This window comes from Mytilus edulis, chromosome 2 (assembly GCF_963676685.1).
Source record: "Mytilus edulis chromosome 2, xbMytEdul2.2, whole genome shotgun sequence".
Lineage (NCBI taxonomy): Eukaryota > Metazoa > Mollusca > Bivalvia > Mytilida > Mytilidae > Mytilus > Mytilus edulis.
Window position 1 is genome coordinate 26165936 of NC_092345.1, and position 278701 is coordinate 26444636.

Sequence of the window (278701 nt, forward strand, 5' to 3'; positions counted from 1 at the left end):
GCACATAGTAATACATACAGTGAAACTCATTTTACAATTTAAAAAAGTCCGAGTCCGATATCAGAATTGATAACAAAAGAAACTAAGCAAAATGACAATAATACATAAATTAACAAAGGACTACTAGCATTTACTAACAAGCCAGCTCCAGACCTGAATTAAACAGATTGAAAGGTTATGTCTTCATATGAAAATCAAGCACAATCCCTCCCGTTAGGGGTTTAGTATCATACCTTCCGGAAATATACGAGAAGAACATAACCGGTATCATGCCAACAACAGTTTTTAGAATAAATGAGGGTTTTTTTCCGATGCCAAGACCCTATGAGTGAATCAATATTAACACCAGAATATGCCATCTTTAATGAAATGACAACAGTATCGTAACTACATTCCTTCTTAATGAGTCTTTTTAAAGGTTTGTTTGGCTTTTGAGGTGAATGCCGACATTTTTGTGCTTTGTAAAGAATATTACCATAAAAGATTGGATAATAAATACCTGAACGTAAAGGTGACTGCATGCTGATTTATATTTACGAATGATGTCCTTGTACCGAGGATAAAATTTAGTCAATGTTTTGACTAGTTTGTGATATCGAAAACCCTGGTGTAATATTTTTTCTGTAATTCGTAGATTTATTTTGGTAAAGTCAAATACGTTGTTACATGCACCAGCGAATCGAACAAGTTGAGATATATAAATACCATAAGATGGTAACAAGGGAACATCGATAGAGTATGGTTATGAATTTTGGTATGTTGTAGATGAACGGTGACTTTCACAGACTCTGGAAGTATTTTTGTTTAGTATTTGAGAGCGAGACATTTATGTATACTTTGGTAGTAACATGCATTTTGGAAGTTGGTGTTATAAAGGTGCATCATTTTATTGGTTTAAAAGGGGAATACTGTAGATCAATTGAAAATGATATCATATAAAGGCAACAGTAGTCTATCGCTGTTAAAAGGTCATAAATCGATTGAGAGGAAACAAATCCGGATTACAAACTAATACCGAGGGTATTATACTATAAGAGGGAACACATCAAATATAAGAGTGAAATACGTCAACTATAAGACGGAAACAACGAACCAACAGGAACACTAAAGTGAAACAAAAACAAACGACAAGGCAACATAAAATTGAGAATGGAAATGGGGAATGTGTCAAAGAAACAACAACCCGACCACAGAACAGACAACAGCAGAAGGTCACCAACAGGTCTTCAATGCAGCAAGAAATTCCCGCACCCGGAGGTGTCCGTCGGCTGACCCCTAAACAAATATATATACTAGTTCAGTGATAATGAACGTCATACTAAACTCCAAATTGTACAAAAGAAACTAAAATTAAAAATAATACAAGACTAACAAATGACAGAGGCTCCTGACTTGGGACAGGCGCAAACATGCGGCGGGGTTAAACATGTTTATGAGATCTCAACCCTCACACTATACCTCTAGCCAATGTAGAAAAGTAAACGCATAACAATACGCACATTAAAATTCAGTTCAAGAGAAGTCCGAGTCTGATGTCAAAAGATATAACCAAAGAAAATAAACAAAATGACAATAATACATAAATAACAACAGACTACTAGCAGTCAACTGACATGCCAGCTCCATACTTCAATTAGACTGATTGAAAGATTATGTCTTCATCATATGAATATCAGGCACACTCCTTCCCGTTAGGGGTTTAGTATCATACCATCATAACATATATGAAAAGAACATAACCCGTGTCATGCCAACAACTGGTTTTTAAATAAATGTGTTTAGTTCCGATGCAAAGACCCTATAAGTGATACATAGAAACAAACTATTAGATAACAACTGCCAGATTCCTGACTTAGTGCAGGACTTTTTAAGACAAAATGTTGGGTTGAACCTGTTTTTGTGGCTAGTCAAACCTCGCGCTTTATAAATCATATAAATATTCACTCGTTAACTTTAACTGAAATCGGAAATTAAACATTCCCCTTGATAGCAGGAAAAAAACAAAATAATGTCATACAAAAGAAAAGTAGTTCCACGACCTTTAAATCACTGAAAACAGTAGTTCACTGATGTACAAATAACTGAAAAACAGTAGTTCGTTGATGTTTAAATAACTGAAAAAACAGTAGTTGGTTGATGTTTAAATCACTGAAAACACAGTAGTTCACTGGTTTACAAATAACTGAAAAAACAGTAGTTCGTTGATGTTTAAATCACTGAAATAAACAGTAGATCACTGAAAAAATAGTAGTTCGTTGATGTTTAAATCACTGGAAAAAAAACAGTAGTTCACTGAGATTTAGATAACTCTAAAAAAATGGTAGTTAACTGATGTTTAAATCACTGGAAAAAACCAATCGTTAATTGATTTTAAATCTGATAAATAATGAATATGATGCAACTTAATTCGTGAATCGTAAATTAGCATCAAAGGCAGGGCTTATTAGTGCTGGTGAAATACAAGAGTGTCATACTATCAAAGGTACCAAGCGTATCATTTAAACTATTATCAAAGCGCTGGTTATGGTGCAATGATGTCCCCGAATACCTAAATAGATAGCATGCATTATCAGAATGCCTTGGATTGTTCAAATATGATTTGGTCTTCCGAGTGTTTGCATTTGAGAGCCACTGATGAGTCTTATGTAGACGAAACGGGGTGTATGGTGCATCAAATTGCAAGCCTGTTATCTCTGATGAGTTCGTTAGAAGCATCAGATGCAAATTTTGACAATTGATATTTGTTCTTTGGCGTTTGATGACAAGGAGTTCATGTGATATCATACACTTAAGACAAAATTACATCTCAAAGCTTTAACTCTATTTTTATTATCGATATTGATAATTTGATCGCTGAGGTAAAAATATCGAATAACAAATTACATATTTGATAAAATTGTTCGTATTACAATTAGAATTTACCATCATTTCACTCCATCTAGTTTTTTTTGCTAAAATGTCTATCAGTTGTTTCGTTAAACAATGTACCTTGTCTATCATATATTCACCTTTATGCGGTAGTCGGATAATACATTAATTCTTTAGAAAATTTTGAACAATTCATGATAATTAACAATTTGATAGTAGATTTCTTTGTTGTTTGTGTTCATTTAATCTAATTACATTGGTAACCGTAATAAATAATATTATAGCTGTTCAATACATCTGCTGGCATAGGTGGTGTAGTTGCTAGATTTAAAGATGATTGAACCTTGTACTGTTAAAATAAACTTTGATTTTTATAGTTATTTACTCTGAATACATATATGCTAAATGTACTCCTACAAGCACGCTCCATGACATGTTCAAATTATCAGAACACATATTTATAATGCCTTCTAATCAATGCAGGAAAAAGCAATACGGATTCTAGAACATTTGCAAAATGGCATAGGCTTCTTGTAACCTCTAATACCAGTGGAATGAGTTCGGTGAAGCTTGTCCGAATTGGACTATACCTTATCGTCACATGTTGATCTTATCAGCTCTTCAACGTTTGTATAACGTTTTGGATTAAGAAAACTTGTACCTCAGCTATCACTGATGAGACATAAACATGATAAACGTCAAAATCTTTCGTTCAAAATATCATTGTGCAACTCGATATCATATTTATAATGTTTTTAAATTCGAATAATTCTAGGTGTTTTCCAAATCTATGAAACCATTAGTGATATAAATTTGTGTGAAGTTGCATCTGTTATATTCACACAGGGTTTCTCAGACATAACAATCATGCTAATACATATCATCGTATAGGCCCCATTGGATCTGGGAGATCCACTTAATTTTACGCCACATTATTACATTTTGGCTGACAGTATTCATGCAAAATAGTTCAACTAATAAAAAGTAAAATCACTCCGAGGAAATTTCAAACGGAAAGTCCCTAATCAAATGGCAAAATTATAAACTCAAACACACCAAACAGTGGCGTAGCTTGCATGTATGCTCAGATGCTCAAGCATCCACATCATTTTGACAAAAAAAATATATAGATAAATGTATAATTGCATGTGTTCGCAGCAGAAACACACAGATGTACAAGTACCCAAACGTAACAATAGTGAGGATATGAGAATAGCGTTTAACTTTTTCCAAAGCAGTATACGTGGTCTTTCCTTTAGGCTCATTGTTTGTTTGTATTTTTTCATTTTTTAGCCATGGCGTTGTCAGTTTCTTTTATATTTATGAGTTTGACTGTCCCTTTGGTATCTTTCGTCCCTCTTTTAGTTTATGGATAAATCACTGAAAAGTGCTCTCGACTTTTTCGTTAAAAGTCTACATCGTAGCGCATCGTCGGCTATGGCAAGTGCAGAAGATGATGATACGCCGATCTGCGGACATGTTTGGTCTGAAATTGAGCCAAGCAGAGCGATGACATAACAACGTTATTAGTTAACAACTACTAGTAATCAATCATATCCTGATATCGTTTCCTGGGACATGAAACACGACTAGTATTTGATAACGGAGTTTGATCATTCCTGGACTTATAAATTCCCTTTTCCATCTAGGTACAAATATTAATTTTTTTTTTAATAAAAGAACGATAAATGTCCTCCCATTGTTCATATTTTATCTATCCAAGATACAAGTGAAATAACAAAAAAGGATTCTTTTAATTTTTTTTTATTATTAATATCTTGAGAGAAATAAAAGCTTCAGGCCAAATGCAGTGGGATTTCCGTTATAATTTATATTTCAAAGGTATTAATTGGTTAAAAATATTCGATCAGGACTTATCGCAAGAGTGAAACAAATTGCTGATGATATAAATATCACAAACATATGGCAAGAATTGTACACATGACAGGGCTAACAAGTCCGGACGGACGGACGTCCGGTTTTTCCATGTCACCTGCAACGCGTTAAGAAAAGAAATCAAAAACCTCATTTGGAGGCTCGAATTCCAACAAAAGGGAGTCAATTCGGATCCTTCGAGAAACATATATATTGGTGGGTATTTTTAAATTAAACAAAAATCTAGCCAGTGTCGGAATGTAGGGACGTACACATGCATACAGGGAAAATGTCAAAAAAATATATTTTGCATAAAATAGTCCAAATTTTTTTTTGCGACAGTTTCGCATCCACATCATATGAACCCTGGCTACGCCACTGCGGCAAACGAATGGATAATAACTGTTATATTTCTGACTTGGTACATACATCTTTTTATGAAGAAAATGCTCGGGTGGATTTAACCTGGTTTTATAGCTAGCAAAACATATCTTTTATGACAGTTCCATTTTATTGACAACGTGTGTGAACAATACAAACAGACATAATAGGTAAAAATGTCAATAATAGGGTTACAACAGTCAACATTGTGCTATAATCTTAAAATCACTATATAAACAAACAAATGTGTAACAAAGAAGCCCAACATGGCAAAGATACAGAAGTTGTTATTTGAAAATCAACCGCTTTCAAACGCTCAGTCTTTTTCCAAAATATTTATGAAGTTATCTATTTGAAAGCTGATTTGTTTGTACATCTCCACTTCTTTTTATCCCATTTTTTACCTAATAATGTGCATTTTTGTTTTTTACCTACTAATGTGCATTTTTGTTCATTTGAGGCAAAAGGGAGGTTACTCAATGAATAACTGACACTTGTATAGATATATTTTAACTTATGTTCACCAAAGATTTTAACTAAAGTGCACTAAGATACTGACTTAAATTCACAATGTATACTTTTAAAGATTATAAAAAAGTCAACTTCTTAGAAAACATTTATATGTATATGGATTATTTTATATATGGCTTAGAAGTTCGTCTCTCATATGTAATGAACTTTTTCACGACATTGTCTCGTCTTGACTATTTATATTGTTCTGGTGTGTCCTGATGTTATGTATCTATTTTTTTTTTTAAAAGTCATATCAAATTTTCAAAAATGTCTGTATCATTTGCATTTCAACTTTCGGTTGTGTATCATTTGCATTTCAACTTTCGGTTGTGTATCATTTGCATTTCAACTTTCGCTGTGTGTTCATGATTTTTCAATCACCCTTTTAAAGGTGGTCTACGGTTCATTCATTGACGATGGATACAAAATGTTATAACAGTTTGGAGTACAGCTGATTCAATTTTAACTCAATTTTTTGCATTTCTTACATTTTTAGGAATTTAATTCATTTTCTTAAACAACACAACCAGAAAAGGTAAAACGAGAAGTGGACAATAATTTCAGGCTTATGGTCAATTAAATTGATGGGACTTCACACTGACTATTTGTTAACTAAAGCAGTCAAATTAATACCTTTTTAGCTCACCTGGCCCAAAGGGCCAAGTGAGCTTTTCTCATCACTTGGCGTCCGGTGTCCGTCGTCGTCCGTCGTCGTCGTCGTCGTCCGTCGTCGTTAACTTTTACAAAAATCTTCTCCTCTGAAACTACTAGGCCAAATTGAACCAAACTTGGCCACAATCATCATTGGGGTATCTAGTTTAAAAAATGTGTGACGTGACCCGGTCAACCAACGAAGATGGCCGCCACGGCTAAAAATAGAACATAGGGGTAAAATGCAGTTTTTGGCTTATAACTCAAAAACCAAAGCATGTAAAGGAAATCTGGCAGCGGTAAAAATGTTTATCAGGTCAAGATCTATCTGCCCTGAAATTTTCAGATGAATCTGTCAACCCGTTGTTGGGTTGCTGCCCCTGAATTGGTAATTTTGAGGAAATTTTGCTGTTTTTGGTTATTATCTTGAATATTATTATAGATAGAGATAAACTGTAAACAGCAATAATGTTCAGAAAAGTTAGATTTACAAATAAGTCAACATGACCGAAATGGTCAGTTGACCCCTTAAGGAGTTATTGCCCTTTATAGTCAATTTTAACCATTTTTCACAAATCTAAGTAATCTTTTACAAAAATCTTCTCCTCTGAAACTAATGGGCCAAATTAATCCAAAGTTGGCCACAATCATCTTTGGGGTATCTAGTTTAAAAAATGTGTGGCGTGACCCGGTCAACCAACCAAGATGGCCGCCACGGCTAAAAATAGAACATAGGGGTAAAATGCAGTTTTTGGCTTATAACTCAAAAACCAAAACATTAAGAGGAAATCTGATGTGGGGTAAAAATGTTTATCAGGTCAAGATCTATCTGCCCTGAAATTTTCAGGTGAATCGATCAACCCGTTGTTGGGTTGCTGCCCCTGAATTGGTAATTTTGAGGAAATTTTGCTGTTTTTGGTTATTATCTTGAATATTATTATAGATAGAGATAAACTGTAAACAGCAATAATGTTCATCAAAGTAAGATTTACAAATAAGTCAACATCACCGAAATGGTCAGTTGACCCCTTTAGGAGTTATTGCCCTTTATAGTCAATTTTTAACCATTTTTCGTAAATCTTAGTTATCTTTTACAAAAATCTTCTCCTCTGAAACTACTGGGCCAAATTAATTCAAACTTGGCCACAATCATCTTTGAGGTACCTTGTTAGAAAAATGTGTCCGATGACCTGGCCATCCAACCAAGATGGCCACCACGGCTAAAAATAGAACATGGGTAAAATGTAGTTTTTTGCTTATAACTCTGAAACCAAATCATTTAGAGGAAATCTGACAAGGAGTTAAATTGTTAATCAAGTCAATATATATCTGCCCTGAAATATTCAAATGAATTGGACAACCGGTTGTTGGGTTGCTGCCCTTCAATTGGTAATTTTTAAAGAAATTTTGCTGTTTTTGGTTATTATCTTGAATACTATTATAGATAGCGATAAACTGTAAACAGCGATAATGTTCATCAAAGTAAGATCTACAAATAAGTCAACATGACCTAAATGGTCAATTGACCCCTTAAGGAGTTATTGCCCTTTATAGTCAATTTTTAACAATTTTCATTAATTTGGTAAATTTATGTAAATTTTTACCAAATATTTTTCTCTGTTACTAATGGGCAAAGTTCATTATAGATATAATTGTAAGAAGCAAGAACGTTCAGTAAAGTAAGAACTTCAAACACATCACCATCACCAAAATACAATTTTGTCATGAATCCATTTGTGTCCTTTGTTTAATATGCACATAGACCAAGGTGAGCGACACAGGCTCTTTAGAGCCTCTAGTTCTGTAGTCTGTTAGTTTAAAAAAAAATAGTATTTAAAATAAAACCGTTAAAAACGCCATATGAGGGATGCTACATATGCTTGACACAGGGTGGTGGTTTCATAGCGAAGAAAAATTACGTTCAAGCTAAAATAAAGCATCGAACAGACGTTTTAGTTTAAGTGCCCTGTTTACTAAAAAAAACATTCCTCAGTTTTCTGTGTCGCAGCTGAGACTACTTTAACACACTCGCGTCTCAGATCGCAGGTTTTGAGACTGTGAATAAAAGTTTCAGGATAAAGAATATCTTCAGGCGACCTATTTCCGCATTCTTTTAATGAGAAGGGAATATATGTCATTATGCAGAATAAGTGGTCAGGCATTCATTAAACTGAGATGTGAGCTTTTTCGTTACATCTCTATGCCGCTGTCAAATTAGAGTTTATAAATGCGAAAATTTCACAAATGATATCGGATATGTTCCTTACGTCGAAACTACAAACCCCTTCCCTTTCATGAATGTGACCTACCGAATTAGACTATTTACCGGATTTGTAATCACATATAGGCAACACGACGGGTGCCACATGTGGAGCAGGATTTGCTTATCCTTCCGAAGTACCTGAGATCACCACTAGTTTTTGGTGGGGTTCGTGTTGTTCATTCTTTAGATTTCTATGTTGTGTCATATGTACTATTGTTTGTCTGTTTGTCTTTTTTGGTTTTAGCCATGGCGTTGTCAGTTTATTTTCAACGGCGATTCATGAGTTTGACTGTCCCTCTAGTATCTTTCGTCCCTATTTTGTAGAGATCATATTTTCTGCCAAATTTTCAATGGCCTATATCCGAATAACAAGCACACGGACCTTGCATTATTCGGCTTTTAAAAGTTCTATCTCATATAAACAATCATTTTAATTTATCGTCTTTTAAAACGTTTTTAATTATTTCAAGTTGAAACAGAGTATATCTTGAACATACTTAATTTGTACTGTTTAATACTAAAATATATGTACCAACTAAACATACTAAACATAACTTAAAGCTTTTGATTTTGTTTGTTTGTGAAAGTGTTCGTTCATTGACGTATTTCATTGTCAAAACAAAAAGCATTGTTATTATTTTTAAGAAATTTAAAACCCGCAAGGGTCCATAAATTGGTTACTAAAGTATTTCTATTTCTTCTTCATCAGATATGCAGAAGATTACGAACTGTACGAGTATATATGTCATGATCAAAACTACTGTAACGTTATAGTACATAAATTTCTATTTCTATTTCTATTTCTATTTCTATTTCTATTTCTATTTCCTATTTCCTATTTCCTATTTCCTATTTCCTATTTCTTTTCTATTTTAATTTTCTACTTCTATTCCTATTTCCTTTTTGTTTCTTATTGTTTATTGTCATTTGAAAAAAATCTCGATTGTTATGTTGTCTGTTGTGGGTAAGTCACTACCGGCGAAAAATGTTTTGTCGACTATTGCATAGCACACTGTGTAAATGGCACATGCCATAGTGTGATTGGCTGACCAAAATAACGTGGCGGAAGCTAGCATAAATCAACATGGCGGACGCCGGTGTGAAAACAGAGATCAGATCTTCAATGTGGAATCCCGGCGGTTTACAAAGCTTATTGACATTTGTTATTTTGACTTTAACTTGGATTGTGGCTTTTAGCTCACGTTTATTTGCTGTCATTCGTTTCGAAAGTATAATTCACGAGTTTGATCCGTGGTAAGTGACCGTTTTGCGGTTTCCTGCATGTGCCAACAGCATAATTATCACACACATATGCTAATTATTTATAGACGTTGCTCTTTTAATTTGCAATTAAGAATGTGTATAGATCATGTAGAGTAAAGATGCCTGTAGAATTTTTGAAATCCGTCTGTTTTTACTAAAATCAAGTGTCAATGAAATGTTCCAAATAAAATAATTAAAAATTTAATAAATATCAAATGTCTCATAAAATTTGTGCACATTCAATTTAGTCAAAATAGTTATGAGGTCTTGGAAGGCTAATTTAAATTTTTGCTTTGGCGCATTCCTGCGAAGATGTAAGGCGTTAAAGAAAAAAAATATAATAGCCTTTCAAGTCAAGACGTCATAATAATTTGGACTACATTCATGTCTGCTGCCTGGGCAGGATTTATATGTCTATATTTGGTATACAGTGGAGTCCCCGGTGTCCGCGCGGCCCGTGTTATCGCGCATTAGCTGATTTCGTCATATCAACACAGTTACACATACAAAATCGTTCTTGTTATTGTTTTAGCCTTCCGAAGGGATAAAAAAGAATAAAATTGATAAGTTCAAGAATTAATTAATAACTGAAATCCTGTGATTTACCATATTTGGCCAATTTCCATTAAAAAAATTTCATCATCAGATAAAATTAGTTTTATTTAAGTCAAATTAATATCAGATTGAAATAATTTTTGCTCTGCATCCTTAAAAGTGTGTTTGGTACAAACTGAGCTAAATTTCGTAGTATAAAATCTTTCCTTTATTCCAAATAAGCTTTTTTTGGAAGGCATGCGCGAAATCACCGGACATTGGAGGTACTCTCAGAACACGGATTTCCCTAATGTTGGACACATATTACTCAAAATCTAGAGGATGAAACCATACAAACAGAAGATTTTATAAAATAAAAGTATATTATGAATGTGTTCACACTAAATCATCCAAATATTGGTTTTATCAGTTGAATGAAGTGACGTCATAAGTCTTGGGTGCGCGGATACACCGGACTGCACCGTACATGATCTCTCAACTGGTGCTAGGGGCCTTGGTGGCTGAGTGGTCTAAGTAGTTATTGCTGTAATCACTAGCCAGTCAACACTGGGGTTGTGAGTTTGAACCCCGCTCATGCAGTTCCACTCGCCTCCAATCTTAATTGACTAGATCGATTGTCAGTTTTCCTATCGAAGGTCGTGGTTTTCTACGTGCACTCCAGCTTCCTCCAGCAATAAAAACTGGCTGCCACGAAATAGCCTAATGCGGTGCTTAAAAGTGGAGTTAAAACACCAAAAATCAAATCAAATCAACTGGCACAATGACTGGTACTTTTTCAAAGAAAATAATTTCATGTCTAATTTTCCCATGAGATCAAAATTGGAACTCGTCTATAATCATGATAATAATCAGTATTTACATGGGTTGATATTTTATAATATCAATGAAATTATAACGTTTGGTTTATTCAAGTCAATAGACAATACCAACAGCATAATAATAACCATGTCACCTTGCATCGACTGTAGATCCCTACATGTATGTAAGGTCAATGTTGAATCAGGAAGCATAAATGTTATTTATCTGTTTTGAACCTCAGGCTACAAATGTTGAGGTTTATACAATACACTTGTCAACCTTTATGACCCCAGGCAAATCAATTCTGTCTTTGGTATATAATTGTATTTTACCATATATATGACTTATTAAAACAGCATATGAATGGGGAGTGCTGCAATACATAGAACCCATTTTTTTTTAGTTTTTGCTTAGTTTCAGAGATCCTTTCAACTTACCTAGACAATCCCTAGACCATGTAGACTCATTGATTGTATCAAGGATTTCAAGACTATTCTTGGTAAAGATCTCTGTAATGGATGTTTTTTTGTAGAAGAGGTCAATTTTGAATATGTATCGAATACAGGCTTGTAGCAGGGATATCTCTCACGTGGTTTATTTGTGATCATGTATGACACTCAATTTAAATGATCTTTATAATATTTTTGCTTTCACAGAGAGAGGTGGACAGGAAAGGGGGTGACTTTGTTCAACTTCCTAGCTGAATATCAGACAGTAAAGAACAACTAAATTTAAATCTGATTAAATTTTATGTTTATAACCACCAATGGTCCACCATTATAAATACACTAAAATAAATAAATAAAAAAACATTTTTATTACCAATGAAAACTCTGGTACTCTCCACCAGCAAACTATAAAGGTCCCCAAATGTTTATTTTTTCTGTATATTTGTCTTGATGACATAAAATTGCAGATTTATATTTTTTCAATTTTTAGAACCACAATGAATCATCCAAAAAAGGGATTTTTTAAAAATTCTATGTAAATCTATAATTGTTGTTAGTAAAATATGACCATCCACCAGTAACTTTGTTTTCAGTGCCTCCAATTATCTGCCTCAAACAAAAAATATCAGCCTTGTTTCATGATTGTGTTTAGAGAAAATAGGATGACAACTGACTTTTCTGTACATACTGAAGACATTGAGAAAACTTTTTTGAGTAGGCAGATATTTGAAATCCTAATCTTTTATATTTTCAGGTAAACTGGGCTGCTGATCTATCCCAGTTTAATTAAACAGCCATAACCTTCAAATTCTCAACCAAATGTTTGCTTACAACCCCAGAATTTAAATTCATATGTTCCACTCATTTATACATAAAAGTGAAATTAACATAGGTTTTTATGTGTACATCATGTACATGGTCTATCACAAGTAAACCATGGAAACATATTTTTTAAGACCAATCACATTCAGGTACTTTTAGATATACAAATTAAATAAGACTAATTGATACATGTAACTGTTGCTATTTATTTTCTTGTATATTTTGTAGGTTTAACTACAGAGCAACACATTATATGGTAGAAAATGGATTTTATAATTTTCTAAATTGGTTTGATGACAGAGCATGGTATCCTCTAGGGAGGATTGTAGGGGGTACTGTAAGTATACATAATATTATCTACTGTAGACTCATATTTATTGGTTGGTAAAGGTTAAACATCAGTTTAGTTGTTCAACAAAGTCCAAGTTTTCTATTGTCTTGCATGTAGACTTTAACAACTCAAAAAAATGTCAAAATCTGGCTACCCTACAATCTCATTATGAAGTACTAGCTATATAGTACAAAAACAAAATAAACATGTCACACAATGAAGAAACCATAATTTTATAACGTTTGCATTCTTTGACATAATTTATGAAATAGAAAATGAAGGAACAAAATATGTCAATTAAATCCTGACAATATTTTTGAATTGGATATGTCTATCAATTGTAAGTGTACTGTGAATTGAATTGAAAGTATCCATGTTATATATTTATTGTAAGTGTACACATAAGGTGAACTGAATTGAATTTATTTATCTATTGTAGGTGTACCCTGGGTTGATGGTGACATCAGGAACTATTCACTGGGTTTTAAGTCACCTCAATATACCAGTTCACATTAGAGATGTATGTGTATTTTTAGCACCAATTTTCAGGTTAGTTTGTGCTATTTTTAAGAATAGATACATGTTTTTGTTGGATTGAGACATGCATCAAGTTTAATTCTAGTACACTAGAGACAAAAACCAGATGCATATTAATAAAAAAAAAAACTGAATTTGAGACAAAACAGACATACTTAAACTGATTGAGAATAGTTTGATTGCTTTGTCAATTACTGTGGTCATTATTGTTCACGGGATAATACTAATTTATGTGGATTTTGTTTGGTTTATTTTTAATGTTTAAAAGAGTATAGATATTCAATAGACTAGTATTCCAACGGAGTATAGAAATTCCATAGACTTGTATTCCAACGGAGTATAGATATTCCATAGACTTGTATTCCAACGGAGTATAGATATTCCATAGACTTGTATTCCAATTATGGAAAACCACAAAATCAAATATCTACAAAAATACAATTTTTACACATCAAATTATTGACACATCGAATCAGTACTAAACACATCAAATCATTGACACATCAAATCAGTACTAAACACATCAAATTATTGACACATCAAATCAGTACTAAACACATCAAATCATTGACACATCAAATCAGTACTAAACACATCAAATCTGTACTGAACACATCGAATCAGTACTAAACACATCAAATTATTGACACATCAAATCAGTACTAAACACATCAAATCTGTACTAAACACATCAAATCATTGACACATCAAATCAGTACTAAACACATCAAATCTGTACTGAACACATCGAATCATTGACACATCAAATCAGTACTAAACACATCGAATCAGTACTAAACACATCAAATCATTGACACATCAAATCAGTACTAAACACATCGAATCAGTACTAAACACATCAAATCATTGACACATCAAATCAGTACTAAACACATCGAATCAGTACTAAACACATCAAATCATTGACACATCAAATCAGTACTAAACACATCAAATCTGTACTGAACACATCGAATCATTGACACATCAAATCAGTACTAAACACATCGAATCAGTACTAAACACATCAAATCATTGACACATCAAATCAGTACTAAACACAAAAAAAAACATAACAAAAAGATAAAAACAAATAGTTCTGTGAGGAGTTAATTTTACTTTGCATTTATGCAACAGGTATATGAAAAATATTAACAAAATAAATATTTATGGAATGGAATGACTTATAAACATTTATTTTCTTACAGTGGTTTAACAGCACTGGCAACTTACTTTTTCACCAAAGAAGTCTGGAGTAAGGGAGCTGGGCTGTTTGCTGCATGCTTTATAGCTATAGGTTTGTACACAACTGGGCATTTTTATTTTGGGTCGAAACTAGATGAAAGGTTTAATTATGATTTTATTTATGATAAAGTACTGTAACTACAGACATTAAAGGAAAACAACTCTGATGGTAGCTTTGTTTTGCATACATTAAATTAGGATGTTCAGTCATAAAAAGTAATTTGTTAATACAGTCATGACAGTGTCATTGAAATCATTGAATGACAGTCTTAGACACAAAGTATTATATAATAAAAAGGAACTGAATAAACTTATAAGGAAAAAATATAGACAATTTAGACATAAAATGATAAAACAGATTATAGATTCAAATAACGGCTGTCCAAATGATTTTTGGAATACAGTTAAGAAACTAAAAAAGGAGAACTTCATGGATCCTAGTTCTAACATACAACCTAAAGAATGGTTTAAATATTTTAATAAATTAATGAATACTGATTATGATAAAAATGTTTGTAATGATAAGAAAGAGTATACTACTTTTAAAGATTGTAACACATGTACTAAGATGTTAAATAGTTTTATTACAACTGAGGAGGTGGTTATTGCAGCAAAATCTTTAAAGAATAATAAAGCAAGTGGTTCAGATTGTATTACAAATGAAATGTTACAAATATCTTGTTATATGAATATTGATGTTTATGTAAAATTGTTTAATCTTATACTTAAGTCTGGTATCTACCCAACTTTATGGAGAAATTTTTTTATTAAGCCCATTTTCAAGGGTGGGTGTTTTAATGATCCATCTAATTACCGAGGTATAGCCCTTTCAAGTTGTTTAGGAAATTTTTTTCTAAAAGTTTTACATAACAGATTAGAAAAGTATCTTGAAGGAAATGAACTGATTTGTCGTGAGCAAATTGGATTCAGAAAGGGAAGTCGAACAAGTGACCATATTTTAACTCTAAAAACTATAATTGATAAAGCATTTAAATCATCAAAAAAGATATATGCCTGTTTCATTGATTTCAGGAAGGCATTTGATACTATTAACAGAGATGCCCTCTTTTACAAATTGTCTTATTACAACATAGATGGTCCCTTTTTTAGTATAATGAAAGATATGTATAAAGAGGTTTTGTACTCGGTAAAGATCTCGGAAGGTATCACTGATTTTTTTAATTCCTCAGTTGGGGTAAAACAAGGGTGTATTTTAAGCCCTACATTATTTTCTTTATATATTAATGATTTACCATCTATTTTTGACTCAACATGTGAACCACCCAAGTTAAATGATAATGATATATCATGTCTGTTATACGCTGATGATTTAGTCCTTATTTCTGAATCGGCTAATGGCTTACAAAAATGCCTTGACAAGCTTAGTTTATATTGCACTAGTTGGGATTTAACAGTAAATCTTGACAAAACCAAAGTTATGATTTTTAACAAATCAGGTAAAAAACTTACAAAAGACAAGTTTGTTTTTAGTGATAATATTTTGGAACACTGTACAGAATATAAATATTTGGGTATACTGTTTAAACCATCTGGTAGTTTTACAGAAGCAGTGAGACTTCTTTGTAAAAAAGCCTCAAAAGCTATATTTTGTATTAGAAAACTGTTATTTTCTGATGATATCAATGTATTACCTCACTTAAAGCTTTTTGATGCTTGTGTTAAACCTATACTTCTTTACTGTAGTGAAGTTTGGTCTCTGTATATGATAAAAGATATTACAAATCTAGAGTCAAAATATTGGTCATTGGCTACCATCAAAGTCCAAATTAAATTTGCAAAAACTTTAATTGGAGTAAATAAATCAGCTGTCAATTTAGCAGTACTAGCTGAACTTGGTATGTATCCAGTTTTTATAGAAGCTTTAAAACTGTCAATTGGCCTCTGGTTGCATGTGATCAAATCTGATAACAATTGTTTACTAAAAGATGTATATTGTTCCAACCTGCAATTAACCAATGGATTTGCTAAAAAGATTGAACAGTTACTTGCTACTTTAAATTTTTCACATGTTTGGAAAAATCATGATACTATTTCAAAAAGACGTTTATTATATGCAATTCATACCAAACTTAATGATAGATATCTTAATTATTGGAAAGAAAATATATTTTGTGATAATAAATCAGTACATGGTAATAAGCTGAGAACATATAGACAGCTTAAAGAAAATTATAAATTGGAAAACTATTTATTGTTAAATATAGACAGAAAAGTAATAGGGCATTTTGCTAAAATTCGTATTAGTAACAGTGTTCTTAGAATTGAACAAGGGCGTCACACTAAAACCCCTGTAGAAGAAAGAATTTGTCCTTTGTGCTTCTTAGAAGTTGAAGATGAATTTCATTTCACTTTAAAATGTACAAAACTAAATATAATTAGAGACCAACTGTTTTCCAAAATTAGTGAAATAGTTCCCTCTTTTTTAAATATGACTAATGAAGCAAGATTTAAATTTTTATATACGTGTGTTGAGACTGACATAATTAGAATTATTGTTAATTTATAAGCGACATGTACATTTCTAGAAATGCTTTATTAAGCACTAAATAACTGTGTGGTACCACCTCCTCATATAATGTTTATGAAATTGCTATGATATATATATGTTTGTATTTTTGTGTATAACAAATTTGTATTGTCTTGGTATCAATCCTGTAATTTTGGATTTTAAACCAATAAAAATTACTTACTTACTTACTTACTTACTTACTTGAAATCACATAAATTGTTAAAAAAAAAGGGTAGTTGTCCCCCCATACACAAGTTTATGGTGCATTCTATAGAATTCACATCTCACCTGGTAAGGGTTTATATGGGAAAATAAACATTCATTTCAATATATTGTTATATCCTATTAAAATAAAATAACTGAAAGAAAAATAAGTTTAAATATATCCCAAATCAAGAATGAGATTTTGCATGATTCTCATATGGACTGGTACCTTAGAGCAATAGTTATTTGTTTTCTTACTTTTGTAGTGCCAGGCTATATCAGTCGTTCTGTAGCAGGAAGTTATGACAATGAAGGAATAGCTATATTTGCCTTAATGTTTACATATTATTTATGGGTAAGTGAATTAGTGTGTATATATACAACACACATTTATACATTGATAAATTGTATGCACAACATTAAACATTCCTCTTTTGAATTTGATGTGTTACTATATAAATGTGTATTACTATAAAACAAATGTTTGCAAGTGTGCATACACATAAAGCATTTGTAAAGTATCTATTATACATGAATATGGATATTAACAGAAAATTGAAAACTATTATTGACTATAAAATAGCACTTTTGGGCGAATGCATTCAGAAATAGTTAAAGAAAATACAGAGAAAATTTAGATATAAAGATTATTGGTGAAGATGGAATAGGTAAACACTGCAATAACCAACTGGGGATTCTTTTTCATTGGATACCAATTTTTGTGGAATGAGGAAAGATAGTATTTATATCATTTGAATTGTTGCTTTATTAGCTCAAGACGGCAAACAAGCCTTCAGAAAATGTGTACATTGTTGAACTTTAAATTTATGGTTTTTCTAAACCCATGAAATGATTGAAAATTGGTGTCCAACCAATAAGGAATACACAGTACTAATCGTAAAAAGATTAAATCAATATTTTTGGCAATTTAAGGTAGTACCTAACACCTTCACTTCAATTAATTTGGCTCGTTTAATTTTCATAAAATTTTGACAAATTATTTACTTTGACCCTTTAACAAAAATATAAAAATTTTAAAAAATTTGAACCAACCAATTGGTCAGAAAAAATACACTGGTTATATAGCAATTTGACAAACACCAATTTTTATGATTGAGAAGCTTAATATCCCTTTTACAACACAACGTAATTAAAACATTTAGTTAGATACCACCTTCATGACCTTAAGTGTAACAAACTGATATATATGAAGAAAATAAAATATGCAATGAAATTATGGACAATAATTATGTTGAATGAATATTTTATTTGCAAAAGCATATAGAACATGCTATGGCAATACATAATATAAATATATAATGTGACAGAGAACAATATGAAAATAACATACATGTTGTAGCTAACCAATAATATCAGATCTAGCTTTCCATGCACTCTTCAAATAGTTACAAAAATGTTACAAGATACTATAGACAATGATAGACAAAAATTAAACTTTTATGTTTTTGTATTGATATGAATAAAAATGTATGCAATAAAATTTTAAATTATATTTCATTAATAATTGAGTTAAATAGAACAAATAATTGTTATGTTTCAGATTAAAGCAGTAAAAACAGGATCTGTGTTCTGGGCAGTTTTAACAGCTTTATCTTACTTTTATATGGTAAGTTTCAGACATTCTTAAATTTTCCATATCTTATACAGTAAAAAAAAATGTTAATTATAGCTGTACAAATATGTTTACAGTTCATGATTAATTAATTGTTTGTGAGTACCTATTTTGGTGGATCGAAAAGAATAGTATGTCCAGGAAATATGGATAATGAGATTTTGACATATTCTGCAAACAGATAATGGTCACCGTACAGCTTTCTTAAAATGATCAAAACCCATACAGCATATATAGCAAGTTATAAAAGGCCTCATCATGACAAATGTAAAACAATTAAACTGACAGTCTGATTTATGTACAAAACAGATATCTTTTATTCCCAAAAAGCCAATGCATTACATCAGTACAACAGAGATAACAAATACAAACAAAAAACAAATAGGATATTCAGCAACAATTTACCACTGACTTACAGGCTACTGACTTGGGACAGGCTCTCATAGAGTGGCTGTGTTAAGCATGATTGCAAGTGCCCAATCCTCCACTTATCTTGAATTGTGGTGTTACAGCACAATATTAGAACAAACTAAAAATCAGTTAAAAATGACTAAAAGACACCAACAAAATTTGTTTGCTTCCTGTTGTAAGAGTTCATTACCAAAAATGTTTTTATTTGGATGCCTGTAGAACCATGGCATAGTTCACTAAACAAATTAATAGTAAACTTGTTCTGTGTACTGATAACATACTCCAATAGTTAAGCTGTAATACACACCAGTTATCTGTGTACTGATAACATACTCCAATAGTTAAACTGTAATACACACCAGTTATCTGTGTACTGATAACATACTCCAATAGTTAAGCTGTAATACACACCAGTTATCTATGTACTGATAACATACTCCAATAGTTAAGCTGTAATACACACCAGTTATCTGTGTACTGATAACATACTCCAATAGTTAAGCTGTAATACACACCAGTTATTTATGTACTGATAACATACTCCAATAGTTAAGCTGTAATACACACCAGTTATCTGTGTACTGATAACATACTCCAATAGTTAAGCTGTAATACACACCAGTTATCTATGTACTGATAACATACTCCAATAGTTAAGCTGTAATACACACCAGTTATCTATGTACTGATAACATACTCCAATAGTTAAACTGTAATACACACCAGTTATCTGTGTACTGATAACATACTCCAATAGTTAAGCTGTAATACACACCAGTTATCTATGTACTGATAACATACTCCAATAGTTAAGCTGTAATACACACCAGTTATCTATGTACTGATAACATACTCCAATAGTTAAGCTGTAATACACACCAGTTATCTGTGTACTGATAACATACTCCAATAGTTAAACTGTAATACACACCAGTTATCTGTGTACTGATAACATACTCCAATAGTTAAGCTGTAATACACACCAGTTATTTATGTACTGATAACATACTCCAATAGTTAAGCTGTAATACACACCAGTTATCTGTGTACTGATAACATACTCCAATAGTTAAGCTGTAATACACACCAGTTATCTATGTACTGATAACATACTCCAATAGTTAAGCTGTAATACACACCAGTTATCTGTGTACTGATAACATACTCCAATAGTTAAACTGTAATACACACCAGTTATCTGTGTACTGATAACATACTCCAATAGTTAAGCTGTAATACACACCAGTTATTTATGTACTGATAACATACTCCAATAGTTAAGCTGTAATACACACCAGTTATCTGTGTACTGATAACATACTCCAATAGTTAAGCTGTAATACACACCAGTTATCTATGTACTGATAACATACTCCAATAGTTAAGCTGTAATACACACCAGTTATCTGTGTACTGATAACATACTCCAATAGTTAAACTGTAATACACACCAGTTATCTATGTACACCAGTTATCTATGTACTGATAACATACTCCAATAGTTAAGCTGTAATACACACCAGTTATCTATGTACTGATAACATACTCCAATAGTTAAGCTGTAATACACACCAGTTATCTGTGTACTGATAACATACTCCAATAGTTAAGCTGTAATACACACCAGTTATCTATTTTTTCCAGGTTTCAGCATGGGGAGGCTATGTGTTTATTATAAATCTTATACCACTTCATGTGTTTGTGTTACTACTCATGGGTAGATATTCTAGAAGAATCTTTATAGGTAAGTCTTACATCATTTATTTAAAACTTCATCAGGGCTTTTGCATTAAATCATGTGGTACCCAGGGAAGATACTCTAAAATGGGGTAATTATCTATAGAGGCGAATTAGAATTTCACTTACATTTCCACTATGCAAAAACATAGATGACACCCCAACCCATAGTTGAGATTTAAAAGTGACTTCCCTGAGTCACATGTATGGTTTGATGGAACAGCCCTCAGTTCTTTTCGCCGATAATTGTAAGAGTTTAAAGACATGTTCTAAAAACTAACTTTTGATTAAATTTGTTGATTTATCAAAAATGGTGGAAGTTTTTGGGAGCAAAATATACTTGAGCTGTTCTGTTTGTTTGTCTGAATGCCTGTCTATCGTCAATTTGATTACACTTAATTTCAACGTTCTTTATAACACATACACTTGTTTAATTGGCAAGGCTCACAAAATATAGATTTTGAAACATATATACTGTTACTCATGAAAAAGAATTGATAAAAAATGTATTGAATATTAAGATAAAAGTGTTAGAGTTATATATATATATATATTCATGATATCCTGAATTCATAGTCATGCTAATTCTTCTTTTTTTTTCAGCATATACATCATTTTTCATCGTAGGATTAATATGTTCAATGCAGATACCATTTGTAGGATTCCAGCCAATTAAAACAAGTGAACATATGGCATCAGCAGGTAACTAATTCTGTCACATGATCAAAACGTCATTCTGTTTGATAAAGGGTTTCCTATGAATCAATTGTTGTAATTTATGAAGAGCAGTAATTATAGAAGTGTGACACTCTTTAGTCAATTTTATTATATATTTGATGTGTTTATCTTGTTTTATTATGGTCAAATAATTTTTCAATTGTTGGTAGAAACTGGAAAATTAAAAAAAAAGTGTTTTTAAGAGTGTAAAATTTTAGTGTGTTATAGTGTTTTTGTTTGGGTTACTGTCTGATTGACATATACTAACACCTCTTTTTATTCCTATGTTTGTTTCATTGCAGGTGTATTTGCCTTAGTGATAGCCTATTCCGCATTGAAGTATACACAATCATTTTTAAGCAAAGCAGAATTTAAATATTTTTTCTTAGTATCAGCAGCAAGTGCTGCAGGCTTTATATTCTGTACTGTCGTAGGATTAACGTGGGCAGGTAGGTGTACATTTTGTTTCAGTTTGGTTTGAGCAAACAAAGTCTATACATTCTGGGAACTTTGCAATTGTTTGACAACACAAATGTGAGATTTGTTGTAGCGATTTCAGAAAATGCTGCATACGAACAATGATATCAAACATTTGAAGTTTAAGTTTTTATTTTTGCAACATCTATCTCATTGCAATTTTGACTATAATAAAAACATTTTTAACATTTCTGATGAAACATCTGTATATAAAAGGAAAATTTAATTGATAAGGTACTTTAAAAAAGCTACCACTAATCACCTGAAAAAAAAAGTAAAATCACAAAAATACTGAGCTCTGAGGAAAATTCTAAACAGCAAATTCAAAAGCTCAAAAACATCAAAGGAATGTCATATTCCTGACTTCGTACAGGCATTTTCTTAAATTTGCTTGATCATGCTAAAATAGATGCTTCTTCAAAGATTTATTGTTAAAAACTGAATGAAAAAGACAAAAAATAAAACATGGACTGATTTGACAGTGTGTCCAAATATGTAAATACAAAGTTACTGAGGATAAAAAAAATGTGAAATATAGTTTTTTACTTCAACTAACTACATTTTTAACAGAATATTGAAAAAAGTAATCATACTTTGTAGGTTACATTCATCCATGGAGTGGCAGATTTTATTCCCTGTGGGACACAGGATATGCTAAAATACACATCCCAATCATTGCCAGTGTGTCAGAACATCAGCCTACAACATGGGTCTCCTTCTTCTTTGATCTTCATATATTAGTGTGTGCATTCCCTGCTGGTGTGTGGTATTGTGTAAAGGAAGTTAATGATGAGCGAGTGTTTGGTAAGATTTATGTTTATTAAGTTTGTTGTGCTAGTCTTAATAGGGATACTTCAGCTTGTTGTCTCTGTGGGCATTGGCTGCATCAATATTTGTTAAAGTTTGGGATACTGTTGCATAAGATCGATTAATGTTTGCTGTATGATAATAATAATTATCATATACTTAGACTAAATACCATATGATTTTTACCGTATGATAATAGCGTTAAATTAACGTATATTCCATATTTTTTCCAATTGGTGCTTAGCGAGCTGATATGAAAAGTTTATCACATGCTTCGATTGTTATCACATGCCTTTTCGTAACATTATCACCAGGGCCGTAACTACATTGAGGCAAATTAGGCAAATGCCTCATGATAGAAATTTCAAAAAAAAAATGAAACAAAACTGAAAAGATTGTCTTAATATCAAATTGTTTTCACGGAAAGTGTCTAACAAGAAGCAAGTTCTCTTCACTCTCTGGTGTCGCCCCTGCATGTTTTTCGTGATCCATGTTTCTTTTGTACTTTTAGTTTTCAGAGTTGATGGTCTATTGTTTGTACTTCTGTGTCCCAGGTTTGCCTTTTGCTAATTTATTGTCTTACTTTATGACAATAGTCTGAGTGTTGATTTTCATTTGTAAACGTGTGGTTTTGCAATGTTGCATACCCACCGATGTCCAGATATTGTGCGAGAAAATATTTTAAGAATATACAAGACACAGAAAAAAATGGTCATTTCTGCATGGAGAATTGAATTTGATATCAATGAATTCACAACTGGCTTCTTTTGGTTGATAAAACTAGATAACATGGTTTAAATTAAAGTAAGGTTGCCAATTTTCCGGTATCAAATAATTTGAAGAAAAAAAGCAATAATGTATTGCCATATGACCATTTCCATTGATGGGTTAAACTTGCATTAAGTCATGTTCAGACCCTTTTACAGAAAATAAAGGAATATGGAGTAAATGTGCACGAAACCTAATCGCACACAAAGTCAATGCATACAAAATACTAATGATCAATCATTTGGTCAAAGTTGCTGGAGGGTCTTCAACAGTAAAAGAATCATTAATACCGTAAAACAGGTTCAAGGTGGTCCCTAGTGTCGACTTAAGCAGTACTAGTATTTAAAGCAAAATATTGCACTGTCATTATATTTCAATCTAGTCATAAAAATTTCACCAAAGTCTAAGCACAATACAAGACTAAAACAGACAGACAGATCCGGTAGTAATTATTATAAGAATTACGAATTTTGCTTTGTCCTACATATCGGTCTTTTAATGTTGTTCATAAAACCTTAAAGTCTTAAATTACAATGATAAAATTGAGAAAGGAAATGGTGAATATGTCAAAGCGACAACCACCCGACCATAGAGCAAACAACAGCCGAAGGCAACCAATGGGTCTTCAATGTAGCGAGAATTCCCGCACCCGTAGGTGTCCTTCAGCTGGCCCCTAAAATATGCATAATAGTACAGTGATAATGGACGTCATACTAAACTCCGAATTATACACAAGAAACTAAAATTTAAAAGCATACAAGACTAACAAAGGCCAGAGGCTCCTGACTTGGGACAGGCGCAAAATTGCGGCGGGGTTAAACATGTTTATGAGATCTCAACCCTCCCCCTATACCTCTAGCCAATGTAGAAAAGTAAAAGAATAACAATACGCACATTAAAATTCAGTTCAAGAGAAGTCCGAGTCTGATATCAAAAGATGTAACAAAAGAAAATAAATAAAATGACAATAATGAATCTATGTTTTTGCTTTCAGACCAGAATATTGCCGAAAAAAAAGATAAAAATTAATTGCGTTTCAATGTCAGAAAGAGTCCGGGAAACGCTCAGAATGCACGATTTTGCGTTATTTTCTCAGAGCTTCTGGGGTCTTGAGCGGCTCCCAGTCCCCTCGCCAAAATGTTTTCGCCTCGCTCCGCTCGCCGATATATTTTGCCTCACTATTAAAAGAGGCTAGTTACGGCCCTGATCACATTGCATTCCGGTGATACTCGGCAAATTCCGGAAAATACACTTCAATACTACGTTTTCAGTGAAAAACATTACAAAGTAGTGTACAAAATAATTATTTGGATACTGGAAAATATATTGTGTAAAATAATATAAAAAATTAAAAAAAACCCAAAAAAAACAAATTATTGAATAAATGCATTTTTTAAAAGTTTCAAACATAATTTAGAAAGTTATATATACTATATTTTTATGCTTTTACATTTTTCTCACTGATACACATAGTTAATATGGCTTCTACTAACCAAAGCTCCATTTGGAGCTAATGTGTTTAGAGACTACTTATGTCAGTACACCTTTCCTATATTGCCTAATAATTTAGAAAGTTACTTTAAAAAAGGTTGACTTCTCAAAACAATGTTCATTATGTATATTGTTGAATTATTTTTTTTTTTTTGTCGATTCGTCCATGTTCAAATGGTTTTTTTTCTCTGTTGAGGCATATGTTAGAAAGATTCATATTGAATGTACCAAAAGTTGGGTCCGACGTCCGTGAACGTTTCACTTTTTGAACTTCTTTTCTAAAAGGATCAATATATGAATCTGTTATTTTTCTTTACTGTTGAAGCATATGATAAAAAGATCATAACATGTCATTTTTTATATCACATGTATTATCAGCCCTCAGTCAATATCAGCCCTCGAGCCATGCTCATTACCATTTATGGTAAAAAACCACTATGACAAAGTCATATGACTTAAATATAACTCCTCAGCACCAAAATATACCCCATTCATTTTAGTGTTTTATGTATGCCCACAATTGGCAAAATATATTACTATAGTACCAACAGGATTTTGACATTAATTTCTTCTTTTTTTTACAGTGATATTGTATGCAATCTTTGCCAGTTATTTTGCTGGAGTAATGGTGCGTTTGATGTTGACACTGACTCCAATAGTGTGTGTCCTAGCTGCCATTGCATTCTCTAAAACATTTGAGATCTATCTGAAGGATGATTCACCAAAATCCAGTTCTAAGGAGGAAGAGGAAGAAAAGAAACAAGACAATAAAAACGACAGACTTTACGACAAACCTCAGGTACTTGTATTCCATAGTTGTCTGGATTGATAATTCTTTATTTATTACCAATAAAAAATCTTATTACCAATAAAAAATCTAAAAAGGAACCTAGGTCATCTACTGTATCTCTGAGGTTTCATGTGTGTTTGAATCCAAATTGAGTGGGATTGTTCCGATTTGTTAGTTCTTTGTTCGTTTTCGTGTCAAAGGTATGTGGTTCTTGCTGTGCATACCAGCTTCCTGAACAACAATAGCTGCCCTCCAATATATAGCCAATAGTGCTGAAACTGGAGTTAAACACCAAAAATCAATCATCATTAAATCTTAAACCAGGAAATAATACCTTATCCAGAAAATACACAAATTGTTTTCAAGAATTTTATTTAAACAGAAATATTCTCAAGTAACTTTGTATGTTTGAAGTTAATTTACTCTCCAGTGTTTCAAACTTATTTAAAACGAGCATGATTTTCACAGGTTGCCAAACCAAAGAAAGTAAAGGAAGACCGTCCAAAAGATCAGGACAGTGTGGGAATGAACATTAAAACAATCATTGTGATAGCCCTGCTGATGATGTTAATGTTGTTTGCTGTCCATTGTACATGGGTCACAAGTAGTGCTTATTCCAGTCCAAGTATTGTACTGGCTTCCTATAATCATGATGGGTAAATGTTCTGTGTGTAACTGTCCATTTTAGATATGGTTTAAGGGATGCAAGAATAATATTTGTCATTGAGGACCAACTGTGTTCCTTCTTATAATTAAATCTTCTTTTTTGATTGAATAAATGGTTATGGTATTAACAATAATCCATTAATGTAAACTCTGATAACAAAGTTTTGATGCAATTTTAGCTGAACTCTCCCATTTACATTATTCACTTTTTATACCCCACCTACAGTAGTAGAGGGGCATTATGTTTTCTGATCTGTGCATCTGATGAAGTTGAAGTCCAATCAACTTGAAAGTCAGTACAGATGTTCCCTATTTTATGATCTTTCAAATTTTAAGTGCCAAATTATATTTTTAACCCCAATTTCACGATCCACTGAACATAGAAAATGATAATGCTAGTGGGGGCATCTGTGTACTGTGGACACATTCTTGTTTTACTTTTGGGATATTTCTTAGATTTGTGATAAAAGATGTTTCGAAAAACAAATTGTGATTGAAATCAAAACAGTAAAGCTTGTTTAAATTTAATATAATTAAGCTTGAATTTTATCTGCAATTTTTTTCATTATCATGATTATGCACATTCATACAAAATTAGGAATTTCACACAATAAATTGAATTTGTTTTGTTTTATTATATTTGTATTACTTTTTCATCTTCACAAATTTACTTTTTAAAATACAATTGTTCTCATTTCTGTTATACAGAAGCAGAACAATATTGGATGATTTTAGAGAGGCTTATTTCTGGTTACGTCAGAATACTGGTGATAAAGCTAGAGTAATGTCATGGTGGGATTATGGATACCAGATAGCGGGTATGGGGAACAAGACAACACTGGTGGATAATAATACGTGGAACAATAGTCATATAGCTCTGGTTAGTATGTTGCTGTTCTATCATATTCTTTGTTGTGAGTCGCAGAATAGATTTGTATTTAACAATGCACATAAGGTCATGCAGAATATAATATTTTTTTTTCTCTGGTCTGAAAAATACTGTATTCCCAAGTTAAGAATAACAAGACAAAAGATGTCATCAATTTGGCTGTGGTTAGAGTATAAAGATTGTAAATTTGTAACTTAAAGCCAACTGTTGTGATTTTCAGTTTTCAGTTTATCTGCTTTTTAGACAAACTTTAATCTTACCCAAAGGTTTCCAAGATTTTCTACAATTATCCCTTTTCTCACTCTTTTTACATACATATTGATTAAAAAATGTCTGACTAGGAGCTTTTACTGCATATCATTCAGGATGTTGAAAAAGAAACGAAGAATATCGATCCTTAGCAATATATATTTTTTGAAAAGCATATCAAGTGACACAGTAGTCTACCATTGAGTGTTTTAATTTGCAAAGTTTTAATTTTGTGTTTTCATATTTGATATAGGTGGGTAAAGCCATGTCCTCCAATGAGTCAGCAGCTTATGACATCATGAGGGCGTTAGATGTGGACTATGTATTGGTTATATTTGGTGGGGTCATAGGTTACTCTGGAGACGATATCAACAAATTCTTATGGATGGTCAGAATTGCAGAAGGTGAACATCCGAAAGATATCAGGGTAAGACAGAAGAACAGTGAAAAATTTAGTAGTTAAAAGGCATTCGGTTTTTACAAAACCATCTTTTAACAATATTACTGAAAATTATAATTACCAAATACAAAGAAGAAAGCAACAATAAAAGGCTGCTCTTTTAAGATTATACATTATTTCCATTATTTCAGTGGAAATATCTCCATATTTATTTTTGTCCAGGATGTTCCTACAATTAGGCATGCATATATACCAATAAAAATTAGCATCTTGATATTAGAATTGAACAAAAACCACAAGTGAAATCTGAAAAAAGCATTGAAATTATACACCACCATAGAAACATTTCTCATGAAAATCTTTTAGCAAACAAATTAAAAAGAGTATCATCATTTTGTTTACAATGCATTACCTTTCTACAGTTAAATGTTCAAAACAGTTGAAATCTTCATCCCAGAATCTGGACAAATCCAACCATCTTTATTACTTTAAAAAAACTGTGCAAACCATCAAATCTGACATCCCCTGGCAACTTAAACATATACTACCTTTTGAAAATCAAAAGAAAATTATGCATTAGAAGATCTTTTATTTTTAAACCAGATTATGCTTCTTAAAACTATTCTAACAAATTTCCATTTGCAGGAAAGTGATTATTTTACACCGCAAGGAGAGTTCCGTGTTGATTCTGCTGGGTCTAAGACATTGCTGAATTGTTTGATGTACAAATTGTCCTACTACAGATTTGGAGAACTTCAGGTAGCTAGCTTTGTACTGCATTTATTATAACACTTTAGGGTTGTCTTGCTATCCAAGAAAATTATATTACCTGTACACAGAAATCACAAGCAAAATATCTAAGATTTAGGTTCTGTAAGTTATTCCTTGACTTGTTTGAATATTTTTGGCAAAAATGTTCATTAATGTATTCACTTGTATTAAATAAAGTATATGTTGTGATGAAAACATAGAAAGAAAATAACAAGGTGGAAATTATAACAATAAATTGAAGTAAAAAGTGAAATTGTATTTTTATGTTTATACTCTGAATTGCAATTAAGCATCTTCATTCACATCTTACAAAACTATCAGTTGAAATAATTTAGAATGGCAACAATTTTGGAAACATTTGGAATCTGCAGTATATATAAATCTTCATCATGCATAAATTCAGCAACTTAGAATCGCAGCTCGCATCCTAATGATGGTTTCGCATTGGAAAATGGTGATAAATATGTATACAAGTATTAATTTTAACATGTAAAATCTTTTTTTTATAGCTTGACTTCAGAAGTCCACCTGGATTTGATAGGACAAGAAATGTAGAGATTGGAAACAAGAACTTTGATTTGACACATTTAGAAGAGGCTTACACTACAGAACATTGGTTGGTTAGGATTTATCGGGTCAAAGATATGACAAATAGAGATATCGTCAAAAATCAAGCTATGCCAAAAGTTAAACCAAAGAAGAGGAGCAAGAAGGTAATTAATTGTACACACATGAAATTTAAGGACATAAGAAAATTAAAGGAGCGTGTCATAATACACTTGTCTTGTTATATTAGTTCAAAGGTGATAACTTTCCAGACTTATATAGGCATGAATTTAGACAGGCTGAATTTTATTATTTTAAAAAAAAAAAACAGATAGTTTGTATATTTTTATTTGTAGCTTAACAATTTAAATCTAATCCTGGAGTTTGTTAGATTTTTTTTTACTTGTACATGTAAATGACATTTTTGAATACAGTTTTTATGTGCTTTACGAACTCTATGTAAAAATGGCTACTCAATTTGATATACTATTTACAGACTGGCAAAAAGAAGACTGGTTCCATTAAACACAAACCTGTGGTAAAGAAGGGGAAGAAACTCAGCAAATCAAAGAATTAGACCAGTTATTTGAATTAGGTATGGATGCTGTTGGGATGCATGGTTTGACTGATCTAGACGGATGCTTTGTATGAGTCACTTATGTTTATGATCATAACAAGCATTGTACACTATAGCAACATGGTTACCTTTGAAGTTTTCTGTTGGAATATTTTGGAACATATCATCAGAGACATTTAACAAGTTCCTTTGAAATTTGTATAAAATATTTGCTAGTATGTATCTGACATTTACAAGTGAGAAAGTATTTGAAAACTGTTTTTTTCATGCATTTCTTTATTGAAGATGGTGTAAATTTTATTTTACCAAATAAATTATTTCGTATGGCTTTGATAAAAGGAGATTCATGGAAGTCACAAAATTTCAGCACTCTAAAATCAATATTTTGTCAACATTTTAGAATAAGTATCAATAAAGAAATACAAATCAAATGATTTCAGCAAATCTCACCTTGATAAATACCATGTTCATTTCTTAACTTGTTTTTAGGTTTATACCTTTTCGATGATTTAAGAAATACTAATTTTTTGTTAAAATATTGATGGTGGTATTTGAATGACATTTATAAGGAAGTACTAGATTGATTTAAAGCTGTTCAAGTTTTAAATGGCTACCATTTAAATACTGTGGATTCTTTTATTTTTTTTGTGGATACCATTTTTTTGTGGATTGAGGAAAATTTGAGTTTTTGTTGATATTTGAAGTCTGCATCCAAGCCTATAGAAACATAGTACCTTATTGCACTTTTGAATTTGTGGTTTACTGATTCCCACAAAATCCTCAAAATTTGGTATCACACATTTAGTGAATCTACAGTAGCAAAAATAGTATTGATAGTATGTTTCCTGTATTCTTTTATACTGTAAAATTGGAAAAGTTTCATATCATTGAATTCAAAATTGTCATATATTGTCATTGGGATGATCTGGGGATATTTTTAAGTAAATTGCCTTTGTATGATTATGAAGATTTTTTTGATTTTTTTTAATTATTTTGAAAAGATTTTTTCCGAAAATAGACTTTTGTACCCTGTTAAGACATTATAGAATCTAGATATTTATTTTTATTTAAATACACAATGATCAGAGGTCACATTTTATAATTTAGCATTCTTTATTTTGACTTAAAATTCTTAGTGTATATATATTATATACAAATTACTTTAAAATTGATGTGAGAAAGTTGTCTTCATTATAAGGTACATTCAGTGTAAGAAAGAGTTGATATGTGTGTAGAGACAATATTGACAATGATTTTGAGAGAATCTTTATAATTCATTTAATGGTATGTGTTGTTATTAATTTGTTAATTAATTTTATTTAAATTTATATCAATAAATTTAATATGCTTTTTTTCTGTATTATGTTTTGGTGCAATTATTTTAAATTATTGAGAATAGTTCTGCATTAAATGCCATTCCATTATCATAAGAAGTGAATAAGATTCTTGGATTTTTTTTTTATTATTAATGACTTCCTGACATGAAATCTTCATTCTAAGAATTTTGTTCACAATTCATCAGCATATTAGACATTTCTATTACCGGTACATTGAAATAAGATCATTAATTAAGTATGTACAAGTGGTTAGATACAGACATTGCATAGTTTTTGTAGTCAGAATATCTTACATTGGTGGTCCTTTTTCTCTCAGTCACTAAGGGTGTTAATAATTTATTGGGTGAAAATGGATATGAGGCACTAAAGTTAAATATTGTTTGGGGTAATTACTTATCTATAATGTCTTTCTATATTAAGTAGTTGTCACAAAAGGACAGGCCACAGATATGAAAAAAATTACAATGCTGATACTTTTCTATCAAATATAAACACTTGGTGGGGTATTTACAGCAACTTCAGAGCTTTAAATGAACCAGTTATCAGTAATTTACATTAACAGGTCACCTTGTTTGACAGATTCTTTTATTTAAAGTACTACTTGAAGGAGAGTACTCATATAAACCAAAAGTTCTTGTTCAGGAAAATCTTTGTTGCTTTGAAGGTAGCTTCTAGCTTTAAGTTCTGTTCCTTTATTTTGATTGATTTTTCATTTTTATTCATTGAAAGCTAGAAATATTTGAAAAGTTGACATAACATATGCCTAAATTGATGGTTTATATATTTTTAAGGAGCTAATACATTACTGCAACAAAAGATCTATTTATACCAATAATTCTTTTTTTTTTCCAACTCTTTAAAAATTAAAGACTGTTGCACAGGAATCTGGCAAGACAATTAAATTCAGGATCATTTCCATATATCACTGATGATAAATTTTGATCTCTATTTTTTTGTATGAAGAATGTCTGAGGAACATTGAAATTGTTTTAATATTTTCGAAATCTGTTGTATGTGTACATTATTTTAACACTTTTCTCTATTACACCCATATTTCTAGTGGGAATTTGTGGTTGAGCAGCATTTACTTTTGGTGGTGTATTTTTATGGTCATGTAAATAAATTTGGTAAGGACTTTAATGTCTTTAGTGTACAAGTTTCAGCTTTTGTGTAAATGCAGTTTAAATGTTTAGGAAGTGGAAGAATATGTTTGTGTTGTAATTTTCTGTTTTTGTATTCATATTTTTACAACATATTATTACAATTTGATTACAATCATTATTGATGCTGTTCTGTAGTCTTTGATTGATGATAATAAGCATTTGCTAATTTGGTGTCTAAACTGCTTATAGGTATGTAATGATAAATCTTTTTCATGTGAAAAGTTACCAAAGTAAAGGTTAATTTTCTACCTGCTGGATAAGATGATTTTTAGTTATTAAAAGAAAGGTCAATTTTCTGCCTGTTGGATTTAAGGTTTTTTAGTAGGTACTAGGATTGAATTTCTTAGGTTATATTTATATTGTAGTATTTATATATAGTCCTAAAAGATCCAAGGAAAGAAATCCCTATTACAGATACAAAAATGTACAATAAATAATCTTGTCTATCCTCTCCATGCCAGTGGGTTAATGCACTTTTCTCTTCACCCTTCACAGATTTCCCAAGTAAACCAAGGTGATAATGATTTATATAAAATGTTGCCCCTAATATTTACTATAACCTTAAGACAAGAGGGAGAAGGGCTAATTGCACAACACCAACACCCACATTTAATTTTTTTCATGGATATTTGATTTCGTAGTTTGCTTAAATCTGTAAACAAGCTTTTCAAATATGTGTACTTTGTTGAACATCAAAATTTGTGGTAAACCTTAAGTCAAGAAATCTACGAATATTGGTATCCAACGAATATGATAAATCCACAGTCATTGTCGCATGGTAAATAAAAGAAATATACTACTTGTCATTTGCAATTTCCCCATCTATGCTGAAAGCATTGTTTACTGCATGATTAACTGTTGTTTTGATAACACCAGTATGAAAGTTTTTGGAACATGGCCTATATAACTATTGTGGTAGATGTAAAATATTATTGATACTAGGATATGTTGCAATGGTAAAGAAATGTCACAATTGAAAAATCATGTGAACTTTTTTTTATATAATACAAGGAATATATAAGACTGAGTATACTTCCTAGGTTACATGCAACAAATGCCAAAATTGAGACAAAAATCTCAAAAAGATATATTTATTATTTGTTATATTACTGGTATGAAGCAAAGAGGCTTTAAAACTTACTAAATCCAATATCTTACAAAAATGAAAAGTCTTTGTCACAAACACATGTTTTCTTTCCATAGAGGGATACATAAAACGACAGATTTTATGTTTATGATAACATTCCTTGTGTCTAGGGTCTAGTGCTATTTTGAAGAGGCAATTTTCAACGATCTATTTCCTAAATAAACTTACTTTTAAGTCCCGAGTTATGATTTTTGTCGTAACATATTTTTTGGTGAAAAGAGCACCTGCACAGTAAATGACAAAATAGTTGTTCTGTCATGTCTATTGCTTTTTCTTTAACAAAAAATTCTTGGTGGTGGAGAAGATATTTTGAAGTTCTTAGTGTAACATTGGTAAAATGTATTGAAAACTTTCTCTCTTACCTGGCACCTTTTTTTGATCAGGTAAACCCCTATGGAGCGACCACAAATGAATTATTTATTTTGTTCATGATTTTGCAAATAATTGATTTGGACCAAAAATTAAATGTTTATTAGCTAATATATACCCTTGTCTGGTTGGACAAGTAAACTTTATTGTATTGCAATTAAATTTTTGTTATATTTTTCATAATTAAGAACTGTAGTTTATAGAATCTGATTGATTGTTGAAATTAATGAACTTAGAGTGATTTAAATCATGTAAAAATCTAATTTCAAAGAGAATAAATAGTTTTTTGTAATGATAGGATTATAATCAATGATTGTTACAATATAAGAATGTAAAAAAAAGGCAAGCATTTATATATGCCAAATAACATTTGTATAACCAGCTTTTCTTTTGTATTGAGCTACCTGTCTCTTCAAAAAATTATTATGCCAAATTCATTGTTCCAGAATATGATGCTTTCTGGGTAATATTTTCAAAGGCTTTCACTAAAATGTTATGATTGCCACTTATTAAGTATTAAATTCTAGATACCTTTTGGTTAACCTTAATTTCAGTTTATAAAAACAATGAAATTACCAATTGAATTTTGAAAATGCCCAATAACAATTATGTATATATTTGAACACAAGTAATTAAACTTCTGCTGCCTCTTATTTATACACCTTACATTTGTTTTATCTGCCATTATCTGCACATGCCATGAGATGTAATTGGTTGAGCACACGACATATGGATACCTGATTTTGAGAAATATGGTTCTTTTTATAAGATAATTTTTCAAGAGTTGTATGTTAAATGATCTAATGCAGACTGTTAGTTGTTTTGTGTAAAGTCTATGAAACTGTATGTAATTGTTGTTTACTTATTGAGGATTAAAACTAAAACAGAAAATATGTGTTAATGACTTATATGCATGACTTTTTTATTGTAATACATAGAGTTGGAGCAAAAATAAAAGCACAAGACTTATCTGCTCACTATTCAGTTTATCTTAGTAGCTTTGGGCTAAGGAAGTGACATGAAAATAAGTTGTGATTTTTGTCGAGCCTGCAACTTTTGTTGCAGAAAGCTCGACATAGGGATAGTGATCCGGCGGCGGCTACGGCGGCGGCGTTAGCTAACTTCTTGAAAGGTTTATATTTTAGAAGGTGAAAGACCTGGATGCTTCATACTTTGTATATAGATGCCTCATGTTACGAAGTTTCCGTCAGTCACATGTCCAATGTCCTTGACCTCATTTTCATGGTTCAGTGACCACTTGAAAAAAAAGTTCAGAATTTTTGTAATGTTGAATTCTCTCTTATTATAAGTAATAGGATAACTATATTTGGTATGTGCGTACCTTGCAAGGTCCTCATGCCCGTCAGACAGTTTTCACTTGACCTCGACCTCATTTCATGGATCAGTGAACAAGGTTATGTTTTGGTGGTCAAGTCCATATCTCAGATACTATAAGCAATAGGGCTAGTATATTTGGTGTATGGAAGGACTGGAAGGTGTACATGTCCAACTGGCAGGTGTCATCTGACCTTGACCTCATTTTCATGGTTCAGTGGTTATAGTTAAGTTTTTGTGTTTTGGTCTGTTTTTCTCATACTTTATGCAATAGGTCTACTATATTTGTTGTATGGAATGATTGTAAGGTGTACATGTCTAGCGGGCAGATGTCATCTGACCTTGACCTCATTTTCATGGTTCAGTGGTCAAAGTTAAGTTTTTAAGTTTTGGTCTTTTTATGTAATTTTATATGCCAAAGGTCAGCTATATTTGGTGTATGGAAATATATTATGATCTATATGTCAGTCCCGCAGATTTATTTGACCATGACCTCAATTGCACGGTTCATTGCACAGTGTTAAGTTTTTGTGTTTTGGTCTATTTTTCTTAAACTATAATAAGTAATAGGTCAACTATATTTGTTGTATGGAAGCTTTGTTAGCTGTACATGTCTGCCTGGCATGGTTCATCTGACCTTGACCTCATTTTCATGGTTCATTGGTCTTTGTTTAGCTACTTGGTTAATGAAGCTTTATACTTAGGACTATCAACATAATATCAATGATTAGTAAAGAAGGCGAGACATTTCAGTGTGTGCACTCTTGTCTTCTTATGTGTGATCATAAATAGAATTTCTCGTTGCACTGAAGACTTGTTTGTGACCTTCTGCTGTTCTATGGTCAGGTTGTTGTCTCTTTGACACGTTCCCCATTTCCATTCTCAATTTTATTTCAATTCCATATGTTGTATTTGTCTTTCCTTTGATGAATGTCGCAGCCTCAGCTCCAGCGTGTAATATTTTTGTCAAGCCTGCAACTTTTGTTGCAGAAAGCTCGACATAGGGATAGTGATCCGGCGGCGGCGGTGTTAGCTAACTTCTTAAAAGCTTTATATTTTAGAAGGTGGAAGACCTGGATGCTTCATACTTTGTATATAGATGCCTCATGTTACGAAGTTTCCATCAGTCACATGTCCAATGTCCTTGACCTCATTTTCATGGTTCAGTGACCACTTGAAAAAAAAAAAAATCAGATTTTTTGTAATGTTGAATTCTCTCTTATTATAAGTAATAGGATAACTATATTTGATATGTGCGTACCTTAAAAGGTCCTCATGTCTGTCAGACAGTTTTCACTTGACCTCGACCTCAATTCATGGACCAGTGAACAAGGTTAAGTTTTGGTGGTCAAGTCCATATCTCAGATACTACAAGCAATAGGGCTAGTATATTCGGTGTATGGAAGGACTGTAAGGTGTACATGTCCAACTAGCAGGTGTCATGTGACCTTGACCTCATTTTCATGGTTCAGTGGTCAAAGTTAAGTTTTTGAGTTTTGGTCTTTTTATCTAATACTATATGCCATAGGTCATCTATATTTGGTGTATGGAAATATTTTATGATCTTTATGTCAGTTCTCAGGTTTTATTTGACCGTGACCTCATTTTCACAGTTCATTGCACAGTGTTAAGTTTTGTGTTTTGGTCTATTTTTCTTAAACTATAAGTAATAGGTCAACTATATATGTTGCATAGAAGCATTGTTAGCTGTACATGTCTGCCTGGCATGGTTCATCTGACCTTGACCTCATTTTCAAGGTTCATTGGTCTTTGTTTAGTTATCTTGGTTAATGTTAAGTTTATGTGACCGTTGTATTAAAGCTTAGCTTTATACTTAGGACTATCAACATAATATCAATGCTTAGTATAGAAGGCGAGACATTTCAGCGTGTGCACTCTTGTTAAAGTTTTCTGCTTAAGTTAGTTTGATTGAAACTACTTGTGATATTTACATAGAAGATACATTACTACTAGTACATATCAGTTTGACAACTATTTTGAGGCCCTGCCCTCTAGGGCATTGTCCAGTAACTTTGACTTGATAAGAATTTTTCGATGTTAAGTTTCCTGCTTAAGTTAGTTTGATAGAATTTACTTGGGATATATCAATGATATATTGTATGATAAAGTTATATTACTGTCTGAACATCTCAGAGGGTCGACCATTTTCAAGCTGTGACCACTAGATCATGGTCCAAGGACTTAATTGATAACCAATGTTGCTGTCAATCAATTGTCTTTTTTCTGAGATTTATGCTGATTGGCAAGACATATCTCTGTGTCAGCATTTGATTAATTTAGCATCTAGAAACCATTTTCTGGACAAATGGTGCTTATTTAACTACCACCTTGACCTTTAACATGGTGACCTAAAATTGTATAGGAATCTTCCTCTCATTATGTGTTACTACTATGTATCCAAGTATAGTTCCAATACAAAGTAAAGAAATTGTGCTAGCATCTTGAAACAAAAATGCATGACAAACTGTTTGGTGCATTGACAGGCGGACAGGTAAAAACTATAAAAGTCTCTGCTACTAAGTAGAGAGGGGTAAATTACATATAGAGGTCAACCTACCTGTTTCAACTATGCAGTGTTTATGCCTTGTGTTAAGCTGAACATTAAATCGACAAGTTGTGTTTTATCAGACTGCAAATTGATAAAACTAAAATCAACTATTGATTAATTTTCTGACTTGAAATGAACTAAATCAGATTCACATGTATAATAGGGAGAATTGGATTGTGTTGCATAATCTGGATTTGTATTTGATGTCAATAACATATTATTTAAAAAGTCAATAAAGGAACACCATTTCGATGTTTCCATGGAATCAAAAGGTACGTGTGTATATTTGATTTGGAAGTAGATAAATATCTGTAAGAAAATCTCATTTATTTGTCAGAAATCAACACAATCTCATAGAGTTCATATTTGTTTTATAAGGACTACTAGTATTATGATCTTCTGTTGATCTACTGTTAGGACATTTTAAGTATGAGCCATATGTGCATTTCAAAAGTTTATTCTTAATCTTAATTAGTAGTGCACAAATTCAAATATGAATCCATATGTATGGATATTGATGAACAACTAAGCTGAAGCAGTTTAAACAATTTGAGGAAATTGGTGCAGAATGTCATGTGGCTAAACAATAAGCCAATGACAAATAGCTGAAAATGACATCTATAAGTCAATGTACTGTTTACTTTTAACACATCCTTGCACAGTCGTGATGGCTATTTCAATTCCTTGATGATCTCTGGGACAATTATACTATAGATAATCTTTGAGATTTCGTATTTAAAACTCTTATAGTGACGAGGAAAGGTAACACTCGGCTATCGAATGCTGAGTTATTAGTTCAGCCTAGATGGTCGAGTGGTCTAGAGCGCTGGCCATAGTGTAGGCGGTGTTGTCTCGATATCCCAATAGAATGAGTTCGAATCCAGGCTAGGGAAGATAAAAAAAATATTGCAGTTTTTACATTGTTGTGCTGATATTTAGAGTAATTATAAATATAATATTACATTTTTTTATTTGAGCGTCACTGATGAGTCTTTTGTAGATGAAACGCGCGTCTGGCGTAAATATAAAATTTCAATCCTGGTATCTATGATGAGTGTATGTGCTTCCAGCCGTGTGTCACTTTCACTGATGATCCAATGGATGCATGGATCTGTTTTAGAGTTGTCATTGGTACTTCTAAACAAGTGACAAATCTACGACAATTTCACCTATGAGATCACCAGTGAAGGTAATATACACGGATGAAACAACAGATTATATTAATAATTACTCTACAAATAAACTGAGAAGCAACAGAAAACAACACTGATGAAACTAGAGTTGAAAAATTGACAAAACAACAGACAAGAAATAATGAAACAACAGCTAAACCAAATAAAACGACAGATGAGAAAATCGTGAAACAACAAATGGAAAACTAATAAAAAAAAAAAAAGATGAGAATGTTAGGAAATAAAATGTGAGAAAAAATTGAAACTACAGATGAGAAACAATTGAAACTACAGATAAAAACAATTGAAATTACAGATGAGAAACAATTGAAACTACAGATAAAAACAATTGAAACTACAGATGAGAACCAATTGTAACTACAGATGAGAAACAATTGAAACTACAGATCAGAAACAATTGAAACTACAGATCAGAAACAATTGAAACTACAGATCAGAAACAATTGAAACTACAAACGAGAAACAATTATAACTACAGATGAGAAACAATTGTAACTACAGATGAGAAACAATTGAAACTACAGACGAGAAACCATTGTAACTACAGATTAGAAACAATTGTAACTACAGATGAGAAACAATTGAAACTACAGATAAAAACAATTGAAACTACAGATGAGAAACAATTGAAACTACAGATAAAAACAATTGAAACTACAGATGAGAACCAATTGTAACTACCGATGAGAAACAATCAGAAACAATTGAAACTACAAACGAGAAACAATTATAACTACAGATGAGAAACAATTGAAACTACAGACGAGAAACAATTGTAACTACAGATGAGAAACAATTGTAACTACAGATGAGAAACAATTGAAACTACAGATGAGAAACAATTGAAACTACAAACGAGAAACAATTGTAACTTCAGATGAGAAACAATTGAAACTACAGACGAGAAACAATTGTAACTACAGATGAGAAACAGAAACAATTGTAACAACAGATGAGAAACAATTGTAACTACAGATGAGAAACAATTGAAACAACAGACGAGAAACAATTGTAACAACAGATGAGAAACAATTGTAACTACAGATGAGAAAAAATTGAAACTACAGACGAGAAACAATTGAAACTACAAGCGAGAAACAATTGAAACAACAGATTAGAAACAATTGAAACTACTGACGAGAAACAATTGAAACTACAGACGAGAAACAATTGAAACTGCAGACGAGAAACAATTAATACTACAGATGAGAAACAGAAACAATTGTAACAACAGATGATAAACAGAAATAATTGAAACTACAGACGAGAATCTGATGTAACAACAGATATAAAACTAATGAAACAACAGGGGAGAAATAAATCAAACAGATGAGAAACTGGTGTAACAAATTAACAACAGACGTAAAACAAATAAAACAACATATGACAAACTAATGTAACAACAGATGACACACTGATGTAACCACAAATAACACACTGACGTTACAACAGATGACAAACTGAAGTAACAACAGATGACACACTGACGTAACAACAGATGACACACTGATGTTACAACAGATGAAACACTGATGTTACAACAGATGACACACTGATGTTACAACAGATGACACACTGATGTTACAACAGATGACACACTGATGTAACACAACATATGGAAAACACATCAAATAAGAAATTGATGAAACATACGAAACAACAGATGCGAAATAAACGAAACTGTAGATGCAAACTGATAAAACAGCAAATGAATGATGTAACAATGGGTTTAAACCTTATGAAATAATAGATGAGAACTGATGGAACAACAGATGAGAAACTTAATAAACAACAGATAAGAAAATGATTTAAAAACATATTTTAAAACAAAGAAAACAGCAGATGGGAAACAGATACCGTATAACAACATTTACAGTCACAAGACAACAAATGTTTTATTAAAACGTTGTATGGCTCTGTTAATCAGGACTCGAAGACCACTGTTATTTTTTTCTTGATATTTTTTGACGACTTAGACATTTTCTGTACACGGATTATGGGCAATGATAGACTACAAAATGGCACTTTGTGTCGTTTATGTGCAATGACAAATAACTTTTCAGGCTTTTAGATTTTTTAGAAAATGTTTTGCCACAGTCACCCCGTACTGTGACCTTCAACCCAGTCTGATTAAAACATGGGTTTCTGATTTAGTTATACTCATATGGAGTGTAACGAAATCAGAGGTATGTGTTGTAAATGGGAGTATAGCGGAATCAGAGTTCTGTGTTTTAGATAGGAGTATAGCGGAATCAGAGTTCTGTGTTTTAGATAGGAGTATAGCGGAATCAGAGTTCTGTGTTTTAGACAGTAGAGCGGAATCAGAGTTCTGTGTTTTAATTAGACTGACCTTAGACCTTAAGTTTGCTGTACATTGACCTTGTGTACCATATGTCAAGCTTTTACCAAAATTAATTGTTAAAGGCTATAGAAGGAGACGAAGCCTTTTGATTTTATGTTCGATATTTATAAGGTCAGTTTCACACAAGGTATTGATTGACTAAAAGTTTGGTTTCCAGTTGTACATTTGTAACCCTTAAGCCTACATCCAACTTTTAGCATACTTGGTTTGTTAATGACTTGTGGGAAGGAAACGACTCCTATTGACTTTTTGTTACACTAATATTTCTGCTAAAATTTGCTATCCAGATATTATCTTTAAAATCATAATTATGAGAAACATTTTCTAAATTTGATTAGATAATGCTCCATGAGATGATAACAACTCCTCTCGATTTTGAGGCCGCAATTGATACACTAAAATTGAGCCGCAAATTTGGTTTACAAATGGTATTTATTGATCGATTTGTCTAACCTTCACAAAACTTGATAAGCTTGAGCATATGCTCCAATGAGAGAAGTACCACTAGTAATTCATCGATTGGTTAATAGATCAATTATTTTAGTTTTAAAGAGAAACTAGCCACGAAAGAGATAAAAAAATAATACATTATGATTTTTTGTTCAATCATTAATGAAAGTGAAATAGTGAAATAATAAAAATACGCTTTTAGCAGCAAGTATGGTTCATTTTTTTCAAAATAAGCTAAGAAACATCGATTATGAATTTTTCACTTGCAAGTGAATAATTCCACTTCATGAAATCCGTATTCATGTGAACTTCAGTTTAACCCCTTCGCTAAAGATGGATTACACATGAATAATGCGTGTCAAATTATTAAAAGAAAGAATGTAAACACTGAAAGTGAAACAAAGGTAAATTATTTGATTAACTGATTCGTTCCACAAAAAAACGTTCTGATACAGGTAAAATCGAAAATTTATTATTTTTTCTCATAATAATATGAAATCAAACAGACATGAAAAAAGTCAATTGCACGATGTTGTTATCTTTTTATATCTATGTTAATGATTATACCATGCATGTAATGTGTCCGTTGGTAGTTTTAGGAGGTCATCTCGATAGTTAATTAGACGGCATTAATTTTAAGACTAAAATACACCCAACATGTTTATATTATCTAGTATATTGATTTATTAAAGAGTTATTATAATTTGAATTTCTGTTTCAAAGATCTTCATTTCAGAAACTACTAAAAGAACATAGTTTACAATAACGATTAGTATAGAAAAAACACCCAACTCTAGATAACGATATGATAGACAAAACAATAACACAAGTTGACAAGCATATACAAATTGAAAACAATAACAAACAATACTGTATCAACGAATGCTAGCAGTTACTGAAGGCAAGATTGAAGTACACTGTACAACATCATATTATTCTTATATTGGTGGCTGTACGTTGTAATTAAGTAGTATAGTTTCATGCAACAAGATCATATAAGTATGGCAATCATACTCATTTCTTAATACCTCCGAATATTGAAGTAAAATACCATTTATTAGTAAATTCCTGTATGTGTAATCTAGTACCTCAACTGAATTAATCTCTTTTCTTGTTGTTGTTGTAAAAAAAGAAAGATTTTTACCAATTTATGAATCAAACTGAATTCTTTATCCTGCTTTGCTTTATAGATATTAGATGCTGAGACTACTATAATACTATGTGTTATAGTAGTCTCAGTTATTTGTAATAATAGTGACATGACAGGTACAATGTATATGATACTAAATTGATATGTAAAACATCGAACCATTATTAAACCGAGAAAAAAGTTCCTTCAGTGAATTGCTGATGTATTCATAGATATGTGTAGTATATATGTCTCTATGATGCATGATAATTTGCCAATTCTATAATACCAAATATCCATGCATTAATCATGTCTACACTCACATGTCTGATATTAATTATCTGATTATATCACTCGATTATATCTGCAGGTAATATTATCTAAACGAAAGGGGAATAATCAACGCATTTGTCTTTTTTGTTTAAATTGTTTGTCCTGGCAGAAACAAATCTACACAGGTCCCGGTAAATCAAATGTAAGATACGACACTTTGGAAAGTGTAAACAAAACCACATGGCTAATTGTTATTCATTATCTCATATTAACCAATCAAAATGTTACAATTTGTCACTGCTTCCGTTTCCTCACAGAGGGCAGCACGTCAACACCACAAAATTGAAAACGGGAAATGTGCAGTGTGTTGGACCAATAATTTCGTATAGATAAATGACAACTTGAATAACACAGACATAAATTGTAATTAAGGACTTTACAATGGGTGTCCTTCTTTCCAGATTCAGAGTATGTAGTGTCGTCTTTTCCTTAAAATCAAAGAAAACTCTAGAAAATGAACAATCTGTCACAATTTTGTTACTCCTTTTTCATCTATTTTGAAATTTTAGCGAAATGATATCATCCAACATTACTTATTTAATGTGTGATGTTTTTCAGTTGGCCACATTTCAATACTTATATAGAATAACTATAGATTGATTCACTTTAGGGTATTCGGTGTTGGACAGAAAGATAAAAGGGGGGTTTATTGGTATTGGGCTAAGTATCAACAGATTAAGGAAGTTTTAGTGAAGTTTGGTGGGGTAGGTGTTGCTTAGTCTTTAGTTTTCTATGATTTTTCTTTTGTACTATTATTTGTCTGTTTTTATTTTTTAGCCATGGCGTTGTCAGTTTATTTTCGATCTATATGAGTTTGACTGTCCCTCTGGTATCTTTCGCCTCTCTTTTTTAACATGAATTTGAAACCAAATAATACTCTGCGCTACACAATGTTTGTATTGAAAATCTGCCAATATGCAGGTGGAAATCTCAATCTTAAACAGGAGTATGGTAACATTAGAGACACTGCTATATGTCTTGATTTTCACCTTTGTTTGAGCTACAGGTAATCTTTTTAAAAACTTTCTGCAACTAAATGTAGGACACTGAAGAACAAACGTTTTAGAATGTTTCTTGTGATAATTGTTGTCACATGTGTATCCAGCGAGTTTATACTGTTATATACATGTTTAGATACATGCATTTAATTTGTATTTAAAAGATTGGATTTTGAAAAAGTTGTCCTTACTGTGAGTCAAAAAATGGTTATTTCCACTGGTTATGATTTCACAGTCATCATTTAACAGATTATGAGCAAAGGCACCACTAATGGCACTATTAACTGTTCCTAGTTTTTCACACTGCAAAATATAATTTGAGTATTAGACAGTTTACTCCCAAGGCCGTTTTCATGCTGCAGTATCTAGCCCTGTGCTATCAAACTTTTAGTATTGATCCTTTTGCCTTCAACATTAATATCCGTTGTCTGATCCCTTAGTTAAAAATAATCAAACATTCCTTCATTTTTCAGAATTAAGTCAAATGTCTGAGATCTTATATAAATCAAAGTGATGACACATTCCAAAACACAGGTCTAAGCTATTTCTGCTAACATTACTTTGAGATGGCATATAGTACATGTCTACTATAAAAAAAACATTAAAAGACTTGCACAAATAATGTCCAAAATGCTTTATATGTACATGTACTATGACATGTATGATATATAACCATATTATAGTAGAAATATTAACAATGAGCAGCAATTATTACATACATCATTGTACATAGAAAACAATAAGGTTAGATACAAGTTTGCAGGATCAAAATGAAGATTATTTGAAGAAGGGGTGGATAGTTAGTATTTAGATACTTTAAAGATGCATATTATTTGGGCATATTATTTGGGTACAAGACTAAACTGTTTTTTTTTTTCTTGTAGAAGAAGAAATCTACCATTGAGATATTAGATGATATTGACAAGGTAAATATTATGTCTACTACATGTATGAACATAACTGTCATATCGATTCTTACTGATGGAAGATGAAACTGTCAAAATTGCTATGTGATTTTATTATTATTGTCTCGCCATACAAATGACCAATATCTTTCATGTCTTTAGACACATGCAAAAGTGAAGATGTTCAAGAACTTTATATTACTTAAATAAAGCTTATTGGGTATTCATGCATCAATAAATTAGAAAGCAACCTTGCAATAGAGTAAAACCCCAAAAGTGGTCTGTGTATGAAGTGTTTATTTTATGAGGTTTATTTAAAGCATTTACATGTATATCTAATCAAAGAATTCAAATAGAGAAAAATATTAATCGAGTGACCGAACAACACATTCACGAATGCATGTAATGTTTATGATATTTATACATGATATAAGAACATACAGCCATACACATATTTTTAAATTGTATTATAAAAATTACTAAAATTAAGAAATGATTTCCCATTGACATGATTGAAAATTCTTCTGTGGTTTTTATGGTGAATCCTACGGTTTTGTTGAATGTGTAAGAAATTGCTTTGTTTCTGCACATAATTCTTTTAAACTTGCTTGGATCAATATTTAATTTTAATGTTGTAAATTCATTACAGCAAATTAGCAGTTTGCAGCAGTTTCGCCGACAGAACCAAGAGAGACAAAAGAAGTTTATTGGACGTTTGATACTGTATTCTATTTTGATGTATATTGGTGCAGCTCTGATTTTCTACTTCTACTACCTACCACCCACATGGACAAAAAGGCTGATATATTCATCACCTCTGCTAATATTTCCAATTTTGTAAGTATATGTTTAGAATAAGACGAAGTAACTCGTACATGTAGCTTCAAATTAACAAGAACTGTACATGTATGTAAATCAAATGAAGCTTTCAATGCGCAATAAAAATTGGAAACATTATTTGATTCTTAGCTTATTCAAACAGAAAGCTTAGAACTTTGTCTAGTGATTGGAGAAATTTTGATAATATTTTTTGATTTTTGTGATGAGGACTTGTTATTTAATATTAGGTATACATGCATTCAAATGTTGTTTTTTTGTTTTTTTTTATCAAAATGCTTTATATGTACATGTACTATGACATGCATGATATATAACCATATAGTATAAATATTAATAAAATTGAGAATGGAAATGGGGAATGTGTCAAAGAGACAACAACCCGACCAAATAAAAAACAACAGCAGAGGGTCACCAACAGGTCTTCAATGTAGCGATGAGCAGCAATTATTACATTATATGTTATTCAGGTCTCAGACAGGGTATACATGTATACTGTGACATTCCCGGCTTAGAGTTTATATCCCCTGAGCCGAAGGCGAAGAGGATATAAGCCCTAAGCCGGAAATGTCACAGTATATACCCTTTCTGAGACCTGAATTACACATATATTACGGATTACCCCTGACTTAATGTTATTTTCCAGTGCAGGTATTTGTTGACAACACATATATATTGAAAAACCCAACCTGATATATTCGGCATACGTGAAGGATTTTCTAATTTGCTGTGAACATAATTTTATCGTGTTTGTAATAATTTATAATAACACTTTTAACATCAAATTAAAGTATTAAAAGTGTTAATTGGGTGATTTTGTATCAAAAATGTATTATTGACTGAAGCACATCATTATTTTCCCTCTGTGAACCTCTCACAGTCTGATAGCTTATGACTACGTCACATAGTAACCAGTGTTATGATGACGTTTTTGAGGTTCCAATTGGGGATAAAAACGTCGTATAAACCCTGGCAGTTTCCTGAATATATACTGACATCTCTGTGTTGTTATCCAATCAGAAACCTCGACACATTTGTAATCCGTAATATACATCATTGTACATAGAAAAGAATAAGGTTAGATATAAGTTTGCAGGATCAAATTGTAGATGACTTGAAGAAGGGATGTATAGTTAGTATTTAGTTACTTTAAAGATACATATTATTTGGGTACAAGACTAACATATATATTATACATTGTATATGTGCCATGAACTTATAATTAATTTATCATTTTTTGCAGGATTTGGTTATTGAAGAAATTCCTTCATTGGTATTATGTGAAACGAATCACAAAGAATGGTATGTTTTTTTCAAAAGAGGTTTTTCCTGTTGCTCCTCTGAATGTATAAACAGCAGAATTAATTTAGACTTAATTTTTTTTCTCTTCACTTTGCGTCAGTCGTCGTCCAGCATCATCTGTTAACTTTTACAAAAATCTTCTCCTCTGAAACTTCTGGGCCAAATTTAACCAAACTTGGCCACAATCATCATTGGGGTATAAAGTTTTAAAAATGTGTCCGGTGACCCAGCCAGCCAACCAAGATGGCCGCCATGGCTAAAAATAGAACATATGGGAAAAGTGTAGATTTTGACTTACAACTCTGAAACCAAAGCATTTAGAGCAAATCTGATACAATTAAAATTGTTAATGAAGTCAAGATCTATCAGCCCTGAAATTTGCAGATGAATCGGATAACTGGTTGTTGGGTTGCTAGCCCTGAATTGGTAATTTTAAGGAAATTTTGCCGTTTTTGGTTATTATCTTGAATATTATTATAGATAAAGATAAACTGTAAACAGCAATAATGTTCAGCAAAGTAAGATCTACGATTAGTCAACATGACCAAAATGGCAGTTGGCCCTTTAAGGAGTTATTGCCCTCAAAATAGTCAATTTTACCAATTTTTCTTAAATTTTTGTAATCTTTTACAAAAATCTTCTCCTCTGAAACTACTAAGACAAATGTAACCAAACTTGTCCACAATCATCATAAGAGTATCTCGTTTAAAAAATGTGTATGATGATCCTTCCCCCGAACCAAGATGGCAGGCATGGCTAAAAATAGTACATAGGGTAAAATGCAGTTTTTGGTTTATATCTCTAAATCTGAAGCATTTAGAGCAAATCTGACTGCTGGCAAAAATGGTCATCAGATTTAGATATATCTGCCCTGAAATTTTCAGACAAATCCGACAACCTGTTGTTGGGTTGCTGCCCCTGAGTTTACATACATTTTGCAGTTTTATATATGAACACAAAAAATTTTGTGGTCGTATATTGGTATGACGTTGGCGTCGTCGTCATTTGTCGTCCGAAGACACATTGGTTTTCGCACTATAACTTTAGTTAAAGTAAATAGAAATCTATGAAATTTCAACACAAGGTTTATGACCATATACATTTTGATAAAAGAAAGGTTGGGATTGATTTTGGGAGTTTTGGTCCCAACAGTTTAGGAATTAGGGGCCAAAAAAGGGTCCAAATAAGCATTTTTCTTGGTTTTCCCACAATAACTTTAGTATAAGTAAATAGAAATCTATGAAATTTAAGAACAAGGTTTATGAACACAAAAGGAAGGTTTGGATTGATTTTGGGAGTTTTCGCTCCAACACTTGAGGAATTAGAGGCCAAAAAAGGGCCCAAATAAGCATTTTTCTTGGTTTTCGCACCATAACTTAAGTATAAGTATATAGAAATCAATAAATTTAAAAACAAGGTTTATGACTATATAAGAAAGGTTGGGATTGATTTTGGGAGTTTTGGTCCCAACAGTTTAGGAATTAGGGGCCAAAAAAAAGGCCCAAATAAGCATTTTTTTTGGTTTTTCCCACAATAACTTTAGTATAAGTAAATAGAAATCTATGAAATTTAAACACAAGGTTTATGAACACAAAAGGAAGGTTGGGATTGATTTTGGGAGTTTTGGTCCCAACAGTTTAGGAATTAGGGGCCCAAAGGGTCCAAAATTAAACTTTTGTTTGATTTCATCAAAAATTGAATAATTGGGGTTCTTTGATATGAAGAATCTTACTGTGTATGTAGATTCTTAAATTTTGGTCGCGTTTTCAAATTGGTCTGCATTAAGGTCCAAAGGGACAAAAATTAAACTTAAATTGATTTTAACAAAAATTGAATTCTTGGGGTTCTTTGATATGCTGAATCTAAACATGTACTTAGATTTTTGATTTTGGGCCCAGTTTTCAAGTTGGTCCAAATCAGGGTCAGAAATTAAACTTTGTTTGATTTCAACAAAAATTGAATTCTTGGGGTTCTTTGATATGCTGAATCTAAATTTGTACTTAGATTTTTGATTATGGGCCCATTTTCAAGTTGGTCCAAATTGGGGTCCAAAATTAAACTTTGTTTGATTTCAACAAAAATTGAATATATGGGGTTCTTTGATATATGCTGAATCTAACAATGTATTTAGATTTTTGATATTTGGGCCTGGTTATCAAATTGGTCCACATTGAGGTCTAAAGGGTCCAAAATTGAACTTTATTTGATTTCATCAAAAATTGAATTCTTAGGGTTCTTTGATATGCTGAATCTAACCATGTATTTAGATTTTGGATATTGGATCATAATAGGTAAATGTCCAATTTAAAATTTTTAAGTTCTTAAGTTAAGTTATTAGACCACATTCATTCTGTGTCAGAAACCTATGTTGTTTCAATTATTTAACCAAATTCAGAGCTGTATCAAGCTTGAATTTTGTGTCCATACTTGCTCCAACTGTTCAGGGTTTGAACTCTGCGGTCGTATTAAGCTGCGCCCTGGGGAGCATCTGGTTGCTATTATCTTAGATGTTATTATAGTATCTCATAATATCTTATACTATGAATTATGATTTTAACCTTATTTTACACGATTTCCAAAGCATCAGTAAATACAGGTGAGCGATGCAGGCTCTTTACAGCCTCTAGTTTAGATGTTCTAGCACTGCTTTTAATAACATTAACGATACCAATTTTTCTGCACCAGATGCAGATTTTCAACAATAAATGTCTCTTTAGTGATGCTCTAGGCTAAACATTTGGAAACCAAATTATTTTTCTGATAATCACACAGGTTTAATGTCTCACTCAATACTATATTTGCAGTTAGTTATTCAGATTTGTACAATATAATTTATTTGTAAACTTTTGACCTTTTCAGATCTGGCTTTAAATGAACTACAGGAAAATAAGAAGAAAATTGTAAGTTATCATTCTCTTCATAACAATTTATGATTATCTAAGTTCCAAGTTATCAGTCAACCTTAAAAAGAAATCTCATGAACAATTTTTTTTTTATGCAAAAGTCTTATATACTGAGGGCAGGGCTCACGCTACCAGGCGACTTGGGCGAAGAAGTCGCCCTCCCGACCGTCACTTCGCTTTCCCCGACCCCCAAAAGCGAAAACAAGTCGCCCTGTTCTTGACGAAAGTCGCTTTCAGTCGCTTCCGTCATCGGACATTTTCAATTTTTACCAAGTTGATGAAACATTAATTTTTTACTGATAATTAAAGAAATTCAGACATAAACTATTCATTATCTTTAGAAAAGATTTTGAAGCATTGTCTTCGCAGTGTGTATCAGGTTATTTGATAAAAATACAACTTTTTATCACTTCGTGCATTTTCGCAAATTCCGGTGCTTGTTACTCGAAAACGTACATCAACCTAAATTTCGGCGGCAAAATAAGTTTGTTACTTCATTTAAACGTGATAAAAGTTGCCTCCAGTAAATGTTTAATCCATTTATTGCATTAAAACCGTCATGTTCCTTTCCAAATAACTTGTCAAACATCGTTTATTTTTGTAAATTTTCTTGCATTTGTCCGCCATTGACCGATTTCTAAACTACGGATCTGAACCGGACCAGCTATGACCGAAATCCGTACTTTTACAATAATTACTACGGACGCACGGATGGAACAGCTGACAGAAGAATATTGATCCCAAAGGGAAAAATTACGCATCCCACACGCATTAACAGACTTTTAGTTACATCTAATTGATTGGTGTATATAATTCCCTATATTTTTTATGAATGTTTCAAACTATTGATTAAAGTTGCTTAACTCTGAGACTATTATACTAATATCAATATATTATGGCCCAGCTTAATAACTTTTATAATTTTTTTTATGAGAAACACTGAATTTCATCAAGGACGTATAACTAACATATACGTCCTTGATTTCATACACAACATAATTTTTAATTAAATTGTAATTGATATAATTTCTTTACATTTTTTAAAATAATTTTTTTTTTTTAGTGCTAGATATTTAGTTGGTAGTTTCTCACAAGAACCTTAGTAAAACTTAAACAACTTTTAATTTCAAATGTTACTTTAATTGTAATTTTTTACTCATATGAATTGAACAACATAAAAAGAACATTATTTACATATGGCCCTTTATACTATTGTAAAATCCAAACATTGTAGCGCACCCGCACGAATGTGCACTTCTCTTTCAAATCTCACCACTTCTCCCTATCAGTTTCAAAAAGAGAAGTCACTTCTCCCTATAATTCTGAAGTAGTGTGAGCCCTGCTGAGGGATAGTAAAAAATTCTGAGGAATCCCTGTTTAACTGTTTTTTGCCTGATATATACTGTACCAATATTAATAAACAGTTTAACCAAATGGTTTTATTTCATTTTTATAGCTTGAAGATGTTATGGAAAAAGAAACTTACAAAAAGGCTAGAGAAATACTACAAAAGTATGACCCTGCTAGATTTAAACAACTAGAGGTAGGTAGATAATGTGCTAGGCAAGGTATTAAAATTGAATGGGAAACATATACTGGCCAATAGTGCTTCTTTTAAACAACTGTGTCCATCCATAGATTCCAACTCATGACTTAAACAGTGTAGGTACATGTACTTGTTATTTGTCAAAGAGGCAAATTAATTTAATGTTGTATTTACTTTCTATCAAGAAAAGAGTCCGTTTAAAAGAACAGAATTCCATTGCATGTGGAGCTTATATTTTATCTGCCCAAGGGCAATAACTTCAATTTATTTTATTCTTTTAACATTTTCATGAATGCCCTACTAAAATGAAGGTATACAATCTCTTTCTATGTGTCCTTATAATTTCTATTTCCAAGGGCAAAGACTTCTGTAAAAATAAAGGGAAAAAGGTTGATCAGCACTAAATATGGAATTTGTCTATGATCTTTCTATTATAAACTCATGAGATCAATTGCCTAAAATTCAACAAGAAATTTGGATATGAAAATGATTAAATACAAAGGAGTAAGGGCATTTAAAAGGCCTGGATTTGGCCCCAAAAAAATAAATGTTTGATATCTATTTCAAATTGGCACATTGTGTTTAGAAATGCATAGGTTTTAAGAAATATAATAGAAAAACATAGATTTTTACCTGATGACGTCACAATTATGTCATAATATGTACTAATTAAAAAAAAAAAAACGATAAAAATACGGATTTTATGCAGTTTTTCATCTTTATTTCTGTTATGAAAACATTGTGCGCAGGCAAGAAACAACAAAATAGTTTAACAGAAGCTTTATTATTACTATTGACATGATCCCACCATATATTAAGTTGTTTCTTGGGTGCTTACATACTTTTTCAATCTAAAATATACATAAAATTTTATGAAAAACGAGGAAAATCATGAAATTTTACAAAATATGCAAAATAAATCATGATTTGTTGCCATGGAAACTTGTTCAATGTCAAATTTGTTTTGTTTCTATGAGTACCTTGTACTGCAGCAAGGATTTCAGTTATTTAAGAATACATATGATAACTTTTAAATTTGCAGTAATTTTTGGGCTAAATAAGGGCCTTATTGCCCCAGGCCCTACTCCTTTTCATACAAGTGATATCATTCTTTTGCTTCATAATCATTAAAAACTGACTTTAGAACACATACAAGATTAGAGAGACATACTTAGTCTTGTTTGAATTGTTTTACATTTGTCATATCTGGGCTTTTTATAGCTGACCATATGGTATTGGTTTTATTAACCGGATTTTTGTGACAAAAATGTCGGTTATTGATTTGGGGATGTACGGCGGTTGAGCAGTCGGTAGGGTGGGCGGTAACCAACTGTTGTCTGTGCATTTACTCATGAACTGTTCAACCAAAGCTTTTAAAATTTTAATATGTTGTTACTGACAACAAAATGAAGATCCTTGTTTTCAAAATTCCAATAGGGAACATACTTTTTATAATTGTATAAATAAACCAATTTTTCAAGACGTTTCGGCCATTGGCCTTCTTCAGTTCTTTATTTTTCCTCTCAACTACATGGCTGACATTTCTTTTTCTGACAAAATGAAGGTCAAGTTCAATAATGACAATTTGAACTTTTACCGTTCAGGAGTTATGGTTCTTGAAAGATTGAAAAATGTTGTTTCCCGTCGTGGCTGTGCATTTAGTCATGAACTATTCCACCAAAGCTTTTCAAATTTTAATATGTTGTTACTTACTGATGACAAAATGGAGGTCAAGTTCAATAATGACGATTTTGACTTTTACCGTTGAGGAGTTATGGTTCTTGAAAGATTGAAAAATGGCGTTTCCAGTAGTGTCCGTGCATTTACTCGTGAACTGTTCCACTAAAGCTTTTCAAATTTTCATATGTTGTTACTGATGACAAAATAGAGATCAAGTTCAATAATGTTGATTTTGACTTTTACCGTTCAGGAGTTATGGTTCTTGAAAGATCGAAAAATTATAGTGTTTTTACATTCATGTTGTTGCATTTACTCATAAACCATTCAACCTAAGCTTTTCAAATTTTAATATGTCGGTACTGATGACAAAATGGAGGTCAAATTATATATTGACGATTTTCACTTTCACTGTTCATCAGTTATGGTTTTTTGTCGAGCCTGCAACTTTTGTTGCAGAAAGCTCGACATAGGGATAGTGATCCGGCGGCGGCGGCTACGGAAGCGGCAGCGGTGTTAGCTAACTTCTTAAAAGCTTTATATTTTCGAAGGTGGAAGACCTGGATGCTTCATACTTTGTATATAGATGCCTCATGTTACGAAGTTTCCGTCAGTCACATGTCCAATGTCCTTGACCTCATTTTCATGGTTCAGTGACCACTTGAAAAAAAAGTTCAGATTTTTTGTAATGTTGAATTCTCTCTTATTATAAGTAATAGGATAACTATATTTGATATGTGCGTACCTTGAAAGGTCCTCATGTCTGTCAGACAGTTTTCACTTGACCTCGACCTCATTTCATGGATCAGTGAACAAGGTTAAGTTTTGGTGGTCAAGTCCATATCTCAGATACTACAAGCAATAGGGCTAGTATATTCGGTGTATGGAAGGACTGTAAGGTGTACATGTCCAACTGGCAGGTGTCATCTGACCTTGACCTCATTTTCATGGTTCAGTGGTTATATTTAAATTTTTGTGTTTTGGTCTGTTTTTCTCATACTATGTGCAATAGGTCTACTATATTTGTTGTATGGAATGATTGTAAGGTGTACCTATCTAGCGGGCAGATGCCATGTGACCTTGACCTCATTTTCATGGTTCAGTGGTCAAAGTTAAGTTTTTGAGTTTTGGTCTTTTTGTCTAATACTATATGCCATAGGTCATCTATATTTGGTGTATGGAAATATTTTATGATCTTTATGTCAGTCGCGCAGGTTTTATTTGACCGTGACCTCATTTTCACGGTTCATTGCTTAGTGTTAAGTTTTTGTGTTTTGGTCTATTTTTCTTAAACTATAAGTAATAGGTCAACTATTTATGTTGTATAGAAGCATTGTTAGCTCAACATGTCTGCCTGGCATGGTTCATCTGACCTTGACCTCATTTTCATGGTTCATTGGTCTTTGTTTAATTATCTTGGTTAATGTTAAGTTTATGTGACAGTTGTATAAAGCTCAGCTTTATACTTAGGACTATCAACATAATATCAATGATTAGTATAGAAGGCGAGACATTTCAGCGTGTGCACTCTTGTGTGATATTGCCAGGTCAAAAATAAATGTTTATAAATTCGGTTTGCTGTCGTTGTGACAGCCTCTTGTTGTTGAATGCAGTAGGTGGCCATGGTGGCCTACAGTATTAATTTCTGTGTCATTTGGTTACTTGTGGCCTTGTGGGTAGTTGTCGCATTGGCAATCACATCTCATCCTCTTATTTTTATATTCCACAATTTTTATATTCCATAATTTCTATGTCCCCTGCACCTGCATTGCAAGATAAAAAAAAAGATAAAATAAATTATTTGTGAATGTAGATGGAAATTTTGTTCTTGCTGTATTTATAAATTACCAATCTGTATACATATTTTTGCTTATTTTAGACCCCAGGACCATCACCACCAAAAGTTAGTGAGGGATCAGGTAAGTGAATATTAACATTTCTTTAGAAAATATATACTCTGGGAACCATGTATATCTTGAAGTATTTGTTGTGTAAAATAAAATGTGAGAATGGAGGTAAATGTGTTTTTGTAAAAGCGTCTACGTTTGTATGTAATTTTTCTGCCATTACTCAAAGTCAAACAAATTCCTGCAAAATTTTGCATCACAATTCAAAACATTTGATGTCATAATAAAAAAGTGATAATTACATGACTCAAATAGGTTATTTGGAGACAGATCTATGGTCATTAAGAGCAAATTTAGCTAAATACCCATAAGTGTAAATATGTATATTAAAAAGTCATAACAGCCAGTAATCCGTTATATCTCTTGAAATCTTTTGTAAATAATTAGGGGCATTATGTTTCTCTGTCTGTGCATTGGTTTGTTCATCCATCTGTCGCGCTTCAGGTTAAAGTTTTTAGTCAAGGTAGTTCTTGATAAAGTTGAAGTCCAATCAACTTGGAACTTAGTACACATGTTCCCTATGATATGATCTTTCTAATTTTAATGCCAAATTAGAGTTTTGACCCCAACTACACAGTCCAATCAACATAGAAAATGATAGTGTGGGTGGAGCATCTGTGTACTATGGACACATTCTTGTTTTATTCTCATGAAAAATGCATTTATATATAATCTGTTTTCAGTTTTACGACAGAGAAATTTACCTACCAATGCTAAACCCACACCACAGATGAGACCAGCCACCCCTTTTCCAGCAAGACATGGTACTCCTAGATTAAGGATGGAAACGCCACAATCAACACCTCGACATCCTCAAAGTTCTGGAATGAGACCAAGAGCTCTTGTCACTCCTCAGATGAATGGAAATTATGGTATAATAATATCAATAATTAAAAATTTTGTCTTTTTTTAAGGTCTTGTATTTACTAAGTAACAGTTGTAACAGTAGATTACTGTAAACCATTATATATGGTAAGCAATTTATTAAAACTTAAAAAATAAGAGATAAAATTTGAAAAATTTGGAACAGCCCTTATAGTACTTTAAAAACAGAATAATTTTTTACTGAGATTTAAGAATTCAACTTATAAATACTGAATACAGAACACTCTTTTGAAGACCTCTCTAAAAGATGAACAATTTAAAGTGCTTATCTGCAAACATCTTAGAAAAACTGCTATTTTTTTAACAATGCATTTAATAACAGTGTTCCAGCTAGGCCGTTTTCAGAGGGCGCGGCGCCCGCCCTTTTCCGAGTGGCGCCCTGTGCCCTTTTTACAGTTTCCAGGGCGCCCTGCCTTTTTTGAAGATCGATTGCATATTAATTTGCGTATTGATATGATACGCTAATTACTAAATTTTACCTGGGGAAAAGATTATGACTTTGTTTACCACCCCAAGCTAATCAATGGTTACAACTGGTGTCATAATCTGTTGTTATAGGTAATCCGTTTATCGGATGGGTCATTAATGATCATCAACATTAATTCGTTCAAATAGAATCGGTCAGTCGGCAATTATCTTTGAAGAAATGTGCATACAACAACTTGGGCACAATTTGCGATGTTTACCGTAGTTTCATGGAAGAAACGTAATGACAGAAAGTTGGAAAACCATTATAAACTCTTTGAAGACATTGTTTTACTTGTTTTCTGTAAAATAAACAGAAAATTCAGACGTATTTGTCATTGACTGCCTTCATTTTTGATACGAAAATAACAAAATCGGCCGCCATATTGTGATCATATTTACATCATATTTACGTACTGTTTATAATCCTCCAAAGAAGGAGCACATCCGAATAAAGAAAGATAACTCAATCTGATATTTTTCCTAGCATTGAGTAACCCATTTACATATTCTAAAATGTGTCTCCATACTTCTTGCTTAAGAATATATATGTTTAGGTATTTATTTTGAGTTATGGGAAAAGTTAAAGAGGGTCTTAGTAGCAGTGTTGGTAGGGTGCCTTGGTCATCTTTTTCTGTATTCTTTATTTTTGATACTATTTTTCACTGTTGCTTTATATCCTAAAATTGTGAATTTACTGAGCACAGCTGTTTTGTGCTGTATTGCCATCAAGCACAGCAGGGGTAGAAAGGTGAAACTGGTAAAATGTGGTAGACCATAGAAACAGTATGAAACAGATCTCCTTTCAAAACATACTGCATATAAAGTTCAACTGTGCCAAGCAATGATAAAAAAACTTGTGTGACAAGCTGCTTGTCATGGTTTTCCGCCTTAAAAGTAGAAAGATAGAGTTCTATATGGGCTAAAGATGTTGTTCTTGTATAACCTGTGATTCAACGAATAAACACAAATGTTTGATTAACATCTTTTATTAAAATATGCCCTTTTCATATTATCATATCGCGCGTTAAATGCCCTTTTTCAGGATTGGCACCCTGCCCTTTTGAAAACCTAGCCGGAACACTGAATAAGAGAAAAAACTTTTTGTATAGGAACAATCAAACCGGACTTCTAAGTTTGACTGTTGTTAAATGATTCTTTTTATATGTGTACATGTCTAAAGTTACTTATATGTCAAAAGGGCTGGGTGTTGAAAAATGTTATTGCCATGGCTTATTGATATATTGTTTAACATAATAAAAAGACATGTCACTGTAATAAACAATTTGGTATTGGTATTGGAATTCAATTATCTAATAAAGCGATTTACAGTATAGTGATATCTCATTTTGATATCATCCCAAATTTGCTTTTTATATCTTGCCATTATCCAATGGTCAACTGGTTAAAAATCAGAACATAAATTTTTTATTAGACAGTAAAAATCAGAATAAAAATGCGATGTCAAAATAATGGTGTTAGTGTAAAATTACTTGGCATTCATGACCATTCTATAAAATTTCTTTTTTTTGGAATTTAGTCTTAGTCTTAGACCATGCTTTGACATATTGGTTTACTTTTATAAATTGTGACATGGATGGAGAGTTGTCTCATTGGCACTCATACCACATCTTCTTGTATCTATTTATATATGTACTACAATATGATGGTTTCTTTTTTAGATCAGGTTAGAGGACCACCTTTACCAAGACCAATACTGCCTCGTGAGAGGTCAGCGATGGATAAAGTGTTAGAATACCTGGTTGGAGACGGACCACAAAACAGATATGCCCTCATATGTAGATTTTGTCATTCTCATAATGGAATGGCTTTAAAAGAAGAATTTGAGTATATAAGTAAGTAATTTTCTTTATGAATGTCATTTAGGTATTTTTACCGAGGTCCCTATCAAGATAAAATATATCAAGAAAATATACACAATCACAAGCCTGATATATCACACTTATAAAGATAGAGTAAATTTTGATATTATTTGAGAAAACACGATAAGAATACTTAAAATTTATTTTTTAAGGGGGTAGACCTAGGTGAAGGAGATAACTCTTTAAATCATCAGTACGTTTGTGTCAACCATTTTCAAAAATATATTCTAAGCTTCTAGGTTACATAGATTATTTTCAATCTGTTTCAGGTAAATTCTTAAAAGACATGTGGATTCATTATTATTTGATAGATACCAATTTTCATGGGTAGAGGCGAACCAATAATTCAAATGTTAAAAGAATTACGAATTCTCTTTAAGCTTCTATGCAGAACAACAAAATCGAAAATACAAGTTTTGTTCAATATTCTGAAATTGGTAACCATAAAAAAAATGAATCCACAGTAGGCCCGAGAACACAGTTATTTCGTAGTGCATTTCTTTTAGACAATAAATTCAAATTAAAAAATCGCACCTGCTCTTTCTCAAAACCATCTTTACAGTGTAGTGTACTACCAGTGAGACAAATAATATCAAAATTATAGAAACTTCTACCAGCTCTAACTCAAAATATTAACAATTCTGTGTTAAGGGGGTGTAAAATTCAGTTTGACAGCTTCAGACGTGATAAAATTTGACCTTTTTGAACTGGACCAAATCACTTCTTAACATTAAGATTCAGCAACCCAATTTTTTTAACATGTAATTACATTCCCCCTACTTAATATTTCATGCATTTAATATCAAGAAATAAATTGGGAAAGTGTATCAAATAAAACATGCAAGTTATACACTGTTTCCATAAGGGACTATATTTGTAGACAACGAAAACCAAAGGACGATAATTGTGTCGTTGGACCAGTACACATTTCCATTTAAAATAGCAGCCAATTTAATGTCTTTATAATTTTATGTATGACACTATTTCATATGAAAATAAAACAAAACCCTGACCGCTGAGAAAGCTAGCATGCCTATGATATATTCTGGTTGCAAATTTAATAAAAGTAATTGACAGTAACCTTTTTTTTTTGGTTGTAGAAATAAACTTTATAGATGATTTTAGAATAATTAAAGCCCTTGAAAACTTTGATCTCAAGATTTTAACATGAGAATTGGTCTTCTTAATATTTTCTAATGTTACTATATATTGTTAATATTTTCTAATGTTACTATGTATTGTCAATATTTTTTAATATTTCTATATACTGTCTATAGGCTTTAGGTGTTGCTACTGCTACCAGATGAACATGGCTAAGAAACAGAGACCTTTTGCACCTAAATTAGAAGTGCCTCCACCATCAACCATGTCAACTAGTTCTGGAAATAAACTTGGTAAATATATATATAGATGTTTAATATGAAATTATTGCTTTGTAATATCTTTCCTGTAAATATTATTTAGAACTTTCAGAACCCTTTTCTGATATAAGTATTTTACATGCCATGCTAAGGACAAGGATTGCATCCCCTAACATTTCTAATTTTATCAAATGACAAATAGCTATAGGGGATTTCAAAGTGGAAGGTCTTGACTCCACCATAATATAACTGATAGACCTAAAACAGGATTTAAGGGAATTATAACGGCATTTTACTACATATACCTCTTGCAGTTGTTTCACTTTAAATAGTACTGACTCCTCTGCACCAGGCACCAGGATGACATACCAGTTATGTGCAACTTCTTACAATATCTTACCATATCATTAATGTCCCGATACACATTTTGATATGCACCCACCATGCCATATAGCACCGTCCCTTGGTGCCTCCTGCAGTTCAGCTAGATATATTTAGCCTACTCACAGTATTCTTTTTTGTTACTTTCTAGAGGTGTGCTTGAGACGAAGGTTTTATATGAGAGATGCTTTAGGTTGAAAAAAAACTAATGTTACATGTATAAAAAAAGTTGAAAAAAACTAATGTTACATATATAAGAGATGCTTTAGGCCCAGGTCTTGTGCTTAAAATTGATGAACCATTTGATATTTGGTCTGGAAGTTTATAATATTTTAAAAGCTATGTGTAAGTAATTCCTGATCTGCCGGACACACACTACCTGTTTGATCTGTTTGATGATGCTTTAATTTTTTATTGTACCCACTGGGCATGAAATTTTTCATTAGGTTAATTATTTAAGAATTGAGTGCTTCTTTTTGTAACTTCATTGGGGTGTAAAAGCATTGACCTAGGTACATTTTGTATGAAGGGCGTAAGCATAAGTGCTTAATTCTAAAAATGTGCGCAAGGTCAAGGCTTTTACAACCCTATGAAGTTAAAAAAAGAAGCATTCAATGCTTATAATTACATTTTTAAGCTTGAATCATGAAAACACAATTTTTATCTGACTGGTTTTTATTGTCGAGCCTGCAACTTTTGTTGCAGAAAGCTCGACATAGGGATAGTGATCCGGCGGCGGCGGTGTTAGCTAACTTCTTAAAAACTTTATATTTTAGAAGGTGGAAGTCCTGGATGCTTCATACTTTGTATATAGATGTGTCATGTTACGAAGTTTCTGTCAGTCACATGTCCAATGTCCTTGACCTCATTTTCATGGTTCAGTGACTACTGGAAAAGAAAGTTAAAATCTTTTGTAATGTTCAATTCTCTCTTATTATAAGCAATAGGATAACTATATTTGGTATGTGCGTACGTTGCAAGGTCCTCATGCCCGTCAGACAGTTTTCACTTGACCTCGACCTCATTTCATGGATCAGTGAACAAGGTTAAGTTTTGGTGGTCAAGTCCATATCTCACATATTATAAGCTATAGGTCTTGTAAATTCGGTGTATGGAAGGACTGTAAGGTGTACATGTCCAACTGGCAGGTGTCATCTGACATTGACCTCATTTTCATGGTTCAGTGGTTATTGTTAAGTTTTTGTGTTTTGGTCTGTTTTTCTTATACTATATGCAATAGGTCTTCTATATTTGGTGTATGGAAGGATTGTAAGGTGTTCATGTCTAGCTGGCAGGTGTCATCTGACCTTGACCTCATTTTCATGGTTCAGTGGTCAAAGTTACATTTTTGAGTTTTGGTCTTTTTTCTAATACTATATGCAATATGTTAACTATATTTGGTGTATGGAAATATTTTATGATCTATATATTAGTTGTGCAGGTTTTATTTGACCTTACCTCATTTTCACAGTTCATTGCTCAGTGTTAAGTTTTAATGTTTGGGTCTGTTTTTCTTAAACCATAAGCAGTAGGTCAACTATATTTGTTGTATGAAAGAATTGTTAGCTGTACATGTCTTTCTGAAATGGTTCATCTGACCTTGACCTTAATTTCATGGTTTATTGGTCAATGTTCAGCTTTCTTGGTTAATGTGAAGTTTATGTGACAGTTTTAATAAAGTTTTATATTTAGGACAATCAGCATACTATCAATGATTAGTAAAGAAGGCGAGACATTTCAGTGTGTGCACTCTTGTTTAATTTACCTGTGCACTTTATTGTGGGACCTTCTGTCATCATGACTGATAAATTTTATTGTGTAATGAAGTTGATTAAGGAATAACATGAGATTGCAGTGTAGCCAATCAGAATTAAGTATTATAATGAAACATACATCTAATGTAATCATTGACTATTAATGAGATAGAGAGTATACCTTCCACTATATTGTACGCAATAACTAGTTTTCATAGCATGAGTCTTGTACCTACATTTATCTGCGAAAAGGGAAAATCAAATTAACAATATCAAACTTTTTCAGTGCTGTCAAGTACAATCGAGGAGGGAAGTGAAAGTGATGAGGAAGAGGAAGAAGATTCGGAGCAAGATCAGGATCCTAGTGATGAAGATAAAACAGGGTGTGCAGCCCCTGATAACAGTAGAGACAGTGGTATATCAAATGCAGATATAGATAAGGGGAGACAATCTGACAATGATGCAAAAAAGAATTGTCCTCAAGAGAATGGTATCAATACAGATGAAGAATCTGAAAAAGAAGTCAGACCCAGTTGAAGATGAGTTGATCCGTACAGGAACCAGTTAAACCATCTAGTCACTTCATATCCAGTCCAGCAATTATACATACAAACATATATTGGTGTTATCTTTTAGTTATTTATTACAAACATACGAAAATAGTCCATTATATAATGATATTATATTGGTGTTATCTTTTAGTTATTTATTACAAACATACAAAAATAGTCCATTATATAATGATATGATAAATGCATAGCATAAGAAACAATGTAGCTGTTCATGATGGTTCTGATATTTAGAATATAACTGTCTTCACGCCGGACTCTTGTATAACAAGAAAATGTGGGTGATATTTTCATTATGGCTAATATTGAGAATTAGTGTTATTTTGTAATTTATATTGAGAAATAGAGTTGATTAATAACTATGTGCTGAAAGGAAGATGGTTCACTAATAACATACAGACATATTATCCCAAGTTTATTCTTAATTGAAATGTGTATATTATATACGTGGTGTGATTTTTTGTCGAGCCTGCGACTTTTGTCGCAGAAAGCTCAACATAGGGATAGTGATCTGGCGGCAGCGGCATTAGCTAACTTTTTAAAAGCTTAATATTTTAGAAGGTGTAAGACCTGGATGCTTCATACTTTGTATATGGATGCCTCATGTTACGAAGTTTCCATCAGTCACATGTCCAATGTCCTTGACCTCATTTTCATGGTTCAGTGACTATTTGAAAAAAAGTTATGATTTTTTGTAATGTTAAATTCTCTCTTATTATAAGTAATAGGATTACTATATTTGGTATGTGCGTACATTGCAAGGTCCTCATGCCTGTCAGATAGTTTTCACTTGACCTCGACCTCATTTCATGGATCAGTGAACAAGGTTAAGTTTTGGTGCCAAGTCCATATCTCAGATACTATAAGCAATAGGTCTAGTATATTCGGTGTGTGGAAAGACTGTAAGGTGTACATGTCCAACTGGCAGGTGTCATCTGACCTTGACCTCATTTTCATGGTTCAGTGGTCATAGTTAAGTTTTTGTATTTGGTCTGTTTTTCTTATACTGTATGCAATAGGTCTACTATATTTGGTGTATGGAATGATTGTAAGGTGTACATGTTTGGCTGACAGGTGTCATTTGATCTTGACCTCATTTTCATGGTTCAGTGGTCAAAATTAAGTTTTTGAGTTTTGGTCTTTTTTTCTAATACTATATGCAATAGGTCAGCTATATTTGTTGTATGGAAATACTTTATGATCTATATGTCACTCGCGCAGGTTTTATTTGACCTCGACCTCATTTTCACAGTTAATTTCTCAGTGTTAAAATTTTGTGTTTTGTTCTGTTTTTCTTAAACTATAAGCAATAGGTCAACTATATTTGTTATACATGTTATATGTAAGAATTGTTAGCTGTGCATGCCGGTCTGGCATGGTTCATCTGACCTTGACCTCATTTTCATGGTTCATTGTTCAATGTTTAGTTTTCTTGGTTAATGTTAAGTTTATGCAACAGTTGTAATAAATCTTTATATTCAGGACTATCAACATATTAATATCAATGATTAGTAAAGAAGGCGAGACATTTCAGCGTGTGCACTCTTGTTTTGTATAAATATGATATTAAATGCCTTCTAGGTTATGGATTACAAAAACCAAATTTATTTAATACATACCAATCCTATCTTGTTTGTCCACATCATTGAAATAATATTGTGTACTATGTAATAAAAGTCTGTGAAGTTATATTGTGTACTACATAATAAAAGTATGTCATATTCATCAATAGACACAAACAGTCATATTTCATCTATTTTTAAAAATACTTTAAACCTATTCCTTAAATGGTAATGAAGTTTGTTTAGCATAATTGATTTTTTTTGGTGATTTATATGACTAAACCTGTTTGTTAGGTTTAATTTATCCTGATTCTGTTTTACCTCAAAAGTTAAATAAACAAAAGGGGATACTTTCACCCCTTGTAAATTTCCAAGTTACAGTATACATACATCTAGTGGTCGATTTATTTCCAACTTTTCAGATTTATTATTGTGACAAATATGTTTATAATACCCTGATTTTGATTTGTTTGCATAGATGTAAACTACACATGTTTAACCTTTAACCTAGCCAGTTTTTGTAACACAAGTCCCACCTTTAATCCAATTGGTGTGTCATTTGAAGAAACAACATGTGTTTGCTTAAACTGTGATATTTTTATAAAATTCAGGGTTGAATCTGTGAAATTCCACTATTTTATTATTGTATAATGTGTTTACATTTTTGTGCACAAAACTTATGCATATATGTCTGTACAATGTTAGGCATAATATGGTTCAAGCAGCAATTGTACATTAAGTTGAACTTCAGGCAAGAAATTGAAGATTTTTACTGCAGATTCATGTGTCCATCATAAATCAAGTTAACATTATATCTATTTTGACATTCATATTTTTCTTTTATAAGTACATTAAATAAATATGTTTACAGGAATTGTATTTGCTATATCCAGTAGATATTATAATTTGGGGACCATGTGTATGGTTTTGTAGTAGTTTACAATGAATTAACTATTTTTTTCATCAATATCATTGAAATGATTTGGATTTTCAGTGTGGTTTTTTTTCTTTATAAAAAGACAACTCTAGCAATAAAATAATATTTTGAACAATATTTGTCATCAAAGTTAACAAAAAAGTATGAATTTCACCAGAATGAAGTTGCCCATAATTTTTTTTTAAAATAAGATTTATCATAATCAAATGTCTATTTCATATATTCATGATATAGTCTTTCTCTCACTCTTGATTTAACAATTTTACATATTTAGAAACTCATGCCACTAACATTTTATTTTTAATGTAACCCATTTACCAAAATTTATTTTGTGTGGATTGACCTAGTTTTTAGTGTGCATTGTAGATTACCAATATAACAAATAGTAGTTTATGTTATTGCCATGACTAGGGAGATTTGGTGCTGTTACTATTGTGTTTATTTTGTTTTTGTCTATAGTGCTAACCGAGTGCAATTTATGTTGTGTTCTAACCGTACTTTTGTTTTAGATATGATGAAAGAATTCCTAGGTATAAGAATACTTATCACAAGAAACTATTCATGTCAGTTTGATTTTTGATTTTTTAAACATACCCAGTTCATATTAAAAGAATTAAACATGGTGATAACAATTAATTGTAAAAATAATATTGATTATTTCATTAGAATATGAAGGAAAGTTCATGTTTGGGCAAGGGTCATTTATGGTGGAAAGTCCATTTGATGAAATGTAAACTTACTCAGAGAAAAAAAATATTTGTGGGGTATTAAAGAAATCCCTTTGTACCCTCCCACAACTATTTAAAAAGCCAACAATGCTTAAAAATGAGAAATCAAACAGTAAAGATGGGAATCTTAGATTCAGACTAATAAAACCAGACTGCATGACAATTATGTGTAATAGTAATGTCTGAATATTAGAAGGTTGCCTTTTTTCTGAATTAATGTGCATGAAAATTACCTATTGAATGATAATATAAAGCAATTTGATGTATGGTCTTGATTTTTCTATGCAATGCTATATCCTAACTATTTGTCCTCTCTTTTTGCTTTGTGATGACGTAGTTATTTGTCCACGATTGTAGCTTGTAGTTGTGCATCACATTTACCTTGCTTTTAATCATGTAGTGTTGAAAGTATGGCAGCTGCAAAAACATTTTGAGACAAATACATTCTGTTAATTATGTATGCTTGATTAACTTATGTAGTTGGGAAGATGTTTCATTTTAAAACTTGTTAAAGTATTTCCCCACCAGAAACAGATATAGAAACAAATTTAAAGAATTGTAACAAAACTGTATTTTAAAATGATATTGTCTTTCTCAAATTCTGTAAATGTTGCTGTAAACCATTAGTTTCTTTATTATTAAGTAAAGCAAGTAAAATGAATAGATTTTGAAAATTTTGAGTCTGTGATGAATGTACATGTATATGGTATCATTACAACTTTATCTTTTGGCCTAGTAATTCTTGACAGAGTTGTTTAAGACAAAAGAAAAGTATTGTTGTGGTACAAGTATGTGTATGTCGGTCTTTTATTCACATCCCCATTCAAACTTTTGTGTATTACCTTTTTATTTATGAAAAATGGGAAGAAAATTGGACATTGTGGTCAATGTGTTATCTGCCAAATCAGTTTCAATATCCAGCATTATTACATTGGTTGCAATGAATTACATTGATTTCCCAGTGAAATAAAAACCGATAATTTCACATGTGAAATAAACGAGGTTATTTCAGTCCTCTGAAGTCATACAACAATAGGCATTGTCAAGACATGGATAACGTCGGATCAAAACAAATTGTGAATGCGTAGAAAAAGATATAATTCCTTACATTTTCTACTTTAATTTCATAAAAAAAGCCATTTGCCAATGTAATAACAAGAATAACTAATCAAAGAATTCAAATATGGAAAAATATTCAACTCGTGACCGAACAACACTGATAAATAACTCATGTGCTGTGCGCATTCGTGATTTATGTGTTGTTTGGTCACTCGTTGAATATTTTTCTCTATTTGAATTCTTCGATTAGTTATTCTTTAATTATGGTTAAACATTGATTTTTGTTGTTGTAATTTTACTTTATTTTGAGAATGAGATCCTCACCTCGATAATATTAGATTCAGAAAAGGCTTGAAGTTTCTATAGTTTGATTATATTCCATATTAACATATGTATGATATTTGATAAATAAAAATTTATGCTAAATGATGAAAATATCCACCAGACCCTATAAATTTTCAGATTTGTTAATGCTATCACAACATGTTTTGTTCTTGGCCTCATCAAAATATATTAAAAAAAAATATAGAAATTATATTTTCATCTAAGCAGTGTATTCATTGATATATTAATATGTATGTAAAGGCCACATCAGTTTTGAACTGTGACATTTTCTATCCACATTTTGATATTATTTTAATGATTTTAAAATTCAATACTCTGTCATTTATTTATCTTGTCTCATTTAACATTTTTAAAAATTATATAATTGTGGTCAAATGCATTAATCATATTTTTGTTAAAAATTTAAATATTCAGTGTTTTTAAAAGCAGGTGTTTGTTAAAGTGCTTTAAAAATATATGATTTCAAGAGAGACTCAGTTAGCAGATTAAGAACTTAATCAATGTTTAAAAAATCAATTTCCAGTCTTTTTGTTTTAAGTTATTAATATATTTATCAATATTTCTTTGTTTACTAGCTATGTGCAGTATATTATCTATATCTGTATACTGAAAAATCCTACTTTTTAAGCTTCCCTGAGTCCCTGTGAAAATGTCTTGCCAAGTCAGATTTTTGATAAAGTTGATATTAATTATATTAATTCTTGTTTTCAAAATTTGTATTGATATTAATTACTTTTGATATTGAAAAAAAAACCCAATTAAGTTGTAATAATTTATGGTCCACAGCATGTTAATTGGAAAAGAATTAATTGATTGGTGTTCAACACCACTTTCAATACTATTGTGCTATTGCCTGGCGGTCAGTTATTATTTGTGGAGGAAGCTTGAGTGTCTGGAGAGGTCTACAAACTTTAGTAGGAATACTGACAATCCTAGTCAAATAAGATTAGAGTTGAGTGACCTGTCCATTGGGGTATTCAAACTCACAACCTCAGTGTTGATAGGCTTGTAATACAGTAGTTTGACTTATTAAACAACTCTACAACTGAGGCCAAATTTGGAAAAGAATAAGCAAGAGTGAAGTCCTTCATTTCTCAAATCATAATTATTGTTTGTATCTATTTAACAGTAACATGTACGCCTACTATCGTCTTTCAGGGATATTGTCTGAGTAATGATGCAAGAATAGGTAGCACACTCATATTTGAAAATGTATACTCAGAGATGCATATATATCAGGTTAAAATTCTTCATAACATTTACTTCATGCATATATTTCTTGATTAATATGTGAATTTTATGTCATTTATTTTTCAAGTTCTTGTAATGTAAATTTTTAAGGTTACTATTTGAATTTTCTAATTTATATATATTTTACATTGGGGAATTCAAGACATCTTTTATTTTAAGTAAAATTCTAGAGTCAAACCTAGGTTAGAGCTCAAAGTATCTGGGGGAGTTTTTTGTGCATGTTGGATAGGGTAAATATCTATGTCAACTTTTAATAAATTGCAAACAGTCACTGTTTATTTAGCTTGGTTTGTCTAATTGTATGTAGAAAACTTTTATTTATACGAAAATTCTAAAGTAAATCATAAACACCAATATCAACTCCACAAATAGCATGTAGACTGAATATAATGGTCAGTTTCTAACAAACATAAATCAGGTTATTGCTAGAGGATTGTCTGCTTTTGTTTATATGGGGATTTGTAACAATTATTATATTTTAAGGCTGAATAAATGGTTTCTTGTCAACAAATGTTGAAAACAACTAGATATATTAGTTGTGCATTGAAAAGAATGTTTGCAAGTCTACTGTTTTTTAAATGTACAAATTAATTGATTTTTTTCACACAATATCATATGAAAAATCCAGAAATCATTTTCTGACAATTGTTTTTTTAATTTTTAGAGATAGCCTAAAACAAGCATATACATTTTTTTTGGATAATTTTGATGTTTTGTAAATTTTTCTGTTAAAGAATGAAATTCATGAGCAGAAATACATATTGCTAAGATTGTACATGCAGTTTACATGATTGAGATTAACTACAACTCTATAGAAAACTTTTTGTATGAGACAATGTCAGTATGGAATAAATTAAATTATTTTCTTGTGAGGATGATACAACACTGTAAGTAAGATATGTCATGAGTTTGGAAGATTGATTTAGCATCAATTTGCTATATCTATATAAAAGGATTTTATTGATAAAAAACATTATACATATTTGTTTATATACATGTATTTCCATTCCAATAATGTTGTTTGTGCGCTTTGTAATTTTTGTTGACAAAAAATACATATAAAAACAATCATTGTTATATTTTATTCGCTCATCTGGTCTAAAGGCCAGTTAGACCTACTAATATTGCCATTGGCTCACCTGACAGAAGTTTAAGATTTAAAACAATCACTTTCGGTAAGCTATGACCATCTATTTAAAAAAAAATAACTGTGTTAAAATAGAAGTAAGAAGACACTTAATTGAACCAAATTACTGACCATTGAAGTATAAACGACACATTGCAAAAAGACACTTAATTGATTCAAAGTACTGACCATTGAAATATAAACAACACATCTTTGCAAAAAGACACTTAATTGAACCAAATTACTGACCATTGAAGTATAAACGACACATCTTTGCAAAAAGACACTTGATTGAACCAAATTACTGACCATTGAAGTATAAACGACACATCTTTGCAAAAAGACACTTAATTGAACCAAATTACTGACCATTGAAGTATAAAGACACATTGCAAAAAGACACTTAATTGAACCAAATTACTGACCATTGAAGTATAAACAACACATCTTTGCAAAAAGACACTTAATTGAACCAAATTACTGACCATTGAAGTATAAACGACACATTTTTGCAAAAAGACACTTAATTGAACCAAATTACTGACCATTGAAGTATAAACGACACATCATTGCAAAAAGACAAAGATGAAAAGAGAAACATTATTTCACATAATATATTAAAAAAAAAATTATTAAGGAGCATGAACCACACTAAAAGTCTGATGACCTGGGAGGGTAATCATTTCCTGCTCGTCCCCGAGGGTATCACCAGCCCAGTAGTCAGCACTTCGGTGTTGACATGAATATCAATTATATGGTCATTTTTATAAATTTTCTGTTTACAAAACCTTGAATTTTTCGAAAAACTAAGGATTTTCTTACCCCAGGAGTAGATTACCTTAGCCGTATTTGGCACAACTTTTTGGAATTTTGGATCCTCAATGCTCTTCAACTTTGTATTGATTTGGCTTTTTAACTATTTTGATCTGAGCGTCACTGATGAGTCTTATGTAGACGAAACGCAAGTCTGGCGTATAAAATTATAATCCTGGTACTTTTGATAACTATGTATCTCATAACAATCAGATGTCTTGGGAGGGTAATCATTTCCTGCTCCATTAGTACCACCTGACATGTATCTCATAACAATTAGATGTCCTGGAAGGGTAATCATTTCCTGCTCCATTAGTACCACCTGACATGTATCTCATAACAATTAGATGTCCTGGAAGGGTAATCATTTCCTGCTCCATTAGTACCACCTGACATGTATCTCATAACAATCAGATGTCTTGGGAGGGTTATCATTTCCTGCTCCATTAGTACCACCTGTCATGTATCTCATAACAATTATATGTCCTGGGAGGGTTATTTCCTGCTCCATTAGTACCACCTGACATGTATCTCATAACAATTAGATGTTTTGGGAGGGTAATCATTTCCTGCTCCATTAGTACCACCTGTTATGTATCTCATAACAATTAGATGTCTTGGGAGGGTAATCATTTCCTGCTCCATTAGTACCACCTGACATGTATCTCATAACAATGAGATGTCTTGGAAGGGTAATCATTTCCTGCTCCATTAGTATCACCTGTCATGTATCTCATAACAATCAGATGTCTTGGGAGGGTTATCATTTCCTGCTCCATTAGTACCACCTGTCATGTATCTCATAACAATTATATGTCCTGGGAGGGTTATTTCCTGCTCCATTAGTACCACCTGTCATGTATCTCATAACAATTAGATGTCTGGGAAAGGTTATCATTTCCTGCTCCATTAGTACCACCTGTCACGTATCTCATAACAATTAGATGTCTGAAGGGTAATCATTTCCTGCTCCATTAGTACCACCTGTCATGTATCTCATAACAATTAGATGTCTGGGAAAGGTTATCATTTCCTGCTCAATTAGTACCACCTGTCACGTATCTCATAACAATTAGATGTCTGAAGGGTAATCATTTCCTGCTCCATTAGTACCACCTGTCATGTATCTCATAACAATTAGATGTCCTGGAAGGGTTATCATTTCCTGCTCCATTAGTACCACCTGACATGTATCTCATAACAATTAGATGTCCTGGGAGGGTAATCATTTCCTGCTCCATTAGTACCACCTGTCACGTATCTCATAACAATTAGATGTCTGAAGGGTAATCATTTCCTGCTCCATTAGTACCACCTGTCATGTATCTCATAACAATTAGATGTCCTGGAAGGGTTATCATTTCCTGCTCCATTAGTACCACCTGACATGTATCTCATAACAATTAGATGTCCTGGAAGGGTAATCATTGCCTGCTCCATTAGTACCACCTGACATGTATCTCATAACAATTAGATGTCCTGGAAGGGTTATCATTTCCTGCTCCATTAGTACCACCTGACATGTATCTCATAACAATTAGATGTCCTGGGAGGGTAATCATTTCCTGCTCCATTAGTACCACCTGTCACGTATCTCATAACAATTAGATGTCTGAAGGGTAATCATTTCCTGCTCCATTAGTACCACCTGTCATGTATCTCATAACAATTAGATGTCCTGGAAGGGTTATCATTTCCTGCTCCATTAGTACCACCAGACATGTATCTCATAACAATTAGATGTCCTGGGAGGGTAATCATTTCCTGCTCCATTAGTACCACCTGACATGTATCTCATAACAATTAGATGTCCTGGAAGGGTAATCATTTCCTGCTCCATTAGTACCACCTGACATGTATCTCATAACAATTAGATGTCCTGGAAGGGTAATCATTTCCTGCTCCATTAGTACCACCTGACATGTATCTCATAACAATCAGATGTCTTGGGAGGGTTATCATTTCCTGCTCCATTAGTACCACCTGTCATGTATCTCATAACAATTATATGTCCTGGGAGGGTTATTTCCTGCTCCATTAGTACCACCTGACATGTATCTCATAACAATTAGATGTTTTGGGAGGGTAATCATTTCCTGCTCCATTAGTACCACCTGTTATGTATCTCATAACAATTAGATGTCTTGGGAGGGTAATCATTTCCTGCTCCATTAGTACCACCTGACATGTATCTCATAACAATGAGATGTCTTGGAAGGGTAATCATTTCCTGCTCCATTAGTACCACCTGTCATGTATCTCATAACAATTAGATGTCCTGGAAGGGTTATCATTTCCTGCTCCATTAGTACCACCAGACATGTATCTCATAACAATTAGATGTCCTGGGAGGGTAATCATTTCCTGCTCCATTAGTACCACCTGTCACGTATCTCATAACAATTAGATGTCTGAAGGGTAATCATTTCCTGCTCCATTAGTACCACCTGTCATGTATCTCATAACAATTAGATGTCCTGGAAGGGTTATCATTTCCTGCTCCATTAGTACCACCTGACATGTATCTCATAACAATTAGATGTCCTGGAAGGGTAATCATTGCCTGCTCCATTAGTACCACCTGACATGTATCTCATAACAATTAGATGTCCTGGAAGGGTTATCATTTCCTGCTCCATTAGTACCACCTGACATGTATCTCATAACAATTAGATGTCCTGGGAGGGTAATCATTTCCTGCTCCATTAGTACCACCTGTCACGTATCTCATAACAATTAGATGTCCTGGAAGGGTTATCATTTCCTGCTCCTCTAGTACCACCTGTCATGTATCTCAAAACAATTAGATGTCCTGGGAGGGTTATCATTTCCTGCTCCATTAGTACCACCTGTCATGTATCTCATAACAGTAAAAATCTAATTCTAATGCAATTAATTTGTAACAATAATTTTCATTTGACGTTGACAAATATTTTGAGGGGTAAGATTCCACGTTTTACCAGTCCGTAACTAAGAAAGCCACAATTTTTAATTCCTGTTTCTTTGCGGGTATGTAATTTCCCAGAAAAGTTCTGGTAGCATCTGAAAATTACAACAGAATTGACTTCAACATAAGGAAGCCTTTGAAATGTTCTGTATAAACAGTAAATCCCTACCATGGAAATTCTGATACAAAACTTGATTACAATCATTATAAGAGTGTCTTTTTTTAATGTGTCTGATGGTCTTACCTGACAACCAATATGGTTGACAATGAAACCACCATAAATGTAGAAAATATGACAGAGGCAGAAATGCTCAGAATGATGAGATGTTCTCATCCAAGTTTCTTGTTAATTCTGGTGTTCTTACCAAATGATATTGTCACCATAACCAGTCTTCATGTTAAAAACTTTTAAATCTACATGCCATGTGCTCAAATTTTGGAAAATTTTAGCTATATTCTGTTTGTCTGTCTAGATGGTGCTTACAGGCCTGAAAGCATTTTAACAATGCTGCAGGGCCTATGGCATAACTTAATTTGGTCAGAGGACCCCAGGCTGTCAAACTGGCATCCATGTCTATAGAAATTTGAGAAAAAAAAAGAATAAAGAAGTGAAAACTGCAAAGTCCCACCATGTTATTGCTATAAAAATTATGCAAGAAACCTTGTATCTGCATCCAGTCAATGATTTGGTTGTTAATCGTAAATTTTGGTATGATGATATTTTCACTTTTGCTGTTAAGGGAGTTATATGAGAACACTTAAAATGTGTCAAAAATTTCATTACAGGACAATAACTCTAATGAGTCTTCAGACAATTTCAACCATGTTGACTAATTGTAGATCTTGTCTTGCTCATTATTTTTAAGTTTCTATCTTTTATAATTTTCAAGATAATAGTTTTTTTTTAAATGGTAAATTTTTAAGGCAATAATTCCTTTAAGAAATCATCAGACAGTTATTGATAATCTCATAATTCTGAGCATTTCTGCAGGCTCTGTGATATTTTCTACAGTTACGGCACAGGCACTTGTTTCAGAATTTTCCCCCTATTATATAAAGGTATATATAGGGGGGAAATCTGTGACGAGTGCCAATGATTTATGATGGTGGTTTTAAGATATAAAAAGACAAAACTTGTATTGTATCCCAATGATTGATTCTTAGCTATGTCGTTGTCAATAATATTGGTTGGCAGGTTCAGGGACTTTCTATACTAACGGAACTGGTCACTTATAACGATAGTATATGAGAGTAGAGAGTAAATGAGACACTTGGGGATATTACTTGGAATCTTGTGCAGAGCCTCATTACAAGCTCTGAACATAATTTCTTACAATGAATTGAAATGCACTGTGAAAAATGTCTGGGGAAAGGCTATAAAGATAGTGCAGCCTCTTCTTTGAGTGAATGCATCCCTCTCTTACAGCAGAACGAGCAAGGCAATGCGCCTTATATCTGGGACATGACGAGGTTAGCAGGGACTGACACCTTGTAGGAAGGTAATAGTCCGAGATTACTCTGACGTCCAACGGCTGTTTTGCTAGACTAGGTAAGGAAGGTTAAAGGGCACTCTAACACTATAGGCATAGCTTGTATCAACCACTGGGGGTAACCGTAGAGCTCAGCGAGACAGGCCAAATAACACTTTACTGGTAGTATAGAAAGTCCCAGGCAGGTTACTTAGACCATCAGACACATTAAAAAAAAAAGACACTCTAAAATATGCATGATGATTGTAATCCAAGTTTGGCTAACTCGACTTGGCACAATTGTCCTAATGGATATAGTCGAAATAAATATGACACAAGGCTATTTTGATTTTTTTTTTCTTGGATACCTTCCTTCATAATTATTTGGACTATTGCGGATATAGATTTTTTTAATAAATGTGAGAGGAAACGGTTCCTGGAAAAAAAGTTGGAACGCACCAGTCGTAAAGCACGTTTCTGACCGGCCCACCCCTCCAACATGTCCAACTAAATTAAAAAATAAGATTTTAATAACTGAATGATAGCAGAAAAAAGATGTTGAAAATTACGATAAAAATTAAAACGAGTCTTTGTAAAAAACATCTTACTGAGTGACAAAATTTAGGACGTATATGTAAAACGTGCGGGGTTCTCTCCCTTTAAGAAAAAATAATAATGTTTTTATCCTAATCATTAGTTTACTCATAATTACATCAAATTTTAAAATCGTTGTAACTACGTATTGTATTTCGATATATTTCAAAATGAAATATAATTGCTGAAATTATATCGTAAATATTCTAAATTTGAAAGATATTTTTACGTTATGCAAATTAATTTTACCATTGATATTGCAATAGTGGTTTTTGAAGGTATTTATATACTTTTCAAACGACCTAGTTAGTATGCCTGGTCCGGAAGAGTTGAGTTATCCAATTATTACGTACTTCTCAGCTCAATATTTGACCAAGCCCATCGTTTTGTTCAAATGTCTTCTGTTTTCAGCTTATCATGGAACATTACGGGTGTAAAAGATACATAGATAACTTGTACAGATTGCGAATACCTTTTCAATTTGTCCTTTTAGTACAATGTAAAAATTTTGTCTATTTTTTCATGATATGTTTCTATATATCTTTATTTATTACCAAATAAATAGTTACAGAGAAAACACATAATACATTATTATATTTATTTACAAAAATACATAAATGTCATACATCTACAAAACAATTTCAATTTATTCAGGAGGACACACTCTCATGTTTATAATTCTAATAAACTTAAAGTTAGGTAAATGTTTGAGATCTGTCCATTTTGTAGAAGCCATAATCAGACATAATTTCAGTTATTGGTATAATATTTGGCTTTCTATTTAAATTTCGTTCTATGAATTTATTTCTCCCTTCAAACAATTAAGTTGTAATGTAACGGAACGCTCAACAACAACATTTTAAAACGTTTTTTTTTTTTTTATTATTATTATTCTTTACATAAGTATCTGCTTTTAACTGCATGCATGCTTATCCGCTATGCACGTTTTATCTGCTTTATACGCTGCCTTTAAGAGTTAGACCAAACATTAGTCATGTTAGTAGCTTCGAGCCAGAATAATGTTAAGGGTCGACCATTTAAAATATCCAACTCCTCTTTCAATCGGTGCTTTTCTTTTGCGCCAATTGGCATTTCATTTGCGCCACAAACCATGCATATTTCATTTGCGCCAAAAATAAAAACTTTCATTTGCGCCAAAAATAAAACCTTTCATTTGCGCCAATTATACAGGTAAATAGTATATTTTTTTTTCTTCAGAAAACACTTTAAAAAATAAATACAGTGGGTTTTTTTGGCATTATAAAACATATTCCTCAGAATTCAGTCATCTTAAACTCATACAAAAGATATGTTAAAACTTTATTAAAACACAGTTCTGTTACTTTGAACATATTTGAAAAGTAGTATAATTGCGAGACAGTTGTAATATTAAATGCATTATACACTACAGTAAAGTTATAATTCTGTCCATATCAGTTGTTATTCTGGCTTTGCAAGTTTTATGGAACACCTAAACGATTTTTAATATGATGCATATGATGAGCTATATACCGTATGTGTGATCATAAAAAATACCTTTATTTCCTCTGTTGGACTCTGAACTGACAATGTCTATCTATACACCTCAAACATATAAACATTTTATAATTTTAAACCTCAGTTTTGTATTAGAAATTAGTATGAACAAACATCCAGGAGAAATACTGTAAAAACAAATTTTATTCAAGATACAGCAAAGAATATTCAACTGACTCAGTGTTCGGTTATATCTTATTTGAATTACCTGTGAAATGGCGCAAATGATTTTTTTTTAATTTGGCGCAAATGAAATACATGTATAAAATTGTGGCGCAAATGAAAGATTGGATTTTTTAAAAATGGGCGCAAATGTAATGCCCCATTCAATAGTCTTGTGAGAGATAAAATACATTCATACCACATAAACATATCACATAAAAAAAACTCAACCCTGAATATCCATGTAGTACTGCTAGATTATAAGTAATATTTAGTGAGGAACACTATAACATATTCCTATTATATAAAACTCCACATGTGTGATGTCAGCTATGTTTGACTCGGGGAGGCGGTTTTGAAGCGGAGGAAAACGATCAACAAGGTAATTTCAAGTGTACCAAATGATGTATTTCACGGAAAGAACCGAACCATAATCTATTTACAGCAAGCAGAAGAAGACGTTTTCTCTAACACCTCTCCAAAGATTTCTGACTGTGTTGCAGATTTTGAGTCTTCAAATGTATTAAGTTTCAGGATAAAAAAAAAATACTTTTACGATTTTCCCCGTATGATTTATATAGAAATGAATTCCTATCATAAAATTCAACAAAATGCCAGCTTCTTATTTAAAATTTGTTGGTTTTATTCATCAAAATATAATATATGTCAGTTGATCGATGGAGGTGTCCGATTTTGCGTCTGAATTTATTAAAAAATAGAGGCAAGAGTAGATTTGCATAATATTCTTTTCCGTGATATTGACTCTATTTTTATTCAAAACATTTCTTTTACATAAATATAGTACTTTTTAATGTCTATATAATGACGTGTCGGATATTATATGTTTATCAGTATATGAAATCAGAAGGTGTGGTATGATCGACAATCATTATGTTCAAACAAACAATAATCGAATAACAAATTACAGGTTAAAAAAAAATTGCATGCATGTTCAGGACAAGAACAAATTAACGCCATTAACAATAAATATCATAGGTAGGTCCTGTAAAAGCGTTTGTTCGGGATGATGGTCAGGAAATTTAGACTGTAACTGGAAAACAGTTAATTATTCCCGGTTTCGTACTTAACAGGTACCCACTCTCTAGTGCTCTCTAGTCATGATATAAATACAAATCAGATTTTTAATCAAGACTATATGAGACATATTTTTTTAGGAAACTAATTATGTACAAATGATATATGGCTAAATGACAATAACCTATATATGTCTTCTTATTCGCGAGCCGCATATTAAAGAAATCTTGTACTATTGCTACTCGGGATTTTGTTGAACTGCACTCGATTTAATTACATGAACTTGGTTTTTGTTAGATGTATGTGAATTGTATCAATCTGATGAGTTGAGCCTTTTTCAACTGATTTTTATAGTTTGTTCTTATGTTATACTGACTGTTACATCACTGTCCAAGGTCAGGAGGTAGTTTGGATCCCTCTTACATGTTTAATCCCGAAAAATTCTGCATGTATGTGCCTGTTCCAAGTCAGGAGCTTGTTATTTAGTGTTTGTCGTTAATTGATGTGTTACACATTTATTGCTGTCCTGACTATGCGGTATGGATTATTGTTGAAGGCCGTACTTTGACCTCTAGTTGTTAATTTCTGTGTCTTTGGTCTCTTGTGGAAAGTTGTCTCCTTGGCAATCATACCACATCTTCTATTTATACATACGTTTATTTCTGTTGAACATTGAACTTTCGAAAATGCCGGAAAACAACAAATTTGTTATCAAACAAACTTGATGTTCGGCTTATTAGAGCTACAGCCGGTTTTGGACTACTTTGAAACGTGAAACGAGGACTATAAAATTCATGAAAACCAGACAAAACTTTATAATCTATAGTCTCATGATGGTGCTATAAAATATTACGAGATAAAAAAAAAAAGTGTACACATGATGCATAAAAATCTAGTTATTGACAGCATATACATGCAGAATGTGGAGGGGTTAAACATGTATGAATGTTGAATACTGAAATATATATATATCTACAAATTTTGAAAAAGTGATGCAGACACAAAAGAATCAATTAAGTGTTATATGTTCAGTTCATTTCTGCAGTGGCTGCACCTTTCTGGGGCCAGACTAAAAAAAATCACAAAACAGCAAGGCACTTTTTAAAAATGTGTTAAAAAGAAATGTTTTAATAGACTGTTAAGAATATCAATTTTAATCTGCACGTTTTGTAAAAAAATGTTTAAAAAAGACATAGTTGTGTATAGATTTCTTATTGAAGTGTATGTTTCTATATTGTTTCTATTATTAATTTCTATCCTTATATTTCAATCTTTATTAAGACCAGCAAAATAGCAAAACACTATATAAATCATCCATGTAATTTTCTCTTTGGGATGTTTGCAAAATTTCAACGGAGGCAATTACTTCAACTTGCCACATGTTAAGACTACCCATGAAATATCACACAATATCAAGGATGGATATAATCTAGATTGGTAAGAATTCTAAAAACTCGTTGTTAAAATCAGTTATAAATACATCTATTTATAATAAATTTTATACATGTCTATGATTTATATATTTATCTTTAACGTAGTACTACGTTGTTGTATAATTTAAAAAACAAAATTGTGTTTAAAGTTTAGTGATATTTTGAATGGTTCGGTTGAAGAACAACCTATTTCAAACATGGAATTGGGTTTTCCCCTTAAGTTTTTCTTGGAATCGAAAACTCCCAGAATTTTTATTTTAGGAAATGATACCCATAGCAGATAAGCTTGTTGATAGGACAAAAGAAGATTGTGAGGACAAGATATTAACAGATATTCAAGTATATTTCAGTAGTTGACACTTAACTTTTTAGTTGAGTTAATTTTTCTAACGTTAAAGTTTTTTTTAAAGTAAATTTATTATATTACGTTAAAAGTTGATTTGATCAAGGAAAAACTGATCAAAACTAGGATATCGACCACAGGCACTTGTTGCTATCCATGGGAAGGTTGACTATCCATATAAATATATAGAAACAAGTGCCTGTGATGTTGACTGAATCATTTATGTAAACAAAAAAATAATGTTTTTAAAATATATTAAACAAACGTGCACCTCACTTAAAATTGGCTTTGATAGGGTCCCAAAACTTACTAGACAACTTTTACAGTTGAACACGAATTAGTCTGCATAAACCATATGAACCCCCCTTAATCAGACTCTAGCTGATTGCTATGAAACAAAATAGGTTAATTCTTAACACATTTCTTTTTAAAAATTCATATTAAGAGAGTTATCTCCCCTTAAAATTATATGCCAAAAATACAAAAATTTAATCAAACAAAAAAATAACATGCATTTAAAAAAAAAAGTTCTAAAAATAAGATTAAACACACCATCTCCTTCATATAAATGAAAAGTCTTGTAAATTATTTACCAGTCTTTCTCTCTCAAAATTGCATATTTCATTTAAAGAGATGTGAACTTTTTTACAAACAGCTGAAACCCCGATGGAGATAGACACCTGATAACCTTCATGACCTTTGGAGCCTGTAATTCAGCACGTGATTGTCGTTTGTTTATGTATTACATATTTGTTTTTTGTTAATTTTTTTATATAAATAAGGCTGTTAGTTTTCTCGTTTGAATTGTTTTACATTGTCTTATCGGGGTCTTATAGCTGATTATGAGGTAAGGGCTTTAATTTTTGCTCATTGTTGAAGGCGGTACGGTGACCTATAGTTGTTCATGTCTGTGTCATTTTGGTCTCTTGTGGACAGTTATCTCATTGGCAATCATACCACATCTTCTTTTTTATATTAAATCTGCAGAACATATAAGGAAAATCCTTTAAAATAAATTTTAACAAAAAAATCATACTACCAAGACCTTTTCATATGCTTGTGAGACATATTTATGAACACCATGAACACAAAAAAAACTAAGTATAAAAAAGGGGTGACAACAAGTACTCAAGTTCTCACTTAAAAGGCAGGGTAATCAAGTACAATTTTAGTATATGGATACTTGTTTGCCTTCAGTGATATTGTTGGCTTTTTTCAAAACTACCTCTACCCTTTTTTATTGGGAAAATATGCGTCATTTTCATCAAATTGGGAAATTTAAATATACCATGAATTTGACTGAAACTTCAATATACAGACCCATTTTCAAAAGTCAAACCCTGCTATGAAATAAGACCCCATTTTATCAGTGATGATACATAAAAAGACCCTCAAATCTGCTCCTATAGTCATTTTAGGCATGAACAATCTTTAAATGAGTGTTTTCAGTTTGTATTCATGCACAATTACTACTGAGACTTCACTGATTGGGAAAAAAGTTGTCTTTTTGGGAATAATTTAAGCCATTTTTTTCTTCAAATTGGGATTCTTCTCCAGGGGAAAAAGCCTGTATTCTCCACTAATTTAAGGCAAACAATATCACTGGCCTTATAAAATTCTTGTGACATATTATTCACATATTCCTCCTCACTTAATTCCATTTGAAATATTGCACTTCATAATACTACTGTAAATTCAGAAATTATTGCGAGGTTTTTATTATTGCGAATAATGCGACAGAGTTGTAAACGCAATAATTAAAACTCGCATTTTGTAATATCTTAACTGAATTAAGCATGACTTTTCTCAAAATCGTAATAATTAAAATCGCATTTAATTTAAAATGACAAAATCGCAATAATAAATGGACGCAATAATTTCTGAATTTACAGTAATTGACATCTATTAATATATACTTCAATAAAATATACTGGTAGATTTAACTTCATATCAGAGTTTGTAGAATATTGAAATATTGTGTTTAAAATATTTATCACAGTTGACTTGTTATTTACATGTTGTGGATATTCTTCCATTGTGATGTCACTGTTTATTTCTGCTCACGTCTCAAAGCTATGCTAAAGGATAAGTGAGGGACATCAGGATCAGGTGTTTTTATGCTCGGGATTTCAGGATTGACACTTTCAGGAACGAGGATACGGGATTTCGTTTTTGATGTTTCAGGATGTCGGGATTTAATTTTTTTAAATTTGGGACCTCAGGATTTCATGTTTTTTAGCCAGGGATTTCCGGATCAGGACCCCTCCAAACCCCCTCATAAGTGACTGAGCAGGTAATGGAGGCAAAGGGAAGGACCATCAATAATCAAATGAATTATAATTGTATGATTTGGTTGTTTATCATAGTGCTGTTACCTTCAGGCATTAGTATTCACCATGTTTCACATTGATTCACACCAAATCAGCAATGGATTTTAGCTGTTACAAAATCACCTTGCAATTTGTCTGCACTGTTTCTGTTAATTTATGAAGAACTATACCTAATGCTAAATTGATAAGAATTATATATAATATACATTTATTAACATTTCTTTATGCATATCATTTGTAGGTTTTTAATTGGTAAAATGAAGTGTATAGGATGTACATTTGATCTGGCACCAACTGATAGATTTTGTGGAAATTGCAGCTTTAAAGTGGAAATAGCTCATCATGGAGACCATTTAAAGAAATGTCCTAGTTGTGAATCACTTCAAAAACTTTCACAAAAGTATTGCAGTAGCTGTCAATATGAAATATCAGTAGACACAAAAAATGGAGATTTTGTTGAGAGCAGCAAAGTGATTGATCATGGTAATATAAAATAAGTCAAGTGTCGAATGTTTAAATGTTCATTGTACTGTTATTTTAGGGTACATGCTAATTTAAAGGTTCTTTACTCAGGGGTTCAAATTAACATTTGGTATTTGAAGGTCCAGGACCTTTGACACTCCAAACTGAAAGGTCCACAACCTAAATTCCAGGTCCTACTTGTACTAGAAATATTTCATAACTCAGTAAGATACAAAATTTATGTGCTTTTGCATGGTGTTAGGTTAGCTTGTTTCATTGTCAGTGTCACTGTTGTATAACATGTTTAATAATAGATGTAACTGTCTTGTATATATGTATATCATGTATATGAAAAAAACAAAGAACATCTAATGAAATAATTTACACGAAAAAAAATAAAAATAAAATTTGAGCTAAAGGCTAACCCCTCACAACTGAAAGTGAACTCGATTCATCATTGCCTCTTAAGGGCATACGATACAGTTACAGGGAAGGTAATGACGTTGCTAAGGTAAAATGTTATTTTCGCGACGTCAAACTATGACATATCGGGAAAAGATGCATTTTTCGACTATTTTTTATGATTCAAACTGATTTAATTTGAAAACGAGTGCATGGACCCCTATTTTTTAAAACGACATTTTGTTTCATTTTGCAGGGAGATTATGTTGACCAAATTTTATAAAACTGTAAATAGAGGAATTTTTTTAATTTTGATAAATATCCAGCAAAAAAAATACGATTTTTTCTTAATTCATGACCATTTGATAAATATGAGTTATTTCTGAATAAAAAATGCATAATTTTTTAGGACACTTATTAAAATACAAAAATTATCTAACAAAAAACAATTTGTGTTTATCTTTTAAAACCAAAAAGTTATGGCTTTCTTTCGAAAGAGAAAATACGGCCACAAATCCGAATTTTGAGCAAATATACAAAATTTCGACCTGATTTAACTCAAAAAGTAGCACATGAAGGTATATTTTTTATTACATATTTGATTTTAGCAGGCAAAAACTAGCCTATATGGAAATTTTCATCAAACTGTAAATACAGGATCAAAACTGTATCGTATGCCCTTAAGGGCAAGCAGTTTCTAATGAAACAGTGTTACCTGTTGTGTTGCTCATTTTAAGTAAAAACATAGATGTCAGAAGTCCCATTTGCCTGATTTGGTGATTCTTATTTGATTTAAAGAGGGAGAAATCGTAGCTATGACAAGTGGAACACAATCTCCTCTAGGGGGTATCTGTGAAACAGATATTCCTCAATTGATACTGTAAACCAAAGAAAACAAATAATGCTTTTGAAAAGATGACTGACTCCATCTTACATGTAACTGTTTAGCAACAATGTCAATATATTATCAATTACCTGACATGTATGAAATAAACTCAATCAAGAAAAGTCATGATAAGTAATTTGAATATCATATAAGTTGATCAAATTTTTTTTTTGTAGAATCAGATAATCATGGACATCAACTGACTACATTTATGTATCCAAGTAGTCCCAAAAGAAAAAAGATTGAAAACATAGAATTGTAAGTTTATAAAATACATTATAATTTGAGGTAGACGTTACACGTGAAAGAGGACTAGCTGAAGGACGCCTCCGGGTGCCGTAATTTCTCGCTGCATTGAAGACCTATTGGTGATCTTCTGTTGTTGTCTGTTCTGTGGTCGGGTTGTTGTCTCTTTGACACATTCCCTATTTCCATTCTAAATTTTAAGTCTGTATATGAATAACTACTGTTATTGAACTATTTGTTTTGTAAAATCAAAACTACATTGAAATGATTTTGAATATAATTACTGAAGACTGCCATTTATTTATGCATTTTAAAACAAACGAATCAGTGTCATTTAAAACAATCAGTAACTTTCATCCGCAATTTTCTTATTGGTAATGTGATATATATAATTTTTATGGTAAATCAAACGATTTACAACATGGCAGCATCTGCAATCATTACAAAAAAAAAAGTACGAAATTTGAACATGGATTATTCCTTCAGAATATTTCCCTTGATGAGATGAGACATACAAAACATAACATTTAAACGTCATGAATGTGGAAGATAAAGCATAATTTTATGAAACTCATACAAAATGCTAATAACATGCACATGATGCAGACAGAGTTCAAATTTTTGTTATGAGTCAGTTTTGTTTTAGAGTGAATGATATATCCCTTTTCAACTTTGAAACTTTCAAAGCTTGAGCATTGGCATTCATTTCCTCAGACACATTCTTATTTTATTTTGAAGAAAGTCTGAAGAAGCTAATGTACCAGTAAGAGGATTAGTTGTAATCTGTATACATACTACCTTTAAAGGGCATCCAACTCATGGCTTGAATGAAAGACAAGGTGGTAGTTACGATGAAACAATGATGGAGAACACATGGAAAATGTATGATGACTGTGATGTTCTTACATTTAAAGATAAAGCAAATTTCTTTTATACAGAAGAGTTAGAAAGAAAAAGTAGGTAACTTTTCAACAAATATGGCCTGAAATTTAAATACTTTATCACTTATTTACAAGCATCATCAAAAACAGAAGGTGTTATACAACTACTTGTCACATGTCCTATTGAAAGTTTTTGCTATTACCGTAAGCAGTCAAAAATATGGCGTATATTGGATTTGTTATCATTAGTCCCCAACTGACGAGTCTGTAGGTCTGTCTGTCTGTCCAGCAAATCTGTTTCCACACTTTTTTTCTTGAAGATATTGATTTGATATTATGTATATAATTTTATCATGACAAGTTATAGATCAAGTACGGTCTGATAATTTAGTCCAGAGTTATGGTCCATATCTTATGTTAGAGTACTATGTTTAACCAAATTTCTGTACAAAGGGAGATAACTAATTTTTTTTAAAGTTTTTTTAAAGACATTCTTTGGTAAACTTTTTGAAGAATTTTGTGGCAGGTTTTTTGTTATTTTGTTCAGCTGTCCATTCGTTTGTCTGGGAAACAGAAAATTCTGTCTCACTTTTTATCATATACTACTTAACATAATGACTTCATATTTGACCAAGCAGTTTGAAAATCTCAGCTGTCAGACACCTACTTCAATTTTTTCTGATACTTAAAATATTTCAATATGGTGAACAAACTAAAAAAATTTCATCACAGTTTTTTCATATCATGAACAAATGACTTCACTATAACACTGTTGAGTTCGGTTGTAATGTGTGATTGTTTTTCAGATCTGTCAGACACAAACTTTAAATTAAAGCAAGTCTCTCCTCCTTCTAATTTATCACAACAATTAAGTATTGCCACCAGGAATCAATTTGGAAAATTAAAGTTAGAAAAAGTGAGTACAAATTCAAATGTTTATTTGTTTCAGTACAAGAAAAGATGAAGTTCCAGAATGTAAAGTATTTTGTATTTATTTTGAGCACCCATGGAGATGAAAGACCAGTGGCAGGAATGCAAAATTTTGAGCATTACTTTTACACTAAAGATGGGCAGCTTAGAACACAAGACTTAGTGGAAAAGATGAATGCTATAAGTGGACTAAATGGGAGAATGAAGCTGTTTTTCATACAGGTTAGTTTCATGACTGCTGTCATAATTGAGTACAATGGGAGGTAACTTTCATTGTACCTAATTGATAATGCCTTGTACAAAATTGCCTCCCCTTGATACTTCATCCTGGTTTTGATTAACATGTGTTTTTTTTTAGCAAGAGAGCATGTTCCATCCACTTTTCATTATGTATTTGATTTTTTTTTTAGCTCCATGGCCAAAAAGGGCCAAGTGAGCTTTTCTCATCACTTGCCCTCTGTCGTCGGTTGTCATCTGTCGTCTTAGTCTGTTAACTTTAAGAAAAATCTTCTCTTCTGAAACTACGGGGCCAAATGAATCCAAAGTTGGCCTAAATCATCCTGAGGATATCTAGTTTAAAAAAATGTATCCGATGAATCAGCCTATTATTCAAGATGGCGGCCATGGCTTAAAATAGAAGATGGGGGTAAAATGCAGTTTTTTTAGCTTATAGCTCTGAAACTAAATCATTTAAAGCAAATCTGACAGAATAAAAATGTTTATAAGGTCAAAACCTATCTACCCTGAAATATTCAGACGCATCAGACAACCTGTTGATTTGTTGCTATCTCAGAATTGGTAATTTTAAGGAAATTTTACTTTTTAGGGTTAAATTATCTTGAATATTATAACAGATACACAGTAAAATTATTCAGCAAAGTAAGATCTTCAAAATGGTCAATTGACCCCTGTAGGAGTTATTGTCCTAATGTACATAGTCAATTTTGGACAATTATTTTGTAAATTTTTGAAATCTTTAACAAATAACTTCTCCTCTGAAACTACTGAGACAATTTTAAATAAACTTAGCCACAATCATCATTATGGTATTTAGTTTAAAAAATTCAGATAACCCTGCCTACCAACCAACAGGGCTGACATAGCTAAAAGTAGAACATAGGGGTAAAAAGCAAGTTTTGTCTATTATTTTTTGAACCGTTTTAAATAGAGAAAATCTAAAGGAAAAAATACGTTCAGAAAAATGAGCTCTACCAATTGTTCATATATACGTCAAAACAGTTAGACAAATTCTTATAGGCGTTATTTCCCATAAATGACAAATTTTACGATATTTTTTTTTCTTCATTTTTTGCCGTGTATCAACTAGGATACTTAGAGAGAACTTTTTTTCTGTTTAATATGCCCCATCATGATAGATAAAAAACGCTCTAAATCACAAAAATGATCAGCAAGGCAAGATCTATTAATAAGTCAAAGAAACTAAACAGACAAAAAGATCAGTAATACAAGATCAACAAAACAGATTTTTGTTATGATCTATTCTTGTCTATACAATGTTGGAAAGTGTGCTTTGTTAGATATTCCCATAGACAAGGGGGGGAATCTACGTCATCACGCAGGGTGTCGGCGATTGAAATTGGACCACCATTTTGTCGCTTCAAGGTAAGAATTTTAATTATTATGCCAGTTATATGAGGGTTATGATTATACAAAATAGTCCACCAAAGACTATATAAAGTAGGAAAATAAATAAGCCATCGCTCAATATTGTTGGTTATCTCAATTTTGCAAACACTTCGATACCAGTTTTAGGATTTGGGTCAACATGCAGGATATCGGCAAAAATTTTCATAACAACATCTTGATTATCAAGAACCGCCTACTTTATCAACAAATGAACATGTCAGAATTCTTTATTGTACTCGGGGAAAATACTTGTTACTCACAAATGTCCGTTATTATGGTCGAAAAATGTCTTATTTTTAAAAAATGAAAAAAGTTGTCGGCAACTCATCGAATATCGAAGGATGTCGGGGACACACTAATATATACTATTTTTAACACATATGTTATTCAACATGTGACTAGATCTAATTTGAAACTAATGGTCATGACAAGCCGCAAATCAAATTTAAACTTGTGCAGGCGGAAGTGATCGCGAATACAATCCGATGTTGAACAGCCGACCAGATCGCCCACTAAATCGCCACCTGTAAAAAAATCAAAACCATGCAAATCCTCATTTGTCATCAAAATAAAAACGCCTGGCAAAAATATTAAGTTTCCCGAATGTCAATTACTGAAGAAATTTCGACAAATCCGCAAGTATACTTGAGCAAATGTCACGATAGAGGACCACCAGGGCCATGCATACGATTGTTTGTAGATCAACTTCAAAACGACATGTTACATGAAATGGAACATGAAATAAAGGATCCCCCAAAAAATGACAAACTGCAAGAATTGATAGCACTTGCTCCTGCACTTCTTCCGTATTCTAATGTGTGGTTGAACAACTTGTAGTTATATAAGATTGCTTTTTTAATCTGGTGTCTGGGATGACATTGCATAATTGTCTGGGTGGAATGCCTTTACCAGCATAGTTTCCCATGAGATCTTTTTGTACTGTAGAGACATGAAAGTTCGATTAAAAAGCCAAATTAACTACGGTATCACATGCTAGTAAAAATGTAATGAAACGCACGTCTGGCGTATAAAATCTTAAACCTGATACTTTTTGTTAGCCATTATTAGTGTATTTCTCTGTCCTTTATTTTCTCCCATTTTTTTGTAATGTAATCCTGTCAGGTAATATTGTCATTTTAATGTTAAATTTATCATTGCCATTAAAGTGGAAGGTTTGGCATGTCACAACACCAGGTTCAATCCACCATTTTTTTTTCTTAAAATGTCCTCTACCAAGTCAGGAAAATTGCCATTGTTATATAATAGTTCGTTTCTGTGTTTGTTACATTTTAATGTTGTATTTCTGTTGTGTCGTAGTTTCCTCTTATATTTGATGCGTTTCCCTAAGTTTTAGTTTGTAACCCGGATTTGTTTTTATTTCTTGATTTACGAATTTCGAACTGCGGTATACTACTGTTGCCTTTACTAAACACCCGGTAGATGTAGGGCCAGATGAAATGTCAGATATATATTTATATATATAGTATAAAATAAACTCATCATAGATACCAGGACTAAATTTTATATATACGCAAGACGCGCGTTTCGTCTACAAAAGACTCATCAGTGACGCTCGAATCCAAAAAAGTTTTAAAAAAGCCAAATAAAGTACGAAGTTGAAGAGCATTGAGATCCAAAATTCCTAAAAGTGTTGCCAAATACAGCTAAGGTAATCTATGCCTGAGGTAGAAAAGCCTTAGTATTTCAAAAAATTCAAAATTTTGTAAACAGTAAATTTATAAATAAAAAGACTTGGTCCAATAATTGACCCCTGTGGGACCCCTGGCTTAACTGAAACGAAATCTGACTTTCACCTTCTAAAACTTTTTTTTTCTCGAATATTTACAAAAATTGAATCCTGAAATTGAGTGCATGAAATGGAAGCAAGCAAGGAACACTAATCCTGTTTTTTTTTTTATCGTATCTTTATTATTGTTGATATAATCAAAGGACACTTACATCGATAATATATATATTAGCGTGTCCCCGACATCCTTCGATATTCAATGAGTTGCCGACATCCTTTTTCCATTTTTAAAAAATAAGACGTTTTTCCACCATAATGACGGATATTTGTGAGTAACAAGTATTTTCCCGAGTACAATAAAGAATTCTGACATGTTCATTTGTTGATAAAGTAGGCGGTTCTTGATAATCAAGATGTTGTTATGAAAAATTTTGCCAATATCCTGCATGTTGACCTAATTCCTAAAACTGGTATCGAAGTGTTTGCAAAATTGAGATAACCAATAATATTGAGTGATGGCTCATTTATTTTCCTACTTTATGTAGTCTTTGGTTGACTATTTTGTATAATCATAACCCTCATATAACTGGCATAATAATTAAAATTCTTACCTTGAAGCGACAAGATGGTGGTCCTATTTCAATCGCCGACACCCTGCGTGATGATGTAGATTCCCCCCTTGATAGAACAAGGTGAGTGACACAGGCTCTTTGGAGCATCTACTTTTGATCAATAACCACTTTTGGGTTCAGGTGCTTCATATTGGCACTTTTTTTGGTATAACTATATTTGATTGCATAATTATAATAAAGCACCTTTCTCCAAACACTATTAGTCGTCAAATTTTGTTTGTTAAATATTTTAATGGGTTTTTGTCTTGCTTTCATAAAGTTGAAAAAGCTGTCTGTATATCTCATTTCCATGGAAATTATTTGGCTGAACCTGAGTGCATGATCTATTGACTGGAACTATTGCTAGATTTCGATAAGGTCAGTTTAAGGAAAACCATTAGTGCATGGTTGGTCAATTATATTCAGTGTTAAAATATATTAGCATTTGAACATCTCATTTTCATAAAGATTATCTGGCTTTGCCCCTTAAGTCATGGTCCATTGATTTTAGAAAATTTTCTGTAGTAATTACATGTTAACCAGTTGCTTCGCAGGGCGCAGCATTATACGACCGCAGAGGTTGAACCCTGAACGGTTGGGGCAAGTATGGACACAACATTCAAGCTGGATTCAGCTCTAAATTTGGATTGTGATTAAATAGTTGACACAGCATAGGTTTCTGACACAGAATGAATGTGGTCTAATGAACTTAAACAAAAAATTTTGCCTTTGAGCAATTCACTATGCTGTTGAATATTAATCCTCTCAAAAAAATGTTTGAAGAAATTTTCTTTTTATTTATGAAATCTGAAATGAAAAAAATTGACCCCCCAATTTTTTTTTCACATCCCCCTTTCCCTTATTTCAAAACTGATCTCAATTCAAATTTCTAATGAAGTTTGCAACAATAACTACTCATTTAAATACATCATAAAATATTAAAATGTAAAAAAAGTGCTTGTTATTACTGAATGGTAAAGATTGTTTTAATCTATCAGTTGGTAGTAAAAGTGAATATACATTGTATATTGTATAAAACAAGGATTTAAGTTGATTCAACTACTATTCTGGACAAAGAAAGATAACTCCAATTGAAATCCAATTGGAATTTCTTGCTATTGTGCAATTAGATATTTCTTGCTATTGTGCAATACTGTGCAATTGAAAATATTTGCTATTGCACAATACTGTGCAATTGAAGATTTCTTGCTATTGCACAATACTGTGCAATTGAAGATTTCTTGCTATTGCTGAATACTGTGCAATTGAAAATTTCTTGCTATTGCACAATACTTAATATAATATAATGGATCCTGATTTGGACCAACTTGAAAACTGGGCCCATAATCAAAAATCTAAGTACATGTTTAGATTCAGCATATCAAAGAGGCCCAAGTATTCAATTTTTGTTAAAATCAAACTTAGTTTAATTTTGGACCCTTTGGACTTTAATGTGACCAATTTTAAAACGGGACCAACAATTAAGAATCTACATACACAGTTAGATTTGGCATATCAAAGAACCCCAATTATTCAATTTTTGATGAAATCAAACAAAGTTTAATTTTGGACCCCGATTTGGACCAACTTGAAAACTGGGCCAATAATCAAAAATCTAAGTACATTTTTAGATTCAGCATATCAAAGAACCTAACTGATTCATTTTTTGTCAAAATCAAACTAAGTTTAATTTTGGACCCTTTGGACCTTAATGTAGACCAATTTGAAAACGGGACCAAAAGTTAAGAATCTACATAAACAGGCATTACAGTTAGATTCGGCATATCAAAGAACCCCAATTATTCAATTTTGATGAAATCAAACAAAGTTTAATTTTTGACCCTTTGGGCCCCTTATTCTGTTGGGACCAAAACTCCCAAAATCAATACCAACCTTCCTTTTATGGTCATAAACCTTGTGTTTAAATTTCATAGATTTCTATTTACTTATACTAACGTTATGGTGCGAAAACCAAGAAAAATGCTTATTTGGGTCCCTTTTTGGCCCCTAATTCCTAAACTGTTGGGACCTAAACTCCCAAAATCAATACCAACCTTCCTTTTGTAGTCATTAACATTGTGTTTAAATTTCATTGATTTCTATTTACTTAAACTAAAGTTATTGTGCGAAAACCAAGAATAATGCTTATTTGGGCCTTTTTTTGGCCCCTAATTCCTAAACTGTTGAAACCTAAACTCCCAAAATCAATCCCAACCGTTCTTTTGTGGTTATAAACCTTGTGTCAAAATTTCATAGATTTCTATTAACTTAAACTAAAGTTATAGTGCGAAAACCAAGAAAATGCTTATTTGGGCCCTTTTTGGCCCCTAATTCCTAAAATGTTGGGACCAAAACTCCCAAAATCAATACCAACCTTCCTTTTGTGGTCATAAACCTTGTGTTAAAATTTCATAGATTTCCATTCACTTTTACTAAAGTTAGAGTGCGAAAACTAAAAGTATTCGGACGCCGGACGACGACGCAGACGACGACGCCAACGTGATAGCAATATACGACGAAAAATTTTTCAAATTTTGCGGTCGTTTAATAAACTGTACACAGTAAAATTGTTCAGCAAAGTAAGATCTTCAAAATGGTCAATTGAACCCTGTAGGAGTTATTGTCCTACATAGTCAATTTTGGACAATTATTTTGTAAATTTTTGAAATCTTTAACAAATAACTTCTCCTCTGGAACTACTGAGACAATTTTAAATAAACTTAGCCACAATTATCATTATGGTATTTAGTTTAAAAAATTCAGATAACCCTGCCTACCAACCAACAGGGCTGACATAGCTAAAAATAGAACATAGGGGTAAAAAGCAAGTTTTGTCTATTATTTTTTGAACCGTTTTAAATAGAGAAAATCTAAAGGAAAAAATACGTTCAGAATAATGAGCTCTACCAATTGTTCATATATACGTCAAAACAGTTAGACAAATTCTTATAGGCGTTATTTCTCATAAATGACAAATTTTATGATATTTTTTTTTCTTCATTTTTTGCCGTGTATCAACTAGGATACTTAGAGAGAACTTTTTTTTCTGTTTAATATGCCCCATCATGATAGATAAAAAAACGCTCTAAATCACAAAAATGATCAGCAAGGCAAGATCTATTAATAAGTCAAAGAAACTAAACAGACAAAAAGATCAGTAATACAAGATCAACAAAACAGATTTTTGTCATGGTCTATTCTTGTCTATACAATGTTGGAAAGTGTGCTTTGTTAGATATTCCCATAGATCAAGGTGAGTGACACAGGCTCTTTGGAGCATCTACTTTTGATCATTACCCACTTTCGGGTTCAGGTGCTTCATATTGGCACTTTTTTTGGTATAACTATATTTGATTGCATAGTTATAATTTATAAAGCACCTTTCTCCAAACACTATTAGTCGTCAAATTTTGTTTGTTAAATATTTTAATGGGTTTTTGTCTTGCTTTCATAAAGTTGAAAAAGCTGTCTGTATATCTCATTTCCATGGAAATTATTTGGCTGAACCTGAGTGCATGGTCTATTGACTATGGAACTATTGCTAGATTTCGATAAGGTCAGTTTAAGGAAAACCATTAGTGCATGGTTGGTCAATGATATTCAGTGTTAAAATATATTAGCATTTGAACATCTCATTTTCATAAAGATTATTTGGCTTTGCCCCTTAAGTTATGGTCCATTGATTTTAGAAAAATTTTTGTAGTATTACATGTTAAAAATTTGATTAGATCAGATTAATATGAACCACTATTGCAATGTATTGCTAAGGAAATGATAATAGGTTTGCAGTTGTATAAGTATTTGGAGGTCTCATTTCTGTGGTGATTATATGACCCCACCCCTCATTTTCCTTAAGTTTCCTTAGGGTTAATATGTCTGACTAGATACCATATATATATATATTTATATAGGTCATTTGGTTGAAGACACTGTATTTAGGCTAATCTCTTTCAGGCTTGCAGGAGCAGAGCTACCAATAAAGAAGATGAAAATAAAGACTTGGGAGTCAGCATAACAATTACATCAGCAAAAAAAAATCTAATATCAAGACAACGAAGTAAGAGTACTGATTATCCAGATGCCAAAGGCTATATGCCATTAGAAAAAGATGACAAGATAAAAGGCAGCATGCCATCATTGGAAACATATGACTCATCTACTCAAAAGACAAAAGCCAACATGCCAACATTAGAAAGAGCTGACTACTTTGACTATAAGACAAAAGCCAATATGCCAACATTTGAAACAGATGACTTCTTTTCTGATAAAACCGAAGGTTGCGCTATTGCAGATGCTATAGGCTATATGGAAGATGATGAGAATAAGGACCCTGAACCTGAGACAAAAGTTATGAACAATGAAGATGCTGAACCTATGATTCCACTAAGTGAAGATTGTGTTGTAGTATTTGGTTCTATGGCTGGTAAGTATGCAAATTTTATCGTATTTAAAAACAAGACTGTGTTCCCAGTACACGAATGCCCCACTCGCACTATCATTTTCTATGTTCAGTGGACCGTGAAATTGGGGAAAATCCTCTAATTTGGCATTAAAATTAAAAAGATCATATCATAAGGAACATGTATACTAAGTTTGAAGTCGATTGGACTTCAACTTCATCAAAAACTACCTTGACCAAAAACTTAAACCTGAAGCGGGACAGACGGACGAACTAACGGACGGACGAACGGACGCACAGACCAGAAAACATAATAAATAATTATAAATAACTCACCAGAGACGTACTTGTTTATAATTTATTAAATAACTGAGTTAATATTAAGCAATATCAAATTCTCACTATTTAAATTTTGCTTTGATGGTTTTGTGTAATTGTTTTCTATCTCATGCTACTGGAGTGAAATGGGTTTTCTCTCTCAAGAAGAAAGTGAATATTTGTCTTACTAAAGCCTATATGTCATTGACATTACGTAGGAAAATAGTAATACATTTGTATACAGATAATCAACAGTTTTCAAACTCATGGATGTTTATTGTGTATTTCTCATCTCAGGGCTGTTGCCTTTCAATGAGATTGTAGTAGAGAAACACTTTGTTGAAAAAACCCATAAAAAAACATAAACAAGTAAACATAATGATAATATAAAAAACATAATTTTCTGTAAATTGGGTCAATTGAAAAGTGAGATAATAATTTTTAAATTATTAATAAAAATATCAAATTAAGTATGTTAATTATCTTGTTTTTATGCTGCATTATCTGTCTTTTAAAATATTCTAAAGTTACTCAATGAAGTATACTTATATCTGATACATTTTTGTTCATGAAGTTTAAAAGGGAGATAATAATGACAATATACAACTGTGGCCTGAAGAAAAGGTGAATTTCCAAAATTGTCAACTCAAAAAGTTTATTTCACTGAGGGTGCAATTTACGAAAAATTAAAATATGACAGACATGAAATGATGACAACCATTAAACACCACACTCCTGACTTAGGATATAGGCACTTAATAAAGAATGTGGGGTGTTAAATAGTTTTTTATATTTATATTACAGGAAAAGAAACTTACAGTACTATCCATAGTGAAAATCGTGGAGGAGGTTGGATGATAAGAGCATTGCATTCTACATTAAAATCATACAAAGGAGATAATGTTCACATATTTGACATACTTACAGAAGTTAATAAGACAGTTGGCATGCGTAAATTTTCTGAATCTCAAAGTTTTAAAGCCCAGTCCTGTTTTTTTCACAATTTGGCCCTTGATGATGAGAGCATGACCCTGTGTAAGACAAAGATGAAATAAGATGTTGAATGAAAGGAGGAATTTTTTTTTTGATTTTTTTGTTTTTGTTTTTTTATATCAACCTTTGTAAAATGTGACTTTTGTAAAAAGTTGAATATATTAACAAATCCTAAGTCAAAGAAGGAGAGATCATTAACCATGACAAATGATAAATATGAAAGACAAGTTACTGGTGAAAATTTAGAATTTGACTTATGTCACTACATGCATGTAGTTACTGTGTTATTTTTTCAAAGTTTAAATTTTGCAAAGTGTAATGCAAAACCTTTCATGAGGTTTAATTTCAGTGTTTTCCCTTGTCCATGATTCTAATCTAGGCCAAATTTATGTGACTGGTTATTTTGTGATGTTATTTCAAATTGTATTAACAAAAACAGACCACACTAAAAATTTCCAACTTTACCTCTTTACAGAAAAGGAAATTATTTTTTAAAGATAACTCAAATGTGCTTTTCAATATATTTGTTATTTTAAATGTGATTAGCTTTGGGCTACATACTGATTTGTAAGTTTTTCATCTATAGTGCAGGAGGCTAATGGGGCAAGTTGCATTAGATTGATAATTCAAGTTTTATATTTTGTACCAAACTGACCAAGTGAAAAACTTGATCTTCATGACTTAAAAAATAATGACCAGTAAAGAAGGAGAGACATTTCTGTCTGTATAAACAAATTTCCTTCTTTGTACCTGAACTGGTAGTAATTTCCAGATTTTTATGCCCCACCTACGATAGTAGAGGGGCATTATGTTTTCTGGTCTGTGCGTCCGTCCGTCTGTCCGTTCGTCCGTCTGTCCCGCTCCAGGTTAAAGTTCATGAAGTTGAAGTCCAATCGACTTCAAACTTAGTACACATGTTCCCTATGATATGATCTTTCTAATTTTAATGCCAAATTAGAGTTTTTACCCCAATTTCACTGTCCACTGAACATGGAAAATGATAGTGCGGAGTGGGGCATTTGTGTACTGAGGACACATTCTTGTTTCTTAATATGTTGGAAAATTATTTTTAAATATGGTAATTTATACAATTTCAGAATTTTTTTCTTGGTTATGCAATAATAGTTCTATTGGTTGATATATTCTTTGACAAGGGTTTGGTTTAGTCAGGTTTTATAGACTTTCCTTGTTTTTAATGAACCTTTAAGGTGGGTATTTTTGTAAATATTTGGTTTTTGTGTATATTTCAAGATTTTTTTTAATAAGTAGTTACCAATGTTGACTGCTACTAAATTTTCTGATTGTTTTTTCATATGTTTATTTTAAGATTTTGTTTTAAATAAGTAGTTACCAAAATTAACTGCTACTACATTATTGATTTAAATCCAAAGTGAATTGTGTGTCTATTAATATTGCTCACATTTTCTGAAATCACCAGACAGTAACAAACTGTTATAAATATTATACAATTTTATCGCTACGCGGGTAAAATATCACTTTGTGATTGGTTTAACGCCTTCATGTGGTGACGCCCTATGAGACCGTATGTGGTAAGTAGATTTCATAGGGGGTTCATGACGCGTTAATGGTGACATCTTCTATCGATGTTGTTGTGTTTCATTGTTTACTTTTCAACATAAGGCAGCATAAAAAGTCCAGCGTGGGATAAATTTGTTATACGGTTAACTACTGACCCCCTACGGACCATAGAGGGTGAATAAAATCCATAGGGGATTCAGCCTCCGGCCTCACCCCTATGAATTTTACTAACCCTCTATGGATCCGTATGGGGTCAGTAGCGAACCATATAACTTATAATATAGTTCCATGGTGTTCTATATAATTGTATATTATGATACTGTTGATTATGGTAATGAAATGTGATCATTTGTTGCAAATATAAAATTGTAATGTCGTAGATCTGAATTTTGTCTGACCAGTATGTGCCAGTAGTTCCCCGCTTTACTTACTGACTGCCTAGTCTAGTGCTAACTACTATTAGTATTGAAAGTCCTTTTGCCAACATTTATCAATACTGCTGGTTTGTAGTATTGTATTTTTGTTCGATGAGTGGAAATAGGGGGAGTTGTATAATAAGAGTGTTTTTACATGAGAAGAATTTCATTTTATGCCAAAAAAACACCAGTTTTTGGTATATATAAATTTGTAGATAAGTTATGCTAGAGGTAGACATACAGAAATTTTTGGTATTTTAACTTGGTTTAAATGTGAAGTTGGTAGAATCTGTATTTTTTCTTGAAATTTGAAATAAAATTAAAATTGGCTTTTCAATTATGTAAAAATAACTGGATATGCAAAACATAACAGCATTATTCATTGTAAAGTGGTGTCAAAATCATTTATCTTTTAAGCATATACATAGAGAATATCATATGGCTTTTTCAATATCGCATCCATATCTACCCGAGACACCAATTCAATCCCAAGAGCTCTGCTCGAGGGATTATATTGGTTGAGGGTTGATACGGTTGGTGATATTGAAAAAGCCATATCATATACACTTTATTATATACATATACCTCACGTAGATGTTTTTTATGTGACATGACGTCATACAGATAAGGTTTGAAATGACGTCATACAGATTATAGGTTTGACATGACGTCATACACATTAGGGATTTGATAAAGCCTTTGCAACAGTGACTGCAATCGATGATGTGATGTCAAACAGATTAAAGGTGTGATAAAGCTTTTGCAACCGTGCTGATATCGATATCATCACGGATGGCTGATACAGCACGCTTGCCAATGATTGTATTACACATACAATTTATCTGTATTTTCTACTAAATATATAATAAATGCAGTTAAGAAGCAAAAAAAAAATAATAATCAAGCTGCAGACCAAAATTTAAATCATTCCCATTGAATTTTAAGGATTGTTTGTAAAAGAGGACCCTCATTCTGATTTATGAAAATAAAAACTGTTGGCTTACTATGTTTCATTGATTAGTTAGTTTTGTTTAATGTAAGAATGGATCAAGTTACTTCAGAAGACTATATATGATTTTTTAAAATAACATGAAGGATCAAAAGATGAAAAAAATTTTCCTTTGACATGCTAATTTTTTGTATGCTTCTAATTGTTACTTAAAAATTCATGACTTCATTGGGTGCCTACAGATTCCTAAAATGACAGGTATTGAAGAGTTATAGTTTGAAAAAATGACAGAGCTACAAGTAAAAAAATTGTCTTCTAATATATAGGAATTTCTATCATAATTTTATTTTTGCAAAAGTACCACTACCATGTGCAGATTACGTTTTACAAGTATTCTGTGTTAATTTTATTGTTATTATTTCTTTGTTTATAAATGTTTCTTTGTTATAGAATTGTTACAATAAGCATAATAAAAAAAAATGTTATTTATTACAATTTATAAATGTATTTTTTAAGACAATCAAAGAATATTTTTTATACAGCATACTTTTACAATGAATAAATACATTTTCTAATATCATATGCTTATGTTGTTAAAGCTTACTACCTCTTAAAGTTTATACCATATATTGATTGTCAAGATGTACTTCTTTAATACACCAGTATAAAATAAGGATATGTGGTATAATTGCCAATGAGAAAACTATTCAACAAAGTCCCTAAAATGATGTGGAATTAAGCAATTATTGGACTTCAATGAGCAAGTTGCAAAACCGACATCATATGAGATAGCTATAAAAGGCCACTGACATGACGATTTGTAAAACTATTCAAATGTAAAAAAAACCCAAAAGCCTGATAAAATACAAACAATAAAAAAAATAACATATGACAGACAGCAACAAACGACAACCTCTGAACTACAGGCTCCTGATTTGGGACAGGCACATATAGAATGCAATAGGATTTTACATGTTTGTGGGATAACTGGGATAATAGTGTAACAGCACAAAATAGGAACAAACTTTGAAAATTAAGTTGGACACATCCTATCCTAATAGATTGGCAGGAAGCACAAACAACAACTAACAGGAAGCGAAGACACACAGCACTGATCTAAGAGCACTAGCTTGTAACTGAAAGCTAATAAAACAACTAATAAACTAGAGGTGATGTGAGCAATCATCAAACAATAATACCCCTGCCCATTGCAAAGTCCATGCTATAGTAAGGGAACCCCCCAAAAAATAAGTGCACTTTGGTATAATATGAAGATTCTAAGAAAATGTCTTAACTTTATTAGGCATTTAGAAGAACAGTATATATATGTAGTGTGCACATAGTTGGCTAATGGAAACCTGGAAAATGATTCTTTAAAAAAAAAAATAAAGGTAGAAGGTGCACATTAGCATTAAATAGTCAAGATAGAAAGAAAAATAAATTGTAATAAGGGGTTAAGGGACAGACGTGGACACAAAATGATACCCCTCAAATAAAGCAATGGCATAGCCCATGCTTAGGTTACAGGAAACCCAAATTTGATTTGGATTTAAATAAAATAAAATAGGAAGAACACAAAAGTATTACAGGGTTTATATTGCAAGAACATTTCAATAAAATGTATTAAAGGGCTAAAGAGGAGTAGTGGATATATAAAGTGTACCTTCATATGATGCAATAGCAATAATTGGTGTAAAAATGTACAAGATTACTATTCTCCTAAACATTTACATAACTTTGTCTAGTAGTTCAGAAGCAGCTGCAGATACAAAAGTGGGGCAGAAGAATGAAGAGACTCTCCCATCACTTTATACTGCTGCTTTAGAAAGCATGTCATGTCCAATGAACCACAATTTCCAGACCAAAGTACTAAACAGATGTCATAAACGGGTTTGGAAAAGCTAGCCTTGAGCAATTTCAAAATATAAGAACACAATATGAAATAAAAAAAAATGAAATGACTGTCAAACAAATTGGTGATTTGGCATGCTGTGAAATCTGGTTTTACCAACAACTTTTATTATAAGTATCTATACCAAGTTAGGGCTTTGGATAATTTATAAATCAACAATGCCTCCTCAGTACACCGATTCCACATCCACACTATCATTTTCTATGTTTAATGGACCATGAAAAATCTCTTATTTGGCATTAAAATTAAAAAAAGATCATATCATAGGGAACATGTGTACTAAGTTTCAAGTTGATTGGACTTCAACTTCATCAAAAACTACCTCAACCAAAAACTTTAACCTGAAGCAGGACTGACAGACGAACGGACAGAGGAAGGGACGAACTGACGCACAGACCAGAAAACATAATTCCCATAAATGGGGCATAACAAAAATCATTGGGATTCTTAATATCAAGAAATTTTTCCAAAGTCAACATAAATAGACAATTGGTTATTCTAGAATAAATCTTAAGTTGACAAAAGCAATCAGTGATAACAGAAGGATAGAGTTCGTCTAACAGAGGTATAGAGTTTGTCAGCAACTTGCAATACACCAAACGAGTTTGCTTTCCAAAAAAAATCTAATTCATTTAACTACGAAATGGAACAATTAGAAATGATTGAATTAACTATAAATCTCCTAAAAGATTCCATCACTAGATCACTGTTTAGGCTCTGAGATATAAAAAACAAAGTTCTCATCAATACCATCTCTTTTAGAGTTTAATAGACCTTTTTTTATATATATATTGACATTATAAAATTCAACATTCATCAACAGTTTACATGGCATTAAATAACATAGATATTCTTCTCTTTTCATCAAAAGTTAGTGGAGAACTAAGGGTGTGGAAGAGGAATATGACACAATATGCCTCCCCCTACAGATAAAAAAAAAATATGGTTGCCTCAAATCGTTAAAAAAATATTTCACCTTTTTACAATCAGTGATTTCACTCATTACCCTCCTCTTTCCTTGCACCCTCAATCTGTCACTTAAAATATTACTAGTCCTAAAGATGCAAATGTTTGTAAAGCCAAAATATCAAATGGTTTGGTATTTGCAGTGTATTAAAACAATTCAGCTCAATTACTGTTTTCTGAAAACATATCTGCCAAATTTGGTTTGCACATAATATCAATATCAATTTTCTGTTTGTAATTCAGATCAGTAAAAACTATTTCTCTAATTTTTGTGCTATTTTCACATTTCCTGACCGGTGTGAGAAAAATATTTCTCCTCACTAGTGAAAAATCTGTTCTCGGCAAATGATTAGTCGAAATTTGATTATGACGTCTAAATGTTTTGTTTTCTTCTGAATTTTCCTATTGTGACGTCATGAAAAAAGGCGACCATGCCTGATGACGTCGCATATAAAGAACACAAGTTTCTGAAAATCTTTGAAAAAGAAGGATAAAGATCATTAGAGAAACAGATTCCGACACTATAACTCGTGTATTACGATATTTCTCCACTCTCGACAGTTAAATTTTAGTTATTTAAAGTGCTCGGCAAGCCTCGCGCTTTAAATAATAAAATTTAACTGTCTCGAGTGGAGAAATATCGTAATACACTTGTTGCAGTGTAGGAATCTATATTTCTCTAGAGGGCAAATATTCAAACATGACTTAGAGATGTATGTCCTTAACAAAAATTCTCCAAACCCAAATCAATAGCAATGTTTTTATTATATAAATAGTTGTGACAGAAAAGGAAGGGGAATTTACCTGCCCCACCCTGTGTTCCTCCTTGATAACATTTTATTGTGAAGGTTTCAAAAATTTTGATGTCAATTCTTGGTCATGTTTTGTTATAAAAATATAATGCCTGCATCATATCACTAATTTCATTTCATTATTGAAAAATAGCTCCATTTGGGTGTTATCACACCCTTCTTCCTTTTTACTACTGTACATATTAAAGTCCCCTTAAAAAGGCAGGATGTAAGAAGTAGATAAACAAAACAAAACCATACATTTTTCATTATGTTTTTTTAAATAAGCTCTCCAAAATTCATTTGACAAATATTTTAATTGATTGATAGTCCAGATATTCTTAAAATTGGCAAATTAAAGCAGATTATTTTTCTTTCTTATCTTTAATATTCAAATTTATATTTTGAAGTGAAATATTTGGTCTTTAAGGTATTCTTAACAAGAGGCTGTCACAACGACAGCAAACCGGATTTATTAACATTTATTTGTGTCCTGGCTATATCACAAGAACCATTACTGATGAATGGTGAAAGTGAAAATCGTCAATATCAAATTTGACCTCCATTTTGTCATCAGTATCAACATATTAAAATTTGAAAAGCTTAGATTGAATGGTTCATGAGTAAATGCAACAACCTGAATGGAAACGATCTTTCAAGAATCATAACTCCTGAACGGTAAAAGTCAAAATCGTCATTATTGAACTTGACCTCTATTTTGTCATCAGTAACAACATATTAAAATTTCAAAAGCTTTGGTTGAATGGTTCATGAGAAAATGCACGGACACGACGGGAAAAACCATTTTTCAATCTTTCAAGAACCATAACTCCTGAACGGTAAAAGTCAAAATCGTCATTATTGAACTTGACCTCCATTTTGTCATCAGTAACAGCATATTAAAATTTCGGAAGCTTTGGTAGAACCGTTCATGCATAAATGCATGGACACGACTGGAAACTCCATTTTTCAATCTTTCAAGAACCATAACTCCTGAACGGTAAAAGTCAAATTCGTCATTATTGAACTTGACCTCCATTCTTTCATTAGTAACAACATATTAAAATTTGGGAAGCTTTGGTAGAACAGTTCATGCGTAAATGCACGGACAACTCCATTTTCCAATCTTTCAAGAACCATAACTCCTGAACGGTAAAAGTCAAAATCGCCATTATTGAACTTGACCTTCGTATAGTTGTCAGTAATAACATATTAAAATTTTAAAAGCTTTGGTTGAACGGTTCATGAGTTAATGCACGGACAACATTTGATTGCCGACCGCCAGCCGTCCGCCCGCCGTACATCCCCAAATCAATAACCGACATTTTTGTTACAAAAATCCGGTTAAAAATCATCTGAAGTAGCTTAGACTGTGTAAGTAGAAAATACTCAAATAATAATTCATAAATGTTTATACATGTAGAACCTCAAAAGAGAAGAAAAAAGAAACTTATAACATTATGAGTTATATGCTACAACATATAACAAACTACCTCTGATGAAACTTTTGTTTGCCAAGAAAAAAAGACATATATACTCATGGTATTATTACTATATACTATAATAGGCACACATTCAAAAAACCAAAACAAAGATATCAATATAATTAAAGATTTTCAGTGGCAGTATAGTAAAAGAATTTGAATATTAGAGCTTTCTGAGGTAAGGTTAACTTGATATGTCTTTTATCACATTCAAATAGTTGTAAATCCAGAAATAATTAACCAAATTTATTTATAAAAATCTTTGTAAGGTTATTTATATATTTTTTTTATAAAAAAGTGAGAATGAATATGAAAAGCATAGGTGAAAATTTTCTGGGTAGTAGGGAGCAGCTCAATTCATAAGCTCAGATTTGAAAATTTACCATCATGTAAAGTCTGGTGAATAAAAGTAAAATATTATTTGCCAAACAAAAAAAACTCTCTTAAACAGTTATTTTCCCTTTTATAATTGCTTGACTAAACACTAATTATTCATTTTGAAAAAGACTATACATGTACTATTTTTTGTAATTTTGTATGTATTTTTTTTAAATAATAATTTGTTTAAAGTACATTTGTACTGGATTCCTGAGTAAAAGAATTTTTATAACATTTATAAACTTTGCCAAATTGGTTCAATAAAAGGCAAATAAGTTACAAAAGAAGAGATTTCTATTTGTGAGGATTTTAGGAGCTGACACCTATGTCAATTCAATATTATGTTGTATTGAATGCGATACAAATTATTACGAAAAATATAAAATATTTCTTATAAATAATATATTCAAATATTGCCAAAATTCAGGAATTATTAATCATCACACTTTCACAGAATTTTTCAATTTCATGTAGAAAATTTCATGTAGCTCTCTTTGACGAAAAACCTCCTTTCAATGCCACTGGCATAATAAAACATGATAATTGGTTGCTTATAAAAAATAATATTAAATCCTAGAAGACCTAATTTTGTCTCTGTAGTAATATAACAGCTAATTGTTCTAATGAATCCCTAGGTATAGATTGTTTTAATGTCCTAATTTGTCTAATTGCTTCTTTACTATGCTCCTCTGCTAACATTCTGGTCTGTGCTACACCATCACTCTACAATAAAAAAATCATAGCCAATGAAATAATGCTGTGTCTTAGCCAAGTTTTAGAGTGGGATAGTTTATGTTTATCAATAGCCTGTTCCTTGTCTACAATCTTGTCAATGCTCTTCTTGGGTTTAATTTAAAAAATTGTTGTTGGTTTCAGTATAGTCACAATTGTTCAAAACTATGGAGCAATTCAAGCTTGACATCTTGTGTATAGGCTTGTCCAATGGTCGAAGACCCTACATTAACCTCTTGTGCAGTGAACATTTATGTCTTAAATTTTTATATTAACACTTCTTTAGGAAATATTTTATACCATATCAAACGTATTCACTTTTTACAATTAAAACACAGATGTTATAATTAAATAACCTTAGCTACAAGTTTTCTGGCCCATTCTATATCTCCTTCTTCGTTAAACCTTCTCATGATCATAGGATTCAGTTCTGGATAATCCTGAGCAGCAAATAATACTGGAGCAGTCGCCAGTCCTAATCTGAGATCAGCGGCAGTGGGTTTACCCATTACTTCTTCACACGATGTAAAATCTAATAAATCATCTATTAACTGTAACAAAAACAAAATACGTTCAATAAATGGTACCAAAGAACAAAAGTGATTTTTGTGTATCAGTAGGTTAAGTGTTACTGATTGGCTGATTGTGATAAACAGTGAAAGTAAAATTAACCTTGTGTACAAAACTCCAAAGAATTGGCAAAAACTGGGAAAAACTTAAGCACTTTTAATATAAAGAATTTATTTCTAATATAAATAATTCATTTCTAATATAAATAATTCATTTCTAATATGAATAATTTATTTCTAATATAAATAATTTATTTCTAATATAAATAATTTATTTCTAATATAAATAACTCATTTCTAATATAAATAATTTATTTCTAATATAAATAATTTATTTCTAATATAAATAATTTATTTCTCTTAAGATTCTTACCTGGAAAGCTATACCAACATTTTTTCCATACTCAAAAGCTACTTCTGTTATATCCTCATTCGAATTTCCTAAAATAGAGACCTGAAAGACAGACAATAACAGAATTAAATAAGATATGATATAAAATTAAAACACTATACTTAATTTCATATAAAAGTAATTTTCAATTGACCAAATACAGTGCATTCAAGGTGATTAAAGTCATAAGAAACGAGTGACCGGTGAAAAATAATGTTCTTCCAATTCTTGAACCAATGCATACAAACATCATAAACTTAGTCTTCTGTGCTCGAATTTATCATTTTTTTCGTGTAAATTTCGTATAATTGTCAATTTTTTTTTCTATCGGTCAGTGTTGTTGTGAAAATATGGCAGGTAATTAAAGTTCGTGTCTTGAAGCCGAAGTTTAACGATTGTCACCTGTTTGTCAACAATTGACGAAAAATAAACAAAAAAGCATGGAAATTGAGCACGTGTTTAACATGTAAATTCAGATAATAGTTTATTTTAAGGACATCCATGCGTATTGTGGTCACCGGATTTTTACGAGATGGGTCACACTGAGGTCACCTTGCATACGGAAAATATCTCGGGGGAATTGCTTGCTGGAAGGAAGCTATTCAAATAAAGTAAACTTCTTCTAAATATGAATAAATTAAAGAATTTTCTTCATAAAAAAGTATATGTACATAAGTTTTATAATGAAAACTATCCATTGAGTTATTAAAATCATATGCATTATTTTTTTTTGATATGAGGTTTCTTATGACTTTAAGCTAAAATTCACTCACACTAAAGTTAAAGAATCACTATAGCTGAGAAGTGGTGATTGATGAATGTTTTGGATGATAAAATTGTGATTTATAACCAACATTAATATTTTAGATACATGGAGAATGTGTCCATGGAATACAGACAAAGACCCCTCTTTTATGACTGACATATAATAATAGTTAACTTACAGCTTTACAACTGTTAGCTAGTAGACTGGCAGTCTTCTTAAAAGTTTTTTTGAGGTAGTGATTAAATCTGTCATTTTCATTTTCTTTAGAGCCCATCTGCATGAATTCGCCTGTAAAATACCCATATAACACACTGATTATTTATTTAATCACTAACAACATATTAAGCCTACCTTTTTAAAAATAAATGGGCAATGTGTCCATGGCACAGATGATGCCCCTACTTGAATATCATATAATGTTATAAAGGAATGACTGAAATTTGTTATGATCTGAGTTTTGTGGTAATAATTATTAACTATTTTGTATAAGTTTCATAACATTCAGCATGTTTAGTTGATGCTAACTTAAGTTAGAGAATGGAAACAAAAATTCAGCCATTTTTTCATTTGTAAAGGGACATAACTCTAACTATTAGTGACAACTCTAAAATCCAAACTTGATCTGTGTTTTGTGGATAAGCATTGTGTATAAGTTTCATAACAATTTGTTGAGGCAAACTGACATTAGAGAATGGAAACCATCTTTGAGATGTACAGACGGACAAGGGTAAAACTTACTACCCCCTATGCTTTGGTGGGGGCATAATAAAAAGTGTTTCATTACTCAAGGATCTTACCATTTAAACAAATTCCTACCACTAACAAAAAAAAAACACCTTCAGAAATCAGATGCAACAACTGCTTTGAACAACTTAATGTAATAATAAAAGCATTAGTTATTTCAAACATGCGTAGGAAGATGAAACCAGAGTACATTTCTTGACAGTTCTTGTCCATTCGTTTTTGGATTTTGCCATGTGATTATAGACTTTCCGAATTGATTTTCCTCTGAGTTCAGTATTTTTGTGATTTTACTTTTTTCTGTTGCTTGATGTAATCATGGTAATGCTTTGATGATTTATAATGACAACAAAAATTATTCACAAATCATTTGCAACCTTAAATTGACATTTCATTGATGCCCTCATTGAAGGCTTTTTTTCAGAGTAGACTGTCCTTTTTATATAGCTAGTGACTTACCCCTGACTAGATCTTCTATAACCTGAGATAAAACAGCTACTACTTCAGTATTTCCAAGTCTAGCTAATGCCACAGAGGATACAGATAATAAGTAATCTCCTGCTAATATTGCCTAAAAAAGAGACGAAAATTTGTGATTTAAGTGTTTCCATTTAAAAAAATATTTAGGTTTGGTAGTCAATATTATTGTTTATAAATCTTATCTGTTCCTTCTTTGTGTACAATTGCTTAAATCAAAACTGATCTTGTGTATTAACTTGAACATTTTACAGAAATCTTTTGAATAACAGCTGAAATAACATAAATATTTTTCACCTTGATAATCTATCATAAAGACAAATTATCTTCATATAAAGACATCTATGTTTTGTTTTTTTTTATTCTTAGAACAATGTATTATTAGTCTTTAAAAGCTCTGGTTCCATTTTTTTACTATATAAACCAGTGAATATTTTTTTATTTAAACATTATTATTTTTGGAACAGGTAACAATCAATTTCCAGACTTAAATTGAAAAAGTGTTTACCAGTCTTCAAATATCCTTCCTTTACAGTGTACTTCTATGATTGGTAAGATAAATACCAACCTTTTTTTGTCCCCATACACTGTCAACTGTAGGTTTTCCTCTTCTTGTGTTGGAACCATCAATAACATCATCATGGATAAGACTTGCTGTGTGTATTATTTCTGCAATCATTGCTATTTCTTCTTGTGATGACCATATACTGAAATCATTCAAGGTTGCAAATTGTAATCAATGGCAGTTGATTACAATATACAGCTCTCTATTTTTTAAAAAGTGTTATTCTGTCACAAACAGGAATGTGTCCTAGGTACACTGATGCCCCATCAGCACTTTAATTTTCTATGTTTAGTGGACCGTGAAAATGATTAAAATATCTAATTTGGCATTAAAATTAGAAAAATCATATCATAAGGAACAAGTGTACTAAGTTCCAAGTTGATTGGACTTTTAACTTCATCAAAAACTACATTGACAAAAATCTTTAACCTGAAGCAGGACAAACAGACAAACAAACAGACGGACAGACCAGAAACACAACGTGCATAAATGGGGCATAAAAACATGTCTTTACTGATACTTGTTCATGTAACTGTTCAATAGCAAGAACTTTGTCAACATTTCTTTTTTGTTATATTTCGATGTTTTTTCGGCATTTAGGAATTTTTGTGTTGATTGATTTGTTCACACTTTTTTCACCCTGACAAGGAAATAAGAAGCTTTAAATATTGTTTAAACATGTCAACTGTTGAAGATCTTGTTTTCATTTATAAATGTCTTTTTTTTTGTTTTTTTGTGTAATTACTATTAGGTTGCTGTTTTATTGACACATACCCCATATCTGTTTTAATTTATAAACTATATATATATGCCTTAACTTTGGTAAGATAGATTCATCAGTCCTATCAAACTGGTAATATAAATTCAGAAATTATTGCGATGTTTTTTATTATTGCGAAAAATGCGACAGGGTTATCATCACAATTACTAACACTCGCATTTTGAAATTTTTTATATGAATCAAACAGGATTTTTCTGAATATTGAAAAAAATAAAATCACAATAATAAATGCACGCAATAATTTCTGAATTAACAGTTTTCACAATAAAAATTATGTTCAATAAAAGGTAAATCACAGGCTTGGTGTTCACATTGTTGTTTAAATCATATCTGTATTTCAGCATTTTTTAAGAGTTACAAACAGAAGTTCATTATTCTTTTTTTTTTAGAGGGTATGAAAAATTTATTTCAATATGTTCGGATACTTTTGAAATATTACCTGTCCTCTGAGGTATTGTGAAAATTTACAGCTTTGGCCATTAATAAGGCAACCATTGGGCGGAAAAATTTGCCTTTCCCATCAAAATAATAATCTGCTATGTCTTTCAATTCATCTTTTTCTGATACAAACTTCTGCAAGAAACAAAATGTGCAAGTTGTATATCTGCGAAAAATCGGAAATGACATGTACCAAACAATGTCTATTCAGACGTTGGTTCCAATATGGTTCATTACATTTCTAGATTCTTGAACCTTATATGTGTTCCCTTTTTTTACCATTAATAGGGATTTGATTTGTATTTTTCATCCTGTTTATTAGTTTCAGTCACAAAAAATAAGAAAAGATCTTTATTTTTTTTATTTGACCCAAATTACATGAATTATATGACATCAAAATTATGTATTCTTAGTTGCACCAAATAATTCAACGCTGATTTGCAATTAGAACTGTATATATCATGTAAACATGGTTAAGGGCTGTTCCATTAGAAAATACATGGTACCCAGGGAAGGCACTTTTAAAATAGGGTACCACCCACTTGTAGAATCAATTTTAGAGAATTGAATACATTTCAATTTTGTCACACACACACACACCAATTGTGGCAAATACATGAGATTCCAATTTGATCATATCAATGAACTGTCCAGTTGAACTGGTGTCATTAGGGGAAAAATGTGTCATGTCATAGGTTATTGTGACAAAAAGATATTTGTTTTAAATGTAACATCAAATTTTACCAGTATAAAGCACCAATTGAAGGATCATTCATTGTAGTTGCCTTCCATAGGCATGATAGGTGTCCTATGTTCTATTATCCATGGAACTGCTCGTATGCTTTTAGCTATCTTCTAACATGTCTAAGGATAAATGATGTGACTGTAATCATGGTAATGTAGGTTGCACTTAGTGAATAAATCTGTTTCACAAGACAAACGTGTTTTGGGGAGAAATTTATTAATTTATATACCACCCAGTCCAATGTTTGTCCTTTGAAAGAAATAGTAGTTCACATAAACTTTCTAGCCTAGGATATGATTTAAAACGTAACTTCATACATTGTCATTATAGTAAAGTGGCAGAGTTTTAACCTTAAAATCTTTTTAAAAAGTTCACAGGTGGGAAATTGCGTTGTCTATATTTACAGAATGTAACCTGTACTTCATGTACTTACTTGTTTGATTTTATCACATAAAGTTGACACTTCTGTCTCGACTAAGCTGAAAGGGTTGGTTTTATAATTTGCTATCACTGCACTGCTGTATCTAAGTGGTACGGTCTGACTACATGTTAAAGGTTTCTGAAAACAAAAATATGGTCAAATGATGGTAGAGCAAAAGTAAAACCATAACTGAATAAGAAGCTCCACCACGGCAACAGGCGCAGCATGATATGACTGCAGAGGTTGAACCTGTAACAGTTTTGTCAAGTATGGACACAACATTCAATCTTGATGACCGACCCGACAAGTATTTTTTTGTGTCTTTGTTGCCCTTGGACAAGTAAAACAAATATTCCTTGACATTATTAACTTATATAATTGTGTAGAAAAGTCCTCAAAATTCATTTATAAAAGTAGAAAAAATATAAAATAACAAGACAAAACCAATTTATATGTTTTATTGAACATGTATAACAACATCAATAATCAAGAAAAAGATTGATTCCAAAACAATAAAATATAAGTATGCAGACCCAGGTTTCATTGATCATGTTAATATTCTTTGATATTTTCCCATTGATCATGTTGATCGGGAATCCTTGGTCAGGTTATAGCAACGGTAAACCTGAAATGAACCTTATTTATTTCCAGCACTGTTTTCTTGAGTATGAAACTTAAATGACTTGTCAAGTTGGATAAGCTTTTGATATGTCATCATTCAGAAGAACCAGGGGTGTGGAAATGCTATGCCCGACTCACCCGACTCGTACATTTTAACACCCAGACAAATAATTATTTTTGTTTTGGTTGCCCGTGGACAAGTAAAATAATATACAAGACAAAGTTCAAATTCAGCAAAAATATAGGATTAATTTCAAAACGTATAAAGATGTTTAATTTATGTGAAAGAAAGTCAAACCAATAATCAGCGAGTAAAAACATATATTTAAGTATAACATGTTTAAACATCAATGTTCATGACGATAAATATTACACAACTCCAGAAATAGATTGACTACCAAAATGAGTAAAAATAAGTATGCAAACCCGAGTCGGGTAATATTGCATTGGCTTTGTCCTGACCCAGAATCGTCCATTATGTTTTATCCACTATTCACCTGAAGTGTCATTTCTTAAGATTTTGAATCGAGATTCAGATTGATGAATACTTTTAAAATAAAACATCTGGCAATCAAGACAAAAAGAATGATGAGTCAAGTCGAAAGCATGAAACGCAAACGGAGATGGTCAAGGTGTATATAAAAAAAAATACGGAACCGAGAATATCAGACATTGTGAATATCAGATTACCCCTTGGAAAGAAATTCAGATAATAAGTTTCATTTTTGTCTTATTTATAGATCAAAGGTAACCTTATGTGTTGTCTAAGTGGTAAATAGAAGTGTTCAACTACCAAGAAAAAAACAAGTGTGTCAGTAGATAGAAATAATTAGTTAATCTATCATTTAATGTCCATTCCTTCCCTCACTGTCCTCTAAATTTAGTATATGTAGTGTACCTACTGGGTACAATTTTTATTAAAAAAAACAATGCTGCAAACTTGTCCTTTACATGTCATTTCATTTAGTTGGTTTGCTTTTGAGTTTTTGTCCCATTGATGTTATAAACCCATTTCCAACATTCCTAAATTTTTACATACATAAATCAATTGATTTCACTGAATTTGTTTGGGATGCAAAACAGTGCTAAGAATCATATATTAGATAACAATAAAATACTACAATATTTATTGGGACCATCAGGGCAAGTAACTTTTTTTCTGGACAAGTAAAATTTTCAGTTTTACTTGCCCAGAGACAAGTGCTCACAACAAATATTTCCACACCCCTGAGAACCATACCAACAGAAGAAAGTCACCTCATTCAAAATAACAGGGCTGAGGTGAGAACTGTGTTTTAACATGAATAGGAAATCAGAGGCAACAAAGCGCAAATATTATAAAAACTAGAGGCTCTCAAGCTTGTGTCGCTCACCTGTTCTTAATGTTGTTTTTTAAATCATGTAAAACAAGGTTAAAATCATAATTAATAGCATATAGCTTATTAGACAATGATATCATTAAGAATAGATAGCTGATACTAGTCTATAATAATATCGAAGATAATAACCAAACAAGAATGTGTCCATAGTACACAGATGCCCCACTCGTACTATCATTTTCTATGTTCAGTGGACTGTGAAATTGGGGTCAAAACTTTAATTTGGAATTAAAATAAGAAAGATCATATCATAGGGAACATGTGTACTAAGTTTCAAGTTGATGTAACTTTAACTTCATCAAAAACTACCTTGACCAAAAACTTTAACCTGAACTTTGCACTATCATTTTCTATGTTCAGTGGACCATGAAATTGGGGTCAAAACTATAATTTGGCATTAAAATTAAAAAGATCATATCATGGGGAACATGTGTACTAAGTTTCAAGTTAATTGGACTTCAACTTCTTCAAAAGCTACCTTGACCAAAAACTTTAACATGAAGCCAACGAACGGACGGATGACGAAGTGATCAGAACCAGCTAGGGGGGTTTGAAAAAAGAAAATTTTGCAATATTAGATGTAAAACCTGCATTCTGAGGTTACATTTTTGTAGATCTGGAAGTGTATATAACTTTTAAAAAATATAGAATTTTTTCTCCATGTAATGTAAAAAATTCTACTTTCCTTAAAAAAAACCTTCTCAAAACTGTTGACAAGACTGTTTAAGACTCTTTTTTTTTTAAATTTAAGACATACATGTATAATAAATGTATAGATATAAATATAAACCCCTTGCCATCCCATTTTGTTTAAATTAATTTCTCATTCAAATTTGACTTTGGAAGTTAACATGCTTAAATTTAAAAGAGATCATCCTTTCTGATGCAGATCAAGAAAAGAAGAAAATCAATCAGTTAAAATTTTATTCTTCATAATTTTTCATATTATTTTTCGATTTGCTCAACAACTCCTGTTCAAATACAAATACAGATACAAATTTGCCTCCTTTTGTATTTCCCTGCTCTTTACAGTAGCTACAAAACACAACTTAATATATGATTCTTAGCACTAATGGCCTTTGTTAGTCTTGTATCATTTTAACTTTTAGTTTCTTGTGTACAATTTGGAGTTTAGTATGGTGTTCATTATCACTGAACCAGTATACAGTCGACTCTCGTTATGTCGAAGTCAGCCGGACCAGAGAAATATTTCGAGATACACGTAGTTCGACTCAAACGAACACCGGAAGTTTGACAATCTAAGGGACACAACTCTTGCTTAGCTTGGTAAAGCTAAAATAAATCCGGGTGAATATGGCAAGGGGATCGATATTCTAGTATCAGATCGATGTATTTGTATGTCACAGTCTTTTATTATTATAATGACATTATTTTTACTTATTCAATTGTTTGAATTAAAAAAAAATCCTATGGCTTTTCCAAGAGTGTAAATTCCAATCGATAGTTTCGTTATTCAGGTCGGTTATAGCTGACAAAATTGTTTATTCTCGGATACAAAAGATTTAAGAAAATTTTGATTTCTATTCATTTTGTTTTATCTCACTCTTTCTTTTCAAAAGAAAATATAACAAGATCAAAGACGCCGTTTGAGTAGTTTTTAGGTGATCATCAACGGAAGCCATAATCCTCAATTTATACACACCCAAGCTCATTAGTGTAAATCACAAATTAATTGTTTTATAAACATTTTAAATGCTTTTTCATGAATATTTAACAATGTATCACTAATTATTTATCAAAATTCTATAAAAGATAATCTTAGGTAAACACTCATGGAAATAGCATGACATAAATCAATACAGTGGTCAATGACCGGAAATTTAATTACACGTGTATTGTCAGATTAACTCTTCAATCCATTTAAATCCCGGAGGTCATGTTTTGACATATGTGTACTAGTTCGAGATAAAAAATGAATTTTGAATGCTTTTGTTAACCTTGGGACCGTAGATTTTGTTCGACTCAACCGAAATTTCGACTCATCCAATTTCGACTCATCAGGAGTTGAATTACATACTTTTGTATGGAATAAAGTTCGGGACCACGTGAAAACTTCGACTCATCCGAAATTTCGAGTCAACCGAGTTCGAGACAACGAGAGTTAACTGTATATTTGTTTAGGGTCCAGCTGAAGGATGCCTCCGGGTGCGAGAATTTCTAGTTTCATTGAAGACCTGGTGGTGACCTTCTGCTGTTGTCTGCTCTATGGTCGGGTTGTTGTCTCTTTGGCACATTCCCCATTTCCATTCTCAATTTTAGATTCTCGTACTGGAGCCAGGGTCAGGGACAACCGTCCATCCAATGAGTTTTAAATTCTCAAACCGTTTAACCTCGTATATTTTTAGCCTCCGTAACTTCAAGTTGGACTTGCGAGACGGCCTGTTTGGTGCCTTTCATGGTCTCACACTTTCCCACAGTGAAGCCATGTATATTAAACGATGTTTGTGACCAAAAGTATGTGTACACTTTCGAAATGAAAACAAAACTGGTTCCACTTCATAAAATTAACGGTAACCAGTCACTGAAGTCGTCCTAATAACCAATCGTCTAAAATACACAAATGTCAAGGGGGCAGTTATGAATTAATATCTTCCGGCGCAAAAATGTTCAATGTTTTTTAGTTTCTGTTATGATTATATTTTATTCAGTCTATGCAACATAAATCAATCAATATTTACCAAAACTTGACATTTTCAAAACACATGGTATTGAACATTTTTTCACGCTTTTTTTTTATTTCGAACAATCTGTTATTAGGGAGACCATCAAAACTGGTTAATGGAATTTTTGAAAGGAAGAGAGTATCAGTTTATTAATATCGATGGCATTGAGTGACATTCTGCCTTAACTTACGGTAACGATTAAAAAAGTGCACACAGATATGCACTAGACCAGTCGGACTATTGACAGTGTACATTAACTACAGGGGTTAAAAAATTTTGTTACAGCTAACTAGCCCAGGACTTGTTGGCAGGAGGATTTTACTAGCCCTGTTTCAAGAACTGCTAGCCCATCAAAACCAACCTGCTAGCCCAAGTATCACTTACAAATCACTCAGGGTGTGCTGCATAAGACGCTGGGAATGTGTGTCATGTTTTGAAAGGGCATTTGTAGTACACTATAATTTAATAAAATAAATCAAATGAAGTTTATGTTTTATTTTTTAATTATAACAAGGATCTTCATGCATCTTTTTGGAATTCAACATCAAAGACAGCATTGTCATTTTCATCTTGAATATTCAAGTTTTGATTTCTGTCCTTTGACCTTGGTCCAGGCAATTTATGATGATTGACATGCCTGGTAGTTTCACTGGACAACAGCCAGTGTTCAATACTGGCATCTGATTTAAATTGTGATAACTCTGGACCTTCATTCATAACAAGAAGCTGGTTCTTTAGGTTATACTGTGTCATTGTACTTCTCAAGTTTGTTTTAACAGTTTTCATATGTGAGAACCCCCTTTCACAACTAGCTGTGCTTATAGAAATTGACATTATGCACTCAATAAGCTTAGCAAATGCTGTGTCCTTAACTGATTCTTGTAATATATAGCTAGACATGACTTGAACGACATTTTCACTTTTCAGATGCCTGCACTTTACTTTAAAATCTGTAAACTGTCCAAGGATTTCGTCAATTTCAACCTCAGTAAAGTGTTCATTTAGATATTCATTCATAAGTTTTCTGATCTCATGCATACCATGCAAAGCTAACTGTTGAACATCAAATGGCCATTTACTTATGTCAAAGATTCTAAATAAGCATAGTGGTTCCTGCTTCAAATTTTCAAATCTCTTATTAATATAAGATATAGTGTCTGTAAGGAAATTCATAATATCATTATCATCTGTGTAAGAAATTTTACAGTTTGCAAAATTGCGCAATTTAACACCTTTATATTCATTACTGTCAACATCATACTCTGTTCCAAAGTCATTCATATTTTTACCTGGTACAGTTTTTAAAGCAATCAGTTCCATTACTGTACATTCAATGAAATCGTTGGCTTGAAAAATCAGGATTTCGTTCTTTTGAAAACACCTAGACAGTTTAGTAAGAATAGGCAAGACATCTAACAGGAAGTGAAGAACTTTGACAAATTTAAATGAAGTCAACTCATTGTGATACCCTTTAGATTTATTAGCATCATCTGCTCTATTACCAGCCTCATAATTATGCTCCAAATGACTAACAACTAATGGGAAATTATTTTGCACAGCTTTAATTGCCCTGTCCTTGCTTGCAAGCCACCTCACTTGCTTTACCCCCGAAAAATGTGTCAAATCAGTTTCAAACATATTTGCGATTTCCTTTATTTGGCGCCTTCTTCGTGGTGAATAATGATAAAAGTTAAAAATTCCCTTCAGTGTATTTTCAAACTTTGTCATGTAGGTAAATTTTTTATTTGCATCTAAAACTGCCAGTTCTAATTTATGAGCAATACAGTGAATTGCAAACACCTTTTCAGACACTGCATTTTGAATTCGTTTCACAACACCACTTTTACAACCAAAATTCACCGAGGCCCCATCAAAATTAACCATTAATAGATTTGGATAACTTCCATCATTGGCTTTTAACTGTTCAAAATCGAGACCAACAGATTTTAACCCTTCTTTTATCGCTTCGAGTATTCCGGGAGCATCTGCAGAATTAAGTGACACAATGTCGATCATTCTAACAACTGGTAACTTTTCAGTTGGATCCATATACCTGAAATAAAAGTTCAATGTGAGTAGGACTTGTACTATATTGTACACGGTCGGTTACCAGTTAATAAGTTGGCTCATATGAGACTGGACTGAAATATTAAAATAAGGAGATGTGGTGTGATTTCCAAATGAGACAACATCTAAGTTTAATTATCAATGTTTTTAACTTTATCAATTTTACACGCAAGACGATCTATTAAATAATATTTTCGAAATGTGCAATGGGGTACTCATTGCCCTTTTTATACATAGGTATTTTACGTTTTTTTATGCTTAGTTATAGAAAAATTGAAGGAACCTATAAAAGGAAAAGTTCCGCAAAACAGTTAACTCTTTCAAAGATAACTTTTCGTTTGTCCAATGGAAAGGGAAGAATTTGAAATATTTGTAATTTTACTTATATCAATAATGTTTATTGACAGTTAACATGGCGTACCTTATGTAAATAATTTCCTGCTCTATAACCGCTGAATCTGTTGAACTGTCTGCCATAACACTTATAAAGTTGACCTTTTTCATGTCAGCCTTGATGCCGATCCTTAGGACCTGAGCTATGGACTCAATAAACATTGTGCATGATGGAATGTTTTGGTAATTTTCAAAGTCAATAAATCCATTCATTTTTTGTACTTCCATCATAAAAATAAAGTCAGAGAAGGGCTTTCCCTTTTTAGCTACTGCATAGGCCGTATTAAACAGATATCTCATTTTGTTTTTTTCTTTGTCAGATAATTTCACTAAAGCTTTAAAAATATGCTTTTCGGCAGGAGTCACCTTTTTTCTATAAACTAGTTCGTTTTTATCTGTTGTAGTATGGGCCGTTAAATATTTTCTTGCACAGAAAACATGTTCATTTGTTTTATCATGGGAAACAAGTGGATCAATTCTTATGTTTGATGTCCCCACATACAAGGCGGATTTTTTATTTGCATACTCGGGAAAACTCCGACAGTATTCACAGTACATACTCTCGGTTTTTTCATCCTCAACAACCGACCTTGCCCACGGGAATCTTTCATTCCATGTCGCTATGAACGTTCTTTTTCGCTTGTCCCGATCGTACTTTCTATTTTTTTTAGATGTATCAGTCTCATTAGAATCCTCTTCATTTGCCGATTTTCGCTTTGAACTTGAAGTTGATGAAGTTTCTGCGCTTGCCGTAGTAAAATATTTTGATATATTTTGTTGCATTGACATAGTTTCGTGCTCCCTGCTTAAACAGTTGTCCGACAAGAGTCTAGACGGATCAATACCTATCAATACATTATACCCCCCGGTACCGTTAATTGAAAAACTCGACAGAACCAATGAAAAATATCCCCCTTATAAAATATAATGAGAAATCGATATTGAAAGTACAATAATTGCGATCAATACATGATACCGGGCCACCCAGAGTTATTTGTTCTATTTTTAAAACATGTTACTGTGCATGAGGACCTGTGTACAAACCAGTTCAAATTCTTGGAATCCTGGATGACGTAATTGAATCTGATTGGCTAAGACAGAAAAGTGATGAAGGGATTTTCCACTTTCTATTTTAGAAACTCCAAGATTTTTTTGTTACTAGTCCGTCGGGCTTACTGGGTTATAAGTTTTGATTGCCCGAGACGTAAATGTCTAGTCCCGGGCGTCGGGCTAGTGGATTTTTTAACCCCTGAACTAGACACGGGCTTCGGGCTACCGCTTAAGGTCGCATACTGATCAAGAATAATTCTGGGGCAGCAACCCAACAACAGGTTTTCTATAAGTGCCATATTGCCAATTGTTCAGGTGCCGATTGGACTTTGACTGTTAACCCTGTTGGCCTCACTGCTGAAAATGCTGAAGGGACATTGTTCAAGAAGGACACACATGTTCATGTTTTAATTTATGCAAGCTGCCTGTCATTGCTGTATCTCTTTCAATTAAAAATCCCCAAAACAAAAATAAACAGGGTTACATTTTATTCAATGCGTCCCACATATAACTGTCATTATTACATTATGCCTTTATGGCATCAAGGATTTGTATAGTAATGGCATGTAGTTATACAATGTTATATATCGAATGACGTCATAATTTTGCTTGACAAGTAACTTCAGACGTTGATGTCGTATTTTTTGTATGCTAAATGCAACCTTGAAAAACTACTGGCAACAAGAAGATTAACTTGAACCCATACATTTAGGGGGGGGGGGGGGGGGGGGTGGAAGGCTTTGTCTGTCAAATTACTAGTTACAAAACCCTAAGGCTTCAACCTTTGGCTTCGAAATAAAATTAACAAACGTCAAAATTTGGCGGTTCTTTCCTGGACAAAAAACGTTTTTACCAGCTATGTTCAAAACTCTTATGAAATAAGTTACGAAACATGCAGGATTCTTGAACTTCAAGGTCGACAAGTTGTTCGCGTCTTACCATACACAAATGACAGCTATCTACTCTGGTCCTTTCTAAACTGTTTGGATTTTTGGTTATCTGTGTGCGTAACGTAGAAAGTTGTCTTTTTAAAATGTGTCTTTGTCGGTATAAATTTAAAATTTCAGTTTGTAGTCTGCTCCAACCCGGTGTCGCCATATTGTACATACAGGTTTTTTACAAAACGAATATTAATCAAAGCATGTGTTTTGCTTATCAATATATATTTGATAATATTTGTAAATACAAAAGCGAATAAATGAATATTTATAATGTGACCAATTTCGTTCATTTGACAACAATATCGATTTATATATAATTCGTTTTTCTAAAAAAATATTTCGAACTAAAAAAGATATATCTGACTTCCAGAAATAAATTAGAAGGAGAATGGACGACGACTTCCAGTAATACTTTGATTCGTATCTCTCCCCTTACGTCACAGGTACTACTAGACGTTGTGCAACTACACAACACTTTGTTATTTCCCTTTTTACGTGACCACGGTAACTGTCTAACTAACAACAACTAACAACTAACAACTAACAAACTAACTAACTAAATTAGTAAATAACAATTAGCTAACTAACTAACAACTAACTACAAATGAACTAACTAACTAAATAACAATTAACTAACTAACATCTAACCCTCGAGATCTAACCCGAATAATCCAGTCGTAATATTCAGCAGATCTACAATGTCTACATTCACCTGGTGTGGAAGGGAATTGGACACAGAGAGGAATTGAATTATTCTAGTTAAATAACATCTAACTGTTACTGACATACTGACAAATACATGTTATCACTATTTGGAAATCTGTTCCGCTTGAACTTTTGATGTCATACATCAATCACTTTTCCATTGTAATGTCAGATATTTTCTATTTAATATGACGTCAAAATTTTAGGGGAACTTTTGTGATGTCAAATATTGGCGGCCGGACAAATAGCAATAACAATGAATAAGGTGTATATATATATTGTTTTCAGTATAAAATCCAGTACAAAAGTATCATCGCTGAAATACATGAAAACATAGAAAAATAAAATAAAAAAGGATACAGCAATTTTGTTATGTATAATAAACAATAGACATATTTACACTTGTATGCAAATTTGTCTGTCATTACGTTTAATCAAATAAGTCGAATTCCTGTAAAATTTGACATTCACAATTTACGTTACAATTAAACAGTGATTGTAGCTAGACATCAGAAGCTTATATGGATCAGATCTAAGGTCATGCAGAGACAAAATCCAGCTATATCCTAAAAGTGTAAATACATTTATAGACAAAATACCCACATCCATATTATGCAATTATTCCCACTGATGAATTTCTTATCATGATACATAAAAGTTTGTCTATACATGTATATATAAAAATAAATAAATGTAGTAAATACAAATCTCCATTTATTAATTGTCTTATATAATTGTTTCCAAGTTTAGATGTTTAGAGTTAACTCACCAATATGACCAATGAGAATTGAACTGATTAAGATTTTTTTTTTTAAAACATGATTAGCATTTTAACTAGTTCTCATGGCAAACATTTAGGTGATGTAGGATATAAACATCCCTAGGAAAAGTTGACCCTTAACCTATGTAACACACCTGTTTACAATACACATGATACAGTGGGACTGGCAATATCCCCATTACATTTGTATCCAAAATTGATGTCACATGATCATCTGTGACGTCACCTTAGCTTTAGTTATAGTAACAACATGAACAAGTAAACATCAAACTGGAAAGCTGATCTTTTTTATTTAGAGTCAGATAATCATTTTGATAATAAGATATCGTCTCCACCATTGTCCACAACAGGACACAATTTTGCCATATTTAACAATTTGAAAATATTCTTGACCTACAATGTATTTATACACATGAAAAGATGTGCAATTTGCTGGAAGCAATAAAAGCATGATACCGGTAGAAAAAAACCTGCATAAAATACTAGTTACCACATTGTACTATCAGACTATAGTACTTTTATTTGGTAATATTTTTTTTGTGTTCAAAAGTATTTATTTTCCTTTAGAAAACACAACTCACATATCTGTCAAGACTATAAGGGCAGAGGGGAGCTGTGCCCCTCTTTGTTTTGTCTTGCTTGATATATATTTAGATTTCTCGTAATTTACTCAGATATTGTGTTAAAGGGGAACATTCATATTAAATCATGTTGCTGATTTTGTTATTTCACTTAATATAGGAGATAATTGTGCGAAGGTATTGCTTTGTAAACTACTTATATAAGTACCATGAGCATGAAGGTGATATTTCTGGGAACAGCATCAGCCTATCCAACACCCGACAGAGGAGTTTCGTGTATAGGACTAAAAAATGGTTAGTACAAATATTTCTGTAAAATCAAGAGATTTGGTATATGATTTCCAAATGAGATAACTCACTCCACCAGAGTCAAAATAACATATTTAGCCTGTCAAATTATATGAGTTCGAGAACAATATTAAATTGAAAACACTTTAAATAGATTGTTAATGTTACTATACACAGTTGGTGCGGCATTATCATGGAAGTCTGAGACTTTTATATTCAACCAATAGTCATCATCACATGTACACATTTTGTTGATTATTCTGTCAATGTTTACCAAGGTTCTAATTTTCTACAGACCTTTTGTATAGGATTTTATGAAGAATAAGGCAAAACCGCGAAATAAAATATCCATGAAAATGCAAGTTTTCCTCAATCCATGAAAATTGGTACCCACGAAAAATAAATGAATCGACAGTAACCACTAAATCCAATATGACATCCATGAAAATAAGGGTATAAAAATTTGTACCCTCAAAAATAAAGGAATCACAAATAACGTTTAACACTTATTTCTATGCTGTAAACTCCTATATCCAGGCAGATTGTATTTTTCAGAGGACTGGGTATGGTTGTTTGATTGTGGTGAGGGGTCACAAACACAGGTCATGAAGAGTGAGATAAAACCAGGAAAGATCAGCAAAATATTTATAACCCATCTCCATGGTGATCATGTAGGTATCATTATAAGTCACTGGTAGTTATGTAATATTATACAATTATTGTCATCATATGGCCCACAAACAAAAATGTGTACTAGTTCAGTGAGAATGGACGTCATTATAAACTCCAAAACATATAAATGAACTAAGATTTAAAATAATACAAGACTAACAAAGGCCAGAGGCTTTTGACCTGGGAGAGACGCAAAAATGTGGCGTAGTTAATCATGTTTTGTCCGATCTGAACCCCCTTTACATCTAGACAATGTAAATTAAACAAACACACAGTGAAACTCAGTTGAAAAGAAGTCTGAGTCTTATGGTAGAATAGGTAACAAAAGAAACTAAGCAAATTGACAATGATACATAAATTAACAAAGGACTACTAGCAGTTACTAACATGATCTAACATGCCAGCCCGTCTAATAAACTGATTGAAACATTATGTCTTCATCATATGAAAATCAAGCACAATCCCTCCTGTTAGGGGTTTAATTAAGAAATAATTCATGGAAGCCATAGATTTGTTGGAAATTTACACACGGCCCAGGCCATGTGTAAATTTACAACAAATCTATGGCTTCCATGAATTATTTCGATTCTAATAGGACAAATACGATCATTAAAAAACTGAAGCGATGATGGGTATACCATGTGTGTGGCTGTTCTATTATACCCACTGTACGATAAATGTAAAACAAATCTAATAAACTGCATGAATGATTTCTTAACTAACCGCTAGAAAAAAATGTGATTACTTTTTTTACTTCTCAGTAAACCCAACATTTGCAATTTTAGATTTGCATTTTTTATCGTAAGCTACCGTCAAATTCACTGTTGACATGTTGTAACCAAGGAGCCCCCATGTTAATTTGCTGAAATCAGTAAATGTGCGAATATTACAATAGAACAGAAAACAAGCAACACCTTCCTCAATACTTTATTTTAATGCAATTGTATCCGATTTTAGAAGGTAAACGCAATAGAAAAACCTTCAGCTTTGACGTTTTCATTCGTATGACGTCATGTTTTGAAATAACGTTAATGCACAAAAATCATTACTGGAATTTCGCAGAATTTTAATTTGTTTTGTTTTTGTCCATTTTTCCGTTCTCTAATGTGTAAATTCTTTTTGTTACGCATCAGAATCAGAATAAATGTTCTGTAGGGTTTTATTCAATTGTAATTGTTAACACAGTGAAATCCACAACCGTTTACACATAGGTTACGATACATGTGGATTTACGTGGGAGGCATATTTAAACAGCCATTTGTGTACATCTTGGAGTCTGCGCTAAGTATAGATATATCGAGAATTTTATCACGGTGTTGTTTACAAAGCGAAAGAAGAACGTCATATTAGAATATCATATCATCATAAAATATTCGAAAAGAACATATTAACCCATATCATGCCAACAACTAGTTTTAGAATAAATGTGTTTATTTCAAAGACCCTATGAGTGAATCAATATACATGTAAATACCAAAATATGCCATCTTCAATGACCTGACAACAGTATCCTAACTATATTCTATCTGAATAAGTCTGTTTTAAGGTTTGGTTACCCTTTGATGTGTATGTTGACATTTTTGTGCTTTGAAAAGACTATTACAATAAAAGATTGGATGTAAAATACCTGAACATATAAAATGTCTGCAACACCATCTAAAAATAGATAATTAACAAAAGGAAATGAAAAATCATCTCTTTTAACATAACTTTTGGTATAAAGTGTCCCATTAAAGATATATTTATGAAGATACAGGAAAGCGAAGTGTTCATTGTTAGTATAAGCTTCATTTAGTCAGTTCTGAAGGATAAATCTCTTTAGTGTACATACTGATGTCATCATTATTGAGAGCCAATATATCAGTCCAAATATCTGAAAGTGTTATTACATTTTTGTATTATTAGCATAAACATTTTATTCAAGGTGCACACTGTATAACCTATGTACATCATGTAGCACTAGGTTATTTAAAAGTGTGCACAACTTTTTTGAGGTTATTTCAAACAGACAGAACAATATTTATTCCAGTCATTCCTTATATAAATATAACTCTAAATTCCATTTTTAAGGTGTAAATTATTGAAAAAACGTTGGTGACAAAATTATGTCTATGAGCTGATAGACAAAAGATTTTCAGGCAATTATAATGCATGTTACATCCAAAATTGAATTATAAAAAAGTTATTTTGAACCTAATTGCATTTGTAGTATTGATATATACAAGTTTCCATGGATAGAGTGTACCATTCATCTTTTATCTACCATTCTACAGAACTATACTGCGGGCTATTTGTTAGATTTCAATTTTAATGGTTAAATTTGTGGGTGTGGCTAAATCATGAATTTTAATTTTCAACGAAGTACACAATTTCTATATTTTAGTATACCAATTTTATACATTTAATGAAAAAATCCTAGAAAAAACAAGTTTTTCTCAATTCACAAAATGTGGTATCATTGAAAACAAATGAATCCACATTTCTATAAATTTAAAATTATTTTGCAGTGTTACGGTTTACCAGGGTTAATGTGCACCATCAGTCAGAATAACCAAAGAAGTGAACCAGTGGAAATATATGGTCCTGAAGGTCTCAGAAAGTTTTTACGAACATCCTTATCATTGTCACAATCACAACTAGGATTTGATTATATAGTTCATGAACTGAAAATGATACCAGAACAATATGTGTTTGAAACCAGTGGAGCAATATTGGTAAGGTATAGTAGAACTTTTTAAAAAGTGTTGAGAGTCTGGATTGTGTGTCGCCCATTTCTGTATTCTCTAATTCTTAGGTCCCATTTATGGGCATTATGCTTTCTAGTCTATACGTCTGTTTGTCCTTTCGTTCATCGATCTGTCCTGCTTCAGGTTTAAGTTTTTGGTCAAGTTGGTTTTTGATGAATTTGAAGTCCAATCAACTTGAACTTTTGTACACATGTTCCCTATAATACAATCTTTCTAATTTCAATAAAAAATTAGAGTCTTGACCCCAATTTCCACGTCCACTGAACATAGAAAATGATAGTGCTAGTGGGGCATCCATGTACTATGGACACATTCTTGTTTATGTCTATTTTAATTTTTTATACTTTTTATTTTTGCACTCCATTATTCTCTATTCTTATTTTTTATGCATGGACCCACCATATAGTGGTCAAGGCAATATAGTTTTGTCCTAATCCATCATTCCACCGGTTTTTTTGGTCATTATGTCATTATGTCATTTTGACATTATGTCATTCCTCAAAAAACAGTTATGCAGACTTTTCCTGGACACCTTCCCATATTGAGTTGAATTTTAGTATGTGAGTCTACTATGATGACTTTTGATTTTTAAATGTGAAAAAAGTTACCATTAATTAACATTTCTTTATCAAATTATCACTCCATAAAATGACTTCTATCTTTTTTGTCAGGTTATTTGACACACTTAATATTATTATATTTTTCTCCATTCAATATTTTTTGGCCCATTTTTCTGTCGTTTTGTCCCAGTGTTCTCCCCAGGCTCTTTTAGAACTGCGGTAAATAAGCACTGTGCTATTAGGCAGACCACAGCAGTATCCATTCAAATATCAATGTTCAAATTTCCAGTGTTTATCTGAACAGTTTTGGTTATGTGATTGACTGGTTGATTTGTTTATACCTCTAAAAGAGTAAAATATCAGAGGGGACCATGCAGTCAAGTGAAAGAACAAAATGGCGTCATTGGCAGATCTTAAGTTTTTCACTTTCAAGAATTTAAAGATGCAGAAACTCTATGAAAGCCATGGATAGTGCTCAATAAATTATTCCAAAAGTATTTGAGCAATGTTTTACAGTTCAATGACTGAGCGGTCTTGTCCATTTTCTGAATCATCTGGGATTATTTCATTACTATTCAATGTCTACAACTAAACTGTTGAATAGTCTTTGCCCTTATTGACAGATTTGAACAGCCTCAGTCAAAACATAAAACCTCATCATTACAATTAGATTTATGGCTAAGATTAGGGTTATGATTATGTCTAGGGTTAGGGTTAGGGTTAGGGTTAGGGTTTATGTTAATGTTAGGGTTGGTATTATGTTAGGTTTAGGGTTAAGATGAGAATAACAAATATGATTGAAATTGAATGAGGGCTTCAAAAGGGCTTTGGATAATGAATTGGAACTTTTGAACAGCCAACAGTTACACAATTTAGAATTTAGAAATAGAATTAAAAATGATTAAGGGCTGTTATAAGGTTTGTCTCCGGATACTTAATTGACACATTCGAACAGTTTTAATAAAACACAAGCACTCGCCATTACAATTAAGGTTTAGGGCTAGGGTTAGGGTTAGGATTAGGGTTAAGATTAAATTGCCTAAGGAGACTTAGGGTTGGGGCTAGGGTTACAGAAGGGTTTAGATCAGATTTACAAAGAGGATTAAATTTAATGATGGGTAAAATAGGGTTTTCCTTTACATAATGAATTGAAACTTTCGAATGGCCTAAGACCAAACATAAACACTGAGCTTTACAATTAGGGTTATGGCTAGGGTTAGTGTTAGTGTTAAGGTTAAAGTTACGATGAGCTTTAGAAATAGGATTTTAATTGATTAAGGGCTACATTAGCCTAATAGGCTTTGCCTTAGGATACCTTTTTGACATATTTACACAGCTGTATCCACTATAGATAAGTATGTGTAAACTAACACAGCTGTAATCAAAACAAAAACACTCAGCGTTACAATTAGAGTTTAGGCTAAGATGAAATTTACAAAGAAGTTTAAAATTTAATGTTGAATACAATAGGATTTGCTTTAAGGTAAGGATGTAACGCTTTTGAACAGCGTCAATCAAAACACAAACACTGATCATTACAATTAGGGTTATTGCTAGGGTCAGGGTTAAGATGAGATTTACAAATAGGATTGAAATTGAATAAGGGATTTAATAGTGTTTGCCTCATTATATTTAATTGACACATTCGAACAGCCTTAATCAAAACACAAACACTCAACATTACAATAAGGGTTATGACTAGGGATAGGCCTAGAGTTAGGATAAAAACTAGATTTGCAAATAAAATTGAATTGAACAAGGGCTACATAATGGTTTGCTAAAGGATAGTAAATTTGAAAATTCAAACAGTCTCAGTCAAAACTAGGGCTTGGGCTAGGGTTAGGGCTAAGATGAGATTTACAAATAGGATTAAAATTGAATAAGGACAACGGTAGGGTTTGCTTGCCTAAGGATACTTAAATGATATATTTGAACAGCCTTAGTCAAAACACAAACACTCAGCATTACAATTAGGGTTAGGGTTAAGAAGAAATTTAGAAATAGGATTAAAATTTATTAAGGGATGTAAATAGGGTTTGCCTCAGGATACTTGATTGACACATTCAAACAGCCTTAGTCAAAACACAAACACTCAGCATTACAATTAGGGTTAAGGCTAGGGTTAGGGTTAGGGTTTAGATGAAATTAAAAAATAGGATAAATCTGAATAAGGGCTGCAAAAGAATTTGCCTAAGGATACTTAATTGACACATTGGAACAGCCTTCGTCAAAATAAAAACACTCAGCATTAGGGTTAGGGTTAGGGTTAAGATGAAATTTAGAAATATAATTTAAATTCATTAAGGGCTGGAATAGGTTTTGCCTAAGGATATTAAATTGAAACATTCGAAAGTCCTTAGTTAAAACACAAACACTCAGCATTACAATTAGGGTTAGGGCTAGGCTTAAGGTTAGGATAAGATAAAATTAACAAATAGGATTAAAATTGATTAAAGGCTGGAATAGGGTTTGCCTAAGGATACCGAATTAACACATTCGAAAGCCCTTAGTTAAATTTCAAACACTCATCATTACAATTAGGGTTAAGGCTAGGGTTAGGGTTAGGGTTAGGGTTAAGATGAAATTTAGAACTAGGATTAAAATTGATTAAGGGCTGGAATATGGTTCGCCTAAGAATACCAAATTGACACATTGGAAAGGCCTGAGGCAAAACACAAACACTAAGCATTACAATTAGGGTTAGGGCTAGGGTTAGGATTAAGATGAAATTAAGAAATAAGATTAAAATAGATTAGGGCTGGAATAGGGTTCGGCTAAGGATACCGAATTGACACATTCGAAAGGCCTGAGTCAAAACACAAACACTCAGCATTACAATTAGGGTTAGGGCTAGGGTTAGTGTTAGGGTTTAGATGAAATTTAGAAATGGGATTAAAATTGATTAAGGGCTGGAATAATGTTTGCCTAAGGATACCGCATTGACACATTCGAAAGGCCTGAGTCAGTCAAAATACAAAAACTCAGCTTAACAATTAGAGTTAGGGCCAAGGTTAGGGTTAGGTATAGGGTTCAGATGAAATTTAGAAATAGGATAAAAATTGATTAAGGGCTGGAATATGGTTCGCCTAAGGATACCGAATTGACACATTCGAAAGGCCTGAGTCAAAATGCAAAAACTCAGCATTGCAATAGAGGTAGGACTATGGTTAGGGTTAGGGTTAAGATGAAATTTAGAAATAGGATTAAAATTGATTAAGGGCTGGAATAGGGTTCGCCTAAGGATACCGAATTGACACATTCGAAAGGCCTGAGTCAAAACAGAAACACTCAGCATTACAATTAGGGTTAGGGCTAGGGTTAGGGTCAAGATGAAATTTAGAAATAGGATTAAAATTGATTAAGGGCTGGAATAGGGTTCGCCTAAGGATACCGAATCGACACATTCGAAAGGCCTGAGTCAAAGCACAAACACTCAGCATTGCAATTAGGGTTAGGGCTAGGGTTAGGATTAGGGTTAAGATGAAATTTAGAAATAGGATCAAAATTGATGAAGGGCTGGAATAGGGTTCGCCTAAAGATACCGAATTGACACATTCGAAAGACCTGAGTCAAAACGCAAACACTCAGCATTGCAATTAGGGTTAGGGCTAGGGTTAGGGTTAGGGTTAAGATGAAATTTAGAAATAGGATTAAAATTGATTAAGGGCTGGTATAGGGTTCGCCTCAGGATACCGAATTGACACATTCGAAAGGCCTGAGTCAAAACACAAACACTCAGCATTGCAATTAGGATTAGGGCTAGGGTTATGGTTAGGGTTAAAATGAAATTTAGAAATAGGATCAAAATTGATTAATGGCTGGAATAGGGTTCGCCTAAAGATACCGAATTGACACATACGAAAGACCTGAGTCAAAAGACAAACACTCAGCATTACAATTAGGGTTAGGGCTAGGGTTAGGGTTAGGGTTAGGATGAAATTTAGAAATAGGATCAAAATTGATGAAGGGCTGGAATAGGGTTCGCCTAAAGATACCGAATTGACACATTCGAAAGACCTGAGTCAAAACGCAAACATTCAGCATTGCAATTAGGGTTAGGGCTAGGGTTAGGGTTAGGGTTAAGATGAAATTTAGAAATAGGATTAAAATTGATTAAGGGCTGGTATAGGGTTCGCCTCAGGATACCGAATTGACACATTCGAAAGGCCTGAGTCAAAACACAAACACTCAGCATTGCAATTAGGGTTAGGGCTAGGGTTAGGATTAGGGTTAAGATGAAATTTAGAAATAGGATCAAAATTGATGAAGGGCTGGAATAGGGTTCGCCTAAAGATACCGAGTTGACACAATCGAAAGACCTGAGTCTAAACGCAAACACTCAGCATTACAATTAGGGTTAGGGCTAGGGTTAGGGTTAGGGTTAAGATGAAATTTAGAAACAGGATTAAAATTGATTAAGGACTGGAATAGGGTTCGGCTAAGGATACCAAATTGACACATTCGAAAGACCTGAGTCAAAACACAAACACTCAGCATTACAGTTAGGGTTAGGGTTAGGGTTAGGATTAGGGTTCAGATAAAATTTAGAAACAGGATTAAGATTGATTAAGGGCTGGAATAGGATTCGCCTAAGGATACCGAATTGACACATTCGAAAGACCCGAGTCAAAACACAAACACTCAGCATTACAATTAGGGCTAGGGCTAGGGTTAGGGTTAGGGTTAGGGTTAAGATGAAATTTAGAAATAGGATTAAAATTGATTAAGGGCTGGAATAGGGTTCGCCTAAGGATATCGAATTGACACATTCGAATGGCCTGAGTCAAAACACAAACACTCAGCATTGCAATTAGGGTTAGGGCTAGGGTTAGGGTTAGGGTTAAGATGAAATTTAGAAATAGCATCAAAATTAATGAAGGGCTGGAATAGGGTTCGCCTAAAGATACCGAATTGACACAGTCGAAAGACCTGAGTCAAAACACAAACACTCAGCATTACAATTAGGGTTAGAGCTAGGGTTAGGGTTAGGGTTAGGGTTAGGGTTAAGATGAAATTTAGAAATAGGATTAAAATTGATTAAGGGCTGGAATAGGGTTCGCCTCAGGATACCGAATTGACACATCCGAAAGGCCTGAGTCAAAACACAAACACTCAGCATTGCAATTAGGGTTAGGGCTAGGGTTAGGGTTAGGGTTAAGATGAAATTTAGAAATAGGATCAAAATTGATGAAGGGCTGGAATAGGGTTCGGCTAAGGATACCGAATTGACACATTCGAAAGGCCTGAGTCAAAACACAAACACTCAGCATTATAATTAGGGTTAGGGTTAGGGTTAGGGTTAAGATGAAATTTAGAAATAGGATTAAAATTGATTAAGGGCTGGAATAGGGTTCGCCTAAGGATACCGAATTGACAAATTTGAAAGACCTGAGTCAAAACACAAACACTCAGCATTACAATTAGGGTTAGGGCTAGGGTTAGGGTTAGGGTTAGGGTTAGGGTTAAGATGAAATTTAGAAATAGGATCAAAATTGATTAAGGGCTGGAATAGGGTTCGCCTCAAGAGACCGAATTGACACATTCGAAAGACCTGAGTCAAAAGACAAACACTCAGCATTACAATTAGGGTTAGGGCTAGGGTTAGGGTTAGGGTTAGGGTTAAGATGAAATTTAGAAATTGGATTAAAATTGATTAAGGGCTGGAATAGGGTTCACCTCAGGATACCGAATTGACACATCCGAAAGGCCTGAGTCAAAACACAAACACTCAGCATTACAATTAGGGTTAGGGCTAGGGTTAGGGTTAGGGTTAGGGTTAGGGTTAGGGTTAAGATGAAATTTAGAAATTGAATTAAAATTGATTAAGGGCTTGAATAGGGTTCGCCTAAGGATACCGAATTGACACATTCAAAAGGCCTGAGTCAAAACACAAACACTCAGCATTGCAATTAGGGTTAGGGCTAGGGTTAGGGTTAGGGTTAAGATGAAATTTAGAAATAGGATCAAAATTGATGAAGGGCTGGAATAGGGTTCGCCTAAAGATACAGAATTGACACATTCGAAAGGCCTGAGTCAAAACACAAACACTCAGCATTGCAATTAGGGTTAGGGTTAGGGTTAGGGTTAGGGTTAAGATGAAATTTAGAAATAGGATTAAAATTGATTAAGGGCTGGAATAGGGTTTGCCTAAGGATACCGAATTGACACATTCGAAAGACCTGAGTCAAAACACAAACACTCAGCATTACAATTAGGGTTAGGGATAGGGTTAGGGTTAGGGTTAGGGTTAAGATGAAATTTAGAAATAGGATTAAAATTGATTAAGGGCTGGAATAGGGTTCGCCTCAGGATACCGAATTGACACATTCGAAAGGCCGGAGTCAAAACACAAACACTCAGCATTGCAATTAGGATTAGGGCTAGGGTTAGGGTTAGGGTTAAGATGAAATTTAGAAATAGGATCAAAATTGATTAAGGGCTGGAATAGGGTTCGCCTCAAGAGACCGAATTGACACATTCGAAAGACCTGAGTCAAAAGACAAACACTCAGCATTACAATTAGGGTTAGGGCTAGGGTTAGGGTTAGGGTTAGGGTTAAGATGAAATTGGATTAAAATTGATTAAGGGCTGGAATAGGGTTCGGCTAAGGATACCGAATTGACACATTCGAAAGGCCTGAGTCAAAACACAAACACTCAGCATTACAATTAGGGTTAGGATTAGGGTTAAGATAAAATTTAGAAACAGGATTAAGATTGATTAAGGGCTGGAATAGGGTTCGCCTAAGGATACCGAATTGACACATTCAAAAGGCCTGAGTCAAAACACAAACACTCAGCATTGCAATTAGGGTTAGGGTTAGGGTTAGGGTTAGGGTTAAGATGAAATTTAGAAATAGGATTAAAATTGATTAAGGGCTGGAATAGGGTTTGCCTAAGGATACCGAATTGACACATTCGAAAGACCTGAGTCAAAACACAAACACTCAGCATTACAATTAGGGTTAGGGATAGGGTTAGGGTTAGGGTTAAGATGAAATTTAAAATAGGATTAAAATTGATTAAGTGCTGGAATAGGGTTCGCCTAAGGATACCGAATTGACACATTCGAAAGGCCTGAGTCAAAACACAAACACTCAGCATTGCAATTAGGGTTAGGGCTAGGGTTAGGGTTAGGGTTAACATGAAATTTAGAAATAGGATCAAAGTTGATGAAGGGCTGATATAGGGTTCGCCTAAAGATACCGAATTGACACAGTCGAAAGACTTGAGTCAAAACACAAACACTCAGCATTACAATTAGGGTTAGAGCTAGGGTTAGGGTTAGGGTTAGGGTTAAGATGAAATTTAGAAATAGGATTAAAATTGATTAAGGGCTGGAATAGGGTTCGCCTAAGGATACCGAATTGACACATTCGAAAGACCTGAGTCAAAACACAAACACTCAGCATTACAATTAGGGTTAGGGATAGGGTTAGGGTTAGGGTTAAGATGAAATTTAGAAATAGAGTTTAAATTGATTAAGGGCTGGAATAGGATTTGCCTAAGGATACCGAATTGACACATTCGAAAGGCCTGAGTTAAAACACAAACACTCAGCATTACAATTAGGGTTAGGGTTTAGGTTAGGGTTAGGGTTAAGATGAAATTTAGAAATAGGATCAAAATTGATGAAGGGCTGGAATAGGGTTCGCCTAAAGATACCGAATTGACACAGTCGAAAGACCTGAATCAAAACACAAACACTCAGCATTACAATTAGGGTTAGAGCTAGGGTTAGGGTTAGGGTTAAGATGAAATTTAGAAATAGAGTTTAAATTGATTAAGGGCTGGAATAGGATTCGCCTAAGGATACCGAATTGACACATTCGAAAGGCCTGAGTCAAAACACAAACACTCAGCATTGCAATTAGGGTTAGGGTTAGGGCTAGGGTTAGGGTTAGGGTTAAGATGAAATTTAGAAATAGGATCAAAATTGATGAAGGGCTGGAATAGGGTTCGCCTAAAGATACCGAATTGACACAGTCGAAAGACCTGAGTCAAAACACAAACACTCAGCATTACAATTAGGGTTAGAGCTAGGGTTAGGGTTAAGGTTAGGGTTAGGGTTAAGATGAAATTTAGAAATAGGATTAAAATTGATTAAGGGCTGGAATAGGGTTCGCCTCAGGATACCGAATTGACACATCCGAAAGGCCTGAGTCAAAACACAAACACTCAGCATTGCAATTAGGATTAGGGCTAGGGTTAGGGTTAGGGTTAAGATGAAATTTAGAAATAGGATCAAAATTGATTAAGGGCTGGAATAGGGTTCGCATAAAGAGACCGAATTGACACATTCGAAAGACCTGAGTCAAAAGACAAACACTCAGCATTACAATTAGGGTTAGGGCTAGGGTTAGGGTTAGGGTTAGGGTTAGGGTTAAGATGAAATTTAGAAATTGGATTAAAATTGATTAAGGGCTGGAATAGGGTTCGCCTAATGATACCGAATTGACACATTCAAAAGGCCTGAGTCAAAACGCAAACACTCAGCATTGCAATTAGGGTTAGGGCCAGGGTTAGGGTTAAGGTTAAGATGAAATTTAGAAATAGGATCAAAATTGATGAAGGGCTGGAATAGGGTTCGCCTAAAGATACCGAATTGACACATTCGAAAGGCCTGAGTCAAAACACAAACACTCAGCATTGCAATTAGGGTTAGGGCTAGGGTTAGGAATAGGGTTAAGATGAAATGTAGAAATAGGATTAAAATTGATTAAGGGCTGGAATAGGGTTCGCCTAAGGATACCGAATTGACACATTCGAAAGACCTGAGTCAAAACAAACACTCAGCATTACAATTAGGGTTAGGGATAGGGTTAGGGTTGGGGTTAGGGTTAAGATGAAATTGAGAAATAGAGTTAAAATTGATTAAGGGCTGGAATAGGATTCGCCTAAGGATACCGAATTGACACATTCGAAAGGCCTGAGTTAAAACACAAACACTCAGCATTACAATTAGGGTAAGGGTTAGGGTTAGGGTTAAGATGAAATTGAGAAATAGGATTAAAATTGATTAAGGGCTGGAATAGGGTTCGACTAAGGATACCGAATTGACACATTCGAAAGGCCTGAGTCAAAACACAAACACTCAGCATTGCAATTAGGGTTAGGGCTAGGGTTAGGGTTAGGGTTAAGATGAAATTTAGAAATAGGATCAAAATTGATGAAGGGCTGGAATAGGGTTCGCCTAAGAATACCGAATTGACACATTCGAAAGGCCTCAGTCAAAACACAAACACTCAGCATTGCAATTAGGGTTAGGGCTAGGGTCAGGGTTAGGGTTAAGATGAAATTTAGAAATAGGATTAAAATTGATTAAGGGCTGGAATAGGGTTCGCCTAAGGATACCGAATTGACACATTCGAAAGACCTGAGTCAAAACAAACACTCAGCATTACAATTAGGGTTAGGGATAGGGTTAGGGTTAGGGTTAAGATGAAATTTAGAAATAGAGTTTAAATTGATTAAGGGCTGGAATAGGATTCGCCTAAGGATACCGAATTGACACATTCGAAAGGCCTGAGTCAAAACACAAACACTCAGCATTGCAATTAGGGTTAGGGCTAGGGTTAGGGTTAGGGTTAAGATGAAATTTAGGATCAAAATTGATGAAGGGCTGGAATAGGGTTCGCCTAAAGATACCGAATTGACACAGTCGAAAGACCTGAGTCAAAACACAAACACTCGGCATTACAATTAGGGTTAGAGCTAGGGTTAGGGTTAGGGTTAAGATGAAATTTAGAAATAGGATTAAAATTGATTAAGGGCTGGAATAGGGTTCGCCTCAGGATACCGAATTGACACATCCGAAAGGCCTGAGTCAAAACACAAACACTCAGCATTGCAATTAGGATTAGGGCTAGGGTTAGGGTTAAGATGAAATTTAGAAATAGGATCAAAATTGATTAAGGGCTGGAATAGGGTTGGCCTAAAGAGACCGAATTGACACATTCGAAAGACCTGAGTCAAAAGACAAACACTCAGCATTACAGTTAGGGTTAGGGCTAGGGTTAGGGTTAGGGTTAGGGTTAAGATGAAATTTAGAAATTGGATTAAAATTGATTAAGGGCTGGAATAGGGTTCGGCTAAGGATACCGAATTGACACATTCGAAAGACCTGAGTCAAAACACAAACACTCAGCATTACATATAGGGTTAGGTTAGGGTTAGGATTAGGGTTAAGATAAAATTTAGAAACAGGATTGAGATTGATTAAGGGCTGGAATAGGGTTCGCCTAAGGATACCGAATTGACACATTCGAAAGACCTGAGTCAAAACACAAACACTCAGCATTACAATTAGGGTTAGGGCTAGGGTTAGGGTTAGGGTTAGGGTTAAGATGAAATTTAGAAATAGGATTAAAATTGATTAAGGGCTGGAATAGGGTTCGCCTAAGGATACCGAATTGACACATTCGAAAGGCCTGAGTCAAAACACAAACACTCAGCATTGCAATTAGGGTTAGGGCTAGGGTTAGGGTTAGGGTTAAGATGAAATTTAGAAATAGGATCAAAATTGATGAAGGGCTGGAATAGGGTTCGCCTAAAGATACCGAATTGACACAGTCGAAAGACCTGAGTCAAAACACAAACACGCAGCATTACAATTAGGGTTAGAGCTAGGGTTAGGGTTAGGGTTAGGGTTAGGGTTAAGATGAAATTTAGAAATAGGATTAAAATTGATTAAGGGCTGGAATAGGGTTCGCCTCAGGATACCGAATTGACACATTCGAAAGGCCTGAGTCAAAACACAAACACTCAGCATTACAATTAGTGTTAGGGTTAGGGTTAGGATTAGGGTTAAGATAAAATTTAGAAACAGGATTAAGATTGATTAAGGGCTGGAATAGGGTTCGCCTAAGGATACCGAATTGACACATTCAAAAGGCCTGAGTCAAAACACAAACACTCAGCATTGCAATTAGGGTTAGGGCTAGGGTTAGGGTTAGGGTTAAGATAAAATTTAGAAATAGGATCAAAATTGATGAAGGGCTGGAATAGGGTTCGCCTAAAGATACCGAATTGACACATTCGAAAGGCCTGAGTCAAAACACAAACACTCAGCATTGCAATTATGGTTAGGGCTAGGGTTAGGGTTAGGGTTAAGATGAAATTTAGAAATAGGATTAAAATTGATTAAGGGCTGGAATAGGGTTCGCCTAAGGATACCGAAGTGACACATTCGAAAGACCTGAGTCAAAACACAAACACTCAACATTACAATTAGGGTTAGGGATAGGGTTAGGGTTAGGGTTAAGATGAAATTTAGAAATAGAGTTTAAATTGATTAAGGGCTGGAATAGGATTTGCCTAAGGACACCGAATTGACACATTCGAAAGGCCTGAGTTAAAACACAAACACTCAGCATTACAATTAGGGTTAGGGCTAGGGTTAGTGTTAGGGTTAGGGTTATGATGAAATTTAGAAATAGGATTAAAATTGATTAAGGGCTGGAATAGGGTTCGCCTCAGGATACCGAATTGACACATTCGAAAGGCCTGAGTCAAAACACAAACACTCAGCATTGCAATTAGGATCAGGACTAGGGTTAGGGTTAGGGTTAAGATGAAATTTAGAAATAGGATCAAAATTGATGAAGGGCTGGAATAGAGTTCGCCTAAAGAGACCGAATTGACACATTCGAAAGACCTGAGTCAAGAGACAAACACTCAGCATTACAATTAAGGTTAGGGCTAGGGTTAGGGTTAGGGTTAGGGTTAAGATGAAATTTAGAAATAGGATTAAAATTGATTAAGGGCTGGAATAGGGTTCGGCTAAGGATACCGAATTGACACATTCGAAAGGCCTGAGTCAACACACAAACACTCAGCATTACAATTAGGGTTCGGATTAGGGTTAGGGTTAAGATAAAATTTAGAAACAGAATTAAAATTGATTAAGGGCTGGAATAGGGTTCGCCTAAGGATACCGAATTGACACATTCGAAAGGCCTGAGTCAAAACACAAACACTCAGCATTGCAATTAGAGTTAGGGCAAGGGTTAGGGTTAGGGTTAAGATGAAATTTAGAAATAGGATCAAAATTGATGAAGGGCTGGAATAGGGTTCGCCTAAAGATACCGAATTGACACATTCGAAAGACCTGAGTCAAAAGACAAACACTCAGCATTACAATTAGGGTTAGGGCTAGGGCTAGGGTTAGGGCTAGGGCTAGGGTTAGGGTTAGGGTTAGGGTTAAGATGAAATTTGGAAATAGGATTAAAATTGATTAAGGGCTGGAATAGGGTTCGCCTAAGGATACCGAATTGACACATTCGAAAGGCTTGAGTCAAAACACAAACACTCAGCATTGCAATTAGGGTTAGGGCAAGGGTTAGGGTTAGGGTTAAGATGAAATTTAGAAATAGGATCAAAATTGATGAAGGGCTGGAATAGGGTTCGCCTAAAGATACCGAATTGACACATTCGAAAGACCTGAGTCAAAAGACAAACACTCAGCATTACAATTAGGGTTAGGGCTAGGGTTAGGGTTAGGGTTAGGGTTAGGGTTAAGATGAAATTTAAAAATAGGATTAAAATTGATTAAGGGCTGGAATAGGGTTTGCCTTAAGATACCGAATTGACACATTCGAAAGGCCTGAGTTAAAACACAAACACTCAGCATTACAATTAGGGTTAGGGTTAAGATGAAATTTAGAAATAGGATTAAAATTGATTAAGGGCTGGAATAGGGTTCGCCTAAGGATACCGAATTGACACATTCGAAAGGCCTGAGTCAAAATACAAAACACCAAGCATTGCAATTAGGGTTAGGGCTAGGGTTAGGGTTAAGATGAAATTTAGAAATAGGATCAAAATTGATGAAGGGCTGGAATAGGGTTCGCCTAAAGATACCGAATTGACACAGTCGAAAGACCTGAGTCAAAACACAAACACTCAGCATTACAATTAGGGTTTGGGCTAGGGTTAGGGTTAGGGTTAGGGTTAAGATGAAATTTAGAAATAGGATTAAAATTGATTAAGGGCTTAGGAATAGGGTTCGCCTCAGGATACCGAATTGACACATCCGAAAGGCCTGAGTCAAAACACAAACACTCAGCATTGCAATTAGGATTAGGGCTAGGGTTAGCGTTAGGGTTAAGATGAAATTTAGAAATCGGATCAAAATTGATTAAGGGCTGGAATAGGGTTCGCCTAAAGAGACCGAATTGACACATTCGAAAGACCTGAGTCAAAAGACAAACACTCAGCATTACAGTTAGGGTTAGGGCTAGGGTTAGGGTTAGGGTTAGGGTTAGGGTTAGGGTTAGGGTTAAGATGAAATTTAGAAATTGGATTAAAATTGATTAAGGGCTGGAATAGGGTTCGGTTAAGGATACCGAATTGACACATTCGAAAGACCTGAGTCAAAAGACAAACACTCAGCATTACAATTAGGGTTAGGGTAGGGTTAGGATTAGGGTTAAGATAAAATTTAGAAACAGGATTAAGATTGATTAAGGGCTGGAATAGGGTTCGCCTAAGGATACCGAATTGACACATTCGAAAGACCTGAGTCAAAACACAAACACTCAGCATTACAATTAGGGTTAGGGATAGGGTTAGGGTTAGGGTTAGGGTTAAGATGAAATTTAGAAATAGAGTTTAAATTCATTAGGGCTGGAATAGGATTGGCCTAAGGACACCGAATTGACACATTGGAAAGGCCTGAATTAAAACACAAACACTCAGCATTACAATTAGGGTTAGGGCTAGGGTTAGGGTTAGGGTTAAGATGAAATTTAGAAATAGGATCAAAATTGATGAAGGGCTGGAATAGGGTTCGTCTAAAGATACCGAATTGACACATTCGAAAGACCTGAGTCAAAAGACAAACACTCAGCATTACAATTAGGGTTAGGGCTAGGGTTAGGGTTAGGGTTAGGGTTAAGATGAAATTTAGAAATAGGATTAAAATTGATTAAGGGCTGGAATAGGGTTCGCCTCAGGATACCGAATTGACACATTCGAAAGGCCTGAGTCAAAACACAAACACTCAGCATTGCAATTAGGTTTAGGGCTAGGGCTAGGGTTAGGGTTAAGATGAAATTTAGAAATAGGATCAAAATTGATGAAGGGCTGGAATAGGGTTCGCCTAAAGATACCGAATTGACACAGTCGAAAGACCTGAGTCAAAACACAAACACTCAGCATTGCAATTAGGATTAGGGCTAGGGTTAGCGTTAGGGTTAAGATGAAATTTAGAAATAGGATCAAAATTGATTAAGGGCTGGAATAGGGTTCGCCTAAAGAGACCGAATTGACACATTCGAAAGACCTGAGTCAAAAGACAAACACTCAGCATTACAGTTAGGGTTAGGGCTAGGGTTAGGGTTAGGGTTAGGGTTAGGGTTAGGGTTAGGGTTAAGATGAAATTTAGAAATTGGATTAAAATTGATTAAGGGCTGGAATAGGGTTCGGTTAAGGATACCGAATTGACACATTCGAAAGACCTGAGTCAAAAGACAAACACTCAGCATTACAATTAGGGTTAGGGTAGGGTTAGGATTAGGGTTAAGATAAAATTTAGAAACAGGATTAAGATTGATTAAGGGCTGGAATAGGGTTCGCCTAAGGATACCGAATTGACACATTCGAAAGACCTGAGTCAAAACACAAACACTCAGCATTACAATTAGGGTTAGGGATAGGGTTAGGGTTAGGGTTAGGGTTAAGATGAAATTTAGAAATAGAGTTTAAATTCATTAGGGCTGGAATAGGATTGGCCTAAGGACACCGAATTGACACATTCGAAAGGCCTGAATTAAAACACAAACACTCAGCATTACAATTAGGGTTAGGGCTAGGGTTAGGGTTAGGGTTAAGATGAAATTTAGAAATAGGATCAAAATTGATGAAGGGCTGGAATAGGGTTCGTCTAAAGATACCGAATTGACACATTCGAAAGACCTGAGTCAAAAGACAAACACTCAGCATTACAATTAGGGTTAGGGCTAGGGTTAGTGTTAGGGTTAGGGTTAAGATGAAATTTAGAAATAGGATTAAAATTGATTAAGGGCTGGAATAGGGTTCGCCTCAGGATACCGAATTGACACATTCGAAAGGCCTGAGTCAAAACACAAACACTCAGCATTGCAATTAGGTTTAGGGCTAGGGTTAGGGTTAGGGTTAAGATGAAATTTAGAAATAGGATCAAAATTGATTAATGGCTGGAATAGAGTTCGCCTAAAGAGACCGAATTGACACATTCGAAAGGCCTGAGTCAAAACACAAACACTCAGCATTGCCATTAGGATTAGGGCTAGGGTTAGGGTTAGGGTTAAGATGAAATTTAGAAATAGGATCAAAATTGATTAAGGGCTGGAATAGGGTTCGCCTAAAGAGACCGAATTGACACATTCGAAAGACCTGAGTCAAAAGACAAACACTCAGCATTACAATTAGGGTTAGGGCTAGGGTTAGGGTTAGGGTTAGGGTTAGGGTTAAGATGAAATTTAGAAATTGGATTAAAATTGATTAAGGGCTGGAATAGGGTTCGGCTAAGGATACCGAATTGACACATTCGAAAGGCCTGAGTCAAAACACAAACACTCAGCATTACAATTAGTGTTAGGGTTAGGGTTAGGATTAGGGTTAAGATAAAATTTAGAAACAGGATTAAGATTGATTAAGGGCTGGAATAGGGTTCGCCTAAGGATACCGAATTGACACATTCAAAAGGCCTGAGTCAAAACACAAACACTCAGCATTACAATTAGGGTTAGGGCTAGGGTTAGGGTTAGGGTTAGGGTTAAGATGAAATTTAGAAATAGGATTAAAATTGATTAAGTGCTGGAATAGGGTTCGCCTAAGGATACCGAATTGACACATTCGAAAGGCCTGAGTCAAAACACAAACACTCAGCATTGCAATTAGGGTTAGGGCTAGGGTTAGGGTTAGGGTTAAGATGAAATTTAGAAATAGGATCAAAATTGATGAAGGGCTGGAATAGGGTTCGCCTAAAGATACCGAATTGACACAGTCGAAAGACCTGAGTCAAAACACAAACACTCAGCATTACAATTAGGGTTAGAGCTAGGGTTAGGGTTAGGGTTAGGGTTAAGATGAAATTTAGAAATAGGATTAAAATTGATTAAGGGCTGGAATAGGGTTCGCCTAAGGATACCGAATTGACACATTCGAAAGGCCTGAGTCAAAACACAAACACTCAGCATTACAATTAGGGTTAGGGTTAGGGTTAGGGTTAAGATAAAATTTAGAAACAGGATTAAAATTGATTAAGGGCTGGAATAGGGTTCGCCTAAGGATACCGAATTGACACATCCGAAAGGCCTGAGTCAAAACACAAACACTCAGCATTGCAATTAGGATTAGGGCTAGGGTTAGGGTTAGGGTTAAGATGAAATTTAGAAATAGGATCAAAATTGATGAAAAGCTGGAATAGGGTTCGTCTAAAGATACCGAATTGACACATTCGAAAGACCTGAGTCAAAAGACAAACACTCAGCATTACAATTAGGGTTAGGGCTAGGGTTAGGGTTAGGGTTAAGATGAAATTTAGAAATAGGATTAAAATTGATTAAGGGCTGGAATAGGGTTCGCCTAAGGATACCGAATTGACACATTCAAAAGGCCTGAGTCAAAACACAAACACTCAGCATTACAATTAGGGTTAGGGCTAGGGTTAGGGTTAGGGTTAAGATGAAATTTAGAAATAGGATCAAAATTGATGAAGGGCTGGAATAGGGTTCGCCTAAAGATACCGAATTGACACATTCGAAAGGCCTGAGTCAAAACACAAACACTCAGCATTGCAATTATGGTTAGGGCTAGGGTTAGGGTTAGGGTTAAGACGAAATTTAGAAATAGGATTAAAATTGATTAAGGGCTGGAATAGGGTTCGCCTAAGGATACCGAAGTGACACATTCGAAAGACCTGAGTCAAAACACAAACACTCAGCATTACAATTAGGGTTAGGGCTAGGGTTAGGGTTAGGGTTAAGATGAAATTTAGAAATAGAGTTTAAATTGATTAAGGGCTGGAATAGGATTCGCCTAAGGACACCGAATTGACACATTCGAAAGGCCTGAGTTAAAACACAAACACTCACATTACAATTAGGGTTAGGGCTAGGGTTAGGGTTAGGGTTAGGGTTAAGATGAAATTTAGAAATAGGATTAAAATTGATTAAGTGCTGGAATAGGGTTCGCCTAAGGATACCGAATTGACACATTCGAAAGGCCTGAGTCAAAACACAAACACTCAACATTACAATTAGGGTTAGGGATAGGGTTAGGGTTAGGGTTAGGGTTAAGATGAAATTTAGAAATAGAGTTTAAATTGATTAAGGGCTGGAATAGGATTCGCCTAAGGACACCGAATTGACACATTCGAAAGGCCTGAGTTAAAACACAAACACTCAGCATTACAATTAGGGTTAGGGCTAGGGTTAGTGTTAGGGTTAAGATGAAATTTAGAAATAGGATCAAAATTGATGAAGGGCTGGAATAGGGTTCGCCTAAAGATACCGAATTGACACAGTCGAAAGACCTGAGTCAAAACACAAACACTCAGCATTACAATTAGGGTTAGGGATAGGGTTAGGGTTAGAAATTTAGAAATAGAGTTTAAATTCATTAGGGCTGGAATAGGATTGGCCTAAGGACACCGAATTGACACATTCGAAAGGCCTGAATTAAAACACAAACACTCAGCATTACAATTAGGGTTAGGGCTAGGGTTAGGGTTAGGGTTAAGATGAAATTTAGAAATAGGATCAAAATTGATGAAGGGCTGGAATAGGGTTCGTCTAAAGATACCGAATTGACACATTCGAAAGACCTGAGTCAAAAGACAAACACTCAGCATTACAATTAGGGTTAGGGCTAGGGTTAGTGTTAGGGTTAGGGTTAAGATGAAATTTAGAAATAGGATTAAAATTGATTAAGGGCTGGAATAGGGTTCGCCTCAGGATACCGAATTGACACATTCGAAAGGCCTGAGTCAAAACACAAACACTCAGCATTGCAATTAGGTTTAGGGCTAGGGTTAGGGTTAGGGTTAAGATGAAATTTAGAAATAGGATCAAAATTGATTAATGGCTGGAATAGAGTTCGCCTAAAGAGACCGAATTGACACATTCGAAAGGCCTGAGTCAAAACACAAACACTCAGCATTGCCATTAGGATTAGGGCTAGGGTTAGGGTTAGGGTTAAGATGAAATTTAGAAATAGGATCAAAATTGATTAAGGGCTGGAATAGGGTTCGCCTAAAGAGACCGAATTGACACATTCGAAAGACCTGAGTCAAAAGACAAACACTCAGCATTACAATTAGGGTTAGGGCTAGGGTTAGGGTTAGGGTTAGGGTTAGGGTTAAGATGAAATTTAGAAATTGGATTAAAATTGATTAAGGGCTGGAATAGGGTTCGGCTAAGGATACCGAATTGACACATTCGAAAGGCCTGAGTCAAAACACAAACACTCAGCATTACAATTAGTGTTAGGGTTAGGGTTAGGATTAGGGTTAAGATAAAATTTAGAAACAGGATTAAGATTGATTAAGGGCTGGAATAGGGTTCGCCTAAGGATACCGAATTGACACATTCAAAAGGCCTGAGTCAAAACACAAACACTCAGCATTACAATTAGGGTTAGGGCTAGGGTTAGGGTTAGGGTTAGGGTTAAGATGAAATTTAGAAATAGGATTAAAATTGATTAAGTGCTGGAATAGGGTTCGCCTAAGGATACCGAATTGACACATTCGAAAGGCCTGAGTCAAAACACAAACACTCAGCATTGCAATTAGGGTTAGGGCTAGGGTTAGGGTTAGGGTTAAGATGAAATTTAGAAATAGGATCAAAATTGATGAAGGGCTGGAATAGGGTTCGCCTAAAGATACCGAATTGACACAGTCGAAAGACCTGAGTCAAAACACAAACACTCAGCATTACAATTAGGGTTAGAGCTAGGGTTAGGGTTAGGGTTAGGGTTAAGATGAAATTTAGAAATAGGATTAAAATTGATTAAGGGCTGGAATAGGGTTCGCCTAAGGATACCGAATTGACACATTCGAAAGGCCTGAGTCAAAACACAAACACTCAGCATTACAATTAGGGTTAGGGTTAGGGTTAGGGTTAAGATAAAATTTAGAAACAGGATTAAAATTGATTAAGGGCTGGAATAGGGTTCGCCTAAGGATACCGAATTGACACATCCGAAAGGCCTGAGTCAAAACACAAACACTCAGCATTGCAATTAGGATTAGGGCTAGGGTTAGGGTTAGGGTTAAGATGAAATTTAGAAATAGGATCAAAATTGATGAAAAGCTGGAATAGGGTTCGTCTAAAGATACCGAATTGACACATTCGAAAGACCTGAGTCAAAAGACAAACACTCAGCATTACAATTAGGGTTAGGGCTAGGGTTAGGGTTAGGGTTAAGATGAAATTTAGAAATAGGATTAAAATTGATTAAGGGCTGGAATAGGGTTCGCCTAAGGATACCGAATTGACACATTCAAAAGGCCTGAGTCAAAACACAAACACTCAGCATTACAATTAGGGTTAGGGCTAGGGTTAGGGTTAGGGTTAAGATGAAATTTAGAAATAGGATCAAAATTGATGAAGGGCTGGAATAGGGTTCGCCTAAAGATACCGAATTGACACATTCGAAAGGCCTGAGTCAAAACACAAACACTCAGCATTGCAATTATGGTTAGGGCTAGGGTTAGGGTTAGGGTTAAGATGAAATTTAGAAATAGGATTAAAATTGATTAAGGGCTGGAATAGGGTTCGCCTAAGGATACCGAAGTGACACATTCGAAAGACCTGAGTCAAAACACAAACACTCAGCATTACAATTAGGGTTAGGGCTAGGGTTAGGGTTAGGGTTAAGATGAAATTTAGAAATAGAGTTTAAATTGATTAAGGGCTGGAATAGGATTCGCCTAAGGACACCGAATTGACACATTCGAAAGGCCTGAGTTAAAACACAAACACTCACATTACAATTAGGGTTAGGGCTAGGGTTAGGGTTAGGGTTAGGGTTAAGATGAAATTTAGAAATAGGATTAAAATTGATTAAGTGCTGGAATAGGGTTCGCCTAAGGATACCGAATTGACACATTCGAAAGGCCTGAGTCAAAACACAAACACTCAACATTACAATTAGGGTTAGGGATAGGGTTAGGGTTAGGGTTAGGGTTAAGATGAAATTTAGAAATAGAGTTTAAATTGATTAAGGGCTGGAATAGGATTCGCCTAAGGACACCGAATTGACACATTCGAAAGGCCTGAGTTAAAACACAAACACTCAGCATTACAATTAGGGTTAGGGCTAGGGTTAGTGTTAGGGTTAAGATGAAATTTAGAAATAGGATCAAAATTGATGAAGGGCTGGAATAGGGTTCGCCTAAAGATACCGAATTGACACAGTCGAAAGACCTGAGTCAAAACACAAACACTCAGCATTACAATTAGGGTTAGAGCTAGGGTTAGGGTTAGGGTTAGGGTTAAGATGAAATTTAGAAATAGGATTAAAATTGATTAAGGGCTGGAATAGGGTTCGCCTAAGGATACCGAATTGACACATTCGAAAGGCCTGAGTCAAAACACAAACACTCAGCATTACAATTAGGGTTAGGGTTAGGGTTAGGGTTAAGATAAAATTTAGAAACAGGATTAAAATTGATTAAGGGCTGGAATAGGGTTCGCCTAAGGATACCGAATTGACACATTCGAATAGCCTGAGTCAAAACACAAACACTCAGGATTGCAATTAGAGTTAGGGCAAGGGTTAGGGTTAGGGTTAAGATGAAATTTAGAAATAGGATCAAAATTGATGAAGGGCTGGAATAGGGTTCGCCTAAAGATACCGAATTGACACATTCGAAAGACCTGAGTCAAAAGACAAACACTCAGCATTACAATTAGGGTTAGGGTTAGGGTTAGGGTTAAGATGAAATTTAGAAATAGGATTAAAATTGATTAAGGGCTGGAATAGGGTTCGCCTAAGGATACCGAATTGACACATTCGAAAGGCCTGAGTTAAAACACAAACACTCAGCATTACAATTAGGGTTAGGGTTAAGATGAAATTTAGAAATAGGATTAAAATTGATTAAGGGCTGGAATAGGGTTCGCCTAAGGATACCGAATTGACACATTCGAAAGGCCTGAGTCAAAATACAAAACACCAAGCATTGCAATTAGGGTTAGGGCTAGGGTTAGGGTTAAGATGAAATTTAGAAATAGGATCAAAATTGATGCAGGGCTGGAATAGGGTTCGCCTAAAGATACCGAATTGACACAGTCGAAAGACCTGAGTCAAAACACAAACACTCAGCATTACAATTAGGGTTTGGGCTAGGGTTAGGGTTAGGGTTAGGGTTAAGATGAAATTTAGAAATAGGATTAAAATTGATTAAGGGCTTAGGAATAGGGTTCGCCTCAGGATACCGAATTGACACATCCGAAAGGCCTGAGTCAAAACACAAACACTTAGCATTGCAATTAGGATTAGGGCTAGGGTTAGCGTTAGGGTTAAGATGAAATTTAGAAATAGGATCAAAATTGATTAAGGGCTGGAATAGGGTTCGCCTAAAGAGACCGAATTGACACATTCGAAAGACCTGAGTCAAAAGACAAACACTCAGCATTACAGTTAGGGTTAGGGCTAGGGTTAGGGTTAGGGTTAGGGTTAGGGTTAGGGTTAAGATGAAATTTAGAAATTGGATTAAAATTGATTAAGGGCTGGAATAGGGTTCGGTTAAGGATACCGAATTGACACATTCGAAAGACCTGAGTCAAAAGACAAACACTCAGCATTACAATTAGGGTTAGGGTAGGGTTAGGATTAGGGTTAAGATAAAATTTAGAAACAGGATTAAGATTGATTAAGGGCTGGAATAGGGTTCGCCTAAGGATACCGAATTGACACATTCGAAAGACCTGAGTCAAAACACAAACACTCAGCATTACAATTAGGGTTAGGGATCGGGTTAGGGTTAGGGTTAGGGTTTAGATGAAATTTTGAAATAGAGTTTAAATTCATTAAGGGCTGGAATAGGATTGGCCTAAGGACACCGAATTGACACATTCGAAAGGCCTGAGTTAAAACACAAACACTCAGCATTACAATTAGGGTTAGGGCTAGGGTTAGGGTTAGGGTTAGGGTTATGATGAAATTTAGAAATAGGATTAAAATTGATTAAGGGCTGGAATAGGGTTCGCCTCAGGATACCGAATTGACACATTCGAAAAGCCTGAGTCAAAACACAAACACTCAGCATTGCAATTAGGATTAGGGCTAGGGTTAGGGTTAGGGTTAAGATGAAATTTAGAAATAGGATCAAAATTGATGAAGGGCTGGAATAGGGTTCGTCTAAAGATACCGAATTGACACATTCGAAAGACCTGAGTCAAAAGACAAACACTCAGCATTACAATTAGGGTTAGGGCTAGGGTTAGGGTTAGGGTTAAGATGAAATTTAGAAATAGGATTAAAATTGATTAAGGGCTGGAATAGGGTTCGCCTAAGGATACCGAATTGACACATTCAAAAGGCCTGAGTCAAAACACAAACACTCAGCATTGCAATTATGGTTAGGGCTAGGGTTAGGGTTAGGGTTAAGATGAAATTTAGAAATAGGATTAAAATTGATTAAGGGCTGGAATAGGGTTCGCCTAAGGATACCGAAGTGACACATTCGAAAGACCTGAGTCAAAACACAAACACTCAGCATTACAATTAGGGTTAGGGCTAGGGTTAGGGTTAGGGTTAAGATGAAATTTAGAAATAGAGTTTAAATTGATTAAGGGCTGGAATAGGATTCGCCTAAGGACACCGAATTGACACATTCGAAAGGCCTGAGTTAAAACACAAACACTCACATTACAATTAGGGTTAGGGCTAGGGTTAGGGTTAGGGTTAGGGTTAAGATGAAATTGAGAAATAGGATTAAAATTGATTAAGTGCTGGAATAGGGTTCGCCTAAGGATACCGAATTGACACATTCGAAAGGCCTGAGTCAAAACACAAACACTCAGCATTGCAATTAGGGTTAGGGCTAGGGTTAGGGTTAGGGTTAAGATGAAATTTAGAAATAGGATCAAAATTGATGAAGGGCTGGAATAGGGTTCGCCTAAAGATACCGAATTGACACAGTCGAAAGACCTGAGTCAAAACACAAACACTCAGCATTACAATTAGGGTTAGAGCTAGGGTTAGGGTTAGGGTTAGGGTTAAGATGAAATTTAGAAATAGGATTAAAATTGATTAAGGGCTGGAATAGGGTTCGCCTAAGGATACCGAATTGACACATTCGAAAGGCCTGAGTCAAAACACAAACACTCAGCATTACAATTAGGGTTAGGGTTAGGGTTAGGGTTAAGATAAAATTTAGAAACAGGATTAAAATTGATTAAGGGCTGGAATAGGGTTCGCCTAAGGATACCGAATTGACACATTCGAAAGGCCTGAGTCAAAACACAAACACTCAGCATTGCAATTAGAGTTAGGGCAAGGGTTAGGGTTAGGGTTAAGATGAAATTTAGAAATAGGATCAAAATTGATGAAGGGCTGGAATAGGGTTCGCCTAAAGATACCGAATTGACACATTCGAAAGACCTGAGTCAAAAGACAAACACTCAACATTACAATTAGGGTTAGGGATAGGGTTAGGGTTAGGGTTAGGGTTAAGATGAAATTTAGAAATAGAGTTTAAATTGATTAAGGGCTGGAATAGGATTCGCCTAAGGACACCGAATTGACACATTCGAAAGGCCTGAGTTAAAACACAAACACTCAGCATTACAATTAGGGTTAGGGCTAGGGTTAGTGTTACGGTTAAGATGAAATTTAGAAATAGGATCAAAATTGATGAAGGGCTGGAATAGGGTTCGCCTAAAGATACCGAATTGACACAGTCGAAAGACCTGAGTCAAAACACAAACACTCAGCATTACAATTAGGGTTAGAGCTAGGGTTAGGGTTAGGGTTAGGGTTAAGATGAAATTTAGAAATAGGATTAAAATTGATTAAGGGCTTGAATAGGGTTCGCCTAAGGATACCGAATTGACACATTCGAAAGGCCTGAGTCAAAACACAAACACTCAGCATTACAATTAGGGTTAGGGTTAGGGTTAGGGTTAAGATAAAATTTAGAAACAGGATTAAAATTGATTAAGGGCTGGAATAGGGTTCGCCTAAGGATACCGAATTGACACATTCGAAAGGCCTGAGTCAAAACACAAACACTCAGGATTGCAATTAGAGTTAGGGCAAGGGTTAGGGTTAGGGTTAAGATGAAATTTAGAAATAGGATCAAAATTGATGAAGGGCTGGAATAGGGTTCGCCTAAAGATACCGAATTGACACATTCGAAAGACCTGAGTCAAAAGACAAACACTCAGCATTACAATTAGGGTTAGGGCTAGGGCTAGGGTTAGGGTTAGGGTTAGGGTTAAGATGAAATTTGGAAATAGGATTAAAATTGATTAAGGGCTGGAATAGGGTTCGCCTAAGGATACCGAATTGACACATTCGAAAGGCTTGAGTCAAAACACAAACACTCAGCATTGCAATTAGGGTTAGGGCAAGGGTTAGGGTTAGGGTTAGGGTTAAGATGAAATTTAGAAATAGGATCAAAATTGATGAAGGGCTGGAATAGGGTTCGCCTAAAGATACCGAATTGACACATTCGAAAGACCTGAGTCAAAAGACAAACACTCAGCATTACAATTAGGGTTAGGGCTAGGGTTAGGGTTAGGGTTAGGGTTAGGGTTAAGATGAAATTTAGAAATAGGATTAAAATTGATTAAGGGCTGGAATAGGGTTCGCCTTAGGATACCGAATTGACACATTCGAAAGGCCTGAGTTAAAACACAAAAACTCAGCATTACAATTAGGGTTAGGGTTAAGATGAAATTTAGAAATAGGATTAAAATTGATTAAGGGCTGGAATAGGGTTCGCCTAAGGATACCGAATTGACACATTCGAAAGGCCTGAGTCAAAATACAAAACACCAAGCATTGCAATTAGGGTTAGGGCTAGGGTTAGGGTTAAGATGAAATTTAGAAATAGGATCAAAATTGATGAAGGGCTGGAATAGGGTTCGCCTAAAGATACCGAATTGACACAGTCGAAAGACCTGAGTCAAAACACAAACACTCAGCATTACAATTAGGGTTTGGGCTAGGGTTAGGGTTAGGGTTAGGGTTAAGATGAAATTTAGAAATAGGATTAAAATTGATTAAGGGCTTAGGAATAGGGTTCGCCTCAGGATACCGAATTGACACATCCGAAAGGCCTGAGTCAAAACACAAACACTCAGCATTGCAATTAGGATTAGGGCTAGGGTTAGCGTTAGGGTTAAGATGAAATTTAGAAATAGGATCAAAATTGATTAAGGGCTGGAATAGGGTTCGCCTAAAGAGACCGAATTGACACATTCGAAAGACCTGAGTCAAAAGACAAACACTCAGCATTACAGTTAGGGTTAGGGCTAGGGTTAGGGTTAGGGTTAGGGTTAGGGTTAGGGTTAAGATGAAATTTAGAAATTGGATTAAAATTGATTAAGGGCTGGAATAGGGTTCGGTTAAGGATACCGAATTGACACATTCGAAAGACCTGAGTCAAAAGACAAACACTCAGCATTACAATTAGGGTTAGGGTAGGGTTAGGATTAGGGTTAAGATAAAATTTAGAAACAGGATTAAGATTGATTAAGGGCTGGAATAGGGTTCGCCTAAGGATACCGAATTGACACATTCGAAAGACCTGAGTCAAAACACAAACACTCAGCATTACAATTAGGGTTAGGGATAGGGTTAGGGTTAGGGTTAGGGTTAAGATGAAATTTAGAAATAGAGTTTAAATTCATTAAGGGCTGGAAAAGGATTGGCCTAAGGACACCGAATTGACACATTCGAAAGGCCTGAGTTAAAACACAAACACTCAGCATTACAATTAGGGTTAGGGCTAGGGTTAGGGTTAGGGTTAGGGTTATGATGAAATTTAGAAATAGGATTAAAATTGATTAAGGGCTGGAATAGGGTTCGCCTCAGGATACCGAATTGACACATTCGAAAGGCCTGAGTCAAAACACAAACACTCAGCATTGCAATTAGGATTAGGGCTAGGGTTAGGGTTAGGGTTAAGATGAAATTTAGAAATAGGATCAAAATTGATGAAGGGCTGGAATAGGGTTCGCCTCAGGATACCGAATTGACACATTCGAAAGGCCTGAGTCAAAACACAAACACTCAGCATTGCAATTAGGTTTAGGGCTAGGGTTAGGGTTAGGGTTAAGATGAAATTTAGAAATAGGATCAAAATTGATTAATGGCTGGAATAGAGTTCGCCTAAAGAGACCGAATTGACACATCCGAAAGGCCTGAGTCAAAACACAAACACTCAGCATTGCCATTAGGATTAGGGCTAGGGTTAGGGTTAGGGTTAAGATGAAATTTAGAAATAGGATCAAAATTGATTAAGGGCTGGAATAGGGTTCGCCTAAAGAGACCGAATTGACACATTCGAAAGACCTGAGTCAAAAGACAAACACTCAGCATTACAATTAGGGTTAGGGTTAGGGTTAGGGTTAGGGTTCAGATGAAATTTAGAAATTGGATTAAAATTGATTAAGGGCTGGAATAGGGTTTGGCTAAGGATACCGAATTGACACATTCGAAAGGCCTGAGTCAAAACACAAACACTCAGCATTACAATTAGTGTTAGGGTTAGGGTTAGGATTAGGGTTAAGATAAAATTTAGAAACAGGATTAAGATTGATTAAGGGCTGGAATAGGGTTCGCCTAAGGATACCGAATTGACACATTCAAAAGGCCTGAGTCAAAACACAAACACTCAGCATTGCAATTAGGGTTAGGGCTAGGGTTAGGGTTAGGTTTAAGATAAAATTTAGAAATAGGATCAAAATTGATGAAGGGCTGGAATAGGGTTCGCCTAAAGATACCGAATTGACACATTCGAAAGGCCTGAGTCAAAACACAAACACTCAGCATTGCAATTATGGTTAGGGCTAGGGTTAGGGTTAGGGTTAAGATGAAATTTAGAAATAGGATTAAAATTGATTAAGGGCTGGAATAGGGTTCGCCTAAGGATACCGAAGTGACACATTCGAAAGACCTGAGTCAAAACACAAACACTCAGCATTACAATTAGGGTTAGGGCTAGGGTTAGGGTTAGGGTTAGGGTTAAGATGGAATTTAGAAATAGAGTTTAAATTGATTAAGGGCTGGAATAGGATTCGCCTAAGGACTCCGAATTGACACATTCGAAAGGCCTGAGTTAAAACACAACACTCACATTACAATTAGGGTTAGGGCTAGGGTTAGGGTTAGGGTTAGGGTTAAGATGAAATTTAGAAATAGGATTAAAATTGATTAAGTGCTGGAATAGGGTTCGCCTAAGGATACCGAATTGACACATTCGAAAGGCCTGAGTCAAAACACAAACACTCAGCATTGCAATTAGGGTTAGGGCTAGGGTTAGGGTTAGGGTTAAGATGAAATTTAGAAATAGGATTAAAATTGATTAAGGGCTGGAATAGGGTTCGCCTAAGGATACCGAAGTGACACATTCGAAAGACCTGAGTCAAAACACAAACACTCAGCATTACAATTAGGGTTAGGGCTAGGGTTAAAGTTAGGGTTAGGGTTAAGATGAAATTTAGAAATAGAGTTTAAATTGATTAAGGGCTGGAATAGGATTCGCCTAAGGACACCGACTGACACATTCGAAAGGCCTGAGTTAAAACACAACACTCACATTACAATTAGGGTTAGGGCTAGGGTAAGGGTTAGGGTTAGGGTTAAGATGAAATTTAGAAATAGGATTAAAATTGATTAAGTGCTGGAATAGGGTTCGCCTAAGGATACCGAATTGACACATTCGAAAGGCCTGAGTCAAAACACAAACACTCAGCATTGCAATTAGGGTTAGGGCTAGGGTTAGGGTTAGGGTTAAGATGAAATTTAGAAATAGGATCAAAATTGATGAAGGGCTGGAATAGGCTTCGCCTAAAGATACCGAATTGACATAGTCGAAAGACCTGAGTCAAAACACAAACACTCAGCATTACAATTAGGGTTAGAGCTAGGGTTAGGGTTAGGGTTAAGATGAAATTTAGAAATAGGATTAAAATTGATTAAGGGCTGGAATAGGGTTCGCCTAAGGATACCGAATTGACACATTCGAAAGACCTGAGTCAAAACACAAACACTCAGCATTACAATTAGGGTTAGGGATAGGGTTAGGGTTAGGGTTAGGGTTAAGATGAAATTTAGAAATAGAGTTTAAATTGATTAAGGGCTGGAATAGGATTCGCCTAAGGATACCGAATTGACACATTCGAAAGGCCTGAGTTAAAACACAAACACTCAGCATTACAATTAGGGTTAGGGTTAGGGTTAGGGTTAGGGTTAAGATGAAATTTAGAAATTGGATTAAAATTGATTAAGGGCTGGAATAGGGTTCGGCTAAGGATACCGAATTGACACATTCGAAAGGCCTGAGTCAAAACACAAACACTCAGCATTACAATTAGGGTTAGAGCTAGGGTTAGGGTTAGGGTTAGGGTTAGGGTTAAGATGAAATTTAGAAATTGGATTAAAATTGATTAAGGGCTGGAATAGGGTTCGGCTAAGGATACCGAATTGACACATTCGAAAGGCCTGAGTCAAAACACAAACACTCAGCATTACAATTAGTGTTAGGGTTAGGATTAGGATTAGGGTTAAGATAAAATTTAGAAACAGGATTAAGATTGATTAAGGGCTGGAATAGGGTCGCCTAAGGATACCGAATTGACACATTCAAAAGGCCTGAGTCAAAACACAAACACTCAGCATTGCAATTAGGGTTAGGGCTAGGGTTAGGGTTAGGGTTAAGATGAAATTTAGAAATAGGATCAAAATTGATGAAGGGCTGGAATAGGGTTCGCCTAAAGATACCGAATTGACACATTTGAAAGGCCTGAGTCAAAACACAAACACTCAGCATTGCAATTATGGTTAGGGCTAGGGTTAGGGTTAGGGTTAAGATGAAATTTAGATATAGAATTAAAATTGATTTAGGGCTGAAATAGGGTTCGCCTAAGGATACCGAAGTGACACATTCGAAAGACCTGAGTCAAAACACAAACACTCAGCATTACAATTAGGGTTAGGGCTAGGGTTAGGGTTAAGATGAACTTCAGAAATAGAGTTTAAATTGATTAAGGGCTGGAATAGGATTCGCCTAAGGACACCGAATTGACACATTCGAAAGGCCTGAGTTAAAACACAACACTCACATTACAATTAGGGTTAGGGCTAGGGTTAGGGTTAGGGTTAGGGTTAAGATGAAATTTAGAAATAGGATTAAAATTGATTAAGTGCTGGAATAGGGTTCGCCTAAGGATACCGAATTGACACATTCGAAAGGCCTGAGTCAAAACACAAACACTCAGCATTGCAATTAGGGTTAGGGCTAGGGTTAGGGTTAGGGTTAAGATGAAATTTAGAAATAGGATTAGAATTGATTAAGGCCTGGAATAGGGTTCGCCTAAGGATACCGAAGTGACACATTCGAAAGACCTGAGTCAAAACACAAACACTCAGCATTACAATTAGGGTTAGGGCTAGGGTTAGGGTTAGGGTTAGGGTTAAGATGAAATTTAGAAATAGAGTTTTAATTGATTAAGGGCTGGAATAGGATTCGCCTAAGGACACCGAATTGACACATTCGAAAGGCCTGAGTTAAAACAGAACACTCACATTACAATTAGGGTTAGGGCTAGGGTTAGGGTTAGGGTTAGGGTTAAGATGAAATTTAGAAATAGGATTAAAATTGATTAAGTGCTGGAATAGGGTTCGCCTAAGGATACCGAATTGACACATTCGAAAGGCCTGAGTCAAAACACAAACACTCAGCATTGCAATTAGGGTTAGGGCTAGGGTTAGGGTTAGGGTTAAGATGAAATTTAGAAATAGGATCAAAATTGATGAAGGGCTGGAAAAGGGTTCGCCTAAAGATACCGAATTGACACAGTCGAAAGACCTGAGTCAAAACACAAACACTCAGCATTACAATTAGGGTTAGAGCTAGGGTTAGGGTTAGGGTTAGGGTTAGGGTTAAGATGAAATTTAGAAATAGGATTAAAATTGATTAAGGGCTGGAATAGGGTTCGCCTAAGGATACCGAATTGACACATTCGAAAGACCTGATTCAAAACACAAACACTCAGCATTACAATTAGGGTTAGGGATAGGGTTACGGTTAGGGTTAGGGTTAAGATGAAATTTAGAAATAGAGTTTAAATTGATTAAGGGCTGGAATAGGATTCGCCTAAGGATACCGAATTGACACATTCGAAAGGCCTGAGTTAAAACACAAACACTCAGCATTACAATTAGGGTTAGGGTTTAGGTTAGGGTTAGGGTTAAGATAAAATTTAGAAATAGGATTAAAATTGATTAAGGGCTGGAATAGGGTTCGCCTAAGGATACCGAATTGACACATTCGAAAGACCTGAGTCAAAACACAAACACTCAGCATTACAATTAGGGTTAAGGCTAGGGTTAGGGTTAGGGTTAGGGTTAAGATGAAATTTAGAAATAGGATTAAAATTGATTAAGGGCTGGAATAGGGTTCGCCTAAGGATACCGAATTGACACATTCGAAAGGCCCGAGTCAAAACACAAACACTCAGCATTGCAATTAGGGTTAGGGCTAGGGTTAGGGTTAGGGTTAAGATGAAATTTAGAAATAGGATCAAAATTGATGAAGGGCTGGAATAGGGTTCGCCTAAGGATACCGAAGTGACACAGTCGAAAGACCTGAGTCAAAACACAAACACTCAGCATTACAATTAGGGTTAGGGCTAGGGTTAGGGTTAGGGTTAGGGTTAAGATGAAATTTAGAAATAGAGTTTAAATTGATTAAGGGCTGGAATAGGATTTGCCTAAGGACACCGAATTGACACATTCGAAAGACCTGAGTTAAAACACAACACTCACATTACAATTAGGGTTAGGGCTAGGGTTAGGGTTAGGGTTAGGGTTAAGATGAAATTTAGAAATAGGATTAAAATTGATTAAGTGCTGGAATAGGGTTCGCCTAAGGATACCGAATTGACACATTCGAAAGGCCTGAGTCAAAACACAAACACTCAGCATTGCAATTAGGGTTAGGGCTAGGGTTAGGGTTAGGGTTAAGATGAAATTTAGAAATAGGATCAAAATTGATGAAGGGCTGGAATAGGGTTCGCCTAAAGATACCGAATTGACACAGTCGAAAGACCTGAGTCAAAACACAAACACTCAGCATTACAATTAGGGTTAGGGATAGGGTTAGGGTTAGGGTTAGGGTTAAGATGAAATTTAGAAATAGAGTTTAAATTGATTAAGGGCTGGAATAGGATTCGCCTAAGGATACCGAATTGACACATTCGAAAGGCCTGAGTTAAAACACAAACACTCAGCATTACAATTAGGGTTAGGGTTTAGGTTAGGGTTAGGGTTAAGATGAAATTTAGAAATAGGATTAAAATTGATGAAGGGCTGGAATAGGGTTCGCCTAAGGATACCGAATTGACACATTCGAAAGACCTGAGTCAAAACACAAACACTCAGCATTACAATTAGGGTTAGGGCTAGGGTTAGGGTTAGGGTTAGGGTTAAGATGAAATTTAGAAATAGGATTAAAATTGATTAAGGGCTGGAATAGGGTTCGCCTAAGGATACCGAATTGACACATTCGAAAGGCCTGAGTCAAAACACAAACACTCAGCATTGCAATTTCGGTTAGGGCTAGGGTTAGGGTTAGGGTTAAGATGAAATTTAGAAATAGGATCAAAATTGATGAAGGGCTGGAATAGGGTTCGCCTAAAGATACCGAATTGACACAGTCGAAAGACCTGAATCAAAACACAAACACTCAGCATTACAATTAGGGTTAGAGCTAGGGTTAGGGTTAGGGTTAGGGTTAGGGTTAAGATGAAATTTAGAAATAGGATTAAAATTGATTAAGGGCTGGAATAGGGTTCGCATAAAGAGACCGAATTGACACATTCGAAAGACCTGAGTCAAAAGACAAACATTCAGCATTGCAATTAGGATTAGGGCTAGGGTTAGGGTTAGGGTTAAGATGAAATTTAGAAATAGGATCCAAATTGATTAAGGGCTGGAATAGGGTTCGCATAAAGAGACCGAATTGACACATTCGAAAGACCTGAGTCAAAAGACAAACATTCAGCATTACAATTAGGGTTAGGGCTAGGGTTAGGGTTAGGGTTAGGGTTAGGGTTAAGATGAAATTTAGAAATTGGATTAAAATTGATTAAGGGCTGGAATAGGGTTCGCCTAACGATACCGAATTGACACATTCAAAAGGCCTGAGTCAAAACGCAAACACTCAGCATTGCAATTAGGGTTAGGGCTAGGGTTAGGGTTAGGGTTAAGATGAAATTTAGAAATAGGATTAAAATTGATTAAGGGCTGGAATAGGGTTCGCCTAAGGATACCGAATTGACACATTCGAAAGGCCTGAGTCAAAACACAAACACTCAGCATTGCAATTAGGGTTAGGGCTAGGGTTAGGTTTAGGGTTAAGATGAAATTTAGAAATAGGATCAAAATTGATGAAGGGCTGGAATAGGGTTCGCCTAAGGATACCGAATTGACACATTCGAAAGGCCTGAGTCAAAACACAAACACTCAGCATTACAATTAGTGTTAGGGTTAGGATTAGGATTAGGGTTAAGATAAAATTTAGAAACAGGATTAAGATTGATTAAGGGCTGGAATAGGGTCGCCTAAGGATACCGAATTGACACATTCAAAAGGCCTGAGTCAAAACACAAACACTCAGCATTGCAATTAGGGTTAGGGCTAGGGTTAGGGTTAGGGTTAAGATGAAATTTAGAAATAGGATCAAAATTGATGAAGGGCTGGAATAGGGTTCGCCTAAAGATACCGAATTGACACATTCGAAAGGCCTGAGTCAAAACACAAACACTCAGCATTGCAATTATGGTTAGGGCTAGGGTTAGGGTTAGGGTTAAGATGAAATTTAGATATAGAATTAAAATTGATTTAGGGCTGAAATAGGGTTCGCCTAAGGATACCGAAGTGACACATTCGAAAGACCTGAGTCAAAACACAAACACTCAGCATTACAATTAGGGTTAGGGCTAGGGTTAGGGTTAAGATGAAATTCAGAAATAGAGTTTAAATTGATTAAGGGCTGGAATAGGATTCGCCTAAGGACACCGAATTGACACATTCGAAAGGCCTGAGTTAAAACACAACACTCACATTACAATTAGGGTTAGGGCTAGGGTTAGGGTTAGGGTTAGGGTTAAGATGAAATTTAGAAATAGGATTAAAATTGATTAAGTGCTGGAATAGGGTTCGCCTAAGGATACCGAATTGACACATTCGAAAGGCCTGAGTCAAAACACAAACACTCAGCATTGCAATTAGGGTTAGGGCTAGGGTTAGGGTTAGGGTTAAGATGAAATTTAGAAATAGGATTACAATTGATTAAGGCCTGGAATAGGGTTCGCCTAAGGATACCGAAGTGACACATTCGAAAGACCTGAGTCAAAACACAAACACTCAGCATTACAATTAGGGTTAGGGCTAGGGTTAGGGTTAGGGTTAGGGTTAAGATGAAATTTAGAAATAGGATCAAAATTGATGAAGGGCTGGAAAAGGGTTCGCCTAAAGATACCGAATTGACACAGTCGAAAGACCTGAGTCAAAACACAAACACTCAGCATTACAATTAGGGTTAGAGCTAGGGTTAGGGTTAGGGTTAGGGTTAGGGTTAAGATGAAATTTAGAAATAGGATTAAAATTGATTAAGGGCTGGAATAGGGTTCGCCTAAGGATACCGAATTGACACATTCGAAAGACCTGATTCAAAACACAAACACTCAGCATTACAATTAGGGTTAGGGATAGGGTTACGGTTAGGGTTAGGGTTAAGATGAAATTTAGAAATAGAGTTTAAATTGATTAAGGGCTGGAATAGGATTCGCCTAAGGATACCGAATTGACACATTCGAAAGGCCTGAGTTAAAACACAAACACTCAGCATTACAATTAGGGTTAGGGTTTAGGTTAGGGTTAGGGTTAAGATAAAATTTAGAAATAGGATTAAAATTGATTAAGGGCTGGAATAGGGTTCGCCTAAGGATACCGAATTGACACATTCGAAAGACCTGAGTCAAAACACAAACACTCAGCATTACAATTAGGGTTAAGGCTAGGGTTAGGGTTAGGGTTAGGGTTAAGATGAAATTTAGAAATAGGATTAAAATTGATTAAGGGCTGGAATAGGGTTCGCCTAAGGATACCGAATTGACACATTCGAAAGGCCTGAGTCAAAACACAAACACTCAGCATTGCAATTAGGGTTAGGGCTAGGGTTAGGGTTAGGGTTAAGATGAAATTTAGAAATAGGATCAAAATTGATGAAGGGCTGGAATAGGGTTCGCCTAAGGATACCGAAGTGACACAGTCGAAAGACCTGAGTCAAAACACAAACACTCAGCATTACAATTAGGGTTAGGGCTAGGGTTAGGGTTAGGGTTAGGGTTAAGATGAAATTTAGAAATAGAGTTTAAATTGATTAAGGGCTGGAATAGGATTTGCCTAAGGACACCGAATTGACACATTCGAAAGACCTGAGTTAAAACACAACACTCACATTACAATTAGGGTTAGGGCTAGGGTTAGGGTTAGGGTTAGGGTTAAGATGAAATTTAGAAATAGGATTAAAATTGATTAAGTGCTGGAATAGGGTTCGCCTAAGGATACCGAATTGACACATTCGAAAGGCCTGAGTCAAAACACAAACACTCAGCATTGCAATTAGGGTTAGGGCTAGGGTTAGGGTTAGGGTTAAGATGAAATTTAGAAATAGGATCAAAATTGATGAAGGGCTGGAATAGGGTTCGCCTAAAGATACCGAATTGACACAGTCGAAAGACCTGAGTCAAAACACAAACACTCAGCATTACAATTAGGGTTAGGGATAGGGTTAGGGTTAGGGTTAGGGTTAAGATGAAATTTAGAAATAGAGTTTAAATTGATTAAGGGCTGGAATAGGATTCGCCTAAGGATACCGAATTGACACATTCGAAAGGCCTGAGTTAAAACACAAACACTCAGCATTACAATTAGGGTTAGGGTTTAGGTTAGGGTTAGGGTTAAGATGAAATTTAGAAATAGGATTAAAATTGATGAAGGGCTGGAATAGGGTTCGCCTAAGGATACCGAATTGACACATTCGAAAGACCTGAGTCAAAACACAAACACTCAGCATTACAATTAGGGTTAGGGCTAGGGTTAGGGTTAGGGTTAGGGTTAAGATGAAATTTAGAAATAGGATTAAAATTGATTAAGGGCTGGAATAGGGTTCGCCTAAGGATACCGAATTGACACATTCGAAAGGCCTGAGTCAAAACACAAACACTCAGCATTGCAATTTCGGTTAGGGCTAGGGTTAGGGTTAGGGTTAAGATGAAATTTAGAAATAGGATCAAAATTGATGAAGGGCTGGAATAGGGTTCGCCTAAAGATACCGAATTGACACAGTCGAAAGACCTGAATCAAAACACAAACACTCAGCATTACAATTAGGGTTAGAGCTAGGGTTAGGGTTAGGGTTAGGGTTAGGGTTAAGATGAAATTTAGAAATAGGATTAAAATTGATTAAGGGCTGGAATAGGGTTCGCATAAAGAGACCGAATTGACACATTCGAAAGACCTGAGTCAAAAGACAAACATTCAGCATTGCAATTAGGATTAGGGCTAGGGTTAGGGTTAGGGTTAAGATGAAATTTAGAAATAGGATCCAAATTGATTAAGGGCTGGAATAGGGTTCGCATAAAGAGACCGAATTGACACATTCGAAAGACCTGAGTCAAAAGACAAACATTCAGCATTACAATTAGGGTTAGGGCTAGGGTTAGGGTTAGGGTTAGGGTTAGGGTTAAGATGAAATTTAGAAATTGGATTAAAATTGATTAAGGGCTGGAATAGGGTTCGCCTAACGATACCGAATTGACACATTCAAAAGGCCTGAGTCAAAACGCAAACACTCAGCATTGCAATTAGGGTTAGGGCTAGGGTTAGGGTTAGGGTTAAGATGAAATTTAGAAATAGGATTAAAATTGATTAAGGGCTGGAATAGGGTTCGCCTAAGGATACCGAATTGACACATTCGAAAGGCCTGAGTCAAAACACAAACACTCAGCATTGCAATTAGGGTTAGGGCTAGGGTTAGGTTTAGGGTTAAGATGAAATTTAGAAATAGGATCAAAATTGATGAAGGGCTGGAATAGGGTTCGCCTAAGGATACCGAAGTGACATAGTCGAAAGACCTGAGTCAAAACACAAACACTCAGCATTACAATTAGGGTTAGGGTTAGGGTTAGGGTTAAGATGAAATTTAGAAATAGAGTTTAAATTGATTAAGGGCTGGAATAGGATTCGCCTAAGGACACCGAATTGACACATTCGAAAGGCCTGAGTTAAAACACAACACTCAAATGACAATTAGGGTTAGGGCTAGGGTTAGGGTTAGGGTTAGGGTTAAGATGAAATTTAGAAATAGGATTAAAATTGATTAAGTGCTGGAATAGGGTTCGCCTAAGGATACCGAATTGACACATTCGAAAGGCCTGAGTCAAAACACAAACACTCAGCATTGCAATTAGGGTTAGGGCTAGGGTTAGGGTTAGGGTTAAGATGAAATTTAGAAATAGGATTAAAATTGATTAAGGGCTGGAATAGGGTTCGCCTAAGGATACCGAAGTGACACATTCGAAAGACCTGAGTCAAAACACAAACACTCAGCATTACAATTAGGGTTAGGGCTAGGGTTAGGGTTAGGGTTAGGGTTAAGATGAAATTTAGAAATAGAGTTTAAATTGATTAAGGGCTGGAATAGGATTCGCCTAAGGACACCGAATTGACACATTCGAAAGGCCTGAGTTAAAACACAACACTCACATTACAATTAGGGTTAGGGCTAGGGTTAGGGTTAGGGTTAGGGTTAAGATGAAATTTAGAAATAGGATTAAAATTGATTAAGTGCTGGAATAGGGTTCGCCTAAGGATACCGAACTGACACATTCGAAAGGCCTGAGTCAAAACACAAACACTTAGCATTGCAATTAGGGTTAGGGCTAGGGTTAGGGTTAGGGTTAAGATGAAATTTAGAAATAGGATCAAAATTGATGAAGGGTTGGAATAGGGTTCGCCTAAAGATACCGAATTGACACAGTCGAAAGACCTGAGTCAAAACACAAACACTCAGCATTACAATTAGGGTTAGGGATAGGGTTAGGGTTAGGGTTAGGGTTAAGATGAAATTTAGAAATAGAGTTAAAATTAATTAAAGGCTGGAATAGGATTCGCCTAAGGATACCGAATTGACACATTCGAAAGGCCTGAGTTAAAACACAAACACTCAGCATTACAATTAGGGTTAGAGCTAGGGTTAGGGTTAGGGTTAGGGTTAGGGTTAAGATGAAATTTAGAAATAGGATTAAAATTGATTAAGGGCTGGAATAGGGTTCGCCTAAGGATACCGAATTGACACATTCGAAAGACCTGAGTCAAAACACAAACACTCAGCATTACAATTAGGGTTAGGGATAGGGTTAGGGTTAGGGTTAGGGTTAAGATGAAATTTAGAAATAGAGTTAAAATTAATTAAAGGCTGGAATAGGATTCGCCTAAGGATACCGAATTGACACATTCGAAAGGCCTGAGTTAAAACACAAACACTCAGCATTACAATTAGGGTTAGGGTTAGGGTTAGGGTTAGGGTTTAGATGAAATTTAGAAATAGGATTTAAATTGATTAAGGGCTGGAATAGGGTTCGCCTAAGGATACCGAATTGACACATTCGAAAGGCCTGAGTCAAAACGCAAACACTCAGCATTGCAATTAGGGTTAGGGCTAGGGTTAGGGTTAGGGTTAAGATGAAATTTAGAAATAGGATCAAAATTGATGAAGGGCTGGAATAGGGTTCGCCTAAGGATACCGAATTGACACATTCGAAAAGCCTGAGTCAAAACACAAACACTCAGCATTGCAATTAGGGTTAGGGCTAGGGTTAGGGTTAGGGTTAAGATGAAATTTAGAAATAGGATTAAAATTGATTAAGGGCTGGAATAGGGTTCGCCTAAGGATACCGAATTGACCCATTCGAAACGCCTGAGTCAAAACACAAACATTCAGCATTACAATTAGGGTTAGGGCTAGGGTTAGGGTTAGGGTTAAGATGAAATTTAGAAATAGGATTTACATTGATTAAGGGCTGGACTAGGGTTCGCATAAGGATACCGAATTGACACATTCGAAAGGCCTGAGTCAAAACAAAAACACTCAGCATTGCAATTAGGATTAGGGCTAAGGTTAGGGTTAGGGTTAAGATGAAATTAAGAAATAGGATTAAAATTGATTAAGGGCTGGAATAGGGTTTGCCTAAGGATACTGAATTGAGACATTCGAAAGGCCTGAGTCAAAACACAAACACTCAGCATTGCAATTAGGGTTAGGGCTAGGGTTAGGGTTAGGGTTAAGATGAAATTTAAACATAGGATTAAAATTGATTAAGGGCTGGAATAGGGTTTGCCTAAAGATACCGAATTGACACATTCGAAAGACCTGAGTCAAAACACAAACACTCAGCATTACAATTAGGGTTAGGGCTAGGGTAAGGGTTAAGATGAAATTTAGAAATAGGATTAAAATTGATTAAGGGCTGGAATAGGGTTCGCCTAAGGATACCGAATTGACACATTCGAAAGGCTTGAGTCAAAACACAAACACTCAGCATTGCAATTAAGGTTAGGGTTAGGGCTAGGGTTAGGGTTAGGGTTAAGATGAAATTTAGAAATAGGATTAAAATTGATTAAGGGCTGGAATAGGGTTCGCCTAAGGATATCGAATTGACACATTCGAAAGGCCTGAGTCAAAACACAAACACTCAGCATTACAATTAGGGTTAGGGCTAGGGTTAGGGTTAGGGTTAAGATGAAATTTAGAAATAGGATTAAAATTGATTAAGGGCTGGAATAGGGTTCGCCTAAGGATATCGAATTGACACATTCGAAAGGCCTGAGTCAAAACACAAACACTCAGCATTACAATGAGGGTTAGGGCTAGGGTTAGGGTAAGGGTTAGGGTTAGGGTTAAGTTGAAATTTAGAAATATGATTTAAATTGATTAAGGGCTGGAATAGGGTTCGCCTAAGGATATCGAATTGACACATTCGAAAGGCCTGAGTCAAAACACAAACACTCAGCATTACAATGAGGGTTAGGGCTAGGGTTAGGGTAAGGGTTAGGGTTAGGGTTAAGTTGAAATTTAGAAATATGATTTAAATTGATTAAGGGCTGGAATAGGGTTCGCCTAAGGATATCGAATTGACACATTCGAAAGGCCTGAGTCAAAACACAAACACTCAGCATTGCAATTAGGGTTAGGGCTAGGGTTAGGGTTAGGGATAAGATGAAATTTAGAAATAGGATTAAAATTGATTAAGGGCTGGAATAGGGTTCTCCTAAGGATACCGAATTGACACATTCGAAAGGTCTGAGTCAAAACACAAACACTCAGCATTACAATTAGCGTTAGGGCTAGGGTTAGGGTAAGGGTTAGGATTAGTGTTAAGATGAAATTTAGAAATAGGATTTAAATTGATTGAGGGCTGGAATAGGGTTCGCATAAGGATACCGAATTGACACATTCGAAAGGCCTGAGTCAAAACACAAACACTCAGCATTACAATTAGGGTTAGGGCTAGGGTTAGGGTTAGGGTTAGGGTTAATATAAAATTTAGAAACAGAATTAAAATTGATTAAGGGCTGGAATAGGGTTCGCCTAAGGATACCGAATTGACACATTCGAAAGGCGTGAGTCAAAACACAAACACTCAGCATTGCAATTAGGGTTAGGGCTAGGGTTAGGGTTAGGGTAAGGGTTAGGGTTAAGATGAAATTTAGAAATAGGATTAAAATTGATTAAGGGCTGGAATAGGGTTCGCCTTAGGATACCGAATTGACACATTCGAAAGGCCTGAGTCAAAACACAAACACTCAGCATTGCAATTAGAGATTAGGGCTAGGGTTAGGGTTAGGGTTAGGATGAAATTTAGAAATAGGATCAAAATTGATTAATGGCTGGAATAGGGTTCGCCTAAAGAGACCGAATTGACACATCCGAAAGGCCTGAGTCAAAACACAAACACTCAGCATTGCAATTAGGATTAGGGCTAGGGTTAGGGTTAGGGTTAAGATGAAATTTAGAAATAGGATCAAAATTGATTAATGGCTGGAATAGGGTTCGCCTAAAGAGACCGAATTGACACATTCGAAAGGCCTGAGTCAAAACACAAACACTCAGCATTGCAATTAGGATTAGGGCTAGGGTTAGGGTTAGGGTTAAGATGAAATTTAGAAATAGGATCAAAATTGATTAATGGCTGGAATAGGGTTCGCCGAAAGAGACCGAATTGACACATTCGAAAGACTTGAGTCAAAAGACAAACACTCAGCATTACAATTAGGGTTAGGGTTAGGGTTAGTGTTAGGGTTAAGATGAAATTTAGAAATAGGATTAAGATTGATTAAGGGCTGGAATAGGGTTCGACTAAGGATACCGAATTGACACATTCGAAATGCCTGAGTCAAAACACAAACACTCAGCATTACAATTAGGGTTAGGGCTAGGGTTAGGGTTAGGGTTAAGATGAAATTTAGAAATAGGATTAAAATTGATTAAGGGCTGGAATAGGGTTCGCCTAAGGATACCGAATTGACACATTCGAAAGGCGTGAGTCAAAACACAAACACTCAGCATTGCAATTAGAGATTAGGGCTAGGGTTAGGGTTAGGGTTAGGATGAAATTTAGAAATAGGATCAAAATTGATTAATGGCTGGAATAGGGTTCGCCTAAAGAGACCGAATTGACACATTCGAAAGGCCTGAGTCAAAACACAAACACTCAGCATTGCAATTAGGATTAGGGCTAGGGTTAGGGTTAGGGTTAAGATGAAATTTAGAAATAGGATCAAAATTGATTAATGGCTGGAATAGGGTTCGCCGAAAGAGACCGAATTGACACATTCGAAAGACTTGAGTCAAAAGACAAACACTCAGCATTACAATTAGGGTTAGGGTTAGGGTTAGTGTTAGGGTTAAGATGAAATTTAGAAATAGGATTAAGATTGATTAAGGGCTGGAATAGGGTTCGACTAAGGATACCGAATTGACACATTCGAAAGGCCTGAGTCAAAACACAAACACTCAGCATTACAATTAGGGTTAGGGCTAGGGTTAGGGTTAGGGTTAAGATGAAATTTAGAAATAGGATTACAATTGATTAAGGGCTGGAATAGGGTTCGCCTAAGGATACCGAATTGACACATTCGAAAGGTCTGAGTCAAAACACAAACACTCAGCATTGCAATTAGGGTTAGGGCTAGGGTTAGGGTTAGGGTTAAGATCAAATTTAGAAATAGGATCAAAATTGATTAATTTCTGGAATAGGGTTCGCCTAAAGATACCGAATTGACCCATTCGAAAGACCTGAGTCAAAACATAAACACTCAGCATTACAATTAGGGTTAGGGCTAGGGTTAGGGTTAGGGTTAGGGTTAGGGTTAAGATGAAATTTAGAAATAGGATTACAATTTATTAAGGGCTGGAATAGGGTTCGGCTAAGGATACCGAATTGACACATTCGAAAGGCCTGAGTCAAAACACAAACACTCAGCATTACAATTAGGCTTAGGGTTAGGGTTAGGGTTAGGGTTAAGATGAAATTGAGAAATAGGATTAAAATTTATTAAGGGCTGGAATAGGGTTCCTCTAAGGATACCGAATTGACACTTTCGAAAGGCCTGAGTCAAAACACAAACATTCAGCATGACAATTAGGGTTAGGGCTAGGGTTAAGGTTAGGGTTAAGATGAAATTTAGAAATAGGATTAACATTGATTAAGGGCTGGAATAGGGTTCGGCTGAGGATACCGAATTGACACATTCGAAAGGCCTGAGTCAAAACACAAACACTCAGCATTACAATTAGGGTTAGGGCTAGGGTAAGGGTTAGGGTTAAGATGAAATTTAGAAATAGGATCAAAATTGATTAAGGGCTGGAATAGGGTTCGCCTAAGGATACCGAATTGACACATTCGAAAGGTCTGAGTCAAAACACAAACACTCAGCATTGCAATTAGGGTTAGGGCTAGGGTTAGGGTTAGGGTTAAGATCAAATTTAGAAATAGGATCAAAATTGATTAATTTCTGGAATAGGGTTCGCCTAAAGATACCGAATTGACCCATTCGAAAGACCTGAGTCAAAACATAAACACTCAGCATTACAATTAGGGTTAGGGCTAGGGTTAGGGTTAGGGTTAGGGTTAGGGTTAAGATGAAATTTAGAAATAGGATTACAATTTATTAAGGGCTGGAATAGGGTTCGGCTAAGGATACCGAATTGACACATTCGAAAGGCCTGAGTCAAAACACAAACACTCAGCATTACAATTAGGCTTAGGGTTAGGGTTAGGGTTAGGGTTAAGATGAAATTGAGAAATAGGATTAAAATTTATTAAGGGCTGGAATAGGGTTCCTCTAAGGATACCGAATTGACACTTTCGAAAGGCCTGAGTCAAAACACAAACATTCAGCATGACAATTAGGGTTAGGGCTAGGGTTAAGGTTAGGGTTAAGATGAAATTTAGAAATGGGATTAACATTGATTAAGGGCTGGAATAGGGTTCGGCTGAGGATACCGAATTGACACATTCGAAAGGCCTGAGTCAAAACACAAACACTCAGCATTACAATTAGGGTTAGGGCTAGGGTTAGGGTTAGGGTTAAGATGAAATTTAGAAATAGGATTAAAATTGATTAAGGGCTGGAACAGGGTTCGCCTAAGGAAACCGAATTGACACATTCGAAAGGCCTGAGTCAAAACACAAACACTCAGCATTGCAATTAGGGTTAGGGCTAGGGTTAGGGTTAGGGTTAAGATGAAATTTAGAAATAGGATAAAAATTGATAATGGCTGGAATAGGGTTCGCCTTAAGATACCGAATTGACACATTCAAAAGACCTGAGTCAAAACACAAACACTCAACATTACAATTATGGTTAGGGCTAGGGTTGGGGTTAGGGTTAGGGTTAAGATGAAATTTAGAAATAGGATTAAAATTGATTAAGGGCTGGAATAGGGTTGGCCTTAAGATACCGAATTGACACATTCAAAAGACCTGAGTCAAAACACAAACACTCATCATTGCAATTAGGGTTAGGGCTAGGGTTACGGTTAAGGTTAAGATGAAATTTAAACATAGGATTAAAATTGATTGAGGGCTGGAATAGGGTTCGCCTAAGGATACCGAATTGACACATTCGAAAGGCCTGAGTCAAAACACAAATACTCAGCATTGCAATTAGGGTTAGGGCTAGGGTTAGGGTTAGGGTTAAGATGAAATTTAGAAATAGGATCAAAATTGATGAAGGGCTGGAATAGGGTTCACCTAAAGATACCGAATTGACACATTCGAAAGACCTGAGTCAAAACATAAACACTCAGCATTACAATTAGGGTTAGGGCTAGGGTTAGGGTTAGGGTTAAGATGAAATTTAGAAATAGGATCAAAATTGATTAATGGCTGGAATAGGGTTCGCCTAAAGAGACCGAATTGACACATTCGAAAGACCTGAGTCAAAACACAAACATTCAGCATTACAATTAGGGTTAGGGCTAGGGTTAGGGTTAGGGTTAGGGTTAAGATGAAATTTAGAAATAGGATTTACATTGATTAAGGGCTGGAATAGGGTTCGCATAAGGATACCGAATTGACACATTCGAAAGGCCTGAGTCAAAACACAAACACTCAGCATTGCAATTAGGATTAGGGCTAGGGTTAGGGTTAGGGTTAAGATGAAATTTAGAAATAGGATTAAAATTGATTAAGGGCTGGAATAGGGTTTGCCTAAGGATACCGAATTGAGACATTTGAAAGGCCTGTGTCAAAACACAAACACTCAGCATTGCAATTAGGGTTAGGGCTAGGGTTAGGGTTAGGCTTAGGATGAAATTTAAACATAGGATTGAAATTGATTAAGGGCTGGAATAGGGTTTGTCTAAAGATACCGAATTGACACATTCGAAAGACCTGAGTCAAAACACAAACACTCAGCATTACAATTAGGGTTAGGGCTAGGGTTAGGGTTAAGATGAAATTTAGAAATAGGATTAAAATTGATTAAGGGCTGGAATAGGGTTCGCCTAAGGATACCGAATTGACACATTCGACTGTCCTGGGTCAACACACAAACACTCAGCATTGCAATTAAGGTTAGGTTAGGGCTAGGGTTAGGGTTAGGGTTAAGATGAAATTTAGAAATAGGATTAAAATTGATTAAGGGCTGGAATAGGGTTCGCCTAAGGATATCGAATTGACACATTCGAAAAGCCTGAGTCAAAACACAAACACTCAGCATTACAATTAGGCTTAGGGTTAGGGTTAGGGTTAGGGTTAAGATGAAATTTAGAAATAGGATTAAAATTTATCAAGGGCTGGAATAGGGTTCCTCTAAGGATACCGAATTGACACTTTCTAAAGGCCTGAGTCAAAACACAAACATTCAGCATTACAATTAGGGTTAGGGCTAGGGTTAAGGTTAGGGTTAAGATGAAATTTAGAAATAGGATTAACATTGATTAAGGGCTGGAATAGGGTTCGGCTGAGGATACCGAATTGACACATTCGAAAGGCCTGAGTCAAAACACAAACACTCAGCATTACAATTAGGGTTAGGGCTAGGGTTCGGGTTAGGGTTAAGATGAAATTTAGAAATAGGATAAAAATTGATAATGGCTGGAATAGGGTTCGCCTTAAGATACCGAATTGACACATTCAAAAGACCTGAGTCAGAACACAAACACTCAGCATTACAATTACGGTTAGGGCTAGGGTTGGGGTTAGGGTTAGGGTTAAGATGAAATTTAGAAATAGGATTAAAATTGATTAAGAGCTGGAATAGGGTTCGCCTAAGGATACCGAATTGACACCGTCGAAAGACCTGAGTCAAAACACAAACACTCAGCATTACAATTACGGTTAGGGTTAGGGTTAGGGTTAAGATGAAATTTAGAAATAGGATTAAAATTGATTAAGGGCTGGAACAGGGTTCGCCTAAGGAAACCGAATTGACACATTCGAAAGGCCTGAGTCAAAACACAAACACTCAGCATTGCAATTAGGGTAAGGGCTAGGGTTAGGGTTAGGGTTAAGATGAAATTTAGAAATAGGATAAAAATTGATAATGGCTGGAATAGGGTTCGCCTTAAGATACCGAATTGACACATTCAAAAGACCTGAGTCAAAACACAAACACTCAGCATTACAATTATGGTTAGGGCTAGGGTTGGGGTTAGGGTTAGGGTTAAGATGAAATTTAGAAATAGGATTAAAATTGATTAAGAGCTGGAATAGGGTTCGCCTAAGGATACCGAATTGACACATTCGAAAGGCCTGAGTCAAAACACAAACACTCAGCATTGCAATTAGGGTAAGGGCTAGGGTTAGGGTTAGGGTTAAGATGAAATTTAGAAATAGGATAAAAATTGATAATGGCTGGAATAGGGTTCGCCTTAAGATACCGAATTGACACATTCAAAAGACCTGAGTCAAAACACAAACACTCAGCATTACAATTATGGTTAGGGCTAGGGTTGGGGTTAGGGTTAGGGTTAAGATGAAATTTAGAAATAGGATTAAAATTGATTAAGAGCTGGAATAGGGTTCGCCTAAGGATACCGAATTGACACATTCGAAAGGCCTGAGTCAAAACACAAACATTCAGTATTACAATTAGGGTTAGGGCTAGGGTTAAGGTTAGGTTTAAGATGAAATTTAGAAATAGGATTAAAATTGATTAAGGGCTGGAATAGGGTTCGCCTAAGGATACCGAATTGACACATTCGAAAGGCCTGAGTCAAAACACAAACACTCAGCATTACAATTAGGGTTAGGGCTAGGGTTAGGGTTAGGGTTAAGATGAAATTTAGAAATAGGATCAAAATTGATGAAGGGCTGGAATATGGTTCGCCTAAGGATACCGAATTGACACATTCGAAAGGCCTGAGTCAAAATACAAAACTCAGCATTACAAATATAGGTAGGACTAGGGTTAGGGTTAGGGTTAAGTTGAAATTTAGAAATAGGATTTAATTTCATTAAGGGCTGGAATAGGGTTCGCCTAAGGATACCGAATTGACACATTCGAAAGGTCTGAGTCAAAACACAAACACTCAGCATTACAATTAGGGTTAGGGCTAGGGTTAGGGTTAGGGTTAGGGTTAAGATGAAATTTAGAAATAGGATTAAAATTGATTAAGGGCTGGAATAGGGTTTGCCTAAGGATACCGAATTGACACATTCGAAAGGCTTGAGTCAAAACACAAACACTCAGCATTACAATTAGAGTTGGGGTTAGGGTTGATATGAAATTGAGAAATAGGATTAAAATTAATTAAGGGCTGGAATAGGGTTCGTCTAAGGATACCGAATTGACACATTCGAAAGGCCTGAGTCAAAATACAAAAACTCAGCATTACAATTATAGTTAGGTCTAGGGTTAGTGTTAGGGTTAGGGTTAAGATGAAATTTAGAAATAGGATTAAAATTTATAATGGGCTGGAATAAGGTTCGCCTAAGGATACCGAATTGACACTTGCGAAAGACTTGAGTGAAAGTTCGAACACTCAGCATTACAATTAGGGTTAGGGCTAGGGTTAAGGTTAGGGTTACGATGAAATTTAGAAATAGGAGTATAATTGATTAGGGGCTGGAATAGGGTTCGCCTAAGGATACCGAATTGACACATTCGAAAGGCCTGAGTCAAAACACAAACACCCAGCATTACAATTAGGGTTAGGGCCAATCTAATTAAAAACCGATCTCTCATCGCTCTTGTTTCTAATATGTCGCGTGGGAGATCTAACGAAACCCGCTTTGAGGTCACATGTGAGTGACCTCGTAGGTGTGTCTTTTTCGACCAATGAAATTGAGTCTTCCACGATCTTGGAAGTTTAACGTAAGGCAAAGGGATGTAACTCATTTTATTTACGACGAAGTCGTCAGTCATAATAATTCATAAACTTTTTTCATTGGCTTATTAATAGGTCGTCAACTCATTTGCATATCTTTATAAATTCATGACTTTTAGTTCACTCACATGTGACCTCAAAGCCGGTTTCGTTAGATCTCCCACGCGACATATCAGAAACAAGAGCGATGAGAGATCGGTTTTTAATTAGATTGGGTTAGGGCTAGGGTTAGGGTTAGGGTTAGGATGAAATTGAGAAATAGGGTTAAAATTGATTAAAGGATGGAATACGGTTTGCCTAAAGATACTTTATTGACACATTGGAAAGGCTTTAGTCAAAATTCAAACACTCATCATTACAATTAAAGGTAGGGCTAGTGTTAAGGGTAGGGTTAGGGTTAGGGTTAAGATGAAATTTAGAAATAGGATCAAAATTGATTAAGGGCTGGAGTACAATTTGCCTAAGGATACTTAATTGACACATTGGAAAGGCCTTAGTCAAAACTCAAACATTCAGCATTTCAATTAGGGTTAGGGTTAGGCTTAGGGTTAGGGTTAAGATGAAATTGAGAAATAGGATTAAAATTCATTAAGGGCTGGTACGGTTTGCCTAAAGATACTCAATTGACACATTGGAAAGGCCTTAGTCAAAACTCAAACACTCAGCATAACAATTAGGGTTAAGGTTAGGGTTAGGCTTAGGGTTACGGTTAAGATGAATTAGGAATAGGATTAAAATTGATTAAGGGCTGTAACACGGTTCGCCTGAGGATACCGAATTGACACATTCGAAAGGCCTGTGTCAAAATACAAACACTCAGCATAACAATTAGGATTAGGGTTAGGGTTAGGGTTAGAGTTATTGTTAAGATGAAATTGAGAAATAGGATTAAAATTGATTAAAATTGATGAAGGGTTGGAATAGGCCTGAAAGGCCTGAGTCAAAACACAAACACTCAGCATTACAATAAGGGTTAGGGGTAGTGCTAGAGTTAAGTATATGGTTGAGATGAAATTAAGAAATATGTTTAGGTTAAATTGAAATTTAGATATCGGATAAAAATTGATTAGGGACTGCAATATTGTTTGCCTACGAAAACTAAATCAACACATTCGAACAGCCATATTCAAAACACAAGCCTTAATTATTACAAATAGGGTTAGGGCTAGTGTTAGAGTTAGGTATAGGGTTAAGAGGAAATTACGAAATATGATTATATTTATTAGGAGCTGCAATAGGGTTTGCCTTAGAAAACTTGATCAACACATTCGAACAGCTTTATTCAAAACACAAACCTTCATTATTACAACTAGGGTTAGGGCTAGTGTTAGAGTTATGGTTAGGGTTAAGATGAAATTAAGAAATAGAATTAAAATTGGTTTGCCTACTTAATTGACAAATTAGATCAGCCTTAATCAATACTGATCACTCAGCATTACAATTAGGGTTATGGCTAGGGTTAGTGATAGGGTAAAGATGAAATTTAGCATGGGTTTCAATAGGATTTGCCTAAGGAGCCTTAATTGACACCTTTGAACAGCCTTTGTTGAATTACAAACACTCAGCCTTACAATTAGGGTTATGGCTAGGGTTAGGGATAGGGAAAAGATGAATTTGAAATAGCATTAACATTGAGTAAGGGCTTCAAAAGGATTTGCCTAATGAGCCTTAAAGGACAGCTTTGAACAGCCTTATCGAATTACAAACACTCAGCCTTACAATTAGGGTAATGGTTAGGGTTGAGATTAGATTTAGAAATAGGATCGAAATAATAAAAGCTGCCATAGGGAATTCCTTAGGATAATGAAATAACTTTTTTGAACATCTTAAGACAAAACTTTTACAATGAAGGTTTTAACTAGGGTTTTGGCTATAGTTATTAGAATTGTAGGGTTAAGGATAAGGTAAGGGTAAAATCATGTTTACCATTCTCGAGTAATGCCCTTTTACAAAAGTTTGTTAATATTGCTGAATTTGCTGAATTTTTCGTTTCCTTTTTCTTACTTTAGTTTGCCTCAAACAAATGTTATGAAACTTATGGGCAACTTTCAAACACAAAACACAGATCAATTTTGGTTGCCTCACTTTTAATTTTCTAGAGTTATGTTCATGTACAAATTGAAACATTGCTGAACTTGTCGTTTCTGATCTGTTAAGCAAGTTTGCCTCAACCTTTCAAAGTTATGAAACTTATACACAATGCTAATAACAACCACAAAACTCAGATAAAGTACAAATTTGGGTATTGTCACTTATATCGTTCTTTATTTGTATCCCTTTTTGGACTTATTCCCCATTTATCTTTTGATATAAGCCACCTTTGATTATATAAAAAAAAAACGGTTTCTGTCAGACGCGTCTTTGAATATACATGTTAAGGCTTTTTCTAATAGGTCTAAAATAACATGTAGATAAAGGGTTATTCGACTTCTTCCTTTCAATTAAGTAGTATACTGATTTAATTGTGAAATTGTAATTTAAAAGATGTAAAAAAAAAAAAGACAATGAAAGATGTCCAATTGGTAATTGAAAACATCCTTAAATATAGAGTTGTAAATAAAAGACTTTACTAGTTTATAGATAAAACATCTAAATATGAGAAAAAAAGATTTGCCTACTGTGCTACATTGTACATACTCACTCTTTAAAATAATGTTTGGGAGGGGTGGTTATGAAACCAAATTATTTGCTGGTATTTTTCAAAGCTAAAGTAAAAAAAAAGTAGCTCATTTCCATTTCTGTTAATGCATATGTTCCAAGTGAAGGTCTTTGTTTATTCAAAATAATATAAAATCAAACATGGCAAGTATAAATATATGAAATATCACGTTTAAACATGAATATTTTAAATCTTACATAAATAAAAGAACCTATACTCATTAAATAAGTGATATAACTTTTATTTACATTAAAACTATGGTGATAAAACTTTCCAGTACAGATATCCTTCTCAAACTAGGAAATGAACCATTCATATAATGAATTAGGTGTTTTGAGAACAAATTCTGTACGCCTAATACTGAGCAAAGTATTATAACTAAAAGGCCAGGCCTTGAAGTCATAAAACTTTAAAGTCAGTTTTTTGTACTCGTACTCCAAAATTAACCCATCAAAATGTTAGATTTCTTGTTTCGAGCATGATTTTTGTGCTCCGAGCACTGAGTAAAGTTATATGACTTCAACCCCTGATGTGAATGAATTAGATTTAAATTCTTACTTTTAGACATGGGATGTCAACCTATCTTGTGATGATGTCTTACATCCAAATGAAAGACCAGGTTTAGTTATAGAATGTGACAGAGACAAAGTTTGGGAACTGTAAGTTGTCTACTATTGCAAGTAAATTAGAAAAGTAACGTTAAACATTGTGATAATTTGTTTATTTATTTCTCAAGTCACATTAGTTTATATCTAATGACTAAATTCATTAAATGATTTTAGTCAATTTTCATCAATATTATGAAAGTTCTCTTGAGTCCTGTTTCACTAAAGTTAATCCTGCTTGAACAAATTGGAATGTTTTGATTTTCAAAAATTTTATTTGCCAAGCTCAAAAAAATATCAACACTTTTACACAACAATCTTTGCAAAAATCAAGTGACCACGACGCAATGAAACTCGCGAGGGAGATAATTTATTGATTTGTTTCAAACACAAATGATATCTTGTTTAATTACTTTATGTCTGCTTACAAAGATTTTAGTGGGTTTTTTTTTGTAGAAGTACGAATAAGAAATTTAGATTGAAAAAAAAAACCATTTAGGATCCAGTCATTCTTGAATTAACTTGGGTTTTAGCTCACTTTCCAACGGAAACTCCTGAACAAATTCCAACCAATTCTGACTTGCAATAAAAATGTGCATTAGGTAAAGTTGTACCAGCACTTTTCCCTTTGTTGGGGTGCTGCCACTTAACTGGTAATTTTAAGGAAATTTTGCAGTTTTTGATTATAATGTTGAATATATTACTAGTGATTACAGATAACGATAAAAACATTAACAGCAAAAAGCAAAGTGAGATCTATGAATAACTTTCACATGGCCAAAATTGATAAATGACCTCTTAAAGAGTTATTGCCCTTTAAGGACAATTTCACACAATTTTGATATTATGTTTCATAATTATAAAAAAAACTGCTCCTGAAAATACCTAACCAAATTTAAATAAAATTTAGGCTGAATAATTCTTATGTTATCTAGAATAAAGCTTGTGTTTATGTTCTGTTTCCCCCAAAAAATTGGCCGACATGGCTAAAAATAGAACGAAGGATAAAATGCAGCAACAAAATCAAGTACCTGGTTTTTTTTTATATAATTGCCTCTAAATTGAAGATTTTAATGAAATTTTGCATTTTTCAGTAATTGTCTTGAATATTATTATTGATAAAGATAAACGGTAAGCAGCAAATATGTTCAATAAAGTAAGACCTACAATAGGTTTATATATAATAAAAACTGTCGACTGACCTCTTTAGGAGTTATTGCCTTTTTAAGACATTTTTCATAATTTGTTTATTGTGTTTGCTTACTTTAAAGTTTTCTCCTTTGAAACTGCTGTATTCATTTCAGTCAAACTCATTTGAAACTTATGCTGAATAAGTTTCAGAGTATCTAGTTTAAATTTTGTAATTTTCGTACGTCAAGAAACGTAGCCAACTCATTATATATTTATTCTGGTTTGACTTTTTATTTAGATATGATGACAATAAAATTGGAGTAAAGGCAGTTTGGTTGAAACATAGAATTCCATCGTTTGCATTTGTAATACAAGAGAAACCAATAGCTGGAAAGTATGGCATTTATACACTATCCATCAATGCATCTTTGAATTATTTTTGAAAGAAAAATATCTGTCAAAATGAAAATTAGAATTTGTAAGATGTGAACTTGTGCATGAACATATTGAAATGGTTCTAATCTATTGTATTTTCTTTTGACCACATCTTTTAATGTAAAATGTGAAATATCTACTCATGAAAGATCAACATATGGTCCTTAATAGTTAGCTGTCTTTTGAATATATCAAACTCTAAATCTGTACTAGAGAGGTTAACACACGGTCTACAACAATAGACCAAGTATAAAGAACAAGATGTAGTTTGATTGCCAATGTGAAAACTCTTCACAAGAGACTAAATGACATAGAAATTAACAATTATAGGTCATAATATGGCCTTCAACGATGAACAAAGCATAGTCAGCTTCAAAAGGGCCTGAAATAAAAATGTAAAACAATTCAAACAAGAAAAATGATGGCATAATTTATGTACAAAGTCATGCACCAAAAACAAATAAGAAATAGAGCAACAAACACGAAGGGGTGGATCAAAACTTTTGACAGCAACATACAAATATGTCGGGGTTAAACATTTTGAACACTCAGTCCTTACCTTGGACAGTGGTGTAACTGGTCAACATAAGAACAAAAATCTGTTAAAAAGGCTTTACTCATCTCAGTGTCTACTCGATATGTCAACCTTTAAATTGTACAGGGCAAGAAAATATGTGAATAAACTTTATATAGACTTACAGATATATTCAATTAACACCATACTCCCTATTGAATAACAAAAATAATTAGGTTCAAATGATAACCGAATGTGTTAATGAGATCAGGAAGTTCATACAAAAACAATTATTTCATTCTGCAAACCTTCAAATCAGCATTTAATTAATATAGTTTGGTATAATTTCTACGTATAATTATACTTTGTAGAGGGCATCTTAAACACGAGGGTATTTATCAGCTACAAACTCATCTAATGGCCATTAGTTGAGATTTAGCCGAAAATGCCTACAGTTGGAAAGACCAATGATTATCTGTTTATCGCTGTTTTCATAGGCAACATCACTATCTTATTTTCATGACGTCAAACATTTTCTTTCTCTCAACTAAGAAAAAATATACACTTACTAACATCCTTTATATAATATCGATAATTTCTGTTTCTGGCAAATAGCATGATTTGAAAAATCATCTTACAAAGAATCAAAAGAAAATACACAAATTAGTGATAAATTATATATTTTCATTTTATAATCTGCAATAATTTATTAGTTTTATCTCAATAGTCTAGATGTACTTAGTATTACTGTAGATTTCAATCAGTATAGTAAAAAAGGAAAGCTCAGATGTCTGAGAAAATATACCATATTATACTGAAACTGTATAATTATGACAGGTTAGATGCAGCTAAATTAAAGGCTAAAGGTGTACCTCCAGGTCCATTATATTCTAAAATAAAAGCAGGGGAGAAAATCACAGCACCATCTGGAGAAAAGGTAAATGGTACATATATTTTCGAAATATTTTATCAATGTTAAAAAAGCTTCTTTTTTCAAAAGTAAAATTTAATCATATTGCATGATTAAAATACCAATTATAAATTAAACATTGTGTTTAAGAAATCAGTTGAATGAAATGGAATGTTTGGTTAATTCTATCATTCAAAAAACTTGATTTTTTGGCAAATCATTATCTTTAACTACAAGACTGCATGGCTACTATGTACAATGCTTTAAATGAAGTCACAAGCGAAGCCAAATTCTTGTTATGTTATCGATGTTTACCAAGCCAGTAACATTTGGTTAATTGTTTACCATAGCATACCTATTCAGTTGAAGGAAGTTTGATGTAACTTGAAATTTCCACCAGATATTTAAATGATCGAATAAAATTTAACCTCCGACGAATAACAGAAATCTTTCTGGTAGCTGATAACCTTCAACACTTTATATGAATAGTGCATCACTTTTAATTCATTAAGAAGGTCAGTGATTCACTGGAACAGTCACCAGGTGCTTTTAATTAAGAATGCGTTTTGACATTACTGGTACATACTATTGATTTGTTATACTTTTTCATATAAAAAGCTTTTTAAAGTGTTTATTGGTTTGGGGGTCATTTGTTCAAAGGCCAAAATTGCAGCAGCAATTAATAGATTGCTTATGGGCAAACTTGGTATTCCATTATTGTGAGCAATGGAAAAAATGGTACCAAACACACCCACAAAAAGGTAGAACCTTAACTTTTGCACTAAAGGTTTTTCTGTAAAATAATAGCATCTGCACTGAAAAAGTAGAAACTTACAATTTAAACTACATGTATTTCATAGAAGAGGTATATTCAATAAAATTGATTTGATGTTGTATGAGGGTCTTGCTGAGTTTTAAAGAATAGATAATAATAGGTAAAAAGTGCTGAGTTACTCAGTAACGGGCAATAATTAAATAGAGAAAAATAAGCAAACTGAATTCAGGATAGAGAATTTCAATATGATGATATATAAAGAATAGATACTTATGGTCAAAATAAATGAAGAATAGAGAAATATTGCATGAACAGTTAATGAACAACGAAGAAATGAATGAACCTTCATCTAGAGTTATGACTAACTTTTGACTGAAGTCAAATGTATGCATGAACCTTTAAGCTGAGATACATGTAATTCTCGTTAAGATTTCTCCCAGAGATGTTGTTGGACCACCAAGACCAGGAAGAAAAGTAATTATATGTGGTGATACCTGCTGGTCAGAGGAGCTTCTTAAAGTTGGACAAAATGCAGATATTTTAGTACATGAGGCAACATTACAAAATAGTTGTAAAGATACTGCTATACAAAATGGTCACTCAACACCAGGTAAGATTTGTCAATATCCTTTTGAAGGTAATTCGGAAATAAATTGTAGGATTAACAGTTAGTTTAAACATATTTATTTATAGTGGATTGGGAAACAAGTTTTTCAACTTATATTAATCCCTTTCCACTTTGCGGGATTAACAGTTAAAATATATGGATTCTTTATGTCATGACAGCAATTGTTATTGATGTAGGAAGCTGGTGTTTCTGTGAAAACATTCAATCTGTGGTAAATATTACGGTCCTTGTCAAATAAGATACGAGTTGAAAGCTAAAACGCACCTCACAACAATAAGAGTTAGATCTTACAAGCTTTGAAATGCTAGTGATAATTAAAAATGAACTGATTGGGCCACTTGGCCACCGAAGCCTACACATTTTGCTACCCTGTGACCTTAATTAGCTTACTACAAGAGTACTGTATGGATTTGCTCTTGTTTAATGCGGAAAACTGTCCGGTACTCACTACTTTGTCCTCTGAATTTTGGTGGATAGCTGACTTATTGCCAATCATATCACAGTCTCATTACTAATAATCAATGAAAACAGTTACAATATAATGCTTAAAAATGTGGTAACATTATTCCTTAATTTTATTGACTGTTGTCTGCGTCGTGTTTTATTTTGAGATTAGATACAATTTTAATTTTTTTGTTGTTGCTTTTAATGAATTTAATTATATAATTATTGAACTGACATTCAAAATGAATAGAAATTAAATTCTTTACTGTGATCTTAGAGAGTTTTGACATCAGCAAATATTTTCAACTTTCTTTTGTGTGATTCAGACTATTAAAACAAATGAAACACTTGCCCTCATGGAATTCATAATTTAATAAGAAGTGGTCTTTTGACATGAAATTAATTTGACAGATATATAAACATTATATCTCTAGATTAAGGAAGCATGTGTATCTCGTTTCAATTGCATATGTAGACTTGTGTAAGCATTTAACCAGCTTGTATCAGAATAATTAGTCTGGATATGGAGGCATAATATTATCTTATTATATACTTCTACCTTGTGGACTAACCTGTTTATATTATGTCTACGTTTGTTGGTCTTTTTTACAAATTATGTTTAAAATGTTCTATTTCTAATGATGCACTTGATATTTGCTACTGAAAAGTGAATATCTTTCCATTCATATATCCTGTTTGAGAGGGTTTATTTTTTCGTCTCAAGCATAAGAATCTGGATAGTGTGTCATATAGGTATCTTTTTATAAAATAGAGCTGCTTGGAGATTAAGCTAACCTGTTGTTTATGAAATAGAAATAAAGAAATTGTTATCAAGAAGATGCTTCAGTTTTGTAAACGAAAAAATCAATTAAAACACTTTTTTTATAAAGAAAAGAAAAACAAGATTTGACCAAACCCAAATCGGTCTCTATTGTTTAAAGTAAATGTTTTGTTAGAAAAATTACATAATTGTCATAGTATCTTGATACTGAAGTAGACATCTCCACCATAGAAGACTTCAAAAACTTATAGTCATTATATTCCATTATACAATATATAAATGAGTACACGGATGTAACAAATTTGTTTTTATCAGAAATGGCAGCAGATATTGCCCAACGATTAGATGTTGAGAAGCTGGTGTTGACACATTATAGTCAGAGGTATAAACCTATCAATTGCACAGATACTGAGGTGAGTACATTTCTTCCTTTTTAGCTCACCTTACCCAAAGGGCTTTGTGAGCTTTTCTATCACTTAGCGTTGTAGCCCATCATTATCATTATCCTTGTCTGTAAATTTTTACAAAAATCTTCTATGAAATCATTTTTTTTAGTTTTTGAAATGTGTCCAATAACTTACCTGGTATCAAAATTGCTGACATGGCTAAACATAGAACATTGAGTAAAATGCAAGTTTTGACTGCTATCTTAAAAATAATGCTCAAGATAGAGACAATCTTAACTTGCTTAGGATAAAGAAAATCTGATAAGGCAGAAATGATCAAAATTTGGAAATCTACCTACTGATTATAGGAGTTATGGCCATTAAATGATAAATACGACCGATTAGTATTCATTCACACCTATTATTCTGAAAAATTTATAGTTAAACAGAAACATATAAAAGCAAAACTAATCAGTAAGACAAATAAAACAAATGATCAAGATCTTCAGTCAACTCTATAAAGGAGTTTTTGACTTGTACTTATGGCTTTTACCAACTTATGTGTTGCCTATTATCTCAAAAATTATTTAAATTGATAGAAACTCAAAACAGCAAATTTGATTAGCAATACATAGATGGATATCCCATATACTTTGTTTTTCTAAAAAACAGAAATAAAAATAGGTTAGCATAGATGAAGTTGTGAATTGTTTTATATAAGTGTTTTGCTCTTAACTGATGATGGCTACACATTTTCGCTTTTTGGACAAAAACTATAGACGATAGAGTGAAACTTTAAAAAAACAATTATCAGCAAAACAAAATTTGCAAGAAGCAGATCATAGTCATGAATTATATTGCAGTCTTCAATTTTGGAGAGGGACTATCGATGAAGATGCTCTTGGATCTAGGTGACCGACACATGTACTTTACATCATCTTGTTTCTTTGTATGGCAGCTTAAAGAGTCAATATATCTCTGATACAAATTAAAATTCTAAAATGATTTACATTTGAAATTGGTAAAAATACTAGAAATTGGACACACATAATCAATATTGGATATTATATTTTGTAATAAAAACACCACTTTGAATATTACATATTAGATAAAAATCTGTTTATGGAATATTGATTGGATACCAGTATATATACAAGTCCACATGTTCATAAAAAAGACATATTCTATGTTTGTATTGTATGGTAAAGAAGCTATATTACATAAAACTACACCATCTTCATTGATATGAAAATAAGAGAATTTTGAATTATTGTCAATGAGTTTGTTTCCAAAAAGTAAAAACAAAATGTTTAAATATATTACAAATAAGTTTCCTTGTTATCTATGCTAGTTTAAACAAGACAATGTCATCACATGTTTTATTTACAGAACCAAGAAACTGTACAGATATTATATGATGAAGCAGCTTCCGTGATGGGAAAAGATAGAGTTGTAGCAGCATATGACTTGTTGTCTATATCTGTACCACTAAAATCATCGTAGTCCTAAATTATAGCAGTATCTGATTACAGTATGATATATGACTATCAAAAAGTTAAACAATGAAATATGTTAGATATGATGTACCTCAGTTACTTTCAGATCAAGTGATTTGAAAGAAAGTAGATGTTTTATAACATGTTGTAACAAATAAAAGTATAATTTTCTCAAATGCTTAAAAATCTTTGTAAACCAAAGAAATACTTAAGCAACAACCGACTTTATTGATGACTAGCTGTTGCCACATGTTGAGAATTTAAAAAAGAAGAGGTTTAAACAAGTGTTTGTTAGAATAATGGATAACTAGCTAAGGAAAGGCAAACATTAAAGGTGCAATACAATTTTCCCTGTTTTTTTAGAATATTCTTTTGCGATGAAATGGTTCCATTAGCTTTAAGTGAAGACTTCCCAAACTCACTAGTATATATAAAAATAGTTTTGTCCTACATTATCATTATTATTTCTTTTTCTTTTCTAATAGTATATTTTTGTATATAGAAAAGAAGGGGGAATTTAAATTTTCTCCAAATGTGGGCATTGCTGAATATTTCTGAGCCTGTATTGGCATAGCACAACAGCCATATTGACCAAATAGTATAATATTATTTTGGAGCTGACTGGGTTCTTTCCAGTACTTTGTTTTTTTGTATGACTGCAAACATTTTTTTTGGGTCGAACAATGCTATGATATCGTCTTCACGGTCATCTTCGGCATTGCGGTTATCCAAAGACACATTTGGTTTCCAGACATTAACTTTAGTTTAAGTAAATGTATCTGTTTGAAATTTTACCAGAAGACCACAAAAGGAAGGTTGAGATTGATTATGGGGGTTATGGTACCAACAGTTTAGGGATTAGGGCCAACAAAAAGTATTTTTCTAGTTTCTGGACAATAACTTGATGCGACTGTCATACAAGTGACAGGTTTAGCTCTTTAAAACCAGGTTCAAATCACCATTTTCTACATTTGAAAATGCCTGTACCAAATCAGGAATATGACAGTTGTTGTCCATTCGTTTGATGTGTTTTATCATTTGATTTTGTCATTTGGTCAGGGACATTCCGTTTGAATTTTCCTCGGAGTTCAGTATTTTTGTGATTTTACTTTTTGTGTTTAAGTGTATGGATCTCTCTGACATTACACCTCAAGTTCCCATATCACACAGGGATGGCTAGGATTGAGTTTGGGGATAATAAAATATGATCAATCTCATTTCAATGCCACATTTTACCCCAAATTACACGGTCCACTGAATAAAGATAATGATAGTGGAAGTGAGGCATCCGTTTTCTGTAGACCCATTTTTGTTAAACTTAAAATTACCAAAAAAAAATTTTGCTAACATATTTGGTAGACTCTTTATAATAGGCGAGATTGGTCATAAATGACAATTGAGTAACCTTGTTTTTCCTTATTTTTGGACAAAAACTATAGAAAACAGAGAAAACTTTAAATAAAAATTGATCAGCAAAAGAAGATGAACAAAAATCTCATTTTTGTCATTAATTTTATTCTAGTCTACAATGTTGGTGAGAGTCCATTGTTGATGATTTGCAACACAGGCTCAGAGTTAGAGTCTCATTGATCATTAAAATTACACGGACAACGAGTACAAATTAGCCTTTTACATACATCATTAACAAACATCAAATGGAGCTTAATTGGTCAGCCTGCACTTTACATTTTACCCTGAGATATAATAACGAAACCCTGTTTTGGTACTCTGTCTAACGCGATAGACGCAGATGGAGGACTGCGCTCGTTATTGTTTCTATAGTTTATCTGCAATTGAATGACACAAACTAAAGAGTAATCCATTGCGGTTGCAATTGTTTCTAGAATTCAAGAACATTCTTAGACGGTTCAAATTGAAATCATGTCAACGGTAGTCTATGATAAAACTGCATATTCTAGTGTAATGTGTTCATAGGGAAGCGCATCAATTTATTATAGAATAGGTTTGTTAGCAGTTTGATACTGGATACAAAATGTTCCAAATAAATTTACAATGTATATAAAGTATTCACCAAATGATTTATATCCCTCAAATTATGCCTTTAAATTAAAATATATGCAACTGTTCTTGCTTTAACAACGAGATTTATATACATTAATTAACAATGTAAAATATATGCGATACACGTTTGCACAAATACCAATTTGTTATTTGTCTAGGACACTTGTCCTAATCGTACAATTTAGTATCCTACAAGCTACAACTTGTCCTAATGGTACACATTGGTACCCTTCAAGCTATATCTTCTCTTATATCGTGAAATATATATTTGACAAACTACATCTTGTACAATTCTGAAAGAAATGGCACCAACCTTGTCCTTTGTTTCATTACAATCATGAACACAATTCCGTTTTAGAAAATATAATCACGTAAGTTTCAAGATTTTCGTCTTCATAGACTTCAGATGAATGAAAGTGAACAACAAATGGAAGTTTTTAACGACCTTGACCGGCTAGGCTATACAGCCCTTGCATGGTCGGTTGCAAGTGAACCGAAATACTCGTCTGTTTATAAAGGACAATAAGGTGCATACTGTTATTGCCGGGTGGATGTTCAATTGCATTCTTTATTGCCCATCTTAGAATTTCCCTTCGAACACCCCTTCACATTTGACTTGACCCAAGGTTTACCTGCCCAATATCATTCATTTCTATTTTTAATCAAAGTATATACAAATACATAAAACAAGGCTTTTGCCGAATTATACATATTGTAAACGATCTACCAAAAGATACACAATCATCATACCACTAAATTTACGACAGCCTTTTGTTTGGTTATAAAAAAAACCATTCCATATAACTTGAGATTAAAGAGGTGCATACTTGTGACAATTTTTACATTTTACAGTCACATGTTTTTGTAGTCAAAATAATTATGACTATAACAAACTTGGAGATAAGAAATAATATAAGTATGATGAAACGATGTTATTTACCTTATTTGGAATACATTATTAGTGCTTCTATATTAATTATGAATATATTGGAGTAATAAAATAATTCATTTTCAACATAACAAGCGAGAATTATTAATTACGTTAACAAGATATAAAAAGTATTATTTCTGTCAAAATAAGTTAATCTTTGAACTTGTAAATTTGTATCCATTTTCTTTCATAGAACTATATGGTAAGATCAAAGAAACCTTTAAATGACTATTAGAAAAAAAAGGTGAAAAGCGTAATCTGCAAATCATATAGATAATGATAGGTCATGTTTGTTAGAGTTCTAATTTGTTTATACAGTCAGAGTTTGTTTAAGGCTTAGGAGTTATCCTGTTTCGTTTTCAATCTTAAGTTTATCAAATGGTGTGGTTAGCTCCCCTTATTTGCCGTTCTCATCTATATTGTGTTTAATTTCTTTTCAATACCTTTTTAGATATTAACCAATGTTTCAGATATTGTAGTGTGCATTTTTAAGATCATAAAATTTACTTCCTTGTCGAATAACAACATCTAAAAGGAAAAACTGCCGTTTTGCACACCACAAATAACCATAGAATATTTAAGTCAAACGTATTATCAGGCATATATAGAAGTCCTTGCTCTCTGTATACTACAGACTATACCACTGCTGGTATGTACGTACCATCGGTCAGAAATGGACCGATGGCTGGGGGTTTGGATGAAATAAAGGACTCCAATCCAGACCCTCAGGTATGATTCGAAAGTATTATATTGATTATATAATACTTCCATGCTTAAGCATGTAAAACTGAAATCCACACGAATTATGGGCAGGATTGCCCCTGTCAGCAGTAGCCTGGGTCTGTGTTTTGGTTTTTTTTAGGCAATGAAAAGTCGGTGTGTGTTGTTAAAGTGATAATCTTCTACAAGAAAGCACAAAACATTGCACAGGTAAGTGTATTTTTTAATTTTCATTGTAATTTTTTCCCCATTTCTCTGTCACATGTTCTTCTGTAGAATACCAGACAAGCTCGAATAATATTGAACTAACAAATTGTTCAGTAATGAAAATTGTTTGAGCATTAAAACCTGAGTGAATTGCTTAAACTCTCAAGGACAGAGATTGGGTTGCATCAACAGCCCTTACTGTTGCGTATATTCGATCTATACTACAAATATTCAGAATTACCTTTAAGAAAAACATAGTGTGTTTTCAAATAAAGATCCATGTTATCAGCTTTGTCATTATTTTTAACAAAAAATCTATAAATTTTTATCTATAAATAAACAGATACTTGTGTATAACCTGATAAATACTATCACATATAAAACGAAGATGTAATAGGATTGCGAATGAGACAACTCTTCACAAGAGACCAAATGGCACCGTATTAAACAAACAACTATAGGTCACCGTACGGCCTTTAACCATATGCGTAGCCCATAACGCATTGTAAGCTTTGAAAGGCATCGAAATGAAAAATAGATAATAATTTGAAAGCGAAAACTAACAGCTAAATTTATGTACAAAATAACGAACAAAATACAAATACAAAATGTTACACAGCAACAAACAACAACCACTGAATTACAGGCTCCTGACTTGTGACAGGAAATACATAAAGTGGCGGGGTTAAAATTATTTGAGGGCGCCATCCCCTCCTTAACCTGAGGCAGTGATATACCAGTACACCATAAGATCAAACTATACAAATCAGCTGCAAAGGCCTTACTAATCAAGTATCTAGTACTAGTACATCTGTATTTATCTCCAAAACAATAAACACTTAGTACAGACCTGAGAGTACTTGCAGTTCCTGGCAGCTACTTTAAAGCTAATATCAACAAATAAAACAAAATCATGCATCGTTCATGTCGTTTCCACCCAGTGCAGTCTCAAAGCTGAAATTTCTTTCTTTCTTTTTATAATGGCCTTTTGCTCTGCTTTTTATGTATTTTTTTTTTTAATATATCTGCCATTAAATGCTAGTGCTTTTATTTATTTATTGTTTTTATGCTTTTAGTCTGTTATATTTTATGATCCCAAGTGATTTGCTGATTCCCCCGTTTCAATGCACATAGAGGCGCTTGCCACATGAACTTTGACTCTGGAGACTCACAAATCAAATAAGAGTTGCTTTCATTATATTGCATGTTTTTTTTAGTTTTATTTGGTAGTATTTGCATGATGCTGCATGTTTTTTATGTGATAGTCGGTTAAAGAGCTCACCAGAGCTCATGTTTTCTCTGTTATTATGTATATATATGCCGACTCTAAATAAAATTTACTTACTTACTTACTAAGATTAAAATGTCAATCAGTGGCAAATCAAACATCCAATGAATTTAGTGTATAGTCATCCTTAACCTTGAGCCATGACATGATACAAGTATCGAAAGTTTGTAATACCATGAATGTGCTGTATATAAGAATTGTATTAAATTTGATTGTAATTAACTGATAAAAAAATCAAAATGTATACTTAATAAAACAATGTTCAAAGATCTAATTACAGTTTTGAATTGGTAATCTTTAAGAATAAGTTTATTTAAAGGATCCATATGTTTACACGCCTCAGTGTACAACATCTCTGTGAACATGAGGATGTGATATCCCGTTTGAATTGAGCTGTTGCCAAAACTACACCACAGTGTCAAAAAGAAACATGCCTGTATATGCCTGGTACGTTTGATGGGTTTTGTTGGTGGCATTAAGTTAACTGTGATCGGTCTCAAGTCTTGAAACAGTAACGAGAGTGTTACGTACCAGCATACGCTTAAAACGTACCAGTATACACACTAAAGATTAAGATTAAGATGACGAAATGAGACATTGAAAAGTTATGAATTCAATGAAAAAGGTGAATTGAAGGAATGTGAAAAAAATCCAAAGCCATTGTATACTATGCAAGGCTTTTATGGATGACAGTGGTAGTAACAGTAAGTTCAAGTTTATATAGGTAAGGCTTTTGTAAATATTCATGAATAGATTGCTGTTCATGCTTCTCAGACAGAAGGAACATACCAGTACATTGAAACTAGGAAGTCACTGATAGACCATCCAAAAGTTCTGTGTATCTGTGTTTTTATTTTAAAAGACAAATCTTGTACAGCATTGAATTCACAATCGTAATTTTGACATTTTTTCCTAACATGTCTGTTTTTTGTGTTCATACATTGTTGTCTTTTAATGGAATTTTATACAACTGTCATACAATTGAGGTTTAGTTAGATTTAAAATCGGATTTAATCCAACATGTTCTGCATAGAAAAAGCCTTCACCAAGTAAGAAATATGACATTTGTTTTCCATTCGTTTGATGTGTTTGATTTTGTCATTTGATATAGAGGACTTCTGATAAGTATTTAAATCGGAGTTAGGCATTTCGTTATTGTACTTTTTAGCATTTTATTTGGTTATAAATCCTATCCACATAATGCATACAATTACATCGTATTATTTCATTATTCTGCTAATTTTTCGTGTTTTATTACCTCTACCTTTGCTTTCATTACATTTCTCATAATTTAGAAGTCTGAGGCCAGACATACATACATTTGACGAAAAAAATGCCTAGATACAAAAAAACAAAAATCAAAAACAAAACAAAACAAAATAATACACAATATTCTTTTACTTTAGCAGAGACCGAGCTTTTTCTTATATATAATTTCAGGGTTATATATAATATATATAATTTTTGTTATATTTTAACTTTGAACACAGCCGTAAATCATTAACATTATTTTCCCCCCTCGGTATTCATGTTCTGTGTAACACATAGATACGTTAAAACAATATATTACTTGTTGTCAAAATCCGTATCAACACCAACTAGTTCGTAACTTGGTTTCTCTTTTACCAGAGTTTAGTACTTTGTTCTCACTATGTATTTATCTGTACTAACTGAAAACGATTATTCCTAAAGCATTGATTTTAGTATATAATAATTATTCTTATAAACTTGTATATGTAGTTAAAGTCAAAAGAGTTCATTTCTGCTTGTAAAATTCCATTTTGTGCGTCTTAAGAACTATTAAGGGTTAACATTCAACACGGACACTCAAACCAAAATCTTTGAAACCCATAGCATTTACCTACTTAAATAATTTGGGGGCGGTTTTACCAAGAGGTACAAACATAACAAGAACAACATAATCTACCTACATGCATAAGGTTAAACTCGAGAGAGATAGAATCTCGGTTTATTTTACATTTTTCTTTTACATTATGAAGCATGCCAGCACAAAAGCACTGGTTACTAAGCTGATGCAATCCTCGAAACAGGTAATTCAACAGCTAGAAAATGAACATATAATCAATGAAGAATTTTCGAATGAAGCGATTTTCTCAATTTAACTTCATCAGAAATTCTCAAACCTGAAATTTGAATTTAATTCCCTGGAAAATACTAGAAGTAATAAAGTATTTTATTGAAAGATCGTTAATTTAACCAGTGTGCTAGTTTATAAAATAGTGAAATTCATTCAAAATTTTCTCTTCCAGAAATATTTCTATATATTAACTGTTTCATAACGATTATAATCATAATGTATAGTTGTCGAACCAATAAACCCATATGTTTTATCCAAAGTTTTGTAATTTTCACAGTTCTCTTAGAATCTTATCTTCAAGGCTAACTTCATAAAAACAAAACTTAACATGAACTATACAAATATCCAATTCCTACATGCAAATTTCAACCACTGTGTAAAGTTTTATAGTGATGTTCGGAATGATCCCTACGACTACAAATATCATGTTGGTTTACTGAAATATCAATTTCAGCACTAAACAGCATATCACTATAACATTGTGATGCAAGTCTTCGAACAATTGAATTTGGGCTCAATATTATCAAAATAAGTTTGTAAATATATATACACAATATAGTGATGTTACACTATTGTTTCAAGTAAGCGTGAATGTTGGTACCTATAAAAACGTTAAAAGCCGCTGTATTTATTTGCACCTGTCCCAAGTCAAGACGCTGATGTACAATGGTTGTCGTTTGTTGATGTGGTTCATAAGTATTTCTCGTTCTTCTTTTTTTATACAGATTGGGCCGTTGGTTTTCCCGTTTGAATATCTTTACACTAGTAAATTTTTGGTCACTTTATACACACAATGTTGCTTGCTGGTTGATGCGAGCCACGCTTCCGTGTTGAAGACCGTGCTTTGACCTATAATAATAGACTTTTACTAATTGTGACTTGGAGAATTGTCTCATTGGCACTCACCTGTTGATACCAAGGAAAAGAGGAAAAAATATAGCAAAATGGTGCTTTTCAAATTGAGAAATAACAGTTTTTTTATTTTAGTCACAGCTGTAAAGTAAAAATGCAGATACACCGAAGAAAGATCATCGAAGAATGAAAACGCCTAAATTTCATATAAGTTATTTATTATTTTGTAAATGACATTGTCAGTTTATTTTCGATCTATGAGTTTGATTGCTTCTCTGGTATCTTTCGTTCCTCTTTTAATATTTGGGAGATAAAATTTTGCGTTTTCAGCATATATTTCACGAATCACATCTGATGTAACAAATTATAAGCCTTACATATTTGACGAGTTTGTACGAAATAGTACAACACTATGTAGGAATGAACCCATTAACACAACTGAATTGTGCACACTTAATCAATATATTTTTCAAAAGGGAGTTTTTCCCCATGTTGTTTTCAATGTTATTTCGTAATAAAGAACGATTGCTGAAAAGAATTATGTATGGTAAAAGACTCATATTAGCACAGTATAAACGGCGGATTTTGTTTTACGGCTGGAACGAATGTACGAATATGAATGATGATACTCTTAGATTTCACAAACGGGCAACATACTTGCTTCAGCATTTTTATTTGAGCATTTAGTTATTCCATTGATCATGAAAAAGGGAGGGAAGAGAAATGAATGCAATACTTAACAACAAAGTGGTTGTACAATGAAACTCAGTAACGAACGCAAGGATAAAAACATTTCAGCCTCTACATTCCGGTTGTATTTTGGTATTAAAACAGTTCGTTGATACAATTTTATTTAATTATATCAAATATAAACATAACAAACAAGTTAATAAATAAATAGTTATACAACAAAAGAATGATTTTCTGTACAAAATGGACCATTCAAAAAGAGTACAATTTATACGACTGTATGTGACTGGCTTTTTTTTAACAATACGTGTGTGTATTCACAAAAAGTTATGCAGCACTTTACACATTGTGAGATTCTTGAAAATATTACTGATTATAAATCACATGAATTCTTATACGACTATTGACCCTTAACATTTTTTCAAACTGGCCATTTGGTATATACATCAATCATCATAACACGTGTGTGTATTCACAAAAAGTTATGCAGCACTTTACACATTGTGAGATTCTTGAAAATATTACTGATTATAAATCACATGAATTCTTATACGACTATTGACCCTTTACATTCTTTCAAACTGGCCATTTGGTATATACATCAATCATTATAACAAATATATTAGCACTAATTTGTGTTTTTGAGGGTTTTTCCATTTTTATCTACACGGCGGTAACCATAGTTTGTTGTTGATTGACTTCATTCGTCCGATTTTGGCTAGTTTTTGTTTTGAGTTTATGAGCTATTTTCTTGTTGACGTCGATTAGAGCATGTTTCATGGCTTCTTCTGCTTTCTTGTCACCTAAAATTAAAATGAGCAGTGAGTTTTTCAATTGTTTAAAATAAATCTCATAGTCTCAAGTAATGCAATGGAAAATAACAGATACACCCATAGTAAAAATCCTACTACATATCTGAGGTGAGACAACAAATCAAACTGAATTATGAAAAGTGAAATATGTGATAATAATGAAATGATATAAGAAGACACTTTTTTTTGTATTTTTTGTATATAAGTTACAGTAACTGAAAGTTATTTCAGAAGTATTTTTATCATATAGTCCTACGTGTAGAATAAAAATTATCAATAATTGAAATGGTAATTGATAAAACATATTTCGCTGAGTGATTCATAGTGAAATTCATGTCAGGATTTATATGTCTGATGATCAAATGTAAACTTAAAGAATTCGCTGAATTGTTCGACGTCGGATAGCCGATGACGCAAGGATTAGAAATCCAGGAATAAACAAAGACTTTACATACGGCGAAAGATTATGAACAAAATTAATTATCGTAAAAAATAGAGGAAAGATCCAAATAGAATATTCAAACTCATCAGTCGAAAACAAAATGACAACGCCATGGCAAAAAAACGAAAAAAAAATACAAAAATACCAACAGTTTCAAAACATAACAAATAAAACTGAAGACTTCAAGCAAAACGAACAAACCAAAGACGGGGCGTATCCTGCTGTACATTTGTTATATGTCGTGTTGCTTATGTTAGTACAAATCCGGCGATAAGTAAGTAGTATGATTAGTTACATCCGAGGAAAAGAGGAAGGGATAGTGGTTTCGAAAATTGTAACATATCCGTCTCAATCTGAGAAACAGGTATTCCATAACGGTTAACCAACTCAAGATGGCGTTCTTAAAATTTGCAGGACGACCGATTACTTACATATTTTTTGAGTCCTTGAAACATGGCAATAATATAAGTTTTGAGTAAATTTAGAGCACTCAACATTTGTATTGATATGCACCTTTAAAACTGTATTGCTTAAGGTCTATTATAAACAAGCAGTTAAACCATATTTCAATCCAAGGTGAAAATTAGTTTTGGGTATTTTAACATACATATCTATAAGATATATCGACATGAAAATATAAACAAATTGAAAAAAAACCATACACGAATAATAGGGTAAAACCTGTTATTGCTTCGAACCTTAACATGAAATAATAGAGAAACATTGGCGTATTGCAATACACATGTACCTACCTAACGCTTCAGCATGTGTCAAGGCTTCTTCAAACGATTTATGAGCATCTTTGTATTTCTTCATATTGACTGGAATAAAAAGAAATAGAGCTTTTTCTACATCCTGCATGATCAGATAGGTTTAAAAAACCGAAACAAAAAGCAGCGGTATTTAATTTCTTAATTTCAAACGATTTCAACATTATAGATTTTTTTTTTATGTTCAAGAGGGTCAATTAAGAGGTTCTATGCATTACATCGCTACCTATTGATTATTTACGTTGCCATGGTGTTGTCTGTGCGTCTTGCAATGTTATATACCATAAAATATATATAGCATCATTAACAAATACCAAAAAAAACCCAAGATTTTGCACAGTTGTGTTGCATCTCGTAAATGTTGTTTACATCTTTAAAAATCTGTAAGGGGTTTGAGGATAGAACTTTTTTAACGATTTTATGTTTGTCTATTTCTGATAGTTAATGATAAGCTTGTGAGGTGTATAGTTCATTTGCTATAATACCGATAACTTCAAATCATTTTATTGTTAAACACCTCATTTGAGACCATTTGAAAAATTCATTTTTTTAAACGTTTGCTGTATGAACGATGAAGTAAAAATTAAGAAGATGCCAATCCAAATACAAGATAATCATCTAATTGAGATACTTTTAACAGGTGTATCAGCAAACCAAATACGAACACTTCTTGTAATATAATCGTTCTCTTACCTTCGGCTAAACCAATAAGAACACATGCTTGTAGCTGTAAATTTTTATCTCCACATTCCTCTGCACATTGTAAAGATTTCCTCGCTGCATCTTTAGCATTTTGAAAGCTAGACAGCACTAGGAAACAATTGCCTATCTCGTGAAATAACGAGGATGAATCTTTAGCAGATTTACAAAGAGGTGCTTTCATTGTCAGTCTATGAAAGAATAAAATACATGGTAACGTGGCTCATTTCACAAACGTTCAAAGAATACATCTACAAATTTCGAATTCACGAAGATTTTGATCCGAATTGACTTGATTGAGAAACGCATATATATCATATATTGTCGTGTGTTTTATGTATAGACTGGTATTTTCACTTAATTAACCATTTGAAAATATATTGTTAATTTTTTTCTACCAATGAAGTAAACCATATCATCGCATAACATTCGTTAGCTCTGGAGAAAAAAAATAAAATCCGATGCTTGATTAGGAAATTTTATACAATTTTTACAGCATCACTTTTTACAATTCTTTTCAAATCGCTAGTGAAGAATTTTTAAAACCGAACCCGAATTTTTTATGAAAACAGTAAAGAATTTGAAAGCAAAAACAAAGTAAATATTTTATGTGAAGCTATTAAATAATTGATCCTTTGAGCTAAATTTATTTTTAGTGACGTAAAGACATTAGTTAATAGAGTACTTACGTTTCTAAAGCTTTTTGATGTTTCCCTTTTAACATATACACTCTACCAATGTTTCCCAATGCTCTATGTCTACTTGATCTAACATCACTACAAAAAGGCAAATGATATATGGAGGAAACATAACGAAACTATTTCAAATGTTAACCCCAATACTGCGAAAAAAACCAAGACTGGAGTAAGACGAAGCGCGCTCACCGGGTGGAAAATGCTTCACCCTTAGAGTAAACTATCATCAATTTCATTGATATATACATCAATATGAGGTTATCAGGTCTAAAAAAGGCATTTTTGAACGTAATGTTTATGAATATCTGTTTAAATATTTAACTTCTAACACATCAAACCGAAGTGCTCATACAGTATATAATTCACTCTTAGAGAAAACAGTTTCGTTCATATAATTTAAACTGATACACAGAAAAACCTATCTGAACCTTATATTTATGATGACACGATTGTACAGTAATTTTTTTTTCTCCGAAATTGAGAAATATTGTTGCGTTATTAGGAGTAGGAACTTGTTGACAAAACTAGCGTTGTCGTATCATTTTATAAGTCTGGTATCTTTAATAAGTATTTATTGAACGTGTATTTTAAATATATATTGACTTTGATAAAAACAATACAAATAGTATCATTCGTAAAACTACGAATGGATGTGAAACATATATTTTAAAATGAGATCTTCTCCAATACAAACATGACCTTTGTATTAGACACTATTTATTATTCACTCATGATAAATAATGTATGAGATTCAAAAGTCGTGATTGTAAAATACTTACAAATTTTCTCCAATAGACAAATCTTTTTGGTGATGTTTTAAGGCTTCGTCAAACTGACGACGTTGTACAGCACAGTTACCACGGTAACTATGTAAAATGGCAGTCAGCTCGTGTATATCAGGAACTTCCTCCTCTGAATACTTCTCCAGTAATCGTAAACAGTTGTCACAACTACTGCTTGTTTCTTGTATCCATCCCAGTTTATATCCTACAGTAAATATCAGTAAAATAATAAATTCATAAGATTTTACTTACGTTTAGTGTATATCGTATCATTTAAAATTTTGCATTGCATTATAATACACAACTTAAACAATAATTTAATTTCTTATACTTTTGTTAAGTTATGATTTTGAAACTTTTAAAAGTTGCATCTGAAGACTTTGACATTTAAGGAATGACTAATATTTTTCTGTTTAAGAAGAAATAACATGAAAAATGTGGTACTCACTGAATAACCCGCGTAGCGTATTATTTTAAAGTGTGCACCACATTTTTTTTTATGTTATTTCGAATAGAGAGACAAAATATTACAGTCATTCCTTATAATTCAATTCTAAATTCTATTTAAAGTCGAAATAAATCATGAAAACACGTTGATGACTTCACGGTCACATGACAAAATTATGTATATGAGCTGATAGACAAAACACTATTAGCCAATCAGAAGACGTTGTATATTCAAAATTAAATTATTTAACGATAACAATGCACCACTGTAGAATTGGCAAAAGAGTACATAGAAGATTTTTTGAGAGATGTGTGTATTGTACAGGAATAAGTTGCTGTCATTTTGACGTGTAGATCGCTTGTGTTTGTAATCCATTGATAAAAAAAAACATGTTCCCTAGCATAGATCTGAAAGAAAAGTCTTTTAAACTGAAATATTTAAAATTTAGTTCTAGTATTTCTTGAATTGATACAACATACTAAAATATCACAAGAAACAAACAAACCTTCGCTTATGTGTTCCAATTCTTTCTTTATGTAATCAGTTATTGATTGACCTGCGCTTTCCGGAGTCGCATCCCCAAACCCAGATGGTGAATCTGTAAATAGTTCATTATCCTCGGGAATTCTTGACATCTTTCTGATTTCCCTCTCACTTTGTACTGATCTAAAATTAAAGTTTAATTTACTTGGATCTAGTTGAATGTTGACTTGAGAGTTCCTCCGCCTGTATGTTGGAACGGGCTTTTTATCAACAAAGATATATGACGAGTTAGTTGTTATCTTTGAATTTGAAGTGTTCACAGTGAGGACAGAGTCTAATGACATCGTACTTCCTGACATTTTAGATTTGGCCTTCCTAGGAGGAGGTGGTGGTGGAAGTGGTCCTAAACGATCCCAGTAGGTAACTCTATCAAACAGGAAGTGTAAAGCATTGTTGGCAATAGCTTCTAAAGGGGTTCCCCATAATGGTGCTAAATAAAAGAAAAAAACCTGTTTAAACAAATGATAAAGTTTTGACAAGGGAACCTACAATAAATAGCTTGTTGTTCATGAATGAATGAAATATGCTGTTCGTTTTGTTGGAAGAACAGATGAATGAAATACATTTTAGTGCCATTTGTTTTATTTGCGTTTAAAACACCTTTATGTGCACCAGTCGTATAAAAAAAGTTAGACATATGTCGAATGGGATCTTCTATTCCTGTCAGGGCATCTGAGCACATTCTCATTATTTTTAGAGTGGGGGTGTTCGTGTTTTTCAGCTTGTACTTTTTTGCAGCGTTCTATTGGCTTTGGTTGGTGTTTTTTTTTTTTCGTTTGTTTTTAATTTTTCAGATTTATCTAGACTTATATATTATGATTCTCCATTTGGTATCTTTCGCCTCTTAAATATTCGATTCAGGACAATACAAATTAAATCTTATATACTTCATGAAAAAGTTAATAATTTCAAAATAAAATGTGTGATTAATAGTTCACTCACATAAAAAGGTAATTACGTTGCAATTCTGTTCTGATATTTCATTCATATAAACAATGACAAGATTTTTTTTAGAACTGTTTATTTATTACTTCGATGACCTACCCTGTATCTCACTATATCCGCTCGACAACTGCTTTGATCAAAACGATAAAAAAAATAAGTGACAAAACGTTTTTTGGGTGAATATATGATAATATAATAAATAATTAAAAAATTAACCGAATTTGTGCGGTAATTGTTAAGAAGAGTTTTTTTTGGGGAAAAGTGCAAAAAATAGCAATGCAAATTGTCTTTTTGAACAAATACGGTGACGTTATAGTACACTCCACATCGATGTTTTGGTTGGTCAAAGAATCATGAAACCAATCGTGCTATCAAATTAGAAAATACACAGATATGTTACAGAACAACGTGAAGGATAGGTTTTTTATACGATTTTCAACATGTTATTCACACAAAAGTACCATTTTCCTGTTCATTATGATTGTGTGAGTCATTCTTTCTCGGTGTGTCATCTTTTTTTCTCGGCGAGTTAATTTTCTCGTCTTCCACGGGCAAAATGTAATTTTCATTTGTTTCACCTTCCTTTGGTTCTTCATTTTCTTCAATAATTGCTTCCCCCTTTTGTTTCTTCTTTATCTTGGTTGCTCTAGCTGTTTTTGAGAATGTTTTTTAATTACATGAATAAGGTTGACATACTTTTTACATAAACACTTTGGAAGTCATCACTTTGGACATTTATGTTCCAAATGTTAAAATTGAAATAAATCGTTTTTCAATTTCTAAACTGCAAAGTATTACTAAAATTAAGAATGAAAATGGGGAATGTGCCAAAGAGACAACAACCCGACCTTAGAACAGACAACAGCAGAAGGTCACCAACAGGTCTTCAATGCAACGAGAACTTCCCGCACCCAGAGGCGTCCTTCAGCTGGCCCCGAAACAAATATATACTAGTTCAGTGATAATGAACGCCATACTAAACTCCAAATTGTACACAAGAAACTAAAAGTTAAAATAATACAAGACTAACAAAGGCCAGAGGCTCCTGACTTGGGACAGATGCAAAAATGCGGCGGGGTTAAACATGTTTGTGAGATCTCAACCCTCCCCTATACCTCTAGCCAATGCAGAAAAGTAAACGCATAAGAATACGCACATGAAAATTCAGTTTAAGACTATTTTCGTATATTTAATTGAGCAAGATAAAACCTAAAAAAAATATTTTTTATGATAAAAATTAATCTTGTTCTGTACCAAACATGTCATTGATGCACAAACTCATATAATGTATACTAGTATGCAAATAGTTCACTTATGCAACGAAACAATCCAAAATGGCATCATCAACGTAACCAATAATATGAAATTTCACCTACAACAGTTTCGCAAAGTAGAATATGGGTGGGAAAGAAGATGTCTGCATTTTCCCTAGAAAATGAATGTACAAAATATAATTTTATACTGTATAAAAGGTTAGGAGCATTAAAATGCGTTTCGTGAGTAATATATCTATCGTGTTTACCTTGAAAAACATATTGACAAATATAGAGGTTTTTATGCAAAAGTTTGCAATATCTTGCCTAGCAAAACATCGTAATATTGAAAAAATATTACGAAAAGGGCAGAAAAAAGGTTTTCTTCAAAAATAAATAAGAGATTTAACTATCACAATAATATAACTTAAAGAATAATAACTTTTGAATATACAGTACGAATTGAAAAAACTACTTACGAGAAGGTTTGTTTCCTATGGCAAGTTTTTCCAAGTACTTTTTATCATCATAAAATTCTCCAATGGTTGATTTGACTAGTCTACTTTCCGGTCTTTTATCCTGCAGCTCATCTTCATCATCTGATAAATCATTTAAGTCTGGAACTGATACGGATTTCATCAAACTGATAGCTGGTGTTTTGTGGATCCTGATTAATTGACATAGTGGTCTACTACTGAAAGTTGCACTTGGTAAATGTTTAACTTGTCTGTCTTGTTTTGGGTGAAACTTAAATGGTTTTGGGTCTGGCTGTACAAAAAAATTAACAAATGTCAATCAAAAAAGCGTTTAGGAACTTAATATACTAAAATACTTGCAATCGGTGTAAATTTTGCATATAACTTTCATCATTCATCTATAACAGATAGTCAAAACGTGTCAGTTTACCTATATCAATTTAGAACATAAAAATAACCATACTTTTACAAAAAACAGTGCCTTTGATGTTGTTTGCTTGAATTATCAAATGAAGTTGAATAAATGTATCTTTTTTTCTGTAAAAATATCTAATAATTTTGGGTACAAATTATCTTGTGTACAAACTTAAGTGAACACATATAAAGATTTAGCTACAATTCAAGTGCACTGTGGTTGAAACCGTACTTATTCCGTATACCATATTTTTTCACTGTCCACTCACTTGTCATTTCGCTTCTGGCTTCGTTCGAGTATCAACTCTACCCCACATTTTTCAAAGATATTTCGATATCTCCTACCATTAGTTTCCTGTCACTTAGATACTGAGAATGAACTGTTGTTTTCAAGGACCATGGCACTTGCCTAACTTTCTAGGAACATATTTTGATCATTTGAGAATAATTAGTTTATATATTTAAGCAGTGCACAACTATAATGTTCTTTATACAAACATTCCATTTAATTCTAATTTTTTATTTTGTTCAGGGAAAAGAATGCATTTTGTTTACCTGAAAGTCTTGATAGATATAATAAGATCAAACTAATATACGCACCACTTTGTGTATAAGACACGTGAGATCCCCAGCTGGTGTCAGTTTCTGCTTTTTACCTGCAATGAATGAAAATGCTTACATCTGCAACAAATATGCATTATTTTAAAACAAACAAAGGAAAACAACATAGAGAAAAATTATTCATCTCAAAATTGTTATTCTGATAAAGATGGTTAATAAACTTGGGTATGGTTTTATTACTCACATTTACAAAATTTGAAAAAGCAGCGGAAAACAACATAATCGTATAATTTTTCACAAACAAGCTTTATACACAGATGCATTTATTGACAAATCATACAAATATGGCACTCGATCAGTACTGACACATTTTATTATTAAAAAAATAGATAACAATATACCTTTGCCTCTCTTGAATTTGCCGATTTCGTGCTCTGTTTTCTTCATTCCTTCGATAAAGCCTTTGTTTTTAGGATAAACTTTGTGACCTCTACTATAATAGATGTATGCTACATCATAGTCTTGAGTCTGGTACAGTATGTCTGCCTTTTGAAGCAAAGCCTGCAATTTATAAATAACCTATACGTAAGCACATATAATATTTATACTAGGATTGTAAGCTTTATATGGAAAAGTCTGAAAAAATAAACAATTCAGGAATAATTTATGCAATTAATTCTGAACAGATATGACACGTACTATGCTGCTAAGGTCTCTATCCATCGGAGTTAGTTTGCAAGGCTGATATGAAACGCTTGTAAATAATTCATTCTACTACTACCTCGTTTTATCTCGTCTTCCGTGTAGAAACTTTATTAACTGTATGACGAAAAGGGACAAAAAAAACCTCCGAAAAATCGGGCTGAGTGAGAAGAACCTTAAATTCTGAATTAAATAAACAGCTACGACATGAGCGCATGATTCGCCCGTCGACTTGTGCAAAAGTTTTATGCAATAATCATAAATAGTTTCTGAAAAAGTTTAAAGCAATAACCATATATTGTTTTTGAGATACGGCGGGACATGTAAACTCTCCCCCCCCCCCTTTTTTTTTTACAAAAAACTATATATCACTAAAATAAAATTTTGAATCAAAACCAAAAAGTATGCAGATCTTTAGATAAATATAAAGAAGAAATGTGTGAAATTGTAAGCAATAATCATAAATTGTTTTTTAAGATACGGCGCGACATGTAAAACATCCCTCTCCCTTTTATCCAAAATACTCAATAACTCAAAAATAAAATTTTGAATCATCCCCAAAAAGTATACAGATCTTTAGATTAATATAAAAAAGAAGTGTGTAAAGTTTTAAGCAACAATCATAAAATCATTTTTGAGATACGGCGCGACATGTAAAAAAACCCTCCCCCATTTTTACAAAATACTCAATAACTCAAAAATGAAATTTTGAATCATCATCAAAAAGTATTCAGATCTTAAGATTAATATAACAAAGAAGTGTGTAAAGTTTAAAGCAATAATCAAAAATCGTTTTTGAGATACGGTGCGAGATGTGAAAAAAAAAACACACCCCTGCTTTAGTTACTAAGGGCCGTAACTCAAAAAGTTTTAATCTTATTTTCACCAAAAAGTATACAGATCATTTGACCATTATAAGAAACAGCTATATACAGTTTCATGAAATTTGGATAAGTAGTTCTCAAGTAACGGTGCGACATGTTTACGCCGGACAGGCAGACGGACAGACAGACTTACGGACCCGGACATTTGTAAACCATAATACGTCCCGTCAAAATTTTGACGGGCGTATAAAAATGTGAAGTTTTAGAACATAAGGCAGCTTGATAAAGACCAATTTAATTGCGCTTTTCATGGATTAATATGTATGCATAGTAAAATCTTATTTTGTACAAGTGTTGCATATTGTCTCTATTCGATAGGACATACCAGTCATTCAAATCATGACTGTAAATATTAGGAAGATATGCAAATGAGAGAACTCTCGATCCAGTTCACGAAATGTAAAAGGTAAATATTATTAGTCAAATGACGGTCTTCGTCACAGAGCCACAGGGGTTCAAAATTACTAGTGTAAAACAATTCAAACAGTTAAACCAACTGTATCATCTATATACTTATGAACCACACCAACAAACGACAATAATTGTGAGCAGATGTTGATATCGAATAAACCCATTCAGAGCATAAATAAACACGAGGGAGTTTCATGTCCGCCAAAAGGATCAAGACTGGATGAGGTGACAGTGAATACACAAGCAGTCAAAATGTCACAATTGACAAAATGCGCAACCGTTAAATGCCTAAATTAGACGACCTGTTTTGGGACTAAATAGGTAACACACCAACAAAACATATCGCTAGTGAGTAATTAAACACATGCTCACATCAATTCGTAATGTTGATTGTAAAACTGATGACGTTATACCTTGGATCAGTTTTTGTGCATAGTCAGACCCTTGTGAATATATCTGTAGAAGTTAAATATTCACTACCGAATGTTCATCTTGAGATATTACAAACTACGTGTTGGGACAGAGTTTCTGAAGAGAAAAGGGATCTTAGACAAACGGGAAAGCTGAAATATTGTTGTTTGTTTTTTGTTGCCGTTCTGTGTTCTGCTATTTCATTGTTTCCTCTTACAGTTGATGTGTTTTCCTCGTTTTAAGATTGTAACCCGGATTTGTTTTCTCTCAATCGATTTTTGACTTTTGAACAGCGGTATATTACTGTTGTCTTTATTTAATCATCACGTTATAGATTTCAGTTTGAAGACGACCATCAGTGTCAACATTAAAGAAAAGTCAGATAGTAGAAGAACCTCTTGTTCCGTATCTTAATTTTAATTTGTTGTATGATATGCAAGCACTCACTGAAATATAGATATTCAGTTGCCTGACTATCATCAATATGCCTGAGCGTAAAAGTAAAGATTTCCTTTACTTAGGCTTATTAATTTACACAAGTTAATCTCTCTATATATATGTTTATAAAGTATTGTATAGTAGCTGATACTATTCAGTCGTTTCAATCGTAGATATTATAGGCGAATTATCAACACCTCACACCCCACAACAAATCCGTTTAAATATTTTTAAAAAGTAAAAACGTTCGTTTGTTAATTAAAACCAATATTGATATTTCGCCTTCTTTTATAACGTCATAATTCATTAAAGATCTTCTTACCTTTTTGACTAATTGCGATTCCCCTATTACCGATGAATGCTTGTTAATGTCAGCTCCTGTGTATATTGTGCATTGCAATTTTTTACGTTGATGAAATAACAGTTATATATATTCTCAACATTGTATTTGATATGAGTTGTAAATGACTTATATGCAGTAATTGATTTCTTCTCAGCACAAAATACATTGATTACAATACAGAAAATATTTCAGAAATTAAAATTGATATAAAGGCACGACAAATAATCCAATTTTCAATTTCACTTATAATGAAAGTTTAAATTACTTATTTTGTATTGTTATCTACATCATCTTCGTCGATAATGAGAGCTGTATTGAATGTGAAAAAAATAATAATCACAAACAGTGTAATTTGGGCTAATACCATTCATAAATTATTCAAAATAGAAAATACAAAATTGATAAAGATCTCATGTTTCTTGACAAAATTTAGAACGCAATAAACCAATATTGTAATTCATAGACCAGTATTTACAATGACATATTCATGTCTATATATAAACTGGAAAAAATATTACATAAAATCAATTTATCTGTTAGAACATTGCAGAAAGATGAAAATAAGTTGGCGTAACCCTTCCTATCACTTCAAAAAAAAATATTTTGTTTTATTCTTTATTTATTTTACACATTTCCATTTCATTTACATAGTTAAGGTATTCCGCATGCCATTGTTGATAACGTTTACTGTCGGAACTTACAAGACGGTTCGCATCAAGTGACATTAAAGACATCTTGAAGTACTCAAAACAAGCAAGTTTAGAAAAAACCCAGTGACTACAAATATCCTAGAGAAAAACACAATTGGTTGCTTTTATTTCCAGTTTGTCTGTTTCGCGATTTGCATAGTCCTTGCCTCATGATGTGAGAGGAGGAGGGTTGTATGTAAGGCTAGCAATCTCACGACGGCAAAATGTACGACTACTAAACGGGTCTACAGTAAGAGAACCTTCACCAGGATAACGGTTGCCTTGTATGTGAAATCATCAGTAGACTCAAAACAATCAATGCCGGTAGCAAAACGTCGATACGAGGAAAGGACAATATCAACAACAAAACATCTCATGGAAAAATAGACTAGACAACCCATATTATTCCACCAAACATTGGTGGTGACTTATGTGTCTGGTAACGGTAAGCAGTTCCTGCCCCATATCTACGACCGTCATATTATCTAAGCATGTAAAAATTCAGTTACAGGTCGCTTTTTATTTTACTAATTGAAAGCTGCTTATTAAATTTACCGTTTAACTAGTTAAATTGTACTTACTCACAAAAAAAAACGCATGAATAACAAATTGTAAATAAAAAGTTTGACGTGGATTAGATTTAAAAAAAAGTTATTTGAGAATAAAACTTAGTAATAAACTTTATAAAGGCAGCATGTACGATATGCCTTCCTGTTTTACCTTAACCAGGAACCCTCAAAGCTTAATATTTGAGAGTCAAGGATGTATTTATATTTGATACGTTTGTCAGTTGTTTATTAAATTGACGTTATCATTCATTGACAGTATGTATAACTATGTGCGTTATCTCTTGTTTAAAGTACAGTATGGGTATTGACAATTCTTTGCAGTGGATGTCTGTGTCTCATCGGTATTGACAGTATCTTAATGATATTATTGGTATGTTCATATATATTCAATTCAATAATATAATTTCTTAACAATAATGCTGTGAACATTTGTCCATCATACTATTTGTACATAAAAATGCAGTGGACATTATCATTTCACGATAGTAAAATTAAATAAGCATTTTTATTTCTTGACAGTACTATTAAATTTGGCAATTTTACAATTTTATGACAAAATATTTTTTTTTACAAATGAAACTTTAAATATGTGAAGGTAATCATTTCTATTTCAAATATATTGGGTATGTGTAATTCGAAAACTAATGTCAATAGAAATAACAAATTGCTCCATTTCAATTTCATGAACGGTACTCGAACATATATGCGTAATTCGCCAACGGGATTTAAGTCGAAGTTAATTTAACACCGATTTCAATTGAAAAATTCATTTTTCAATTTAAATTAAAAGAAACATGATATAAAGTATGCTCGAAAAATATCCTGCGTAGTTGAAGTAAGTCATAGATGCGAGGTATGTACGTCGAAATGATAGGCATAATGATGTCATAATGAAAAATGTACAAAATTTATGTCTTTACAAAAAGTGTAGAACAGGTTCCCGATAACCTATGTTATAAAGTTAAGCTTAATATAATGTCATACTTCTATCTATCAAAATAAAAACAATTGGTGTGATTGCCAACCAGGCAACAAATGACACAGAAGTTGTTATCAACTGTTGATCACCGTATACCCTTCAACTGTTCATATAGTATAATGTGTTTTTATGTCTAAAATTAAAAATAAAATATGAAATGATATACAAATATCAAAGGTACCAGGATTATCATTTAGTACGCCAGGCGCGCGTTTCATCTACATAAGAATCATCAGTGATGCCCATAACAAAATAGTTATAAAGCCAAATAAGTAAAAAATTGAAGAGCATTGAGGATCCAAAATTCCAAAAATTTGTCCAAATACGACTAAAGTTATCTATTCCTGGGATGAGAAAATCCTTAGTTTTTTGGGAAAATTCAAAGTTTTGAAGAACAGAAAATTTATAAAAAATGACAACATAATTGATATTCATGTCAACACTGAAGTGATGTCTACTGGGCTGGTGATACCCTCGGGGACGAATCGTCCATCAGCAGTGGCATCGACCTAGTGGTATCAACAGTTATCAAAGGTATCATAATTGCAAATTAGATAAATTTTTAAAAGACATTAAATGACAGGGTTACATTTTTTTTTAACTTTTGAGCACTGTACGGTCTTCAACAATGAACACAACTTATACTGCATAGTCAACTATCAAAGTCACCAAAACGCGAATTTAAACAATTCAAACGAGAAAACGAATTGCCTGATTTATGTACAAAACAACGAACGAAAAATAAATATGACATACAGCAACAAACGACAACCACTGATCTGAACTACTTTCAAGCTGTAAAATAGTTCTACAAAAGTATTAACAAACCATTTCATGTGTTCCATATCTTAATGACACATGTTTAAAGTGTCTCGTTTTTGTTTTAGTTCGTATTGTTCTTTCTTTAGTCACATGTGATGTGCCTTGTAAGTTGTTGTCTGTTCATCATATCTTTTCTTTTGGTTGTGATGCATTATGTGTTTCTTTGACTTATTCTCTTTATTCAAAAATGGTCCTTTCTCTCTCCCATTTGACTCAAACTTTCCCATCGTTATATCTAAGGTTTCATATTTCACTAAATTACTATCGAGTAAACGCGCAGAATTTTAAACATCGCCCTAAAAACCACAATAACCAAAACCCACCTTTCTTCAAGTTTTTGTTAGAGGAGTTGTATAGATGTTAATGGTTTCAGTTTATTAAATATCAATCGCAAAAAGATTCACTATCGTGTTTGACTCAATAAGATTAATTACGGAAATGGGAAAGTCAAGCATAGACTTAATTTACTACTTTGGATCGACCTTAATACTTCGCATACCAAATCACTAATTTAAGTGATAAACTCGTATAGTTCTGATATTTTTGTGTCGAGCAGATTGATTGCGGCGTTTAATTGATAACATGGGACAATGAAGCACATTGCCTACCCCCTATCTCAAAGTTAATATTGAATCGGCCAAAACTACGTCTTTGCTTATACCCCATCACACTTTTCAGCATACAGATTTTTTTTTTAAATATTAAAGATAAATAATATACCACATACTTTGCTTGAACGATCACCAAAAGCTCTTGTACAATTGTACAGAAGAAAGATGCTCATCAAAGACACCTGGCTTATAATTGTGTACGTAAGAGTGTTTTTCACTTGTAAATTAAACAAAACTAAGTTTGTCAAATTTGCTCTTGGCTATTGGATTTGATAGCTCTCACATTTCGAAATATCTTCCACTGAATACAGATAAAGGCAATAACAGGCTATCAAGATCACACAATATTATCTATATAAAACCTTTCTATTGCTTCTAAAATGGATTTGATGTATTCATATAGAGACAACATTTAAAAGGCTACAATATTATTTTTGTAGAAATGAATACATGATATTGAATCAATGTTTACCATGTAGTTTAATTACATCCACAGTATATTGACTAGCGGTGGTACATTTTAACATCTATATACACATAGAGGATTGATATGTTACCGCAAGCTGTTAAATATATTTAAAATGAAAAAGTTACAATTGAAAAATTGACTCTCACCATAGTTATTTGCATTTACCCTACAGACGGCTTTTCAAATCCCGGAAACACCTATCTACCCATCAACCATAATAAGTTGCACTACATTTCTTTGTTCAAGTGCACTTGTGTACTTTTTATATTCAGGCCATTAACTTTGTGTCCAAAATTAACTGTCGTCAAAGATATTGGTACATTGTTGTTCAAGATCCTATTATGAACATTTTATTGATGCAAAAATATATGAAATTTGAAGTACATCAGCTGTTCATTAACATTGGCATTATGCCATGTTTTTAAAATACATCAGTATTAAATCTATCTTTTTGTGCAAATTTTAAACATGTAAACGGGTTAAAGATGACCAAATTTAAAAAAGAAGATGTGGTATGATTATGATAATAAACGTTCAAAAAAAAAAATGCGGACAGTCACCTAATGTACATGTTATTTGGTTTAATGTATGCATTTTATGTTGTTTCTTTTTAGTGTCTGTGAGGTCACAATATATCAATTAACTTCAAAATCGCCGAAAATACCAAATATGTATGATGTTGTGTTTCACAAAATAAGGTGTAACTCCATGTGTTCCGTTGCCCTGTCTGTATAAGAACAATAAACAAATAATAAGTGCCGTAGGGCATTGTTATAAATTGACTCATTTTGCGTAGAAAAAAATAATTACATGGGATTAATTACAAAATATGTTTTATATTATTTCATACCTTATGTTTCCTGACCAAGATATAAAGAAAAACAGTATTTAAACACCATTGAACGTTTGTTTTCACATTTATAAACGAGCATTTTGTTAGAACAAACAAATCCAGCTATGTTGTTATTTAACTCAAACAGAAACGAAACATAAGTTGATTTTGAATATTTTTCAGTTCTATTTTAATTTATGAGAGGTATACGGACAGAATGGAATAAAACTTTGTCAGCTGTCATTATGCATCAAAGTGCTGTTTTTATTTTGTTAAAACAGGTGTTGTAAATAATATTTATGAAACCTAGTGGCATTTATCTGGAGAAAATCTTACGTTGCCTACCTGCATTTCAATTAGTGATAAAGACGGGGATTAAACTGAGATACTTATAACAATGTAAGACGATAGTACAACTATTGATGTTGTGGTGACTAAAAAGAAATCCATATATTAATATAAGACCATTAGCAAAAATAGGCAAACATAAGCTATGTACCGAACTTTTTAAACCTAGAACATCCGGTTATATGTGTTAAAGGAATAATTGTGTGTAGTAAATGGAATTATCACATATGTTGACTTATTATGAACATGATAATATAGGGAACTTTTCAAATATTCCTTTACGTCATTATTTGAAATTGTAGAACAACCAGTCAATAATTCTAATTTGAATATTTAATTTACATAGCTTGTTATTATAGCCATTTCGATTTTTAAACAAAAGTTTCAAAAAGGCAGTTTAAACAATGTCTATTTTCAAATTAACGTATTTTCATGTTCATGACAATGAATGGGTTTATGGTAAATATTCACATAAAATACATTTGACTATGTATGAGAACAGTTTTTTTTACTACTGATTATGAGCTTACGATATCCAAATAAACTAAAAGTCCAATCAAAGAAGTATATAAAACAGTTTTAAATCAACATGTCATGGACAGGATCCTATAAAAGCCTTCTTAAAAAATTTCTACCATGTTTAAACAAAAAGTAAAATAAGCATGAAAAATGAATGCGAAGTTTTAATCAGGTTATCTATGCCAAGTGATTTAGATAAAATCAAATAGATCTTCAAGACAACAAAATAAAGGTTTGAGATGCAAATAAAGAAAAAAGTGTTTGAATGATAATCGTTTTTTTCCTTCGGTTTTTGAAAACACATAAGATAATCATTTTCAAAAGGTATCATTTTCTCAGAAATAGATAACCTTAGCTGTATTCGGCAAAACGTTAAGGAATTTTTGGTCTGCAACTTTGTACTCTATTTGGCGTTTTAAACATTTTTGATACGAGCGTCACTGATGAGTCTTTTTTTTTTAGACGAAACGCGCGTTTGGCGTAAATAAAATTTTGATCCTGGTATCTATGATGAGTTTATTTATTACATTCTCACTAAGTTTGGCACAAAGTTTACCATATGTGCGAGTAAAAAACCAAAGTTTAACACATATAAAATAACTTAAAACAAATCTAACATAATAAAACCGAATAGTTAGAAAAAAAGGTTAAAACGACAGGGTGAACTACTTTCTGAAGCAGAAAATAAAACACGGATGTTGAGATTTGTTTTATGCGATTTTACATTTACCCATGAAACTTCGTTGAGCATGAGGCAAAAGGTACTATTTAAAAAGGAACACTGATACAATACATAAATAATCCGCAATTATCAATTAAAATACGTCACTCCTGAAAAGGCACTCAATTCAATAGACACGGGATTGTCACAGACAACAACTTAATGACTACGCAAGATAACAATATAGTAAACGACTCTGTAGGTACTAAAAGCAAGTTAATATCACAGAGAGATAAGTCATTAAGTTCTACGATATTAACAGCTGAAATTAGAATATGTTCAATGGTAATATATATAATTTGTAAAATCATAAAAAATATCCAAATCGGACACTCACCTTATCAAATTATATGCCAATAAATTTCTGATTAATAATGTCTTTTAATTTCCACTGTAGTTTCGCTGTAAATTAATCTTTAATCTACATGAACACCTCAATTTAAATAAATCTTTCCGAAAGTATAGCTGTCAAATATTAAACAGTAAATATTTAAATCTCCTAATCCCATTTTAGATTTTATAAACAGGCCTTAAACTATCGGACTTATGTCTTATATATATATACATTTATGATCGAACTGTATTAGTTGTTATTTATCTATAGGAAAATATTGAATACGATTATTGATTCAGTTTTTTGTTGCTACATGTAGTATTAAGCAAGATTCAAACTTTTGTTGATAATATTTTAATCAGCTTGAATCCTTTTCATGCCATAGAATTCAAATGAGCCCATGATATTTTAAATTGATGTTACAATTTTGTATTGCATTTAAAATCAGTGAATGGAAATAAAGACCCATGTTGCAATCTGAATACAATAAAGCTTTTGAATTTAGAGAAACTCTGTTTCATATAAATTAACTCTCTCAATGATAGAAATCGAAATGAATAACATAAAACATTTATGTGTGATTTATTGAGAAGCAAATTATGGCAGCCATTTTTTTTAAAGATTTTAAGTAACACTGGGTACATTTTTTGCGTAAACTGTCACCTCGAGTTCATATTCGAATAAAATGAATTGCCTGTGTTAATACCATTAACTTACATTGTATAAGAAAAAGAAAGAAAACTAGAAATCAGAAAACGATAATTATAACACCTTTAGAGTTTCATTTCGAAATAAGATTCTTGAAAAAAGGAATTTATAAACAAAATTACAGATGCAGTTGACGCAGGGAATCGTAAATTTTCGTTTTTACATATATCATGCTAATCGGCTATCAATAATTTTCTACGCAACCTGTCTACAAGAACACCTACCGCACTTTAGTTAAATAACCAGATCAATCTGGGTGCACATGCGAAAAATCTTTCAAGTGGTGTATAAATAATCATATCTTCGAATTTGTATATAAATCATAAAAATAGAAAAGAGGTACTTCATGCATCAATCCATTGCACAACAACCCTATATGCACTTATAATCTTCGAATAAAAGTACAACGCGCGTATTGCTGTCTTCGGCTCAGACATTCAGGATAAACGATTGATTACTAAGACATAAATGCAATAAGATAAATGATACCAATTTTCTGCACCAGTTGCGCTTTTGAACAATCAATGTCTCTTCAGTGATGCTCAAGACCAAAGTACTTGATACTCCAAAAGCTTATTTAAAAGTTCTCAACCTAAAAGGACAAAAAGTAAGCCAATTCTGGGTAAGGAATCAGATCAGATAAGGAGATGCATCCATCCTCTAATTTGAAATAATTTCTGGGAATGCCAATTCATAACGGCAAATATTGTGTCCATGGTATACATCAAAGTGACCTTGATTTTTCGCTTTCAAATCGATTCTCCAGATTGAAACATCGATAACCTACTGGCGAATTATTTCATCTTTTATCCTGATTTTCTAGTCAAAACAATACACAAAACTTCCAATTAAAGAAACTTAACGTTAAACAGTATTAAAGTAAAAGTTAAAGTAAATCAGAAATGAAAATTAGCATTTTCAACAGGAAATTTCTTCTCATTGGCTCCTGTATTTTTTAAAACAATTAAACAAAACAAAAAACAAAAAACAAAAAAAAGAAAAACCATCAATTTATCAACGTGAGAGACTTTGAATTTGAAGTTGTCTACTTTGTTTTCGTGACACACGATCGTCTTACCAATCTACCCTTTTGATTAAAATATTTGTATTAAAAATTCACAGAATAAAAGTAACCTACAATTACGAGTTATATATAACCACCAAGCATACCAATTCAACTGGTATTAAAGAGACCCATTGATAGACGAAAATAAAGAGTTTTATATTTCTATACTGTTAGTATGTATAGGATAAACATATCATTTCACGTTGATTCAATGTTAAATATACACTAAAGATAAACTAAATAAAATTCGGTAGACATTTCACTGGACTTTAAATAAGTAAATAATGTCTAAATAATTGTGTCAGTATTCAAACACATTCAATACAAATGCGATTTCATTTTTGCTAAGTGTTTTGATTGTTACTGTTTTAATTTACAGTGTAAATGTATAGACTTTAACTTTTTCTAACATCTATTTCATAAATACTTTTCTGTGGGATTTTTTTATAAGGTTTATTTTTGCTATAATGAAAAAATCGCCGAAACATCTCGCCTGTGCATGTTTGTCGTATAGTTCAAAACTCTTTGTTCTATTTGTTCCCGATAAAGATTATTCATGTAAGCGTTTTCACAGCTTCTACATTTGCATGTTAGACCTTTTTGACAACTGATCAAAAGACAATCCTTTTTTAAAAAAATCATTTGTGATTAAGCGGAATTACGAAATATATATTTTACTTTTCTGTGGTTGAAATAAACGTAATCTTTGTTTTTTTTAAATCGGTATTTATAGAGAATTTTTATTTTGTTCCTTATTGCGGAAACATTATTCGATAGAGTTGGCCAATATTCAATGTTATAAATGCTTTTAACTAATACTTCGACAAAATGTAAGATAAACATGCGAGTCACCGGTTTTGATTTTTTTTTAATGAAAAACACATATTGTCCTATCAAATTCGATATAATTATCTGCCCTTCATTGAAATATACTCAACAGCACTCTTTTTTTATATAAGTAGTCTGATCCTGTAATTTCAAGTTCTAAATGTTCCTGTTATATAGTGAATGATAATTGGTGGATTATTTTTAAACCACGCTCAGAAAAAAGTAGAATCACAAAAATACTGCACTCCGAGGAAAATTCAAAACGAAAAGTCCCTAATCAAATGTCAAATTCAAAAGCTCAAACACATCAAACGGTCCAAGGACACAGTTATCGTCCATTGGTTTTCGTTGTCTAGACAACGAATATAGTCCCTAGTGTAAACAGTGTATAATTTGCATGTTTTATTTGATACACTTTCTCAATTTACAGTCAAATTTTATTTCTTGATATTAAATGCATGAAATATTAAGAAGGGGGATGTAATACATGTTAAAAAACATTGGGTGCTGAATCTTTATGTTAAGCAGTGATTTGGTCCAGTTAAAAAGGTCAAATTTTACCACGTCTGAAGCTGTCAAACTGAATTGTACACCCCCTTAACACAGAATTGTCAATATTTTGAGTTAGAGCTAGTAGAAGTTTCTATAATTTTGATATTATTTGTCTCACTGGTAGTACACTACACTGTAAAACTCTTTTTGAGAAAGAGCAGGTGCGATTTTTTTAATTTGAATTTATGGTCTAAAAGAAATGCACTACGAAATAACTGTGTTCTCGGGCCAAACGAATAGATAACAACTGCCATATTCCTGACTTTGGTACAGAAGTTTTTTATGTAGAATAATGTGGACTTAACCTTGTTCTACAGCCAGCCAAACTTTTCACTTGCATGACAGTCCCATAACATTTCATTGTATTGACAACGATATGAGAACAAAACAAACAGACTTAATTGGTAAAAATGTAAAAAATAGGGAACATTTTGTTATAATCTTAATCACTACAAAAACAAATATTCAAAGAAGAACCATAAAAAGGCATATAGACAAAGTACATTAGCAAAAATGAAAGACAAGAATACCATAAAATAGTCGTAGCACTATAACACAAGACGGTATGTATAAGTACAGAGTCACGTCAAATGGACATCACCTAAAAATGACTAAACAGTAAAATAAATAATCATAAAGACAATAAAAGAATATGATATTACGTTATTAATATGATAACCAACGTCAGTGCCCAGAATCTATACTTTAAGACCAAAAAAATACCCAGAAAAGGCTAGGCACCCAATCAACCTGAACTTACATATAGCATGTATAGGGTTGTTGCATTCTTAAAAATGTTCTAACATATCATGTTGTATTGAGATCAAAATGGCCCTTCCAGACTTTGATATATAACTAGTTATAGCATTACACGATGTTCTGTATCATCGTACATTAGTATTCAGTACAAAATTACATATTATTTTAAATCAGTCTTAATGTATGTTAGAAATTTCAAAGACGATGAACTTAAAGTTTCTAAAATATAATGGCTTTTGTTCAATAACGTTATTCTAAATTCTCATTTAGAATAAAGATGTAAATGAAACAAATTACAGCTTCCATGAAGAGTTTTTTTGAAATATACAAAAGCTTCATACCTGTTCAGTAGAAATGTACCAGTTTACATAATAATCCCAGCTAGTGTAATGTATGTTAAATGTAGAAGTTCAACGACAAATTGATGAAATGCTAGTGAAGGCTAATGTCAAACAAAACCTGTTGATAATTTATCAAACGTGGCTTTTAAATTGATACATCATATCCTTTGATTTGTGTAACGACTGATTAAATATACTTTTAAAAGAATTTAATATAAAGATATTTTGTTGAGAGGCTTGTTGACCAATTCATTAAACTCTGTGTGTGTGTGATAACTCTGTATATTTGCATTGTCAAATTTCAAATATCAGTTGTATAAATGTATTTGATTACGAAAAATACTTATAAAGATGAAATATAAATCATTGCTGAACATGTAAAACAACATATCTGAAAAAAATCCGAAATATCGAAGCTGACATGATACAGAAGAAAATGCCTACAATACAAAGCTACCTTAATATTCTCCATTTTGTGTATGACAACATTCACCTTTCTTGGCCAGCCTCGAAAAATAACTGTATAACAAATCAGGTCCGAAACTAAAATCGCTAACAAAAAACTGAATATTTGGAGTCATGCTTGGTCGGTGTCTGAAATGGTGTTTAGCCTCAAATAGCAAATATCATGGGTATACCAGGATGAGGACCACGAATCCTACAATCCTGAGTATATTTAGTCAAATAGCACACAGTATTTACACTGCGTTTTGGTTAATTTAATCTGATTTTGGTTTTTAACTTTTGTATTGGATATGTTTATATGTTCAGTTTTTATTCTTTGATGGTTTCCGATGATTTTTCTTCTTTGAATATTTCAAGATTTTCTGTTGCAAAAGAGGTGCTACATATGAAGCAGAATACGTAACCCATTCCGTATTATAGAAATACTTTAAACATATGTAAACTTGAAAAAGAGTCAAACAAAACCAGGAAAGGACAAACAACAGCCACAAAATACTACGTAGAAAATAAGAAACGCGAAAGACTAAACTCACCAAAAAAAACAGGAGATCAACAATGACCATTTTTATAATCAAGTTTATATTTACAGTTTGTTTATTTGACGGTTATTTAAAAATAGCGGTATACTAAAAAGCCTACTGGTCATCTCTACAATGACTTATTTACTGAACAAATAAATGAAAAGCACTTCGAGTCATAAGAGAAATGTAGAGAACGGTTTAACTTTACATTTCTGGGGAAAAAAATCAGAAGATAATACTTACATATGTGAAGTTCATCGTAGTCTTATTATAAGTAAATGATCTGTCGATCGTTAAACTTTTCGCGATAAAACACATATATTCCAGTAAAATCTCATCATGTATATTGTGTACATAATTAGTGTATTTTTATTCCATTTTCAATAATCTTGTTTGTATCTCATCAGGTTATAATTTAAAATAAAGGTACTACAACACATACATGTACGTAATGTACTTGTCACAAATGATTACTTGGCTCATTGGTATAAATATAATGCAGCATTTCTTAAAGTCATGGGCGATTAAGTATGAAAACATACTATACAAATAAAATTTAAAAAAAATAATAATTATAGGCACCTTTTACAGAAAAATTCAATATCATAGACGGAGTTAAATATATCATTTACATTTCTTTAATATTAATCTTTAGAAAACATTTGTATAGGTGATCAGATGTAGATTTTTAATCGATTTAAATACAAAGGGATATTGTAAACATATTTCCTCTCCTGCAAATAATGTACTTTCCTAGTAGCATGATGAATTTTGTGAATAGGTATTAAACAATTTCCATTTTTTTAATCAGCATTAAGATTAGAAAAATAAGATATACATAAAAAAAACTCCTGTAACCCAATCAATCGTTTTTCATTTGAAGGTAATATTATATATACTAGTATTTCGTTTATCCTTTCAATTTATTCTATGACGTTAAAAATAGGGTACGGTGTATATTATACAATTATAGCTATTGTATGAGGTCGATACGAGGTTATACCGACCTAAGAGAAGCATATGGACTGGGGACGAAGTTCGAGGTCGATATGCTTCTCTAGGTCGATATAACGTCGTATTGACCTCTACCAAAGGCTACAATTGTTATATTATTAATCAACAACTATTGCACGAACAATGTAAAATTGGGGATTTCTAGAATGTATTTTTAATAACATGCCCTGTGCAATATGTTGTTTTTGACCTACGAAAAGCTAAACACAACAGTATTGGCGTGCAATCTGAATAAATACAAATGTAATTGTGATCAAGTTTTAACGAATCACAAATCCTTAAAAATATTCGATTAATAATATAAATAAATAACGTTCTTGTGCCTTTCTTTAAGGAAGTATATACTATTTTAGTGAAGTAAAGTCCTTATTAGGCTAGGTATACTATATATTGGTTATCTGTCGGACAAGTCTACTCTTAAAAGTGGGTAGTTTACATAACCTAATAATGACTTCACGGTTCAGCTAGCAAGCAAGCTAACCAAAGATATCACCTTTACCTACACACTCAATGCATTCTGATGTTACGGTAAATCATACCAGAAATCGTTTACTCTTATTGATGACCTTTTACTCTTATTGATTTACATGTTTATCAGTAATACAAGTTTACCTCTTTGTAAAGGTTGTTTAGATGTAGAGATGTTTCAACATCATCAATGGCTTTCCGTATATTTCTTAAATGCATATAGCTCTTTGACCGGTTAATCAGGGATTTCAAGTCTCTTGGATATAAGTGAAGTGCCTGGAAATAAAAAATTCGGTTAAGGTACCAAAAGGTGCGTAGATGGCGAATCATTTATTTTTTTCAATATTTTTATCTGCAATCAGAATTACGTCTTGATATCGAAAAATGTATATATTTATTTTCTTCTCCGTTGTATAAAATCTAGTTGAAATGGTTTCAATGGGTACCAAATCAAATCATTACATATAGCAGGTTAGGATTAAAATGTTTACGTCAAATCGATGAAAGAAAAAAATACAAATTATTAACAAGTGTTTCCGTTCACAAAGTGACACTTAAAGAAAACTTAAGTATAAATGTATGAATGAGGGGAAGACACGGGCTGCTCAATTCCCAAATCCCGCTTTTTTTGTAATTTTTCCCACTTCTCATTTCTTTTCCTTCGTTTTCCCCAGATCCCAGTTGTTGGTCCCCTTTTTAACCATAGCCCCACTTTGTCCCTCTACACCCTCATTGATTATATATATATATAAAAAATTGTCATGAATGAGTATAAATATTTTCAATCTTCCTGAAAAATTGTCGATATCTTTTTATTTTATTTGAACAGTCGTCTGAGTTCAGTTTAGTCTGACATCGAAGTATAAAATTTCATTTTATCTAACTATCTATTTAAATTCCTGTATTGAAATTACAAACGTTTTCAACGTGATTTAGTTTTGTTGTTATCTTATCCAATTGGTTTTTTTTTTTTAAAACAATAAAAATAATAAATGTTATTGACAAAACCAATCAAGACCTCATATATTAAAATCTATAAATGTATCATTTGTTTATCTGATCAAATTGTAATTTAAACACCCACAGACACCGTAAGTAGTTATTTTGTTGAAATCTCCTATCCGGATCCCCTTAGTTTCAAACTTACTGACGACACGATTATAAATAAATACGCTATAATAACGCCAAATGACATTTGCGCCAATTCGAAAATATCATTTTTTTTTTTATTTGCGTCATAACAAAGTTGTCAATTTGACAATTTTATTCAAACAGGCAAGATACGTTTACGATAATTACCGTTTCTTAGGTTAACCAAACGTAGTAGGTAAATGGTGTAAAGATACCACAATGTTACCCAAGAGTGGGAAGGATGTACACACATGAAGTCTAACTTCCACCTCACCGGGGTGAACAGGCATCAAATGGCAGACAAAATAGAATCATATTCAAAACAGTGTGGCTGTGGCCATTGATTGAAGACCTAAATTATCCCATTGACTGGGACAGATTAAGTGAACGTTTGTCTGTAACGATCACTGCTCACTACTTACTTATTATAGAATTTAAACTGTGGGGTCACCAAAGGTTCTTAACGCCTTTAATAATTAAAAAAATCGAAAAATTAATCAGGAATAACCTTTAGGTTTTGAATTATATTATTGAAATAAATCAAAACATCGTGTTATTCCTGATCAATTTTTCGAATTACTTTATATAGGTTCGAGAACCTTTGGTGACCCCACAGTTTCAGTGTCTTTAACAAGTACATAGTGAGCAGTGATCGTTACAGACAAACCTTCAACTAATGTGTCCCAGTCAATGGGATGATTTAGGTCGTCAATCAATGGCCACAGCCACACTGTTTTGAATATGATTCTAGTTATGATTGTTATATCAATACGATATATACAACTTGCATGTCTTGTGTCTTCTGTTTTCCTATAAATTGGCGCAAATGATTTTTTTGGGGGCGCAAATGAACCAAAAAAGTAGGCGCGAATTATTACAAATAAAATGTCGCAAATACTGTCCAGATTGACGCAAATGCAAAACACCGATAATATCAGTATACGCTTAAATATTACTGTTAGAAGTGATAAAATGATATGACCTTGAACTGTTATCGTACTTTTTATAAAAAAAAATGGCAATTAGTTTAAAATATGTAGCTTAGTAAAATTCTAATAAACACCAAAACTGTATATTAAAAATGGATTTACGAGATTTGAACATCGGTAAACTGTTGTAGCTATTTTGTAATACTTGGTTTCTATGAGCTGTATTCCCCGGTTGTTTTTTTTTGTCTCATTGGCGTTTACTTTACACCTCTTTTTATTCATAGTATCATGTTTCGTCTAGCTTGGAGTATATTATTTTACATATCTTTTTATATGATATCCTTGGACGAATTTCATACATTTATATTCGTCGTAAGTGTTATCTGTTGCTTTGTGCTTTTTAAGTTTTCGTTGAGAACAAATATAGCAACCCAAGAAGAGAGAGAAAGAGAAGGCCGTGGTATACATAGCGGCAATTTTTTTTCCATCAAACTGTAGGGAATTATAATACGCACTTGTAATAGAGAAAAAATAGGAAAGAGGGAGAGGATACAGAGTTATACAGAGTTTATGCGCTTATGGTGCATGTATATAAGAAAGGATTTTTCTTCAATTTCTCATGTGAGACCCTTTTGTAGTATACGTTATTTCTTATTGACTTATGGATGCTTACATTTACGTCATTTTTGGACTCTCAATGGCAATCATATCACACTTTCTTTTTTATATTATCATATTTAAATCAGAATAAAACGATCTCTAGTGCAAATAAAGGCTGTTTTCTTTTTTCCTTATCATGTATTCTCTTGAGTTGCTTATTCAAGTGGCTTTAGCAGATAAATATAACATATTTCGTTTTAAATACTTTACATATGAATATTAAGCTTACCTCATTAAATTTGCTGACTGCACCTTCAAAATCATTTTCTTCCATTAATTTAACTCCCTCTTTCCGATAAACATCATTCAGGACTTGTGTCTTCCTATTTTGATATTTGGCAGACATGTTTGGTTTTTTTTCCTTCACTTTTGAGGTTTAGTCCTGTTGAAAGATAACAATTCTCGTATTCATTTATTTAACATAGCAAATTTTAAAATATCTTTTGGACATGTTCGTAATTCGAACCCCCTACATCTGTTCTAAATCTTATTAATCTCTACATAGCCACTCATCTACACGAAATGGTATGTTAATAATTCATTCGTCAAAGTGTCATAGGTTGAATTGTGAAAATATGTATTTTTGAAAACGTTTAATAAATTTTAATCCTCCTCGTAGACTATTATCCGGGTACACGAAATCTAGATTAAGGCCAAACAATAAAACTTTCACCACGTTTTTGAAGATCATACATTTGGTGTACTTGTAATGATTTATTGCATTGCAACTTTGTAAAGATATATTTTAATTAAATAAATAAACACGAATTGTAGTTTCAAGTATTTCCACACGTAGTCGTACAACTTAAAGAAAATTGAAATGTTGTACCTTTTCAATGAAACGAAAATTTAATTTCATTTACCTATTTGTTCCCCTGACTAAGTAGATTAATATAATTCGCTTCATTAGGTGGTCTTTAAGCGAATTAATTAATAAAAGCTTGATCACATTTGTATAATCGTTGTTGTATGCACAAAATCCAGGGTAACTATTTAAATATAATGTTATTACAAATTTATTTATACCATTTATTTCATCAATAAAATTGTACATTCAAGTTTCATTCGAGCGTCAGTGCTGAGTTTTTAGAAGACGAAACATTTGTCTATTGGTCATGATTTGATCCTGGAAACTATGATGAGTTTATTATAGTATGTAGTATTTTCGGTTAAAGATAAAGACATAGATATTTACAATATATGTATGTTGTCGGAAAATATAAAATTTATTTGTCTGAGCTTTTTATAGAAACGGGACAAGAACGAGGCTCTGTCGAGCTTTTATCCTGTTTCGTAGCGAGTATACAGATAAATTTTATATTTTCCGACAATGTATACACATATGGTTTTTATCCTGAAATTACTCCCAACACTTGCACTTTAGTTATTAAAATCAAAATCATTGTCAAGAAATCGACATCGTTGAAACGCGGACCGCGAATAGGACCCCAAAATGAACTGATTTGGAAACAGAAATATTCCATATTATAGCATGCTCAACGTGGAAGTGGGATAACAGGAGACTTTATTTGTACATGTACAAATAAAAAAAAAAAAAATTTGTATACCAGTTATTTGCACAAAATAGATGGCTAATTGCAGGATACAATTGTAAATGAATTTAATGATCTAACAAATAGTTGTTATGATTAGATGTGTTTTTTTCTTTAGATTTGATTGATAAAAGGGACTGAAAATAAAACTATATGCATTTTCTGTTTCCGAAACTCTGTTGGCATCAGGCAATGACTTTACCATATCATATTCATCTGAATTGCAAAACAAAGTACAAAAAATCGTCATCTGGAATGCACTTTGTAGTTCTCTATACCAGTGCTATCATTCACACATAATAAAGGGTCTGGAAAGATCGATGGTCCTTCGTTTCTGTTTTCTTAAATTTTCATGTTTTTTTATCTATATTATTTCTCTCTTATGTTCTCATTTTATTATTCTGGTTTTTTTCTCAATTCCTGCAGATTTGGCCCATTATCTCTATTCTGTTAACCCAATCAAGATTATCATAATAGATTCAAAGCCTACCCCATTCGATACGTTATATTAGGAGAGTTTTACTTTACCTTGGTAGATAAATCGGTGGTTTACTATACTGTTTTGTATTGGATCCACGGCTGTTGAAGGAAAAGTAACTGTAAAAGAGGGACGAAAGATACCAAAGGGAAAGTCAAACTTTTCTCCTCAGTTACCTTTGTTATTTGATCATCAAGTTTCCAAAATTGTTAATAAAGCAGACTGTCCACTAGTTTGAGTTTCATTCAAAAGTGTCTGGATTTGGGTTAACAGCATAGAAAATAACAGGCAAACTGTTTAGAATAATGGCAACATAAATTTGAAGAATAGAAAACAATGGGACAAAATAAAAGGGAATAGAAAATAATTGGGTGCTGACATATAAAGAATAGAGAAGAGAGAGCAAACACAATATATAATAGAGAAAAAAGCTTTTAAAAAGAAAGAAAAGAGAAAAAGAACACCTTCTTCCAGATCATCATTAAAGAAAGATTTCAATCACCTTGAAGTTGACTAGTTAGTTTTCGAATGCTTATTGAGTGGAGGGAAGGAAAGAAATAAAGTCAGATGTACTGGTGACCCCTTTATGCATGTAAATGTCATAGCTTTATTACAGGCTCGTTGAAGGTTAACTCACATCTCATCTTATTCATACAGTCCTGGAACTGATGGTGAAAAAGATTCAATATACTTGCTTCAGCATTTGTTGATTTCAATGACCACTAAACGTTGTTTTGTTATAATCCTGAAATCACGATGTCGTTAGCAGTTGATGATCTACAGGGTAGAAGTCCACATGAAGTCATGATATCTTACCTGAACACATTATTATGATCCCTGGACTACCAGTCTTTGCACAAAGTCCTTAACCGTGCCAGGGATTGAAACCACGACTTCTCGCAATCGAGGCAGGTACGCAACTAGAAGACAACAGTAAAGAGCATGACGGACCATCGTACCATCTGAATATGTAAAAGTTGATGACATCTTAGGTCAGTCCAACAAACATTTTTGTATCACTTTGAGTTTTGACCTCTGACCTTTAATATTAGTTGCGCATGCAGTTGAATCATTGACGTTATATTTATACTTCTAGTTGTTAATTTTATTTAATACATGCAATAAAAAAAAAAAAATCATGATATTGTCAACACTCAGAAATACTCACATTGCAAATGTACTTAAATGAGAAATCCCGTCACTTGTTAAAAATAAATGTGTTATGTGCTTACTAGATAGGTAAGGCAGAGAAGGTTGAAACGAAACATATTGTATAGGGGATAATTTATGATCAACTACTGTATAAATCATGCTTGTGAATTATAACCTTTAAAATCTATTCGATGGTTTACTATTTGTAATTTAATGCATTGTGTTTAGATTTATAATAGAAATGATCAATACATGCACAGCAAAATAAAATATCAATCGATCTATGATATCAAATGAAGGTCACTGGGTCCGTTTTAAGATGATAATACATTTGTACTTATTAATTTATTCAAGATTTAAGATTTAAAATACCAAATATTGACCTCCAAAATATAGTTAATTAATACAGTGATGCATTTCAACTCCCTTGTTTGTTTTGCTTGTAATATTTTTTAATCAATTCTAAAAAAAAAAAAAAAAAAAAAACTAACCCCAAATTCCCGCGTTTAATATAATTGAAAATGGAAATGGGATATGTGTCAAAGAGACAACAACCTGACCAAAGAGTAAACAAAAGCCGAAGGCCACAATGAAAAAAGTAAAATAATTATACAGTTAAATGCTTATTTTGAACTTATTTTCAGACAAACATGTACACCTTACAATCATTACCATGATTACATAAACCACATATATAAAGTTAATCTAAATAAATGCTTATAGCATCTCAAAGTTAGACTAAAACACAAAAACTAAACGCTAAACTAGGAACCATGAAAATATGGTCCAGTCCAGACAGACATCTACAACATATATTCATTTCATAAACCAAATGAAGTTGACTTATAATGTTTTTAGTATCTAAAAGCGAACCTTACCGACACGAAACAAAAATCAACCAATTAAAACAGAAAAAGTCCCGGTCAGATAAAAATCCCAGATAGACATGTTAACCTTGCAATCATTCAATACACCAAATATATTTGACACATAATAGAATATGAGAATCAAACTCAATTAAGAAATCATATAAGATTGACCAATGTACCATGAACATGAGGTCATTACAAGGTCAATTGATACTTGCCACTGGGACAGGCATGTACACCTAACAATCATTATTAGACCAAATATAGTTGACCGATTTGTATTTGAGAAACAAACTAAAACCAGATGCTCCGCAGGGCGCAGCTTTATACGACCGCAGAGGTTTAACCCTGAACGGTTGGGGCAAGTATGGACACAACATTCAAGCTGGATACAGCTCTAAATTTGGTTTGTGATTAAATAGTTGACACAGCATAGGTTTCTGACACAGAATGAATGTGATCCTAATGAACTTAAATTTTTTTTTTGCCTTTGAGCAATTCACTATGCTGTTGAATATTAATCCTCTCAAAAAAATGTTTAAAGAAATTTTCTTTTTATTTATGAAATCTGAAATGAGAAAAATGTACCCCCCCCCCCATTTTTTTCACATCCCCCTTTCCCTTTTTCCAAAACTGATCTCAATTCAAATTTCTAATGGTGTTTGCAACAATAACTACTCATTTAAATACATCATAAAATATTAAAATGTAACAAAAGGTACTTGTTATCACTGAATGATAAAGATTGTTTTAATTTATCAGTCGGTAGTAAAAGTGAATATACATTGTATATTGTATAAAACAATGATTTAAGTTGACTCAACTACTATTCTGGACAAAGAAAGATAACTCCAATCGATTGAAAATGTCTTGCTATTGCACAATATTGTGCAATTAGATATTTCTGGCTAGTGCGCAATACTGTGCAATTGATTTCTTGCTATTGCACAATACTGAGCAATTGAACATTTCTTGCTATTGCACAAAACTGTGCAATTGAAGATTTCTTGCTATTGGTGAATACTGTGCAATTGAAAATTTCTTGCTATTGCACAATACTTAATATAATAATTTTGGATCCTGATTTGAACCAACTTGAAAACTGGGCCCATAAACAAAAATCTAAGTACATGTTTAGATTCAGCATATCAAAAAAGCCCAAGAATTCAATTTTTGTTAAAATCAAATTTAGTTTAATTTTGGACCCTTTGGACTTTAATGTAGACCAATTTGAAAACGGGACCAAAAATTAAGAATCTACATACACAGTTAGATTTGGCATATCAAAGAACCCCAATTATTCAATTTTTGATGAAATCAAACAAAGTTTAATTTTGTACCCCGATTTGGACCAACTTGAAAACTGGGCCAATAATCAAAAATCTAAGTACATTTTTAGATTCAACATATTAAAGAACCCCAAGGATTCAATTTTTGTTAAAATCAAACTAAGTTTAATTTTGGACCCTTTGGACCTTAATGTAGACCAATTTGAAAACAGGACCAAAAATTAAGAATCTACATACACAGTTAGATTTAGCATATCAAAGAACCCCAATTATTCAATTTTTGATGAAATCAAACAAAGTTCAATTTTGGACCCTTTGGGCCCCTTATTCCTAAACTGTTGGGACCAAAACTCCCAAAATCAAACACAACCTTCCTTTTATGGTCATAAACCTTGTGTTTAAATTTCATAGATTTCCATTTACTTATACTTAAGTTATGGTGCGAAAACCAAGAATAATGCTTATTTGGGCCCCTTTTTGGCCCTTAATTCCTAAACTGTTGGGACCTCAACTCCCAAAATCAATCCCAACCTTCCTTTTGTAATCATAAACCTTGTGTTTAAATTTCACTGATTTCTATTCACTTAAACTAAAGTTATAGTGCGAAAACCAAGAAAATGCTTATTTGGGCCCTTTTTGGCCCCTAATTCCTAAAATGTTGGGACCAAAACTCCCAAAATCAATCCCAACTTTCCTTTTGTGGTCATAAACCTTGTGTCAAAGTTTCATTGATTTCTATTCACTTTTACTAAAGTTAGAGTGCGAAAACTAAAAGTATTCGGACGATGACGACGACGCCAACGTGATAGCAATATACGACGAAAAATTAAAATTTTTGCGGTCCTATAAAACCCAACTTAAAACTGATCACCAACCCATGAAATGAGGTCAAGATCAGGTTAACAATGTCTGAGCCACACTACGACCTTGCAAGAATCCTTTAAGCCTAATATAAATATCCTGCTACTCATATGAATAAAGCTTTAGTTTTTAAGCAATTGGTGAACCTTGTTGAAAATTAGGTCAAAGAATGGACATATAACAAGCAGGAATTTATTATATCCTAGTCTTCTGTCCCGTGAAAAATAAAGATTAATACACATAGTGTATGCTGTCACCAAATCATATTTTAATCCCTATGTCTTGCATTTTTAGACTTTTGTTGCAGGGGAGATAAAATAAAACCCTTTAGTGAGACAATGCTATTCTTACTAATATTGTGAACTTCCTTTAATGCAGTATAGTTTCTTATTCATTTATGTGTTTTTACTACCTATAATATTATTTTAAAGTCAAATGCTTTTTCTGTGTTGGTTTTTATTAGGTCTTTCCACTTTTCTGTGGAAAGACCTATTGTTTTTCTTCTGATTATTTTTTTTTTCTTCCGCCTAATTTAAATTCATATCTATACATCATAAAGTCTTATGAACTGACATTTTAGACTGATTTTTAATATTTTAATATCAAAATAGATATTAACTGGTGGAAAGACCTTCAATTGTTCTCTGAACAATTGGTTTTTAATTGATATTCTAATTGTTTTAACAAATTACTAACTGTAATTAAAAAGGGGTAAGGTTGAGATAACCAACAACTATTTCAACCCAAAATGTTCATGTGCCAGGCCCATTTCAGGAACCTTATGTTAGAACTTTGTAACTTCATATCTTCTTACTTTCTACTTGTAGATGGTGCACTCGACTCCAGTCTTAATTTACAATAGCCAGGATTGACAGCTTTCCTATGAAAAGTCATTGGTTTTAGACTTTAAACAAGAATGTGTCCCAAGTACATGGATGCCCCACTCTCATTATCATTTTCTATGTTCAGTGGACCGTGAAATTGGGGTAAAAGCTCTAATTTGGCATTGAAATTAGAAAGATCATAACATAGGAACATGTGTACTAAGTTTGAAGTTGATTGGACTACAACTTCATTAAAACTACCTTGGCCAAAAACTTTAAACTAAAGCGTGACAGACAGACAAACGAACGCACAGACCAGAAAACATAATGCTCCTCTACTATCGTAAGTGATGTATAAAAAAAATCAGCAATCAATCTACATGCAGAATTGGGTTTAAAGGGCAGATCATTATAGTTTTTTTTCTGTATAATTTAATCACAACTGTAAACTCCTGTCTATTGTTGTAGCATGTATGTTGTCTTGTTAATGTTTTTTGTTAATTTTTGTTGTGGATTTGCTGTAACATTGAGGTATACCAAACATCAACTTTTATACATCCTCACAAAAACATATAATTAGTCACTAGGTATAAAGAACTTAACTTGAGCATTTAGCTTAATTAAGTCAATGAAGCATGAAATAAGGACGGAGGGATAAGTACACGGAATAATTTTGGCACCAAGTTATATGATTGCAGTACAATAAGTTTTTGAGAACTGATCTGAGATATAAAAGATAATCCAAGTAAAATGAAGCATTTAATAAGGCTCCATGTTTGCAGTTTTATTTATGGGTCACTTTGGTATCTTATTACTGGAATCTGATGCAAAAAGAGGCAGCTAAGTCAATGAAGGATGAAATTTAGGTCAGGATATCATACATGATTCTTACTGTAAATGTTATTGCAAGAGGCAACAAAATAGGTGAAACCAATCTGAATTTATTAGAGGAGAGTCAAGTAAACTAATAGAAGTTGTGTTACTTTCAAGTCTATAAGTAGAATATAACTATCAAAACTCAAAAAGTTTTTTTTTAAATTTTTTATTGTTCAACAAGCCAAAAATAATACGTAACAATCTTGTATAAAGAGTATTTTGTGGCAAGAAATAGAATGTATTTGTAAATAAATAAATAAAATATAAAAAAATATCATAGAATCATAAGTTTACCCTGAATAAACATCACAAAATAATACTTATTATAAAACTGTTCAATTGTACAGGCATACTAACTCAAATTATTGGCAGATAATTTAAAAAAAATATTTTACTGCCTTCTGTAGGTGTGTTCTACACAAATTATAACTGAACACCTACTACAATTGTAGGTATTTTAGGTAGAACATCAATGTTCAAATAGGAACAAAGTCATTTATTTTTTTACACAAATATAATACTGATAAATTAAGAAATGTCGAAAAGATCATGCTTTAAACAGTAAGGCTTTCTTTTTTAAGTCTTTTAATAGCTTATAAGAATGGCATGTACGTAAAAAAAAAGTTATACAATTGTTTTACTCAACTAGAGAAGTACAGATCTGCGTTCTATTTTCCATCCCTATTTATGTTCACTCCAACTTTTTTATCTCCTTTATTTTACCTCTCATTGCTTTCAAAAAAGAATAACTTCACACCCAATTAAAAAAAAATACTGGTTTATAAAAAGTTCTCTTAAACTTAATTTTACTTTACTTTATATATTTCTTAGCTTCTGTCAACAAAATTAACAATTTTACCCCCTAAATTCTTCAAATTTAAAAATATAATGCCATTAAAAAAGTACAAAATTATTCATTTGTTCTATTTAGTTTTATGTCTCTCCTTCTTGTGATTCTCTATCTTTTTCATCTTTGGTTTCCTCCTTATTTTCCGGTTCTTCTGTCTTACTTTCATTCTTTTCATCTGTTGTTTCATTTAAAGACTCTTGTTTATGACTATCACTGTCTTTACTTCTAGGTGTAACAGGCTTTTCTTCGTCTTTTTTCTCGGATTGTACTAAATATATATATATATACAATTCATAAAAACATATAAAAGAAAATTTCATGGTTTAGCTTTTGATAATGTTCACATTTTTTTTTTTTTATCAAAATTAAGATATTTTCTATTCAATTGTGACAAACTGAACCAAAGTCATTTTTAAGATAATTCTGTGATAAAAAAAAAAAGGCTAACTACATCTAATCTATATACCTATAAAATTAATCATCAATTGAGGCATCTTCAAAATAAAAAGTGTCTGTCAAAACTAAATTTTCATCATCCTTATATTACCTTCTTCTGCTTCTTTGTTGGTTTCTTTAGCATTGTTTGTTTCGTTATCTTCTTTTTCTTCCTCCGCTCTCTGTGATGATACAGCAGTCTGTATTTCTCGCTCTCCTTCTTCATCAATCTTTACTCGTTCTTTCTTTGCACTAGTAGATGTATTTCCCTTTGCTATCTTTTTATTTACATCATCCATAGCTTTCTTGATGGCCGACTGTGCTGATGTGTCACCTGTAATTTGTTTAACAAGAAATAAAATGGCCATTCTATGTCAAATATTAAGGATTATTTCCCATCTATATGTACAAAGTTGAATAGAAAATATGCTTGGTTAGTCTGTACAACTTCACTCTATTGGTCACAAAAAGTAACATGGTTTCTATAACGTGTTCATTATAATAGATGTTGCATGTTTCAGTATCTTTCAAATAACTTCTTTAGCATTTGATATTGTACAATGAAAAGCTGAAGAGATTTTTTAAAAGCACAAATAGCATCGTCTTTACCTCTACTTCCAAAGATAAATTCAAAAATTGAAATATGTTCTCACAAATGTAACAACTTACCTTGTGATTTTGCTAGTTCAAGTGATGTATCGAATGATGTTAATGCTGCACTCAAGTCACCAAGTTTTACTGAAAATAAAAATAGATATGAATAAAATTAGATTTTACAAATGACAAAATGATGAGTTAAATGGCAAACCAAGTATGTAGTAACCCTACTTTTAATATTCACTATATGGTTTGCTGGAATTGATTGTTGGCACTTTTAGTGCACATTTTTTACAGACAGTCTATTGAGTGTGTTAAATCATATTGTCTCCATTTATTTTTTACTTAGCCTAATACAAAAAAAAGGATGCATTTCTTGATTAAATTCCATTTTTTGAGGATATTAGGAGCCAATATTGACCTTGGCTTATGGCCTCTATAAATACTGATATCATAGATACATGGAATGGTATTGACATCATAAACCTATAGATGATATTCATCCCTATTGCAAGCAATAAGCTATAATCTTTACCCTCTGATTGTGCCACCAATACCGATGCCTGAAGCTGCCACATTTGATCCTCTGCCTCTTCAGCTGCCACCTTTGACTTTTCTCCATTCTCCTTAGCAGTTTCAAATTGACCAATTTCTAGATAACAACGACCTATTTCATGATATAACCAAGTGCTCTCTAATGCAGATTTAGACATCGGTAATTTCTTTTCCCACCTAAAATATGAACAGCATAATAATTATCACATGACATATTGATTTATTTTGTTTGTTTGTCAACAAATAATTCATCAACAGTGAAATAAAATTATGTAATAAACAGTTTTGTGATACATGCTCCGTATCATAGTTTTCAAGTATGTGATTCTAACTGAAAACTCTTATAAGTAGATGAAGTAGGTTAATTTTACAAACAACTTTTAATATGCAATACCAAATTTAATTTGACTGATGCATTCAACACATAAGCTAGGTCATATAGAATTCAATCTTTTGCAAGTTCTTGTGTACATGCATAAGAAATTGGTTGATTCTGGATTTCAAATTTGAAATAAAAGATGAATTTGGGTCTGATTTGGATGGTTCTTATAACAACTCAATTTTTAAACTATTACAGACTTTAAATAGAATTTTCTCTACAAGAAATAGGTTAACAGATGATATGATATTCATTTGGATAAGGTCGATTTTTATTTTCAAAACTTACACTTGCACTGCTTTTTCAAAGTTTCCATGTCTGGCATGTACACGACCTAAATTATCTAAGCCTCTCGATACAGCTTCTTCCATATCACTGCAATAAATAAATACATAAAAATTTAAAAAAAAGTATTAATATTTTTATGAACATTTATAAAACTAGCTTTCTTTGCATAATTAACATAGAAATTTCACAAACAAGGGAAGTAACTTAGAAAATTGCTAATTAGTGAGTGAGAAGGGAAGAATCTTAACATTACAAGTCAATTTTGATCTAACAGAAACTTTGGACTCATTTGAATAAAGATTTACATCTGTCAGAATATTGAAACTTTACAAAAAAAAAAATGTCTGTGTCAAAAATAGCATTTGCGAAAAATTATGCTATTCAATTAAATCATTAACGTCTGTCATAATATTGAACCTTTATAAAAATGTCTGTGTCAAATGACAGTTGCAAAAAAATTAAATCACAATGTCTAAATAATTTGTGAACATTTTAGCAATGCTTTTATCATGAAAAAATTAAAGAAGGTAAACAATATATAGAACCAACACTTAATTGACTAATTTGGAAAAAAAAAATTGAACCATTCTGCATGCCAAAACCTTGAATTATATAAAACAAGACAGAGTACATTTATGTCGAATATATTATCAACGACCTCAAAAATGTGAAAATTGAACCAAAAAGTAAATTATATATAGTGAATATGTCTCTTACTTGTCTTCTCCCATACTGAGGTCAATGTTATGGTGCTCTAGAGATTTATCATACTGTCCCATCTCTAGGTAAGCATTTCCTATACAACTGTTAAGATTAGCTTGGACTTCAATCTTATTTGGCACTTGTTCTGCTGTGAAACTGTTTACAGTATTAAGACATCTCTGTGATCTCCGTAAAGCTTCCTGGTATTCTCCTTCAACTTGAGCTTAAAATGAAATAATTCTATATTAAACACAAAAGTGGCCAAAAGTCCCCAAGAATACATAATTTTTACTTAAATAAATTGATTTGCTGAGCACAGTTGGATATAACAGCAGATGTCCAACCCTGAAAAGTTGGGGCCATAATGGACACAATATTCACACTTGATACAGGTCTGAATTTGGATTGTTACTAAAGTTTTGACACATGAAAAGTTTCTGACCAAGAATAACTGTAGTTAAATAACTTCAAATTGGTTATAATATTTGAATTTATATTCATTTTTTGGCTTTTGTGCAATACACTATGCTGTTGAATATTAACCCAATAAAAAATATATTTCTTTTTATTTCTGAAATCTGAAATGAGAAAAATTCCACCCCCACCCCCCTCCATTTTTTTCACCTTTCCCGTTTCCCATAAAAAAATCTTTCCCTCAAGATATGGTCAGTATCTCAAATAAAATTTCGAATGGAGTTTGCAACCATAATTACCCATTTAAATACATCATAAAAGTTTTAAAATATAAAACGACATACAAAGTCATGGCTATATTTAATATTAATTAATAGTAACTGCTGAAAACAAATTGAAGCTAATCACTTCAAGACGATCATCATTTCTTGATACATAATTTACAAGCAGTGTAAGGGAGGTAATGAAACAGTGTTCTTTAAATTGATTAGGATTACCTCCTTTACACTCCTTTTAAATTGTCTAAATTGTCCTTTAACCAGAAAAACCCTTGTTTTTTCCCTTTTTTGCCCCTATTACTAAATGGTTTTAGCCATAACCCCCCAAAGTAGATCTTAACTATCCCTTTGTAGTATTGAAACTCTAGTATAATTTCAGAGATTTATGCACTTTAACACAAATTAACATTATTGTCTGAAACTACAACAATGCTTATTTGGGCTCCTTTTTTGGCCCCTTATTCCTAAACAGTTAAGATCATAACCCGCAAAATCAATCCCAACCTTCCTTTCAGTTGTTATAAACCTTGTGTTAAAGTTTAATTGAATTCTATTTACTTAACCCTTTCACCTATTGCTGCCCAGACAGAAGCTACTCTGAGACAATGGCTTCCCTGGCTACTATTACTCAAGTGGGAGATCTTCATAATAAATGTCAATAAAAACTTGTTTGTAGTTATTTGTGTATTTATTTCATTCACTAACACCATGTTCACAGTTTTATTCATGTTTTAATAATTTTTTCTTCTTAAAATATTCAAATTTTCGGCATTTTCTAGGTGAAATTCTCAAAATTCTGCTCTTTGACCCCAAATCGTAATTTTTTAACCCAAAACGGCAAAATTTTGAAATTTTTTATGAGGCTGTACAAATTCCTCACACTGAACGATGTCCATTCTAAGTGTTTTGTACTTAAAACGACATTTTATGTCAAAAAAGTATACTAGTTTGGCTTCAATTCTTCCATATTCTTTCAAAAAAAAGTTCCCTCATTTCAAATTCTCGTAAATTCCGTAAATTTCCTCTGATTTTGACACGGTTTTGAACAAACAGAAGCGTCATGTTTACACTTTCATCCGGGTATTCCATCAAAGAAAGATAACTCATGTTTGCACTGTTTTAAGCGGGAAACATAAAAGAGGTATTCCGATCCCGGTAAAACGGGACTCATCGTCAGCTGTCTGAAGCGTGAATCCCGGTAAACCGGGACTCATCGGCGAAAGGGTTAAACTAAAGTTAACTGTTAAAGTTAAAGGTAATCTGGAAACCATCTGTCTATGGACAATGCTGACAAAGACGTGATACTAATATACGACCAAAATATTGTTAATTTTTGCGGTCGTATAAAAATTATAAACAAGAATGTGTCCATAGAACAAGCATGCCCCACTCAGAATATGATTTTCTATGTTCAGTGGACCAAGGTCAAAACTCAAATTTGGCATTAAAATTTGAAAGATCATGCCAAAGGGAACATGTGTACTAAATTTCAAGTTGATTAAAATTCAACTTCATCAAAAACTATACATTGATCAAAAACTTTTACTTGAAGTGGGACAGACGCACGAAAACAGGTTGAAGATACCCAAGGTATTCAAACTGAATTAAAATCATTGGACACTGAAATTCACAGATGAAGCCATCCACAAAAAAAACAATACAAATGGTACCCCACAAATAAAAGTACTATGATTCACAGTATCATCAAACAGAAAATACTTGGCTATAAGTTTACCTATATCAATCTTTTCTAATTCTCTGATGATAAAATCATTAGGTGCAAGTTTTCCTGTGTTAGTATCAGTTCTGTTGCGTTGCTGTGCTCTTTCATGTTTTCTGGCATACATGGGTTTTTGTTGTCTCCAAAAATCTGTTCTGGTATCCAGATAAGACAAACCCTCAGTAACCAGAGTGTTTATCACCTTTCCAACCTCTGACCTTGAATCTGAAAAATATAAATACTTTGACCAAGTTCTTGAAATGACAAAAAAAAAAACAAGTTCAAATCAACTTGCATCTTTTAAGAGATTAAAAAAAATCAACCACTAACTTAAATATTTATTTAAAAAGAAAACATCAAGTTTTTTCACATTGCCAAAAGACAAAGATTTATCTTAATGTTTTTATTTACAAGAGTTACTTCCCATTTATTAATAAGCAGGAATACATTATTACAGATACATTCTGGAGGACAGGGAAGCAATATCATGATACTAGTCTTCTACATGCTTTTATTGCTGTTTACTTTCTTTAATAATGAAACAAATATTTAACTATTTTCAATCAAAAAAGCTATCTTTGTAATTATTTCTTTTATTCTAAGGATTACACAAAGCCAATATTTTTGAGTATTTATTTTGATGCCTGAAATTGTTGCTTAATGCATGACATCAGACTGTATTAATTGGTGCCTAAGAAAATAAAAAAAATATTTTTGAAAAAAAACCTAAATAATTTAACTTACATTAGAAGGGAAACAACTGTATTGTATTTCAAGCTTGGTGTATATAAAGCTTTGGTTTTGCTATCTTATACATGTGTACATCTGTGTATTTAGCACCCCTATGTGTTCTTAGGTTAATTCAATTTTTGCCAGTAAAACACTTTGGAAAATGCCTACACCAAGTCAGGAATAAGACTATTGTTTTCTACTCGTTTTTTTAATGATATAATTTAATGTTTGATTTCGTAAGTTTTATGGATTTAAACTTTTTTTGAATTTATCTTTGAGTTCAATATTTTTGTTAATCCTTTTAAAAAAATGTACCTGTTTCTTTGAGAAGTTTTTCTAAGTATTGTCTGTCACCATACAGTTCTCCTAACAGTTGTTTTATAGTTTTTTCACTTCCGACCGGTTTACTTGGATCATACTGTCTACGTTTGGGCGCTTGTGTAGTTGTCTTCTTATATGTACTGTACTGCTGTTTCTTGGGCTTTTTCTGTAAGATTTATTTGATAGATAAATTTGTTTACATGTTTAATGTATGCATATATTTCAAACAAGTATTGTCGATTGAACAAATATTGGACAGAACCTTTTTTTTTTTATTTCAATTAAATGTAATAAAGCAATCTAAAATCAATTTAGTTCTTCAACTTCAAAAATAAAAAAATACAGATAAGATTAATTCATTTAGCAACATGTAACTCAATTTTGGTAAAACCCAATGAGATAATATTATTTTGATATGCAATAATCACTAGAACTGTAAAAAAAATAACAAAAAATTGGAGAACTTTCTCACATTATCATGATTATTACTCAGATTACATTACAAATTGCCTCCCCTCCTTAAAAAAATCCTAAACAAAAACATTGTAATGTATGTAAAAAGTATTATTATAATCATAGTATTATCAATTGATCCATAAAATGGCTGTTGCTTGCCACAATGTATCTGGGTATTTTTGCTATTTATTTTCTTCTTAAGAATGCATTATCTATTAATAAATATGTACAAAATTACCTCATCTTGTTGAGCAAAAAATGTTAAGTCACCTTCTGTGGTCAGTTTGACCTTTTCTGGAGCTACAAAATCAAGAAAGATTAAATATTATATACTGTTAATTAAAATGTGTGTACATGCATTCATTATTAGTATTGGTGAACAATTATTGCTATTTAAGAAAATGTTGCATACAAAATGAATTAATTCTTTTTTAACTTAAAATTGGAAATTTCATTTTTTTTTAAACCTATAATATATCATATCAATTATTTTTCTAAATTGAAAACATCGCAAATATTTCTTTAGCTTAATACATGTACATATCTTCACACTTTCAGAAGTTGTCTCCAGTTCTAGATATCTGAAATATTTGTCTTTTCTGATCAAGAAGATATTTTAGACTTTTTTCTTCATAAAAGCAAATTTTCATTTATTGTTCATTTGTTATAATAATTATTTACAGAGTGATAATGTTTGTGTATTTTTAGGAGAAGGTGATCCACCAATTTCAGTGCTTAACAAAATACAATTTGTCAAAACCAAGTAATCAAGTTGTAGTGAAATCAGATTTTCTTGTCATTCCTCACAAATTGCTTACTAACTTAGTGGTACAGACAAAAAACTAAATGAGTTTATAGTACATACATTGACATATATGCTACAAACAATGAATAAAAGGAGTATTGCGGAGATGACAATCCAATGACAATCTACTACAACACTCTGAAAAGTATGCATATAAACTTTGGACAAAAATCATGATTTGTAGATAAAGTTCTAAATCTTGTTTCTTCATAGACATTGAATCTTAAATAACACCTACATCCAACAGAATTGTCTATGGCTTCCTGAGCTTTCTGTATTCCAAGTCTGAATTCCTGTAACTCAGGTCGAAGTTTGTGACCTCTGTGGTAAAATACAAGGGACATCTCAAAATCTCCTTGGTAGTATAATGCTTGTGCTTTTTGATATACACCCTACAAATAAGAATTCAATATTATTTATATATTACAGAATTATAATCATGATAATATAAACGGTAAAACATCTACTAACAATATAAACAGATTGTATTTATTAAGTGCAAATTCTAAGGTCTTGTACACTAAAATTACTGAAAAATTAACATGCTATTAAATAATTTGTACTTATTTCAAAATTGGAGCAATATGTTACATTAAATAATGCACACAAACGAGAAGATGAAGGAAACAATTTGAAATCTACTGAATGGCTGTCATTTCTTTTTATTGGAAGCAATAAGTTATATATGTAAGAATTCAAAAACCATTTCATAAATCTAAATTGATTTTTTTTGGGATAAAATTATAGTAACCAAATACAGGGGAAAATTTTTTTTTTTTTTGTGTGCTTTTTTTGTAAATTTTAAAAAATTCTGTCTTTATAGATATTTAACCATGTTAACCATGTGTAGTGAGTTGCCTTCTGCAAATAACTTATCAAAAGTACTGAGAAACTTGATCTTTATCAATATATAACAGGTACCTTGTGAAATGTGTTGTCTTCTGCAAGTGACAATTCTGCATCTTCTAAAGCACTGATTGTGTCCCCAAGTTGTAGATGACATTTTGACCGGCAAACTAAACAATTTTTGTCGTGTGGCAGTAGTTCTAATGCCTGTTAAAAATATGAATCAGCTCAGATTGAAACAATTTTATATATATTACTATATTCCTGTTTAGAGAACCGATCAAATCTTGCTTTTAGCAACAGCTTTTGTGCTGTCAACTGAATTTAATGTTACCACATAAATTTCCACTTTAAGTCTTTAAAAGATTTTCCTTTAGAGTCTTAGACTTCAATACTACATGCATGTACAAAATTGTTATTACTTTGTTTCTAGCAATATGGTTTTGACTTTCAATATTCTGAAAAATCCTTGTCCCCGTGCCCTGGACATGCATGACATGATTATTTCCACCAAACTTCAATGTAGTAGTACGTATTAAATAAATATAGGCAAAACTTTATATCATGTATATACACATGAGAAAAATGTCAGAATATTTGACTAAAGCCTAGTAGTTTGAAAACTTATTGGTGCAGGCTGCTAGTTCCAGAGTCTGAGTTTTAATAAAGACAAAGCCATAGACACTTTTGCCAGTGAAACACTCACTAACCATCACTGTAACATAAAAGTTAAACATTGATAAAATAACTTCAAGATAAAGAATATTTACACATGCTGATATCGATATCATAAACTAAAATATAATAATGTATTTAGATAACATTTAGTCTAATCAGGAAAAAAAACTCTCTGGACTTTTTCTTTGACATGTTGGAAGGGGGAGGGTTGTATAGGATGAATGTGGGTACGTTATTTTATCAAAATTATGATTTTTTTTTACTCAAATTCACTTCTCTAAAACGTACAAATAACTTGTTAACTTTCTAGTCTTTTCAGAAAATGAGGTTAAAAATTAAAAATATGAAAAAGGATCAGGAAAACAAATACAGAAATGCCATTTTTTTTCTCGAACTTTATCTAAAATACCCACTGTAGTGTAGCTTTCAATTGATTTTCTGTATTCCCCTTGTTTAAACAACGAATCCGCTTCAGCCTTGTATATTTCAAAAGTTCCCTTGGGTCCATCTTCATCGCCGTCAAACATCTTGCAGTTTTATTCTTTTTTTCCAGTCCGGTCAAATATTTTACCACACTCAGGCAACTTCCGGTCTATAATTTACCATAGAAACGTCAATGATGCGGAACGTAGCTTCAAACACTCACGTGCAATTTCGCTAACTTATTTACCGCTTTCTTTTTAACGCAGGATGTCTTTTCATAAATTTAGTATATATTGTACAAATTCAACTTTATTTCTTAAATTGAAATTTCAAACATAGCAACGTACCAAAATAAAGAAAACTACAGGGCGGATTAGAAATAACAAAAGAAATTAAGTTCATTAGAAAAAAATAAATCAACGGATTAACGCCGGATTATACCTGGATAGTTATTAATAATATTACAGGCATTTAACTATGACTCGTTATAAGCAAATGTGACATATATATATATATATATACTTTTAACAGACACATTATACTAAAATAATTGTATTATAAAAAATACATGTGTCTGCTTGTAATATTAAAAATAGGATAATATTAATGAGGGGGGGGGGCAAGGGGGGTCCCAATAATAGCAAAACAGCAAATTGATTTGGCTCATAACAGATAACAAGGAATTAAAATGGACAAAAACAGATAACAGTAAATGAAATATTAAAATAATTCGGTCTTATTACGGACCTAATCCTTTGTAATGCATTCCATTTTCTATGACTATGTTTTTAGTATTAATTTATGTATCTAGAATGTGTTTAAATTACTACTCAATATATTACAATATTTTTTATACGCTCGTTTACGGAACGTATTATGGTATACTGTTGTCCGTCTGTTGTCAACATATCGGACATTAACTCAAAAACTCTTTAACCAATGTGCATTAAACTTTGGGAAATTGTTTATATCTATTGACGTGAGCTCCCTTTTTGTTTTCTTTATAAATTTTAGATTTTAAGTTTCTGGGTAATGGGTTTTTATTCAATAAAATTGATGTTTTTTTTTTTTCAGTTTTCTGATAATATCTCAAAAATGTTTTCACAAAGAAAGGAATTTTGGTGAATTGTTTATATCTATTAACATGAGGTCACTTTCAATTTTTATAAATTTTAGATTTTACGTTTCCGAGTTAATTAAAAAGGGGGTATTTCCAGTTTTCAGACATTAACACAAAAATGTTTTCTGCAGTGCTCATGAAACTTTGCTGAAATGTTTATATCTATTGGTATAGGGGGAGGGTTGAGATCTCACAAACATGTTTAACCCCGCCGCATTTTTGCGCCTGTCCCAAGTCAGGAGCCTCTGGCCTTTGTTAGTCTTGTATTATTTTAATTTTAGTTTCTTGTGTACAATTTGGAAATTAGTATGGCGTTCATTATCACTGGACTAGTATATATTTGTTTAGGGGCCAGCTGAAGGACGCCTCCGGGTGCGGGAATTTCTCGCTACATTGAAGACCTGTTGGTGACCCTCTGCTGTTGTTTTTTATTTGGGCGGGTTGTTGTCTCTTTGACACATTCCCCATTTCCATTCTCAATTTTATTGTAAACTCCCTTTCGAGTTTTATTAATTTTAGATTTTATGTTATTGAGTTAAGGGATTTTATTCATTAGAAAAAGGTGGTATTTTCTAGTTTTCAAAAATAACTCAAAAATGCTTTCAGCAGTTCTTATGAAACGCTGGTGTATTGTTTATATATATTGACTGAAGCTCCCTTTGTTGCTTATACAAAAAATGACCTAAAAGAGTTTGAATATTCTGACTTTTCCTAAATGACCATTTAATGAGGTGTGTGAATTTTTCTTAATAAGACTATGAGGCACAGTGGTATATAGGGTAGCAAAATCAAAAGCACCAATTATAAGCAGACAATTTATCAAGTACTTCGAACGAATTTTGACACTCCAAAAGCAATTTATTCCACTATTTTCAAAGGCCTTATTTGAACAATTTTTTATCAGCTGAGGTTTTTGATTGTACCAAGTGTACTAGTAAGTAGAATACATAGTTTAGTAGGGAAACAATGGCTTGAAACGAAAGAAATCTTTGTTAGTAATGAGTTATGTGCAGCTTCGGACCCAAGTACATGGCTGGAACTTTCATTGTACAATGCATTTGGTTCTGCTTTGAAAAGAATCACAGAGCTGAGTCTATGTACCATATTATAAAAAAGGTTAACTGGTTGTTATGACCTAGTCCTTAATTGAGATCCTTGTCAGATATTCCTCGCCATATGTTTTCCTTTTTGTCATATTAAGAATTATGTTCGTACGGGAAACAAGGAACATTATTCTCATACAAAAAATTAAGATAATTCTAAATACACATTCATAAAAAATGGAATTTATTGCAAAGGATAATCATAAGATATACTTGAATTGTCCTGGACCTCACTTCTGTGATGGGTAAATGTTAATGGAATCCTTCTCTGAATACGGGACAAACATATTAGTAGTGGTAGACCCCAATGTCCAATGATCTTCAATTTATACCGAATATTGACTGTCAAAAAAAAAATGCTAACATTCCAATTTTCAATAACAGTTAACAGCAAATACATTATCACAATAACAGATAACAAAAAAACTAATAGCCCAATAACAGCTAACAAAGAATAAGACAATAACAGCTAACAGCAAATATATTTTCAAAATAACAGATAACAAAGAATTAAATTGCCCCATAACAGCATAACAGTTAAACCCCTTGCCCCCCCTCATTAATATGACTGCCATGATACATTGTTCAAAATACTGGTATGGGCGTCAAAGAAGAAAGGGACTTTGATCGATCCTTTTGTCCGTATCATGATAAATTTCAGTCAGTGATATTTGAAATGTATTGTGTGAGTGTCATTTTTTTTCATAGCAAACACAATTATTTTGATCTGAATCAATAGTTTAAGATTCTTCAAGTATGATCTTAAAATATTAAAATCACCAAAATCATATATAATTTTGTTTTCTAGCAACCACTCTTATAAAGCTTCAAATCGTTACCTATTTCATCGTCCCACTTCTAGTACTCGATCAGTACATAGTGAGTGCTAATACAGGAGGAAAGGGGAAAGGTTAATACACTTGTAGGCCGCTAATTTTCAGTTCTAGCAAGACAGAAAATGACGTCCTTGGTACAGGACGATATAAATTCGCGGCCAAAAGGCACGTGGATGAAGTAAAATATAGCTTATTTATACTTATTTGACTTCTTGTTAAATAAATAAATTCTTTAAATATTTATATAAAGAAAAATTTCAAAAGTCAAACACTTCTGGAACGCTCAAAGCCATAGATATTTAAATGCATAAGTGATCTTAACGTACGTATGTCTTGCTCAGTCAACGTATTACCCGCGAAATTTAAAAAACACTTTATATTATATAATATATGTCTCTGGTTTTATTTTGGCAATGGCATTTAAGAGTATTTAAATTTCGCGGGTAATACGTTGACTGAGTAAGATACGGATCGATAACGGTATCTGAATTTGGATATTTTCTAAAAAACAATTGGCGTTGATTGTTTCAAAGAAAAATTTAGGAAGTAAGTACAAAACACTACGACGTTGCGCACGGTATTGGTGCCACTTTGGAAATATGGGTTAGAAGGCGGGTTATTCAAATTCAGGCTCTTATACTATACAACAAATATCCATGTTATGCATATCATTCGAAAGGAAAAAAGCCATAGAAATCAATAAAATAGATGATTTTGTGCTTTGTCTATTTTTTAATGAAAAACTTTGCTCATTTGGATGCCTATAACGTCATTTCAAGGGTGTCCCGCTGTTACAATTTTGTTTTATGTGCGTCTTTGAAATTCAAGTGGGGATTCATTAGTGAGTAGAATGGTTTAAAATTTTACAACTGTATTGTATACATTTAACGTTAAATGAATTAATAGAAGTTTTTAACGATAAGAGAAGGAAGATCGTCAGAAGAGTTGAAATAAAAAAGAGAGAAAATGTCCCATGTAGCTGCTCAACCCGTAAAAAAACTTCCTGTCTTTACTTTCATAAGATATAACGGACGAAAATGGATTTTAATAATATTAGAAAAATTATACATGTCCCAAAGAAGCTATCTGAAGTCATCATTATATAAGTGCGGTCTTTTTTTTAAAACATCGTCATTTTTCCCGTGTCCAATAAAATGTCCCGATGGACAAAATAACACAAAGAATAATTGAGAGGCTTTTTATCAAACGAAATTCTACTACATCTCAAATTTTTAACACCTGTTAACTGATATGAATGGAAAATACATTTAATTTCCTTTAAAATGATATGATATGTACATTTGTTTGAGTTGCTGGTAGAAAATTCCAAACGATCCAAGATGTCCAATGACATGTCCCCGTAACCGTAATTTGACGTTCGCGTTATAATAACGTTATTGAACTGTATACGACTTTTCTTGCATATTTGGCATAACATAATTTCATGAAATGGTCTGATCTATATACAATAAAGTTCCCGTTTGATATGCATTAAAATATAGATCTGCATTGTTTCAAGGATATAAGATGTCGAAATATTTAACTCGGATACTTCATACAGACAAGGCCCCGGAGCTATAACAAAGAGATAACTTACTAATGACCACACTCCCACTTTATAAAAGCAAGATACATTGAAAAACAAAATGCGATCAAAAGTGAGATCTATTTAATAATCCTCCTCAGACAGATATTATCTGTAATTCCTAGCGTTGCTATTAAAAGATTCGAAGCTATATACACACGAATGAAAATTCTCACAAAAATCTTATGAGAAAAAAACTCCTTAGTCGTGAACATTTAAGTAAAACGTGCAATATTTTTTTTTGTCGCATCGAGTCATCTTACAAAAAGTTTTATCACAGAAATTATTTTATGTCATAAACATTTCAGTATAGCTATTACGATCATTTTTTTAATCTAATGAGTAGAACAATTCCTAGTCATCTACCTAGCAATATGTGTATGAAAAATAAGGTTATTACATTTAGAAGTAGTGTGGCAGAATGAATTTTATTTTCTCGAATCTCCAACAGAATTGCCTGGTACATAGGCATGTGATGAAACTAGTATTTTGAAATTGAAACTTTTCTTTTACAAAGAAAGAAAGAGAGCGAGAGAGAGAGAGAGAGAGAGAGAGAGAGAGAGAGAGAGAGAGAGAGAGAGAGAGAGAGAGTAGTTGTCCGACATATATGATGGATGGCACACAAACATGTAGGAGCTAGATCTAAGGTATTAATTTACAGACACTCCCAACTCTTTCGAGAGAAAAAATTCAACCAATCAATCTGGTGTGTGCAGATTTTTTTTTTTTTGTGTGTGTGTAAAGTAGACCTTTTTTTTTTTATCTTCGCAGAACGCCACAAAACTTATTAGCTCGAATATTGATTTTTACATCGCGATGACCGTGAGGGCATTCCGATGTATTGTTGCCATAGAGATTTGACTTTCGTCTTTGACTGGTACCCGATCGCATAAATACGCTGATATCATCGAGTGCAAAATAACATTTTTTATTTCTTGTTATAAATTCATTTCTTCAATGAATACTCATAAGAACAGAAATTAATAATAAGAAAATATTTTGTTGTTAGAAATATTTATATGCATTAGAATATATGCACACGTACAGAAAAATTGTGTTAACGCATGTGGAAGAATACCGCAAGAAAGTTTTGTGGGAAAATATGAATGTCTACTCAAATCCAATCTATTGGAAAAATCGAATTGTTATAGAAGTGTGTCCACCATGCACTTGTACTACACTTTTATTAGAATCGTAGAATAGAATGATATACAATAGATGAAAATAATACATACATGTAACTGCTAAATACAAATATTAATATAATATGTAACAACAAACCAGAGTATACAGATTTGTATCACATCAATATAATAGATAATTGTCTCAGAAAAAAAAACATATCTCTGTACATAAACCTCAGTTTCAGGTATTCAAATGTGATTTTTTTCTGAGACAAGTGCTTGTGACCATTCACAAGAATTTGCGGTCATCCGATGTTCAGTACTTCAGTACTTTGATTATACTTGTAAAACAATGTAAAAACGAAACCAAAAAGATTGAAACCGAAAACATAAAAATAATCAGTTTGGAAACGGTTTTAAAAAAAATGTCAAAGAATATTTAGTGTAAACCGATACTCAGTTATATGTTGATGAAAGCTGCATAGAAATCAATTTAACATGAAATTCATTCCTGGTCCATAGTTGTTCGCTTGAGAAAACACTGATCAATATGTGAACATGCACATATAGCAGTTACTTCAAAATACATATCTAGTCAGTAAGAGTTTTACATACTTTGTCAAATTTTATAATTTCAAACATTATAAAAAGAGTTGAACGCCGACTCTTTTTTGAAGCTTGAGTTTGTGAAAACATATCAGATGAAAGGATAGCTCGTAAAATATGTTTCCGACAGCAAAAACAAAGCAATACATATTCACCGTTCTCATTTTCATGATAAAGTAGAAGATGCGGCCGTATAAGACCAAATAAAAATTTCTATATGCAATCAACAATGAGCAAAACCCTTAACTTATAGTCAGTTATAAAAGACCCCGAAATGACAAATGTAAAACAATTCAAACGAGAAAACTAACGGCCTCATTTATGTACAAAATGTGAAAATTCCTTCATAACATGAATTTTCGTAATTATTTGCCTGGTAAAATAATCCTGATTTCAAAATTGTAATCAATGAAAACATTTTCTTTTTAAAAAAATAATTTGGACCCCAACCAACTTTAATCATTGAAAGTTGAAAACGGCAGCACAAGAGCACGTATTTCCTTTTCAAACTTGATGCAAATTTTTTTGTTAGAGATTTTTGAAAATATGCTATTTTTAACATTTTCCATAAAATCGGGATTGATGTTATTAAGATTGTTGACTTACTTATACTTTAAAATAAATAATATGAATTATAATGTAAGTATAAGTCACTGTTTAAGAAAATTTAAAAATAAAACCAAATGCTGGGACTATTATATTAACAAGAAGCATTTGAACATTAACGTAAATTGAGGGAGCGAAATTATCAAATTACAACAAACATATATAAACGTGTATTTGGGGAAAAGAGACAGAAAACAAGAAACGAAATATTTACAATTTTACTAGCAATGATAGGAGACGTCTTCTGGCAGAGAGAACATTGCTTAATTTTAAGAAATAGAAGAAACTGATAATATACACAAATAGTAAAAAAAGAGAAGAAAATAAGACATCGAAGGTTATAAGCAAAGACAGCCAATACAATATGTTTTATAAGCACGCTCGTCCTAAGAGTAAAGAAGTTAGCCTCAGATTTGTCAGGACTGCATTTGTTTCACTCATAGTATCAAAATAAGTTTTAAAGTTTTAAAACATTTTGAAGATAAAAAAAAAACCGCCAAAAAGTGTACAAAACAGACTTTTTCGTTCATTTTTTAACATAAATTGGGCAGTTAGTTTTTTCGGCTGAATTGTTTTACGTTGTCATTTCGGGCCTTTTATAGCAGATTATGCGGTATGGGCTTTGCTCATTGTTGAAGGCCGTACAGTGACCTATAGTTGTTAATTTCGGTGTCATTTTGGTCTCTTGTGGAGAGTTGTCTCATTGGCAATCATACCACAATCTTCTTTTTATATATTTAAATCATTTTTACAAGACAACAAATTGTTATTTTGTGTTATTGTTGCATGTATTTAAAATTTTGTTTTAATTCAATGGAATTTTGCAATTGCACCGGCTTGAAAAAATAAAACCATATAAAGAAGCAACTTCGAAAATCTCTTTACTTTAAGCGGCTTTGTCACATGAGTAGAATATAAGTTCAACGTTTGAAACTTTCCGTGGAACAACGTAAAAATCGTCGTTTTATTATAGGAACGTCGTGTAACGCTAAGTGGCACCAATACCGTGCGTAACGTCTACATTTATATGTTATTTCACAAACATTTCACAAACATTTCCAATATTGTATGGTTTCAGAGGAGTTGCAGCTTTATGAAATCTTTCTGTTCCCTTAGTCATAGGTGCTTGAGGACAGGATCCTGTTATGAGCCCCCAATAGTCCCTCCCCCTTATTATCATAAATCTCAGATTTTTTATATATATATCACTTATTTGTACCATATATATACTAATATACCATATTTTTACTTTAAATATGCATGTTTACTATCAACGTGAATCTCGACTATAGAGCGATTCACGTTGATAGTAAACATGCATATTTAAAGTAAAAATATGGTATATTAGTATATATATATATAACTCGTCTAAACATCAACCCAACAATGTTAGATCTGTAAATTTGCTTTCGCAAATTTTTGGTTCTTCCCTCGCCGGGATTCGAACCCATGCTACTGTGATATCGTGACACCAAATCGCCTGCACTGCAGCCGTCCCGCTAGACCACACGACCACCTGGGCTCTCATTAAAAGAGCTTTCGCTGGCCGTGTGTTACCTTTCCACGTCAGTTTTAATCTAGCGGCGTACTGCAGTACATGATATATAAGGCATGAAGATGTTATTGTTACAGATCAGCTAAATTATCTATAGTAAAGGATCCTACAAATTAATGTAAGATACAGTCACAGAAAATAATTATATTTATAAGTACGTCTGAGTCAGTGACAACCCTACAACAGATGTGTCCATCGGATCCCCATCAATGATGGTGATACATGGCTGTGTACATAATGTATATACAACTCGTCTAAACATCAACCCAACAATGTTAGATCTGTAAATTTGCTTTCGCAAATTTTTGGTTCTTCCCTCGCCGGGATTCGAACCCATGCTACTGTGATATCGTGACACCAAATCGCCTGCACTGTATGGTACAAATAAGTGATATATATTTAAAAATCTTAGATTTATGATAATAAGGGGGAGGGACTATGGGGGGTTCATAACAGGATCCTGTCCTCAAGCACCTATGCATTTAACCAAATTATTCAGTTTACATCCGGTCTTGTGTAAAGTTAATCATTTTCTAAATCTTTCTGCCATTCCGATATAAAATGGTTGTCACTTAATTATCAAACAAACGCAAGAACACCTTTTTAATAGGTAGTCATGAACATTTCATGCGTTTGCATCTTATAGAGATCGTGACTTAAACAATCTTCTTCATTTCAGTGACGTATGTATACACCCTTAAAAATACCAAAGAGTAGTCTCTGCCATAGTATGCTCTAACTAAATTGAACAATTTGGAGATGGTTTCCGGCATTATAGGATACTGTCAGTTTCTGGAAAAATAGAAACACGGGTCATACGTCCATGAGACAGCAAATCAAACGAGACATGGGTCAAGTAGTCGCGAAAGGTCAACACACGATATTCAACAATTATAGACAAGTTTTTAGTCAAATTACCAACGGTTGCGCTTAATGCATTAGTCTATAAACATAGAATAACTTTAAAGAGGTTATGAAGCAAAGAGGAACGAAGATACACATTATGAATTTTAAAACACGTCAAATTAAACCGGAGATCAAATTCTATCAAAAAATCTCAACCATACTCCTTAGAATCTCAATCAAAAGGTATGTAAACAAAAACCAAGAACCTCTAAAAAATACAATAACAAGATATACCCCAAGAAAACCCAATAAGCAAAACATGAAATACTATCTACATAGGTATAGGTTTAGCATGTTACTTAATAATACAGACCACGACTGTAACAAACAAAATCATGAACATAAATAAACAAATAATCAACAATAAAACGAACTTTTCGACTTTATTAGGTATATGTATTCAAATTTCATAGCCTTGTAAACTCGACATTTAATTTTCATTCTAGTCAATTTTGTTTTCTGCAAATTATGTCTTGAACTTACAGATTTTTCCTAATTTTGCTCACTTGGCTAAAAGGCTAAATGAGCTTTTCTCATCACTTGGCGTCCGTAGTCTGTGGACGTCGTCGTCCGTCGTTGTTAACTTTTATAGATATCTTCTCTGATGAAACTACAAAACCAAATTTTACCAAACTTGGCCAGAATCATTATCTTGGAATCTAGTTTATAGAAATGTGTTCGATGACCCTGCCATCCAATCAATATGGTGGATATTGCTCAAAATAGAAGATATTGAAAGAATGCAATTTCTTGTCATTTATATTGAAAACTGCTTCCAATAAAGAAAATCTTATATGGCAGAAATATTTGAAATGTTGAAATCAACCTGCTGTCGATTTGCCTCAAAATCTTTATCGGATTTATTGCCCATTAAAGATGATTTTTACCAATTGTTTTTGCGCATTTGGGTTTCTTTTAAAAACGTTTCCTCTGAAACTTCGGGGCCACATTTAACCAAACTTAACCACTGGGGTATTTAGTTTGCAAAATGTATTCGATGACCTTGCCTGCCAAACAATATAGCCGATATGGTAAAAAATAAACCAAAGGGGTAAAATGCAAGTTTTTTTTTCTATTTTCTGGAAAACCACCTGGTGATTTTTTTTTTATTGCACTCCAATGTCCAAATTTCATAAAAATTTTCGTTTTTGTCTCTTATTTTTAAAACTATACAGTCAAAGTTGAACTTAAACGGATTTGTCTTTTATTTGTTTTTTTTTAATGGTCATTTTGCTCTGAAACTGTTTGGTTTTCACTTTATTTAGATACAGAGAAATTTTATCAGGAAACAAGAATGTGTCCCAAGTACACGGATGCCCCATCCGCACTATCATTTTCTATGTTTAATGGACCGTGAAAATGGAGGAAAATCTCTAATTCGGCATTAAATTAGAAAGATCATATCATAGGAAACATGTTCACTAAGTTTCAAGTTGATTGGACTTCAACTTCATCAAAAACTACCTTGACCAAAAACTTTAACCAAAAACTTTAACCTCAACTTTGCACTATCATTTTCTATGTTCAGTGTACCGTGAAAATGGGATAAAATATCTAATTTGGCATTAAAATTTGAAAGATCATATCATAGGGAACATGATTACTAAGTTTCAAGTTGATGTGACTTCAACTTCATCAAAAACGACCTCGACCAAAAACTTTGACCTGAAGCGGGACGAACGGACGAACTGACGGACGAACGGACGGACGAACGTACAGACCAGAAAACATAATACCCATAAATGGGGCATAAAAATATGAGCAGGACGAGATCTCGAGTAAGTTAACATGACTGAAGTCGGAAGACAATCATTTTGGCAGTTATTGGTCTTTGATGGCAACTATTATTAATAATTATTTTTACGTTTTTGCATCACGTCTTTTAAAAAAACTATTATAGATAGATTAAACTTTAAATAGCAAAACTGATCGACAAGACAAGATCTACAAATTAGCTATCAGATCTGAAATCTCGAGTTTTCTACCTGAAAGTTTACCCTTATAACATTCCTACCTTTGTAAAATTCCCACCTGAAAGTTTACCCTTGTAAAATTCCTACCTGAAAGTTAACCCTTTATACCTGAATATACCAATTATGCGACAAATGCCATGTGTTATCTCCGTGCTAATTGAATAACTTGTAGAATCTGAATATTCCCTTCTTTGCATGTTGTTTATGCGTTGAATTCTTCTTGTCCAGATTCTTGAATTGTAAGCTATGTACAGGTCTAGAAATGCGGTTATTTAGCTACGTATCACAGGTACAAATGTACGGGCCCACCAGATTGAGGCTTAGAACAATGAGTCGATATGAAGTTATTTTAAGATATTGGCATTCATAAGTGCAAAAAATGCATGTTTATTATACGACTTACACGCATATTTCATTCGATGTAATAATAATAATTGCTTGTATTGTTAATGTATTGTGAAATATAAATACTAATACATGTAATTTGATATTATCCTGTTTTAATATGTTCATACAAAAAGACTTAAATTGTGTTTTCAGACGCGATTTATTTACCTAACATTTTTTTTATAACTACAGCAGTTTCGCATTTGAATTTGACATGAATATCTGGTTGTTTTATAGGTTAATCCAATCTTAAGTATGTTTTGCTAATTCTTGCATAAGATAAGTGAAACATCTGTTAAAAAAAACCTGGCTTTTCTTTACTATTTAAAGCAGCACCAACCTGCAAATTCAACCAATTGCAAGATGAAGTCAATCCAGATGTTACTCGCAGTCTTTGTGATCTCCGCTCTGTGCGGTATAGGTAAGAACGCCTTGTTTTTTCTCCGATTTTTACAGCTTATTTCTGAAGCATGTAAAGCAAGAATTTCTTTAGTTTGTTTTACATTGTTTTATCGGGGCCTTTTATAGCTGACTATGCAGTATTGGCTCTGAAATGCGATGCACAAATTGTGAAAGAAGTGGATGTTCAGTAAATATGCAATTTATTCGAAACGAATAGAAGGGATATGCAGTTAAGTCCGTTTGTTTTCTCGTTTGAATTGTTTTACATTGTTTTATCGGGGCCTTTTATAGCTGACTATGCGGTATTGGCTGTGCTCATTGTTGAAGGCCGTACGATGACCTACAGGTGTTAATGTCTGTGTCATTTTGGTCTCTTGTGGACAGTTGTCTCATTGGCAATGTTTCCACATCTTCTTTTTTAAAGGTAAGGCGTGCTTTGTTATATTGGAATATATAGCGCTCAGCTTGCATTTCCTATCATGATTTTCTTGATAGAGTGTTGCTGCTCACAAGGAAGCTTTTAAACCAAGAGTTCCAAATGGTGAAGTTGAAATCATCCCTTCGTAAATTTTACGGACGCCATCACGAGTTGGTTGACCGTTATGGAATAATCGTTTCACAAATGATATCGGATATGTTCCTTACGTCGAAACTACAATCCCCTTCCCTTTCGTGAATGTGACCTACCGAATTAGACTATTTACCGGATTTGTTATCACATAAGCAAAACGACGGGTGCCACATGTGCAGCAGGGTCTGCTTATCCTTCCGGAGCACCTGAGATTACCCCTAGTTTTTGGTGGGGTTCGTGTTGTTTATTCTTTAGTTTTCTATGTTGTGTCATGTGTACTATAATTGTTTGTCTGTTTGTCTGTTTGTCTTTTTAATTTTTAGCCATGCGCGTTGTCAGTTTGTTTTAGATTTATGAGTTTGACTGTCCCTTTGGTATCTTTCGTCCCTCTTTTACAACAAATTTACTTTTAGAATAACTGATGTCATGACCACATTTAGAGTATATTATTTTAATTAGTTACATGGTGTGTTAGTGACCAAATACGATATAAATGGGGAGAGAGCGAAGCTCGAAAGCCCATATGAAATTTACTAACCCCATATATATCGTATTAGGTCACTAGTACACCGTGTAACGAGTTTATCTTATCGATTATCTTCACATGTGGTATTTTGACTACTGAACGGTCTACCAAAGTGATCAAGTCTTCAATACGTAATTAGTATTAAGATCCTACTTCCATTTGTCTATACAGAAAACGATGCCAACAGTAACAACTTTTTAGCTTTAAATTTGTTTTATGAATCTATTTCAATCGTTCATTACATGATTACATGTATCAATATCTTCGTCTGTTGAATCCTTTCAGATCTTTTTTGGTTTTGAAAGGGATGTAACTCCGTTATGCGAACAAAACAATTACAACTTTTTAGCTTCAATTATGTTTTATGAACTTATTTCAACCTTTCATCATCAATTTCTTCTTCTTTTATCCTCAACACCGTGTTGTTTTTATAAAGGGTTGTGGGAACTTTTTTTTGTTTTGAAAGGGAAGTAACTCCTTACTAACCCCATATGGTTGCTAACCCTATATGGTAACTAACCATGTAATTTTTTTTATAGCACCCTATAAGAAATATATATAGTCACCATGTGTAGTCCGTTAACCAATCATATCCCAATAAATTTATAGGAGGTAAGATAAATGTAATTTCAATAATCAGTCTTCTTCTATATGTTTGATATGATATGTCTATTTCGTGTGCTGATAAATTACCGTCTCTCTTCTTTTTTTTATGCTTGCATTGCTTCGTTAATATACTCATATTTTTAGTCAACACCTTAGTATTATTCTTAAGGGCATACGATACAGTTACAGGGAAGGTAATGACGTTGCTAACGTAAAATGTTATTTTCGCGACGTCAAACTCTGACATATCGGGAACAGATGCATTTTTCGACATATTTTTACCATTCAAACTGATTTAATTTGAAAACGAGTGCATGGACCCCTATTTTTTAAAACAGCAATTTGTTTCATTTTGCAAGGAGATTATGTGACCCAAATTTTATAAAACTGTAAATAGATCAATTTTTTTAATTTTGATAAACATGCAGCAAAAATTTACGTTTTTTCCTCTATTCATGAACATTTGATAAATATAGAGTTATTTCGGAATAAAATTTGCATAATTTTTAATAATACTTATAAAATACAGAAATTACCGATTATTTAACAAAAACCATTTTGTGTTTATCTTTTAAAACAAAAAAGTTATGTCTTTCTTTCGAAAAAGAAAATAAGGACACAAATCTGAATTTTGAGCAAATATACAAAATTTCGACCTTATTTTACTCAAAAAGTAGCACATGAAGGTATATTTTTTATTACATATTTGATTTAATCAGGTAAAAAATAGCCTATATGCAAATTTTCATCAACTTGTAAATACAGGTTCAAAACTGTATCGTATGCCCTTAAGCTTAATCTGTAAACAATCAAAATGCTACACAAAAGGAGGATATCGCAAAAATTACAGTCGCTGCAAAGGAAACACTTTTGACAAAAAGTCTCCAAGCGACTGTTTAGGTGACGTAAATGTTTTCTCCAAGTTAAGCAGCTATACAGAAGGTCCGAGACCACCATTGTCGTCCCTTGATTTTCGTTGTTCACAAATATAGTCCCTAGTGTTGACAGTGGGTTACTTGCCATTAATTTTTATACCCCTTCCAAATTTATTTCTCCATGTTCACTGCCTCAAATTGCAAGAAGGGGGTTGAAATTACACTGTAAAAAAATTTGGGTCCAGAATTTTAAAGGAAAGTAGTGATTTGGTCCAGCTGAAAAAGGTTGAAAATGAGCACTTCGGAAGCTGTCAAAAGATTTCAAGACGCCCTAAACATAAAATTGGCCATATTTTGAGTTAGAGGCGATGAAGTTTTCTATAAATTTGATATAATTTGTCCCAAAAGTAGTACAACACACTGTAAAAGTTTCTTTGAGAAAGCGCAGGTGGGATTTTTTTTATTTTCATTTATGTTCTAAAAGAAATGCACTACGAATTAATTGTGTTCTCGGACCTAAGAGGTGAAATCTGTAAATATAGAATTTGTACTCTGGCAACTTCCCTAAATGATTTGATGGTGTCAACTTGTCAAATAGCATGAAACTAAAGGATTTAAACTTTTATTTTATAGAATTTCTGCCAAAACGACCAATTTTGACATTTTATGGTCAAAATAGGCATTTTATAACTTTTTCAATATTGATGCATAAATGGCATCCTGACTTTCTATCTGACAGGTTTTTATGTGTCAATATTTGTGTTTCTATGCCTTTACCTGCTTCTTTTACTTATTTATGAACTCTGAATCTACAGAAAAGAAGTTTATCTCAGATAAAATGTGCAAAATGTGTTGTATGAATGACCCTTGTCTAACGCCTTGTTTGGATGAAGGCAATAGTGGGGAGCTTGGTATATAAAATTTGATGTCCATATTAGAGACTTCACTAAATTTGTATCAAATGCACTTTACAATGTCTATTGTACCTGTTCCATTTCACATACTATATTTCTTTTCTTCTGTAGGATAGCAAGTGGTTTAAATATAAGCCTGTTGAGAATAAATTGCATGAAAGTTTTTCCCTAAAAAGGCAAAAATCTTTGTTTCAGCCCATACTGCTTGTAAGAAAAGTTATTTGCAAGAGTCTTTTTGTGCTCAGATTTGTTGTATCATGTCACATGAGTATAGAAATGATAAAAAAGACACACATTTTTATTTTTTATAGCCTCAATATGCATTTTTAAATGTAAATATGTGGCACGGCCTTAATTGACCCTAAATTTTTTCCAGTCTTACTTGGCCTAAGACCCTTTTAAACTAATATGATATGTTATTTGTAACTTTTCTTTCCATTTAAAGTACTTTAAATACATATGTAAGGATTATTTATAACCAAAAAGCTTCACAAATTTAAAATTGCTGGAAAATATTACATCTTCATGTAAGGCTCCACTTCATTGAAAAACCTGAATTTTTAGGCGCAGGCTCATATAAATTTGACTTATGAATAATTATGCCAAGTCTGATAAATCAAATGAGTACTCTATTGCTTTTAGTACATGATAAGTTATATATTAAGGCATTTAACAAGTATTTTTTTGCAATATTTAAATTTTTAAAGCCCCAAATGTTGATAGTTGAAATTTTTCAATTTTAACGTCAAAATTTTACACGCAAAGATGAGTATAGAACTAAACTTAATGTCTATAATATACATCCTATTGTCATGAAACTTTGTAAGTAGTGTTATAATACATTAAGCTTTGTTCATACCAAGTTTTTTTAAGATTTGTCTACTCTTTCTACCCTATTAGGTCCGAGACCACCATTGTCGTCCCTTGATTTTCGTTGTTCACAAATATAGTCCCTAGTGTTGACAGTGGGTTACTTGCCATTAATTTTTATACCCCTTCCAAATTTATTTCTCCATGTTCACTGCCTCAAATTGCAAGAAGGGGGTTGAAATTACACTGTAAAAAAATTTGGGTCCAGAATTTTAAAGGAAAGTAGTGATTTGGTCCAGCTGAAAAAGGTTGAAAATGAGCACTTCGGAAGCTGTCAAAAGATTTCAAGACGCCCTAAACATAAAATTGGCCATATTTTGAGTTAGAGGCGATGAAGTTTTCTATAAATTTGATATAATTTGTCCCAAAAGTAGTACAACACACTGTAAAAGTTTCTTTGAGAAAGCGCAGGTGGGATTTTTTTTATTTTCATTTATGTTCTAAAAGAAATGCACTACGAATTAATTGTGTTCTCGGACCAGAAGTTTTCACATTTCAAAGTGGTAATAAATATACATGTGATGTTTTTGAAAAGATAAACATTGTTTTTCTTTAAAACTGAAATTAAAATTTCATTTACTTTATCATTAAACATGTCTTAAATTTCTTCTAGTGATTACATCTTCCGACTCTGACAGTAGTGATTATGGTTACAAATACAAACGTGTAAACGGATATTGCACGAATAAAGGTTATAAGGATTGTCGATCAGGATATATCTATTATAGCAGAAATGGAGATTGCAAATATGGCAATAAGTCGTGGAGGTATACTTGCAACTCTTATACAGGATGCTGTCTTCCGCGTGAGTATACATCTTTGGAATTCATCTGTTTACTAACACCAATTACAATAATAGATAATACAAAAGTTCCTTTTACCCAAGTCCTTATTCAACCTGAAGAAGAAAACTTTAAGAACAGACGCAAGACACACTATTAATAACACCTTATCCAACTTTGTAAATAATAAATTTAAAAAAAAAGTAAATCACAAAAATAAGAATTCGAGGAAAATTCAAAACAAAAAGCCCTCAATCAAATGTAAAAAGCAAAAGCCCAAGCACATCAAACGTATGGATAACAACTGTCATATACCTGACGTGGTACAGGCATTTTCCTTTGTAGAAAATGGTGAATAAAACTTGGTTTTATAGCTAGCTAAACCTCTCACTTATATGACAGACAAACAAACAAACAAATATGTAATTAAGAAGCACAAAAAGGCATATAGACGACATAGCCCATTAGTAAAAATGAAAGGCAAATCTACAAAAATCATCAGAGACAATAACACAATGACGGGATGTGTAGGTACAGAGCCACGACATATGTATCAAAGAAACACAAACAGGCATATAGACATAGCACAATTTAGAAAAAATTAAAGTCAAAAATACAAAATTGTCATACAACAATATCACAATGACGGGATGTAAAAGTATAGAGCCAAGTCATATGTATCATAGAAATACATAAAGGCCTAAAGACAAATGAAACTATCTTCTCTATCATGTCGACGCGATAAAAAAAAATGTTCCGTGAACCGAATTGTATAGTTGATTTTGCTGTAGTCAATTCATTCCCTTTGTGAAACACGTACTCTGAATAATTTTAAGTCACTGATAGGTCTTTTGTAGACGAAACACCCGTACAAGAATGCTATCTAGAGATAATGAGTTGATTATATTTAATATATATAAAAAAGAAGATGTGGTATGATTGCCAATGAGACAACTATCCACAAGAGACCAAAATGACACAGACATTAACAACTGTAGGTCACCGCACGGCCTTCAACAATGAACAAAGCCCATACCGCATAGTCAGATATAAAAGGCCCCGATATGATAATGTAAAACAATTCATTTGTACAAATGTAAATGAACACAATGTATTTGTTGATTATATTCGTCCACCATATATATCTTATATACTAGTAATTCATATTTGGTTTTACAATGAAGGTTTAAGTAATGCTTTTGATTTTGTTTTCCAATTTTAACAGTATTCTTTTATAATTTTTTGTTAATCTTTATTTTGACCAAAGGTTACCAATATAGCAGTAAATATTCCTGCATCAAAAAATACGAATGTCCTAGAAATTACTTTTATTATAACAACAAAGGCTACTTTTATTATACTAAGACGGAATACTATAATTGCAAGTCTTACAAGGGATGCTGTCTTCGTAGTGGTAAGTAGCTATATAAAATAAAAATATGTTGCTTAACGTTGACTCAAGTCTTAATCCGTTGATAAGGGCAGCGATAAATTAACTTTCTACAATGAAAAAAAACCACATTACTGTTTGCTATAGAATTCCACGACGTCATGCCAAAATGTGACAAAATTCAAACAAAAATCATTGCCCTGATTCATGACAGAACAAGTAACGAAAAACATATATGTCAGACAGCTCAACAAAGAAACACCTCCACCATAAAAGAGATATTCATTTAGTTAAGCCCCTGTCACATCTTACCGGATAGCACGAACGGACGCCTAACGGATGAAAATAAAAGTTGTCCGTTGACAAAATTGTTTTCCGTTGGGAGTCCGTTGATGTACTGACCGAATAAAACGGACGAGTAACGAATGTATAACGGACACACATCGGATATGCAACGTACGAGAAACGGAAACGTACCGGACAGAACGGATGTCGAACGTACTTCCAACGGACGCATAAAACGGACACCAAACGGAAGCGTACCAGATTAAACGGATGCACAAGATATACGGAAAAATTAAAGTCGACAATAATAATACATGTGAATCGCATAAATGTTCAAAATGTTTCTGTGTAACTGGTTTTGATTTGTTCTTCAAAATGCCGCCAAAGGGCAGTGTCGTGCCTGAATAAGAGCTGCTTGATTGTGAAGACGTTTCCTTACTCTAAGATCGATTATGAATAATAAGAATTCATGAACCTTAATTCGTTTTATCCGTTATACGTCCGGTAGAAGTCCGTTTCTCATTCGTTTAACATCCGTTTTATTAGTTAGACATCCGTTAGAAGTCCGTTGTTGAATTAATCTGTCAGACCTCCAACGGATGTATAACGGACACGTAACGGATACAAAACGGAAACGAAACGGACGAGTACACTACATAAAAGTATGTTTTTAAATTATCAGTTTTTTCAACATGTATTCAATGATCTAATGATTTATTTATATAATTCAACTTTCTTTTCAAATTTTCACAGACGTACATTTTGTAGTGACTTCGATGATGAAAAATTAAATACATCACATCCTTAGTTCGTTTATTAGCAAGTGTTTAAAGGGGGGATGTACCCTGCGCTTTGACGAAAATAAATGTGGCCCGTTTAATTTCCATTAAATTTTGAAAAAATGTTTACTTTGATTTGTTGACAAAAAGATCTACATTTCAAATAATTTGTACCACACAGTTCATAGAAAATATTTCATTGAAAACATATCAGTTTGAAACACAATAATTTTATCTATGTTGGATACATAGCAGTTTGTCACACAATAATCTTCTTTATTTATAATAATCTTCTTTATCTATGAGGAGCTTGGTTTCTCGTTTCTATAGAATAGAATAGAATAGAATATTTTATTTACCAAATTAGGGCCCCAGGAGGGCATATGATACAGACAATATTATTATAAACAATAACATATGCAATACACACACAGTAAAGATATGTAACAAGTGTTATAAAAATAATAAAATAAAATAATTTAACACAGAAAATACACTCAACGAACTAGTAGCAATGTATTATTATTCAATGAATACTATGTTGAAAATGACTCAAGTGCACCCGGTAAGTGTATCTTCACTTTGAGAAGACAAACATGAGGCATTAGTAGTTTGTGCGGAGAAATGTCAATATATAAAAATACAAAAAATACAAAAAGAACCCAATAAAAAACAAAGCAATTAAGCACTCCCACATTTGACTATGAGGTATACTGCAAATAACAAAGTTTATTTAATAAAGGATATTTAATATGACTTATCTGCAGAAAGCACCAAGAGTCGGTGCTTAAAGGGGAGTCCCTACTTGTACTTAATGCAGATGAGTCAAGCTCCTTAATTATTGAAAAAATATTTTTAAAACATATTTCTAAGATTATAGATTCTGTGTCCAGCCAGCAAAGATCATCAAGGGACGGTGCCAAAGAATTTGAAATTCTTCTTATGATCTGTGCAGGCTTAACAGGGTATCCAAATTCATATTAAAGAGTTATAATGAATTAGTTATTGCAGATTAAGTTGTACTTTAATTCTTAAGTATCTTCTATATATTTGTAAAATGCAAATAGTACATTAGGATCCTCATTATTCATTATCCAAATTAATTTGTTATCAATATTTAAATTTTGAAAGTTTGGACATGATTTTAATATACTTTGCATCATTTCCTCTCTTTTTAATAAATGAGTGTCACATTTAAATAAAAAATGAACTTCATCCTCAACCTCACCCGAGGTGCACCTGAGACAAATTCGGTTTTGTCGAAGAGTACCCTGGTATCTACCAGATTCAATTTGCAATTTGTGAGCAGATATTCTTAATCTAGTAATACATTTCCTTTGCTCAAAATGTCGAATTATTGACAAATAATTTTCAAAACCATAGTTGCACTTGAATGTTACATAAGTTCGTAGTTTACCATCTTTATGTTTGTCTAGCTGTTTTTTCCACAATGCAGTATAGTATCCCTTAACTATCTGACCACAGTGTAGTTTAAATGTTGAGTATTTTTCAAGAATATGTTTTTCTATGCCTGACATTTTTTCCCTTAAAATATTAATTGATCCATACCAAGAGGTTTTTTTTGTTTCAAATAGCTTTTTAGAACAATTATATGCAGCTTTTAACAAGGGAAATGATGAGCCAATATTTTCTAAACGATGCCAATATCCTAAAACATGTTTGACTATATCATAGTGAAGTGGAAAACGGCCTAATTCAGACAAAACTGCAAAGTTTGTACTCTTCCTATTAACGCCTAAAATATATTTGCAGAATTTAATATGAAGTTTTTCACAAAGTATCCTTGAGTAAATTGTATCCACTGTTATGTTTTCTTTTTTTAAACGTGCAGTAAAGGGATTGAAATATCCCCAAATTTCACACCCATATAAAAGTATAGGCTTTATTGTATGGTCAAAAACATGAATTGCATTTTTAACAGTAGGATTATGCACTAAAAAATCATTACATAGTTTGAAGTATGCTTTTAAGGCTCTTTGGTATAAATCATTCTGAGCATATGAAAAAGAACATGATGCATTAAATTGGATACCCAAATATTTATAATTAGATACACACTCCAGCTCATCTTTGTTGAAAATAAATTTTTGAGAGATATGTCTGCCTGCCTTGTTGAATATCAACACCTTAGTTTTTTTAGTATTTATATCTAAGCACCAGTCATTGCAAAAATTATGAAGTTCATTTAATTTCTCTTGTAGTCCTTCAGCTGAGTTAGATAAAATTACAATGTCATCAGCATACATAAGGCAATGAATGAGTTTGCCATCCAGCATAATTGGATCTCTGGTTCGTGTAAAATAGTCTGGAAGGCTATTTATAAATATTTTAAACAAGTTAGGACTCAAGTTATCTCCTTGTTTAACACCAAGCTTTGTTTGAAAGAATTCAGTTATTTTATCATGTATTTTTATACAAGATCTAGTTTCAAGATACATATTCTTTATAACGCTATAAAACCTTGAACTAACCCCAATCTCTAACAGCTTAATTCTAATTCCTGTATGTATTACTTTATCAAAAGCTTTATGAAAATCAACAAAGCAAGCAAACACTCTCCCATCCTTAGTATTACAGTATTTATCAAAAATACATTTTAAAACAAACATATGGTCAGATGTTCTTGCCTTTCTTGTGAAACCTATTTGACAATCATTAATTACATTATTTTCTTCTAAAAAACTATCCAACCTTATATTAAGTATACTGTTAAAAAGCTTACCAATTGCATTAGTGATTGTTAGTCCTCTATAATTATTTGGGTCAGTGACTTCACCTGACTTATGTAATACTGTAATATAACCTTCGGTCCAATTTCTTGGGTATAAACCATGAGACAGACAAGAATTAAATATTTTTGAAAGAGACGATAGTAAAACATTTTGACTGTGTTTAATCATATTGTTTGAAATGTTATCCAAGCCTGGTGATTTGTTACAACGTAGTTTAGAAATGGCAAAAGAAATTTCTTTCTCTGTTATAAGTTTATCAAGATTATTAAAACAAACATTTTTTTCAAGATTATCTAGCTTTTTTTCCAACTTAGCCACTCTTTCTTTGAATGACTCATGTAATTGATATAATCCATTGAAATGTGAAACCCACACAGATGGTGCCACAGCAGAACTATGGTCCTTATTATCATTATTTTTTAAATCATTAATTAACTTCCAATAAGATTTAGGATTATCATCATGTAGATTCTGTAACTGCTCAACAAGTGATTTTTTATATTCTTTATACTTAAATTTTCTAAGTTTAGAATATTGCTTATTAAGCTTATAATAGTGACCTCTCACTAATGGGTCATAAGGAAATTTTGAATATATTTTACCGTAACTTATTAATTTGTTTCGAAGATGGTACAAATCTCCATCAAACCATTTTTTTGTCTTTATTTTCTTATTTCTTAGTTTATTTCTTTTTAAAGAATTAGTAGCAGCAGACAGGAAAATATGTGATAATTCTGCTGCAGCCTCATCGACAGAGGATTGAGACTCTTTGATTATACTTTTATTAAATGTATCAATTTGTGTTTGTATATCTGGTAATAATAGAGCTGTCTGAAAGTTTGTAGGTGATTCATCTGACCATATGAAATTTGGAGATTTATCAAACATATTAATATTACAATCATTATCATCAACAGTAAATTTACTTGACATTTCCCATTCCAGTATACAATGACAATCTGAAATAGTAGGCATAAAGTTGTGAACATAAAAATATAAAATTTGATCCAGAATACTCTCCGACACCATCACATAGTCAACCACACTACTGCCGTTTGGCGTATAACATGTGTACTTTCCAAAAACATCCCCTAGGACTCGACCATTTAGTATCCTTAACTGGTTTAGAATACAGAGATCTAATAGACTCTTTCCCCTTGAATCAATTGTTGTATCACTGCTTTGTCTTTTCAAGATTTGCTTATCAATTGGATAGTTATCAAAAAGAGGTAAATAAGATTGATCATCATTTAAAATATAATCAGGGGAATTGGCAATTCTTGCATTAAAATCACCACACAGTAAAACATTACCCATTTTCATATATTTTGCAGTTTCCTGTTCTAAACATTCAGTATTGTCCCGGTCGAGTCCCTGAGTATATGATGACATTGAGGGTGGGTTATACACTACACACATATATAAGTCTTTTTGAAAATCAAAAAAATCCTTTTCTAACTTTATCCACATAATGTCAGTACAAGTGTTTTTGAGAATTTTTACATAAGGTTTGATATTTTTTTTAACTAATACTGCCAACCCACCAAAAAATCTGTTGTTTGCCCTAGTTTTAGGTCTACATACATTATAACAATTAAAAGGACCTATTCTATGAATATTGGACTCATATCCAATGTGTGTTTCAGCAAAAAAAGCCAAATCATATTTATCAATTTTGTTTAAGAAAAGGGGATCATCCGTTTTGTTACCCTCCTTGTTCATAAGGCCCCCTAAATTAAGAAAGCACATTTTTAATGATGTGACTGTTCTTGGTGACATAGTCCCTTCTATTCTTGTATTTATTTTAAATATCAAAGAAATTTAAAAACAAAATGAAAAAGAATTATTTAAATACTTTCCAAGTATATAAATATTTTTATAAACAATATGATAAAGAATATATGCAAAAAGATAAACCTTTTTATAAGGTGCCAATTAAAGAATTAGAATTAAATGGCCGTCAAGTTAAATCAGTTGTTTTTGTCCTTGACTTGATTTTGATTCCTTTTTTTATCTTTCTTTTTATAAACTTAGTTAGTAGTGTACCAAAATTCCCTTGTGTGCAATTCACACATTCAATTGTAATAAAGGGAATAAAATTAAGGCAATCCTTGCGTTATTTGATATTCACTATGTTATTTAGAACTAAGTTGAATTTATATATGACTTTTAACTTTTCAAATAATAATGAACAATATTAAAAGTTTACAATATAATGTTTGTTCATTTATGACATCCTGAATTTTATATGGAAAACAACAAAAATAGAACATGCAAGTTCTACTGCATATACATGTATTTGTAATAAAAAGAGAATTATGTGATATGAATATAAACAATATACATTATATATGTGTAGAATAAAATTGACATTAGTATTATTATACAAAGTTAATCTGAATCTCCACGGCCACGGCCACGACCTCTACCTCTTCCTCGTCTGTTGCGCGATTGGCTCCTAGGTCGACGAGTGGGTGGGAGCGGAATATTGAGAATTTGGTGTACTGCTTGTTTTATGTTTGATGCCAGAAATGACACACCTTTATCGTTTAAGTGATACAAGTCATTTTGTAATATATCCTCGTTCGCTTGACCTTCATAGTACATGTTATTATGTTCTATTAGTTGGAATTTCTTAAGCTCTGTGTAATGCCTTCCATAGAAATTCTGTTTGATAAGAGCATTAACAATCTGCCCATTAGTGTGGTGCATCATGTCATCCTTTCTTGGTGTAGCAAGTGATATTATACATTTAACTTCACACCATTTCTCTTGAATAGTGGATATAAGTGCAAACAGCTCACATGCACAATTCTGTGGGGTTTTTGTCTTTAGATCGTTGGTAAGTATGTGTAAAACAACAACAGCTGGTGGAGTTTGAGGATTATAACCAAGGATATATTCATTTGTTTTATCCAGAGTAAAGCATATTTCCTTAATAGCATCTATACTTGGCGATAATTTACTTTCATTGATCCCACGAATATTTGACGTTCCTATTAGAAGGACACTAGGTTTCCAAATTGGTTGTTGGTCAACTTGTTCTTTAGTCTGGTGTTGTGACTTGGATGTTGCAGTTCCAGCGTGTTGACCAGAAATATCCATTGATGATGAAATTTGACTTTTCAGGTTGAGTATTTCATCCATCGCTTTATCCAACTGTAACCTTAAATTGTGCTCAGATTCATGAAGTGTTTGTAGTTCTTGGTTTTTTATAATAAGCCTATTTGCATTAAAGTCAAGCTCGGAGTTTGTTGATGAGACAAGTTTTTCTAATTCCTTTCTAGTCTCTACTAGCAGATTTCTACTATGAGTATTCAAATCGTCATACTGACATTTTAGAAGCGTAACATTCCCCTTTTCAATTTGTAGTTGTGACTTCAGAGAATCTTTTTCTTCTTGTAATGTTTTGATTTTTTGTTGTACTGATTGTAATTCTTTAGACAGAGTATCCTTATCAGTGCTCTTTTGGTCAAGTTGAGACTGACCTTGCAAAAGAAGTATTTTGCACCCATTAACAGCTTCTACTATAGTTGTAGTGTCTTTTTCCTGACTAATTTGAAGTTTGCATATAGTGTCAAGGAAGCATTGTTGAAGACGAGACAAATTGACTTCAGTTTGTGAAGGGGTATCTGCTGCATTGTTATTATTATCAATTTTTGGGTTGGTTGGTTTTAGGTTTTGTGAAACTTCAGATTTTTCTTCATTTATATTGTTAGCATCAGTCTTGGTTTGTTTTTCTGAAACCGTCATTACTTGATCATTAATTGTTTGCTGTGTGACCACTTCATTAGGTTCACGACCTTCGATTGTTTTCAAGGGGGTCTCGTCATTTTCACATGTATCTAACAGCTTCATTATTTCAATCAGAATTGGGAAATCTTTTTCAACAAAGGAGAGGTAGTTACTTCCTTGTACTCTAATAGTACCTGTTGTTACAAAAAAGGTGACATTATATTTCAAGATATGTTCACTTGGATCTCTGATTTCTATTAATATGGAGTTAGCAACATCATGTCTGTCAGACCATCTTTCTGGTACATCTGACCATTTTATTACATTATCTTTTTGATTACCCATATTGTCAAAGTAAAGCAGGCTGAGAGCCTTTATCCAGGGTTGTATTCTATTTACAGAAGTGTGAAATGTAATCATATGGGCACTTTCTTCGTACATATTTACATCAATAGCCTCAAATTGGCATTTCTTTGCTTTACCGGTACGCTTATTCAGTTTTATTGGTAAACAATTAGATGGGTATTCTGTATCTATCTTTGACATATCCGTGTCAATTTTAATGTTTTTTAAGACTTCGTTGCCGTCCCAGGACGCCATTTTGGAAATCCAAATTTACAACGTGTTCAAGAGTTTATGGTTTCGATAAGTACACGTACTGTCTTGTATCTTGACTTTAAAAGTGTGTAGGCTGCTATAAAAGTATTTAAGTCTATTAATTGTATGTGTTTGCTCGCCCTCTACCATATATATTCAGGATTATCATTCAGTTTTCAGCCGCGTGAAAAATGCACAGCCATTGTGTAAAGGGAGGTAACCAGCTATATAAGTATTTGATTTAAAACGTCCAGCTGAACTTGAAAGAGTTAACTCTCTTAGGTGTCCTTACCTCCAAAGGGAAACGTTAAAAAAAAATTGTTTTACTTTTTGACATGTTTCCATTTAGTGCTTTTTTAGCAAGTATATTGGTTCATGTACGAATAAAAATGTAAAAGAAAATTAGAATACTAATACGTTATTATGCAGAATTAATTAACTTATACAAAACTTGCAAAGATTATTCACATTTTACGTTCGTATTTTGATTTGCGACTCTTTTATGATTTTCTCTTTTACTCAGTCTATATTCAGTGTATATAAAGTGCGAATCCAGCTAGTTCATTTTTACTGTTATATGCGGATATGTCTATTGTAGAATAAAGGATCATGGGAAAACTGTATTTGTTTATGTTTTGAAAATATCAAGTTAAGTGATTTGAAGATAAGTTTTAACATATTTTCATTGTGATATGTCTTTATAATATACAAACATAGCATTAAAGTTCAAATAAGTGTTATAAAAGCATCATAATATAGCATATCGATTATTGAAAGCGATCCATTTTAGCTATAGATGCGATGAATTATCACTGTTAGTGCAGTCATTATTAATGTAGAATTTTCAAAGATGCGAGGAATTTTTATTGTAGAATTATGTGATAAATGCACTTGCAACAAACGAAAAAACTTAGTTGATGACTTTAGGATTTATGATACATGTATTTTCAAATTGAAATACAAACTCCTCATTCATTCTTCATCAAATATATAGCTTTTCAAACTTGTAACAAAAGCGATTCTCAAAATGAAAAATTCTAGATCCGCGAATGGATACTACCGCAGAGGTAAAACCATGCACATTTGGGTTATTGAATTGTACACGAAATGATTGCTACTATTCATTTTTGTTGATTTTAGACCCTTTGGAACTCTATGTGGGCTGTTTCAGCAACTAGACAAAAAATCCCCAAACTAGATACACGGTTAGATTCAGCATGTCAACGAATCCCAAATATCTATATTAAAGGACTTTTGTCTTTAAATTTGGACCCCTCAAAATTGAAAAAGGGACCAAAAATATAAAAAAAAATGCATGCATCGGATACATTTGTTATTGAAGGCATGACTGTAACAATAGGATTGATATACACAAATATCTTATTCTGGAGGTCTCATTAGGGGGGGGGGTTCTGATCCCGGATCCCGCTTACTGTTTTGGCAGATTCCCGTATTCCGCTTATTGTTTTGTCAGATTCCTGTGTCCCGCTAGACTTCATTTCTCGTTTTTCACGACACAATCATTTGACTTTCACCTGTCACGCTTGCAAAAAATCGGCAATCCGGCGTCACGCTTATACCCAAATGCGACCCACTATTTTACTCTATTCAGAATCATATTAAGCCCATTATACATATATTAAAAAAGTAGTGTGGATTATTTTATACCTTTTTATCCCGTCTTGTTTCGTTTTTGAGCCATATATAGATGTCGTATGTGACAATGAGACAACTCTCCATCCGAGTCACAATTTATAAAAGTAGACCATTATACGTAAACATACGGTCTTCAACATGGAGTCTTGGCTCACACCGAACAGCAAGTTATAAATGGCTCCAGTGTAAAACCTTTTAAACGGGAAAACAAAGATTCAATCTATATCAAGATGTACGTAATTAGTGGTGAAGTGTCATGGAAATGGATAAAAAAAAATAAGGATAAAGATCCCTATACGCTTTATAAGAAACTAAATGGAATACATTTGAAATAAATGTTATTTCTATTGAATTTATTAGAGTGTTTTAAAACCAAACTTTCCTCCGTAAGTTAAATTTTATCAAATCTTTCTCTTACTTTATCTATTGTTTGAGCAAGTCGGCTAAATTAAGGCCTTACAGCTAATTTCATAATGCATGCAAAGCGAAACTTTGGTTGGCTTGCTTGCTTTGTTTGTTTAATTGTTTATACAAACTTTGTAAATAAGATTGACACTTTTAAACAATATGATTAGGCATATGATAGTTTAACCTGTATTTTTAATATTTGAATTAAATTGGGTGTTATCATAACGATTATCCAATAAAAGAAAAACAAGCAAGTCAACTAAAGTCTTGCTCTACATGCTTAAAGAAATGAGCTGTAATAGATAAAAAAATAAATAAAAAATTATACAGTGAAAATGCACCGCATATACAGTACTAATGATTCGCTCCACAGTAAAAATGAAAGAATAGTATCATTATTCGACAGTAAACATGACTAGTATTACGAAATCATCATAGTGGAATTTAGTTAAATATGAAGAAACTGAATGACAAAACATATTCTACGTTATACAACTTTATTAATTGTATTAAAATGAATATTTTGTACTGCAACAACATCTTACCTGTTAGTTATAAAGCACCTGCACGATCTGTTCGTGAAATGTCATAAATATTCACCTATTTTGGTATATATTTCAAAGCTGGATGGCTTTAGGCGCGATAAAACCCCGCTCGCATCTCTTACTTTGTTTTATTAGTATTATGTATTTCTGAACATATACATTTTAACTAATTTTCTTCATTTTCTTCGAAAGTAAAAAAAAGTTCGTCTGTTTATTTATCATTCTACATTAGACATTTATGGCATATACAGTAAAAATGATATTTTAGGATCCGCACTTTACATACACTGATATTGTAACTTTTTCAATATTAGTTTAAACTCAAAATATTGATGTAAAGTAAAAGTATCTGTATATTAAGAACTTTTGTAATCTAAAAATCCGTAACATATTGGCAAAAACATTTATGGTTGTCTATCAGTTTTCATGAAAACTAATTTTAAAATGTTGTTTAGTAATGCAACTATATTTTTAGAAAAATATGAATCAAATGTAATGATTTTCATGCATTTTACGTCATCATGAATTTGTAATCTATTTTAAAGTGATACAATTAGTTTACTACGTGGTTAAATGTTGCCAGAAATATTTAAAAGTAGGCTTCGTCATGCAAACGAACTAACGTATTTTGACTTTGTTAAAGTAGGAAAGCATTCAAGGGCCATATTTTTTTTTCGAAATGTGTCGACTTTTATCTTGAAATTATCAACTTAAAGGGAAATCACATTATTGTTTATACGCATCGCTCTCGGCGCCGCTATATAGTGTCGTGGCCGTATTATGACGTCGCCGTTTTCGATTCCGTCGCAGTGGTTGCTAATTTCTAAAATGGCGGCCCGCTCGAAGGGACGTTTCACTAAAGCAGAAGAAAGCAAACCACGTTTTGATTTAAGTGCAACAATGAAAATGCTACTTGAAATGGACACAATCACAATGTATGGCAACAAAAATAGCCGATAGTGGTCTTGATATGGTCTTGATATGAATTACCGTCCGCTCAACTCATTTTTGTACAAACAAAAAAAAAACCTTTAAGTTTACTGTAAAGTTTATATAATTTCAAATAAAATATTTATTGATCTCGCAGATTTCTTAGTTGTATGAAAAAATATTGTAAACAAAAGAGATATTAAAATTTTTTGTCGATCAGTTCAATATAATCAACACGTAAATTGGCGAATATGAAATCCGGTCAATTTTTTTTGTAGAAAAACAATTTGTTTTACTATAAAGTTTAAATTTTCATATAAGATAACTATTAATCTCGCAGATTTCTTAGTGGTATGAAAAAGTATTGTAAATCAAAAGAGATATTAACACTTTTTGTCGATCAGTTCAATATACGTAAATCGTACATAGAGTGAAATCCGTCCGGCCAATTTTTTTTGCTCAAACATATTTTTCAAACTGTTTTTGTTAGATTTTCATAAAAAATAGTCTTGTATCTCTAAGGTATTCAAATATTAAAATAATCTATCAAATAACAAGAAAGTTCCGGTGAATATCCTGTCACAATTCGGGCGATCGTCCTGTTATTAGTGTAACCCAGCTGTTGGCAGCGTATCGTTGCGATGCGGTATGTGGGATTCAGCGTATATTTTCCGGAAAAAAATAACAATATATTATTACCAAGAGAAAAAGCATGTAAGCGTACAGCTTCCAGAACTTGTAGTTTTCTGTCCAGCATAGGGACGTAAACAAGAACAAGGAGTTTCTGTCGACTTTAAGTTTTCCCATATCACATGAAACGTCATTACTATATAGTCTTCTGTACTACATGTATAAACAATTCATCAAAACTTAATTTCACATTTGTATTTATCCGGTTCAGCCTGTCGGGTTAAACAAAGCAGGGTCAAAATTCATAAGTCAATATGTTCTAGGTCTGAATATGTATTTAACTTGCCACTGGCCGTTGATTTGTGAAGTGTTTGAAATTTTATTTATTTCATATGTGACGACAGAAATTATCAAAGTGTCATCCATCTTTCCTAAAATATTCCTTACGTCTCCTTTTCCCTCTTTTTTTTACTTTATCTTTTGGGGAGGTGGAGCACAAATACATGAACACGAGTGATTTCTATAGTAATCATATATTTGTTGAAATATCAAACGTTATTTAAGAATAACGCCATTTAAAAATCACTGTAAGAAGCATACAAAATTTACATCGGTTGCTTGCTGTGGAAATCAATGAAAATTTAGCACGTATTATAAAATAAATCATATTCAATCTTTCTTTAATGCTTTGTAAAGGATTACATAATTTAAGCCCCCCAAAAAATATATTTTGTTGTATTTCTTCAAACTGTAGCTACATGCAGTAATATATACGACCAGCAGATTAAAACATCCGACCGCTAGACGTCATAGCAATATGGGAATATCAAACACTATGCCTAGTTATTTTGGTCCTATTGATGACCACAACAACAAAAGTTCCACACTGTATATTTGGCTTTACAAGTCACCGACAAAAGAAATATTTAACACACAAATACATGTATTTATGTAGAGTAACATATCTTTCAGAGTGCTAACTGTAACCATCACACCAGGGTCCGTCTTGTAAAAGAGTATTCAACTCATATAGAAAAATGTTTTTGTGCTGAATTCCGTGTAATATTTGCCATACAACAAATGCAATTAAGAAATACTAAAGATGACTTCAACTTTGACAATTACTTTACAATAAAATGTTACTGTATCTATATTTAACGATTCGATAGATTGATAAAAATATTAATGAATAATCAAAATACCTAAAAAAAAATGTTCAATCATAATATAGTTATCATATTCTAATTCAGCCCAAGCGTTGCATTGCAGAAATGCTGTTATGCCAGCAACGTCGTTCTATAACGTTAACAGAAAAGTTTATAGTTCCCGCCAAAATTCGACGATAAGATTATTTCCGTTTTAACGGATTTAAAACATCGGTGACCCCCCTTTTTTATTTATGCTTTTAAAATCTTCCCTGAAGCTGCAACTTATGCATAAGTTTGAAGGGAAAAACATTAGTAGATTTTTTTTATTTCAAGAAAAATCTGTTATTAATAGCAATTAAAAATGGCGGGAAATGTCCAAAGGCCTCAAAAATAAGGAAACAGAGACAATTAAATGTGTTTAAGGTACATATAACATTTGACTGTATTTGATATTCCAGTTTAAAATCGTTTTTCAATAATTTTGCCATTTTAAAGCAATTTAGAGCGCTATTTCTATATTTTGGTATAACGCGATTCTTTAAGTTTTGATGACGTCATATCTCGAAAACAACATCGGTGACCCCAAAATTTTTTCCGCCTAAAATATCGTAATAAGTATGATCTGTTAACATGCAAAATTTCAATGAATTATCATTAGAAGTATAAATAGTGTTTCCAACTATTATCATCTTTTATGGTTGGAATTTCTACTTATGATCTTGGAATAATCAACTTTAATCTTGAAATCATCAACTTTAATCTCGGAATTTCCGACTTTCATGTTGGAATCATAAATTCAATATTGGAACTATCAACTTCAATCTTACTAGAATAATCAATTTTAAACCTGGAATTCCAACTTTATTCCTGAAATTATTAACGCTGATCATGGAGATGACTTATGATCATTTTCGCGGCTAAATGTTTTTGTAAAATGTTAAAGAAAAATAGACGTATATCTAAAGTGTAGCATAGCTTCACGTAGCCCAACTAATACTGATCTGTAAACAGGGGGAGTAACATCTATCAAAAGGTAAACGTGGAGATTTATCATCTGTGACACTACTTTTTAAAGGGTCACTAGCTGTCAAATTCATTTTCACCGATTTTAATCAAATTCTCATATATGATTTATAACAATGTAAAACATTTATCCAAGCTATTAAAAGTCTAAAATAAGCAATAAACAGGGCACTGGTATTCAAATACATAGCTTCGTTTCACGTGTATTTTAGTCTAGGCGCCATCTAATTAACATTCGAGTTGACCTTTAAAGTCATCCGATGACCATTTAAGCGATGTAAACATAAATATTGATATAAATAGATTAAGCAAACTCGTGCTGTTGGATTTTTCTAGGTCTATTTAATTTGATATTATAGATGAAAAATAAATGTTTATCATCGTTTTTACCTTATAGGAATGATTGTTTTGTGGATCGAATCAGTCAATCAAATGATTTACCTTTGTTTAACTTTCAAAGTTGACATTCTTTTTTCTTTAAATAAATTTACACACACAATTCACGTGTTATCCATCTCAAGCTAAGGTGTTAAATTGAAGTTCACATGAAAACGGATTCAATGAGGTCGAAATATTCACTTGCAAGTAAATAATTCATAATCAATGTTTTTTTTAGTTTATTTTGACAAAATTGAACCATACTGGCTGCTTAAAGAGAATTATTATTTCACTACTTGCATTTCATTAATGATTGAGCCAAGTATAAACTATTCTTTCCGCAGTCTACTGATAAAATTGAGTAAATATCATTTGCAACGATCATGTACATTTACAAAAGTTTCGAATCAACATCCGGTAATGCAAGTAGAATTGAAATTTTCTAAATAAATAGCAATTACATATAAAGATATTTCTGGTCTGAGATTCATACAATTCACAAAATGAAATTTTATTTATCGAATTAAAAAATTCTTGCCAAAAGTAAATATTTTGCTTTTATCAGTACCGAATTTCTGGATTTTAAATACACGGAAACATCTCTAAACAATTAAAACAGAAAAAGCGAAATTGAAAATAACAAACTCATAAATAAATTAAATTTAACCATACACTTATAGTCTTGTTTGCTTTACACTTTTTTTTTATTAATGTTTATTCTTTTTTTCAGGTTACAATAAAGGCTAAGCCTCTTTAGATACACTTGGACAAGAAAACATCGAGAAGTGACGTCCACATTCAATGATAATTTCAAATAAAATCTTTAAGACAGAAATGTTGGTCTAGGCACGTTTAATTGTTATTTGCTGTCTCTGTATGGTTTGAAAGATACCAGGATCATAATTTAATACGCCAGACAGGCGTTTCGTCTACATAAGACTCATCAGTGACGCTCAGATCAAAATAGTTAAAAATCCAAACAAGTACAAAGTTGAAGAGCATTGAAGGGCCAAAATTCCAAAAAGTTGTGCCATATACGGCCAAGGTAACCTATTCCTTGGATAAGAAAATCCTTAATTTTTCAAAAAATTCAAAGATTTAAAAAACCAACTACAAATGTTATCCTGTCAGGCCAATGTACCACAGAAATACACTTTGTTTGATATGTGTTAAAGGATACGTCTTTATGTAAAGTACATGATACATCATACTCACAAAACAAGGAACTAGAAAGCTCTATGACAACACGAACCCCTCTCGACCAGTGGCAATGCAATATACCAAGTTATAAGTCTATATAGTAAATCGAACTGATACCATTATTTATTTATCATCAACATCCGACTTCCGTGTTTAAAAAAAAAACACGATACAAAAAATGGAAAATTACAAAATCACCGTATTCCGAGGATTTTAACCGGAAGTCCCTAATAAAATGGCAACACCAAAAGCTCATACACATCAAACTAATGAATAACTACTGCTTATTCCTTACTTGGTACAAGCATTTTCCCATGTAGAAAATGGTGGATCAAACCTGGCTTTATAGCTAGCCAATCTCTCACTTGTATGAAAAGCACTGACATGATTGCTGATTTTGAACATACAATGTACAAGCAACAGGTAAAAACTATAGTCCTCCATAGATTACAATTCCCTTTTTAATTACAATCAGTGTACCTCTCAGTGTTTAGCTCCCCGTGTTTTTTTTTACACATTTCGTTGTACAAACTTTCGAACTCTATTATTTAAACTATATGGTTATGCAAATACTATACAAATCATCGACATCACATTTGTGCAGTTTGATTTTGTAACAAGAAGTGGATATTCAATTGTGAACTGATATGTTTCTTTACCTGTCGACCTGTTATTGTATTGAAAGGTTTTTTAATATATAAAAACTTACTTGGATAATAAAGTTAGTCTCAACTTCATTAATTTTACATATGGATATATTGAACTTGTCTTGTAATTTAATCACCCATATTTGACCAAGTTTGGACATGTGATTCATACCAGTGAAATTGAAAATTAAGTGAATAAAGTTCAATAGCAGTATACGTGTGTTAAAATCATTAATCGATAGAAAGAAAACAAATCCGGTTTACAAATTAAAACGTAGGGAAACAAATAAGTTATAAGGGGAAAACACAGGAACATCAGGAACCAAAAAACAATCGCAAACATACATAGAAATGAACTCTTTGATAGCAACTGCCATATTCTTGACTTGGTATAGGACATTTTAAGAAAAAAATGGTGGGTGAACCTGGTTATAAGACAATGTTAAAACAAAAATCGCTTAAATGACAACACTACGTAACAGAAATACAGTACACACACTCATCACATAGTATATACCAAATATTACAAATAATAATAGTCGATAAAACATGCAAACCGCAGACTTGCAACACACATCTGCCATCAAAGACAGACACCACAGAACATCATAAACAGTGGCGCAATGACGTAACGAAACATGTAATCTCGATCTTTATATACATTCATTTTCACAATACCAGTCCAAACAATTATCATGACAATGATGGTATTGAAAGACAATTTGATGATTATTTGGCATACAAACGATCAGATATAACACATTATTCAACCAAAACCATAACAGTAACATCAAAAATAAAAATAAAATCACATAAATGTTGGATATTCAAAATAGCGAGACACATCGTTTAGCAATTCAAATTCACACTCGCTATAACAGTCATAATCAGGAAGTAATATAATTGTACTTGGTCTTCGCTTTACCATATTATCTCTCATAATTGATTCAAAATGAATACATTTCAAATATGGAAAATAGCTTCGATTATCAAACTTATATTCTTCTAATAGTCCAAGTTTGTTAGTCAGAGTTTGCTGCAGTCCGATTTTCGGACGCGGAATATATCATAGTCCGAGTTTGTTATGAACCGATATATCAGAGAGTCGTGGGTTTTAAAGGGACACTAGCTGTCAAACTCATTTTAATAGATTTGATTCAAAAATTCTTATATTAGAATTTTAACAATTTACGCGGCAAGAGTCGATAATATGTAGCTTCGTTTCGTGTGTATTTAAATCTTGACGCCATCTACTCTTCTATCGACTTTACCTCCGAAGACCTCCGATGGCCATATAAGCGACATTAACATAACTATAGATATAGGTTGAAAGCAAACTCGTGACATTGGATTTTTCAAGGTCTGTTTAATTTCATATCATCGATAAAAATAATTTTTTATTGTGTATCGATGTGTATCGAATCAGTCAATCAAATGATTTACCTCTGTTTTATTTTGAATGTTGACATTCTTTTCCTTTAAATAAACGAACACGCCCAATTCATGCATTATCGATCTCTAGCTAAGGGGATAGATTGAAATTCACATGTATATGGATTCAATGACGTCAAATTATTGACTTGCAAGTAAATAATTCCTCAATAATGTTTGTTAGCTTAATTTGACAAAAATGAACCATAGTGGCGACTAAATGCGAATTATTATTTCACTATTTCGCTTTCATTAATGATTGAAAAAATACCAATCATACTTTAAACTTTTCATATATCTCTTACATTTCTTAGCTAGTGCCTCTTCAAGTAGAAAAAACGCGCGTCACTTATGAGTCCTATGTTAAAAAAAAAAACGCACGCCTAGCTTCCCAATTATTTAGTTCGGTATCGTGTGTGTGCTTTTTCATGCAAGTAGCATACAATATTGAATTGTTAAAGTCATATGAAACGAGTGAGTGGTGAAAAATAATGTTTTTCCAATTCTTGAACCAATGCATGTATACATCATAAACTTAGTCCTCTGTGCACGATTTTATTATTTTTTACTCAAATATAAGTTATAATCGTCAATTTTTTTTCGCTTTGTCTGTTATGATTGAACAAATATGGCTGCTCATTAAATGTCGTGTTTTGAAGCCGAAGTTTACCGATTGTCACCTTATAGTAAACAAATAATAAAAAGCATGGGTATTGAGCACGTGTTTAACATGTACAATCAGATAATTGTTTATTTTAATGACAGATCCATGCGTATTGCGATCACCGGATTTTTACGAGGAGGGTTACGCTCAGGTCACTATGCATACGGAAAATATTTCGGCGAATTGCTTCCTGCTGGAAACAAGCAATTAAAAATAAGTAAACTTCTTCTAAATGTGAACAAATTAAAGAATTTTCCTCAGAAAAAGTATATGTACATAAGTTGTATAATGAAAACTATCCATTTAGATAGAAAAAAACATATGCATCATTTTTTTTAAATTTGAGGTTTCTTATGACTTTAAAATACAAAAAATAACCGAATATCAGCATCTATCTTTGCCTTTGTAACTCTTCAACCAACACCGAAACATGTTATACAATCTCCTTGAAAAAATACGAACTTATCAGTTTTCGTTACTTACATCTTTTATGTATCATATTCAGATATTTACATGAATTGTCTGGGCTAATTGTAATAAAAATTAAAGGCACGTGTTCCCATTAGCTCTATGTGGTAACACAGGGCAAAATTGAGCATTCAAAATTTACGTTGCTTTAACAGATCAAAGACGTTCAAAATTGAAGTTAAACTTGTCATTTATACATTAAGAAATCAACTTTTAAATCCTGTAATCTCTTAATGCTAGTGGTCAAGTGCGACTGGCTGTATGTCTCGTAATGTTTCTACCATTGATATTACAATATATAGTTTACGTAAAGCAGTATATATGCTACAAAGTAGAAATAAAATTCATACTCTGTAACTATTAAATAACAAACAAAAAATTACAACTTTGTTCATTCTTATCAGTACCAACATTACGTCTCATTTCAGAACAAAAACAGAACAAAAACTATTCAAACAACATATTTGTTAAAAAAAAATGTCCCCCAAAAAATAAAAAAAGATTCAGCCTAAACAAACTGGATAAGTCACCTGGATTTGAGACATTC

General features: G+C 32.9%; 8 protein-coding genes across 13 annotated transcripts; 5 read left to right on the top strand and 3 right to left on the bottom strand.

Moving 5' to 3' along the window:
* Window positions 1-9600: 9600 nt before the first annotated feature.
* LOC139511836 (dolichyl-diphosphooligosaccharide--protein glycosyltransferase subunit STT3B-like) lies at window positions 9601-35121 on the top strand. Its single transcript, XM_071298950.1, has 17 exons — window positions 9601-9805; window positions 12667-12775; window positions 13209-13318; window positions 14515-14603; window positions 17552-17640; window positions 18847-18912; window positions 20974-21073; window positions 21670-21768; window positions 22086-22232; window positions 22861-23064; window positions 25911-26125; window positions 26585-26772; window positions 27491-27662; window positions 28174-28347; window positions 28966-29079; window positions 29601-29804; window positions 30134-35121. The coding sequence occupies exons 1-17, from the start codon at window positions 9636-9638 to the stop codon at window positions 30212-30214; spliced, it is 2331 nt and encodes a 776-aa protein (XP_071155051.1). The 5' UTR covers window positions 9601-9635; the 3' UTR covers window positions 30215-35121.
* Window positions 35122-43834: 8713 nt separating this feature from the next.
* Window positions 43835-69927, top strand: LOC139511837 (endoplasmic reticulum junction formation protein lunapark-B-like). The gene is made up of 11 exons (XM_071298951.1): window positions 43835-44009; window positions 45484-45525; window positions 46154-46341; window positions 47585-47643; window positions 50503-50543; window positions 52003-52089; window positions 55649-55688; window positions 56360-56548; window positions 58709-58882; window positions 60187-60303; window positions 62692-69927. Exons 1-11 carry the CDS (start codon window positions 43983-43985, stop codon window positions 62940-62942), a joined length of 1215 nt encoding a protein of 404 aa, XP_071155052.1. The 5' UTR covers window positions 43835-43982; the 3' UTR covers window positions 62943-69927.
* A 10260-nt stretch (window positions 69928-80187) lies between these two features.
* Window positions 80188-96443, top strand: LOC139511839 (uncharacterized). Its single transcript, XM_071298952.1, has 7 exons — window positions 80188-80310; window positions 82886-83127; window positions 84571-84652; window positions 85379-85596; window positions 86471-86673; window positions 94411-94879; window positions 95978-96443. The coding sequence occupies exons 2-7, from the start codon at window positions 82902-82904 to the stop codon at window positions 96226-96228; spliced, it is 1449 nt and encodes a 482-aa protein (XP_071155053.1). The 5' UTR covers window positions 80188-80310; window positions 82886-82901; the 3' UTR covers window positions 96229-96443.
* A 5282-nt stretch (window positions 96444-101725) lies between these two features.
* LOC139511840 (all trans-polyprenyl-diphosphate synthase PDSS1-like) lies at window positions 101726-120546 on the bottom strand. Its single transcript, XM_071298953.1, has 10 exons — window positions 120361-120546; window positions 111240-111365; window positions 110063-110196; window positions 108846-108984; window positions 108260-108371; window positions 107238-107347; window positions 106276-106356; window positions 105690-105884; window positions 104111-105324; window positions 101726-103186 (listed from the first exon to the last, which is right to left on the bottom strand). Exons 1-9 carry the CDS (start codon window positions 120526-120528, stop codon window positions 105184-105186), a joined length of 1206 nt encoding a protein of 401 aa, XP_071155054.1. The 5' UTR covers window positions 120529-120546; the 3' UTR covers window positions 101726-103186; window positions 104111-105183.
* A 173-nt stretch (window positions 120547-120719) lies between these two features.
* LOC139511833 (zinc phosphodiesterase ELAC protein 1-like) lies at window positions 120720-184763 on the top strand. 2 transcript variants are annotated; one of them, XM_071298944.1, is made up of 10 exons: window positions 120720-120805; window positions 122590-122723; window positions 123273-123388; window positions 125897-126103; window positions 177047-177141; window positions 178517-178612; window positions 180005-180104; window positions 181282-181462; window positions 183021-183118; window positions 184481-184763. In XM_071298944.1, exons 2-10 carry the CDS (start codon window positions 122639-122641, stop codon window positions 184592-184594), a joined length of 1092 nt encoding a protein of 363 aa, XP_071155045.1. In that variant the 5' UTR covers window positions 120720-120805; window positions 122590-122638; the 3' UTR covers window positions 184595-184763. The 2 variants fall into 2 exon arrangements, with proteins under 2 accessions (XP_071155045.1, XP_071155043.1); XM_071298942.1 differs by having other exon boundaries at window positions 120786-120866.
* An 8776-nt stretch (window positions 184764-193539) lies between these two features.
* On the bottom strand, window positions 193540-222200 carry LOC139511834 (outer dynein arm-docking complex subunit 4-like). 4 transcript variants are annotated; one of them, XM_071298945.1, is made up of 12 exons: window positions 221989-222200; window positions 219184-219315; window positions 202637-202796; window positions 202275-202330; window positions 201264-201552; window positions 199993-200181; window positions 198549-199016; window positions 197593-197800; window positions 196808-196894; window positions 196113-196309; window positions 195402-195470; window positions 193540-194198 (listed from the first exon to the last, which is right to left on the bottom strand). In XM_071298945.1, the coding sequence occupies exons 1-12, from the start codon at window positions 222103-222105 to the stop codon at window positions 194059-194061; spliced, it is 2112 nt and encodes a 703-aa protein (XP_071155046.1). In that variant the 5' UTR covers window positions 222106-222200; the 3' UTR covers window positions 193540-194058. The 4 variants fall into 4 exon arrangements, with proteins under 4 accessions (XP_071155046.1, XP_071155047.1, XP_071155048.1 ...); XM_071298946.1 differs by lacking the exon at window positions 199993-200181 and having other exon boundaries at window positions 221989-222192; XM_071298947.1 differs by lacking the exons at window positions 219184-219315; window positions 221989-222200 and adding an exon at window positions 216572-216683.
* Window positions 222201-230048: 7848 nt separating this feature from the next.
* LOC139511841 (outer dynein arm-docking complex subunit 4-like) lies at window positions 230049-240326 on the bottom strand. Its single transcript, XM_071298954.1, has 12 exons — window positions 240131-240326; window positions 239115-239246; window positions 238432-238585; window positions 237627-237688; window positions 236927-237098; window positions 235895-236104; window positions 233483-233690; window positions 232766-232852; window positions 232079-232275; window positions 231616-231684; window positions 231059-231280; window positions 230049-230779 (listed from the first exon to the last, which is right to left on the bottom strand). Exons 1-12 carry the CDS (start codon window positions 240242-240244, stop codon window positions 230595-230597), a joined length of 1812 nt encoding a protein of 603 aa, XP_071155055.1. The 5' UTR covers window positions 240245-240326; the 3' UTR covers window positions 230049-230594.
* Window positions 240327-252230: 11904 nt separating this feature from the next.
* LOC139511842 (uncharacterized) lies at window positions 252231-274579 on the top strand. Of its 2 annotated transcripts, XM_071298957.1 has the most exons (5): window positions 253726-254216; window positions 254840-254988; window positions 257191-257510; window positions 258755-258901; window positions 274475-274579. In XM_071298957.1, exons 3-5 carry the CDS (start codon window positions 257439-257441, stop codon window positions 274499-274501), a joined length of 246 nt encoding a protein of 81 aa, XP_071155058.1. In that variant the 5' UTR covers window positions 253726-254216; window positions 254840-254988; window positions 257191-257438; the 3' UTR covers window positions 274502-274579. The 2 variants fall into 2 exon arrangements, with proteins under 2 accessions (XP_071155057.1, XP_071155058.1); XM_071298956.1 differs by lacking the exons at window positions 253726-254216; window positions 254840-254988 and adding an exon at window positions 252231-252362 and having other exon boundaries at window positions 257319-257510.
* Window positions 274580-278701: the final 4122 nt, after the last annotated feature.

Bases quoted from the DNA above. Each gene is read 5' to 3' on its own strand.
- LOC139511836 (XM_071298950.1), top strand. From the start codon at position 9,636: ATGGCGGACGCCGGTGTGAAAACAGAGATCAGATCTTCAATGTGGAAT. The intron at 22,233-22,860 runs GTAGGTGTACAT...CATACTTTGTAG, and splicing joins CGTAGGATTAACGTGGGCAG to GTTACATTCATCCATGGAGT. The intron at 29,080-29,600 runs GTAGCTAGCTTT...TTTTTTTTATAG, and splicing joins ACAGATTTGGAGAACTTCAG to CTTGACTTCAGAAGTCCACC.
- LOC139511837 (XM_071298951.1), top strand. From the start codon at position 43,983: ATGGGTGTCCTTCTTTCCAGATTCAGA. The intron at 46,342-47,584 runs GTAAGTATATGT...CATTTTTTGCAG, and splicing joins CTGCTAATATTTCCAATTTT to GATTTGGTTATTGAAGAAAT. The intron at 50,544-52,002 runs GTAAGTTATCAT...TCATTTTTATAG, and splicing joins AGGAAAATAAGAAGAAAATT to CTTGAAGATGTTATGGAAAA.
- LOC139511839 (XM_071298952.1), top strand. From the start codon at position 82,902: ATGAAGTGTATAGGATGTACATTTGATCTGGCACCAACTGATAGATTT. The intron at 83,128-84,570 runs GTAATATAAAAT...TTTTTTTTGTAG, and splicing joins CAGCAAAGTGATTGATCATG to AATCAGATAATCATGGACAT. The intron at 94,880-95,977 runs GTAAGTATGCAA...TTTATATTACAG, and splicing joins AGTATTTGGTTCTATGGCTG to GAAAAGAAACTTACAGTACT.
- LOC139511840 (XM_071298953.1), bottom strand. From the start codon at position 120,528: ATGTACAATATGGCGACACCGGGTTGGAGCAGACTACAAACTGAAATT. The intron at 108,985-110,062 runs GTAATATTTCAA...GAATGATTTCAG, and splicing joins CACAATACCTCAGAGGACAG to TATATGGTCATCACAAGAAG. The intron at 105,885-106,275 runs GTAAGAATCTTA...TTTTTGTTACAG, and splicing joins ATGTTGGTATAGCTTTCCAG to TTAATAGATGATTTATTAGA.
- LOC139511833 (XM_071298944.1), top strand. From the start codon at position 122,639: ATGAGCATGAAGGTGATATTTCTGGGAACAGCATCAGCCTATCCAACA. The intron at 180,105-181,281 runs GTAAATGGTACA...ATTCTCGTTAAG, and splicing joins CAGCACCATCTGGAGAAAAG to ATTTCTCCCAGAGATGTTGT. The intron at 183,119-184,480 runs GTGAGTACATTT...TTTTATTTACAG, and splicing joins TCAATTGCACAGATACTGAG to AACCAAGAAACTGTACAGAT.
- LOC139511834 (XM_071298945.1), bottom strand. From the start codon at position 222,105: ATGTCTGCCAAATATCAAAATAGGAAGACACAAGTCCTGAATGATGTT. The intron at 202,331-202,636 runs GTATATTGTTAT...CATTCATTGCAG, and splicing joins CAAATTCAAGAGAGGCAAAG to GTAAAAAGCAGAAACTGACA. The intron at 200,182-201,263 runs GTAAGTAGTTTT...TCTCAAAAACAG, and splicing joins CATAGGAAACAAACCTTCTC to CTAGAGCAACCAAGATAAAG.
- LOC139511841 (XM_071298954.1), bottom strand. From the start codon at position 240,244: ATGTTTGACGGCGATGAAGATGGACCCAAGGGAACTTTTGAAATATAC. The intron at 237,689-238,431 runs GTAGGTGTTATT...TTGATTTTGTAG, and splicing joins CATAGACAATTCTGTTGGAT to CTCCAGAAAAGGTCAAACTG. The intron at 236,105-236,926 runs GTACATTTTTTT...TATATTTTTCAG, and splicing joins AAAACTTCTCAAAGAAACAG to ATTCAAGGTCAGAGGTTGGA.
- LOC139511842 (XM_071298956.1), top strand. From the start codon at position 252,305: ATGAAGTCAATCCAGATGTTACTCGCAGTCTTTGTGATCTCCGCTCTG. The intron at 252,363-257,318 runs GTAAGAACGCCT...AATTTCTTCTAG, and splicing joins CTCCGCTCTGTGCGGTATAG to TGATTACATCTTCCGACTCT. The intron at 257,511-258,754 runs GTGAGTATACAT...TTTTGACCAAAG, and splicing joins TACAGGATGCTGTCTTCCGC to GTTACCAATATAGCAGTAAA.